The sequence below is a fragment of the Chelmon rostratus genome, chromosome 7 (assembly GCF_017976325.1).
Source record: "Chelmon rostratus isolate fCheRos1 chromosome 7, fCheRos1.pri, whole genome shotgun sequence".
Classification (NCBI taxonomy): domain Eukaryota; kingdom Metazoa; phylum Chordata; class Actinopteri; order Chaetodontiformes; family Chaetodontidae; genus Chelmon; species Chelmon rostratus.
Window position 1 is genome coordinate 20558062 of NC_055664.1, and position 256207 is coordinate 20814268.

At 43.1% G+C, this 256207-nt stretch overlaps 2 protein-coding genes across 2 annotated transcripts; one reads left to right on the top strand and one right to left on the bottom strand.

Moving 5' to 3' along the window:
* Nucleotides 1-39157: 39157 nt before the first annotated feature.
* dph1 (diphthamide biosynthesis 1) lies at nucleotides 39158-92929 on the bottom strand. The gene is made up of 12 exons (XM_041940353.1): nucleotides 92876-92929; nucleotides 90885-91034; nucleotides 81224-81287; nucleotides 62041-62162; nucleotides 57605-57759; nucleotides 55404-55525; nucleotides 51958-52026; nucleotides 51112-51268; nucleotides 48428-48528; nucleotides 42888-42966; nucleotides 40329-40457; nucleotides 39158-39941 (listed from the first exon to the last, which is right to left on the bottom strand). The coding sequence occupies exons 1-12, from the start codon at nucleotides 92925-92927 to the stop codon at nucleotides 39861-39863; spliced, it is 1281 nt and encodes a 426-aa protein (XP_041796287.1). The 5' UTR covers nucleotides 92928-92929; the 3' UTR covers nucleotides 39158-39860.
* Nucleotides 92930-94384: 1455 nt separating this feature from the next.
* rtn4rl1b (reticulon 4 receptor-like 1b) lies at nucleotides 94385-222544 on the top strand. The gene is made up of 3 exons (XM_041940352.1): nucleotides 94385-94715; nucleotides 218828-219279; nucleotides 219742-222544. The coding sequence occupies exons 1-3, from the start codon at nucleotides 94703-94705 to the stop codon at nucleotides 220633-220635; spliced, it is 1359 nt and encodes a 452-aa protein (XP_041796286.1). The 5' UTR covers nucleotides 94385-94702; the 3' UTR covers nucleotides 220636-222544.
* Nucleotides 222545-256207: the final 33663 nt, after the last annotated feature.

A 256207-nucleotide genomic window follows, 5' to 3' on the forward strand; every position in this document is an offset into this window, starting at 1 on the left:
TAAATATCACATCACACAATCAGACTGCAGAAATGCCAGAGATGCTGTATGTTTGAGGTAATTTAGATACAGACCACCAGAGAGGATTGTTTCCAACTGTAAGATGTCACACTCCTCACCAAAAATGTTTAATGTTTCTGAGTTCTACCCCAAACCCCATAGCATGGACTATAGAAAGAGCTATTTAAAGTGTAGAGAAGCACTACAGCCGGCACATAAAGAGAAAAGCCTAATCAATACTGCAGTGTGTGTGTTGATGTGTGTCAGACTATAGTCATATTCAGGTGTCTTCACTGGTCTGATGCATTTTGTGGGAGCCGTTTTGTCACAGGATCATGCAAAGGTGGGTAACTGTAAGCTCTGACTCCTCTCTGGAGGGGATAGTGGGAGCCGGCAGCAACCACTTCCCAGTATGAATGACTTCCTGTGCTGTGGGCCTGGACTGTGGCATCTGTCAGCCCTCCACCCCTCCCTGCTCCGTCACTCCCTCCACCTCTCCCCTACTGTCTCTTGCAGCCCACAAGCTCTTCCTCCGCTCATGCTTTGCCTCCCCCTCGCTCCATCCCTTTGCCCTCTTGCCCACTCCCCCCGGACCGTGGCCTGAATCATACAATGTTTCACTCGGCTTGCTGGTAAATCCTTCCTCTCCCCATTCCCCTGGAGTGCCCTCCCACCTTCCTCTTCTTCCTCTCCCTTCCTTCGACCATCCCTTGGCACTGCCACCCACACACCAGCTCTGGTTGATCCCTCTGACCCCCTTGTCGCCCCCTTGGGCCTAATTCTGCTTGCCCCTGGGTGGGGGCTAAAGCCAGGAAAGAGAGAGGGCTTGGTGGTTGTTGGCAGGGCAGCAGAAAACTGAGAGGACCTTCACTGGAAACTCCATCAGTGGCTGAATCACTCTCAGCTGTGCTTTACTGAGAAGTAAAAAGCTGGCCATGCACTTCCAGCCCCTGAGTATTTGTCTTTCTGTCCAATCTTGATGTCTTCATATCTTCATCCAACTGACCAAATATGGCACAGTGGGAAATCAGTCATTCAGTCCTTATCGCTGAGGAAAATGATGCTGCTTTGGATCATATTGTTGATCCATTTAAAGCATGAAACCATTTCTCTCACATTGTTAATCATAAAAAGACTATTCTATATAATATATTGTTGCTTTGTATTAGTCCATATAATAATGAATGAATCAAAGTGAATTTACAAAATTTTAAAAAACACAAAGGCAGGTGTACAGAAATCATCTTGTGACGATAAGCATTATGGACTTTGACTCTGAGGTCTCATGTATAACATTAGAGAAGGCTTGAAATTCAAGTAGCTATAATGTTTTTGTTTCTTATTCCACGGTTCAAGGTTCAGTTTGTTCATCCATAAAGGCATTGAAAATGACAGTTCTCCTCTGCTTATCAACACTATTTACTGACCATAAGAAATAAATACCAATATGAACCATAGATAAAAACAAACAAACAATTAAATAGAGATAAAAGAGTGCTTGACTCTCTCGGCCTGCATTGGAAATATTTTTCAATTGACCAATTAGCTGCAAAAAGAAAGAAAAGCACACAGTCAAAGGAAAGACAGACCCCTAAATGCAATTTGTTCGTGTGTTATTAGATCAGTTGAACTTTGGTTGACATTTGACAAATGACTATCAAAACCCATCATCGCCTCTAATCTCAAGTGGTTTCCAAGAGACACTGGCAACAAACACTCATGCAAAGATTCTCAATCAACTGTCAAATTACGGTTTTGTAATGAGGATATTTTCTCTTTCGATCTACATGATGTGTGAAACAGTTGCGCTCAACATTGCCTCTTTCCCACTGTCTTTGCTCTCACACTGATGTAGGCCAGTGGCATGAAAGAAAAACTTGCCGTTGTGAGCATGTGAAATTGGACACATGTGTCTTCCCATGCAAAGGTGGCGGCTGTGACAAAGGGGCAAAGGAGAGTACGTGCGCAAGTCAGCTTGAGTACGTGCCGATCTGCCCTTGTGTGTATGTGAAAGTGTGCGCATATGACTTCTGGCCCCAGTGTGACTACAAAAGTGCGCGTATGTGTAACCACACTGAAGTGAACATGCCCACCACAAATGGAGAAAATGAGAGAGAATTGGAGAACAAAAAGAGAGGCAGGCGTCAGAGGTGCAGCAGAGTGCTATCTGTACAAATGTGGGTATGAGAAGAAACACACTTACAGGCACATGTTTAGAAATACACACACACACACACACACACACACACACACACACACACAGCAGGCTGACATAAAGCCGCACACCCACAGGTTTCACTTCTGCCTGGTGTGGCAGCACTCTTGAAACACCAGTGCACCGAGATTAAAGTTCACACACAGGTCAGGGCACAGACACACACTGAAACACACACGTAGAAAAACGTACCATGACTTTTGCGCTTTTATAGAGTTAGAGGTTATACAAGGTAGCAAAATAACACAACAGTAGGCAAACGTCGGGCACAGATACCGCACCTGCTGTTCCGCATTCGTTGTCACAAGAATTGATCTAAGGTGTCTGTAAGGTTGTGAGTGACAGCTCATGTCAGAAAAAGCAGAGTGAGAAAGTCTGCAGGGCACCAAAGGAGACGGAGAAACAAAAAAAGCCACACACACACAAACACGAGCACACACAGAAAGGCCAACAGAGGAGTGTGTCGCTTTGCCAGTGTGTGCATGTCGCCCATTATTCAGCAGGGGGGAGCAAATCTGCCTGAATCAGAGTTTGGGAAGCTGTTGAGAGTGCTAAGGCTTGCCCACATCGCTGCAGGGGAAATAAGCACATGAGAAGATGTGTTTGTGGTGACGATACAGAGTTATACTGAGATGGGGAACTTGACCCTGGGAACTGAGCGGGAGCTGCGTTTGCCTCATTTGCATGGTCACACTGTCAGACTATTTCTTAATCAGCCCGTGGTGCTTATCGGTCACCTTTTAACCTCTGGATATGGAAATAAAAAAGATTTTATACCAGCGTGATGCATCCAAGTGTGTGTGTGTGTGTGTGCTTCTGTTTGTGTTCAGCGCATGTGACGGACTACGTGTGTGTGTCGGAGCGTCGGCAGGGGTGAGAACACTGGTTGGGGGTAGAGGTTGCGGGTTTTGGAGGGGTGGCCGAGTCTTTCTCATGGCCCCTGAGCCCTCTCTGGACCCTGTTCTTGTCTTGCGATTGGTTAACTCCCAGACACTGTCACTGAGACCAGACAGAGCGTACACACACACACACGTATCTCAGAGACAGAGAGAGAGAGAAGAAGAAGAGAGGAAGAGAGATAGAAGGGAGAGAAAAAGAGATCTTTTGAAGGTCGGACAGGCTGACACAAATGCAAGAAGACGGAGAGAGAGAAAGTGAGCCACACAGACAAAGTGGGTTTATATGAAAGTGACACTGAGTGTCAAAGAGTCAACGTGTCAATCAGTGTCACAGTTAATGTGGCGAGGCAGCTGGTACAGCAAACTTCACCAGGGACAGGCTTTCTCTCTGTCAAAGGAAGAGTCTGCCCTCTGCTGCCGGCCTACTTTAACTGCACGCACAACACAGCCTGATGTCGGCTGTAAGACATGCTCTCACGAGCGAAGCAGCCATAAGAAGAAGCAGCACACACAGGAAGGACTTTGCATCTCTGGCATCAAACTCTCTCAGAAAACTGCTCGCGTGGTAGGACATCAGGCCCAAACTACAGGCGAATACACTTATATGTGTGGTGTAGAATGTTTATATTTCCTACTAACACACTTCAGGTTTCTGTTTGTTGGGTCAATATTGTGTGTAATAAGTGAGGTTTTGCACCTTTTAATACCACAAAACCACAAAGAGACAAGCATTAAGTTGAAATACCAAATTTGGTAAGACTTGTCACTCTTACACAAACCCCCTTTGTAGGGGTGGAGAAAGCACTACGACGACAACTGAAGTAACAGCACCAATACTTAAATATCAGTCATATACAGGTTTCTGGAGACATATGAGTTGCACTGAAAATTACTGGAGGAAAAGCAGAAAATGTGACATTTCCTCTGATTTCTTTGGAAATAGACATAGAAAAACACTATGAATTCTGATTGTAACCATTTCCAATTGCATACACTCCACTCACTCAGCCTCTCAATTAAAAAAAAAAAAAAAAAGTTTTAAAGCAAACTTGAATTGAATATTTCTGCTTTTGTGCCACAATTCCTGTCTGTCCAAATTTGGGTGAGCACAGTACTTAATGCATCCTAAACTGTTGAATGTAGAGCATTGCAGGCACCACCTTGTAATACAATGCTAGTTAGGTGTCAAAAATACTCTCCCATTAACAAGACAAAATCTCAGTAGATGGACGAACAAGCAGGGCAGCCCTCAGTGGTCATGCTGCACCTTTATGTATTAGACACTGCCGAGCCAAAGCCACGTCAGGAGGCAGCAGTCTGTTTAAAGGTAGCCTCGGGCACAGAGAAACAGCCATTAGTCAAAAGCTAATGGCTGTCTTTAATATGCAGAGTCATACGGACAGACATTAACAAAGCACTGACCCAGAGCAGGCAGGATTAAATCAATGGTTTATACAGTAGTCCTTGTTGAGCCACCCATAAATCTCCTTCAGTATCAACACACCATAAGAGTGTTTCTATAGATTATACACACTCACTTGTGGGTGTGTATACAGACGCCCCGAAGCAAGTCTGGCACTTTAGTGTTAGCACAAGTGGCGAGGTTGTTTATCCCACAGTCAGCTGGTAATCCCTCTGTTAGGCTAAGTGCTGCCCCTTAGGAGTATGAGATGCACACGCGGCACGTGTGGGCACACACACACACACACACACAAAGACACACACAAAATCATGTGTTTGAAATACAGTGAGTGGGTGTGTTATTCACTTCTAAAGGCCGTTGTGGTTGACACGGGTTAGGGGATGAGGCCGGAGTTATTGTCGAGTTCTTGTATTGTCAACATGTCCATCTGATCCTACTGAAGACATAAATCTTTAAGAACAGATCGCAAAGGCTACTTTAACCGCAGAGTACGTGGAGAGGTTGATGATGTGGAGAAGCAGCATGGGATCATGGGAGTTGTTAAACAAGAACCATTGCCAATGCAAATCTCCTTGGTGTGACTCACAGGGAAATATAGATAGATATTGTGTGTTTGATTTTTAACAGCACTCATGGTGTGTCTCTGAAGATGTTAAAATAGCCCAACAACTAAGTGTTGGATTGCTGTGAAATTTTGTACAGACTTTCATGGTCATGAGATGATGTATCCTAGTGACTTTTGCGACTTTGCCTCTAGCGCCACCAGGAGGTTGATTTATGTTGTTTTGACTGAAATATCTCAACATTATTGGACGGGTGCTTTGCACTGGGTACAGACATTGATCCCTAAACGTTTAATCAGGTATCGGGTCCCAATTGTGATTTGCTCAATACTGTACTTTGTCTTTTGTGCTACTTAGCAGATGTTAGCATGCTAACATGCTAAACTAAGATGGCGAACTCGGGTAAACTTCACACCTGTTAAACTTATCGTGTTGGCACAGTCATTATGGGCACATTGGTATGCTGACGTTAGCATGTAGCTAAAGCATCACTGTGCTACAGCTTCACAGGGCTGCTAGCGTGGCTTTGAAAAAGAGTTGTCAGTACTTTCATAAAAGAGCTGGACGCTGTGATTTTTGTCAGATTAAAATGTCATTGATTAGAATTAATATCTATTTATTGCTTGGGTAAGTATTGATACAGAGGAACAATCTATACCAGACTTTGGCGATATAGGCAATACTTGTTTGGATAAATTAGAAGATATTGATATATATATAAGCCTATTGTTATCTAAGTGTAACTCTCAATAATGCCCTCATTGTAAAGGTTTACACTCAAACAAGGCTTCATAAGAAGAGAAGTAAGCAAATCAGACAGACAAAATGTACACGCATAGACACATCAGGCGCCAACACACGAACACACAGCAACAGACACGAATGCAGCACAACAAAAACTGTATATTAACAACGCACATTTCGAGAAGCGTGCTGGCCTTGCCTTTGTTAGAGCACCGCTCCTGTGTGCGTTTGCCAGTGATGACGAGAGGCGGTAACCCTGGCAACAGCTGCCGAGGTGCTGCTATCTCTTCTTCCTGCCCACTGATACCCACCGGTCGCTCTCTCTCTCTCTCTCTCTCTCTCCTGTAGTGAGTCATGATGGTGTTCATCAACTTCCTGTGCAACAGCTCACACTGATCCCCCATAGTGTACCAAGGATAGTTTTTTGTGCTCTGCACGAGAGTGAACATGTGCTCGTACATCAGATTACAACAAGTGAAACTTCTCACCTTTGGCTGTTGTTGCTTTATCTGCTTGTATCATCAGCTTCATCACTTATACTACCGTATAGAAGTTACAAAATAAGGCATAACACATTTTTTAATTTTTTTTTCAGTTAGACTGGAACAAAAAAATATACGCCTTTTTTTTTGTTGTTAAAGCAGTACAAAAGTCAACCGCAGACGTATTCTACGGCATCACCTCTTTTAATGTGGTTTTCATTCTGTCTGACATTTCCCACTGCGTGACAAGTGGTACGTGTCTAGAGGTGAACGTCTGTGTTTTCTGGCTCCCGTTCAAGCCAACTTATGGTCATCATGAGCATCGTGAAAATGCACGATGTCAAAGCCTTACACATACAGTAAACTGATATGTATTAGCTTTAAAGCAAAATTTCTATTCCCACACTATTAAGCATCGTTGCACAATTTAAATCTTTTCTGTGCTTACCTTTCCAGGGCTTTCCCTCCTGAGTCCGGCTTTCCAAGTGTCTGTGTGATACATATGTACAGGTGGAAGGTTGTTATATTGTTACGAGCCAGCGGTGTGAGCCAGCATCCGATATGCAGGGAAGATAAGGTCTCTTTGAAAGGCTAGCCACTCTGGTTAGCCAAGACCCATTCATGGCCAACAACAGCTGGCTTGGCATACGCACACCTTCATCTGTCTGATCTGGCCCCAGACCCTGACAGCAGATCATAATCACATCCATTCAAGATTCAATCACTGTGTCTGGAACGGTGAGAAAAAAGTGAATGAGGAGTATGCATCTTAGCAGGAGCATGTGTGTTTCATTGATGTTGAATGAATTCTTCGAGCAAAGTGCACTTTTTTATTGGAAGGAAACAGGGACACCAGTGCGATGGAAGTGTAGATCATGGGCATAACCTGTGACTGTGTACACGTGAGCGTGTGCGTGTGCGTGTGGCCTGTAGCACCACAAAGCGTGAGCACAGTTCAGAATAAAAGCGAACCACAGTGAAGCAGAAACAGGTCACCAAATGTTACCAAAGATAAGCGAACACGCTGAACAACTGAGATGGCAAAAAGCAACTCTGCTTCCCTTTGCTCAGAGACAACAGAGCACTTTTTTTTACGGCTCTAAATTCATTCCATGTACTTTTAGATATTGTTTATTTCTAGGAATGAGAAATTTGATATGTGCATCAATGATTACACAGATGTTTTGCATGTTCTCAACTCTGTGATGATATCCTTTAATGTCTGCCTGGTGTTTCCAGCGGTTAAGAAAGCACTGTTTCATTTAGTTAAGGCTACTTCATGAGCTGCCTTAGCTTGTTAGCACAGTTCTTGACACACAGCAAAGCTTATTATTTCTTAAACTAATAAATATATGAGTTGTTTTTCCAGATGTCTGCATCTCATATATTGACAAATGTTGATAAATACTGATGTTATGTATGTATTTTTATTCTCATTCAGACCTTCAAGCTTCATCAGCACTTTACGCAAAACCATGTTTTAGCTGAGAAAAATATTCATCTTTTGGTCCACAGATGTGTTAAACAGTCGCTTGATACCGACATTAACATTAAAATACACAGTGCAGTTGATCTAATTTTTTCCAAGCAATGCAAATCATTCATTACTTACTCAACAAAGCTTGTCATTTATGAAATATTTACGCAAAAGCAAAGAATGAGGCATGGTTTAGACATGTTAACACAGATTCAAAAGCCCGGACTACATCGTGTGGAAGAAAAAAAAAAACACATCACAGGGAGATGGAAGGTACGAGAAGATGCTGCTGCCGATTTTAGATTATCTCATTTGGCTCGTGGCTGCAGGTTCATCTATCTTGTGAGAGAGGATTGTGACATTTATGGCAGGAAGAAGGCCTTCCAAGGGTTTGAGGGCATGGCAGAAGCACAGAGATGGAGACGGTAACTGAGGCCAGGACAACGCTGGAGCTGACTGGGTTTGGGACCTCTGGGAATTGGTGAAGCCCTGTGGAGCCAGTGTTGGCTTTGGTTTCTGTTTGTGTTTGTGTACTGTAGCTTTCATGGTGTCGCTGTTATGCTTCTATACAAGCAAATAACACACACAGACGCAAAGAAACAAACATATTAACCACATTACATTAATTGCATTGCACACAGACACGCACACGCGGACACTAAGACTCATTTTAACATGTCAGACTGAATATGTGGACGGGTACAGTGAAGTCTCGATTTAGCTTCTTCACTTCATAGAAAATGAGACCTGTCAGCTGTGAGTTACACTTGTGGTGCAGTGCTCCATGGACTGTAATGATGCATAAAACATCCAACAACCACTGATTTACTTTTGCTTTTAATTATTGCTTGGCTTAAACAGTGTCTGTGTGTGTGGTTGTGTGTGTGTGTGTACGTGTGTGCATGTGTGTGTGTGAAAGTGTGTGTGAAAGTGTGGGAGCGGGATCCACAGAGTGCACTGACAGGGCAGAGGTACTTCCACCCTCACTTGTGCATCGCAACACAACAGCAAACCACAAAGTCACTTCTGCTACCTCTACAGGAACAAAAGGTCAAATATGATCCCGAATCTACTTTCTGTCAAGTTCAGTTCCCTTTGACTGCAGCTCTTGCAGACTCATAGCGATCTTGATACTGATTAGTGATTTTGCATGCTGCAACGTGTTGCAACAAGTGGCAGAGATTACAGAAATAAAGACGTACAGGATTACAGAATCAAAAAATTCAATGTAGAATATGTACAATTGTTAAATCAAGTGACATGAGCAAAAGCGTCTTTCGCAACAACTCCATTCTTGTCTGTTCAGGTGAAGTGAAACTAGTCACAGAGACAGAACACCACAGCGGTAAAAAGCTGAAGGTCCTGACCCCCCGGGTCAGCTGAGTTGCAGCATGTGTGGGACCGAAAAAAGCAGCAGTAGAGAGAAGCTCCTGACTCTGGCCGCCTGTGTGGCTTCCCCATCGGTCGCTGCTTCCCTGTCTGCAGGGGAAGCAGGACAGTGCCAGGGTGCAATGTTTTATGAGCTGGTCTCGACCAAACTCACCACATTCCCACAAGCATTGCACTGAAGGACATGACTCTGGCCATGCAGCTGCTGCAGCCAGACCACAGGGAGCGTGCACTGTGCATCACACATACACATACACACATATATAGTAATATATATACATGCACATTTCAGACCTGGGCAGAGAGGTTGACTCACCAGAGTTTGCATAAAAGATTACTCAACTTGTGTTTAATTAATGAGAAATGATGCGTCATCAGCACTGGATTTAGCCAGTGTACTACATGTGATAAAATATTCTAATCTCAGTGGTCATCAACTATATTTCAGCTGTGTCTCACGGCCATCTTCAGGAAATGGAAACTTGTTCGGGTGTTATTACGTGACCCAAACACGTAATGACACCTGAGCGGGGCTTTTTTTTAACCACAGGTATGTGTTCCCAAGGTCAAGAATAAACCCCCGATCCTCAATGTACAACATGGCTTTGTGTCTTTTTCTGAATCAATTACACTTAATCAAAATCTGACATATATATGTACGTAGCACTTCAGATTTCTTGGATTTTCAGCATGTTCACATACACATTCTCATTTTTTCTTCACACTTTTCCTTCTGGTCCTTTTCACATTTTGATCATTTTTTGGTAAAGCTGTTACACTTCTTTGGTTTTCTCTCCTCTTTTTATTTTAGACATGACTTATGAGTCAACCCGTGCATGTAACTTTGCTTGCTTCTCAGACTGCGATGACGGATTTGACTGACTCACTATTGATGTCAAAAAAAGTTTGCGATCGTGATGTTGACTACATCACCCAATTTTTTCAATCTTTCGGTTTGGAATTTCACGGTTTTCGCATTGTAAAAGGTGGAGAAAAGGCTAGAAAAATGTCACCATAGATCATGTGAGAGATCTCAGAGCTGCATTAAAACCCAGAAAGCATTCATTCTTGATTAGGTTCTATAGGTTCTATGTCGGCTTGCATAAAAGGTAGCGTTTCCTATGTTCATATGACATGCTTTGGCAACTATTAGTTGATAGATAAATATTGGTGGAATCTGTGTGGGGCATTGTCTGAGTGATTCTAATCCTAGATTTGACCTAATCCTGAGATTAACCACAACCAATTAACTACCAACCAATTAATCTACACTGTTACAACTGAAACTGTGGACTTCTTACTGAAACGTCAGCTCACTTGACAGCACTCAAAGTCACCATGCAGAGTTTATGACCACTGATAGCATTATGGAGCAACATGCATGATACGAACAAAACAGTTCCCCATTTTGCTTGCATTGTGCACGGTCACCACGAGTGAGCATGTAATCGGCACGGTTCACATCCTGTGGTCGGTTCCACAGCAAAGCACTGGTCAACACTTGGTGGAGGTAACGTGACAATGAGTGTAAGAATGCCCCGGCAGCGTCAGTCAAAAGACGCAAGGAAACTAAAAAAAATTAAAAGATGAGCTTTGCAAATATTTATAAGGAAGGAAGTGCACTCGACACGTTGGTCAGACCTCAAGGATACACACAACGTATTTTGCTGAGAAACATTTAATGCAAATATACCTTTTCTTTGTTTACAAGAAAACTCCAAGTGGAACATTTAAGTGAATATCTAAATACAGTATGATGCCTGTTTACTTTGTCGTTCTCTTGTTTCTTTGACTTTCTTTCGCTACTTAAACCTTGAGCTCCAGGCCCCTACTCTCTGGTTGAGAAGAAGACCTGGTATTAAGAAAATGTTGGCCCCTTCATCTGTACCCTAACTCTGGCCAAATAATGTTCCCGACTAGCATAAACTAGTCTACAAATCTATGAAGGGTGGACATGTAGAATTCCAGTGGCCTTTCCTAACTGTCACACAGTCAAGTGCCATATACTGTAATAAAAAACGAAGGTTTCCATGTTCTGCTCCAGCATGGTGCTCAAACACAGTGATAAATACTTTACAGTGCTGTGAAAATCATGAGCGCAAATCACCATAATCTATCCCCCCTCCCCGCCCCGCCTCCTGACACAGATTGCAAAGCATAAAGTGGATTTTGAAAAGGAAGGCATTCAGTGGGTTTCAAGTGTGTGTTGGCATATCCTGTGTGAGGTTGACCAGAGATAGATTACACACCCAGAGTGTGTGGTGACCCGTGCTGCAGCCAGCCAGCAGTGGTTTAGATTGTAACACTAAATCTTTTCATATCACAGCCATATCTGCTCTTCCCATGGCAGTTTGGAGCCGCAGTCCTAACCCACACACTCACTGGAGGAATGTACAATGAAACTTACTCGGTTTTCAACAAGTTAGCAAATTTAAACAATTCACACATGTGTAGAGTTGGTGTATGGCACCTCCAAATCAGATCGAGGTCCACAGCTGACACAACAACCTACTGTAGCAACATACATCCGCAATGTGTAGAATCAAATATAGATCAACGTGAAAGCTTTCCACTGCAGGTGCTGAGAGCGCAGAGGTTTTGTAAGATGCATCCATATATCACATTGCACTTGTTCATAGTGGAACATACAGTATTACTGAATAATAGATGTGAGTCAGCAGAGGCCAGGTTGTTTAGAGCAGATGAAAGCAGGAAGTCAATATCCTCCATTTATTAAATGTTGATATCCAAGAAGAGCGAGAACAGAGACTGAAGCTTTCAAAGTCGTGGACAAGAAGCCAGAATTGTGGATTGTGTCTCTGGAGGAGAGAAGCTGAGTGACTAATCTAAATAGATTTAGGTTCCTGTTCCATTTGTGCTTATAGCAAAATACATACATATATATATTTTGTTGGATGTATTAGCGCTTACATAATGTGCAGGAGCCTCAGTAAAGTTTTGTCAGACCAACACTGACATCTATTGGTGGTCTGATGTCAAAACATGTGGAAAAAAAGAGGTTAAATCAATGCTTCTTCATAAATAACCAGTGACGTGTATTTAGGTTTTACGCAGTTTCAATCTAAAACACGTTATTATAGTACAAGTAAATAGCTCATTCAATGAATCCCAAGAGTTTTTGAAACTTTCCGCAGAGATAGCAGTGGATCACCAAGTGTACAAAACTGCTTGTTTTCCTTAAATTAATAAAATGTAAATGTAAAAATATGTGAACTGTGTCCTTCATTTTCAGGCAGTTTAAGTGGCAAACATGAAGAGGGTTATGGTGACATTCACTACATGGAAAATGTGCTTTAATTCACGCCGCTCAAAAAGTAGAACCCACCTGAATTTCATTTGTGGGGAACTTTGAGCATTGCCCACAGATGCCCAAACAGACTACACTTAAAGTGAATGAAACTGTAACCATTTGGCACAATTGACACCTGGTAATGACACTTAATAGAACCTAATACTACTCTGCTAGAATGATAGCTGGTTTGAGCACTGCTATTAAAGGTCTGAATCAGCTTACAAAAAGGCTGGATTTTGTTGAGGACAGAATGGTTTCTGCTGCCGAAATCATGGAGCATTTGGCATTTGTCCTCTTTTATATACTCAGGACACTGCAATGGAAACACAGCCATGTGTCAGTGTGGGAAAACGCTTTCCACGTGGACATATTGGTTTAATAAAAGGATCCACATTGTGTCATGTTAGTCCTCGGTCACAAAGTATATTTGACAACATGAGCTTTTCGAACGGGGTGATGTTTGTGGACACATTTATAACACCGATTTATAGTATTTTTCAGCCTGGTCCGTAGGGCACTTATGTAAAGCACGGAGGTGGCATAAAGCAGCAGATCTCCAGCGATGTCTTACAATACCAGCACCTGTCTGTGTTTCTTTGTCAAGGTTAGCCAGGGGAGATAATACAAAGATGTGTGAGCGTGTGCGTGTGGGGGAAGGGGGTGGGGTGGGGTTGAGTCATCTGGATGAGTCATGTGCGGTGTGTGTGGACAGCTCAGGGATGGATGGATGGGGAGAGGAAGACTGGGGTGTGGAGGCTAGAGTGGAATAGCTAAGGTGTCACGGTGCTCCATGTGACTAAACCGAACTATAGTTGAAGAGAACAGATGTGTTAAGTTGCTGTCTGACACCGTTGTAGGCCTATGTGTAAAATCTGCCGTGACTGATGCATTTTTAATGTTTTCCTGAGAGGCAGAATGACGAATACAGTTTAATATCATTCATGCAAGCTCCGGCTTGCAGTGTGTGTTTACAACCAGCAGGGGGACCCTAGATATGCAGATTCAAGGCAAGATCTCAAAGGGAGATGTACAGAAGAGGAACAGAAAGAGTCTGGGGACTGTGAGAAAGTTTCGCAAAATAACAAAAAAAGGCCCCCCAAAAAAGCAGCTAGATAAGAGAAATAATGTGTGTTGGTTTTTCAAGACAAGCTGCTAAAGAGGATTCTGGTGCCTGGATACCTTCATGGCAGCTATTTCATTGAGAACCATCATACAGGGTTTCACTCTGAGCTCATCTTCTCACCTTCTTTCCCCCATTTTCTCACCCTCTCTTTCTCCCCCTTTTTTGTGAACAGGTTCACATCAAACACTGTTGCATCCCCCCGACGCCTCAGTTCTCACTTCCCATCACATCTGTCTAACCTAACAGTGCTGCATGCCACTCGTTCACACAACAGACGACAGACGACCTAAAATTTTTACATGAATGAAAGATGAGGGTATCTAATAAATGGCGGGTGTCACAGTAAGGGCACAGCTGAGCTGAACTACTTGCCAACAGTGTGCTACCGTGCTAGTAACTCTTTGGTTAGAAGAATCGTGATGAGCTGAGTCAGACTGATGAATTTGTCCAAATTTATCTGATTTATCCTGAATGAGTCAGTGGAAGAGTCCAGGTCTACACCCCTCTGCCATAAAACAGACTGTATCTACGCGCAGCAGGCAGGACAGCATCAACTTTACACGCTGCCTCTGACTTAAAAGAAGGCGAGGGAACATCAGGCATTATGATGCACTGGCTGCTATGACGGCACACTTGGATGAGCTACAAAGCCATTTTTTTCCCTCTCCTCTACAGAGCCCACACCTGTACTGTTGAATGAACAGTCACGTCTGGTGGAATCAAACTGCCTTCGGGTGATCCTGTTTAATTAATTCTCACCCACTAACACTGGCTCTCCAACAGGGTGGGGGGAGGCAGAGCTGAGGAGGAGGAGGAGGAGGGGGGGGTGTGATGAAAGATTCATGAGCAGTGGTGATGTTAGAGTGAAGTAAGGGGTTTTATGTCAATGTAAGTGAAAGGGATGCTGTAACCAAATGAGCCCCTAATTAAATATACATGAGAAGCAAATACATATGCATCACGATACATACGCCATAATTCAGAGGAATGAGGATGTGAAACAGCAGATAGTGAGGAAAACATCCTTGTTGCTCTGCTTTATTGTTGCACTGGGCATGGGGTAATTCTCTATTTTGACAGTGTACTGTAGCACCACTGTTGACATGGCTCCAGGCCCTCAGTTCTAACAAGCTGCGGACTGGAAACCAGGCTGAATCATTGTCAATGTTGCGCCTCAGTGCATGTAAAACTATGCAGCTGTGCTGCATAGAATGAGGGACAGAGAGGAGGGAAGAAGGAGAGAGAGAGTGACTGAGTGGGAAGGAAAGAGGAAGAAAAAGAGAGGGAGGAACGAGCAGGAAGAGGAAGAGTGGTAAAGCAGAATACTGATTAGTGGTGTGTGTAAGAGAGAGAGGGGGGAGAGGAGGGGAGGTGGGGCAGGAGAGCCACGCTCTGCAGGTGAATGCTGAGCCCGGCTGGGTCTCTCCCCCCCTCTCTGTCTATCTGCAAAAGTGATGGTCATGTAGCGGCACACAGAGGAATGAACAGACACAGGCTGGACGGGAGCAGACGAGAGAAGAGATGGAGGCGGATTAAATGACGGTAGCAGTGAGGTGAGGCTCACTTGCACTCGCAGCACAAAAATGACAGAAGGGATCAGAGAGTGTGTACAGAGACATTATCTGGACATCAAAGCGGCGTCTCCACAGTCTCTCCCTGCTGGTTTTTCTCAAGCTATCTGTCTCTTTGTCTTTTTCTCTCTCTCTCTCTGACACATGCAACTGCTGCATCGGAGAGCAGATTTTTTTTTTCTTCCTCTCTTCTGGGGAAGAAGTTAAAGCAGGGGGCGGGTTGAGGTGGGGGAGCTGGAGATGATGCTCCCGTACAGTGTAAGGAAAGAGGGAATCTAGAGCGAAGACTCCTGAAATTCAGCCTTAGGGTGAAAACAGGGGGCAGAGGGGGTGAAATGAGCATAAGAACATGAGGTGCGCTGAGCTTTTCACTCCCAGTGACGTATTACTTCTTCATACTTAATTCATGATACCTCAGTGAGAACATCGATGGCTGCTTCTGATATTTGTGTGAGTAAGAGCACAGACGTGCGCTACCTTTGATTCCGTATGACTTATTAATGTTTGGCTCATTAGTTTGTGTAACTCATCACATCTTCGGGTCTCTCTTGACTTGAGATGACTTTCTGGACCTCGCAGAGAATTGTGCTTCAGTTAATGAGTGTGTGGCGGGAAGCGCGTAGGTGAGGGGACGCCTTATAGAAACCTATAACTGAATTATTAATATCATTAAATCATTAGCCGGATCTTCAATCACATTCGCTAAACAGATGAGTGTGAGGGGTACAGTGCCTACCACAATGTGACGGGGAAGCAGCAAGTCTGACATATTGATTCAAAAACTGTCAAAGCAAAGATTCTGATGTCACGCAGGTGATTTTGTGGACAGCTGCGTTAATATCAGTGTCAATTATGACCTGATTAAGAGCCTCGTCATCAGGCATGACCTGACACACAGAAACACAGCTTCTCTGTCAGTCTCATTACAAAAATCAGTGTTTCCAGAGAAAGGTCCAGTCACTCAGTCGAGACAGGTTGGCAACTCAGTTTGGCCCTCAAGTTCCCTTACATATAAACACTATTAATTGCCCAGTGTGGTACACAGAGCAGTGCAGTCATACTTGCCTTTGGGAACCAGTGACGAGCATTAATATGAAGTTAAGCCCTTGTTGTAAATACATTTCCAGTCAGCAAAATAACAGGAACCTCACAGAATATAGTGTAAAAATACAATATAGTGCGACAAATACTATAAAATGTTTATGGCGCTCGTAATGTTCAATTGATTGTGTGTCGCTACAACTTTTAGAGTTTGTTGTAGTGTTTTTTTTTGTTTTTTTTTATCATACTGTGAGGCGTTCCTGTTATTTTGTCTACATTCCTGAACACACACACACACAAAAATCCATCCCCGGAGGACACAGCGGCCCAGGACGCGCTGTTAACACGATCATAACGATCTTAAGAGCTCCATATGATGAACTTCCTGTCAGTCACACACTGGAGCGGGCCCATGGCCAGTCACACTTGTCATGTGTGATGTCCATCTTTAAAATAGCGTCCTTATACAGCGTTTGTTCATCTGCCCGTCCTGTGTACCTCCTGCTCTTTCTCCCCCCCCGGTAGATATTTACCTCCTCCTTGTCGCTCTCCAGCTTACACTAAACAAGTGAATCATCACTGTTGCTCCCTCCCTCTTCTGTTAACTGCAGTTCTCTCACTTGTACACTCATGCACAGCAGCCAATCAAAGAACACCACCTATGAGAAGGAGAGAAGTATGGGAGAGAGGCAGGAAAAGGAAAAAGGAAGACATTGCAAAGATACGTTGCGAACGCATTATCCGGGATCTTTATATAATGATGTGCTCTTCACACCTTTTTAGCATCTACAGGGCAATTTTTAGAATGACGGATGCTTTACTTGCCGCTGTCATTAAGACGCTTCCTACACACATCTACAGGTTTCAACGAGTTTCAGAAAGTTCAGGTTATGTTTGAATGGCTGTTGTGCAAAGACATTGAATGTTAAACCTCAACTGACTCCCGTATTTTTCTTCTTGGATTGTTTAATTTGAAGGATTTTCTGGCAAAGTATTAAGTGTTTCATATGGATTTTTTTCCCCAACACCAGGAAAAGACAGAGGTATCTGGTGATTCCTGCATTTTTTCCTGCCAACCACTCATTTAAATGGCTTTTAACATATTTTCTGTATGTGCTTTCTAGAATAGAATAGAAATCTTGAAATCCTGCAGGTGAAAAAAAGTGTTAAAAGTGGAGGAAGTATTTGTTTGAGGAGGAGATGGTGACTGATTGGGTTGCAGAAGCATGTCATCTCATGGAGGTGACGTGCTGAGAAATAGTAAAAGAGGAGGAGAAGTAGCAAGGATCCCTGAAAGGGCAAAGTCGTGGTTCATGTGTTTCTCTTAGCTTAATCAATATCACAATTGCCCACATCTGGCAGCCCTGAGAGTCTGGAGCTACTGAACTCAATGCTTGTGATGACTTCTAGGTTTTTAGGAGACCCCAGACTTTTTCTCAGAGCGAACATTAGCACTCGCTAAACACAGGCGGGCCTGCAAACCTTGCTAAGCCACTGACACGGCTGACTGGATGGAAACGAGCCATCGCTCATGTTATTAGTTACACCTGCGCCTGTTTGACAAATTTGAAATAGCCAAGAACAACTTTTTGCTCTGGACCACATCACGCTGCCTTCAGGAGCAGATGATGTTAGTTCAGTTGTCGTGGAAGCGTAAATGCTAAAAGCTTCCTTTGTTCTGAGCAGCTGTGGGACTTCTCATCCATGTTGGCTTTAAAGTCGGGCTTGACAGTTCAGCCTTGACCTTGGAAACAGAGCAGCAACAAAACTTAGGGTCCACGTACTCACTCTTTCCAGAGCTCCACTGCATCACCTAAATATCTCACCAAAATGTCTCCGCAGAGCATGAGAAAAAGTTTTGGACTGATGTTTAACTGATCAGCTGTCTGCCTAAAGGCAAAATCCATGCACATTTGATTTAGTATTTGTTCCTCACTGCTTCTCACATACATCAGAATTTTAAAGGGGCGCTGCACCGCTTCTACACATGATGATCAGTTTACCGAAAAACACTCCTCAGCCTGGGTTAACGGTTTTTATGATGTCCTCTGACCACTGGGTGCGAGAGGACTAAAAGAGGGTCTGATGAAAGAAGCTGTCAAGAATGTATCGAGCAGCATTATGAGAAATATAGGATCCAGGGTTTGGGGGCGTGACTCATAGTCTGGGCTGATTTGATTTGAACCTTCTCTTCAAATCTGGTTCTCACAAACCCAACAGCTTCACAAAAGTGCGACACTAAACTGCTGGACTGCTGGATAGAGTCCCACAGCTCCTCGTGCCTCCCAGAGATAATCCAGGAATGACAACGATCTCTTTGATCCTTGTAATTATTCTCTGATGAGGAGAGCGGGGCATGTATTTCATAACGGGTTCAAGGGAGGAATTGAATTACTGCTAATCTACTTGGCGCAAACACACAGGACTATACATCCATGTAATTTAAATGGCCCTCAACAGGAGTGTCCAGGTGACTAATTCTTCTGCTAACTTTTTCTGCTTCCTCCTGTGTGATGTCTTGTTCCAGCCTCACTTTGGCACAAAGGCCTGTACACCTCTGAAGCAATTTCCTGGGGGACAATTAATCCTCAGGTCTGAAACGTGCCTGACAAATACAAGCAGGACTAGAGGGCAGCATTACTGTACCCAATAAAAAGCCAAGGATTGCTCCCATCAAACCTACACAATCCCTCCCCCACCCCCTGTCATGCTTCCTTCTCCTCTTTTTTTTCTCCCCCCTCTCTCCTCCTCTTCCCCCCTCCCCTCACGGAACCCTGAGCGTCCTGACTAAATTTCCTCGATGACGTAAGAGTCCACGTACATCGTCCATGTAGGTGATGCTTCTGAATGAATGAGTGTCCCCTCCCATCTCCATTACTAGTACTACGGGATGTCTATAAGAGCAGATCACCGGGACAGCCCGCTGAATTTCATGACCGAGGCGCAAGAGCGAGAGGCGAGGCTGCAGAATGAAGCGCAACTCCCGCTACTTTTGGCGAAATTTGCGCACCATAGCGCCGGCGATGAGGTCAGATAGGATGCAGATAGGATCATATGTGAGCAAATCTGCCGCCATCAAGTTAGAATTAGAGCAGGTGGGAAATGGTAAAACTATGCTTTCTTTATAGTTTGATCAAGTCGTGAACTGAAGACATCTCAGCTGGACTGATGGACACCAAGAGGTAAGTTTTCCTTTTCATTTTGCCAATTTTTTTTGGCTTCTACATATTTCGCTTACAATCGCTGTCTTGATCCACGTGCGGCGATACATTACAACAAGGATGAGGGTTAAAAAAAAATCAGTGTAAGCTCACTCATCATTCGTGTCACCGATTTTTCCCCTGCGTGCCACTTCGTGGATCTACGGTAGATTACAGAGGCTGGAAGTTACTGCAGTGTGAGTCACTTTGGCGCACATGGGCAGTGACAACTGTGGAAAAAAAGGGAGAGAATGTCTTGTAGGGTGTAGGCTGCGCTCACTGCATGTTAACCAGGCTGCATCCCCGCAGATCGTAAGACAATCACGACATTTCTTTATCTTAAAGGGTAGCAGTCAGCCTGTGCGGGACGTGTCCTCCCGGGCTGCTTCTTGGACGCATGAGTGCTGAGACCGCTGTGTGCAGTCGGGACAACATGTACCCATGTGTTGCTTGTTAGGATTCGGCCAAAATAAAACGCAAAGCGCAGACTCAAATTCATCAATTTACCGATGTGTGCACCTGTATGACGAGACCCACTTTGAATAAAGTCACCTAATATTCGTCACTTTTTGCAGGCGTAGATCCTCCATCCAGTTGGGCAGTTTTCCCCCATTTTTTTCAATGTTGAAATGACATCGTGACGCGTTCTTGGGATGAAGTCAATTTTGCGTCATTCCTGCGCACATGCAGACGACTCCCAATCACCCGTCAGCGGGCTTTAAAGAAACAGTGCGAGGCGCCTATAGACGTCTGCGACCTGCATTGCGATGTGTCTCTATACGAGGTGGAGAGATGAGGGAGGTGAGGGGGCGGGAAGGCCTGGGGGTCTGATGAAAAACTCCCCAGTGCAACTCCTGGAGGGGGCTATGACCAGAATTACAATGAGCACGGTTCGATAACCCGCGCAGAGCGTCACCCACACAGGCTTGAAACGACTTGTCAGAGCCCTCTTCTTTCGAGGATCAGTCACAGAGCCGAGGAGCGAGCGGAGGCTGCGCGGCGCTGTCCGCGGTGCTGAACGCCGTCTGTGGGCTGACCTGCACGGGCTTTGGGTTTCTGATTACTCACCACTTTGCTGATTTGTGTCCATGCAGTCAGCATTATTACAGATATTTCAAAATCTTGGTCTTGTAGATCATTTTCTCTGATCAGTCCCATGGTGGTGTTTTAAACTTCCTGAGCTCTGCCTAACATGTGCATGCCTCCTACAAATAGAGAGGCGCATCTGTAGAGATATTTACGGCTCACGCAGCAGCAGAAACTCGGCCAGCAGTGTTTGTCGGTCAGTGGACGCTAGTCAGGACCATGGACAGAGACAGAGCACTTAGTCCCAGAACAAACTGATCTGCAGTCAGTGAGAAAGATGGGATTTTTTCCACATGTATTCTCACATATGGATTAGAGCTTATCTAATGTAAGCAACTTATACTAACACCACTAGAGACAGACACAAATATGAGACAGGAAGGAGTCCAAGTCATTGTGAACCTCTGGTGACACTTCAGTGGCAACTTTTGCACTTGCCCACTCCCCTCTTTCCTTCCTTACCTTTCCATATTCCTTTAGACGAACACCGGTTGCCACGAAACACACCAATCACCGCCTAAACGTACATAAACATCAGATTGTGATCACTCGAATTTTGTGACTGCTGACGTCAGTCCCAGAGTTACTCAGTTGAGCTTGCATAAGCCACCAATCCACCCTGTGCTCACGTCCGTCCATATCCTGTGGCTGACTCATAGATAATTGGCATGGAAATCAATACTACAAACACAACAAGTGGGCTATGTCACCGGCAGTCTGGCCACACATAGCCTCAGGCCTCTGGCAGGAACGGCTATGATGTGTGCTACTGTGAGCACTGTGTCGTAGTATATGATCTGATTTGGCTAATGGCTGTGTAGTGAGCCACTGAGATATGCCTGGCAACTGTAAAGAGCACTACAGGGCTCTTTTTGTTTTGCAATTCACACCTTGATTTGTTTATGTAATGCAATTATAGATGACATTTAATTGTTTAACAAAGGGCAGCATCATGGTGTCTCTCGCACTCTGCACGCCCCACCTTCCCCTCTGCATGTTGTTATCAGCTTGTATGCTTTTTTCACCCTCTGCAGTCCGATTTAATTCCATGCTGCTGCTCCCTTCTACCAGTCAGTGCATCAATACCTTGGCTCTAGACTGCTTACTGCTAAAACTCCTCCAAAGTACAGTAACAGTCTACAGTCATGGCTACTGACGTCTGGCAAGCCTCTGCTCTGTGTGATAAAATTCACCCGTGTGACTGTAAGAGTTAAGCTGAGTGGGAAGATGCTGCCGTACTGTATGAAGTTTCCTTTTCGGAGCCCAGCACTACTGAAGGCTGCATCACCAACATCATCAAACCACCGAGGACGTCAGCGGTTACCGCAGCCAATCATATTTCTCCCGCTGTCTCCATGGTGACCGTGGCATTAGATTGTTACTGTAGCAACAGCACCACTGGTAACAGTCTACAGCCATGGTCGCTAGGGGGCAAAACACACATCTGAACCAGTGTGGTGCAAAAGAGCTGTTGAGAAGGACACAGACGGAAGAGCGAGAGAGGGAGAGCGGCCGGAGAAATGTTCAAATGACTGCAGCGGTGTCGTTTTATGTAATTGGCCCCGAAGATGCTTTACAGCTGTCGATGCGGGGAACTCATTTGATCCACTTGATTCATTTGATGAAGTAAAGAAAAGGAAAGATTGATCTGAATCATGGTGGGGAGGAATACACGACGTACAATGCACACCAAAGAGCCTGACTGCGTACAGTATGTATCTTAACTCAGGGAATCATAATGAAGCAGACAGGACCAGAAATCCTTGCATGTCAGAGATGTTATCCAAAGGACAGAATATTTTAACCTCGTTATAAAAATTAAAAAAAAAGCCTTCACATATCTGCTGTACATTTGAGAGGGAATATTACAGTACACCCATATCCTGGAGGAGGCAAGAGTCCTTGACATGTAGATGAAAGTCTTGGGTTTTGAAGGTTTGTCTGAACAGCAGTGTCAGGCAGAGGCTACCTGTCCAGTCCTGATGAAAACCGAGGCACTCCTGCCAGGATAAGAGCTCAGGGAGCGTCCTGAAACTGCTGTGAACATTTATTCCCTATCAGCAGTTAGGGCAGTACGTGAGGTTATTCGGTTTTGTTTGTCGGCTTTAATAATTGCTGAACCATTTTCCTTTTCAGTGGTATGCACATTTGAATTACACCCATGTAATGTATCACTTCCTTACAATAAATGCATCAATCACGAGCACGTGAGACTTTGTATCTTTGTCAGCGATAATGATTTGGACTTGCTTTTTAACAATGAAGTGAAAGCTGAGGGTCAGCCACACAGCAGTGACCTTGGACTTGGCAGGGATTCAGAGTCTCGCTCAAGGGCTCTTGAGGCCAGCAGCCTGCCCAACATGGATGTACTTGTTTAATAACTTAATTAAATTAATCATCAGACATCCTGAGGGTGTAGTTGCCATCCTCAGGCTCCTCCTGCAGTCTCTGCAGCGTAAGACTCTACATGCTGAACTCCTTTCCAGCAGCACATACCAGCCTTCTGTTCAGAGACCAGGATTCAGATCATGTAATCTGCACCACTGCTGGCTGAATTCAATACACACAATTAACTTGCTAAAGTTTTATTATTTGTCTTTTCAGCAGGTTTGGGCCACACATATTGATATACAGTTGAAGATGTAACGTGTGCAGCAAAGCCCGTGTCTGTGTCCAGATGCTGAGCAAACCTGAGAAGTTGTGCATTCAGCGTCACAAGTGGGAGAAATGAATGATACAATACAGAAATCTTTTCTGATGAATTGTTCTCAAGTGGACAGACACATAGAGAACTTCACCGTGGTAAATGTTCCATTTATTGCACAATAGTCTCAAGGGTATAAATATTTGCAGTCCTAGCTTTCAAGTAGCATGAAATATTGTTAACATAAAGGAGGTCTGCTTTCTATACTCTAAAGTAAATGTCATTTGAGCTACAGAACAAGTTGTCTGTCCCTGAAAACAACCCTAAATGTCCAGAACACACGTTAAGATTTGTTCCTATCTCACTGGATAAACCTGCTGCCCTCAGAGGCAGCATGCAAACGCCGGTATCTGACAACCCGGGAATGAGAGCAGTGTGAAACAGGCATCCCGTTTACACAAGCAGACCTTATCTAGGAACGCTTGGGATTCGCTTTGACAGTGTGTATCCAGTTGCTGGTGGGCATCCAAGTTAATCAGAAGAAGAAAGAGAACATCCTGAATGTTTCTCTCCTCCTCTAGCTGAGAATGGAGGGAAAACAGGAATCGCATGAACTGTTGCGTTCAGCACCACTGGGGCACTTCAGTGTCGGGTTAGTCAAAAAAAAAAAAAAAAAGAAAAGTATTTCTAATGTGTTTGTTAAACTTATTACAGTTAATGAAGCCTTACTAAACAATGAGCTCATGATGACTTAATGAGCTAATAATAAACTATTCATACAATAATGAAGGATCCTTCATTATCTTTGATTTACCTATCACATCCTAATAATTTATAAGTGGTACAACAATAGTAATGACATCTTGTTTTATTTTGCTTGTGCAAACATTTTCATACAACATTACCCGCTGTAGAGGACCGGATAAAAGAATGATGGCTTTTTATCACGTTATCAGTTAGCGTGTTAATATATATTCTAACATTTATTCCAGAATAAACAATAAATGCTTCATTGTATATTTAAATGTCAAGAGTTCATGAAGAACAAACTTGCTAACCTTTCAGAACAAGTATACTTTACAGACCTTTGAGTGGTTACCAAGGTTACAAAGTAAGAAATCAGAATAAGGATCTGAAATGATGACTAATATAACAATAAACACAACTGAGTGCTACAGGAGTTTCTCCTCCACACTATGGTAAATAACCAGCACAAACCAGTAACAACAAGTCCCTTATTATGCGTGATTCTGCATGCTGACCACCGTCTCGCTGCATTTTCTTCCGAATGGCTCTAAATTAGGTAGTAATCAGCCACAAAACCAATTACTAATCATTATTAGAGTCGTCGTGGTTCTTACTGGGAAAGCATCACACGCTCATGATTGAGGAAGGCGGGCAGATGCCAAAAAAGAAAATAAATTCATCATGTTGAAAGCACATTTATATTAATATTCACATCCATATGTCATATTATTAGCTTACGCAGCCACACAAGACGGTAAGCTGGTGAACTGACATGCGGTATTTTGTGGAGAGCAACGAGTCCATCACTCTCAAATGACTCACATTTCCGCCCTGATTGGACTGACTTCATTTCTAACATCTGCAGAGTTATTCCAGCTTTTTATGAGTCATGGGCTGCTGCTCCCAGTTGGAAATTAGACTAAATCATTGCTATTAAATCGAATCATTTAGACAGCGGCAACAAGCATATTCACAGATATCCAGAAACTAATCATCAGATACTGGTGCATTAGCATGACATAGTCTGGATCTACTATGTTGTCTTTTACAGTATTTAGCAACTGACGTTCCCTTGGTTTTGGATAGAAAACAGAGAATAGACCACAGGGCTGGTTCAGCAGGTATTTGGCAGTGGACTGACTTTTTAAAAAAAAATCAGTAAACACAAAGTGTGGCTGCTCCTGCTTGTTTGAAAAGTTGAGTTAATCAAGAATGCCACAAACATCCCACTGATTATGTGCAATTTGTGTAAAGGGGCAGGAAAATAATGCAGATTGCACCTTTAATTTACCAGAAATGAAGGGCTCATAAACACCAATTATCTTATCTTTTTATTATCCCTATAAAAATTGAGCCCTAAAGTTTACCAGGTGCTCTGCTTACCCCCTTACCTCACCGGAGTATGAAAAGACTAAATGAATGAATAAGACCCGGCAGATCACAGCGTGAGAGGAAAACGCTGACAATCCACGGCAGGACAGAGTGGGTTGAGGAAGAAGGTGACTTTGTGACAGCCCTGTGCTGGGGTGGCTCTTGGCCGGATGATCAGGGACAGGCTGACCTCCCACGCAGAATTAGTCATCTCTTTACACCACTTACTTTTTTTTTCTTTTTCCCACTAAAGACTCTTATTCAACCTTCTAGCAACCTTCCTTCACATTGCTGTTTGGCCGCCCAGGCTTCTTCTCTCCCACACACACACACACACACACACACACACACACACACAGTCAACAGCCTCTAGTCATAATCGTTTATTGTTAAAATTTCCACAGGGATGCAGATCGAGGGGTTGTTCGATACATAGCTGCTAATTTCTTCTCGTAGGGTTCTACTTAGCCAAACTAAATCGAAGGAACAAGTGGAATTAGACTACTTTTAACATCAATACAACATTGTGCTTTGACACAGAGTTAACGGTTCAATCCTTCCCTTAAGGCACGTGTTGCCTCGCTCTGTATGTACAAAGGTCTCATTTGCTTTGCTCCTCGTACTGCAGACTTCATTAGTAGCAAAATGTAGAATGAGGACACAATATGAGTGAGTAGTACCTGCAGGTCCACTGCACGCTACTTTTGGGGTTACACATGCTGTAAAATATGTTCCAATGGCTAACACGGGCTTTGAATTCACCTGTGTGCATGCCTCTTCGGAAAATGTTCACCGAAGTATCCAGATCATGCAGAAACAGCTTGCACGCTGACAACATGCAGCTCCTCTCCCTCGGCCCTTCGTCTGAAATTGAAATTGCACATGCACTATCACATCAGACATCCATTAATATTACCGTAGCACCCTCAAAGAAATCTTTCAAACAGCGTTCCTCTGCAGCCGAGCATTGATTTTTTTTTCCCTTCACACTTTTCCCTAAACAGTTTCTCACCCACCTACAGTGTCTTGACAGATGTAAATATAGGAGAGTTAAGCCAAATCAGTCGTTTTTCTCTTGTCACAAGTTCTAATGTAATCCAGGGGAAAAGCTGAAAGAAAAATAGACACATACAGGCAGACACCGAAATACAGACTTCTATTCACTCAGATTTGGGTCTTATATACATGTCCTCTGCTGCCACTCCTTCCCCAGCTCAGCCCCAGTCACATGTGGCTTTCTGAAGTCACACTGTGCCTCAAAGCAACACTGCTGGGAGGAAAAAATAAATGCAAAAACGAACTTGCGAAATCAAATCTCCTCCGCGTGTGTTTATTTTTGTTGTAGTGCCATGAGTCATAAAAAGATATTTCAAAACTTCTGTCTGTTTTACAGCCATGCCTCTTTTCTCCGATTCTGTGGACAAACGCTCGGTAATAAGAAGAAACATATGAGAGGCGAATGAACGATGTGACAAAAGCTTGCATTAATGCATTTACTTAGCGAGGGCGAATGTAAAGAGAGGTGGCGACGGCGAGGGAAAGCTGTGACTCAGCCTTTCCCTGGTCAGACAAATAAACAGCTAAATACATCACGAGTGCTGACATGTTTTATCTGCTCACAGGTGCCAGACAAAGCCCCAGAAAATGACCGAAAATGTGTTATTTCAGTCAACTCCTCTGGATGTGTGGTTGTTGAGGGTGCATTAGCTGATGGCTTTTGAGTCATATCGCTGCTTAGTGCTGTAGGCTATGCAAACAAGTCCCGGGCGCCAATGGCAACCAGCTGACCGTGCAGTCAGGGTATATCGATGTCACCGAGAGCGGAGCGCGACCTGAGCACCTGTTGTGTGAAGCACAGGCTCAAACCTGCGGCCTCTGCAGACTCCCCACACCCACAATAAACACGGTACAGGACACTGGGTGCTGATGGCAGCGGTGGAATGTAACTGGAATGTAAATTTTGAGGGATGGGGGCACGGACCCATCTCTTAGGGCCAGAGGTAGCAGTACTCAGGTGACAGGGAAGGCAACTAAGGAGAGCAAAAGTTGTGCAGCAGAGGATAAGAAGCTTCAAGTTTGCCCATGTGGCTGGCAGAAAATAACATCAATCCGAGGCCTTAGAACTCATCAGGGAAGGAGGAAGTGTTTAGCGGTGGAAGGGCAGAGTGGCCGCATCGACCAGTATTTCTTGAGAAGTCAGTCGAATCAGTCGGATGAAGTCCAGCGACAGGTAGAAAACCACAGTTCGCAGGATATCAGTAACACTATCCCTGGAGAGGAGGAGGTACGGAGAGGGGATGCAGTTGGTGTTGAGGGCAACAGGCCAGCCAAGGAGAGAAGCATGGAGCAGAAAGCTAGAGTTAAGTGGCCGAGGGCTAATGATAGCAAAGAGTGGGAGGCAGTTGATAGAGATTTATCAGTCATATTAAGCAGGCTTAGAGGAGATGTAGTGGAGAAATTGGATAAAATTGGAGATGTGATCTACTCCTATGGTCGAGAGAGATTTGGGGTGCTTGTCAAAAGGAAAGGCGAGAGGGTGCAGGTCGGCAAGTCTAGGCGGCAAAGAGAAATAGAGAAGTTAGTAAAGGAAAGGAGGCAGTTAAGAAAGCAGTGGAGGAAGGCGACAGAAGAAGAAAGGGAGGGAATTAAGGTGTTGCAGGAGGAACTGAGAAGCAGGTTAGCAGTACTCAGAAGGGCAGAACACCTTAGGGAGAAGAGAAAGAAGAAGGAACGTGCAAGGTCAGCATTTTTTAGGAACCCCTTTAATTTTGTGAAAGGCTTGTTTAATCAAGAAAAAGGAGGGCAACTTAAGGCAACGAAATCAGAGATTGAACAGTATTTGAAGTCGACGTATTCAGATTCAAAGGAGAATAGGAACATAGGTCTTCCACCTGACATGCCACCATTAGGGGAAGTGGAGCAGGAGATGGATGTGAGCCCACCTAGGTGGAGAGAAGTGGTGGAGGTGGTTAGGCGTGCAAAGGCTTCTTCGGCCCCAGGGCCTAATGGAGTCCCCTACCGTGTCTATAAGAGTGCACCTGGCATCTTAAGGACACTATGGAGATACCTGAGAATAGTTTGGGAGAAACAAAGTATTCCAAGAGCATGGCGCAGGGCAGGAGGTGTCTTCATCCCTAAGGAGAAGGAGTCATCGGACCTTAGCCAGTTTCGGATGATTTCTCTCCTAAATGTTGAGGGAAAGATTTTCTTTAGTATCGTAGCACAGAGGCTGGCTAAATACTTAGAAAGGAATGGTATGATAGATACGACAGTGCAAAAAGCAGGGATACCAGGATTTGCGGGATGCTTAGAGCATACTAGCATGATTTGGCATCAGATTCAGACAGCTAAGAGGGAGAAAAGAGACTTGAATGTTGTATTTTTAGATCTGGCTAATGCGTTTGGGTCAGTGCCACATAACCTTATTTGGAGTTCCTTTGACTACTTTAAAGTGCCGGAGATAGTTGTTAACTTGGTGAAAGCATATTTCCAAGACATCAGACTGTGTGCAAGTATCGCAGAGCTCACAACAGGCTGGCAAAGATTGGAGGTTGGTATTATGGCAGGATGTACAGTGTCCCCGCTAGCTTTCACAATGGCTATGGAGGTAATTATTAGGGCTTCCAAGTGGGTCGTAGGTGGAGAGAGACGGCAGAATGGAATGCGTCTTCCACCAATTAGGGCTTATATGGATGATATGACACTGCTAACTTCAACAGTGCCATGTACAAGGAGGTTGTTAGATAAAGTCAATCAGAATCTCAAGTGGGCTAGTATGAAGATTAAGCCTAGTAAGTCAAGGAGTATTTCAATATACAGAGGGAAAGTAAGTGATAGAAAGTTTGCTATAGATGGTGAGGAAATCCCAACAATTAGGGAGAAAGCAGTTAAGAGTCTAGGACGGTGGTACAATGTGGACCTGAATGATGTTGAACAGGTTGTGCAATTTAGAAAGGATGTTGCAGAAGGGCTGGAGAGAATAGATAAATCAGGGCTCCCAGGAAAACTGAGGTTGTGGTGCTTGCAGTTTGGCTTGTATCCTAGGTTAATGTGGCCAATGTCAGTATATGAAGTCCCATTATCTGTAGCAGAGAGAATGGAAAGGCTAGTTAGCTCTTATATTAGAAAATGGTTGGGTGCTCCCAGGTGCTTAAGCAATGTAGCTTTGTATGGGAAAGGAATGCTTCAGCTGCCAGTATCCAGTCTAACAGAGGAGTTTAAATGCACTAAGGTTAGGACAGAACTTTTATTATCTGGGAGTAAGGACATGTTAGTTAGCAATGTGGTTCCGAATCCTTCTGGGGGGAGGAAATGGAACCCAAGGGCAGCAGTGCAGGAGGCAGAGGCAGCTCTTAGGCATGCAGAAATAGTAGGAAATGTTCAATTTGGCCGGGGAGGCTTGGGGCTTGGCCCAGGCAAACCAGTGTGGAATAAAGCAGGTCTAAAGGAGAAAAGAAAGCTTGTAGTGGAACAGGTGCGTAGGCAGGAGGAGTTGTTAAGAGGGGCAAAAGCAGTTGGTCAAGCCAAACAGGGACAATGGTTGAATTGGGAAGGTGTTGAGAAGAGGAAACTTAGTTGGAGGGACCTGTGGAATATGGAGGAAGGCCGTATTAAATTTCTGATAGGGGCGACATACGATGTGTTGCCAACCCCGCAGAACCTAAGTCTCTGGGTACAGGGCGATCAATCGTGCCCACTCTGCTCAGGTACAGCAAGTTTAAAGCACATTTTGTCAGGTTGTAGAATTAGCTTATCACAAGGCCGGTATACATGGCGGCATAATCAGGTGCTGAGAAGCTTAGCCGCAGGCATTGAGGAGAGAAGGAAGCAGGTGAATTCTGGAAGTTCTAGAAAGGAGAGGTTAGATGTGCAGTTTGTTCGAGAGGGGGAGAAAAATAAAGCTGCTAAGTCAGGGAGAAAGCAGGGAGGTGGCTGCCTGGTAGGGGCTGATGATTGGCAAATGCAGGTCGACTTGGGAGGACAGCTAGTTGTGCCCCAGGAAATAGTTTATAGTAATCTGAGGCCAGACATTGTCTTATGGTCCATGAGTAAAAAGACTGTGTATTTTATTGAGTTAACAGTCCCTTGGGAAAATTCAGTGGAGGCAGCTTATGAAAGGAAGAAGACTAAGTATGCAGATTTAAAGACAGAATCTGAGCAGAGGGGATGGAAGACCAGGGTCTGTCCGGTTGAAGTGGGGTGTAGAGGTTTTGTTGCAGGGTCAGCTGTTTCACTGTTGAGGGAGCTGGGAGTGCATGGGCAAAACTTAAGAAAGACAGTGAGGGAGATGTCAGATGAGGCTGCTAGGTCTAGTCAGTGGATATGGATCAGGAGAAATAATAGTAGTTGGGGGGTGAAATAGGGACAGTGGGGGGGCAGGCAGAGGACATGCATGCCTAACCCGGCAAGAGAAGAGGTTAAAGTCTGAACAAGACACCTCTCCTCTGCTCTGCTTTCCCCGCCCCATCTTCTCGCTCTGCCAATAGGAAGAGAACCAGGAAGTTTAGATAAGGTGGGGGTGTGGCCAGCTAGAGTCTCTCTTTGGGACCATGCGGCCTGTTCAGGTGAGTTTGCGTGGTAAGACACAGAGTTGGCTTGTTTTTTGATCTTTTTGGTTGTTTTCCTGTTTTGTCTGCTTCTTGAAGGAAATGTTAGGGTTTGTTTTCCTGCTCTGTTTGCTTTTTGAAGGAAATGGTAGGGTTTGCTGCTTCTTGAAGGAAATGTTAGAAGAGGCTGTTAAATCTAGTCTGTGGTTTAGGCCTCCACCTTCAGCACCTTCTAAATTTTCCACCCCCTACCCGAACAAGGGTCTGTATCCAATCCCTACTTTCATCTTTTGACTCTACCTCTTTATTTTCTATCCCCTACCCGAACCAGGGTTTGTATTCCCACCCCGCTTTTTTCTTGGTGCAGTTGGTGAGAGGCAGGGGTAGATGATGGTAGTGTGGCAATCGGCAGTTACATGTGGCATCTAGGCCTGTGGTAGCATTGTAGCAGCTAACAATAGCTAAAGCGGTGAGAGTATGATAGTATCTTAGCAGTCAGTATTGGTAGCTAGCAATTAACATTAACAGTATAGGTGAATCTAGCGTTATTGTCTTCTTCTGTTCCTCTTAGCAGGTAGCGGTTAGCACATAACATTAGCTAAATGGTAGCATCGGAACTGTATTGTCTTCTTCTGTTCTTCCTAGCGGTTAGCAGTAGCATTAGCAATAGTTAAATGGTAGCATCGGTACTGGCCACTACCTGGAGCATCTCTGGGTCAGTTGAACGTGGCGGTGCTGTTTGGATTGTGTAGGAGCAGTGTGAACTGGCACTAGGGGGGGTGACTCTGGGACGCCGGAGTTCACTGCCTAACCTCCTGGAGGTGTAGTGGGACTAAGTAGGCGAAACACTGTTGAAGGGAGGTTTCCACCTGATGACCCCCAGAGACGTGTTAGGAATCACTGTTCTTTGGCAGGTATAGAGGCAGATTAGAGCTCCAAGGTTCTTCACTGAGAATGAATCCTCTTTTTGAGCACAAGTATCTTGTGTTTAAATTAACTCACAACTAGCTTGGCTAGTGACTGTTGTGAATAGAGCAGCTGACAACATGGGAAAGACCATGTGACTGCTTGGAAAGACAGCTGACAGGAGGGAAAAGACCCCACAGGTGCTGGTATGGGCTAGCAACCCATGGCAGCAGTGGCAAGCCTTAACCTTGCTACAACCAGACTTAGCTACAACCAATATAAGGAAAATACCCCAAGAGTCAGCGAGAGCAGGGGTGGAAGATGACTCACAGGTGGATTGCATGGTAACGAACAGGATAACGGATATGACTATGCCTTGGATACATGACTCAGTGAGGGATGGGGGCACGGACCCATCTCTTAGGGCCAGAGGTAGCAGTACTCAGGTGACAGGGAAGGCAACTAAGGAGAGCAAAAGTTGTGCAGCAGAGGATAAGAAGCTTCAAGTTTGCCCATGTGGCTGGCAGAAAATAACATCAATCCGAGGCCTTAGAACTCATCAGGGAAGGAGGAAGTGTTTAGCGGTGGAAGGGCAGAGTGGCCGCATCGACCAGTATTTCTTGAGAAGTCAGTCGAATCAGTCGGATGAAGTCCAGCGACAGGTAGAAAACCACAGTTCGCAGGATATCAGTAACACTATCCCTGGAGAGGAGGAGGTACGGAGAGGGGATGCAGTTGGTGTTGAGGGCAACAGGCCAGCCAAGGAGAGAAGCATGGAGCAGAAAGCTAGAGTTAAGTGGCCGAGGGCTAATGATAGCAAAGAGTGGGAGGCAGTTGATAGAGATTTATCAGTCATATTAAGCAGGCTTAGAGGAGATGTAGTGGAGAAATTGGATAAAATTGGAGATGTGATCTACTCCTATGGTCGAGAGAGATTTGGGGTGCTTGTCAAAAGGAAAGGCGAGAGGGTGCAGGTCGGCAAGTCTAGGCGGCAAAGAGAAATAGAGAAGTTAGTAAAGGAAAGGAGGCAGTTAAGAAAGCAGTGGAGGAAGGCGACAGAAGAAGAAAGGGAGGGAATTAAGGTGTTGCAGGAGGAACTGAGAAGCAGGTTAGCAGTACTCAGAAGGGCAGAACACCTTAGGGAGAAGAGAAAGAAGAAGGAACGTGCAAGGTCAGCATTTTTTAGGAACCCCTTTAATTTTGTGAAAGGCTTGTTTAATCAAGAAAAAGGAGGGCAACTTAAGGCAACGAAATCAGAGATTGAACAGTATTTGAAGTCGACGTATTCAGATTCAAAGGAGAATAGGAACATAGGTCTTCCACCTGACATGCCACCATTAGGGGAAGTGGAGCAGGAGATGGATGTGAGCCCACCTAGGTGGAGAGAAGTGGTGGAGGTGGTTAGGCGTGCAAAGGCTTCTTCGGCCCCAGGGCCTAATGGAGTCCCCTACCGTGTCTATAAGAGTGCACCTGGCATCTTAAGGACACTATGGAGATACCTGAGAATAGTTTGGGAGAAACAAAGTATTCCAAGAGCATGGCGCAGGGCAGGAGGTGTCTTCATCCCTAAGGAGAAGGAGTCATCGGACCTTAGCCAGTTTCGGATGATTTCTCTCCTAAATGTTGAGGGAAAGATTTTCTTTAGTATCGTAGCACAGAGGCTGGCTAAATACTTAGAAAGGAATGGTATGATAGATACGACAGTGCAAAAAGCAGGGATACCAGGATTTGCGGGATGCTTAGAGCATACTAGCATGATTTGGCATCAGATTCAGACAGCTAAGAGGGAGAAAAGAGACTTGAATGTTGTATTTTTAGATCTGGCTAATGCGTTTGGGTCAGTGCCACATAACCTTATTTGGAGTTCCTTTGACTACTTTAAAGTGCCGGAGATAGTTGTTAACTTGGTGAAAGCATATTTCCAAGACATCAGACTGTGTGCAAGTATCGCAGAGCTCACAACAGGCTGGCAAAGATTGGAGGTTGGTATTATGGCAGGATGTACAGTGTCCCCGCTAGCTTTCACAATGGCTATGGAGGTAATTATTAGGGCTTCCAAGTGGGTCGTAGGTGGAGAGAGACGGCAGAATGGAATGCGTCTTCCACCAATTAGGGCTTATATGGATGATATGACACTGCTAACTTCAACAGTGCCATGTACAAGGAGGTTGTTAGATAAAGTCAATCAGAATCTCAAGTGGGCTAGTATGAAGATTAAGCCTAGTAAGTCAAGGAGTATTTCAATATACAGAGGGAAAGTAAGTGATAGAAAGTTTGCTATAGATGGTGAGGAAATCCCAACAATTAGGGAGAAAGCAGTTAAGAGTCTAGGACGGTGGTACAATGTGGACCTGAATGATGTTGAACAGGTTGTGCAATTTAGAAAGGATGTTGCAGAAGGGCTGGAGAGAATAGATAAATCAGGGCTCCCAGGAAAACTGAGGTTGTGGTGCTTGCAGTTTGGCTTGTATCCTAGGTTAATGTGGCCAATGTCAGTATATGAAGTCCCATTATCTGTAGCAGAGAGAATGGAAAGGCTAGTTAGCTCTTATATTAGAAAATGGTTGGGTGCTCCCAGGTGCTTAAGCAATGTAGCTTTGTATGGGAAAGGAATGCTTCAGCTGCCAGTATCCAGTCTAACAGAGGAGTTTAAATGCACTAAGGTTAGGACAGAACTTTTATTATCTGGGAGTAAGGACATGTTAGTTAGCAATGTGGTTCCGAATCCTTCTGGGGGGAGGAAATGGAACCCAAGGGCAGCAGTGCAGGAGGCAGAGGCAGCTCTTAGGCATGCAGAAATAGTAGGAAATGTTCAATTTGGCCGGGGAGGCTTGGGGCTTGGCCCAGGCAAACCAGTGTGGAATAAAGCAGGTCTAAAGGAGAAAAGAAAGCTTGTAGTGGAACAGGTGCGTAGGCAGGAGGAGTTGTTAAGAGGGGCAAAAGCAGTTGGTCAAGCCAAACAGGGACAATGGTTGAATTGGGAAGGTGTTGAGAAGAGGAAACTTAGTTGGAGGGACCTGTGGAATATGGAGGAAGGCCGTATTAAATTTCTGATAGGGGCGACATACGATGTGTTGCCAACCCCGCAGAACCTAAGTCTCTGGGTACAGGGCGATCAATCGTGCCCACTCTGCTCAGGTACAGCAAGTTTAAAGCACATTTTGTCAGGTTGTAGAATTAGCTTATCACAAGGCCGGTATACATGGCGGCATAATCAGGTGCTGAGAAGCTTAGCCGCAGGCATTGAGGAGAGAAGGAAGCAGGTGAATTCTGGAAGTTCTAGAAAGGAGAGGTTAGATGTGCAGTTTGTTCGAGAGGGGGAGAAAAATAAAGCTGCTAAGTCAGGGAGAAAGCAGGGAGGTGGCTGCCTGGTAGGGGCTGATGATTGGCAAATGCAGGTCGACTTGGGAGGACAGCTAGTTGTGCCCCAGGAAATAGTTTATAGTAATCTGAGGCCAGACATTGTCTTATGGTCCATGAGTAAAAAGACTGTGTATTTTATTGAGTTAACAGTCCCTTGGGAAAATTCAGTGGAGGCAGCTTATGAAAGGAAGAAGACTAAGTATGCAGATTTAAAGACAGAATCTGAGCAGAGGGGATGGAAGACCAGGGTCTGTCCGGTTGAAGTGGGGTGTAGAGGTTTTGTTGCAGGGTCAGCTGTTTCACTGTTGAGGGAGCTGGGAGTGCATGGGCAAAACTTAAGAAAGACAGTGAGGGAGATGTCAGATGAGGCTGCTAGGTCTAGTCAGTGGATATGGATCAGGAGAAATAATAGTAGTTGGGGGGTGAAATAGGGACAGTGGGGGGGCAGGCAGAGGACATGCATGCCTAACCCGGCAAGAGAAGAGGTTAAAGTCTGAACAAGACACCTCTCCTCTGCTCTGCTTTCCCCGCCCCATCTTCTCGCTCTGCCAATAGGAAGAGAACCAGGAAGTTTAGATAAGGTGGGGGTGTGGCCAGCTAGAGTCTCTCTTTGGGACCATGCGGCCTGTTCAGGTGAGTTTGCGTGGTAAGACACAGAGTTGGCTTGTTTTTTGATCTTTTTGGTTGTTTTCCTGTTTTGTCTGCTTCTTGAAGGAAATGTTAGGGTTTGTTTTCCTGCTCTGTTTGCTTTTTGAAGGAAATGGTAGGGTTTGCTGCTTCTTGAAGGAAATGTTAGAAGAGGCTGTTAAATCTAGTCTGTGGTTTAGGCCTCCACCTTCAGCACCTTCTAAATTTTCCACCCCCTACCCGAACAAGGGTCTGTATCCAATCCCTACTTTCATCTTTTGACTCTACCTCTTTATTTTCTATCCCCTACCCGAACCAGGGTTTGTATTCCCACCCCGCTTTTTTCTTGGTGCAGTTGGTGAGAGGCAGGGGTAGATGATGGTAGTGTGGCAATCGGCAGTTACATGTGGCATCTAGGCCTGTGGTAGCATTGTAGCAGCTAACAATAGCTAAAGCGGTGAGAGTATGATAGTATCTTAGCAGTCAGTATTGGTAGCTAGCAATTAACATTAACAGTATAGGTGAATCTAGCGTTATTGTCTTCTTCTGTTCCTCTTAGCAGGTAGCGGTTAGCACATAACATTAGCTAAATGGTAGCATCGGAACTGTATTGTCTTCTTCTGTTCTTCCTAGCGGTTAGCAGTAGCATTAGCAATAGTTAAATGGTAGCATCGGTACTGGCCACTACCTGGAGCATCTCTGGGTCAGTTGAACGTGGCGGTGCTGTTTGGATTGTGTAGGAGCAGTGTGAACTGGCACTAGGGGGGGTGACTCTGGGACGCCGGAGTTCACTGCCTAACCTCCTGGAGGTGTAGTGGGACTAAGTAGGCGAAACACTGTTGAAGGGAGGTTTCCACCTGATGACCCCCAGAGACGTGTTAGGAATCACTGTTCTTTGGCAGGTATAGAGGCAGATTAGAGCTCCAAGGTTCTTCACTGAGAATGAATCCTCTTTTTGAGCACAAGTATCTTGTGTTTAAATTAACTTAAGTAAATACTTTGGTACAACTTTGAGGTACTTGTACTTGAGTATATCCACATTCTGCACCTTTAAACTTCTTTAGTGGCAAATATTCTACTTTTTACTTCACCAAATTTATTTCAAGGCTTTAGTTAATAGTTACTTTGCAGATTCATATTATTAATACAATGCACACAATGATATCATAATATAGATATTATTCTGAACTGGGTCATGATTTTGCATAATGAGTACTTTTACTTTAGGTGCTTTTGATGCTAATACTTTTGTGCTTTTACTGAAGTAAAAGCTTGAACGTGGGCCTTTTACCTCTATTTCTACACTGTGATGTGAGCACTTTGACGTGAGTAAACGATCTGAGCTCCTTTTGCACCACTGACTGAAGGCAGTGTGACAGCAAGACACATTCAGAGCAGAAAGGGTCCAGGAGAGAAGGGAAGAGACGGGATGCCAAGGACGGATGAAAAAGCGCGAGAGTCAAATTCCTACCACATCTGGAAAGAATTGCACACACCAGTTACAGAAGTACATCGGGTGCTTGCGCTCTGCCAAGCACTCTAACCCTCACGTGCTGCCGTGCCCAGCACAGCCTCTCCACAGTGAGAAGTGTGTGACTTGAATTGCCTTAGGGGACTGCGAAATAAGCTGTGCAAACAGTGCCACCTAGTGGGCACACAGCTGTTGGCATAGCTGGTGAGGAATCTGAGAGAGCAGGCCAGACTGACTGGTCGGCGACTGGCAGAGCCAACACACATCTGTGGATCAGACCCTCATTAACTTTCTGGTCTCACTCCCCTATTAGTTTGCTTCCAAGAGCCAAATCAAGCAACCACAATATGGCTTGAAATAGTTCAAACTACTCAGAAATTCACATTTATTGAGTGTAGGAGGTTCGGTGCAACTCTACTATTGTTTTTTTTTCTCTATTTTACACAGGAAGGGTTAGCTAGACAGGCCTTTTGTACTTTGAGCTATACTTTGTGCTCTACAAGGAGGAATCATGCCTCTGTGCGTTTTTTGGTTGTCCATTATTAGCATGTTGGAAAGAAAGCGAGGCTGAGCCACATTAGACTACATCAGCATAAGACTACACAATTAAAAACAAACAGTATGTATCTTTGAAGGTTCAAGCTTTGCTTGTCGAGCATTTGTTTGGTGCTTTGATGTAATTTTATCACGACGGGAGTAATAGTGACATTGCTGTAAATGGTGAGAGAATGTTGACATAATGCACCATATGTGGTGTAAGAGTAAACATTTGTCTATTACAACATGGATCTATGGAAGAGCACTTGTTGCCAAGGTAACAATCAATGGGGATCCAAATAAACAAAAAGGATAGGAATTACAATAAATGGTCCAGATGGTATTTACAAACAAAAACTGAATGTACTCAATCTAATCCTTATTACTTCAAAAAGTTTCAACTGAACAGCAGCACCACAAACATCAATTTTATCAGGTTTCATTTCATTTCCTACATTTCCAGACATACTGACAAAAGTACATCATCATCAAACCAGTGGTAAACTACTATTGTTCCCTAATATAATAATTCAATTTAATTATGGTATCTAAATACCCAGTGGTTCAATGTGAAAAAAGGTTAAATTCTGACAAAAAAAGTATGTCTTGCCAGCAAGGACACTTTCTGAAAGACATCCTCTTCTACTGATGTTAAGATCAGGAACTACTTAATATTTAAAGCAAAACAAATCTTTAGGCCGAGATTAAAAACCGCGGACTTTAGACGAGAGGAAAAGAGGATTTATCAAACTTCTTCCATCTTTCCCCCTGATAGAGTGTGCCGAAAAATAAATCAAGCATCAGCTGAGAGCGAGCTCTGCTGCCCAATAATTTATTCTCCACTGCCGTGCATCACACACCGAAATGTAGCAAGTTCTGAGCTCTTCAAAATAACGGCCCCTAGTGGGACATGTGAGGCACATCATGAGACAGACGGACATCTGGCGGGACGGGCTGCATCACACTGGCCTCTGTTGCCAGGGAGATACGCCGGTGGAAAGCAGAGGCAGGATCTGACTGGAAGAAGCCCCGTAGTTGTTAGCAAATAACAAAAACTCACAGACTATTGTAAACACCTGAGACAATGCGCTGCAACCTGGGGAAGGTTCACAAGTTCTCGGGATCAGCTGGAGCCACGGTGAGCTGCTGTCAATCAGTTTCTGCTGTGGCAGCCAAACAGCAACAGAGTGTTTTTTTATTTATTTATTTATTTACTTATTGACAGACTCCTCCATCAATAAATAATGAGGATGGAGAGCAGTCGTGACTAGCACTGCATGCATCGGGAAAGCTCATACCCCTCAGCCTTTAAAAACAGACCCATCTCCTCGGCAAGGCACCGTGTTTGTCAAAAACACACATAAAGAGGCAGGGCTCCGTTTCTGATTCATTGTTTCCGAGTTTGACTAGAAAAGCGAGACAGAGAACGCAGGTTATGTCACAATGCATCACATTTTTATTCGCAATATTTCAGCAGAATATTCTCGTGAAAAGTCGCACAGTGTACATCAAATAAAGTGCTTCATACAATAAGCCTGTGACTGTCTTTGAAACGGAGCATGAAGGGAAACTCATTTGAAGTGTCTGACAACGTACGGTGCTTTATCCGGGGACAAGTGGGTTGCATTTGACTGAAGCCACCCACATTAACACTTTAATTCCATACAATGTACTCAAGGTCATCTACAGCGTTCTCTCTCTCACAATTACGAAAGCCGCGTCTTCATCACAGAAAGGCCCACACATTTCCTCCGAGAGGGAAGAACTCCAGGCAGAGAGCAGCTCCTTCATGTGAATGTGACACGAGAACGTGCATGAGCTCAGACACACGGGCTGTTCTCTCAGCTGCGTGTATTTGGAGCTCAGGACACATGCAGAGAACGCGAACAGGAGCAATGAATTTGGTCTGATCTCCTGTGCTGTACAATGAGGGCTTATTTATGGCTGGTAATCCATTCGAGGAGGTGCTGAGGGCTCCTCTGACTTTAGCTCTGCTTGCTGATAGACAGTCTGGACAAAAAAACCCACTTTGTACCTCTCTTCAGCCCTCCTGTCGTTACCTGAAGCAGAGAGGCACTGGCAGGCATGAGACCGTTCAAAGAGAGCACTTGGTCACGATGTGTCATTCCCCCTGACAGCCACAGGGGGCGCACTGGTTCTTCCCGCACTGCTTGGTGGGAAGGGCTGGCTCCAAGCCTTGTTTCTGCAGGCAGGCAGTGGGATAGCATTAACACAAGTGACAGTACTAACCTATCTACCTACAGATTAGTGGTAATATGTGGCAATGTGGCTAATGAAGGGTGGATTCACACTGCAGCAATTAGCTACATATCTAACTGTTGTTTAATTTTTTTTTTTAATTGTATCATGCACATCAAGGTCAAGGTCATAACCACGCCTTTACGTGAGGAGTCCACATGCATGTCTTGTTATCATTGTGCCACTGGGTGTCAGTGTGGCAACATACTGATAAAAGCCCTCAAACACATGCTGAACAGCGTGAATTCACATTCTACCAGCTACCCTCCCCCCTCTCCTCCCCCCTCCATTCCCCCTGCCATTCATTCTTTTATCTCCCGGCCCTGCTCACCTGTCTGCGAGTGGGCCGCACAGCTTGGTTGTCAGGGTGGTTGGGTGCCCATGGCCCCAGGCTCTGATTGGAGTAGAAGTCCATAGGGTAGACTTCCTTCCAGCCAACCTCCTGTAAAGCCACAGCTGCCTGAGAGATAGTGAGAGAGATAACGTTAACAGAAACATGAAAGAAGAAGCTCGACAGCCTGAAAGGGCAACACCAGCCCATGTGTGTGTGAGGCACCATTCTGCTGTTTTTTTCCCCAGTTATCTACGACTGTATTCGCAGTTTTTTTGGGCGAACCAGCTGCATGAAACCACAGAGTGATGAGAAGACACAACAGACAAGACAGGTGTCATAATATTAAGCTTGGATAACAGGCAGAGTTGTCATGTTATCCCTATGCAGCTGCACTGCATGACATAACAGCTGTGAGAGGAGTGCAACAGCACAGGCATCACAGTGCTGTGGCATAAGTGCAGAGCACTCCATATGGAAAAGAAGTGTCAGTGAATATTGATTGTGAATGACAGGAAGAGCAGCTGAATGACTGAACAGATGAATAAACAGGCGAGCGGAACGCAACAACAAATCATTTCATTGTTCATTTATTCATTTATCCAACACCTCATTCATCATTTAAACTAGTCAGATGTCTAGACCTAACTTCAAACTCACACAAGCTGGGAGAATTTAGATCACGTTTGGAAAAACGTTGATATCATGAATCGACAAAAATGGTCATTTGTTCAATTGGAGAATTTAGTTCAAAGGAAGCATGAAAAATGCAGCCTGAAGGTGATGAAATCTCTCCTGGTGGGACACAATAGATCACTGTTACACACCTTGTGTGTACTTTATTGTGTTCAAGGCAGTGTTCTCTTACGTACTGGCTGCATCTTTAAATAGAAACAGGAAAATGACAGTGAACGCTCTCGTTAAACACGTTTCGTTTACCTCCATATGAAGAAACAATAAAGGATACAAGCAGCAGCAGCAGCAGCAGCAGCAGAGATGCGAGCTATAGAGGTTGTTGTTCCTATTTTTCCACATGTAGCACAGATACTGTGTATTAATGTTTGTATAAAAGGTAAAATGCAACATACCTGATTTTTACTTGTGTTTTTTAGGTGTAACAGATGAATAACAATTTTTTTTTTAATTCATATCCAGCTATTAAAAATAAAATATGAGGGTCAACCAGGGTCCATAGTGTTTCCTCCTAAACAAACAAACTGCGTAGTGGGATAAATCTTGCATTGTCTCATTTTTTCCCGTCTCCTTTCCCCCCAAACCTCCTTCTGCTCCTTCATTTCCTCCTCTCCTCTGCCCTTATTCCACCCGCCTTTCATTTCTTTTTACGCACTGCTCTCCCCTCCTCTCTCACCAACTGCTTCCCTCTGTGGAAGCTAGCTTCTCCTGCTAATCCCTGCTCTGACAGGAGAGCCAAGTGTGTCTTATTGACTATAAATATAACATGAGACGCACTGAAAATAAATGCTGCCCCCCCCTCATCCTACCCACCCCGCCCTCCACCCTTCCCCTTGCTCACTCCACCCTCCCATCACGTTCCCCTTCATCTTCATTGTAAATGCCACAGTGAAAAGCACTGTGCACTGAGACATGCAACACTCACAGGTATTAGATTGGGGTGAATTACGACTTATCACAAGCACACGTATAGACACAGCTGGAAATGATTTAAATGCACAGACGTTCTTCCCAAAAACCTAGCGGGGAGAGCAAAGGGAGCTGTAACAAAAAAGGCTTAAGAAAACAGACTGCCGCTTTCCTCATTACAGAGGGGCGAATTTCAGACTTCACACGCTCCATTATAGACCTCAGTCAAAAACAATTCAGAGCAATCATCACTTTTTCTTCCGAGGTGAGCGCTATCATTATTCCTAACGGCCTCATTCTGAAATGTATGTGCAGCACAAGCGGCGCACAAAGATGTGTACAAACAGCAACCATTTCAAATCACGCTCCGATATTCACGACAGCAATTCCCCTCGCAGCCATTTCACAGGGACTCAGATTGGTAGCATTTCTTTGAGGTAAATCACTGAATGAATTAATACTCGACATCAAGTGCTAACCAGCTGAGTCACATAATCACACAAAACTGCCAAACCCGTCACAAAGTTACCAGCTGCAGCGGCACACCAACAAACACTTGCTTTGAAATGGATCTATATGTGTTGCTGTCCGATCTATCTCTCTCTCCCTTTAGAAAAACAAGACAGCTGCAACAGTAGCGGGGGGGCACTGTGCAGTCCTGTGGCCAGCAGGGGGGGCTAGTCTTCTGCTGAAGCTCTTTTATGTGTGTGTGTGTGAGCTTTATAACAGGGATGGAGGGAGGAAAAGATGGAGGGAGAGAAAGATGGAAGGAGAGGAGGAGTAGGCGCACCACTCCATCCAGCACAAGCAGGCCTTGATGAGTCCTACACAAAGTCACACAAAGACCTTTATTTAATTGAAGGTCTGTGTGTGTGTATGTGTGTGTGTGTGTTAGCCTCCTCTGCTAACTGAGTGACAGCTGTGATCTTTCTGTGAGACTATAAGGGGCATGTTTACCTCGTACGGGGACAGCAGCGGTTTGGAGAAGGCTGTGCCCCAGTCAATAGAGAGGCGTGGACAAGCGATCTGGATCCACCTGTAGGGAAGAGAAGGTGCAAAATGTGTGCTCAGATGTACATCCAGTGCAGAGTGCAAAAAACAGAGGCAGTTAGAGAGGGCGAGAGACCAAGATCCTATTAGGCAGGCAGGGCACATCTGCGGCTGCACGTTGCATGTGGATACGTGATGCAATGGGTTGTGCAGGGAGCCTCCCTCCACCTGATCTCCAGCATCTGTTGGGGAGATCTGTCCTGATTTGCAACAGCTCTAAAGACAGCCACGCTACACTGTCTGAATGCACAGCCAGCCAGTGAACGAGGGAGGCTGAAAAGAAAGGGAGGAGGGTTTTGTTGTCGCGGAGGGGGTAGACTGGTTGCAGGAGGCATAAACAGAAAAACAGGGGAAGAAGTGAGGAGGTGAAAAGAGAAGAAATGCAGCGAAAGAAAAGAGGGAGAGGTGAGGTGAGTGTGAATAAAAAACCTGCACCAGCCCGGTCTCCACGGAGGTAGCCTACATAGCTGGCAGACAGGGTGGTGGAGAGGGGTGAGGGTGGGGTGGGGTGGGGTTGGGGGGCTGTGTATGAGAGAGATGGGGAGGGGGGATGAGAAAAAAAAGAGAGAGAAGGACAGAGATACACAGCGATAGTGAGGAAGAGCAATGAAGATGAAAAAACAGAAGGGGGGGCTGAAGAGGAGAAGAGAGAGCACAGGAGGCAGAAGTGAGGAGGAAGATTGGCAGGGAGAAAAGTGTTTACTTTGGAAAATGCATGAAAGAGGGATGAGGAGGGCGTGGATGTAAACAGCTGGAGGGAAAAAATGAACAATGGGAAAATGGAGACGGAGACACGAGGCCTGGGCTACGGGGTTGGCTTTCAAAGATCAATGCTATCCACAGCTCCATCTCCACCGAGGGAGCCGACCCTCCCTCGTCCCTAATCCTAATGATGGAGCTCCATCAGAAATATTGACAAATATGAATTGAGCTGCAGTGCATATAAAAGCCCCGGAGAAAACGTCAGATCTAGGTAAATGCCAATAAGAACGCACCTGTTTGAGATGTGCGAGTACAGACGGGTGGATGGAAAGTTTTGACGCGACAAATACTTTCATGTCTACATGACTGCATCAAAATCCCCATCTGTGTATTCTTCATTTTCCTAACTTTCACACATTTTCTCAGCTGCAGAATTGATTGCGCCGTTGACTCTCACTCCTCTCGGCTTTTCTGTCACAGAAATATTCCGCCCCCTCTGGGCATGCACATGGCATTTTCTCATTTTCAAATAACACTTTTTTTTTTTTTTTAATGTCTACCCCCAAAGAGTGAATTCTTATTCATCCTCCTAATTTCCTGAGTCAAAGATATTTGCACCAAGCACCAATCTCCTCAGACACAAGTTCGCTGAGCTGAGATGGAGATGTGGAGTCTGAAATAATGACCTTTAAGTCCATCAGCTGCTATTCATTATCAGAGACCTTTACGTAGCCAAACATGGCAAATGTATGAAAAACCGCCTTAGCCCACACAGGAGCAAGGCACTAACAACAGAGGGGGAGTCTGACAGTTTGCATTTGTGTGCACATGTATGTCAGCAGATGTGTGTGTACTTCTGCTGCATGTATCTGTCTGTGCGTATAACGAGCTGAAAGAAACACTGGGATTGGTTAAAAGGGGGAGGGTGATTAATAGGCAGACCAAGACTCCTCCACTAAATCCTCGGGGCGAGCAGTGAGAGAAGGGTCAGAGAGGAAAGTAAGACAGAGAGCATGAAAGGGAAAGCAGAGAGGATCCCTCCTAAGGAGCAGATGGCCACATGGCGCCAGAGAGGGCTTTTCTAATATTAGCACAGAGAGTGACTGAATGGTCAGCGAAATGCATGGTGCCACGCCAGGTATTGCCCCCAGAATGAGGCCCAAATTGTACTTCCAGCCCTTATCTGGCCTTCAATCTAGCCAGCACAGTGGATATCCTACACCATGCAGCACAGTGAAATAAAGAGAGAGCTGGAGGAAAGGGGGAAAAAAGGACAGAGAAAAATGTGGACCTTGCTTCACAACTTATTCCCAAACAAAGATTAACTGACATAAACTATGTATGAATAGGAGCTTGATAGAAATCTTGTCTCTCTGGTCCCTGTCTAAAGGATCGTCTTCCTTAAGGAACAGTAGAATCCTTCAACACAAAGAGACATGCACGCGTTAGAGGAGCAGGACGCGGCGCTGGTGGGGACTGCGCTCTGATATATAAAGGTAAGGCTGCATGACATTTAGTTACGCAACGTGAGCTCCGGCCCCGGCCTCGCCACATTACCTGCTGTGGCCCATTACACCCTGACACTGTTAGGGGGACCTCCACCTGCACGGCTGCGCTTCAATTACGCTCACAGTCTTGACCCGGCAGAAAGCAAGAACAATTAACCTTTCAGCGCGGCGGGAAAATGAAAAGTGCTCACCTTTTAAGGCAAAACCTAATTGAATTACAACAAACAATTCCAATGCAATGGAGTCAAAAAATTAGAATTGCAGCAGAAAGATAAAAGACTGGGTGGCATTTGCGGTCTAGTTGAGATAAGTGTGTGCAGTGTTCAGATATCTGCACAATAGTTTAAAACCTGCTTGGGGACAGCCTAATTACACACTTAGGAACATATGCTAATGGTGTCTCTCTCTTTATATGAGTGAGTATGTGTGTGTCTAATGACAGAGAAAGCCTGGGGGTGGGCTCTGTACAGTGTGCTGTGCTGGCTAGTCCCGAGCACTAATGCATCCACCACCACCCCACCTTCTATCTCTCAATCTCCCTCTCTCTCCTCCTCTTCCTCCCTCAACACAGCCGGATTCAACGCAGCTTCTGACACCCGGCGGTTTGTGCCGTCTGTTGTGGCCTCATGTAGGACGCCCGTGTTCTTACACCTCTTCTGAGCAGCGGGGGGAAAAGAATTAAACAAAAAGAGAGAAAATAAAACAGCCGACAAATAAAGAAAAACACCAAAATATATCCACTGGATGCTGTCCAATCATATCTTCCGAAATCCACCCTTGATTTCCACTTTCATCTCTAATGTAGGCTCATTAAAGAACACTAAAAACATCCTTTTTTTATGTTTACACTGACAAAGGCACCACTTTCATGAATAAAAGCAATGGTCTCCAATACAGCTGGAATCTGCCATCAAATGCTCGCTCAGGTTCTCGTCCCTCTTATTCTTTGATGAGACAGTTGGTGATTCAAATAATCATCTTCTTAGGTAACTGTGTGTTTAGACTGCATTTAAGAGGTTTGTTTGCTTTTGTTGAATGAGGATAGGGTCTTCTAAAACAACATGCTTTTCCCTCAAAGCAACATACTGAGAAAAGGTATTATTCTGGGAACGGATATTGTGTCGGCACTGGTGTTGAACATTTTAAAATGATACCCAGCCCAGTACAAAGGGAACATCATTGTTACATTACATCCTGATGTTTATACAGTTCACACCTGAAAACTGATGGAGTGTACAACCACAGTTATACTGTTCTAACAATATATGATTTATTATACAGCAGTTAGCTAGCTATGTGTACCTAATAAAGTGGCAACTCGATAAAAAAAGTATATAGCGTATTAATATCTGATATTCATGTATTCAACAGGCCTTAATTCTGCATTCAAACTTGTTTTTGCTTTGTTGAGAAGCTTTTTGGCTGTAATGAGGGTTTGTTTTGGTTGGGCGAATCGTGCCTGACTTACATAATTTCAGAGTTGCACTCATACGTCAGTCTGAAGAGGAGAGCCAAAAAAACAAAGGGAAAGAAAAAAAAAAAAACGACATGATCGCTCGCTTTCCAAACACAGCCCCCTCAACTACCTCTGCATCTCTCTATCGCTCTCTCCAACTCGCTCTCAATCTCTCTCAGACCTTCTGTCCTCTCACCCACTCCTCCCTCACACATCACACCTCTCATTACTCCACAGCGAGAGGCCAATCTGAGGGAGTGCGAGGAGCGTGCATGTGTGTGTGTGTGTGTGTGTGTGTGAGTGTGTGTGTGTGATTGGAGCGGTTACACATCAGTGTCTCACTAACCCCTTGTCCATCTTCACCTGTGTTTTCCTGGTTGGAAGTCAGATCAATCGGAGGAGCCTGAACACTTGATGTTTCATTGAAGAAACATTAGCTTATTTTTTTTAACAGCGTTAGGCGGCAGGTCATGTCTCAGCACCTGCCACTGCGATTATCAGAAAAATGTATTAATGACAAGACCCCCAAGCGTATCAATAAAGTCGCATTTCCGCAATAACTTCATAATAATAACTTCAAGAGTTCATTAGGGAAGGGTACATATTATTAGACTCACGATAATATGATTAAAATGAAACAGAAGTCATCCTGTATGTATAATACTGTTTGGATCTTATTGCAAAAGACCACACTGAAGAGTAAGCAGTTTAATAGATTATTCAAGTATAAAAAAATCCCTCTTTCTATGCTCCGTGTGTCAAAGCTGAGGAAATTCTATCAAGCATCCAAGTTGATTAGGCTGGACAATGTGTTTTTGCTACGGAGGCAAAACGATGGAATCTCACCAAGACGTGAATGTCAATTTTGTTTATGAAGCCATACACCCTAGACTACTGTTTGCCAGCTCCTTGTTACAGTGTGCGCTTGCAAATTATGCTGACTCCCCAGTTATGTGTGCAATGATGCCTACAGAATACATTTCAAGTCTTGTCGAGTGCGACTGTAAGGTAAGGTTGCTGTTGGTCATAACAGGTAGGGAGAGAGATAAATTACTGATTCTTTATGACGAAGAAATACTGGTGGAAACAATGAGCCGAAGGAAGATGTGTTTAAAGGTCCAGTGTGTAGGACTGAGGGGGATCTACTGGCAGAAATGCAATATGATATTCAAAGTTATGTTCTCATTAGTGTATAATCACCTGAAAATAAGAATAACTGTTTTCATTACCTTAGAATTAGCTCATTATATCTACGAGGCAGATGGTCCTCTTCCACAGAGTTTGCCATGTTGCACCGCCATGTTTCTACAGTCCAGAAAAGATAAACACTGGCTCTTCCACTTGTTTCACGGCTATTGTAGGGGAGGGTGCGACAAGGCGTGTTCAGGTGTTTGCCATTTAGATGCCACTAAATCCTACACACCGGACCTCTAAAAGATGTGTGGAAGACGATGAAAGTAATCTCGACTTTAATGTTGCAGGAGGCCATGGCATGCGGACAAGGAGAAACCAAATACACGGAATAGTAGGCCCCTGAAGTCTCTGTCTGATGCATTGAAGCATTGTGGGGCAATGCCTTGTACCAGTGCTCAAAAGCACTAGAGGTGCTGTTGTTGCGGAACAACTTAATATAAGTGCTTGGTTTGTTTTCTACTTTTTCATGTTATGCAAAAACTAGACTTGGTTCTGCGAGGCTAGCAGAATATGGGCCATCAGTTCTGATTCTGTCCTAATTATGGTGTGTGCTAGTGTATGTACAGTGTGTGCATCTGAGTACTCACGCATCTACATCTGGCATCAGATCCAGCTTGCTGGGGAAAATCTCAGACAGGAGCACTCGAGTGAAGGGCTTGCCCAGTGACCGAAGCCTCGACTCCAGGTGCTGCGAAGAGAAAGAAGTAAAATAAAGGACCAATGGAGAGGTTTGCGATCCACACATCAAACATGATCCACTCCCGGGTTGTGAAACACCACGATATCAAATGATAAGTTGCAAATCACATAGCCCATTACTTCCACCCACACAGGCACAATCCTGTAAGCACTCCAGTCTAGGGTCATCGAAAAGTTTTTGCTTTACTGTTAATAATCTCAGCAGGAAGACTACTATTTTATCCAGCTCTCAGTCTCTGAAGCCTCATATATCTAGCCATCTTTTCTCTGCTGCTTATCCAAGTCTACAGGGTGGTGACAGCAAGTTAAGTAAGGCAGCAGACAGACTCTTCTCCTCGGGCATGTCCTCCAGTCCAGGTTGGGATGTGTAATCCTTCCAGCGTATTTTGGGGCTTCCTCTGGGTCTCATTCCAGTTGGCTCTGGCCAGAACGCCTCCACAGGGAAGCGTCTGGATTAGATGCCCAAGCCACCTCGACTGGCTCATTTCAGAACAAAAGATCAGTGTTTCGACTCCAACCTCTTTACGGATGTTCAATCTCCCCCACCTGTGTCTGTGCGCCCAGACACACAGCGAAGGAAACTCAGCCTACCTGGAGTTCAATACTGTAGGAGAGACCAGGATTCAGACTGAGCGCTTCCACTTCAAACAAGTGTTAGCCATACATTGATGTATTTGTGGCGGTCTGCCACAATATCAACACTGACCACCATATATTGATTTTCTATTTCTTTTTTACTTTTTAAAATGGGTAAAATCTTGTGTAATTTCAGAGCTGCATGCAGTGCACTGATTGGCTCAGCCCCTCCTTAACCAGCTCTCACTTTCTCTACTTCTGTCTATTCACATTTGTTACGGTAACTAATAGCCAGCGCTAATAGCAGCCAAAAAGGAAGAAAGACTTGCGTTTATTTAACACAACGTGACGCAATGGAGCTGCAAAGTTACATATTGTTCAGTTATAAATTTGTCACAAACTGCTTGGCAAATGACACATTTGCAGTAGAGCACCTTAATAACCTTAAAGCACTACACTAAGGCCAAAAGTCTGATTAGGCCAAAAGAACTCCATCATCAGCAAAGATGCAATCCTAAAGTCACCAACCAGGTGTGTGTCCACTCCTTCAGTGCACCTACAGGCTCTGTCCATAAAGATCACTGAATTGGTAACAAAGCAAAACCCTGAGCCTTGCCTCTGTGACACACGGTCATGTAGATGTGACGTTCTTTTTCTGTAGTGAAAACTCCCAGCAAGGGAATTATGAGTGTTACCGTTTATAATTCCCAGAAGCAACTCCGAAAAAGGACAGTCCAGCCTGACACCCCGCTCGCTTGCTGAATCTGCCTTTGAGGTTTTAGGCATTGGTACTTGGACTGAGATGTTATTCAGGGATGCAGAAACCAAGTGAAAAAAAAAATCCCCAAAAGTTCCTTTGGTGAGATAAAGGTATGACTGTTGCTGATATCCACTGTCCTTTGGAGTATCATGAGACATTTCAACAACTGTACTCTTATCAGAGGTAGTTCTGTCCCCTTGAGAGGTTATCTGACATATACTTCTTAATCTTGACAGATCGCAATGGAAGAGCTGGTGGGTCTTATTCAAATCCCCTTTTTTAATCCATCCGCTTCTGACACCCTAAAATGAAACTTTTTTCCTTGCTGCATGACATTTTTCCATCAATGCTAACTTCATCTTTCAAATCTGGATATATACAAACAGATGTGCACCAATGTGAGCTTAAAAACATATACTGACTGATTAAGTGTGGTGTGGTTTTAAACCTTTCCCATCTAGCATTCAAGTAGAGGTTCAGGCATTCGACCATATGGCAGTATATACTAATTACAGACACGATGTGAAGAGGGCAAAGCTAATAAACAAACACACAACTTAGAAAACAAAGGAGAAAGAATGAAGAGAACAATATGGAACGAGTAGTGGAGGGGAAAGCAGCAGGGGGAGCAGCTGTGGGTTAGGAGTGACCAGAGGGGGCTTCTCGGCCGATCGATTCGTGCCCCCAGACAGACTTGTGTGCATGCTAATGCATAATAGCTCAATCTTGCAAAGACTTTCTCACAAAAGTGTCTGCTCCTAATGGGCCAGCATGAGCGTGCACACACATCTCTGAACCGGTTCCTCTGGATTTTTCTATTCAATCTTTTAAATTATTTTAGGCAATTTGCTGAATATGAACATGAGCATCATTAATTTCATTTGTTGGAATTATGCTTTGAAAAAGGGATTTTGTATTGTAAGCTTTTCCATATTTATGTATAATTGACAATTTCTCCTTTGTGTTGTAGAATCAATAAATATCTTCAAACATACATTTCTAGCAGTAACAATCGAATACAGCCAAGCTTGAGGCCAACAGCAGGATAAGGAATAGGACTTTCTGTCGCTGTTTGGCTGAATCATCCTAAATGTGAAATAACAACCTTCCAGCATCCTATCAGTACTTCATGCCACAAAACCACTTGTCAGAGAAACTCACACTGATAAGTATTACAACCCATTGCACAATTGGCCTCAGGACATGCAGCCTGTCGAAGTGAGCACACAGACTCACCTCCAGGACTTTGGGGCTGCCCTGCCGGCCCAGTGTGCCCAAGATCAGGCCCCATCTCTGGGCCGATCGAGCCTTGTCAATAGCCTGGAGCCTTAAGGCCCGCATGGCCTCGTGGTCGTAGTACTCCCTGGTGAACACCTTACTGTAGGGGTCATATCTACAAACACACACAAACATGAAAAAGTGACAGACGCACTTGTGCAGTTGTGATTGGAATGTGTGCATAAACATTAACAGACAAACCATATTATACACATCTATTGTTCAGGTGTCTATCTTAAGGACGGAAATGCAAGAAAAGATGAAAAAATCCAATCATGAAAAGCCATCAAGTATGACAGGAGTTAGTGTATCTTTGGAAAAACGGAGGTATTTCTGAGCATCTAATCTCCTTTTCTCCGGTACAAGGGGTTCACTTGAGATTAGAATCTTGTTTATGAGAGAGACCTGTGATCTGTGCGGCAGTGCATATGTCTATAACAACACAGTTTCACTTTGCATACAAACAAGACCTCATCAAAACAGAACTTCATCCTCACAAAATGCTACCATGACACTGCAGTAAGGGGAGTGTTTACGACTGCAGGGGAATGATTCGATTGAACAGCATTAGACAGAATTATAAAATACCTTTTCTATGCATAAAACTGTGATCACATTTGTTTTTAACATTTGTTGTCACTTTATTCCATTTACATGTTATCAGCTGCTCTCAAATTGTGTGAATACATCAGAGCTGAAATGCTTATTGACTGCTATGAATGTTTTGAAGATGATGTCAGCATATAAATTACAGAAATGATGAAAATATTTGACAACAAATGGTGCCATTTTGTTTCACAACACCTGTAGGCAGGGATATCTGGGTTTGCGATCATGATGGACTCCAGGTGAAATCTTCCATCTCCCAGATAACTATAGAAAAAAACAATAAATTCAATGTTAGCGATTTGTAAAGAGGAAACTCCCTCGAGACATTCAAAATCCAACGTGTAACAATAATAAATATTGACCTATTATTCTCTTCTTTTCTCCACCAGCTTTCTCTCTTGCTCTATTTTTAAACCCATCCCTCTCTGCTGCCTTTTAACAGAAGACCAAAGTGTTACCAGGCAGAAGGCCTGAGGCTGAGGTGGAGGGGCTGCCCATCTTTGCTGTCAGGGAACGTGACCCCAACGATTGGAGCATGCTGTTTACAGCGAATGGAAGCCCTTCCAATTAACCCGGGGTCTGGTGCAGGGGATTCACCACAGCCCGGGTAGAGGGAGAGTTCACAAACCTTAAGTACACAGAGGGATGTAGGCGCCTGAAAACACAAGCTCAGGCAGTCTCGCTCACACAGTCTTAAATAAACCCCTCTCTCAGGTTCAGGCTGAGAAGAATCCTGCTGTTAGTGTGGGGGGCCACAGGTCAGAACCCCCTACTCATTACGATACAGTCTCAGTAGGCCTACAGAGACGGGACATGCAATTAAACCGGCTCATTGGTCAGCTTTTAGAGCAGCTTGGAATAGGCTGTGGGTGGCTTGCAATGTAGGCTACCTGGCGAGCCAAGTCTTTTATAAGTGTGTGTGTGTGTGTGTGTGTGTGTGTGTGTGTGTAACAAATAACACACAAAAAGAATCCGAGCAGAGCCTCTGTTACACAGCTTCTCTTTGCTTAGCAACATCCAAGGTCCTCGTATAATTATGTTCCCAACAATACGCCTGCTGCACTTCAGCAGCGGTTGTCCTCAGCTCTCTGTAGCCTTAAGAGGCCGGTGTGCTCCACTCTCAATCACAGTTCTACCCTCCATATTACTTTGTTCTTCGTAAAAGTTTTCCCCTATAATGGTAATGCTACGCGTCTTTGTGCTATGCGACACTGTATCTTCACATTCACATCTTCCCATCGCTCTATTCAGAACAAGAGCTATGCACCAGGTAGAAACTGTCAACTGATCATTTCTCATAGCTCTTTTCAGTGCAATTTTCAACTTTCAAGTTCTTTTATTATAGAAATGAGACAGACCAGGCCCTTTCTAAAGCTTTAAGATGGCCTCAAGGACTACCACACAACTAACCATTCTCCATAATTCTTAAGTGCCTCAGAAGGCATGTAAAATACAAATTAAACACTTTTTGCACCACTGACTCATTCCTAATTGATGCAGGATGACCCGATGTTAAATATGAATTTTGTGTACTATCAAAGGTGATGAACAAATGCATGTACTGTTGAAGAGACACTTCTGTATTTTTTTTACCTACCTATTTACAACCGATTCAGACATGAAAATATTGCGCAGGCTGGTTTTCCCAGTGTCTCGCTGATACCTCCCTCTCCCTGCTCTCCTGACATTTTCACACCAAATTATTAATTAGATGAATTGAGGGTTTATTTCAACCAAACCAGAGTTGGAGATTGTTGGAGTTTTATTTCGTTTCTGCTGAGTTGGAATGAAGTGTGTTCTACACCAATCCGCAAGGTAAAATGACTGTTTCTGTGAATGGAGTCTGGTGGCTTTGGCGAGAGCAATATAGCGGATGTTTCTGATTAAACAAAAAGGATCTTACTCTTTAACAAAAAGGTTAAAGGCAGACTTAGAATAGCAATCAGAGTCAGTGGCAAAAACAAACACATTTGGTGGACGTACATTGACGTCACTGCTGCAGTGTTCGCTCAGTTCTGAACCAGTTTTAAAAAACTGTTCTCCCATCACTCACTTAGACACAAAAACATGGGAAAATAGGGCCCAAGTTGAAAAATACTGAAGTCTCCCTTTAAAAAGAGCTGTTCCTGTGCAGCCTTTCTTTGAGATAGTGGGTAATCAATAACTTAATAATAATTTATGGAGGTAAAATGAATCTTGCTAATAGAGAGAAACTCTTATTCAGTAATTAAGCTTTCGATACAGCTGTCACCACATAATAAAGCTTTTCTTCCATTCAGGTTTAGGCACATGGTTTGGAGGAGTGGGCCTCCCTGGAGGGGGATATGGCCGACTTCACGCAACCATATGTTGTGCATGTGCATTGAAGAATATGAAAGAAAGAGACAGAGAGAGACAGAGAGAGACAGAGAGAGACAGAGAGACAGAGACAGAGAGAGAGACTCAGTCAGCCTAATCGATTCTCTCTCCTATCACACCCCTACACATCCCAACTCAAACATCAAAGACAACGCACATTGGATTAGTAGGTGAAGCACACCCTGAACCTTCCACTTCCACTTCTTTCACTCGTACAAAGACACACACTGAGACACACATGTGCACTCTCTCTCACACACGGGTGTGCACACACACACACACACTCACTCACACTCCCATTGGGCCTGACTTATGCATACAGCAAAGCTTGTCCTTGTGTAGCCATTTTAATCTCATGCACTGGGAGGTTTTAATCACATGGACTAACACTCGATGTAGATCAGACATACCGGGTGATGCACCTAGACATAATTATACCTGGGGAATTACTTCAACTCACTGTGCGCCACAAAGCAGAGGATTCTCTCTGCTGCAGAGCTGTGCAAGATGTATAGACACAAAGTGGCTGCGGAGGTGTTGTTTGTTACCTGATCTGTTACTTTGCCAGAGCACCCTCCTCCCTGCAGTACAGGGAGGATAAGCATCACTTTGACAAGTCTCACATGCACAGCGTTTATGTTGATGTAAAAACACAGAAGAGCTCGTCTTTCAGGGCACATGCAGCTACCGACTGGATTCATCATCTTTCTTCCCATTTAGAGGAAATGCGACACAAAAAAGAGCACAAGCGGACACAAATTTGAAGACAAACGACGCCACGTCACGCAGTTTTTCAATTCTCACCATGAACGTGCCACAGTGGGTGCCATACTTTATGAAAACATTTTTTTAAAATATGGAAAATTGGCGAGCAGGCGTAAGTATTGTGGTTGGTTTGAAACAGCCGAAAGTGTTGGTCTGGCTTAACACAATTCAATGCTTTGCACAGCATGAAGGTATTTTTAGCATTGCCATTCTAGATGAACAACATCCTGCTCTTTCTAGCTGGATATAATAGCAGCCTGATCAGAAGCACACAGACGTACCTAGCTGTCACAGCTAGCTATGTCTGGTGTGACTGGTGTGATGCCACACTGATTATTCCTCATGTTGCATGGGTGAGCATGGGGATGGCAGGGGCAATTATAGTAGCTGGAGTTGGGGGGTCTGGATGAGTCAAGGCTGGATGTCTTTGGTTGCCTGGATATCTCTACTAACTAACAGGAAGAAAGGACAAGTGCTGAAAGCGTGAGCTGGGAGACAGGAAGAAGGAAGTTTCTTACATGATGGCGTCGACATGGCGGTCCAAGCGAGGGGAGGTACAGCCCAAAATTTCTCCTGGTGACAGAGGCCGACACTGCGGGACCAGCACATCATAATCTGTCTTGAGGGCTGCACTCACAGCCTGCAGCATGGAGGAAAGGAGAAGGAAAGATAGCTAGTGATTCAGATGTTTTCACCACCTTACCATTAACCCTTTGGCTTGTTTTGGAGTAGCGTCAGGTTTCTCCAAAAAAGAGACCCGTGCGACAGAGTGCATGTGCTAAACCCTGTAAAAAGTGCACACATGGCCACATTTATCTTCCCATGCTATTTTATAGCAGATCGGATACAGTTTTAAGAGCAGTATTGGGAAGACGTGAGGGAAATAACAGATAACCACAGGAAACAGTGGAAAATGCTTCCCAAACTGGTCAATGATGATACAAATTAAAGGGAGGGGAGCCATCAAATGCAGGAAAATTAGAAGATGTAATATGCTAAATATGAGCACAAACAAAGGCACTGAACGGCAAGAGGAATAGGAGTAATGAGGATTTAGATCTAGCTCGTTTCGTCTAAACCACAACATAACCGACTGGTGATATATTTAAATAGAGCTTTGTTTATTGTGTATTTTCACCTGGTCAGTCCTCCTTAATTTCACTTCATATCCATATACAGTTATTGGATTATTATAGTGCCTCCAGATTATCATGTGTTTCTGTCTGTCATCCCTTGTGAATAACATAAATTGTTTCTGTGTTCAATATGTTTTTATGTTAGCGGATCACACATACAGTCCTCTCTATCAATAGCGAAAGCAATCCACAATTGTATTTAAGGTTTATGTTATGACTTATTTATGCTGTCACTTCCTGCTTTTTCATAAACATCTTGATGCGCCAAGCTTGAAATGAATCCAGAGTAGCTGCTGATCCAAGCTTTTTTTTTTTTTTTTGTTCGTCTTGCCATTGACTGCCTGTATCTGAGAGAGAAAGTGAGAAATATTCATATGCTAAATATTTGTAATTATGTTGGCTCCCCTCCTTTTTTCTTTGTATTAAAGGATAAATTGCAGCCGGGATGAAAGGCACAGAAAGTGGATGCAAGTGAGATAGAAGAAGGAATGCGCATGCAGAGAGGGGAAAAAGTGGAAAGCAGCAGTCGAAAGAGGGGTCGACAGAGGGCAGCGACACAAAGAATGAAAGGGGTCGGAAAAGATTACACTGAAAGTGTGCCCCCAATGTGTCCTTGAATGGACTCATTCTCCCAGAGGTTTAACTCCCAATGAAGCCACTCATGGTTAAATGTATGGATTCATGATTCTGCACTCCACTCAGACAGAAACGGTGGAAAAAAAATGTGGATAAGAAGAATATCAACGCATTAACAAGGGAAATAAACATTTTCTGAAAAAAGAGCTCTAATACTCAGAGTTAGTGAGCCTGGAGGAACGATAAATTGAGCGATTTAAGGCTAATTTAAGGCGGCCTACAGGGAACGCTGGTGAACTCCCTGCTTCTCCCGCCCTTACTGTGTGACCTCAACAAGCCTACATACCTTAAGACATGAGTGAGATGGAGGCACACGTGCATACGACACACGATCCCAAACGCAGAGACATATGTACACATCCGCACTCAAACACCCCGGCATAAAATATGACACACATGGGCAGAGCGTGGTTTAAAAATAACGCTGGTTACATTAGTGAGGAGTGGTGGTTGGTCCAGCACAGCAAACGGAAGCAGCAGAAGGCATTATAGGAGAGAGAGGCAGCTAGTCAGAAAAATAAAGGGATGCTCAAGCTTAATATATATTAATATATAGCTGCTGCCGCTGCTTATGTAAAGCGCAGAGATAAGCACAACGCTGAACCGAGAGGCCTTCCGAGTTCATTCCACCTTTCAAATCCAAAATAACCGCTGCCGGGTTTCTCAAACCCACACTTGAACCGAGCTTAAGTGTGGAGTGGGAGCTTGTTCATGAAAGCCGGGAACCAGAAACGTATACTGTACAAATGTACAAAAGCGCTAGGTATGTTTGTGTGTTCCTATACTGTAAAACCAAAAATACTCGGGTGAAACAGGAAATACATAACGGTAAATGATTATTCAGGTGAGGATACTGAGTCGCTCCACGGTGCGTCAGCTCTCTCTCTGACACCACAACAGGCTCACCCACATATACACAGAATCAGACAGAGCCAGTGCTTAATCACCTGCAGCGCTGCCACAAACTGAATAGTGCTGACGAGTGCCAGAGATTGTCCAGGAGGGAAGTTGAACTTGACCGTGTCCAGGAAGTGTGCATTGTCCATCTGGATATCCACAAACACATACAGCATCTTGATACCTGCGGTAGAATCTATGGGGACTGCAGAGAGAGAGATACAAAGACAAAAGAACGACGGATGAATAATTCACTCTGTTATGTCAGGTAAGCTGATGGTATATACACTATTGATGGTGCCTCACGCATTAACACACAGCACATGTTCAGCGATACAGCTATATGGGAACACAGCACATGCACATATAAAGCTTGCAGCAGAAGCCCGAGAGGTGGAACTGAAATTCACTTAGTGTGAATCTCCAGCACACGCAGGAAGTGATGCAAAGACCTCAATTATTTAGGGAAGGAGAGGGACACATGCGATTACTATTAATGCCATTAATTTCACAGGCCATTTACTACGCAGCCGGGCCTGCGAGAGGTAGCAAGAGACGTGCCGAGTTAGATGCTGAAAAAGTAGGTGAGCGTCCAACAAAAGAAGGGGAAAGGGCGCGGGCGAGGAAGAAGAATTATCGTTTGCGTTGATCATCATAACTGCTCTTCGTCATGTGTTACATTTAATTTGCGGATCAAGAGCGAGGGCCCTTTTTTGTTCTGATTAAGCGAACGGTCCATTATGGTGCAAATGTTTTATGAGCGAGTGCAGCATACTCGATGGCCTAGATTAACACCGAAAGAGAGATAAGGGAGCAAAAGCAAGACAAGGGGGAAGAAAACAGAGGGCGAATGCAGAACGGCGGACTAGGAGGGACCGAAGATATGTGAGATTCACTTCTTTACAAGGGATTGAATGGTAACCAGGAGTGAGGAGTGAGGAATTAGGAATTACAATGAAAGTAGGCTGGGAAACACTAAAAATTCAATGCGGGGGAGCTACTGTATGGGGGTTAATGTACTATATAAATTCCAAAACATATGGCATGGAACAGGATACTGTGTGTGTGTGTGTGTGTACGTGTTGGTGTGTGTGTGAGTGGGGGGTGGTTGTCAATTAACCGCCAACAGAAGTGACGAATGGGCTCACATCTCAGCGGAGAGAGAAGAGGAGATGGATAGGGATTTTTAAAAGGTGGGTTTTGCTGCAGGACACATGTCGAGTGAGGAACCAAGGAGTTAAATATATCATGAGGCTAAAAAGGGTTGAAAGAGTTGAGTAAAAAAAAAAAAAAATCCAGACAGAGGCTAACAGCTGTCTGTTGCTTGTTTATAAGCACTCCCAAAACGTAAAGGGCAAAGAAAAGTGACATCGATCTGTGTTCACATTAGCAAAGTAGCCTGAGAGCACTTAGATGCTGCAATTAGAGACACAGTCAATGAGATGGACAGGACTCACTTGACCCATCTGTGGTTTTATTCATCTATGTGTTATAGCAATAAGGTCAGCCAGTAGAGCTGCTTATTAGTGCCCGTGTAAACAAATAGGCAGGAACATTCAGAACAAAGGGGACTAAAAAAAGGTTGGACATAATGGTATCCTGGCCTGTTTACAAATGGCTTGTTTACATCAATCAAATCAATATGCAGTTCCATTCTATGCTGCGCATGTGGACGGTGTTATGAATAATACAGCAAACATTTGGCAGCTTAAATATATGGTCTTGAACTGATCTATGTCCAATTTGTGGCAGTACGACTTTAGTCATATCACATATATATCACACATTTAACACAATTCGTGTTACTCTAATGCGGCATTTGGCGGGTTCTGCTGGCTTTATCAGACCCTGACCTTCAACACGCACTCGGGAGGTTTGCAGGTACATGTGAAGCGGTTCGGATGAAAACCGTACCGTACCAAGTCTGAGGCCGTGGCTCTCGAAAAATGGCGGATCGCTCCCTCAGGGTTGGGTGTGAGGTACAGCCCCAAGCGAAGGAGTTCGAGCATTCTGGGGTCTTGTTCATGAGTGATGGCAAATGGAGCGTGAGATGGACAGGCGGACTGGTGCGGGATCAGCAGTAATGCGGGCATTGTACCGGACCGTTTAGGTGAAAAGAGAGCTGAGCCGGAAGGCAAAGCTGTCGATTTGCCAGTTGATCTAACTTCCTTCCAACCCTCACCTGTGGCCACGAGCTTTGGGTAGCGACCAAAAGAATGACACCGCGGATACAAGCGGCTGAAATAAGTTTCCTGGCTGGGCTCACCCCTCGAGATGGGGTGAGGAGCTCAGGCATCCGGAGGGAGCTCAGAGTACAGCGTCTGTTCCTTCGCATCAGGTGGAGCCAGCTGAGGTGGTTCGAGCATGTCCAACTGGTAGGAGACCCCAGGGTAGACCCTAGAACAAGCTGGAGGGATTATATATCTTATCTGGTGTGGGAACACCTTGGGGATGTGTGCACTACCTTGCTTAGCCTCACCACTGTAACCAGAGCCTGGATAAGCAGGAGAGGATGGATGGATGGACGGATGGACGGATGGATGGATAATGCAACATTTGATGCTAGACTGAGCTGGTGCTTAAAAAAAACGCAGAGGACAGCAGTAATGGAGGTGTTCTTTGGATGAAAACAACACTTTGAAGCTGGATCACACACCTTCCAAGGATCACAAAAGCATTTAAACAAGTGATGATGCATGTCAATGGGTCCTGATTTAAGAAAATTGTTGTTATTTTTCCATTTTTATAAGATATCAGAAAGCAATTAGCAGTGGCTGGTGAACTGTGAATGCACTCGACCTTAATTTGGAGTGACTGGACTCCATCTCTGTCCGAGCCATACACATCCTGAATAGATATGTACTCCAATGTTAAACTTAGCACACATTCAATTTTATCAGATGGGAAATTAACTTCCTTTAGCCAATTACTGCTAATTACATCACAAACTGTAATGATTACACTGTGTCCAAGGGGGAACAGAGGGCAGTCTTAAAAAATAATAATAATCTCAGCAGTAAATTAGAAATGTTTTTTCATGGAGTGGAGTGTAATGTGTATTGTGGAAGAAATAAGAAATAAATATGTAGTTATCCACATCTACGGATGAGAACTACCTGTTATTTAAACCCAAGAGTCATGTAATTCCACATAAATAGCACTAGCTCAAACTAAAGTTGGTGCCTTGGGTAAGTTTTGCTGCACAAAGCTCTTCTTAAATGAGTCACGCCACCGAAATAGTGAGGACCTGCTTATGATGTGGAAGAAGGTCCAGTAATACTTCGAGCCGTGGCAGCTGGCCTGGCATTATCTGAGCCAGCCTGGCCAGTTTTATTTTTCTCCAGGTGCTTTTTCCATTCTGCTAAAAAAGCCACAATGAAAGAAGTGGAAAATAAAAATAAGATTTTTGGTTTCTCTCTCTGTTGCCCACCCACACTCACTCCTTTCCCTTTTCATCTTGGTCTTTTTTTGTTCAGACTAGTCAGATACTCAGTTTAGTTAAACCTCACTAAGGTTAAGTAAAATCACCATCCCTAATGCCGGTAAATCTCATTATAATTATTGTTATAATCGTGCATAATTTGTTACATTTTTTTATGATGTTGCCCATATTGTCCTGCACGAGATGGAGATGCTTTACGAATGAAAGGGGAATAAAGGAGTGCACAGTTTCTCTATGAGTCCGTCAGAACACTGTGTCTTTAATCTCCCACAGGTATCTGTGAGAGGCAGATGATCTCCTCATGATTGAGCGATGAAGGTCAGGAACACGTACACAATCACGCCCTTAGACAAAGATTCTTTGTGGACCTGTAGTTTGCTCCACTTCTATAGAAATCTCCTCCATCTATTAACATCTGATCTATCTTCGCAACCACAAAGAATTGATCTCCGGTGTCTTAATCTCTGCCTTTTTTGGATTCTTCCGAGGATAAATCTGAATGCATATGTGACACCTTATCTCTTTTTCATACACACACGATGCACACACATGCAAAAAAAAAAAAGAAAAAAAAGCTCAAACCAACACCTTTTCAGTGTATTAAAATTCTGTTGGTCATTTCTGGTATTTGGGAGAGGTGAGGTTGTTCTGGCAGGGATATATCAAAACTATTGATTTAGCATTTCCTCCCATGTTCTGCAAGAGACAGACGGCGGGGGCGAGGGTGAAGGTCCTCAAGCACTGCATGAGGTTTTCAAAGGACGGCTCTAATGCATGTTCCCCATTGATCTTCTGGGTAAATTTGATGTCCAGGCTCCAAAGGTCTCACATGCCTTCCATACTAGAGCTGGGCAGGCTGCACTAACTAGTTGTGTTTTCCGTTGATCGATAGCTCCGTCTGTCGGTCTGACTTCTTTGTCATGCAGCACGCTCTGTTTAGGTGGGTGTCCCTGGTGCCTGCTCACTCCCTCTGTGTGGTATAATCTGCATGCGGAGTGACAGAGAGTTGGACAAACATGCGCACGGACGGGTAAAGACACTCACTGAGACAACTGTGGCCGTAGTGCACCATGAAATCAGCTCCCAGTGCTCGGGCGGTGAAGTCGTCCACGCAGCACGCCCCGTACGTCACATCCCCCATCACAATGGTATCTGCCTCCGTGAACCTGGGATGTATGCACACAGAGACACAGATCAGCATAGTCACAGACCATACGCACGTCCAGACGATCGTTGCCATAGCGATCAATACACATAGCATGCCAGGCACGGTGTGATTATGAGAGAGCTGAATAAGATCAATCCCTATCCACTTGCTACAGATAGAGTACACTATATAACATCTGACAGCGTTGTCAGTCAATGACTGACTCAGAGTATATCGGGGTGACACACTGTTATTCTTTTGCTTCTCATGACCGGCAGCCAAAGGCCCCAGTGTGGCACAAGCTGTCTGGTAGTTAAAGCCCTGCCAGACGAGGGTTAATAGGTCACCAGTCAGCCTGGCCACAGACGGGAGGGTACACAAAGCGAAGAAAAAGTAGGAGATGAGAGCTAGGACTGGTACACTAAGCAGATTAGAGTTTGTAGGGGCCTTGGCTCGTCTATGTATGGCCTGAATTTACAGCACATCTGCCTGGAACAGGACACGCCAGCCTCAGCAACAGCAACAGTCTGCTGCATTGGAATAAACTATTCAGACTGGATGCTTTATGCCACAAGTAGGTTGCAAAAGCGTAGCACAGACCATGTGGGCCTAACATTCCACTTTGCAGCTGTAATAGAGAGAGAGAGAGAGAGAGAGAAAAAAAAAAACATGGCCCGCTTGAGAGGAAAAGCACCAAATTACAAAGGCATCTGTGGACCCAGATCTGTTAGAATGAATTGCCGATCGCAGTACGAAAAAAACAGGCGCTTTCTTTTATCGCCCTTTATGAGCAAATAAAATGCTAAGTAAACCCATAAAGGCAAGTAAAATGTATAAAGGCTGAGAGTAACAGGGAAGAAGCCCAAATGAACAGAAGCTTGAGGCATTGTAGGGAAGGGTAGACGAGGGGGTGGCTGTAAATGGTGGTTGTTGCCGGGTATTTGTGGCTGTATTCTGACAGATTTAGGCTAGGCAGAAGGGGTAGAATAGAGATGAGACAGAGGGCTTGGGGAGAAGGAGGAAGTGATAAACAGACATGGCTGCACACAGAACAGCATCTGCAGCGACCAACTGATTCTCAGTAATGTATCTCCTGCTGCCCAATCTTTCAACCCACATCCACTCTCTGTTTATTCCTCGCTCTGCTCCTCGCAAGGGGCTTCAGACAAAGTTTCTGTTTAGCCTTTCCTCCCTCATTTTCTCTGATGTAATCTCTGGTTTGCACTCTCTCTGGGCTCCTCATCATCGTCCCCTAGTTTTCTGTGTTGTTTCTCTCTCTCTCTTCCTCTGCCTATTTCCCTGTCCCTTCTCCTCTAATGGCTGCTCTCGAGTGAAGGGCAGTGCAAGCCAGCTGAGCCCAGGAAAACGTAGAGAGAGCGACTCATCTGGCAAATAAATATTTGCCTTCGAAGATTCGAATCAATTACCCTCTCTCTGGTCAAGGTGTTGATTCTGCCTTTGTGCGGCGTGCACGTGCTTAGCTGCAGACAGTCGGAGGGTAATTATGGGTTACTAAAAAATCATATAATCACACGGGTAGTTTGAGGTCAGTGGACTCTAGTTTTGCTCATTCACCGCAGCCCATTGTTCTTTCATCGCAGTCCGTTGACTTTGTCGGGGAGTTGCATAAATGTGCATCAACCTTTTAGCTAAAAATACACAGCCTACCCACCAGAAAAAAGAGACTATTCCCCCACAATCCACCGCAGACCATGCAGAACCATCTACAATGCAAAACACAGCGCCGCAGAAGATTACTGCATCTAATCAGGCATCTATCTGCCAGAAATACCATTATCATGTTATCTCCATTGGCAGCGCAGTGCATATCTAGCTATTTGCAGAGTGAGTACACTGAAATTTCATGGTAATAAATGCTAAGAATCTGATTAAGAGGCCCATCAGAGACGTGATTCTACAGGGACGGGGCAGAGTAATTACTGGTAACATATAGTCGCACATCCCACTGGGAGAGAGGAGACGAGGGAAGATCGAATGAAAGAACGTTCGAGAGACAGCGACAGAGTGAAAAGTATACCAGTGTTAATCAAATCCTATTTCTATCCTATCTCTAATCTCACACAGGACAAACTATATGACTGGTGGATTTAAAGCACACTGCCTCCTCATTTCCATTCATTCCTCTCCTCTCCTTCCTGCTTGAACTTGTCTCTGCTATCAGTCGCTTTTCCCGTTTTCCTTCAGTATATCAGCACTGGTTTTGCCTCATCTTAGGGTACTCGGTTCAGCCATTCCAACTGAAATGTCATTAAGATCTAATTAAGATGTCAGAGAAGCTTCTGAACTCCATAACAGCGCTTGTTAATTAGCTCTTTAGCATACGGCTCAATATGTGTGAGAAATTGCCTGCTGATTTGAATCTTCGCTACAAAAACCACTGCGCTTGTGTGTGTCACAAACACAAGAGTAGGAGCAGACTGCAGTACATGCACATGTGCACGCATACGCCAGCGCGAGTGCGCACGCTCACACAACTGCGGGTTTAGTGCGAGTTGATTGTATCGCTGTTTATCAGCAGGTTAAGTAGCAGATATGTATATATAAATAGCATCTCTCTCATCTCCATTATTGTCCTAGTGTGGCAGCACAGGCGATGAAAGCAGATTAATCGTTCCCCTCCTGTCCTCTGGAGATGATATACTTTTCTGACTTTGACAGGAATTTCTTCTGATGCCTGCATAAAAGAGGAACTTGCGGCACCAGGGCCTTACAGCTCGGGGATGTTGCAGCGTACAAAGAGAATGAAAAACTTCTCCCGTCTGCAAACCATCCCATTAGCACTCACAAAACCATTCTGTCACCGATTACACTCATCTGTTGATGGAAATTACAAGGCATTTAACTCACAGGCTTCCATTGTCTGTTTGAGTAGCTGTTAATCTAAGGTTTGGGTGTTTTGAGATGTGGGAAGTTGCTGGGGATTTTCACTCAGTTTAACTCTTTGGACTATCATCTTGAAAAAGCATTATAGTTTAAAAAGGCTGTTGCATAGACCTCTGTATGGAACTGCAGTATGCTGTTTCTAAAATTTCAATACTGTATTATTTTGGGGTTGGCTGAACATTAAGGATAGGTGATGCATTTTACTGTATTTACATTTTTTTCTGGATTTTTCCGCATGCAAATTTCCACTTGTGTGTCTGAAGGAGTGTTCAAAAGGAGTGTTCTTTATTTATTCAGGGAAAGTGGACTGACTGGGCTTCAAGCAACAGTGCTTCATACATTCAAATATTTCAAACATTCATACCTGGAGCCTGTCAAATACAGTATCAGCCCTCAACTTCAGCAGTTGTGTTTCACATGTTCCAGAAGTCACACAGACAGGAATCTGTCAAGGTTTGAAACTTTACTCTGACACAGGGCTTAAAGGATGTACACAAATCAATAATCATATTCATATTTATGTGCCAAGCATGTTTAAAGTTGTAAAAACACAGGTATTTGTTGAAGCAGTAATGATGCAGTACATTGCATATGTCATTTTTGTACATTAACACATACATTTTTGTGATGTTAATGTATAATTACTAGACGACCAACATAAGCTGCTAACTGTAGTTTAAATTGCCAGCTACAATGACAAACTGACCATGTGCCGATAAAATAGACCAAAGATCTGCAAAACTTTGACTCACTGGTACCAAATGAAACGCAAACAAGTAATCAAAGTCACCATACCAAACTCCCCCCAGAACTCTTGCAGTTTAATTTGCTGACAGCAAACATTTTCCACGCCTGGATTTTCCTCTAAGTAACACATTTCCCTTCATGCTAATGTGCTTGGACAGTTAATCAGTCTACCTGTTTGGCTATATTGTATCAACATCAACACTGTTTTCTCCAACTTCAGCCAGAATTTACATCGAATGCTGTGGGAAAACACAAACAACAACAGTCACATGAAAAACACTGTAAGTGAGTCAAACATTTTGCAATATTTGTTTTCATCATTATTGAACAGCACTACAATGGGCTCAGGCTCGGCTTCTCAGTCTGTAGCTCCAATTCCACTGGACCAGAAACAGGGCTACGTGCCTTGCTCAAGAGCAGTGCAGAATGGAGAAAGGAAAATGCTACTGCTTGACTTCTCAACCTCATCGTGCAGAATGCAATCAGCCCCATTTAAGAAGAATAACAACAATGTTGTGTAGTGCTGCTTGTCCTGCAATGCATTTATACCTTTGCTTGGCAAGTGTTTGGATGGTCAGACTAAAAAACAACAAAAAAAAAAAAAAAAAAAACACAAAAAACAACTGAACTTTTCACTGCCATCATCAGGTGGGCTAATCCAATTTGCCAATTTGCATGTTTCCTTATTTCCCTGCTGATGTGATTTAATTTGTTCAGCAGTAACTTTGCTAGCTGAGTGCAAAATGAGTGAGAAAATGATTAGAGCTTTTCCAGGCTTTCCAGGTTTTCAAGTTTTGCATCCTTTGGGGTCAATAGTAAATGTCACAGTTCTTTTATGGTACCTGATGGTAATTTTCATGGTCCCTAATGAGCTTTTGCCATCTGATTGAGTCATTGAAATAATGTTAAGTTACAACAGGGAATTCCAGCAACCCAGCACATATTACTCTAACAGCAGAACAGCTCGGTGGTTAGCACTGTCCTCTCACAAAAGAGAGCTGTGGTTTTAATCTTCAGCCAAAGCCCTTTCTATATTTGTAGTCTGCATGTTCCCCGTTGGGTGTGTGGGTTTCCTCCAGGGGTTCTGACTTCTCTCTCATTTTCCAAACACATACAAATTGTTCTGTGACTCTAAATTGCCAGGCGGGATTGTGAATATGTTGACCATGATGGATTGGAAATCTATCCAGACTGTTTCACTTCCTCTTTCACTCACTCCGAGCATGCTGGGATGGGCTATCTCAGCATCCTCTAGAACGTGTTTTCATAGTACAAAGCATTACCATGTGTTTCTTTACATGTCAGGCCAACTAATGTCATTTGAGTTGTACACTAAGATGTGCTAATATACAGCAAAGTACACTGTGTATATGATTCAATTCAATAAACACTTATAAGAGAATATCCTGCAGAAAACAGCCGGAGGGATCAGGATCTTTCTCACATTATAGTTCATTGGCAGCTGTTAATAGCAGGACTGCAACTAGCAATTATTTTCATTGTTAATTAATCTCTCAATTGAACAATTAGTTGCTTCGTTGATAAAATGTCAGAAAATGGTGAAAAATGTCGATCAGTGTTTCCCAAAACCAAAAGCTGACCTTCTTAAATGTCTTTTCTTAAAATTCTTAATTAAGCGACACCTTAGACAGCTTCACCTGATGTGTTACAGAGTGTGCTCATTCTTGCCTCCCCTCTTTACCACAGCATGGTTTAAACATCTGATCTCCCCACATAAGGAGAATCTGATGTGTCAAAGTTGTGTGGGCACGGTTAGATCATCCCTTTAGCTGCTCCTGCGCCTATTCATGATATAATGAGGAGTGTAAGAAGTTTCCAAAAGATCCTCAGAGCTACTTTGAGCCCGTTGGCTCTTCTTCAAAGACTCTTTTCTGCCATTGCTTGGAGCACATATTAAAACAGATGTCTCAATAAAATGTCTTCTCACTGCGTTATTGGTAAATAGGGCATAGATTTTCACAAGTTTATTTTATGAGATCCTCATGAACATATGAGCGTCTTCACTGAATCCCTCCTAACTCATTCAAGGTCTCACTGTGGGCGCTGAGTGCAGTCACTTAATTCAGGTAGAGGAGTCCTTCAGAGAGCTCAAATCTAACCGTCAAGATCCCAAAAAATGTTTAGTACGGTGCAAGTACAAAGAATAGCAGCGTTGGACAATGGACAAAACTGGCCTAATGAATCTCAAGTTAAATGCGGGGATGGAATAAAGCATGCAAACATTGTCAACTGCTATTTTCAGAATTGCACCAACCAAGAAGGAAAACTGCACTCATTTAGGCTCTCTTGACAGTACTTGTAGCTACTAGTCTGTAATTTTGTGAAACACCTGAGGCTGTGGCATGCGCTGCATGCACAAGGGAGAAGTTTGCCTTTAGGGCTGTCTAGCTGTTCCTGGCTTTCGGACCCTATTCTATACACATACAGATGAGTGCACAGTTTTCCTTCTTTACTCATGTTAGCACAAGGTGGTGATAACTGTGTGCAGTTTAATATTGGCTGATTTCACCCTAAAAACAGTCATTTTTTAAAAAATTGCCCCCAAAATTTTGTAAATGCCCCAGTTTTTTAGACAGTGGGGGGCAAAAGGTGTCCCTGCAAAATATTTTTTGAATTTCCTACACTGGCTATACGTACGTGACTTTTGTTTTACTAAGGGTTTATCCAATATTAGCTTTTAAAATTGCTTTAACTTGACTTTTATTATGGTTCTATGAATAGTCAAAGCAACAGAAGAACGACAGAATTTAACACAAAGACTTAACAGGAGTTGTAACATATTTCAAACGTGTTGATTTATGTCGGGAAAAAACAGAACAGATGTGAGCCATTACACACAGGCACAGCTAGACTTGCTTATGCTGCCTTTGTGCTGTGTTTGTGTGCGCAAATTTGAACGACGTGAAAGAATGAATCATTGTGCAGCGAGAGAATATAAATGAGCGGAAGGGATTAACGAGGGGAGAGTAGCACTTTTTTTTCTGTTCTTGAGAATCAGCAACTATACATTCATATGAATGTTTCAAGGTGAACATATGGACAGGAAGGATTAGACTAGACCACAGGCGCTACTCTTACACCAAAAAGGACAGTCTGTGTTGTTACTGTCTCTCCTGGCAGTCTAAGAGGAAGGTTGCAGTACACACAGTAGGTTGTCTGTCTATATGACTGCACTGCCAGTGAGGTTTTTACATCTGAGGTCTAATAATAGCAGAGGTAGCAGACCGGTCTCACAGGAAACGAACAAAGTGACAAGCAGGTCAGCAAGGTGGGTACAGGTGCAGCAGCACTGCTCTTGCACAGTTGCCACTGATGCACTGTGGGCAGACAGCTCAAATGAGCATATGTGGCACAACTGAATACCAAGTACACACACACAAATACACATGTGAATTATTCCCTACATCTGGCAATGGCTCATCTTTCATTCCATTACATTTCAGACATCAGCCCCCATCAGCCCATTGTGTGTCTGTGAGTGGGCTTTGGCATGGGGCTGAGCAGATTGGCCCGGGAAAGGAGGCTTCTCCCAAAAGTGTAAGGCTGGCTCCGCAGAGACGGACCATCGTTATTCCCTCCTTAAATGAGTTCAGTTTAGGTAAATGAGGAGAAAAAGGATTAGACCAGAAAGAAAGGTGAAGTCCAGTGGAAGAGATAATGTCGACTGGGAGATGATACAGAGGGAACTGAATGGTAGAACATGAGAAGTTTTTCCTACACAGGACGAGGACAGAAAGACGGGGACAGAGAGAGAAGGAGAGAGGGCCGATGATGATGGTGAAGAGAGGACAGGCCACCTAAGACAGATGAGCTGTTCGCTGCCGGGTTTGTAATATTAGCAAATCTGATATCTATAATCTGCTTTCTGCACATATAACATAGAAAATATCCTGACAAAGTGCTCCTCTCCAAAAATAAATTTGGCAAGGGGCACTGGGCAGGAGGATTAAATGATCTCCACTCCTTCCCTCGCTGTGTATATCTTCCACTCGATGCCTCTCCCTGCTTATTTCACTATATTTCTTTGTCATATTGACACAGGAATCCTAGGCCGCCTGTCTTCTACAGAGAAAATCTGGAGACAAAACCCCCTTTAAAATATGACAGTCTAACTGCAGTCACCGAACATCTGCTGTGAATGGGTAAACAGAGAGACGTGAGGCAGCGAGTACGGGTTGATGCTTAGACAGATGTTTTCAGTAATGCCATTAGATAATCCTATAACTCCCCGAAAAACAAGATCATTACTGCTATTTCTGTGAGTGTATCTCATCTATTTGTCATGGCTTTTATTCAAAAGCCTGAGCCATGGGTCATTATGGAAAAGCCTACAGCTTTATCAAGATAGAGCTGCAAACTGCACAGCATAGCAGAGCATGCTTAGAAGAGCGACAATCCAATTTACTAAACAAAACAAAATGATGATACGGCAACAGTTATTACAAGTGCCTGCAGTTGTGCTGATGTTGCTGTAGGAGGGGGAAAACTCAGGGCTAGGCCTACAACTAGGAACAGATCTAATCTCTGAGGATCTTTCTAAAAAATACAGAAGACTAAATCTAGTTTGACACAGTGTTTATCAGATGTGCGAGGGTATAAAGACAGGAATTAGGATAAGGGACCGGCGAGGACAGATAATGTGGGTATTAAGTGCTATTGTGCCTCTGCAAGAAGAGAACCCTAAAGCTTCCTTGAAGCTGCGATTGCTGGCTGAAACGAATTATTCGCCTCCTGCGTAGGTAAATTAATCACTTACTTAGGGGGTCATAGAAAGCCCACATGTGAATACTGTGCTCAGGGACAACTTTAAAGCTCCTAAAAACTTGGTTTTAAATATTAACTATTTCTCAATAACATTAAATATTCATGATTAACTAAGCAAGAATTAAAGCTAAGAGCAGAAAAAAAGTTATTATTTATTAAAGCAGCTATTGTAAATAAAGGGCAAATTTCTCTGTGTGATGGGAGAGGGGTCTTCTTAGTAACAAACCCACAGATAATTTTTACCCTACTCTGCTCTTTAGCATCTTTCAGCTCATTGTTTTGGTTTTCTGGCACGAAGCTTTACTGTTTTGGTTCCCTCTCTCAGTTTTTGGGCACAGCTGCCAGATGTTTTCAGCTATAAAAGCTCTAAAAAGCCACAATGTGCCATCTGTCCCGCATCACACAGCAGAAGGACAAAGTTAGAGACTACCAGGTGAGCTCAGTGGAGTATTTAGGAGCTGAAGAGACGGATATCACACTCAAGAAAAGAGGTATTTTTCTGAAGGAGAGTGAATATCAGACTTAGATTTGTCAGGTGGGCACAAACACAACTCCAAGTGAATGCTAATGTTCCTGGCAACTGTATGCTAACAAGTCATATCAACTTAAAAATATCATAATATAATAATAAAATCAGTTGTTGTGGGTTTAATAATAAAACTCTCAGCTAGTCTGCTTCCTTGGGAAGTATGGGTGTGTGGTCAGATCAGGCTGGCTGACACTGCTGATAAAACAAACAACCCCAACAGCTGATGTCACACTTTGATGCAAATCTCACTAAACGCTGGTGCAAAAAAGTATGCCACATTCCCATCTCAGCCCCGCCCATCTCAAACCAGTGAGACCAGTGCAAGGACACGAATGTGAAAGCTCAAGTGGAAAATTGTATAGTTGAGTGAGACCCCATCACTCATTGTATCAAGCTGATTAAGAAAATGGGTTTGGAGAGCGTTCAAACTTCATCAAGCACGAACTTCCAAGATCAAGCCCGAAGAAAACGACTTCTACGCCGCATGTCTGCAGCCCTGCTTCGAAAACAATATCTATCAAACCCGGGACATATTTGCCTCTTCAGCCCCAATTCTCAAGACAAAAAAGTCAACTCTGAAAAAGAACGATTATAAAAACCTTTTCTTGTATTGATTGATGAGGTCACATCCATCTAATCCTTCTTTCATTCATCCCCAAGGCTTCTCTCCATCGTCTGTCACTCTGCTCCCTCAAGTCATTTCGCGGCTTCTCTCCTGTTTCTTCATTTTCTCAGGCTTTTTGACTCCTTTCCTCTCATCTTATGCTCCTTGTCATAACTCCTCTGAGCTGCTGTCTATCATTACATCTCTCGCTTAATTTTTGGGAACGCCTACTCATTAGGATTTTTCTCAGTGCCTGGTGAGTGGACGTGGGTCACATTGATTGAGTTGTCCTTCATTTATCCCCTGACTAAAAGGACACACCAGCTGCTGTTCTTTCTACCCTCCTCTTAACAGGAAGCACAGTTACATCAATCCTCAATGATCACAATCTCAATGATCATGAAAAAAAAGATTAAAGATGTGGTGATGTTTTCATAATAGAAGAGTAGCTGTTTCATGTTGGATTATGTAACACATCTGTCTTTTTCTAGCCATACATTGTGGTGGGTTTATAACACTCAATGGTGTTTCATAAGAGAGCATGAAACACTAAATTGCAGTTCTCAATGTTTACATGAAGCACGACTTCAAATTATGCTTTTATTGTTTTTATTCCAGTTTCCACATTGTGCAATCCCAATTTGTGTCCTTCGACTGTCAGTGGAGTTGCTGTGAAAGGACATTTTAAAAGCACATGTAATAGCCTTCCGATACATTTTTTTTTTTCCGGCTGTGCATAATATTACAAGGCTCTTGTGAGTGCAATTACATGGGCATGTGCCCGGGACTGTGCCATCCAAAATGAGAGTGATTATGGCCGGTCTGTGTGGTTGTGCTGGAGACAGAACAGAGGGGAAAGGGAGACTGTAACTTTCAGCTTTAAGCTTATCTCTTCTACACACTGCAGAGAAGAGGGGAAATGTGTTTATGTCATTACTTCATAAATTAGAAGTGTTCAGTCAAAGATAACAGTGGTGGAATCAGCATCTTCTGCCTTCCTCCAAGTGCTCTCATTACTATCTTCGCATTTCATTTGGAAGCCAAAGGGCAGACATTAAGAAAAAAACACCCACAACCTCCATCTGGCTCAGTCTTGTCCAAGTTACAGCCAAAGTGACCTTTTTTTCCTTACTGTATCTCTAGAGGGAATCAATTGTATTTTCATGACAGCTCAGGCAATTTCCAAGGCGCTATCTGCCACAATATCGTATTACACAGTGTCAGCACCTATCAGGATTTCCAGTCTGCCTGGACATGATGTCCCCCTCCCCCCCTTGATGCGATATGATTAGCAAAGATAGGACCAGCGGGTATCTCTGCGATCCTCCAGTTCTTTGTCTGTGACGTGCAGAGGGACATAGGTGTGGCCGATTAACTTTACAGTCTCCTGTAGCATGACCTGAGACTAAAATCAAGTTCACCCGAGGAAGCATCAGTGTTAAGTCATCGCTAGGAGGTGATCAGTACCTGCTCTGACAAAGCCTCCTGGGGTAGATGTAGGGGCGGTCTTGAGCTCTGAAGCCTGATGTATATATCAACTTTAAAAGAATAAGGATGACAAGGAGAAGATTCGGTGTGTAAAACTGATAAGCTGTTTGCTGTCCGGTTCATCCTACAAGCAATTGTGATACCTGTAAGCTTGCTTTGTACAAATTAATAAAACATACAGACAAAAGGCTCTACTCCAAATACAAACTTGGAAAGGGGTGCTGGACAGGAAGTCGAAGCATCCACCTCTCTCATTTAACTTTCAAACATGTCTTGAACATACAAGAGGACCAGAAAAACCAGACCAACGGCGACACGTTTCTGCAGGGTCTGCCGGTGGTCGCTGATGAGGTATTTTAAGAGCTTGACATACCGCAGGTTGGCAGTGAGGGTGTCCCTGGCAGGAGGGCAACTAGGCAGCACATGGCTCTGTGGGAGTGCTGGGAGCTCATATATGAATACCACATATATTTGAGGATCTCACGTAGCTGGAGAGCAGACAGAGTTAGAGTTGGCACAGTCAAAAACCATGGTGCAGCACGTGCATCAGCATATATGTTTACATGCTGGCACAGACACACTCACTCGCACACTTAGGCCTAGATCTGTTGCTACAGCTCAGCTGTGCTGTGGGCGCCATGAAGACTGTGATGATGTGAGGGCATGAAGGCGTTGGAGGCTCCTACCAGGCTCCTTCCTAATGGCAGAGTTGACATTTACCCTGAGAGGCTGTGGGCTGTGGCTGCTGCACCCACAGAAATGATTCAACCTGCCATACGGAATATAGAGGGATCTATTCTGATGGATGAAAACGCTACGGTGCAGGACCTGGAGATGTCTGCGGGCTGTGTGTGCACACTGTACCTTAATTTACCAACACGCTGCATCTGACACGGCTGCTGCTTGAGCTATCTAGGGGCTATGTTGACAGTTATTTTGGATAGTACATGATGGAGAGAGACAGAAAAAAGGTCCAGTATGTCAGTGGGATCACCATGAGCATCTTCCATCCATGTTTTGTTGAATCATACATGCAAGCACACAACTCCTCCAGAAGACTCAACAATGAGCATCTCTAAACCAACTGCCTCCTCACCAGCTTGACTTTCATCAAACTGGTATCATGTTTGCCATATCCACCATCATAGTTTGGCACGTACAGCAAGCGCTAAACACAAATCACAGCTACGTTTGATGTTATTAGCATTAGTTTTGCATGTATTTGTATTTGACCTGATGATGGCACTAGATGAAAAGTGAAGTGACTACAGTTCATCCTGAGGGGAACATGAATGTGGATGCCTAATTTTATGGTTATCCATCCAATCGTATTTGAGACATTTCAGTCAGAACCACCACTGTGAACCTCATGGTTTTGCGACAATCCGTGGGACAGATGTTGAAACATCTCAAAGGGGAAGCAAAAAGGGGAAGCCAGGGGGCAACCAAAGTCATTAGGATTCCTCATCTGGGCACCATGAAAACCTGGAATGAATTTCATGAATATCCACTGAACAGTTGTTGAGCCATCTGACTAAAAATGTCCACCTGCTGGTGGCGCTTAAATAAAAGTCAGAGGAGCACCAAAATACAAACGATTCACCTTCTTGGGAGAATTAACCTCTGCAAAATTCTTAGCAATCCATCGTGGTTGTAGTAGTTGTGGAGATATTTTGATCAAGACCAAAGTAATGGACCGACAACATTGTCATGCTTAGAGCCACGCTGCTCGTGAGACTGAAAATGACTGCAAGGCCTCTGAGCAAACAACAAACTACTAGATAAGGGGAGTGGAGTGAAAGCTGGCGTCTTGCTTCAAACATTTTAAGATTTTAATGGATGGCTGTAGCTTGTTGAAGTTCCACACTGAAAACACTGTTGACAAGCTAAAAGGCATCCACAAAAGCTGGTGTGTTTGTGTTTTTTGCAAAATGTTACTATTATATGATTATGGTGATTTGTTGGGACTCCATCAGCTCAGTGTCTTTGGATGTTAAGACACAATTTATGATGGTGCTTTGAGCTTGTTACAAATTGCAAATCCCCTGACTCATCACTGTATTCTCCGTCCGCCGGGGCTGGTCGGCCATCTCCGTCAATGGGGAGGCTTAGTCACTGGTCTATCTTTATTTATAAGGCCATTTTTGGGAAAGCTTCCTTCCGACTCTTGTTTCTATATTAATCAGAAATGCGGGCCTCATTATACTGTAGTCTAAAGACCTGAGATATTTTTGCTGACTGTTATTCTGCAGAAAAACTAAGAGACTAAGGGAATTGGTAACTGGTGAATGGGTTTAGGGCAACTGCCAGATGTAGGGGAAATTAATATTCTAGTGACTGTCATTGCTGTCAGTATGACATTATTCATACATTTTAATTGCCCTATCTCTACCTGTTCTGCTATCTGCCTCTCTTCTTTTCTATTCACTATTTTTTAATGCATTTTATGTTCATAGTATTGTGCCTCTGGCTTTTTTTTTTATATCATGTATGCCTTGACAAATAGACTGTGACTATAAAAGCTAAATAAATGTAAAGATAATGACGGTGACACCAAAACACCAAAAATCTCACCCAATCATTTCTGACCTCATTCTCAGTGAGCAACACTTTTGCCTTTCTAATTTGGAATAACCTGCCGAGGTGACCTGAGTCACTGGTCATCATTAGTTAAAGACTAATGAAGGGCAGGTGACATCATGTGGCTTCAAGCTGCCTATTCTACAACCTTAAACAAACATTGACCGAAGAAATACAATGACCTTTGCATTGACATGTGGCTACAGCAGTTCATCAATCTAACAGCAGTTAAAATATGTAAAACAAGGGCAACCATAGAGCAGCTTCCCTGCTTATGGAGAATATAGACTATAGACTAAAACATATGAATCTGTGTTTCACAATTGTCATTTGGACTGAGAGCGCATCTTCTCCGAACCTACATTTTGTTTTGATCTACCAATTACCTACTTTCCAAAGGTGTTGGTGTAATTTGTTGTATAAAGCTTGCAACAAAGCTTTGCTTGATAATGAAATTGATTCAGTTTATTTAATTTCACTCATTATAAATAGTGCTTTACAGGGAGTCCTGCATACATGTATTTGCAGCAAACAATAGCACATAAAAACATGTAAATTGTCTTGTTATGATCTGTGATGGTCAGAGGACTCCTTTACTGTCAGAAAAAGGAATGTTTCATTTTCCGCTATTGCTTTTTTGCTCCCAATAACAGGAGCCCTTTGGCCTTGTGTGCTCAGCAAATTTGTCATTCAACCACCAAACATCAGCCTACAAGACCTCGGATTAGGTTACAGGCCAACATCTCCATGTCGAGGCCCAGGGTTTTTCGTGCCAGGAGACCAGAGACGGAACATTAGATGCTAGTGCTGTCCTCAGGATTAGGACATGGCGACAGCCCCACACACCCAGCTTTCCGCTACCCTCTTTATATTCCTCCACTGTCACAAAAGCAGCAGCAGTAAATACTGAAGTAAGTTCATAAAAGTATCTTTCAGAGCTAGAACGAGACAGCTGGTATACCATCAAAGGCAATAAAACATATGGTACACTGACAGCACATGCATCATTGCCTGCCTGCACAAGTTACCAATTCCTTCTTTTATTCTGAAAGCTTTTTCTTTTTTTGTTTACTTGTGAAAGCAGAGTTCATAAGTCTTTGAATTGCTGTGACAATGTCAACACCAGGAGAGTAAAGAATGAAATGAAAAGGTGCGCAGAGAATCTGATAAAGGAGGATGGCGCGGTAATAAATGGACTGTGGCTTTATAAATGGTGACATGGTTATTTAAATTGCAGACACCAATCTACATTCGAGTATCGAGTGGGCTCCCATCTGTGTGAAAGTGTTCAGGTTTCTGTAGCCTGCAAAACACAAATTGAAAACTAATATGTGATCTAAATTAGTATGTATGAACACATGTGCTAACATCTGCAACATTATGGAGTTCTACTGATTTGACCGATCTAGCTAAACACAGTATAATTGAATAAAGTAGAACAGCCTTGGAGTATGGAGCTTCTTATTCCCGATTTTGGCATATCTATATTGGACGATTGCATGTTTTAGGGAATATTTTGATGATCACATTCAAGAATTAGGGTATAGATTTGGTTTCTGAAGTGGGGAGGAGGGGTTGTTGCCATTTCCTGCAATCTCGCAATATCAAATCATGACAAGACGGGGAAACTGCTGTATATTTAATTCCTTTAACCCTATAATCATCTATAGTTTGCTTCATAGAGACCTGATAAATAATGTGATGTTATAAAAAAAACATTTTGAACAAATTACAAATAAAAAAAAAATTAAAAACTATTCCCAACATCAACAATCCTCCCTTTCCTGGTAACGCCATAAAAACCTGAGTGTCATCTGAGATTCTTCAGTGGGTCTTTTTAATTCCTTTTAAAGCACTTTGAAGTCCCGAATGTGTCGAGTCTACTCTGAGGTTACTCTGTAGGCTAGTTTGTGGTGCCGTTTCATTGTAAATGTATAAATATGAGTGCACGATCATGTGTTTTCCCCTGGTTGTTCATATATAAATAGAGATAGAGCGAGAGAAAGAATGCTTGAAAGAGAAAATTAGTGCCTATCACATTAAAAATGGTACACTGTGACTGTAAAAAGTGTGTATCTGTGACTGTAAAAGTGTGTACATGTAAAGGGTGTGCACTGGGGCCTAAGTGCATTAACAGCAGCATGGCCATGATTCAGAGCAGCTTGTCCTCATTAAGACTTAGCAGCCCCTCCCACTGAAGCTCCTTACTCTGAGGCCAGCTTAGCCCTTTCATCCCCATTTTGATATGGACCTCAGCCCTGTCTCCCGAGTATGGGGGACTGTGGCAATGATGGCGATGGCAGAGCGGCCCAACTCCTGGGACCTCTGGTAACCCTCGACATAAGCTGTGTGACACAAGGTCTGCTGCCTGCTGTGCCAACATCCAAAGGTTACTGTCATTCACTCCCTCCAAACACCGCCCTCCAATCCTATGTTAGAGCCACATTAGGATGGGTGCGTCCATTGGCTACATTTCCATCAATGCAACAGCTCGCTGGGTTGCTGCCACAATAAAGTGCTCTGAAATTGTAGCTGCTACAAAATCTGGTTTAAATATTTGTCTATCAGTGATCATTGTTAAATTTTGGATGAGATACTTCAGTCACTTCCCGTCCCCCTTTCAATCTGGTGGATTGAACTGTTGACAGGCTTGTCAGCACGGCATCCTGGTTTCTCCACAACAAGCAGTTTCATCTGGGGGGCAGATTAAGCATTCAAAAACAGACAGTTTTCACCTGCAGGAAGAGCTTTTGAAGGGATCAGCCAAATTCTGAGCTCCTGTGTTGAGATTGTTATCAGTACTATTGTGACTTCCATGGCACTATCTATCCGGTTACAGTATGAAGTGGGAACAGACTTGAACCAAGACCTTGAGTTTCTTTAGTTCCTACTTACAAATGTTACAACTGTCATCCGCACATCAGGATCAAAGATCATACGGTGAAGAGCCACCAGATGGTGCTGACGTTAGATTTAGAGTTTGTCCTTAAAATTGATGTGGTTGTCAAAAAAATGATTGACTCTGAGGTTAGTAATATCTTGAGCCAAAGATTGCTTATGGGGGAAATGAAGCATCACAATAATGCCACTGTACAATGATGATTGTTTTTGGGAAGCCCAACAACTCCAACAAAGAAGACTTCTCTCTCGATGATCGCATCATGTTTCTTTCCAGAGTTGCATCCTTCCAGTTAAATTGTTCTTTATATGGTGTCAATTAAAGCTGGTCACCTTAATAGTTTTGAACCAGGACCTTCAGTATCTGGATTATGTAGTTTGTGAAAAATAAGGTGCGCTAAATTTAAAGGGCTACTCATGTTATTTCAAAGTGCTACATACATGTCTAGTCAACATTTAGGCAAATATAAGTATCAGATCAGGGCTACCCAAAGCACTCAGATCCGGATGGCGGCCAAAAAGCTTGACCTCCAGCACTTGCCATAGATGTGTGTACAAACAGGGATGCGATCAGGGATAACTGCCAACATTTCAGTTGGACTCACCCTCCAAAAAAGGTGGCTGAGATAAAGCAGCGCCTCAAATCTTATCTTGGTCACAATCTGTCCGATCGCCTGACCACTCTTTTCTTGGCTTGTTTGACTTTGCTATAGATTTATGGCCGTGTTCCCAGATCTCAGCAATTACTTTTGTCAGCGAAATGTTATCATAAGCACTAGGAAAAGCCAAAACTGCAAAAATAATACCCAAGTTATAATAAACGGGAAATTTAATGACCCTGGATGACCAACACGTTTGTCCATCATTGAGTTTGTCAAGAACTTTGTTAATCAATAATAGACAATACTATTCAAACTCAGCTGATGTAATTCAAATTATATACTCAGTCTGTTGGTCAGGGCACAAGATGGAAGATATTCAGTACTTCTCAGAGGCTCTGATGTTCATCCAGGTTTCAAAGAACCCATCTGTTAGTAGAATTGCAAAAGAAAATTCTTACATAGTAAGACAGCACAGACAGCGGCAAAATAGCTTCAGGGAAACTATATAGCAGGACCTAATGAAGGGAAACCGTGAGAACAATCTTCTCTGCCGCAGTCTGGGGGAGAAATCGTGTGGATGGTGCAGAGAGGGTGAAAACTACAGAGAGGCAAGCGACAGAGGACGAGGTATGAAGACAGTGAGAAAAGCAATTAGCGTCCGCTAATTGCTCTCATTAGAAGAGATGGGACCAATTTAGCGGACTCCATGATGGACAGGGACAATTCAAACATGGAAATGTGGACTGCAGGGGTGTGCGGTTTAAAAGCCACGCAGCAAACGGTGGTAGCTCTCAGTCTGATAGCAGCAGGACTGATAAGACCAGACCCTATCATCAGCACTTCACTCTATCATTTCTCTTGCGATAAAAAAGCTGAAATCACTGTAAAGGTAGTGATAGAGAGGTAGAGCGATGGAGGCCTGATACGGCTGGAGAAAGGATGAACAAAACGCTGGAGTAAAAAGAGAAGATGAAGAAAAGAGAAAAAAAAGAAGAGAAGAGAAAGACAAACCCCCTGAACAACACATTTATGAGCAAGACCAAATTTTAACATTTAAACAGCAAATAAATGTGTCTTGGCGTGTACTCAATAACACAGTCAAACCAACGTGCGCCACGTTTCCTGTGTCAAATGAAACATCCGCCTAGCTTGAAAGGCTTACGGCCGCTCCATCCTTCCTCGTGTCCATCTCATAATCAGGTTCGTATTGACTAAACACCTCTGGAAATGTTAGCGGCCATTTTCTTTGAGAAAAACACTTGGCAGACCGTGTTCCTGAGGACCAGAGGCCAACTGAAGGTGAAATGAGGCCACAGAAACAACAAAGAAGAAAGAGAAAAAAAAAACGGACAGAGCTGTTTTTTCTTTTGCTTCATAGTGGCCTTCACATACGAGTTTCTTTTTCAGAAAGTGTGTTTCTATTTACCAAGCACTGAAGTGCACATTTGATTTAGCACAGCGTAGGCCAAACCACAATGTAGCATCAAATACAAACTATAAGGTTTGAAGTGCATTAATGCTGCAGCACTTCTCACTGCAGGATGAAAAAAAAAGAAAAGAAAAGAAGAACCTTTGCGGTGTCCGTGTGATCGAGTGCTGGTGTGCAATAGGGCATACGCAGACTGAAACAAGACGTAATTAACAAGAGTAATATCTCTTCCCTCCTCCGACTGTGAGCAAGGGAAGCTGTGATATCTGCTCTGTCCTAAAACAGCGTAATCGTGTCTCATTTTCTGCTGAATCCCTGACCGAGTGCGAGGCGGGGAATTACGATAAAGCTCTCGCTCTCCTAATGAGCGCCAAGTGGCGGCGGCAGTTAAAAGTTTGTATGCTGCTGCCTTGACTTCTACATCTGCTGCTTACTGGTGGACTCTCTAATAACTTATCAAATTAAAAATTAAGCCAAAAAACAAAAAAAAACACTCTTCCTTTCTCCACCTTACCTCTCAATGATGTCGGCGATGACACAGGCAAACATCTGCAGGCCCTCTGGGAGCTGCAGAGCCACTGGAGAGACGGGAAAAAGGCAAACAGAAAAGTTACATACTTGCGTTAGAGTGACGGCAACATGTTATTTAATAAATCCTGGACGGCACGGCTATACATAGCCTCTGGTACTGGTTCAGAGTGCTCCACTGACAGCAAATGGTGACATTTCAGGGCAATTTCCCCTCTGCCACGGTGGTACTGTTGGTTTATTTTAGCGAGTGACAGGCTGTTGGAAATATAGTCCAAACCAATCACCACAGGTCTAGCTCTACAGCTCATGGCTTGTACAGAGCCATTAAACTCTCTCCTTTTCCTGTCTGTCTCCATGCCTGCCACTAGCTCCGTGAGGCACAGTTTCACTCTCTTTGCTGCAGAAACACACAAACACACCCTCCTTCCCCGGCTTCACACAAGTCTGTGTCTCAGGGCTAGAACTGAATATGGACAAACCGATGGGGCTGCAATGAAAATTGAAATCAAGCAACCAATTAACAAGCACCGGTCCTGCTGATGGTGTTGCGTGTTGACAACGGGAGAGCTGCTGATCTAGTGATGTGTGACACCAACTGGCATGAGGGGAAAAAAAAAAAAAACTGGTTCAGGGCAGAATTTGCTAAGTGGTTTGTGCCTCGTTTCCGACTCGCTCTGCATCGAGAAACGGGGCATGTTTTTTTTATCAAACAGGGAGACGGGCCCGGAAGCACAGTTTGCCTCCTGTCATCTCGACTGCACCCTGGCTGCAATCAGTGAAGTTTGGCTCTTTCCTTTGTGTATATTCTTATGAAGGAAAATCACGCAAATGACGACTGGAGGAATCATCCGAGGTTGCACACTCTGCTGGATTTAATATGAACGTAAACGCAGGGATCAGTATTGCACGAAAGAATTTCCACCTCTAAAAAGCAGATGCTGATATATTAGAGGTCGGTTGGAGTGAGGAAAGGAAATTTAACTGTTTAACTGGTTTTCTATGGAACTCTCAGCAATAATAAGTGTGAGCTCAAAACAAATATGTGTACAGGGGATTTTAAACAAACTAGAGCAATTGAAAAACATATATAACATGAATTTAACTGCATCGATTTTACTTTATTTCTAAAATAAAGGTGTTTGTTCTACAAGGACGAATCATTATTCGAACACCAGTCAACTTGTTTCCGCTTCGTCATCTCAGACAAACTGAACTGAAACAGTCAAGCTTTCCTTTCAAGATGATATCATCGTGCTTCCTTGAAAGCGTAAATCTTGTGGGTTTTGCATTGAAGATCGTAAAGAATCCATGATGTAGCATACAGTAACCCTGCCAGATCATCGTCATATCGATCGTGACAAGTATAACCCTGCGGGGAATAACAGAGCAGGAATCAGAGCGTTAAGTGGATGAGGAGTGACGGCGAGGAGATCAGAAAGGAAAGCAAATATGGTAAAATATGTCAATTAAAAAAATGCAGAGTGTGAAACGTTCTATTTGTTCAGGCTGCAACTCATGATTATTTCATTAGCATAAAAAGAAATCACCTATAAAATATCAGAAAATGGTGAAAAATGCTCATCTTAAAGGATAAGTTTCGTTTTTACAACCTGGACCTTATTAGTAGCATTAAATACGGCAATTTACTCACCCAGGTAACTTTGGTGGCATTTGGAGTCGTTTTGAAGAAATTAGCCCCAGAGGAGCGGCGCATATATCCGTATAATGCGAGTACTTGGGGCATCCATGCTCAGCCTCTATGTAACGCATAATCTGCGGCGAAACTCGTTCATATTCCAATATTTTGTTATGATATGCTGGTGCTATTCCCCTCTGAGCTGGCGGTCGGCTAGTTTAGCTGTAGTCTGGCACAGCTATGGTTTGTTATTGCGTATTTGTAGCCGACCGCCGCAGAGTTAGCTGTGTTGTGGCTGGCTGCTCACAGCGCGCGACGTTCGGTAATGACATCATCCACGTCAGAGGTAGTTGCCTAGAGACGCAAGATGTTGATAACATGCCACCACGGGCTCAGAGGGGATTAGCACCAGCATATCATAACAAAATATTGGAATATGAACGAGTTTCGCAGCAGATTATGCGTTATATAGAGGCTGCGCATGGATGCCCCGAGTACTCGCATTATACGGATATACGCGCCACTCCTCTGGGGCTAATTTCTTCAAAACGACTCCAAATGCCACCAAAGATGTCTGGGTGTCTAAATGGTCGTATTTAATGCTACAAATACGGTCCGGGTTGTAAAAAACGAAAGTTATCCTTTAATTTCCCCCAAACCTCTTGTTGCTAGTTAGCTGTTAGTCGACCAGTCTGGACTATTTCAGCAACCACTCCACTGAACAAATATGCTTTCAAGGAGGAATGAATGTAAGAACTCCAGTTTTCCAGCAACTAGTGTCAACATCTTGGGCCAAAATCAAAAGATCAGCAGGAATATGAACAGCGTATGACCTGCATCAACATAATTGGTCATAAAATGATTTAAAAAAAAAAAAAAAACATGCTTCTTTACATTGCCAACAAAGAATTCTGTTCATCCTTAAAAAAAAGGTGTGAAATTAATTCCTTGTTTTCTAAGCAGATAAACATATTTCCAGTGTAGAAGCCTAAAATAAGAACATTTGATGAAATGAGTAAAGAACTAATAATTATTATTATTGTCAAATATTTTGTCAAAATGATGCCAGATTGACTTTCCTTCATCTTTGGGATTTTTTAACGAACCAGAATACATTTTTAACTAAATGTGATTGTGCTTTTATCTGCTTGTAATACAGAGGTTCTGCTGTTCAGCTGTTCGCTGTGTGGGATTATATTAAACTACAGTGTTTGCGTATCAACGGCCTCCTGTCAACACTAGATCCGAGATGATCACAAACATGCGTTCACCGGGTGTTGACCTGTTCGGTGTGAAGTCCGAGCCACCAAGTCGGAGGCGTGGAGCGAGCACCTGGAGGCGAAGGCTTTGTTTCAATCAGCCGTGACATTTTCTCCCAGTCAAAGTCTGTCACACCTTACTTCAATAAATCCATCAACGTCTCAGTGGACACTTACAATTCGAACACACTGAATTCAGCCCACATAACGGTCTCACATGACTAGGCCTGAAACTATTTCAAGACTTCAATGGCAGACAGCATTAAACAATAAAAGCTTGGGCAGACAAAAGGCTGCAGAGGTTGAGGGAGGATGGTCATGAGATGGAGTGATAGACGGGGCAGCGTGAAGAGGAGGAGCGCACGCATTTCTTACTGATGAAAGGTTAAGGGATCACCAAGCACTCACACAGACAGTGAGAGACAGGTCATTACCAGGAAAAGGGCAAGTTTATTAACGGAGAAAGGTTTCAGAGCACACCTCTGCCACGGCTGACAGAAGCAAAGAGCTTCCTCCATCCGCTGCCCTCGGCAAAAGGTGAGTTAGACGCTGGAGGTAGGGATGGCCGCTTTGGATGCGTGCTCCGAGCCTGCACGCGAGCACGATAAGCCGCTTCTGCATTTGGAAGTGCACTCCTGCACCCAAAAAAGACAGAACATCTAGACCAGGCAGACATAAAGCGAGACAAGAGGAGTCCGTTCAATAGCTTCGGACGCCGTGTGCGGAAGGTTTCTTATGCCTGCAGACAAAAGCTCACTTTTGGCTTTCATTGTCAATCACCAGTTATCTAGTGATGTTGCTATATGAGACATAGCTACTGCACAAGGCAAAGGGCAGTACAGGTAACTGGAAAGCTACATTTGGGATTATGTTAACAAACAAGGACTGGAGGTAAACTAAGAAAGAGCTGGAAAGACCAATTTATCAGTGAACAGCAGACCAAACGGACAAAGCCAAGGGATTACTAAGAATTTTTTAAAAAGGGGGGTTATGGCTTAGAAGATGTCAATAAGTTTATTCATATAGAGGGTTTATCCTGTAGTAGATTACATTCTGGGTGTGTGAATGCATCACACCTGTGGTTAGAGGTAACGAATGAATCATTATCATCATTCCTTAATCATTAACAGCTGAAATACAAGTGGTACGCATTAGAAAAGGGGGACACAATGAAATAATCAAAGGAATACATTCAATAAACTCAGCTGCCAGTTTATTAGGTACAACCACCTAAAACTAATGCAGTCTAATACAACAGTCCTATAACAATATAATGTTAAGGTTTTGTTTTTTTGTTTTTTTGCTGTTTAGGAGAGGTGTCGATTCAACTTTATGGTCATTTTGGAGGCTGCAGTTTGCAGTGTTTTTATATTGTATCACATTATTCACAACATATTTAGTTTAACCTTATTAATATATTAAATAAATAAATTAACAAATAACTTTAAGGTAATTATTCAGCTCATTAGTTTGACTCTTTCAAACACACAGACTTTGAATTAGGACAAAATGTGCACAATTCCACAAAGATGTTTTATTGTATGTAAATGTGTGTATTAAGGCTCCATTCAAAAAGCCAATGCATCCACGTGCACCTGTCCAGTCTGTGGATACTACTGACAACTGCCTGCTTGCACTTTTCACCGGGAGCCGGCGCTCTCACTGCTGTCATGTTTTCTATAAAGAAACACGCTGTTCAGACAGAGAAAAAAAGGCCGTCTTGGACTGCTTACTGGGAGTCGTTTTGTACTTGAAAATGGAAGAAAAACAGAAGGATGCACAAAGAGACTATTTAGAAAGGGAGCATTAATTAACTGGGGGAAAAACAAGGACTTAACATTGGCATTGAGTCAATCCTCGATTCAAAACTCATTTTAGGATTCCAAGAATTTTGTATTTTACAGCATCACCATTACAACTTTTCAGCAACCACCCGCTCATCACAGTGACGGTACCACGGGGAAAGGAAGTAAATGTTGCACATGTTGCTTTTTGTCTTGAAGCGCAAGGAAACATCTAAAGAGAGACTGTCAACTGTGCTAATCTTTTGATTGTCTGTAGTTTAGTTGAGAGGCGACCACAGAAAACAGAACAACTCCCCGGGCATTTCACAAACCCAGCAGGGAAACACTTTCATGAATTCAAGGTCCCCCAAGACACTCAAGGCCGTCCTGCTTTTCGCTTCTTTTGCTTTATCTCGATGTCCTTTCTAATTTTTCTGTTTTTCCAAATGGGATTCAGCGGTTGTGTGCAAAGATGAACAATGGTTGTACGACAAAGGCCACAATAAAATGGTAAGAATGAACTGAGATTCAAGAACAGTCGCATTGTACATGATTTCTAGTCGGGGGGAAAAACTGAGAGCTGAGTGAGGAACAAGCTGGTTAGCACATATTTTTCATTTTTTGTGTAAAGAATACTTATAAAAAATATTTTTATTTTGTGTGTTTACGTAAAAAAGAAGTAATTATCAGGTTTCTATCACACTCAAATATCAATATATGCCTAAAAAATATAGTATTGATCTGGCAATAGTTTCAACACAATGAATATTTAACCAAGGCTAGAAAAAGCAAACTTGCCTTATTTCTTAATTTTATGGGTACCATGAAGGGCAGATGTCGTTACCTGGAAACACAAAACAGGGCTGGAAAACCCACTTGTTTCTACCAAACATTCAGCATGATTAAAAAATTAGCTATATATTCACCAAAATATTGTATAAATCCATCTTCTTTATGAATGGCGAGCCTGAAGAACCTCCATCTGGCTCGTGTGTTGGTCTGAATTCATTTTCCAGCATCCACTTAAACAATCACTTCTCTATAAACAAAAAATTAGACTCAAGTCAGCTCCTGATTATCACCTAATTATTTTTTTGTTTGCTCGGCTTTATCTTAACTGAATGTGTGACGGTAATGAAGACAGCAGACGGCCAACAGCGGTTCGAGAAACTCTAAACAACTGAGCTGCAGCACACAATTAGATTAAAACGAGAAAACAGCACAAAGCTTTTGACTACTCATAAACTCTGAGAAAAAGAGGCTGGCTGGGCAGCTCAAATCAAATGATTCTGTATGTTCCTCAGTGCTTTGTTTTTAAAGCACAGTGCATGAGACTCAAGAGCAGTTCAAAGGCTGACAAAGAAACAGATGGACACAGAGAGGAAGTGAGAGCGACAGGGGTGATAAGGTGAGTTATGCTCTCTTGAGTTCAGAGAGAGATGACTGGCTCTGATATATAAAAAAAAAAAAAAAAAAAAAAATCGCACAACAAAAAAGCAAAGCCAGCAGGCTGTGGTAAACCACACGCTCCCCACAGGGACATCATGATTCAGTCCTCTTGGCATGTCATCTGCATATCTCCACCCAGGGCAGGAACGACCGGACGACTACACATTTTGACATTTACATTAGTGTACGTCGTCTTTTTTTTTTTTGTTTTTTTTTCCGAGGCGGAGGCCGACATTGTGACACGACCACATGACCTGTTTCACAGGGAACGCCAAACACCAGGAAAAGTCAAAATACGCATGCAACAATGCGCGAGGGCAGAAATCGAAGTTCATGTGCGATGATCAGATAGGTTCGCATTTTTCAGTGTAAGTCAGGGGTCGGGAACCAATGGCTCGCGAGCCAGATGTGGCCGCATCTGGCTCGCAGACAAATACTTTGCGCACGCGCGAGCCAGCAACTAGAAAGCCGGTTCGCAGTCATTTCAGTGGGAAAGTGGCAAACACACATGTCGTTGTGTCTATCTATTTATCTATCTATCCATCAATCACAAAGGCAACGCAGATGAGGCAACGTAGATCGGGTAGTGACAGGCACTGTTTAAGTGAGGCTGCTGTATTTTGCTGTCGAAAATACCGGTCGATGTGCGCATGCGCAAAGGGGCGCACTACGGCTTGTCGTTAATCCTGCTGTCAGCTAACTAATTAGTAATTATTAAAGAAATACTCATCATTAATTAGCAACAGCATAACAATGTTATTAAAAAGAATTCAGAGACTTAAGACTTACTTTAAAAAGTGTTGAAATTACATAAAATGCACACATTTACTTGTATTTTTAGTTTTAAACATATTGTTTGGCTCTCCTGGAATTTCATTCAAAAACATGTGGTGTTCATGGCTCTCTCAGCCAAAAAGGTTCCCGACCCCTGGTGTAAGTGATGGCGCACAAAAGTGGAGAGCTCCCAAAGTTCCTTCTTTGTGTTTCCATTCGTCTGCCAGTTAAACACTGACTGTGGAAGCACAAAGAGGGAATTTTACACTTCTGTTGTACATTTTCAGTACAACAGAAAATACAAATCATCAGTATCTTAAACCAAACAGGCGTTTAATTCACATGTGTTTTGTTGTATTTTAAAGAAGAAGAAAAACCTCTGGACACAGGAAGTACCGTTTGGATTTTCTTTAACAGATTGTAGTGACAGGACGAGACAACAGAAGAAGAAAACTGCACTCAAAGCTATTTGAACTGGGTATATGAGGAGATAATTAAGACACAGGAGTACTGCTTCAGATAAATAAGAGCGTTTTCACAATTGAACTGCATACTTGAGTCTGAACTGTTTGTTCTTTGAGCCATTTGGGAGGGGGAGATACTGCAGCTTGTTTTCACACACAAACCTTCCTCCAAACTGTGGATCGATTGGGCAACACACATTCAAGTCGACACTACACATGAGTTACATCCCATCAAGGTCTGCAAACAAACAAAAACACGAGTCTCTTGTGTCTCTCGTGATTTTTGTGCTGTTAAATTGGTCGTGTTAGTATGCAAAGAACAATGCAAAGCAGCCATGTCCGCTGTATGGCTCGTCTCAATCCAACAGCACCTTAAAATGAGGGGGTTCATAACACAGAACTCAAGGACTCACAGCATCTGATTAGCCCTGAGTGTGTTTTTGTAATATTAGACCTGAACTGACTGTCAGTGAGAACCAATTTATGGAAAAACTGCAAATTATGTATTAGGTCGTGAAAGTGAAGCACTGTGTGCATAATCAACAGTGATTCGCATTTCTTTGCTTCTTCATTTCCCTGCAGATTTTGCAATTTTGAAATATATCTCTGCCTTAATAATGCAAAACTAAAAGGAGACTGACTGCGCCCCATTAAAGCTTCTCCTTGGTTTTTACTGTAGTTTTCTGTTCTGCTTTTTATTATCAGCTAATAACAACACTCATCATAACTTTATTATCATTATTATTATTATCTAATAATGGTATAAACAACATAACATTATCATCAAATGTTACTAAAGGCAGTTGTAGAGCAACAGAAAATGATGTGCCTGTTGCCATAGAACAACATACATCGATGTCAGTGAAGCCTCCCACGGAGCCCACACTCAGTTAGTCCTGAGGCTACAATCCCACTGCACGCCTTGCTACTCAAGTCAGATTTTTTTGCTCAGATCTGAATATTCTGTTTCATTACGCCGTTGCTTAAGTGACCAATATCCTGAATGAGTATAAACGATGTCCATCCTGAAATAACACAAAAGACATCGCAACGAAACATGTGACACGCGGAGAGTTTGTCAGAGAGGCAGCTGAAACTGCAGCCCAGCTTTGGAGCTGATGAATGTAATCTTTTTCCTCCCTCGACTTTGAGACTGGGTTTGAAACGCTTGCTGTTTCGGAGGCCAGGTTCTGCTTTCAACACGGGTCAGAAAAGAAATGAGAAAAAAAAATAAACAGGATTTCATTTTGTTACATTTCACATCTGCGTTGCATGGACGGTGAAATATGAGCTTGAGCACGATCAGCTGTACTGTCAGTGTATCCTTCCAACTCTGTCAATAACACATAAACAACCCCCACCCCCGAAGATCAAAGAAGGCTAACACATCCCCCTCACAAATGCAGTGTGAACCCACTCACATATCAAATGTACCAGTTTCTTCACAGTGTTTGCTGTTGATGTGTATGTGTATTGTTGGATATTTGTTCAGTGATGTTACACTTGTGGGCTGACCTGCATGGCCTTTTGAAAACTGGGCCTGTTATTGTGACTGGAGAAACCTCTGTGAACCTCGCAGGTTTCTGAATTCACAATAACATTGTCGAAAGTAGGTGAAAGCACACTCTTGCTCTACGATTCTTAATGCTGCGCATCCCGTGTGTTCATGCATTCAATCTGTACTGCTGATCTTCTCTGAAGGTTGTTAACAAGGTGGGACTAAGAGGGCAAAGTGAAGTACTTGAGCACTCATAAACTTTTAGCTAATATTAGTTGCATCTTACACCATTGAGGGACATAAACTTTATATTTTTGAATCACGATGATGTAGGGCATGATGGCACAGTTTAATGGTTGTCAGGTTTTTTGGGACAGAGATCATTTAACAGAAAGCATAATCTGTGCTCCATCTATGCAATATGCCTATAAATTGGAACTATTCCTCTTATGTAAATACAGGCTGTGCAGAAGGACTATATGTTGCACAGCCTTTACTTTTGAGTAACTTCATCCAGCCTCTGTTCCTGTTTTGCTTAATTCAAGTCAGTAGCGTAATTTAAAAAAAATTTAAAGTTTCTCAAGCCCTGTGTGGACTCTCGTTCTTAACTGTGCTCGTGAGCACATGACATGGTTTGCTCAGCTTTTGCATGAAATCCAAGACTTATTCTACAGCTGCTCTTCAATACTTCAGCAAATATAGCGATTATCTCACTAAGAAGAGGAACTATAGATTCCTAAACGTGCAAAATCAAGAGTATTAAGGAAGAACGCAACTCACCCCTCTTAGAGTTTGCTTGTCTCACTCGCCAAACCGTCTTGTGGATCTCAAAGTTGTAGTTTGCAGGCAGGGCTTTGATGGCCTCCTGCAACTCAGGGTCTTGCAGGATTTCATCTGGAATTTGATTGGCAACACGTCGTGGTCCTCGGACTGAAGAGAAAGTCAAATGATTGAGCTGTTAGCAACACGAGAGGATGAAGCAAGGACAGCAGGTCTAACGGTCCCAACTCCATATCCATTTTAGAGACAAGCTGTTCGCACAGGAAAGTGGGGTTCGGTGATGTTGGGCTATGCACGTATTCACATAACTGGGGCTGGTTTAACAAAGCTATCCGGACTCCTAGAAATTACGCTTATATCCAACTAATTTGCATTCAGAATTATGCTGTGGTAGCAAACGGAACCAATGCCACAGGGATAGGCCATCTTTTAAGAGGTATGAGAGTGGTGGAGCTGGAGAGCGCCACAATTTGTCCATGTAGCATCTTTCATTTTCAATTTTCTACAAGCTACTGGGAAGCTTGATGTGCCAGCTGTGACGGGGAAAAGGCTGAGAGAGGTTTGGCTCAGATTTACTGACAGAGTTTGAAGTTTGTTGTCGCCCCACATGTTCTCAAATAAGAGCGGAATTATTTTTGATTACAATCTACAACCTTGATGAATAAAATTAAACTTTCAGGCCGGTCTATAGTTTGATGAATAAAGAAACCAAAACACGTCCAATGGGATGGATATACTCAAAGAAAACAAGGTGGCTCATCTTATCATTTTGGTCTACACAACAGAGTCCAGTCTCCATCCAGCAGAACTCAAGAATAGAGACGACCCCAAAGTCTTCTCACAGTCTGCACCTCCTCACATGAGGAGGCAGAGGGTGTACAAATGAGGCCTTCACTGTCACTCAGTAGTTAAAACAGATCATCAACTTTCTACCACATGGACCGCACCAGCACTTTTTATCAAGTTGCATTCGTTATAAATACATATCATGAATTTATTTTTTAAAAAAACATTCAAGTGTATATGATCTTATTTGCACTCGACTATGCACTGCTTGACTTAACTCAGACAGGCAACTTTACTTTTGTAGGATTATTTATTCTCCAAAAATGTAAATGTAAATGGTCACGCACTGCAGTCATAACTCAGGTAGCCACTGAACTACTGTCTATATAAATCTCTGCCACCAGACACCAATGACACGGTTATGCTTTCCTTCTACTACAGATGCAATCAACTTGAGATATTTTCACAGCACAGTCCAAGTAATTTACATATTTGAATCATAAATTATAGACACTCAAGTAAGATATCTGAAACCAAAAAAATGCTGTCAATCAAAGTTGATGCTCCTGGCCCATCTGTCGCTGTTGCACCAATGACTAAACACAATCTTGAGGAGAACTGTTTACTGTCTTCTTACCTGTAATAAAGCTGACTCGAAAACAACCTTTCACATTATCTAAGATGTTATGTTCACGGTAAATTGTATTTTTCTGTTTTCACGTAACTAGAGGAAATGTCACGGTTTTCAGGTGGTAATAACTAATTTCTCCAGTGGACCCTGCAAAGACATAGATCTTCCGTTGTAACAGACCAAAACGTGCGATGACAAGAATGGCGATGAGCCTCTCAGTTACAAACATCTTTGATAAATCCAAAACCCCACAACCAATATGTCAGCCTGATCGACAGACATTCGCATCGATCTCCTTTTCGTGATTAAGTCTGGTGATTACACTAACGCTGACTTGATGCTAACTAATAGATAAAAAAAATTTTGACATGTAAACTGTTACCACTGAACACATTTAGATAGCAAACATAGCAGCATAGCCTAAAGTGCTGTGTTGCTGTGCTGAAAACAACTGCGTGTCAGTACAGCTGCGCCTCATCGAGGTGGAAGCGAGGTATCTCCATAAAGTACTCATGAAGTTACGTATGTCTCTGTCCATTATATGAAATATTTCGTATTCTACGTAAATATTTACCTGTGGGCTTTTTGGCAGGAACTATCTGCACTTCACTCGAGGGCGCCGCCATGTTTCCACTCCCAAACAAGGAACATGTGAGGAGCAGAAAGGCGAAACCAATCGAGTGAAGAGAGGAGTGGAGAGAAGTCAAACACCGATATTACCGATGTCACCGAACGGGACAGGAGGATAATTATGGGCTAATAAAGTAAAACAAAACGAAAGTAAAGCACAAAATTAATCAAAAATAAAAATAAAATAAAATATTGGCCAGCCCAATGTACACACTGAGCGACATTTTAAAAAATAAGAGTAAAAAGTATGTAATATGTAAAATTGAACAAAAATAAAAAGTAAAACTAAATAAAATAGAATAAACACAATATGGAGATAAATCATGAAATAAAATAATCAATTAAATCAATCGTGTGAACTTTACATTCACTTTTTGGCTAAATTTTCAAACAATCAAGAATTGAATACATAAATAAAATCCAGCTAAACTGAATTATATTTCACAAAAATAGCCTAATTTGTATATCTTGTTCAGCAGAGCCTATTATAATAAAATGTGTCATTATTATTATTTTTTACAATGCATTACAGTGTGTGTTTGTGTGCGTGTGTGTGTCTGTGTTTGTGTGTGTGAGAGAGAGAGGGAGGGAGAGGGAGGGAGGGAGAGAATTATCTAATGCATTAGTCTATTATCTATCAGATATTGATCTGGATGGATCTGGATTTGATCAGCTAATCAGATCAGAGGTTGAGAGCTGTCTCCCTCTGCAGAACGAGCAGCATAATGTGGGCATAAATCTCCCCTGATGTTCCGTCTGCTGGTTAATATATTTGTTGTTGCATGTCAGTTCTGTCTGCTGTGTCAGATCGTATTCACTGTGAAGACCTCTGGAGTCAGGGAGCAGCGTGTCTCAGGCTGGCGCAGACAGGGACTGAGGCAGTGAGAGGGACGGAGCAGGATGCTGCCCGGTGGAGGGGCTGAGGCGGCACAACTCACTTTCTTCCTCCTTGAGCGCATCAACGAGCTCTGATCCATAGGTGGAAAGCAGAGAGATCTTCACAGACAAGATCACAGAAATGTAACAATTGCGAGTGGAGAGGAGAGCTGAGAAAAGGGGGGATTGTAAGGAAACCGAAGGCATCAAAGTCTACATTAAGGAGGATTTGAGGAGTCTGCGTTTATAATCCGACATCAGAGGCGGAATGTGAATCCAAATAACTTATGTTAATTAGAGATTTTAACGAATATGATGCGATTTGAACGGCTCTGAAGCACTGAGAGGAGAATTTTAGATTGGCCACTTGAATTTAAATATCTGTAAGGGTTTTTTTTCCTTCTTCTTCTTTTTTTTTGGGACTGCTTGTGTTCACCGTCGACTTGCCCCCCAGAGCTGATTCGCAGCCTCTACGGTCATTTGCGCCTAAAAAGCAGTTGGCTATCAGAGGTTGCATCGGACTGCTGCGAGTCTGTGCTCATCACACACACACGCACACACTGGAGTTATTATTTCGGACTGAGGGGATGATTTTAATGACTCCGTTTCGCAATGATTGCCGCCTAATTTCCCAGGTCCGACTGAGGTCCGCCAGACTTTGTGGAAAAGGAGATTCTTGTTTGTTGTCACTGTTTATCAAATCCGTGGCAGTCTGCAGCGCAACTCAACACAGTGGATCGCAAGAAAATCCCGAGGACTGACAACTGACATTCACACGACGAGCGGCGAAAGCTCCGGATCAACTCCAAGACGAAAGCGCACAAGTTTTAAGTCTGGAATATAAGACTAGATGATTCTCAGAGGACAGGGGACGAAATACACCTAGGCCTGCAAAATGTTCAAAAGGGGTGAGTAAGTCTCAACTTTAGCACCCGAATGCATCGCGCTATTTTGCCGTTTTCTCTATTTTATCAGTAGGATTATGGCGCCTGTGAGGAGAATCATGCTTCGCTCTCCTGACGCGTGAATCCAGCGCTGGTACTTTTGTTTTTTTTTCCAACGGTTATGAAACAGATGTTTAAACACATTCACGATGCACCACGTTGCCCCGCAGATGTGTTATTAGAGACGATGCGCCATTTGAAGCGCATCTTTAGTTTGCACCACACGCAGCTGAAAGCTTCTGGGAATGAAATATTCATCTGTGTTAGGAAACATGGGGACGACTATGTGATATTAATACAGCTGATGCCGCACTGCAGTTTATGAGTTGTACCCGGGTCACAAGGCTATCTCTCGGAGCGTTGCACTCTGCTGAGGCGTTATTATTTCGCTGTGTGTCAGTACATCTAAATGCGATGGATCAAACCGCAGTTCATGAGGTTATTCTCCGCTGGCTACGCACTATATGAGCACTCAGGACCTTAAGCACCTCATATAAAAGGGGAGAGCTCCTCAAACTTTTAATATCAAGATCCCCCGGATAGATACACATTAGACCATATGTGATGATCTTTTGTCCCCGGACTGTTTCATTCTTTCTGGGCTTTAATTGGCTGCACAACTGTCTGCACTGGATATCTGACAACAGTAGGGAGAGTAAAACCTCTAATGAGAATAGATTACAGTAATACATGCTCCCATTGTGCTGTTATCCAGGGAGTGAAATAATAGTGAAATTAAACTGTTTCTCATTTTGCTAGGGCCCCTGGAGTGCCCTCAGGGACCCCTTGGAGGTCCCCAGACCCCACTTTATGAACCACTGCATTAGACCTAGCCTTTGCACATCACTTTGTCATGAGTTAGAACTAGCCGGCTCTTTAGTTGACTTATTTTCATGCAGTTTATATTAAGAAGGCATAGCTTCACAGACACTCAAACAAAAACACCTCTCTCTCTCTCTCTCTCACACACACACACACACACAGATACAGCCTATGCTTGGTGGGAGTCACCATGCAACACTCACTGCTTGTGTCATACTTGTATTTATTTAGTCTGCTGTGTGAAGAAACATCTGTTTATTGTGTGTGCGTGTGTGTTTCTGACGCGTGCCTCTGGGGCAGAGACAAACAACATGTTTTTCTTGCCGCCATCAGATCGATTATTGCTGTTCCAACAGTCAAGATGAAACACACTATGGTGATGAGTGCTTATAGCTGTAGCAGCTTTGAGGCAAGGCCTGTCGTCTAAACCTGCATCCTGGCAGCTTCTCATAACTGATCTTTTATCGTTTATGAGAAGTGATACGTCTTGATTTTTTTTTTTTTTGGGAGAACTAGCATGAGTCACGATGTGTATTCCAGAAGAGGCTCTTTATTGTTTAATGTATGAGGAAACATGTCTGTGTCTCTTTTGTGTCAAAGTAATGGGCATGCTGGTAAATGCTATTACTCTTGATAATGTATCATTATCATCAACAGATCCTCAAGGAGATGATTTCCCACAGCACACATTCATTTTTCATTTATGTTGAGGGTTAAATGGAGAGCTGAAACCGGAGGTGATTGGCATGTGGGGATGAGCTATCCCTGCTCCGTCCAAGGTTTTTGCATGTGAATCGGCTGTCTTACCACTGCACAGCACTGGACGGAAAATCACTTAATTCAAGACAAACGACTTCAAAGTACAGATTTCACCAGTCTGCCAAAAGTGCTCAGTATGCCAGAATGTCTCAGTCTACAATAGTGAGGCAGCGATGCGTCAGCGTTGGCAGGAACAGCGCAGAAGTTCTCTGGTGAATTTGACTTTTTTTTTTTTTTGCACCTAAAATAACACGTTCTAGGCAGCCTGGCTGATGCATCAGGCTACTGTGACAGATCCACCATTCACAAGCACATAGATGGAGAGCGTCTTAGCAGACACACACTGTTAGCACCTCTCAGTTTGCTAATTCCAACTTAAATGGGGTGGGCATGTAGATTTTACGATGGCCTTTTGGTTGACACTCTGTCTGACAGGTTTATCATTGCTGCAACAAGGTACGCTCATGTCCATACCATCCACAAATATGTCTAGAAATGTACAACATCAGTGGTTGTGTGTATCCAACTGCAGGTGAGACAACATAGTCCTCATATCTTTGTTTGAACAGTCAAATGGTGTTTGCGACTCTGCTTATGTCTGTCTATGTCTTTTCTATCTACGTGTGAGTGAGCGTGGGTCTGGGTACATGTGTACATTTATGTAGCCATGCGAGCACGCGTCACTCTATCTCTATCTTGGCTTTTCTGTCGATCCCTCTGTCTCGCTTTCACGATCTCTCTTTTTTTATCAAAACCAGTCAGCCATAGAGTGGGCACAAGGGATGATCTGTCAGAACAGCTCTGAGATGGAAAGTACGAGATGTCCACTGAATATACCATGCTGTGACGTGCTGTAATTGCTGCTACATGCTATTTGGGACCGTATGAGGAGGCTCGTGTGTGGCTGTGCGTTTGCTTTAAGCTGCCTTTTGGATTGTACAGCGTCAGGCACGTAAATGATCCATGCACATGAGCATGAACAGGTATGCATCTCAAAAAAACAGAAACACGTGCAACAATGTGGAACCCTGCCAAACACAAAGATAAACATACATGCACACCCTTGATCTTCTATCACAATGCTCTGCTGATTCCATTTATTCCATATGTTCCCATGTTTTTGCGTGTTTTCCTACAAACGTGTTGCTGACCGGGACATCATAGGCTTTCTCACTCCCATGGGCAGCCACTGTTTCCCATTCATTTCAGAACAGCGTGGAAATCAATTTGCAAAGACTTGAAACATGCTTGAGAATATCACACACAGCATGAATTCATCTTTGTTTTTTTTAATCCCTTACGTCATTGTTGCACGGTGATGCTGTTGCAGACAGAAACTATTTTTAAAATGCTTTTCGTTGGTGCTTTTAAGTGCAAATCAAAACTCTTGTTGCATCTTCCACCACACAGAGGCAAACTGTAACACAAACTAAGGCAACAAAATGTACATTGTGATGTATTACTCGTCTCAAGCAAGTCTCTGCAACTAAATCTTCACACTGTACTGGCGATAACTGAAAGTGATGGCTGCGTGGGAGCTGGGAAATCACTCACAACCTGTGTCATGCTCTGGAAAACTGGTATGCTTTGGCTGTAATGTAACACACATAATTTGTACTTAACAGGCTAAAACATGCAAAACCACTGATAAGCAGCTTCAAGCATCAGCACTACACGCCTCGCCTCAACACCTGAGCTTTAATCCGCCATCAACCAAAAATCCAAGATCTTAACCTAACACAGGACTCTGAAGGGCTCGCAGTTGAACACGCACGCTTGAACACGCACGCGCATGCACTCAAATACAGCGAGGTTTCATTTTTGCAAGTGTCCGACTTGCAAGATAAGACTAATTGGGAAATGTGTTTGTGTTGACTTACCGTGCTGAGCATCTTTTTAAAGGAGTTTATCTCTGAGAGAACAAAGGGGATTGCAAGAACACTACAGATCGCGCAGGCTTTATGTTTGTGTACGCTGGCATACACATCAGCAGTTGCATGAATACTAATCAATTGAAATCTTGAACATTCTGTCATAAACATATCATCTAAAACACGACACTCTGTCCCGTAATCTTCCATCTCCAGTGATTGACAATGTGCAGAGATAATTACTTGTAGCGATTATGAAATCCTGAAGCATTAGTAATCATGTTTTGTAAACCAGCTCCACTCACGAGCATTGACTGTAAAGTAGCACATTGTTCATGTTCCTTTCAGTATTAGCAGACAGGGTTGGGGGATTTTCCATTAATGAGTTTAGCACAATGAATGCAAGCACAGGGGAAACACCTGTGGCCTCTGCTCCTCAGCTTTTTCAGCTCCGCTCACTGCTCACTTGTGCCGGCCGCATCCTGTGCATGTGTGAAGGTGGCGTCAGAGCGGCTCTCCAGCCAACACAGCTCCAATTCTGCTCTCCACAATATCTAATAACCACAGACATCAAGGGGCTCCTCTCTTCTTACAGGGAGACGTTTTTAACCAAAGGACGATATGACTCATGGACATCAAGTGCTATGCTGATGATTATAAAGCAAAATATTGAAGTCATAAAAATAAATGGTCTATCTTTGTTCCCAAAGGACGAGCAGAGGTTTCCCCGGGTAGGAGATGCACCCTGAAGCCAACACCATGCAAGCAATTTGATATGATTACATGAAATTGCGCGGGAGCAATAAATGCCCATCTGTCACTGTAATATGTTGCAAACTTGCAGCCATCGTCAAGGCCCATAAAGAGTTCTATTTAAAGAGAATAGATTCCCCGCTCATATTATCATCTTCCTAATCCTCTCACAGTGTCAGCCTTCTGCGATCACTCCTTGTCAACTCTGCATTGTTGTACTTTTCGTGCCGGCTTGTGTTTCCGTGCGGGTGAAAGGCAGTGTGGACTGACGGCTGAGGGTATGGAGGAGAGGGTGTTTGAAGGGAAGTGAAGAGGATAATGTGGAGAGGAGCAGAAATATAGACCTTAAACTGATCCCCTAAATCTGACTAAGCTGCCTGAAAAACAGAAAGCAAATCTGAGGACAGGACAACATTTTTACTCCTGTCTGAAGGTAGATTTTAAGACTTTCCACACTTCTTCTGTTTAAAGCGGTTGAATCGGCTAATCAAGATGTCAGGGAGATGCGGGAAAATGAAATAAACAAGCATAACCTCCGATGTGAGAGGATAAGTCAACCAAAAACTTTAACAAATTGACCCCCTGGTTGTCTGTAGATCCAGCCCGCAAAGCGCAGTGTCAAGAGTAATTGACAGAGGAACATTACCAATTATTGGATAGCTGAGTCACATTTATTATACCGCCACACAATGCACCTCTGGCTCTGTCAGTGCATTCCAAACATCCCATTTAGCCAAAGGAGATTGTTCCAATCCAAAAGCCATTTATTTAGTGGCCAATACTCAGGAGTGTTTCCATGGAAGCCTCTGGCACGGTTTCACCACGTGACACCTAACAGAAGATGACAAATAATTAACAAGTGTGTGTGTGTGTGTGTTTGTGTGTGTGTGTGTGTGGCGTAGATAGCACTGACTGGTGTGCATGTCACTTTTTCGCCATGAACTGTTGTTTTTTTTTCTTTTTTTTTTTTTCCGGGAGCCATTTTCACACTTCCCTGTCAACCATTTCACACTGAATTAGGGCATGAGGGCTCCGAGTTCAGAAGTGGATGCGGTGCTCTTATGCAGCTGAGGACTCTCTTATTAATGCAGTCTGAAGAGACATCTGAATGATTAAATCCACAGGACATTCCAACTTGGAAGAAGAGTCAGAGGTGAAAACTGCAGAACACGCATGGAAAAATCTGTCCATCTCTTTGCCCTTTAACAAAAAAAAAAAAAAAAATCACCCGATTCTTGTGCAAACGCCATTTCCTCAGCCTTTGTTGTGGAAATGAGATGCAAGGATGGTCATTAGCGGATGATAATGAGGTGAAAGAGACAAACAACCTAAGCCCTGTTGGTTTTTCTAATATTAATAATTAATTTCTGATTAAGTGGCTAATTGGAGTTTAAAGGTCAATGTCAATGAGAATGCCATGGATCTTAGGAGACAGGAGGGAGGCAGGGGAGGGGCAGAGAGAGACAGTCCAGGAGACTGTTGACAGTAATCCCAGGTGCTCTCCTGCTACTCTGACAGCTCTCCCCTTTCCTGAGCCATCCTCCCCAGGCGACATCGCCTTTGTGTGCTGAGGACAGCAATTCAGCTCCACCAGCACCTGGGCATCTGCCCTTTTGGCATTGAGAGTTTTGCAAGTCCTCAAGATGGAGTGGCACACCATCACAAGACAGAGCTGAGGTGAAGAAAAGGGGAGACTGGAGCGTCTGCCGTGTGCTCTCGCGCTCCTTATGATCCCTGTATTTCATTTGTATGTGCGCTCACAAGCACGGGCGTGTGGTGTGTACGCGCACGCCGCCATGCATCCTCCCCTGTGTGACATTAAGTCTGATCCGATCTGACTTCTGGCATTGATTTGTCTTGTTTATTATGCCTCAGATTAATCTCGCACTCCATCCATGTCACAGCCAGCACTCATTCATTTCAAGATGCTTGACGTAAAAACAATGTGCGGGGTTAAAGACGCGTCCAAATGAAAGTTCCTGCTCTGGCTGTTGAGTGAAATTAAAACACTCAGTGGGGAATGCGGTGAGGAAAAAGGAACAACGATCGTCTTTCCGTTTGTCGAGGCGGCTGTCCTCGGCTCCGTCGCTCCGCTCACCTCCTGCCCACCGGCTCCACGAGAGCCGGCCTCCTCGTCCCTGGCTTTAATGAGACAGGCTACTGTCACAGTCACATCTGAGCTTAGCGCTTGTAATATCTGCCGCGCCTGTGCTCTGGCAAATGTTATCTGTGCTCATACGTCTGTCACGGCTCAGGCTGGTTTTTTAGGAGCAGGCAGGGCTCAGGTAATTGCTGCACCCTGTTAGGATTAATTTGGCCGTGTGATGTTAATGCACGCTGTGGCCTGTGATATTGCAACTGCAGAACCACTTAAAACTCAGCCCATCTCTAATGCAGGGTGATTAGGCTAATTGTGGGGCATCATTGCAATCTTGTCGGGTTTGGGTGCAGATGAGGAAAAACCTCGACTGAAACAAAGTTAGCTTGGACTTTACGCTCATCTCGTTTTAAAGGGCCGCTGTATATCCAGCTGTATCTTGAAAGCAGCGTGATTTGATTGTATTAAACATGTGGAGAGTGAAACAGATGTTGTCTCCTGTAATGGCTGGAGGAGGACAAGAGGATTTACTCTATAGAATCCAAAAGATAGCTGAGAAGAGGAACGGATGAGTATTATTTCAAAGGCAGGACTGAGAGACAGATGTAGTTGTAGTAATTACAGAATATAGGCCAAGGTCTTTTCCACAATCACAGATCTTTTTATATGCAAATCCCTCACAATTGTCTTAGAATGGTCTTAAATTCAGTCATTTACAGCAGCAGAACCATGTTTTGACCTTATTAAGGCTCGTACAATGGGGATAAGAACGGATTGGAATTACCAGTTTCAATTTACCCTCCATTTTTTCCACGTCTGAATACCACATATCAAAAATGTCCTGGTGTGTTCACAGCCTACCTCCATCAAATTGAAATCTATTTCTGGTGCAGAAAGGACCTGGCACGCTCTCGCCTTATGTATCTCACTTCTTTGAATGACAGTGAAGTCCTTGACATTTGTCTGTTTCCCTTCTCTAACAAGCGTCGCTCCTCAACATTGGCCCTCACTCATAGAAAGCGTTCAAGCCAATAAGACCTTGCATCATAAACACTGGGTGTCAAACTCACAATAGAGGTGCAAGGTGCTGTTTTGTGCGCCAGAGATAAGCAAGTTAATTATTCCAGTACTTGCTAAAGAGCACAGAACCCATGCTGGACTCAGATGACACAGGCTGTGAAACATGGCGCATCCGGGAAGACTCTTTAAAGTGTCATGGTATTGTGCTGCATCACATCCCTGGCCTCTTTAACGGATGTTGCTGTGCCCCCCCCCCCCCCCCCCCCCCCCCCCCCCCCCCCCCCTTTTTTTTTTTTAGGCAAGAGGTGTGGCCAGGGAGCTCCTGCTTCAGGATGGAGGAGTAGAAACAGTGGAGAGGAGTAGTGAAACTGGTAGCTGGTTGTTTTACATTCCAATCACCTCCATCCTGCAGCGTTTCAGTTATGAAGCGCTTTCCTTTGCTCGTTGCTCAGGTTAACATCCAGGTACCTTTCTGTTTAAGATGAAAGTGCCTGGAAAGCAAACTACTCTCAGAACATTTTGTCATCTTGTTCTTGGCCATCATTTCGGAACAACAAAGGGACAGATGTCACAACAGTGTGGTCTGAAGGCGGAGTAAGGCCAGGCTGAATGAAAACACAGTCAGATATGGATTTTCTTCCCTTGGCAGTGCAGGAGTGTTTTTTTTTTTTTGGGGGGGGGGGGATTTTAATGGTGAGCAAAAGGGGAAAGCTCAGAGCTGTTTTTATTCTGAACAGAGGTTTCCACCCATCTGCTATGGTTGGCAAGGGACCTTGAAGAGAAAGCTGCATCCTGCCTCGCCTGCAGTCAAAAAAAAAGAGAGAGAGAAAAGAAGCAAGAAAAAAAAAAGTCAGGCTAATAGATAGTCACTACCATGTATGCTGTGTCTCGTCGCTGCTGCTCCCAGTCAAGGCCTCAATCACACACTGCCCAATTCCCATGAGAGGCCGGAGAACACAGGGATGCCACAGTCTGCGACAGTGAGCACTGCCACGGCTCTGCCCCAACACCCCAGTATAAGATCACTGTCTAAGCCGTGTGTGCACCCCTGACAGCTCCAACTCTAACAAAAACCACAAGTCTCTTTATTCCCCAGATGGCCCGGAACAGCCTACAGTTTGCCCTCAGCAATCACGCTAATATGTCCCCAGCCCCGATGCAGAGACCTGCCTGACGTTAAAGTGTTGTTTGGAAATGGAATGTAATCTAGAGGGTAAATATAGCAGATGTCATCCGCTGCCAGCTCTCCAGCGAAACAATAAACAGAACACGCTGGCGTAATATTGACTTGTTATATAGCTGAGCTGGGGTTACATAAGATTTATGAACTGCCATGGCGGTAACAATTCTATGTAGGGGGGATTTATAGCATTTGGTGCTAAAACTCCTCTGGCTGCGACATTAACTCAGCAGATTTGTCCCTGTCTTCACAAGCACAGCCTTGTCAATTATTTAAAAGAGCAAAACAACAGCCCAGAAAAGACAGCGCTTGGTGTGTGGAGCTCATTTACACATCTCTATTCCCAGAAGTGTGCTCATGCGTTTAGGCCATAATAAGAGCTGGTCTTTCATCCCTATGTGTCTGTGTGCTAATTCACACTATCGCCAACGTGAGTCCCCTCATCTCTCAAAGACGAGGGCATCAAGGGAAAACAAAGAGGCACCGAGGAGAAGGTAACAAAAACAGTGTTATTAAAGACTTGTTTAGTTGCTCACTTCATAGGAGCAGAAGGAGGCAGAGGACTTCATTATTGGAACGGAGAGATACAGGGCCAAAGAGAGAAGGAGAGAGCGCAAGGACAGGCATTAGGCTCTGTCAGGGCTCTAATGGAAGAAACAGGTTTTTTGTGTCATGGCTGCTCTCGCCACTGATGGATGGGGAGGTTAACAGTCACTGTGAATTAGGTGGCGGAGTGCACAACATCCTCTGAAGCCTCTATACAGGCAGAGCCCTCCCGTAGCTGCCGATCGGTCGGACGACTGATCTGACGCTCTAACTTTTAACCCAGCTTCCCCACATCGCGACGGCAAACTAAGACCCGGTCGTGTTGTCCCAATTTGACGTGTTTTTATGTGGCTGCATTTGGCAGACTGCGTTGTTTGCTCAGCTTACATCCTTTTACGTATTCGTTTCACAGTCTCTGGGGAATGTGAGACATTCTCTTTGAGAGACCACAAAGTATGCCAAAGAGGCGTAAGGAAGGTGTCTACATGCATGCCGGCAGTGTTAAACTGGATCTCCTTCCAAACACAGTCGCAGATTGTGTCGCAGAGGGAGAGCCTGCGCTGGTCAAAGGGAAGTTAATAGATTCAGTGACATTGTCAACAATGAAAAAGTACAAAGAGATGTAGAAATGGAGAGGGGGTATAAGGGGAGCGTGAAACAGGAAGTGAGTGGGAAGTGAGATAAAGTGGGCTTTAATGATGTGTGGGGGAATGTACTGTATGTGTGCCTGAGACGGTGTCGCTGACATGAAAAGACCATTGACCCCGAAGACTGAGGAGTGATGGCAAAGGCGTAAACTTTCCACACTGATACTTTGCCTTCAAATGACCTTTTTGTTGTTCTATTCTCTATTATAAATGAATAATAATCTTCCTGTTGTAAAAGCACTGTACAGGAAGCCACAGTCTACTGCTCAATCTTAAAATCTTTGAGCATTTTAAAATACAAATATGACAACTGAGAAACAAATGTACACCAAATGGTTGCTAAAAAGATGCTTATATTTACAATTAGATTATTTATTTTGCCAAAAAAGTACAAGATGGTGGCGTGATGTCTTGGATTTCTCCAAGAAAGAAAAAAAAAAGATAAGAAGAAAGTGAGAAAATAAGTCAGAAGGAAATAAAGAGAAGCAAAAATGATGGCTTTATATGGAGGAGCTGAACAGAAACCCTATCAGTGCCCCCTCCCCTACCTTAAAAGGAGAGAGTTTCAGCGAGCCGTGTTTATTTCCAAATTTCACACCTTGTTTATGATGTAAACATCATCCTTGTCCCAAAGTCTCCACGCAGTACAAGCTGCATGATGTGGCGGTGAGAAGAAGGCGCGCCCACAGCCCAATCTGTCAGCGCCCCTCACAGCAGGCCCCCGCCGCACACACGCATGCACGCACACACACACACACACACTGCACTGGCTTGCAACTGTCTGCTAGAATGCATACATTTAGTCAGTTTCTCATCTCTGCATGGAGCACCTCGGCTTATGAAACCATGCGATGATGGCACTATTATCCCGCTGATCGGAATAGCTCTTGGCTCTATGTGGGAGCAGCTGGGGCGATCTGGCTGCAGGTGTACACACACACACACTCATGCATAGACACTGTCTCTCTCTCTCTGTTGGAGATTCACACCATTGTTGGTACATCGGCGTATGCATGAGCCCTCTTCAGCTCACTGCCTCCCACCTAGCAGGTGCAGGCACTTCTATAGATCCAAAAGGCTTCAGTTTATCTCTCCATACTCTACTCATCCACTCATAGAGGCCCACGTAGTCATCCTGAAGAATGTGATATTATGGTCACATGCGCGAGAAACACAACAGTTTGTACTATAAAGTTCTGTTTTGTTTCTGTTGACACCAAGCTGTTGTGTGAAAGCGCAACATTCAGGGAAACTTATTATGGGATGATTCATGTTGCTCTCTGTGCTGTTAGTTTGCCGGTTGTTGTCGACCCAACAGCTGCGCTTCAGCATGCTCGAAGTTTTGATCTGTAATGTTTGTTGCACATTTGCCAATGCGACACAAAGGTCATCTTTTAAGTGGAAATTGCGCTGACTGCGGTAAGATGGCGAGTCATATTAAGAAGTCGCCCTCAGCGTCCGGCCATGTCACCGCGGCTCACGTCACCGCGGACAACATGCATGTTTGCAGAAAACCCCTGTCAGGATGTATCCGTGGTTGTTGTGTGATCCAGCCTGGAAGGTGTAGCAGAGTTCGGTACCTCTGTCTTCACAAATACTTCAATGCCAAAATAAAACAAGTGGAGGTGACAGGGCAGAAAAATGAGAGGCATGGCAGATGTCAAAATATATAGATAGGCCTTTATAAAAACAGCTCCGAAAGCCAAACAAAACTAGCAAAGTAGGTCTGTGTGTTAGAGATTATGTAGAGTAAGAGTTACTGTAGTATGCAGAGTTGGAGTTCATATCGTGAATGCATGAATATTGTAAGGGCCTCTGATGAATGCACACGTATAAGGCAGTTTTATTTAATTTACAACAAGGAACCGGAGAATTAAAAAATGTTGTGGCTACCTTCAAGAGCAATTCTCACTTAATACACATCAGCGCTAATGCAGCAAATGCTTATTAGAATTTAAAAAGATGTTCTGCCAGGTTTTTCTGATTAGAAAATAGAACTTAAAAACAAACAAACAAGCAGTAATTTGTCAGACTAACTAAGTTCACGTCCCCACAAAATCTCATTCAGCAATGAATGCTAGAATTTTCTGATCATGGTGTCAATGTTTGCATGTTTTGGTCGTGCTACGTAACTAACTGGATTTCTTCCATCCCTATTTGTGCAAATTAGTCTCCTGTCTGGAAAAGCACAGTACGCAACATCTGTCGGGATCGGTCCTGATTCATGTCTGCTAGCACTGCCTGCAGTCAAGCTCGGTCCTGCGGTGTGTATTCCAGTTCTCTTCCTGGTCTTCGGCTTATGATTAATAAGACATGTCTAAGAAGTGCGTGTGCGTGCGTGCGTGTGTGAGTTAGCGCTTGTGTTTAGACTTACACTGGGCAAAGAAAGCGGCGTTCCCCAAAGAGCATGTCTGAACACGAAGGCCGTGACCTCCCAGCACCAGTCCTGTGACCCCTGCAGCTCAGCATGCCGAACCCCTACGGCCCAGTAAACACTCACAGAGCTCCAGCATATCTCCAGTCAGAACAATAAACAAGGCACTGCTGAAAGGAGATAGAAGTATGAACAATGAACCAAAGTGTGTGCTGTCTGGTCTGTAGCCCCTTTGCCAAACCTGCAGGAGGGGTGGCACGGTGTTATTTTGAATGCTGGTTTAGAAAGAAACAGGTAACAAAGGTCCCAGAGAAATATTATCCCAGACGGACGGCTTTTCTTCACACATCCAACAATTTGTTTTCTACGTATTGAAGATATTATGGTCTCGTTTGAAGCGAGACAACACATTATAGGCTTCAAGATAATACTTACAGAACATTAGCCACATAGAATGATCAGACATAAGTAAAACCGGACGACGGGCATGCAAAGTGGAGGTATTTGAAACACAAAAGCGTCAACACAAGCGATTAGATCTCACCACAACACTTCCTCCCTTTCAAGCCCTTCTGGCAGGGACGACTGCGCGTGCGACCTCAAAATGAATAATTAATGGAAATTGAAATTGTTAGTAAGGGCGGCAAAATCACAAGGGCTCAGACTAATTGGCAAATGTTTTATTTTATTTATTTATTTATTTATCTATTTTATGCCTCTCGCCACCTTGTTGCCAGTGGTAAGAAATTAAAAATAGTGGAACACAATGAGATGTGGTGTGGGCCAGGGTCGGGAGAAGTAGAACAACCAGATTAATTTGAGACTTAATTAATTAGAGTTTAACTCTACGCTAAAAGAAAAGTCTCGTCTGAGACAAATTGAAAAATCTAACTTTTAGTCGGGTACTTGAAATGTGTCCTCAGGTACAGGCAGAGCCACAAAGAGCATTTCAATGACGTGTTTACAACATGAAATTCATTGTGAATTTCTAACCTGGAAAGCTAATTTTTGAACTCCCTCATTTTGAAGCATCGCTGCACATGAAGTGAAGACATCATGGTCAGGTAGACTGTTGCTAGAGAACGTGTGAGTGAGCCAAGGTCATAAATAACAAGTAGAGCACAGTGATTTTCTATGCTAGGAGAGATCTCTATACACTGATGTATAGTGTAACCCTATAGCATCTCTCCAGACGGGTAAATTTTGTAGCAAGCAGGTTGTTGGATTCTTTTCCTCCCTGTCATTTCCTTGGCTTCCTTGCTTGCTGCAGAATTTTTTCTCCTCTATTCATCCTGAATTATTAAAAAGTGTTGTGATTCCCAGTATGATTGTGAATCTGGGGCTGCGGCTCTCAACTGCGGAGTCACATTTGCTTGTTTTTCTCGCTCCTCACAGTGTTCACCCTGTCTTTTCTTGTGCTTTCTCACTTGGTTCACAAGCCAGAGCATGGTGTTGCAGTCCTCACGCCCAAAATCTCACCTTGAAGGGGCAAGAGGGGGGGTTTTAGATGATGAATACTCAAAAAGTCGTGTCTGCCCTCGTCTACAGAGCGAGTATTATTCGTCTGAATCTGTATTCAGGTCAGGGTGCTTTTCACAGGGGAGGGAAAAGGGAGGGAGGGATATTTTTCTTTCCCATCATGCACCAGCAGCAGGACCCAAATTGGCACAGAGTGTTGGGCAGTTTCTCCAGGGATAAGCATCCTGTCTCTCGCCCGACTCCCTTGAAGGGAAACCTGCCAGGGCCATCCATTCACCGCAACACACATGCCCGTTGTCTTCCAAACATAACCAAAGACCCAAGAGACCAACACATTTGTCCCCCCGCAGCTGACCTGCCACCATGGCCAACGACCCCACCTCTTCTGTTTTTTTCGCGCTCCTTCAGATTCCCATGACTGCCAAGCTTGACGTGCCAATGACTCTCTGGCACTGCAGAAACCACAGTGGCTGCCCTGAGAAAAGGTTATGAAAACAGCTGCTGGCAGATGAAAAATTCATGCAGTGTTACCATATATTTGAGTATCCCCGCCTCATCGTCTCTCTTTCTCTCGCTCTCTCTCTGTCTTTCTCTCTTTCCTTCTCTCTTTCTGGATGATGCACAGATGACACACCAGTCAGTACAGCACATAGGTCTGGGGCTCTTTTGTCTCTGATCTGTGGGAGAATATTAATGTTGTGTGCTGTCTGAGATGGATCAAACTATTCAGTAAAAAGAGGGATCTTTATCTGAGTCCACAAGCACTGGGTTGTAGGGATTTTAATGTGGCACCGGCTGGATGTACACTCTAATAGGCCAGTGCAGAAAACATGAGAGGGCTCCTCAGAGAGCACAATAGAGGAGATATGGAATGAAGGAGAGGAGAGAGATACGGTTGGCTAAAGAGCCGACAGGACCTCTAGCTATAGCTAAGCTACTGTGGTTGCAGCTGTTTTTCTTAGTCCACACTCGCTGAGTTATTTCCAGTGCACATGTATCTCTTCACAGACCTTTAATGTTGACCAGCTGCCTCCAAACTGAGGGGTTTTGTGTGTGTGTGTGTTGTTGTTGTTGTTGTTTTTGGCAACACTTTCTATAAAGACCACATCTATAGTGTATTAAGGGGGCATTCATAGTGAATTATAATGCACTCATAATGCTTTGTGTCTGCACTCATAAACACACATAATGCTTTCAATCAACAGTCGAAAACACCATAGAAAACTCTCATAATACATTATCACTACCTATACTCACCAGTGCACACCTGAACAATCAACTGTTGTAAGGACTCACGGTGTGCTATAATAGTCCAATGATATGTTATCATTGCTTGTGTTACGTTAAGTGAAGAAAATATTGATGCATTTGTGACAACGCATGCTTTGTCATAATGTTTCACTGTGTAATGCATTTTCATGCATTTGAAATAATCTGTACTACATCATAACTGCTTTTTATCTAGACGCCAAAATGGAGAGTATTACAAGTAAAATTTGTCAGCTGTTGGTTACAGATGTAGGAGAACTTGTAGTGCTCTGGCCAGATGAATGAGGAGGAGAGAAAGCCAGAATGACTGTAAATAACAGCAAAATCCAGAGAAGACTCTCATACTGAGCTGAGATGAAATGACTGAACTTGAATATGGTTCAAAACATGTTGGGGATCGGACCCCTTTAACTGGTTTGTTGGACCACCACAGGTCAGAGAACACGGTGACATCATTTGAATTCAAGCTATTTACCTGCAGAATGGAAATAGTACAAGCAGTACAAACGGCACAGCGTAGTGGCAGCTCATTCCCTTCCTTCTGAAATAAAGCACAACGAAGCAAATGCATGCATATCTTTACGGTAATACAGGGCAAGAGTGCAGAGTACTGAATGTTCACCATTTAATGAACTCAATAACTTGTATCTGGGAAGGAATTTAAATGGAAGCACATCAGCTCAGAAAGCTATTTCATACTTAAGAAACAAAAACATGATTATATTCTACTGCTCCATAGCAGGGGTGTGTTGTGGTAGTCTTCAGACAGATGCTTGAACTTCAATCAAACAGGGCTTTATACGTGAGACTTGTTGTCCAGTCCTTGGAAATATGATATTTCTTTGAAAGTACAGACATTCCATGACAGCTTGGTTTCTCAAATCAGTTTTATTTTGTCAGCGTGCTTCAGAGAAATGTCTCCTTCCTCAGGGCACACAAGGTGCAAATGAACCTGACCCACAATGCTTATGCATACTGTGGCCGGGTAACCTCAATCAGAAAGAGTCTCACCTGTGTGTGTGGAGGCAGTGCGAAGAGGTAGATATACTAGATATGCAAGAATCAGGCTGTGGCAGATCTAGTTAGATTACACTTAAATCTCAACTTTTCAACCACACGTTTTCTAATGAATCCGCCCCCTCTATTGTGAAAAATGTACGCACATGTCTGTGTCTATACAGAAACATACTGCGTCTCAAAAGCCTGCAAAAGACGGCAAGATGGTCTATTTAATTAGTATTTATTTAATTTACCGTAGCTTAGAAGTGTTATGTGATAAATGTTTAATTGAGTGATTCATCATTTTTGCAATACACAATGGAGTTCTGAAGATCTGATTGTGAAAATTGGTTTTCTTTATTTTTGGGCTTTTTCATAGTTTGGACGTACGTGGCACTCTGGATCCGACTGATATGAATTTGTAGTATCTTGTGAGCCCACGCAGGCTCGATACAGCTGTATGTATGCACGGCACTATAATTAAAATTTCCTACCTTCTTTAATGTTCATGTAGAACCGACGTATCTGAATATATGTAGGTGAAGGACAAAGATATATAACACGATGTCCTGCAGAAATCAGTATGTCAAACCTCTAACCCGGTAAAGGGCAATAGTTTAAGTCTTCATGGAGGTCAGACCTGTTTGAAGTTGCAGTACTCAGCTTCAGGCTGAAGCAGGAACGTAACAGAATGTTCTCAGTTTGGTTGATTTGTACCTTGTGTGCCGTGAAGAAGGAGATAGTTCTCTCCAAATCACTGGTACAGTAAAATGTAATGATGGAGTCATGTTGCCACCCTGAACTTTCTTTACTTTCAATGAATTCTTTTTTATATATAATAAAATGGATGGACAAGCATAATAACCTGAAAAAGAAGCAGAAGCTTCAGCAATGATGGATGCACCGTCTAGATCTTATTCAATGAGCTGATATTTTGGCAGCGGCATGTCTCCTCCGATGCTTCTAATGTTTTAAGACGGGCTTTATAGCGCCGTGCATGTGCCATAAACATGCAGCTCGCGTCAAGGAATGGTGCCATTATATCCACCGCTAGCAGCTTGAAATCACTTCTGCTTTAAGTATTACCTCGTTCAAGTGTTCGGTAATAGGAGATGTTTTGTAAAAAACACAAAGGGGATGAATTCAGCATTAAAGGCCACAGGGATTATGAATAGTAGTTTAATGAGGCAGTAGGTGGATGTCGTGGGACTGTGTAGCCCAGAGCGACTCAGAGTCAAGTCCTTTATTCCGATCAATGTATGGTAATGAGGGCGCAACGGAGGTTGTCCAAGAGAAGGATTGGAAAATGAATAGAGGGTTACAGGTTGTTAAGGCAGCTACAGTAAGGAATTGACAACATAATGATAACAGTTTTGAATGAGCATTGAGAGACATGCTCCCTGCTTTGCCAAATGAGTCCACCTGTGCTATTACTTAAAATGCAGTAGCAGGGGCTTGGCAATGGGATATGATAAAGGACAGCATTTTAAGCTGTTTCCTGTCATTAAACACTTCCATCTTGCTCTGGGGGTAGCCTGTGGCTTCACCACTCTGAATGATAATCAACAGGCATCCCAGACGCAGCCGTGCATTTACTGTAGTCTTTCATAGCAATATTAGATAGCATCTATCCGCAGCACGTTAATGTTAAGTGCAAACCGTCTGCATGCACCTAATCAAGGCCCGACAGGAGCCGAGAATACTGAGCTAGATCATCAGAGGGCCAGCTAAATCAGAGCTCCGCAATGAAATCCAGAGGCCTCTCCTCCCCAGGGCATGCCTACAGGGCTGGATGTGTCCACAGTGAGGCAGTCTGTGATCAGCCTCGGTTCAGAGAAGACTACTGCACAGAGCCTATCGCGTGGTGGTTGGAGTGGATGGTGTAAGATAGAAAATTAATGGCAGAAACACAGAGACTGACCCTCAGTTTTCAGTGCTGCACCGTTTTCTGTATCATGCTTCTCTGTCAGATGATTTAAATACTGTTTGATCTTTTTTTACCTCGGTTTGGTTATCATTCAAGCTTCCCTCCACCTCATAGATCACCACTCTGGGCTCAACTTAGCTCCCTCTTCTCCACTCGTCCCCCCCTCCTTTCCTCCTCCCTTGTTTGCCTCCCACACCATCACCTACTGCGCTTTGCAGAGAGGAGAAAACACTTGTTTTGACAGCTATGATAACTGACTAAATGTCATATGTCTGGAAGAAAGGGATCTGCAGCGTAGTATTGGAATTCTTTGCACTTGCTTTCTTTCTCCCTCTCCCTCCTCTCTGCTGTTATGTGTGTGTGTGTGTGTGTGTGTATGAGTGTGTGTGAAACAGCCAGGGGTGGGCCCTGCACAGTCTGATGTGTTGGCTAGCTGAATGTGTGTGTGTGTGTGTGTGTCTTTTTCCCACAATGTTTGCCTGTGTCTGTGTTTCAGACAGCGGGCGTATGAGCAATCATGTGCGTGCTTGAATTTGCAGTTGTGTGTGTGCATGGAGCTCAACTACAAATGACATCTTGTTGAGAAAGATAAATGAGGTCTCTATGCTTTGACTTCCGCCTGTGCCGTTCCTTGTTTTGACTGTTTACTCACATGCAAATGTGAGCTTCCCTACAAAATAATGAAATAACGCAATCAAAAAGCACTCCATTGTGAGTGTCATAAACCCAGGCTTAATATGAGGATAATAGCCGTTTAAAATTCACACTCTTTGATGTCTTGTGAGAGACAAGTTTAATAGGAAAGGGCAACTGTAGAATACATAATTTCACTTACATAGAATTACTGGCACATAAACATGTCCTTGCTGTTATTTAAGCCACTGTTAGATCTGTCAGTCATCAGGCATTCAGAGAACAGTGGAGAAACATGTCTGCTGACACTAGCGGAGAAAGATATGTGGCATGTATGTTGGAAAGTGCCTCAGCCTTTTTGGAATATTGAATTAATCTGTTCCAGTATTCATCATCTACCTACATATGGTGTGATAGAAAGCATCTAGGAGTCAAACGAGCCTTTTGTTATTGCTGGGGATGTCTTTTCTGAGCAGGCCCACCAGACTGGAGACAGGAGAGAGGGCGGGGAGAGAGCTCTACTATTAACTGGCTTCTAAAAGACTTCCCTAATGAATGCTTAATGGCATCGTGGTGGTCAGAGATGCAGGAAAAATCATTCAGCACAGCACAAATTACAGTGCCAAGTTTTGTTTTGATTCACTAACAATGTCCTGATACTACTTGGTGATATTTGATGGCTATTAATCCAAGCCTGCACCATAATCTTTCATCCAGGGATGTGGTCCTTGAAGAGAAGCCGGGGGGGTGGAGGGAGTGTCAGATGCTGCTCAACCACCATCGAGCATGTTCTCCGGTTGAAGCATACAGATGACTTCATACCTATTCTGTTCGTTCACATTTGAAGGTGGGGCGAACAGCCCGCCGTCGTCACTTCCTCCCTCCGATCTCTCTCAAAGAATTCTGTCTTTTGCATCTTTGCAGTCTCGACACGGTGAATCATACAAATGGGGAATGCCTGCAAGGCGTGGTGCTCAGTTGTGCATCCCAAAACTGAAGGCAGCAGCTGTGTGACGAATGAATGGATGAATGAATGAAAAGAGAGAAGTTCACATCCTGCCTGCTTTTACATCCATGCACAACTGGCGGCCCGAGGCCTTCACCTTAATCAGAGCAAAATTCTCATATTAGTCTTAACCCTGCAATAAATGGTGCACTTGTGGGACCAGCTTTTCTTCCCAAACGGGAGACGAGTGTCCAAATCTAAATTTGCCCTCAAACCATGATTAATAGAAGTTCACACACATGTGAACACACAGAATGGGAGCAAGTCCCCTCAGTGTGACTGGTCCACCAGGTAAGAGTTCCACAGTGACATATGAACACACCCTATCAGTTCCAGTTGACAGCTTTGCATTGTCTGATCCCCGAAGAAATCTTTTAATCTTACCTTTCCCCAAGTTTACATGCAAATTTTTAACAGGTGTCGGGAAGAATTCCAGCTAAATGTCATCGCATTATCGGTGTGCAAAAACACTTCTATTTTTGAATCTGGAGACGCCTTCTATTTTTAAAATGTGCCTCTTCGCTTAACAGACAAACAGAGAGGTGTTGCAAAACAGGATGATGGGGAAAGCTTCTCTGGAGAGGGAAACCAAGCATAGCATCATCTTGAGTGCAGCACTTGGGAAGGGATATTAAAAACATTCTGCTCTGTCAGATGAGTTGGGACTCTGTCTTAACTGCTCTACAGCTCGCTGCCGCAGGGAGAAAACTTTCTGCTCTTACCATGACTCACTGGGGGTCGGAGTTCAATCAGCTTTTCTGTGTCGTTCTCCTAATAAAATGGTTAATTACAGCTCTTTATTTTCTCCTTGAACTCTGAGTTTGACCTTGCTAGTTGTGATGCAAAGCTAAAAGACCTCGTGACATGATTACCCTGCTATCTCGATGTGAGATGTGGCTGCAAAATGGAGAAGGCAGAAAAAATGTGATGCAAAAATCTACGGATGGCCATGCAGGATGCGAGAGAATCTAATATCAAGTGGCCCCATGTCGCAGCCTCCCCAGACGGACTGGTCAGTCGTCTCCGTCTGCTGTGGGATATGTGAGATCAAGTGCCCCTTCACAGCCAGAGACATGACACTGGAGGGCTATACAAGAACCAAAGGAAGCTGTTTGATGAATGGAGGACTGGCACTGTGGCCTGTTACCATGACAACAACCATCAAGCGCAGTGTCAGTTGCATGTCTGCAAAGTGTAATACTGTGACTTCATATTTTTCAAGTTGTTGTCATTAACAGAATCTAGGACAGTGACTTCTGCTCTGCCAGAGCTGCTGAGGACATGCCTCAGGTGTCGCCATGGCTGCAACCACCTGAAGGTGTGACTGCAGATCACTGACCCAAACTGTGCTCACTGTGGACCTGCGCAGTTTGAAGGCCTGGACTGGGGTGTGGACTGGGGCTGAGCAATTATTCAAAATATGGCCAAGTGCAGTAGCCAAATCGCAGGAGCTGCGGTTTTTTGATAAAGGTTAAATGTATCACAACATATGATTATAAATGAGCATTGTGGTGCTGCAGGGATGCCCGGCCTACAAATCTTCAGACATGAAGGAGCGTGCTTGTTTGGGATGACGCCAGCGAAAGTGATGATTGTAATTTTTGTTTTTTTCAGGGAAAATTTAAAAAAAAAATCCCACAAAATCTGAGACTCATACTGCAGTCACAATATGCATTAAAATAATATAATATAATTTACCTGCACTGTAAAAGTACCATGCAAACTTTAATACTTCCCCCAGAAAAAAACCCAGCCGCTCTTTTCACAAAGGTTCAAATATTTGTAAGGTCTTTGGTGTCTCCGTGTTATTTGACAACCATTTCCCTCCTGTGAAGGCCAGTATTTTAACAGATTCTTGTAAAAGGCCAAGTGTGTCAACAGTATCAAAGCTCCTGTCTGCCAGGACAATATCCTCCGATTGTAAGTCAAGCAATATATATTTGTCAATACCCCCCCACATGCTTTAGATGTGAAGGAAACAACTCCTTGAGGAGTTTCACACATCAACAACTCAACAGTGTTGTGGTGCTTGTAATTCCAGCAGGTCATTGCCTGTACAAGCAAACTACATTGTCTGTTGATAAATACTTTAACAGCCACTCTAAATTCATAGCTTGTCCTGAAGCACATGGGCATTGTCTCTCTTAACTGCTGACTTTATGGCCTCACAACAAGGGAGCTGAAGTATGCATTTAAGATTTCAGTGCCAAATATTCTGCACACATTATTCGTATAAACAGAATTTTGTAGGTCATAAATAAATTGTTAAATAATGATCATCTAATCACCAAATTATTGTATGTATAAATGATCCTTTTTAAAAGAAGTGTTTTACAGAGAAAAGGAGTAGGAGGTGATGAGGGGTTGCTCCAGTGCCCCCGTCCCACTGTGATTGTATGTGAAATAACTCGGAAAATCAAAATGCCTCTCCAGCAGCTGACATTGCTAGGCTCTACTGGACTACCTGGCTGACCCTGACGAGGCGCTCACTCTGTAGGACGCAGGAGACCAGATGGCACGCGTGGCGGCCAACTCCTCGTCTGGCTATAACGCCGCAGGAGGCAGTGTGTGGCGGCCACGGAAAACCACAGAGGATGCCAGGAAGGAGAAAAGGGTAGAGTCCTAAATTCTGACATGTCCAGACAGCCCTCTAGGAGAAGGGTGGTGGATACGTGGCAACTGCCTTAACGGCCAGATAGAAGAGTGGCAGAACTGAGACAGAGCAAAACGAACATTCATCTCTATCCATTTTTATTACATTGAAGTACAATCTTGGGTTCATGTTAACAAGAGGGTGAAGATAGATGCAATGTAAGGTTAAGCAAACAGGTCATGGATATGTAACACAACCTGACAACCTGAAAACCAACTGGAGGAGGTGCATATGCATCTTCTGTGGAGAAGTTAAGATGGATGCAAAGGCCGTCACTGCTGCACTTACCTGCAGGAGTGGAAATCAGCCTACTACTGTTATTGGTACTCCTAATACTACTAATATTAATTAAGTTGACTTGTGCTCATGTAAGAGAAGAAAAGCAGCTCATGAAGAAGTGGCTGAGTAACAATAACTTAATTGCATCTAATCAGAAGTAAGAATCCTGAAAGTCTGCCTTACCGGGGAGGGATTTTAAAACAAGTTATTGGCGGAGCTAACATGCAAGCTAAGCGCAGCTTTCCATCTAGAAGGTTTAGTTTGTTATAAAACACTGAACTGTCATTATCATCTGTCATTGTCCTCGCATTTACTGCAGCCGAGCACCATTCCTCCTCCTCCTCTGCTGCATGGATTATTTTGCAGTGAAGTTATACAGCATAAACAAACATGGAGATAGTCGATATCTCCTGAATTAGAGGTCGGTCTGTTCACTCTCTGAAACAGGCTGGACACTGGAGAGCTGCGCAGTTTTACAGGTCAAAGTTGAATCAGGCTGAACAGACTCAGCAATCCGTGAATGTGTCGCCCCACGTCTTTATTGACATAAATGGGGAACTAATTTAAATCTGACCACACCTTAATTATGCTGTAACAGGATATCTGCAGCCACTCTGAGCTGCTTGCCTTCCTTAAGTTGGTTTTATTTTGGGAGTCAATAAATATTTATAATTACTTGCTACCCCTGCAGTGCGGACCGTGTGACAGTACAACTTGCTATGATGCCGAATGGAGAAAATAACGTGGAGGAGCTGAAACACGAAGCCACAAAGTGCTGTTGCTCGCTTGTCTAATCCGGCACGCTTGTGTACTAACACGCATCAAACGCTGCCCCGCACACTTCCCTTTTATTCCCTGCGTCCTCCCCTCCCGTCTTGACTCACCCTCTCATTGCAACATGACAGCACGGAAACAAAGGGAGCGACGGCCGAGCAAGCCCTGAACCTGTTTACCTCTCTGTCCTCTAGGACGCTCCTACAGAGACCATAAAGTTTCTGCTGATGTATCGTTATATCCAAGCCATTCAGTGTAGAAATATTGCCACTGCACATGAAAGAAATGTGGGCGCTAAGAGACCCTCAACAGCTTGTGTGAAAAGGCCATGCCAGCAGGGGTGATACATTACAGCTCCATATCCTCTCCCCTCCTGGAGTTTGTGTGTGTGTGTGTGTGTGTGTGATTATGTGTTAGGCGCTGTATCTACGTGATGTGCCTATGTGAGTTGCAGAGGAAGAAGACCGGACATAGCTGTACAGACATGAAATAAACCTGTGGTAGCAGCTTCAGCCACCGTGGGGAAAGCGTGGCCTCTTGTGACTGTGGGCTGACTAATAGGTTTTGAAGTATAAACAGGGTAAGGTTGTGAGCCGTTATGAGCGGTGGGATGTCAGGGCGCACTGTCGAGAGGAAAGAAAAGCAATCATGACTGACATTAATAAGAAACAGCAGCGGTGCAGCAACAACAAAAATAAACCCAGAACTGCAGCAAACATTGTATTAAACACATTTAATGAACACAAGACTCCTGAATAAACGGTTGCAGATGTACCAAAAGCATGGAAGAACTACCAGTTAAAAAGTTTATAGGTGTTAATTTCTTTTCATGTATTTCTCTGTTTGCAATCAGCAGGATGTAGGATCAGGATCTGAATCCATTTCCACAAGCCGTCCTTGTATCGCGCCGTTATTCGCTTCTCTGGCTTTATCTCTTGCCTTTTCTGACCCTTTCACATGCCCCGCTCAAGTGTCGCAGCGGCCGCACACTCCACGTTCTAGCATATAATTCACAGCCCATTTCAGGATCGGACGCGATATGAAACACACGCCCAGACTGCTAAAAGGCTTTGTGATGGCGTGGCTTTCATGCAGTAATTTCCCAGCAATCACAGGTAATCAGCCAGGTGGGGTTCACATAAAAGCTCACTGGCATTGCTCTACTTGATCCAGAGCCCAGCATGGTATCTTTACGTATGTTCACTTTTCCCCACATCCTGTGCTAATGTTACAGCCTGAATCTATACTGTGCAGACCATCCGAACACAGAGCTCACCAAAATGAGCTCAAAAGGAACGCCTCGGGTTTCAGGCCTCATTCCTAACATTTTTTTTTTCTGACTGTGAATTTCTGTAATTACTTGCTTTCTTTTTTTTTAGATTTTCTACCTTCCAGAGAGCCCATGGACGGTTTTGAAAAATCCAGTGCATTCAAGGATGCTCAATCATCAGATATTTGACAGTTCTGCAAAAGAGCAGCTTTTAAAATGAAGAAAAGTTCACACTATCCTTTTCAGAGTGTCCGTATTTGCTTACGGTTTGCCATCTGGGTTTGATTTTTTCAGCAACACAGCTCACGAATGAAATGCTTTTTGGCAGTGTACTCTGAAATGGCTAAATTGGAGTTTCCTTGAACGCACCACCAAATCGGGGTTCAGAATGGATTCTGCTCGTGACTGTGGCCACCTACTAATCATACATACAGTGTCTACCAAAAAAAGTGTCAAATTGTTCTCTAACTTTTAGTGGAACCAGAGAAGGAAGGCAGTCAGTCTGAAAATTTATGTTATGCTTTGGAAAATGGTTGGCAGTGATGTGAAGTACACATGTTTGGTTAATTGGCCAAAAGGAAAAACAATACAAACCGCTTTTATTATCCTTCACAACCTCTTTAAGAAATCACAGCAGGTCAGCTAGTAACCCATTTTTTCAGTGGCGATCTGGTCAAAGTGTTATTGATCTGGATTAAAACAATGAATACACAGTAAAGAGCTCTGCCAGCAACAGTCACTAACCAAACAGAACAAAAGGCAACAGATGGCGGTAAATTCTGCAGCACTTGTGAAAGTCATTAATAACACTTTCACAAATATTTGTGACACTGATTAATGGCAGCGGAGTTTAAATTCGCGTCATGCAGCCAGCGGTTTGGCTGAGACGTACAAGCTACCAGCTACACACAAGACAATCGCACATGAACCTTATGTGTATTACAATCACAGACTTCGAATCAGTGTACAGGATTATTTTCCTGCTATCTTATCATGATAGATACTGCTTTCAGTGATGCCTCAAGCTGTGCAATACTGTGATTACAATCTCAGATAGATGGCCCTTTATTCCCCAGTTGTTCTGTGGCTTTTTTTCAGCGGTGCACCCTTTTTCGCTGGATTTGTCATCGCTCTCTTCCAGCCACGCATCCCTCGTGATGCTAAATGGAAGAAAAATGAACCCCTTGGCCTCTTCCTCGCCCCTCACATTAATGCTCCTCTGCTGCCACTTATTTGCGTTTTTTTTTTTTCCCCCTGGAAGAGGAAAAGGAAGGCGTTTAATTTCAAGGCAAGAAGTACAGGCTCTCACCGGTCTTGATCTGCGTCCAAGTGATTGAATGAGTTTGCTCCCCCAGCCGAGCTGACCTCGAGACACAGTCTCCCCCGTCTGCTCCTTCATAACCATACTCACTCCCATGCTCTTTACACTCCAAATTGCTTCTCCATTGTGAGCAAACACTAGCTAGGGATAAAAAAATACTGTGTCTGTTTCCATGAGATAAAGGCCTAATGAAGTAACCAGTCCCCACACTAGAAACAAACACACAAGAGTGTAAAAAAAAAAATAATATATGCGTTGGTGCCAATTAGTTCTTAGTTTAGAGTATTAAGCCTGTTTTCCTCTAGAAGGGTGATAATGTAGGAATGCTTCACATTTATTCTCTCTTAATGCTCTTTATGAGTATTATATAACTGAAAAACAGACAAATCTAAGCTTGTAGCTTGAATTTTAAGCAAAAGCAATGCTGAGCTGTTGCTGTCAGTGAATCACAATGTCCAGAGGGGATGCCTGGATTTTAAACCCCATTGTGCACATTGTTAAACCCACACAGGTTCGTTAAAATAGGAGTGCTATGGTAGAGACTGCCTTTAGGGGTTGAGGGTGTGGGATGAGGCTGAGCTCTTTGTAATAGAGGGATCTGTGGTGTGTAGACTGTGGATGGCTCCCTGCCCTGCAACAGGCATCCATGTCTGCGCCTTAGAACTGGAGTCATGTGGTGCAATCTCTTCTTTTCTTTTCTCCTCTCTGTCTCTTCCTCTTCCTCTTTTTCCCTTCCTCACATTGTTATGCTATTAATAGAGAGTTCAGCCTCTGGAGGATGTAAACTGGGGAGCGAGAGATAGAAAGAGCGACAGCATGTAAGGGGGGAAGTGATTTAGATGGAGGGACCAGAGTAAAGGGAGAAACGAGGGAGGGGTTGATGAAGTGAGGACGGAGAAAAAGGGGCAGAGAGCTGGAACGATGAGGCAAGGAGGAATAAGTGAGCAGTCCAGAAAACATGGAGCAGGAAAAAAAACAATGTTGTGAAGAGGAAATAAAGAAAGTTTAACAGTATCATATAGAAAAACAGCAATAAGAGGAGTGCGAGAAGACATGAGGACTCAGCTAAATCCATTTTCAGTGGTGTGCTGGCAGGCAAGAAGGCAAAAACACTGAATTCAGGTGGGAGCTGGTAGGTCAAGATGCTGAAACTCTGACCATTATGTTTTAAACCTCAGTAAAGGAGTGTCTTTATGCCATTCACAGTGTCAGTCGCCACTGAGTGCTCAAAGACGAGTTGAGTTTCCAGCAAAACGTAGCACAAGGAAATGCAGTGAACATTCTGCTGAATAAAAAGTGAATAATAATGTTCTCATCAACTACCCCATGTGCAAATACAGTCAATAGGATGTGACCAGATTGCATAATTAGTCCATTAGTTATTTTTATGGCTTTCTGGTGGATTGGAAGCAGGTAGCGATAAGTGATAAACATCACCCCCTTCTGCATCTTCTGTTTTCTGATATGCTAACTTTTCCATTTTTTTTTTTTTTTTTTTGAGACTTGTCAGTGTTTACATTCTCACTTGTGATTATACAGCCATCAGTGGTGGAGGTCCATTTTCCAAATGAACAGATTTAAGCACATCAGCAGGCTTTCCCCTAAACTCCTCCATTGCTCAATTTCATGGCATCCGAACACTTGGGTCCGCAGGTAATTGAAAATAGCCTGTTGTTTGACAGGCTATAAAACCATTCACAGTCATTACGCAGTCAATGAAAAGCATGTTTTCCCAATTAGGCAGCTGATAATAAAGTCACCTGGCTGGAAGCTCAGATTTCTCAGTGGTACAGAGGAAGGCAGGCAGGCCTCATGTGAAGGCAGTGATTGTTGTCTGACCTTAGAGACCTTGCTTCCCTCCAGGAGCACAGCGCCCACTGAGCCTTAATTACAGCACACATGTGGCCCTCAAACACAGCCATATCTGATCCTACATCTATAAACGCACAAAACTGAAAAGAGAATTTTCTGTGAAAGTGAGGGCGACTTAGGCCGACTACTAGGAAGTGTTAACGCCAAAAATTCACAATGGATACGTGGACTGAAGTGGTGATTGCAGACCTGAAAGGGTGCTTACTCTAGCCGCCACAGTAGCTTAACCAATTAGCGGTTAAATGCAGGATGGATCACAGCAGGATAACCTGCAGAGCCACAGATACAGCCTGTGGGTATACAAGAGAGGGAGGGAGGTTGTTGTTCAATTTTCACTGTTCCCTGTTAGAAAACGGTGGCTATGTGTGGGCACATCTGTGGCCAGTTAGCAGTGTTGTTGTTCTCATCAGACTGGGTCACCGCAGGGACAACTTTTTGCACCTCCCCGAGCCTCCTCCGCCTCGCTGAGTCCTTTCTCGCAAAGCTGTCCCCCATGCAAGCCTTTCGATGGATTCTCCCTCCATCTTCCGCCTTTTATCCCGCAACAGCGTGTCACAGTCGGATCAGTTGAAGAGATCCTGCGCTGAATAAAACAAGACAGAGAACATCAGCATGTGACGGGGTACAAATTGCTTCACTACCAAGATCTTTGCTCTGCTACAGGTGCAGTGTTAGAAACATGCGTTGCAGCTTGAGGTTATTGTGAGCTGTAGTTCACCGCAGCACTTGATTTCCCTTGATAATAACTGCAGCTCATGTCAGGTGTTCAGAATTTGTTATTTGCTCTTAAATAGTAGCAGCAGAAGAGATAATATATTCCTGCTGTACAAAGTGTCTCTCTCCTCTGCTGTCACGCTTTCACGCCTCGTCTTTTAAATGACCTTGAAGGGCTTTGGCCCCTTGGATCCACATGGAAGGCCTTCTGCAGTGAGACTTATTTTATATGCACCACCAAACATTAAATGTATAAAAAATAATGCACGTAGAGACTGCAAAGACCATTTCTCACACTAATAATAAATGCAGGCACTCTCACAGATCCTAGGCTGCTGCAGCACCTGGGGAGATAGCTACATAGTATGTTTAATTTAAGCCATCACATAATTCAGCATTGTGTGATGTCCTGCTGGCATGGCTGCCTACACAACAAATCAAATTAGGAACTGGAGCTTCAAAGTGGGGCCAGACTCTCCTGGCCTCCCTCAAGCTGTTTTTTCTCAATTTTTGTGTCTTAAACTTGGTTGTCCTTCAGACTAAAAATCATAATTCTGGATCCTTTTTTAATGTTTTGAATTGTGAATTTGCTTTATTTCCTTTAAATGGAATAAAAAAAAAAAGAAGTCAGATGTGAGAATTATTACTTGTCATAAAAACGCATCCATGGTCACTGTTTGTCACTGATTGTGTTCCAACATCTAACAACATATTTTTTTTTTCTTGTGCTTCCCTTTCCCTGAACCCAAACTACACGTCATACTCTAAATTCGGTTTTTCATGGAAAATGAAACGTACTACAAACTTTACCCAGATAAAGATGCTGTTTCATCATGCTCCCGAACCTCTGACATTTGAAGCAGTATTAAAAATCTTGAGTGCCCTTTATTAGTGCGCAGAAGTAATTTGCTAAAACGGTCGAAGGTCCCCTCTTACAAACCTCTCTGGTGCAGCCTTCACTCCTTCCCTCAGTCCTCTCGCTCCACGTTCTCGTTGAGTTATGGTGGCTGGTGGATCGCTTCAACAGCAGAGGAGCGGGTGAGCTAGCTAGTTAGATGAGAGATGAAATGGAAAACATTATGCAAATTACTAAATACTTTTAGCCTTGGCATCCTTCGGTGTCTGGCATTGCTGGTCGCTCAGCTGTCTGTCTGTCTTCCACTGATCACCTGTCAAAAATGCAGAGTGAGTTTGTGAAACTTCCAAAAATTAGAATAGTTTTGAAAGGTCAGGCTGTCCCCACCCGACAAATTAATCCTTGATTCAGATAAATTGATCACCGGCCGCACCTAAAATACATTATGGTTATTTTGTGCTGCTGGGCAGGTAAACACTGAATGAAAGCAAAACATATTGTGACAGAACATGTTGCCCAGTGAGACAGAGAATACATTAAAGAATAGGTTTACAATGCACAGTGTGTAGCAGTGGGTGTGTTATGGTGCAAGCTTCCAATCTGTCTTCTCTGTGCACCTGAAAAACTAATGAAATGCTCAAATAAAATGACCCGCCCTTTCTAATTTAAAAGAAAAATGATGCAGTGGATGCTGATTCAAGGAGTGAGGGCGAGTGTGCTATCTTTCCGCAGCATGGCGCAGAGCAAGAGATGATCCCCACTGAAGCTAGATGTTCAATCCGTGGGAACACAACAAAAAAGCCAGCAAAGCCAAGAGATAGTTGCTGCTCAGGCAAACGCACGCCCAGTCCGGCAGTAATTAATCTCCTTTTGGGTTACAAATGGTTAGCCTGCTCCTGCATTAACCTACGTCAGGGTTGACACTGTGCTAATCTCTTCTCCTCCCTGACATTCACGCTGCTGCTTCTGCTGAATGTAGGACGCCCGGCTTGGCGCCGGGCAGAGATTGAAGAGGAGGTCCCATCCTCGGCCCTTTACCCCATCGCCCCCGTGCCATTGCCTCTTTACAGAGACAGGGTAATTGAACGGCTGAGACTGCCTCATCTGCGCAGGGGAGAGCAGGTAGAGAGGCGCTGTTAGCAGACCCCAGTGCAGTGACCTAAATGCTAGGTAGCAGTATAGTAAGCAGTCCAGTTACTGTGAGCTGTGCCTTTCAAAGGTTTGTTCAGACAGAGAGCAAACATTTCATTTTCACCTTCTGTTAGTCACACAAATCACAAAGATTTTCATTTGAACAAATGTCTGTTAAGTCACTATCTATTGCTGAATGAGTTAACATAATGGTGTCTGAGCCCATGGCCCACTGATGAAAGTATTTCAATATTATGTATTTGCAGAATTACAATCCAGGTGGGAAAAAATCCCAAGTTAAGCTACTGCAAACCAAACGTTTTCTACAGCTGCTGCTTCACATTAAAAGCATGTATCTGGCGAACTGCAAGTTGACTTTTATTCCAAAGTTATCACAGGAAATGCAACATGTATGTCAGCGTGCTTTGCACCGACTGCTATTGTTCTGTTTATGAATTGGCAAAAATCCAGAGGTCATTTTCAGCGTTTTTTGACAGCGGATGAGTAATGGAACAAGAAGGAGCAGCCACAGTGAGTTGTTAGATGAAGACCTGCCGGCGACAGGCAGCACACCTCCAACTTCTCAATTCATTGTGCCCAGCTGTCTGCAGCCGTGTGCAGCGCGACATCAGATCACGGTTTCTCACAGAAAGATGGAAAAAGGCCAATTATTGCCAGACTGCTTTCTTAAAAGTAGTTTGTTTTTCTGTGGCCTACAGGTGTAATCTGAAATCTTTGAGATTGCCACTGTAATTCATAAATCCCAGATGCCATATTTATTCTTTATGTGCGAATGCACCACATGAAATTGCAACCCACATTAATACAAACTACATATTGTATACCACTTGATGTAACCTGAACCTTTGCCTGTTGAGATATCTGCCCAGCAATTCCCATTGCACAGTTCTGTACTAGCATGCATACACAAGAACAAGATTCACCAGGCTAAGGATTTTAAGGGCTGGGCACATGATGCAAATGACTCAACAAAAGGCATGTCTCACAGAATTTAATCTTACTTTGGTAACCTTTACCTTACCTTTGCATGTAGCAAAGGGAAGTAGTAAACCTCTCTTTGGGAGGCAGCGTTGTTGGGATGCTCGTGTGAGTGTAGGAAGGTGGATGGAGAGCTAGAAGATTAACTGTGTGTGTGTGTTGAGGGGGGTTTCTTCTCTTTATACCTGCTCTTAAGAAAGATCTATCCACTCGCAATCCCCAAGGGACATTCAACATGGCAAAAGTGCTTCACGACTCACTTCTGCAAAATCCATTTTCCTTTAAAGAAGAGAGTGGTATGGCCTATGCATGTCAATACGACAATGTGTGCGGATAGAGGAGGGAAAGGGGAGAGAGCTAGGCACGTCATTGGATTATGGAGGGAGAGAAAGGTAGAGAGGGGTAACAGGGAGGGGTGGGCATCAGTGAGGGAAAGCCTTTCATCTCTTTCTGACGTCTTCAAAGACAATGAGCCTCACCCACTGCACTCTGTGTTGACATTAACACGCCGCACGCACACACTCACACACTAAGTCAAACATCTTAAAGCACACACACGGTACAGACACACACATATGCATCTCCCCTCACATGTGAGCTACCTCACCACGTTCCCTCCGTGTGGATGAATGTCAATGAGGACACTACCGATAACCTAAAAGGGTTTTGCAGTGTTGCTCCCCTCGCACTGGTGTATGTTCATAGACGTGCATGTGAGCAGTTGAGTGTATTTACAAGCCGCATGAAGGCACCGGACTGCAAACATACACATCAGAGTCTCTCTTCCCATCCCTCCTTTGCCGACTTGACTGTCGGGAGAGTGCATCAAAAGAGGAAACGTTTTGAAGCAAACACAGGATGTGGGCGGGAGGCAACACAAAATCAGATGCTTTGACAGACAGAGAAAGAATTTTAGCCTTGTTGTATTGTAATTTTCATTGTTTTTCATTTGCACTAAAAAAACGCCGTATTAGGTCTGTGGCTTTGTTGACATAGACGGTTGTTTAAAACTGGTGCAGTCATGCATCATGCACTGATGAGACAAAGCCTTACACCTCAAAGTCACTGCTAGTCTGCCAGAGGCGGCCCAGCTGTTTCGGGTTTTGGCTTAAATGTGGGAGAAAACAAAGAAACAATAAAGTTTGAAGCAGCAATAACTGATTTATTTATTAGTGCAGGTTTAAGCTTTATTTACCTTGTGTAGGGGGTTGGGGTGTTGATTCAAACATGGATCTGTCTGCTCCAGATTTACCTTTTCATCCACAACTTCAGTTTCAGCTAATTGATGTGTATTCTCATCGCAAAGAGATAGACTCTAATCTGGCTCTTTGAGACAAACCTGCTGCAAACAGACCAATTACAGCCTGAGGAACGTGTAGAGAGAAATGCGTCATATCATATACAGTGGAGGAAATAAGTATTTGATCCCCCGCTGATTTTGAAAGTTTTCATACATAGAAATAAATGAACACTCTCTAATTTTTATGGCAGCTTTATTTTAACAGTGATAGAAAGAATATAAAAAAAAAAATAATCGAGAAAATTACATAAAATGAAAAATAAAAATTAATTTGCATTTCACTGAGGGAAATAACCCCCCCTAGCAAAACATGATTTAATACTTGGTGGCAAAACCCTTGTTGGCAAGCACAGCAGTCAGGCGTTTCTTGCAGTTGCTTACTAGGTTGGCACACACATCAGGACTAATTTTAGTCCACTCCTCTCTGCAGATCATCTCCAAATCCTGGAGGTTTTGGGGCTGGTGTTTGGAAACTCGAAGCTTCAGCTCTCTCCATAGATTTTCTATAGGATTAAGGTCAGGAGACTGGCTCAGCCATTCCATGACCCTGATGTGCTTCTTATGGAGCCACTCCTTTGTTTTCTTGGCTGTATGTTTTGGGTCGTTGTCGTGCTGGAAGACCCATCCACGACCCATTTTCAGTGTCCTGGCAGAGGCAAGGAGGTTGTCACCCAAGACTTTGCGATACATGGCCCCGTTCATCTTACCGTCGATGCGGTGAAGTCGACCTGTCTCCTTAGAAGAGAAAGTTGAGGCCAAAGAGCTCGATTTTGGTCTCATCTGACCACAGCACCTTCTCCCAGTCACTCTCAGAGTCATTAATATGTTCATTGGCAAACTTGAGGCGGGCCTGGATGTGAGCCTTCTTAAGCAGAGGGACTTTGCACGCACAGCAGGATTTTAAACCATTGCATCTCAGTGTATTATCAATGGTTTTCTTGGTGACTGTGGTCCCAGCTGCCTTGAGATCATTAACCAGCTCCTCCCGTGTAGTTCTAGGCTGATCTCTAACCTTTCTCATGATCATTGAGACCCCACGAGGTGATATCTTGCATGGAGCCCCCAGCCTAGGACGATTGACAGTCATGTTGTATTTCTTCCACTTCTGAATAATTGTCTTGCCCATGTTGGAGATGTTGGAGTGTCACTGTGTTTGTGAGCAGGTGGCTTTTTATACAGGTGACAATTTGGGACAGGTGTCTCTCATGTAGGTCATGACTTGACACTGACACTGAGATTAAGAGTATGTCAATGGTCTGTGGGAGCCAACATTGCTCATGGTTGGTAGGGGGTCAAATACTTATTTCCCTCAATGAAATGCAAATACATTTTTATTTTTAATTTCATGTAATTTTCTCGATTTTTTGGGGGGATCTTCTTTCTATCACTGTTAAAATAAAGCTGTCAAAAAAATCAGAGACTGTTCATTTATTTCTTAGTATGAAAACTTTAAAAATCAGTGGGGGATCAAATACTTTTTTCTTCCACTGTATGTATATTGCAAATCTAAAAGAAGTGCTGCTGCATCTATTTTGTCAGTTAATGCATGTATATGAGTTGGTAGTGAATGACTGAGCTCACTGTGTCTCTATGCGTTCAAGGGGAATTGTTCACAGACCCTTTCTAGTGGCTGCATATGTGTATGTAGTGTTTTATTTTGTCTTTATCTGTGCTGGAGGCTCCTTGCATTTAGCAGTGCTCTGTGCTTGTTTTTGTGAGCAGAACTTCTTCTAGCTATGCGTCTCCCTCTCTCTCTCTCTCTCTCTCTTTCCCTGTCTCTGCCTCCACTGCTGTGAATCCACAGACGTAAATGCTGCATGACGCAGGGTTGGTTTGCATTTGTGTGCCCATATGTTTGACTGTGTGTTCTTATCTTTTGTGGGAGCATTCTACCGCATTTGACAGACATGAAGGAAGTGGTTGTGTGATGGGGGCTGGGGAGGGGGTGAGTGGGTGACAGGATGGTCTGGGTCTGAGAAAGAGAAACATAAAGCACATTTTGCTTGGATTTTTTCCTGCAATCATGATAAAGCAGATGACAGGCAGATGACTGACTGTGAGGGGATTATTTTTTCACTCCTGATCACCTGCCAAGTATTACACCACAAACAAAGGTAGCGTTTTCACTTTTATGCACGTTCATGCCCATGCGCTTTTATATTCACTACCCACTGTGTCTAAATAAGTATGATTGATTTTGACAATCATATCCAAAATGTCCCTCTAATATATGATTCAGTGTGTTCCTCTATTTTTAGATATGAATGTAAAATTACAGTACAACTAGTCAGAAAACAATATTTGAATGCATAGTTTGACTTAAAATGCATCTTTTATTTAAACACTTAAATCTCACTGAGGGCTCCTTTTCAAACTAGATCTGTGAACAAAGATAAAAAACATAAGCTAAACACACAGACATGCACAACAACACATGGCTTACATACACGTTAGACATTAATTCCATTTGTAATCAGCATAGTGAATCTGTTTTTCCAGCTCAGTTTGAATATCTAAGCTAAAGTTAAAATTTCCTTCAACCTGACACTACAATTATTGTATTTGCTGCTGTCTGATCATGAATTTAGGCATAACGGTACGCATAATGGTGCAGGGATGGTGCCTTCTTTATAAAAAAATCATCATAACTCCTCTCTGTTGGCTAAATAGGACCATCCCACCTTTTCTAATAAGATACACTGGTGGGTTAAGAATTTATCACCTGTTATAAAGCACTGTGCACTGTGATAAACAGTCCAGAGGCTTTAAAGTCAGGGGACAGGCATGCATATAATATCACATTAATAAGTCGAGATGTCACTGTGCAATTTTCCTGTGACTAGCAAGATAAACATGATTTGTTTCTACAAAAATCCTCTTTTGACCTGCATTTTTCTAGTCAGGTGTTCCGCATGGTACTTAAAAATGAGTTATCAGCAGTCATGCAGAGGTGTGTATTATTTGTGGCACACAATTAGAGCCTACATTTGCATTTGAGGCAGTTGACCAAGAGCTTTCTCAAATGAATTGTGTAAGAGCCTCCCCAGCTGTGCTGAGGTGGGCCCGGGGCTGTTGGGCACACGCCAGCTCTTAGCCCCGTCAGTCGGCTGTGTGACTGGTGTGTGTGCGTCGGGGGTAACAAGGTGACAGTGTTGGTACCTGGGTGAGCAATGAGCAGCGAGGCGCATGCAGGCCATCTGTAGTGAATACCGTGTTCCCGCTCAGAGGTCAAACGCAGGGGGATGCAAACCACAGGGCTGCTTTTATTTCTTTGGCCTAAGTGACGTGCAGTATCTCCTCTCGAGTAACTCTGCACATCCCATCGAGGGCAGGGCCATTTGTCCATGTGATCCTGCATCTTATCGACATCCCTGGAACCGTGGAGACTAAGTAAATTCAATCTCTCAAGACGGACTCAGAGAGAGTCTCAGCTTACATGAAAGGGCTCACGGTTTACAGTATTTAGACCAGGCAGCGCTAAAAAAATAAGGTAGTGTTTCCCAAAGTTCAATGTAACCCAGTCCTTCTTTGCCGGTTAGAAAATAAACTGCAGCGTTGTTTTTTAGTTGGTGCCACAGTATTGTAGAATTGATAGGAAAAACACTTGATTTAAATCCAAATTAATTTTTAACAAACCATATTTTGTCCACAGCACATGATGTTGATACGCAGACACATACTCAGACACAAGACATGATGCTGACAAATGACTGTGATAACCAAGCGCCATTAATTATCCAATTTCACTGTCATTGTAATCAATGCGGAGTCGGTTTTGTCCAGCTCTGTTCCAGTGTAGTAATCTTGGATATCTGTAATTGCTGATGGTAATGACCAGTGATGTTTGGGATCAGAGGGTTCACTTTATGTTGTACGACGGCTTTGATACTCAGCTGAAGCAGTGGTAAATAACAGGGCTGCTGCTGACGTTTCAGAGAGTGCGCGAGTGAGAGAGAGATGGTGATTGTCTCCTCTACGGGAATGCCAGGAGGTTAGCAGGATGGGGCAGGTGCTGAACATAGGGTGCCGCCATCAAAGCAGAGATCTGTGACTACTGTTGTCACAAGCAGGGTACCAAAACCTTTCATCTGTCCGTGCCCATGCGTGATCTCCCACATGTGCCCTGCCCCGGCTAAGTCTATTTGCTGTGCAAGCCATCCATACAAGCCATGTCAGACTAGAGGGACTTCAAAAGGTAGAAACGCAAATGCAGTTTTATCTGCCTCCAAAAGCACACGGCCGGTCCTACATTTGTCCTTGTGACCCCAAGCAGAACAATAATGGAACACGAGTCTCTTATAGCTCATATACTTGTTCATAATCAGAACAGAACAAAACAAATACTGTACAATGCAGCAAAACAAGGGATATAGTGATAGCTGCAGGTCAGCTCTTGCGACCACGTAGCTTTAGCTTTGCATCAGCCTCGCCAGCACAACAAATGCCTTGTCTGAATCTGATGGGAAATTCAGGTTGATTGCAAATTTCCAACCTTTGTCTGCGCGCCGGTTGGAGTGTGCGACATACAGTATATTTCCCATTACCACTATGAATCCCGTAATTACTTTCTGGGCCTTCTGAGAGGCAGGCACAGAATATGTGCACACACCAGGCAAACCAAGCAGCCCTGCTCAAGCATACCGTCACCCTTGTCTGCACTCTGCATGCAGCATTGTTCAGGTTCCATGGAGGAGTACAGTATCTTAGTACTACATGGTCATCAATCATCAAGTAGCCACAGCCCTGTCTGGAGAGGTCTGGAGAAAATCTCATAGCGAAATGTGATAGTGGGAATTAAAGTAATCCTTAGACAAAGATCTCCCACCCCCTTCATTACTCTGCTAATGATGTATCAGCGTTAGCCCCGGCATAAGCACAGGTAAGCCCTGCCCTGTTGGAAATGGACCACTTACAGTACATAACAGGTCAGAGCCAAGGAGCTCCACTATCCCGCCTTGGACTCCATATGGCCGGGTTTGGAATCTGGTTTGTCCTGGAGGGGGGTAAACGAAGCGGAACTGACCCCAAAATGGACTCATCATAGGTGTGATGGCAACAGATGAGGGAGTTTAGTCCACATGGCCTCCCTTTGCTCATTAAAACGGCTTGCACCTGTGTTCCTGCTGCACAGCACATCTGCCAGCCATACCCCTGCTCCTCCTTTACTTATCCCTCTGCAGCCATCACATGGGGTGACGCACGGTAATTCATGAACACAGGCACACATGTATCTCACTTTTGATCCTTTCTATGATGCACTGCTGAACCAGCCCCTGATTGGCATTTGTGTGTATACAGTCATGATTATATGATATACAATATTATGTGTGGTATGCAGTCATACCTGCTGAAGCCTAGACACTGTATAAATCATGTATACCTGTATTTTCAGTATAGTTCACTTTTGCTTTTTCATTTCCTCGCTTAGCATTGTGCGATATCTCCACAACAAAGACACGCGTTGATTTTTACTTGAATACTGGGCTTCGCAGTTAATGCTATAATAATTATGTTTTTGGGTTCTGCAATTGCTATGATTTTACCTGGCCAGCTGTGATATTGTCTCTCTCTGTTTTAAGTGTCTGATCTGGCGTATAAACTCATGCAGGCGAACTGTCTGACCCATCGCAGCCATTTGTTTGGAGCATGCTGTGATTAACTGGTCTGTGCTTCCCAGACACAACTGCAGCTGTAGGCGGGAGCATTTTCACTTCACAGGCAACCTGCAAGTTGTGGCCAAATTTTGTATTTTAGCATGAATCCTTTTTATCTTTTGTGGCATGCTGTGAAGGAATGAGTACTGAGACTAGTTTTATCTATATTTAGGTTGGAGAAGATGCACTGATTTAATGTTAATAGATGTAAATATTTATACAGTTGAACTTTTATGTATCATTTTAAGGGAAATGTTAAAATGATGACAGCATTTTGATTAAATAATCCCAATCTCTTTGATAGGCTCTTATGTCAGCAGTTATCATGCAGCCCTGCACCAGCATACCCTATTTCTGTCACATATGCTATATATCTACTAGAAATTATTTGAATATAGGTGCAGTGTTGAATAAAACAGCAGTTTATTAAGCACTATGCCATTCTTCCATGTCCTGATGTATTAAGTGTGAGCACTGATGACTGAGAATATAGCCAAAAATAATATTTAATATTATTCAATCAGCCATTATTGTTTGGAAGCTCTTTGGTGTGGCCCAGTGTGCTCCCAGCCACTCATCTTCCTGTCTCTCTGAACTCGGGCCCTTCTACTCCAGGAAGAAAGCCATGCCGAGCTTCAGAGCTTAAATTAAATGCATGTCCAATATGTTTTTCAAAGAATGCCCCAGCAGTACCCCAATAAGCTATTCACATTAATTTCGTCAGTGTGTGTATCAAAGAGAGTGCTGTCTGCAGCAGCCATGTCCTTGTTGAGCACTATGTATATATATATATATATATATATATATATATATATATATATATATATATATATATCTGCTCTTAACACTGCCAATGTACCGGCACAGGACAACAGTGGAGACATAAAATCCTTCACTCATTCTGTATTTTTTTTTCTATTGTTAATTTCACAGTTTGCACTCATGAAATGTCTCCCAGCCAATAGGGGCCTGCTTTCCAACTGTTTACATGTTTTCCACCTGGTGTGCAGACAGAGCCAGCCTTTTGTCTGTAACTGTGCGGAGCTCTGTTGCATTTGTCATGCATCCGTCTGTGTTTGGGTACACAGGACGCAGCTTTGTAGAAACCATACATGATCTTCAGACAAGTGTGTTTTTGTGTGCGACAGAAGGCAACCAGCAATCTGCGGTTCAACTGCCACAATCATGTCAGGAGGAGCTAATTTTCCTTTTCTCCCTTTTTCCACGGGGCTTTGTAGTTGATGTCAGAACTGCATGAAGAAAGCCAGACAGACATGTTTATTTTTCATTTATGGTGGCAAGCCTCATCAAGGGCACCAAACAATGCGCAGTCTGCATTCCTCTTCTCTTTCTTTCACGTGGGCAGAGGAAGGGAGATACTAATGAGGTGAGAAAAATGCTACATGAAGACGCCGGCTGTAGTTTGGCCTATTAAAAATGTGCATTTTCTTAACATCATTAGGAGAAAGAGACTGTGCGTGAGTGTGTACGTGTGTGGTGGTAGTCATGGTGATGGTGGCGGTATCTGTAAGGGCATGTATGTGAGTGTTCGTGTGTGTTTGAGGGACAGACAAAGCTATGGAGGGTGAGGGAGTGAGACGAGAAGCACAGGAGGCGTGACTTCGAGAAACGAGAGAGCCATTTCAGAATATACAGTAGTGGATTTTAGTGCAAGCTGCTGTCATAACACCACTGGCCTCTGAAAGCAATGAGCAATAAAACATAATGTCGCATTGAAAAATTAATGTTAGAACATGCTGTGACATGAAGCAGGACAATGGCCTTATTTGGTCACATGTCAGGAAATGAGAACAAATATGAAATGTGGGACTTCATCTGCTCCAAGGAGGGCACGTAATTCTACCATGTATATAAGAATGAAATTACTCTAAATGTGACAGTGTGGATAATAGTAGTAAAGTGTGCTGCAATATGGGTGTCAAGTCAATATTCATGCGCCCCAGTGTTATTCTGTGTGCTTGCTCCAGCTGACATTTTCTAATAGCTCTGAAATGTGTGTTTAGGCAACCGAGGGATGGAGGAGAGAACGAGGGAGATAGGGAGGGAAAAGCGCTAGAACAATCCGCGAGGACGTGGCGTACATAGATGCCTCTCAGACTCCATTAAGGCTGATGGCGCCCCATAAAGCTTCTCTGTGCTTTTCCTGCTTATGCTCCATTCCTTACTCAAAACACAAAGTGACGTTTGAACCTGACACATTCAGGCCACAGCTGGTTTAGGCTTTCATACACTCATATTTCTGTCGTACCCATAATTTTTTTCAACACTGACTCGCTGAAATAAAGACCGAAGCGTTGCAATACTTATTCAGCACTATGAAAGGACAAGGCCTCAAATCCTTCGGAGCTGTCCATAGTACTGACAAAGACAATGCAGCTGCAGCGTGACTCTAAAGCTTTCCCTCCAGCCATCGGTATGCCATGTATGCATAGTCTGCCTGGTCCAACATGGCCCCTTATGCAGTCCTTGGCGGTGATAATAAGAGAGAGGGCAGGTCTCTCATGTTCCTGCTCCTGTCCTTCTCAGTACCTGTCACTGTTAACAAAGACTGTCCCAGCCTGACAGCAGAGTTTGCATTACACACACAGCACCACGTTACATAATGACATGAAGTCAATCGGCCGACAAGATAACTTTTGCCTAAGCAGGCATGTTTTTTGGAGTGGTTACACAGGACCAGGAAAGCAAATGTGATCACACGCAGGCATCCATATGAATGAACATGAGAGAGAGGGAGAAATCGATGTTAGTTATTCAGCCGGTCTGGAGAACAGGCGAGAGGAGCCGCACCTGGAGAATAAATCAAGTCGAGTTTATTTGTTTACTGTAGTTCAATATGATATGCATCGTCTCAGTGGACTTCACGGACCTGCTTCACCAGTTGTTTTTAACATAGCTCCCGAAGAAAACGAGCATGTTTGTGTTTGTGTGTGTTTGCCTGCTCATGTGCAGTACGCATGCGTGCATACGTTAACGTTGCTTGATAAGCGATGTTAATGAATGGCTAATCGTTTCAGCACAAGTAAGAATACCCCAAAAACTGAAATTCATGCTGATATAGAATGTGAAATTTGGACAATGAGTAAAGGCCAGAAAGAACAGTGAGCTCCTTTCTATAGGGGAGCAGGGTGTCCAGCAGGAAAAGAAAAAGGACACAAGCAAGAAACAAAAGGATAAAAATACCCATCGCCCTTGAGGAGAATGAGAGCGATGAAAAAATGACAGATGGACAAGAAATTTCTTTTAAAGATATTAGGAAGGGACACAGGCATGCAGTAAGTAAATGTCAGAGAGGAGAGTAGTGGAGAAGATGAGCTGTGGTCCAATGGGACTTGTACCACATGGCTAGTAGGTCTTTATTGGGTACAGTCTTATATCACTGTAGCAGTGGGCTTCATTTTCACAGCCCTGCAGGTCTGCTGTTTCAATAGCTGCTATCCACACAAGGGGCAAGCGGGACTAGCCAATCTTACATGTTCATGTACATAAAGCAGCTTTTGTGCATTTCAAGCCGTAACAATGCTGACAAATCATTTAGCAAGGAGGCAAAGGGAATATTATCAGTGTTTTTGTTTTTGTTTTTTGTAAAAATGCGTCATGTTGTTTAAAATCTTTGGGCTGCATTAAACAGGCAGTTTTTATCGGTTGTAGCACCTGTAATACCTGTCACCATAAACACCATCAGTCTCACAGGAGAATGAGTGAGTCTCCATGACTGATGCCCATTATGCAGCGGAGTGCAGCCTTGCACTCTCTGGGGGAGCAGAAGAGTGGACGGAGAAGGACAAAAACATGTATCAAGACCCAGGGGGTTGATTTTCAGTATATGGGCATGGACCGTAGAGTGGGGTGGGTACCGCTGACATTTATAGCGATGTGTGGATGAGGCAACAGGGCCGAGAGATGCAGTGGTAGGTTTGTGCAGGGTGATGATGAAGTGACCCTGGTGCAAAGCGCCGCTTCTTCTCTTCCCTGCCCCTTTGCCACCCGCTGTAGCCAGGATTGATGAGCATGGGCCAGCGAGGAGACACTGGGCTAGATTACAAACATACCGCTTTGTCTTGTGTGCAGCAGTTCTTCAAAGTGTAGCGCTGCTCCCTTTAATTGGTTGCAATCCCTCCAAAGCTATTCTCTCTGCACGGCCAGCACGTGTTCTGTATTGTTCTGAGGGGGAAGGATCGGAGGGAGGGGGGAAGGAGGGACCTTGGGCAGGAAAATAAAGGAAGAGGCAGAGGAAGGAGGATCTGAAAAACTAACAGCTGCAAGAGTTGCTGGAGTGTCTTAATTTTCTTTATCATATCCTCACTGCTGGGTATGTGTGTGCATGTGTGTTTTCCAAAAGCAGAATATGAAACATTCAGTCTTTGCATGGCCTAGATTCAATGTGTTTTCTTTTTTTTTTTTTTTTCAACTCAGTCCAGAAACATGAAAGGTTGAGAAAAACTGAGTGCAGCTTGCTTCGTAGCAGTGGGATTAACTGTTTTTGTCGTTGCTGGAGAAGGATTGAGTGTTTACGAACTATTTGAATTACTGCAAAGATTGAACCTCTCTCATCAAACGAGGATGAAGAGGAAGGAAAGATTAGAGGAGAGGTGCAGGCATAGATTTGAATAATTCCTCCCTCTGAATAGCAGGTGCAAGTCATTCACAGGTGCTCACTTTTATGAAATCCAAGCGTCGTATCCTAGCAAGCTGGCTGCGGGAGTAGGCTGGTGCCCCGCCCATGCCCCAGGGGTTTCTGGGATTGAGATTCTGATTAAGGCGTTAGGCGGAGAGGGGATTGCAAATCACCGGCGCTGCCCCTCAGAATTGTGAGAACCTGGCAGCGCTCGAGCCTTGAGGGTCCAAAACCGAACCCAGTGACCATTTAAGAGAAACCTTGATGACTCAGCAGGCTGCATCCTTGTAGCCTTGTGGCCTGATGGTGCTCCGAGGAGGATTTGCAAAGTCAGGAGAGAGAATTCAGAACATGTTTGAGCATATTCTTACACAGCAGGGGGATTTAATTGTGAGTCCATGAACTTGAGTTTGTTGAAAAGCCTTTGAGCGTGGGACTTGTTTGTATTTGTGTGTATTTCAGTGTGCAAGTGTGAAGCTGTGCATGCGAGTGTGTACCCTCCTGTGAGCACTGCGCATTTATTATTTTTAATGTGATTCCTGAATCACAGTGGAAGGCTGCTAATGAAGCTCATTGGGTGTCTGAGCTGCAGTAGTCTACTCCTGCTGTTTACTGGCTACCTCCACCCATTTTACACTCTCTCTCCCTCGGTTTCTCCGACCAGGCTACGCGTGGAAAACTGCAGAGATGCGCCGATGATCAAGGGGACGATCAGAGGACAGCCTGGAGAAGAGGGATTGGAGTGATAATAAAAGGAATTAGGTTGACATGAGGAAAGAGAGCCAAGTTTGAGGAAACAAAAGAGGCTAAATGGGCAGGGATGAGAGAAGGAGAAGGGGAAGCAGAGACAGGATGTGAGATATGTAGTGAAACAGATGTCAGACAGAGTCAGTGTTAGTGAAGGGGCTGCATGATGAGGAGTGTGAGATAGTGGCTGAGAGAAGGAGCAAAGGAGGGAGGGAGTAAAGGAGGGAGGTAGATAATATGCTGACCCACTTTGCAGACACCACGCTGAGATCCTAACCAGTGCTGCAATAAATAACACACGGCAGGCCAGCAGAGCCTAACAGCTGCTTGGTGGCAGTCTGTCCCTCCGCTGCCCCCCCTTGTCTCCTGCCAGCGCCTGCCCCGCAGCCTCCACCCATAACCTCATAACTCTACCCATCACTTCCATCACTTACATATTCATACACCCCAGAGCGTTGGGTGTTTTTTGCATAGTCCCAACATGGCTTCAGGTATGTGAGTGGACGGGAGTTGGACAGACAGTGGGATATCTGCGATGGGTCTGTGGCATGCGCAGGCTTGGTCATGCAGATTGATGCAGACGTTTTCGTGAAAGCACATGAACAGTGACAAGAATCCTCCTGTTTGTATTAGATGACAAATGATAGAAAGAAAAAAACAAACTAGGAGGCTGAGAGAAGGAGAAAACACACACACACACACACACACACACAGAGAGAGAGAGAGAAGTCAAGGTCTTCCTGTGAAAGTGATTACGTCCATTGTGTATATATTTTCAGCAGGGAAATAAATGGTGCTTGACAATACAAAGATTCATGTAATGTATTAATGCAGTGTGCTGTGAAAATTTGTTATTTATTATGGTGTTATTTTGCTTGTCAGGAAATGTTTTTAGTGGCTGTAGCTCAGCATTTCTGCAGAGGTTTAAAGTCTGTGGGCCAGCTAACTTCCCGGTTCAACATTGTTGCTTTTGGCGAATAATTGATTCGTGCTGTTTTATGTACCTCAGTCATGTCCCTCGTGAACACAAAGGCCCATTCATCAGCCCCTGTGACAGAAGGACACTTGTGGACTGAGGCAGGCTATTTGCTTGATTTTAATGGCAGCTATGCTACAGCACACTTAAAGTATGTGCACCCAAATGCGATTCTTGGATGCCCCGTTCCAAAACCAGGGGCGTTAATATGCTGCAATAATAACCTCCACTCTTCTGTGAAGGCTCCTGAAGTCTGTTCCCAATCCAATCCAGTATCACACCAAAGCATGCCCATTCAGCCACAAGAGTGTTATTGGTGCTGGATGTTGGGCGATAAAGCCTGTCTCACAGTCAGAGTTCATCCCTGCAAGACACGCAAATAATAACAAAGCTGAAAGCACGACTATCTAAAATCTCATTGCATGTTGTAACATAATTAATTGGAACTAAGCTGTCTACATAGTCTATGTACTCAGCTGTGTGACTGCTGTGTTTAATGTTCATAAAAACATACTTTAAGATGTGCGTCCTCCGGCAGCGGCAGGCTCTGACTTTGTTGAGCCGTCTTACAGCATGTAGGGAGACTTTGTGTTTGCAGCTGCTCCTGTACTGAATTTGTCATCAAACACAAAGGCGAGCATAGTCTACTTTGGAGAGCTGTTCAAAGCAAAAGATGGAGAGACTTGTTGTGTGTGTGCGTGTGTGCGTGTGTGTGTTGGGGGTGGTGGTGGAGGGGCGTGTGAAGCCACTTGTCCTTGGAAGAGGGTTTAGCCCTGCTACTGGCAATCAATCAATAAGCAGTGTTGTGTGAAGGGGTCATAGAGACAAGGCCCTCTCTCTCTCTCCTGCTCTTTTTCTAGAGCACTCAGAGGTGATTCTACCAACATGAGAACAACTAACACTCCTCTTTGTGCAGGGCCTTCATAGCACAAGAACGCAGCACTTATGGCCATTTTCATGACACATTATCTGAAGTACAATCTAACAACTAATCTCATCACCTGTGAATTCTTTGCAGAATGATTTTATAGTAAATGCCAAAAGAGTTGCGTGGAGATAGTGATCATATCCTGAGACACACCTTTATCTTTTAAACTGAATGCATCATCTACAAAAGTGGGCCATATCTTTTTCAAATGCTCAGATTGGAATTACAGGCACATAAAATAAACAATAATTTTTTTCTGGAAGGCCATTATTTTGAAATGCATTCTAGTTACATGTATGTAACAAAGCAAGCTGTAGTAAATGGTCATTGCCCAGCCATTAATGTGTCGCAGGCCTTTCATGAATAAACCCCTTTAAAGGACAATGCTCACACAATGTGCACAATCTAAATAACGAACAGGATTTCTTGCCAAAACACCCTACCATCCATTTACTCTACATATGAGGTAATTACTAACCTTTGTGATTACAATAACACAGTGCGGTGGGAATAAAGTAGGCAATCTGAGACATTGTAATGCTGAACAGAAGTGCTGATCATCACAATCTCTGTGTTATTAGAAACTGTCTAGATTTTAAAAGAGAAGTGAACAAAGAATAGAAGATGGGCTTCTTAACAAAGGAGAGAGGAAGATCGGCGGAGTGATGATTCTGTGAAATCTGAAACATAATAAAGCTGGTTAGTTGTGTGCCCTTTAATGGATCCACATCATAAGAAGAACCGTTGCCACTCATCCACACGCAGGAGCATCATCAAAAGCAAATCCACTCAATGATGTCGGAATGGACCAATTAGGCCACAATCAACTAATACTCTGTATTAATTTGTTGAAGTCTTTCCTGCACTGCTGCTCACACAAAAGCCTTAACTGGTTCAATGTTTACTGCTTAGGTTTGGACTCTTGTCAGCTGTGATAGCATCTAATCACATTAAATACCGATACTGTAAGTATCTCCACATCTCGACTTCTTTTGTGTGTGCGAGAGCGCGAGACAAACAGGCATTTATGTAAAATGGCTCTCAGCTGCACTCGTCTAAATCCTCTAAATGTAAACATAAAAAAATGAAAGCCTTCAAAATCACACAGTGTGTTATTTGGGTTCCCAGTAGGGAGGATAAAACGTGGCGCGTCTTGCTCGTCTCAGCAGCGTTGTGTCCGGTGTGTCTACATCTCCATGATGGATGGCCAGAAGAAGGCAGCACGTCACTTTTGATGTGTGGCTTCACAGCGAATCTAAGGAGGTATACATAGACATGATTCTAGTTTCCCTGCACTCTTACTCAGTGAAGGAGATTTTTTTTTTTTTGCGTCGCCGTACATGTATTGTGATGCGCCGTTCTAATGGGCTGGCTCAGGGCAGGCCATAAAGTGGATACAGATGACATGGCTGACGGTGCTGGAGGTGAAACACTGAGAGAAAGTTGTCAGACGGCCATGGATCAAGAGAGTGATGAATGATGCCATGCCACCTGTGTAAAGCGCCATAGTTTTTGGAGAGCTGTCTTTTGATTTATGTCCTGGTGTGCTCCTTAAATGGCATTTTGTTTCTTTCATCACTATAATAAAAGGTGTTTAATGGGGACAGTATGCATGCAGCAACTGCTGACAGTGCATAAGGCTCACTGGGGTGTGAAGAGTGCAGCACTGAAAGAAGCTTTGCGGAAGTGAATTGGACAGGTTTATTGTTTACTCCAAACAGCAGTAAAATGATGCAGCAGCCCCCCCATCCCTCCACCACTCCCCTTGGATCCATCAGTAAAAAGATGCCTCATCCTGTGAATTGCGAAATGTGAAATGTTGACCTTTTATTGTACCCATCAGGCCAATCAGTGTAGTTCTGTCCGTAAATGCCAGAACACTGCCAAAATGCATCATCCCACCACCTTTTGTCAAGAGTGAGCCAGAGTTGGATATGTTATGCCTCACTCTGTTGTTTTTCAGCGATCATGCATAGAATTTGAAATTTGCACACTTAAGAGTCCCAGAGTGGTAGACTGCTTGAATGTCGGATTACCTCTATGACTACACTCAAATGACTATTTTAGGTATGTTAATGATACATTTAACCTACATTAAATCAGCAATTTAATATGCTAAAAACATATTAATAGTCATTTAAAAGATAATTTGATTTAAATACACACCGAGCCCACTGTTGTGTGCAAAGAAGTGTTCTTATATTAACTGTCCTTGGCTTTTCTTGCATGGTGCAGTATCTTCCAACATGTGTGGCACACTCTGCAGCCAGCAGCCAATGGATGGCAGCGCTGAGGGAAAGGATTATTCACACCATCAGAGTAAAACCTACAGCTGGTTGAAAGACTGCAGACACTAACCGCAGCTCTGCACTAAAGGATGTCTGCAGAGATGGCGTCTAGCACTTTCCTATTTCATTGTTGTAGCTAAACGGAGAGGCGATCACATAATAGTCTAAATTCAGCATTGCTGATTGTGATAATTTGCCTAATCGTTTCACAATTAATGAGCCTTCCCCCACCTGAAGAGAAGGGAGTCATTGGTTGTGTCTGTTGTGAGACGCCGTCCTCTGGCAGCTGGTTAAAGTCATTCTGGGAAATCACTGACTGAGGTAAAAGTTGATGAGGCAAGTTGAAACAGAGTGGGCACAGCAAAAAATAGAAATTACCACATTCCATCACAAATTGAACATCACAAATTGATGATGTCTAACAGCATAAGAGCGTCTGAGGATGGATTTTTTCCTCGTACTGTAAGATGGTGTGGCGGCGAAATGAAGAGGGACGAGACACAGAGAGAGACAGAGACAAAGTATGCCCTTGTCAATCTCATTGCCACCAGTAAAATAAAACAAAACACCCTGCTCGCACTTCGTCTGTAGGAATCTCCACTGATTAACACACAGCTGCACTTTGTCATGAATAAATGATCTCCCCTTTATTTTCTACCAACCACTGACCATGGCCAGCTTAAATAATTGAGACAGATACACGAATAAACCTCTCCTGCTTTAAAACATCACAAGGAAAAGGTGTATATCTCCACACTGCTGTTTGCTAAATGCTAAAAACAGTATACAGTGAGCTGCCGTGCCAGAGAGAATGATACAGAGAGGGAACTGTAGTGCGCTTTCATTGGTGAGGCCACACGCCCAATGCCTCAGGGCCTGCTGGATCAAGTTTGGTTTTTCCTCCTCATACTGGAGGCTATTCACCCTCTCGCTGACTGTAGAGGTTACCTCTGCTGCATCAGTGTGGGTGGAGGTGTTTGGGAAAAAAAAATAAAAAAATCACAGCTTTTTCACTCTGAAAAAGAAAAAGGCTTTCATCAAGATTCCTTGTTTCAATATGACTGACTGCGATATTAGTGATGAGCCTGTGGGAGAGGCTAGCATCTGCTGACTGAAGCTCATAAAATTTCAATTCCTCTTCATTAAGATGTCATAGAGTCTCCTCTTCATTTTAAATCCAGTTTTGCATTATCGCCTCACACACACATGCGCGCATAGACAAAGCTTAAGTAACAGGAAAAACTCATTTTGGAATACAGTATTTTCTGTGGTGAACGTTGCAGCTCCTTTCAATCTTCGACAGAAGTGCAGCCAGCTGCCTTTGAAACAGAGCTGCTCAGTTACGTTGCACAATCTTGTGTCAAGATATTCTGCTGCAGGAAGGCAGCTCAAGTGTTTTTGGAGGATTTAGCCTGTATATAAAATCATATAATATCTCATACAACCCAACAGGGAATGACATTTTTGACGACATGACGAGGAGGAGAGAAAAATTAAAGTTGAGAAAGCCTGACAAAAAAATAAAAAATACTTCCCCTCACATGTTAATTCTCCCATATTATATGGACATGTACTGTATCAGCACCATCTCTAGTTCTAGACATACAGTGTAGCTTGAAGGATAATGAGAACAATGCAGCTTTTTGCAAAACCACCATTAATACCAGTGAATGGAAATCCACTTTACCTACCGACATCACAGACTCCTATTGTGGTGAGAAATCCATAAAGCTGCCTTCAGAGGCATACTGCTGCCTGAACTAATGCAATCCGTCCTGCTGAAAACACATGCAAGGTACATTTTTCTTTGCAAGACTCTATAACTTCAAAAATCACAGCAGTTGTATCGAGACTGGCAGAGTTGAATTACAGTACACGTGCTTTTCAGCATGATATGTTACATCAGTCTAAGCTGCAGTGTGTGTCTGCGTGCTGTCTCGAATTAATTTCTGACAACAATGGAAGCCTGTGACTGGCAGAGCTGCAGTCGTAGAGAAAGTAGCAGCCCCTCACCATGGAAAATAGAGTTTTTCCATGAGCAACAATGAACACAGGACAAAACGACATGGATATCATCCCCAAATCCAAAGAGAGTTTTTCCTCTTGTTTGATGCAGCATCTTTGGGCTTTCAACAATCCGCATACCGTCACCGTTTTACGCCTTCAAAGCTGGTCCGCAGTCATTCAGTAAATAGTTTAAAGGGTCTTGTCTTGTCATGACTTTACGCAAGCACTGGTGGACTGAGTGGTCAGTGGGTTGTGAAGATCTTGAAAGTGTAAAGCTCTCTTCTGGGACCTCGAGTAAAAAGCCTGTGGTATCTGCAATGCCCCTCTTCTTTTTGTAATGGACTTGTGCATCAGGCAGGCACAGGGTGGCAGAGTTTAAGACTCCATGTAGACCACTTAATGGCCTTTCACCCCTGGAGACTTCCCAGCGATTTTTATGGTAGAGTTTCGCTTGCACAATGTGCAAAGGTTAATGTAGCGGGTGGCGGACTGAGAGTGGACTGAGACTGCATGATGTGACGTGATACATAGTCATGGAATGGGGATAAGGGACAGAGAGCAGAGCCGTCGGCACAGTGAAGGAAGGAGCGGAGGAAAGATTGTGAAAGGTCGTATCTATAGTCATTAATGCTTTCCATTGTTTCGGCTGCATGATAGTGTTAATGTGAGACTTAATGAGAAGCATTAGGCAGATAACAAAAACCGATTAATGTCTTAGGTGACCCAGAGCGGACAAAAACATATCAGATGTGGAGAGAATAATTTGAAGGAAATGTGTGTTTGGGAGGTAAAACAATGAAACTGTATCAGCGCGCATGCTTTCAGTTCAAGCTATGATGATCGAGCTTCGAGGTGGCCAAGCATAAAGAGAGCTGGACTTGTCACCAGGAGAAGATTAATGTTCCCTGAAGAGCTGATAAAAGACTAAAGGGGAAAGTGGTGAACAGAGTGCATTCTTCCCTGCTCTAACAATCACTGTTAATGATCCTTTGAGGAAGGCAGTGAACCCGCTGTTGCCTCAAAGTGGCACAGTGGCTAATAGCAGAGGTCTGTGGTCACACCACGCAGGTCCCAGGTGTAAATATGGATCAGGGCGAGCAAGCTCAGTCAACTTTCTCTGGGTAAGTAAATGTTTAAAAATGGCAGGAGGAACAGTGAGAGCCAAGAAATAGTGTGCATCAGTGCTCTAAGTAATAAGTTAAATCACCATGTGAGGAGGCAGTGTTGAGAATTTAACCTGCACACAACTGAAACCTGAATCCAAGAAGTCATTATCTTGTACATTTCTTGAATTATAAAGGAAAGCTGTGCTCATCGTTCTGCTGAAGAACAATGCTGTTGGCCATATTTTTGCATTTGAAATGTTTACTTTGAGTCCGAATGTATCGGGTGTGTTGTGCTAGTAGCGGCTAATGTAGCCTCGAACCACTAGCCTCGTGTAGAGATGAGGAGCGGGCCGCAGAGGTCCGGTGGGCTCAATGCTTTCTAACTCCACACCCCCGGATTTCATTATCAACCAACGCTGAATCCCCTTTAAATCCACTGCATAGAATTTGAAAATTCGCAATTCTAGCGCCCTCAAGTGGTAGCATCAAAACAGCGCTATGGTAGACGTCCTTCCATAAAAACTTCCATAAAAACTGAGCAGCAAAGGGAAGTCAAAAGACTGATTCTTTAACATGAAAAGATATATAAAAACATCTTCTATCCCTGTTATGCATCTAAGTGCTAAACAGCTCCATTTCAGACACTCGTGAGATTTGTTTTCAGTCCCTGAGGAATTAGGATCTGAACATGTCTCCTGAACATCTCGCCGTACAATTTTCAAACCTTTGATAAGAAAATCTCTTTGTTTATGGCTCAGGTAATCACAGCTGATATGTGCGCACCCTGTTCCAAGTGTACAGTTGACACTTGAGAAATGAAATGTTGAAGTAGTGTCAGCTTGAGGCATGGGATATGAGAATAAGCCGGAGTGGACCACCGGTGTATCTAAATGTAAATATTTCTATATCGCCTCCATGTGTTCATACATTTATGTATGTATTCAAGGTCACTTGCAGGCCCAGCTAAAGCTGTGTGACTGAGCAGTAAGAATTCTGACAGCAGTATTTTGTAGCTTTAACTAATTCCAGCTCCACTGTCATGCTTAAATACCTTTTCCATGTACCTTCCCTTCATTCTGGAAACACTTCAGAGAGAAGAACAGAGAGGCATAGATGGAATACATTCAAATTGACTCTTTTTTTTTTCTTTTCAGTCCACTAATCTGAAGTGGTACCCTCATATAATGCAGAGTTTTTTCCTCCTCTTTGACTGTACAAGTGTAAAAATAATGAGTATTTGCTGAGCTGCATTTTAATGTGGCCTCTTACACAGTTTTACCAGTTGAGCATTGCCTATCCATACTTTTTTACTTAAAGAATCTATTATTGGGTCAGCAGTGTACAATCAGACAAAAAAAAAAAAAATCTATTTTAAGCCTCTCAAGTTCTCATCATGGGTACTTTCTTCTGATTGTGGTTGGCTGTTTGCTCACTTTAGCTGCTGCCAGACATCATATTTAAACTGCAGATGCTGTATGGGCGCATCAGTTTCTTCACTTCGGTCATGTAAAACTCCTGTGTATGTGTTTCTGTAGATAAGAAAAGTCAAACGTTAACCTCACATCAGTTTAATTCGTTCATGAAAACAGTTTTTTTCCCTCCTGGAAACTGTACACATCACAAACTGGCTTTGTTTACACTGAGCGATAAGGACTCCTTCCATCTTGGTCACCATATGAGCTCGTTCAGGCGAAACAGCGTGCTGCGAGGATGCTGCCAAAGCTTGTCCCGTCGATAAGTCACATACGGTAAAGTCTTGTCCTCTCTTTTCTCGTCGTCTCCGTGGACTAAGAATAGCACAGCCCTCTGAATGCTGCCCCACTGCCCTCACAGCAGTGCTTTGTGACAGTTTGCGACAAAGCCAGAGCAGATTCGAGCACTCCATCAGCAGTCCGGGAGAGTTACAGTATAGGAAATAAAGTATGCGGCAGTGGAAAATGTCTCCCTTAGCTGTGAGCAGAATCCTCTCGCTCTCATCAAGAGCTCTCCCATTCCAATTACCCAGCATTCAGAGCTACTCAGCGCAGCTTATACTCTAACCATCCAGCTCTGTCTGTCTTGCTGCTATTTATTTATTTTTCTTCCCGCGGGTTGCCCATCCCCAACACTTGTCCCTGCTTTATGACTCAGAGGTAGTTGGCAGGGTGACCGTCCATCTTTATCACCTACCCATCAAACAGGACTCTCCCTGCAGGCCCGGGCTCTTTGTAGCTCGATGCCAAGCACTGGGCCTGTTTTAGCTGTCCTGACAGCCGAGTGGCCTTGCTGGAGCTGTACGTGCAGCCTCCCACCCCCTGGGCGGCCGCTGGCTCTGATGCACTGCTGTGGGTCTGGCTGAATGTGGATCTTGGTATGGATTCCCCCTCTGATCTTTCCCACTGTAGTTTGGAGTAGACACACGCAAGGACATATTTATTCTTAAGCTCCAAGCCTTGGCCAGGGCAAATGCACGTGGGTTCACTTAAAACATCCCCATGGCAAGATATGGACGTGTGGTAACGTGAGAGCGAGGTAGATTTCCTGTGAAAGTTTTTCTTTCTTTTGCTCTCTGACCTCTGTTTGTCTTGGCATACACTTTGCCCATATGCAGAGAAAGCAGCCAAAACTCCACGCCAGGGAGATGCTGAATTAATGATGCAGGAAACTCTGGCCGGCGCTGCAAGCCTACCACGGTGGACGCTGCATGGACAGATTGTCACATGTACGCCACACCAGCCGCCGTATCCATGCGGCTCAGCAACCGCTGTCATATTTCATACCTCGGCAGCGAAGCCTTATGGCTTATCTGGCAATGCAGGCTTTTCATTTCATTGAATTAATTCCTCCACTTGCCTTTTGTTTTGCAGTGTGCTCACATATTCATTTATTCACAATGGAATGTGTATCGTGGTGAGCGGACGCCTCGTCATTGTCATTCAGCTGGAGACAGAGCACGTACTTAACAAGCAAAAGCTCGTTAGATTAATTTTGTTTCCCTTTTTTCAAGCACGCCACTCTCTCCCCATCCAATTGTGAAATATGAGCACAAAATGACTCTGCGATGCACCATATCATGGCTTTTGAGCTGACACCATGTCACCAATAATAATGGCATTACACTAAAGATTAGGCAGTTGAGCCATTTGTTGCCATTGCAAAGCCCCTCATGTTGATGTTTTTCCAGTCTTGCTGTAGCAGTTGTAGAAATGCTTGCGTGGATGTTTCCAGCTCATTTTTCCCTTTTCCCTTCTTGTATCCATTAATCCATCCATCTTCTACCCAGTAATCTGTGTAATGGTTGTGGTGCCAGTATAAAAGAGAGCTGCCCAGATGTTCTCCTCTCCAACAATGTTTATACTTCTTATTATTATGTGTTCTCTTAAGCCGGGGTCCTCATTTTGTCATGCAGAGTGAGTCGTGCAGAGTCAGCCTGCAGAGAACCTCATCACTGCTATATCATTCTTCATTCATTCCCTGCCCAACTCTCATAACCATAGGTGACCGATGCTAACCGGCTGCAGAAAATGAAGAGCCTCGATCTGTGGCCTGCACTTTCTTTCACACCTTTATCCCAGCGTAACACCTGCAGTAAGTGCAGCTGACACCCCCATTAATCCCATGATCCCTCTTACTGTCACACATGAGTAAGATGTGGAGACATGTTATCCCCTCTCACGTGGATGGAGAAACCAGAAAGCCTCGCTCTTAAGAGCCACTGCTGAGCCCCACTCGTCTCACTGCAAAATGGGCAAGTACGCAGTGAAATTCAACGTCCAGCTGAACCAGAAGGTCGACATCATCTGCAAAGATCAATCCAAATGTCACCGAACAGGACCCTCTGCAGGGTGCACCTTGTCCACAGGTGTTTAGTAAACTCAGCTGTCATCTTAAATCTACAGACAACAACGATAATGCAGGCACTTCCCAAAGCGTATGTACACAGTCTTTAGCCCTTTGCAAATCTACCAATCACATGTTGTCAAATTCCCATGACTCCTCTATCATCTTAAAGAGGCTTACAGTACAAGCTGGTCCACTAGTGAAAGCAGCTGTAGTAGGATAGCCTGGGTGTCCTTTTAGCTCATCCAGGAGGATCCCAAGGTATATTGAGCTCTGGCAATAAATATAATCCTTCAGTCTGTCCCCAGTCAGACATGCCCTACAAACAGAGGCGCCTGTTAGGATTTCTAATCAGATGCCTGAACCACCTCAATTGGTGCGTTTTTAAAGCTGCGGTTCTACCCTGAGCCCCTCACCCTCTCCCTAAGGATCAGTCTTATCCTCTCAGTTACTAACCAGAGCTTGTGGCAGTAGGTGAGGGGCAGAATACAGATCACCTGGTAGATTGAGAGCTTTGCCTTTAGGCCTTTTTTACTGCAAACTTTGTCTGGTACAATGTCTGCATGACTGCAGTTGTAGCGCCAATCCTCCAACCGTGTTCCATCAAATGCTCCATTTTACCTTCACTCGTGAAAAAGGCACAGAGATATCCTCTCGGTCCCCTTTATATAAAAATGGGAACCATTACCTCTGCGTGCAGGCCATGGGCAGGGCTCCCAAAATGCAGACGTCATGTGCAGAGTTTGCACTTCTTCAAAGCACAAGCCTTTCCATCTGTTTTCTATTGCTGTGTTCTGCTGATCTTGATTGCCGGCTCTCCTAACTTTGCACAGTTATGCTCCCTAATATAGTGGAGGCTCTAAAATTTCCCCATAGAGGAAAGAGAGAGCTGAGGTGGATACTGATGTATCCTCTAATTGAAATTAACAATCTCATACACATGGACCCTCAGAATCGCAATCTAATTGCCTCCCTCATTAAAAAACATGTGTTGCGTCTTGGTGATCTGCACCAGGTTTCATATTAAACTGGATTATTGCTGCTGCCACATTCAGCACAGTGTATCATTCTCTTTTTGTCAGGTCATTTGGCGACTACATGGTGAAAGTGAGATAGCGCTGCATGGTGGCACGCTATATGCTTTAAATGAATAAGCTTCATTATGGAGGTCTCGCTCCTATGAACTTCAATTCCACTCAGAGTCCAATCCCCCTCTGTTATAGTGCCTCGATCATTAGGAAATTTAATTACAGCTCCTGAAAAAACTTGAATCAGATGGATTATCCACTGTGGCCCGGAAGCTTTGTTTCAGACTCGGGGGGCTTCCGGGAAGTTTCCAGAACAGCGTTAAGGTTTGCTAGCCTCCATTTAGAAACAGGATTTAGACAAAAATGCACCATTTAAAGCAGAGTTTTAAATGGTGCATTTTAATGTAGTGCTGAAATATGGCCTTCAAAGCCACTCTGCAGCTATTGTACTGAACTAAAGTACCACATGTAAGCATGGCAACCAAGCCCTCATGTGAAAGAGATATATTTGCTAAAATACAAGCATTGTGTTAGTTGAAAGGGCTGAAACGTGTGCCTGTAAATACAGCTAAGCACATTTTACTGTGTATATTCTATTTATAGCAGCGAGATCAGTAAATGTCAGCCATGCTGGTACTTGACTGGACATGAACTAAAAGTCAGTATAAAGCCAGCAAGTGTTAAAAGAGCATTATTATCTCTTTGTTTCAGGTCATTAAGTTAAATCTTCTTCTTCTTCTTTTTTGCACACGTCCTTTCTCTTTGTTATAAGAACGCCGTTCACACAAACGCAGACACGCGCGCCCACAAGCTCAGGAAGTGAAAGATAAATGTTGTTAATAATGCATCTTTCAGCTGAAGTGTTGAAACAGGTGTCAAAAGGAAATGGGTCATCAGTGTTTGCAGGTTCAAATGTGTTGATGGATTATCTCACTTTCAAGTGTGCGATTCTCAATCACAGTCTGACAGTTGTGTTTGAAACGCTGCTCAATATTTGATGAAGCCACCTTAGATCTCGGTAAGCATCCATTGTACTGTGCTGCACAGTCTGTGCGAGATTCTCTTCCATCATAAATATAAGAGTTGAACTACTCCACTCTCTTGTATCGGTTGCCTTATGATGACGCACGTTTTTCAGTGTATTTCAAGCATAAAAACTTTTGACTTGAAAATTGCTTCGATTATGTTGAACTGAAGTTCAGTTTGGAAACCCCCGGTCTCAGCACTGTTTAAAAAAAAAACCACGAGCCCCGTGTTGACTCATCGCTGGGCTTGGCCATCCTAATTGTGGCACAAATCAAGGAAAGCCATTTTAAGAGCTCGGAGGAAGACATTTCAAATCCTGCAGAATGACAAATCTGGCCTCTGACGATGAGGCTGAGCTCGAGGCGTATAATCCATTTGTTCCCCAAATATTCTGTGCTGATGCTTTTTCGTACCTACTCCATAGTTATGCTGAGACTAGACACAGCTGACAGCGACATTCACTCGTTAAGAAAGTTACAAAAGGCTCACGTGTCTAAGGTTTCAAAGCTTTGATCGCCTCTTATCTGATGTCTTAGTACAATGTCATTTTCAGAAGTACGTAGGCAGTTTATGGAATAGCAGAGATCAATACTCATGAATTGTAGATCCACTCTAACTAAATCAATTATGTTCTTCTACTGTTCCCAGTCTGCAGACATTTTGTCTTATTTGACGATAAAGCAGAATTGCACTACAATGATTGTAATTGCTATAACATCAGATAATTCAGTGTTAATATTGCCTACATCAGTTGCTGTGTTATTGGCTTAATTTGATCCAGCGTTTTTTAATTACTCTTAATTAAGCTTAGTAAGTCTATCTGCCCTCCAGCCGCTCTAAAACATTGGACTTTTAGAGAGGCTCCAAAAGGGAGTGTACCAATAGTCTCTGTGATATTGTCCTGTGTGTGTGTGTGTGTCTCCCACAAACTGCATTCTTATGCAACTAATTTGCAATGAAAAATTATGCTCAGCAGCAAAACTGGCAGCACAGGAAGTTGTGTCATGCTAATATAGCGAAGGTGTTTGAGGTGGATGAGTGTGCAGCTGCATGACTCAGGCCCGGATTTGTCTCATATCTCACTTTCGTTTCGCATTTCATTTTCACTGTTACATTACAGCAATCCTTTCCTCGTTCAAGCAGTTTAGTCGCCTAACCTGAACCACACTTTAAACATACCGCAGCTGCCCCAGTGTTTCAAGGAACACAATCATGTTGTTATGACATGAGCAGACATTGCATGCATCCTTAAAAAACACTCGCAGTCAGCATTGTGCAGGAAGAGTATGTTGATAATCCGGATGATGCTACGTTTCCCCCAAAACCTGCATGCTGAGCTCATGTGAAACAGTTGTGTATGACTGGAAATCTTTGGGGAAACGGTTTTAGAGAGCCTGTCACTCAGAGAGGAGCATAAATAGCAACGCATATCAAGGTCTTTGATAGTTGACAGGGTGGGGAGCCACTGCATGCTGCACTCTGCAGCATCTCTCCTCAATTACCTTTTGTCTACAATCAGACACGGAGAGTTCTGTAAGTCGCCTTCTTCTTTTTCTTCTTTTTTTCTGAGCAAATCTCAACCTCCCCATCTGTCTGTTTTACATATGCCAACTCTTTATCAACCGTGTTTACCTTTCCGGCTTTCTTCAATGTGTAAGCTCAGGTTAGTGTCATGATATACCCCCCACCATCTCTGCTTTTCATTCCTCCTCTCTACATCTGTTAGTCCCTGCATGCTGCCATCGGGATTCTGCTCACACTGGCCTGTCTAATTAGAGTGAGGCAGAGAAAAAGAAAAACAAAGGCCTCTCCCTTTTTTCGCTTCCCTCCACATGTCCTCTCCCTCCTTCCGACGCCTCTCGTTTTCTCTCCCCTCCCTCGCACTCCTCAGTCAGCTGGATCACAGGGAGATAGTTCTAATTGCTTTGTTAAAACCCGCTCAGTCTCTCGTCGTATTTTAAGGGCTTTTATGTGACAAGACAACACAACCCAAAGTTGTATTTTTCACAGGACAGGAAGTGGGAATGGTGCAGCAACTCATCCATCTTTGTTCTACACCTGCATTTTGTGTGTGTGTGTGTGTGTGTGTGTGCATTGCAGCTGAGATTGTGAGTTGATTGTCAGCTGAATAATTTATTTGTTTGGATTAGCCAGACGAGTTGCTACATTACAGCACTGTGGTTCGTAGCGCTGTATCTGTTTATTTATTCAAAGTTATAGAAGGACCCTCCATATATGAGTTGCCAACGCTGAATCAGTCAGAATAGATTATGCAGCACCTACTGACATCCCAGCAAATTATCAATGTAGAGTTCAAAGCATAGGAAAGAAAACATGTTTATGTAGCGCTGTGCGCCGACGGAAGGTTTTGTTGAGAAACCTATTCCCTCATATCTGCATCACTCTGTTTCATCTATCTCTCTTTGTGTCTGTCTGTTCACTGTGCATTCTCTCTCTGCTGTGGAGGATGATCAATAATACAGTGAAGTGTCATTTCAGCTCCAGGCCTGTTTATTCCCCCTGTCTACATCATGGATTTGAGATTAGCTGGCCCCGATGCTTCCATTGCTGCAGAGGCATGTGCGTACATGCACAACAGTGGACATGTATGTGTGGACACAGACACTCTATCATGCGACCCAAACCAATTTTACCACCTCAGCTAACACAGCTGGGCCAACAAACCGCTCTCCGCAACTCTCCAAATTACCCAGCTGCCCCATGCATGGTCCAGCTGCCCCAGTCAGCCATGCTCATTTATAATGCAGCCTATGTGACAGGCTCCGGCATTAGCACACTCTACTGTCAACACACACACACAGTATGTGGAAAGCACACATTCCTCCATATGTGTGTCCGTCCTGCTGGTGACTTCCCAGCAGTGAGGCTGTGTCTCAGCTGGGCTGGTTCTCCCTCAAAGCCTGCTGCCTGCTGCTACATACCCATCCTGATCAGCCACTGCTAATAAGAAAATTCAGCCACCATACCATCACACAAGGCTTAGCCCCCGACTTCCCGCTACGATTAACGAAAGAAAAGAGGAGAAGTTGCCAATAAGCAGGACTCGCACATCTTCAGCATATGCAGGATTTGGCAATCTTTAATGAAAAATGTACATCTTGGATCCGTTCCTTCGACTATGTGCATCCCAGCCAGCTGCCAAACGTACTTAGCAAGTGTTGCAGATGGTAGAATTGTGTTGTTTTGTTAGAGAAAAACAGATTCACTGATATTTCTACGCTTGCCTTGTTTTGGTTATACAGGGGCCTCCGCCTAATGATCTGCATCAGATTAAGCAGATAAATCATTAAACACAGTTGTTTGTTGTCATGCTCAAATTGACCTCCATAGCCACGCAATGAAGTGTGAACCCTGTTTTTTTTTAAATGTTCACTTCCCGCATTCTCAATTCAAACCTCTCCTTTGCTATCACAGTTTCTTTCTTCTATGCTCCCCTCCATCCCTCCTCCCTCTCGCATTAATTGATATTGTCTCACTACATTAGAGTCATTTTGCGCTCGGAGATAATTCCACATTCATTTTCTCAGTATGTCTCATCAGTGTTGATTTCACCCATAAAAACCTACTTCACTTCCATCTCATGATCTGAATTCTATCGTCTTTTTTTGGGATCCAAATTCTGCCTCTAACCTTTCTTTGGTTTGCAGCTGAGCTGAGCCTGGAATTTAAAAAATGGCTTCAATCATCGTGGGCTCATTGTAGATGAGGAGATGGGGCAGACGCTGTACTTTTCTGATTTAGACACCTTCTGTCAAAACAATTACCAGCAGTTCTCGAGACATTTTGTAGTTTTTTTTTTTTCTGCAGGAAAGTGTGCAGGAACAGAGGCAAATTTGTTTTCAGCAAATGACCGCACAAAAGCCTCAGAATGCTTTTCTGTTGCTTGATTGGGATTTTCCTCATAAGTGGAGTGTGGGGCCGGCTCTCCTCACACAAGATAAATGGACCACTTTAAAACAACTCTGCTTTCAAATTTCACTCTGCTGTTGCTGGTTAGAATATTAACCAGGTTTCCCACATTCCCAGGCACACTGTGGGTACACCGTGGTGTTTTATACTAGGCCATTTAAATTGGATGCCAAACACTTTGGAGTGGCCGAGTCATTGAAATGCTGGAATGACTCACGGGGCTAAATTGCGGCACAAAAGCAAACCAGGAGAAGTAAATAGTCATCAATAAATACATTTCTAACAACAGATGGGTCTCTTGGAGAGGAGGAGAAATAGCATGGGGAGAGGAGAACAGGGTGAGTGGCTGCCTGCGTCACTGGACTGAAAGGAATAATTTGCTTTCCTGATACATGTCACTTTTCCAGAAACATGCTGCAGGCAGCTAAATATCAGTGCTGCAGGACCAAAAGGGCATCATTTAGTCCAGTGGTTAAAAGGCTGTGAGATGGCCAGCACAGCTCAAGTTGTGGTGTCGCTGACTGCACTACAGTTGACAGGGAATGGTGCTCTCATGATGGCAAGTGCTCTTATGCTGGTGTGGAGCATGGCAGACAGATGACAGTAGTTTGGAGCTCATTACTTCGCTGTGAGACCAATGCAGTAAGAAATTTCATGTTGATCCAAGGAGAATGGAGTTGTTCGTTCCACATTTAGGGCAATCATAGCTTTGTCTTATGGCAAATAGAAATTGATCCACTGACTTGCTATTTTTCACCCTATTTTCAACTATTTTTACCCAGAAAATGACACATCACATCTGTTTTGGGTCTCTATAAGCTGTAAAACATGATTAAATAGAATGAATTTTCAAATGTTGTGTAACTGTTACTAGTGTTGAGGCACCATGCCTCCCAAATCCCAAATTACTAGCAGGCTATTTGGATTTATAACTGTTTGTCGACTCACTCTTTTACTTACTTATTCCAAACATAAGTTATAGCACTATAGGATACATTTGATGAAATATTTGCTTGTTTGGTGCAATGCTTTGTTTTTTGTCATGACAAAGGGAAAGGTTTACGTTTCAGTACTTACGCAAGTTCAAGAGAAAAGACAAAATATAACTTGTCATTTAGATTTAGCATCATATTTATCATAGATTAACAATTGAGTGATCATCATGGTGAGATCAGAAATAGCTGCCAGATTTAAATTAGCATATGTTTTGTTTAAGGGATTTAACATTTTGTTATCTCACAGGTAAATTACATGGATCTGCTTCGCTGGCACGTTAACTGGAGTGTGGATAACAACCTGATAAACATCTCCCCTTTAAAACAGCAAATCTAATTCTAATCAGAAGAATTATTGACTTCAGAAAGAAAAAAACAGAAAGAAAAAAAACACATGGAGTGAATTAGCTGGCTGACGGGGCGAAGTCAAGTACATCCGCCAGACAATAATTATTGGATTAACAATGGATTCCAATGTGTCCTCCAGTGCAATCACTAAAAAGGTTAATTGAAGCCACTCTGAAATGCAAAGGCTTAATAGCACTCTCGGATGCTATCCCCATTTAACTTTGCAAAAATCAACATATTAATGCAGAGAACATTATTACCAGGATGCACAATGCATTATAATAGTTTCCTGAACAAAACATTTGCAGTTAAATGCTGCTGTGTTAATGCTAAAAACCTAGATACGAGCAGCTGTGCTTTGCATTGGCTAGAAACGATCCTACTTTTTTGGCGACACAACCTAAAAAGCAAGTCTCACATCGTTTATGCTCTGTGGCTGTCCACGATATTCTGACTGTGCCCTAGGGACAATCAACTCCATCAAACGGGAGAAACAAACACAATCAGCTGCAAACGGAGTGCCTGCTCCTGCTGTGTAGAAGAGCACTTCCTCGGCTGGTGGAGCTGAACATTTTATCTGTGTGCAGATATGTGCCCGTGTGAAGTGAAAAGTGATGAATGAGAACTGATGCTCATTAGTTTTTTCTGACAGTAACATTGGAGGGTTACACCTTTAACGCATTTCTGACAGAACACATCGCTGTTTTTGTGGGGTGACCGGCTTTGAAAAGAAAAAAGACAGCGCTCAGTCGAAGTGTATTCTCTGACAGCTGACAGACAGTCTGAGATTGCCTCAGTGTTTGTGTGTACTGGGTTCGATGAGTAAAACAGGATCAAAGTGCTATGTGCACTTTACCCAGCACGCTTGGTGTTCTTGGAGTCTTCTCAGCTCTCCACATTCCCCGTTGTTACTGAAGCGTCCGACACTCGTGCATTCGCAGACTGTGGCCAAAATATCGCCGCCGACTGTGCTGAGCCGGGCTGTTTTTTGTTTCTGTGCGGGCAGACAAACAGGCCGAGCTCCTCTGGTGTGCCCATCCACCAGACCGGAGCGGACCAGCCAAGCCAAGCCGACTGCCGCAGCTTGTCTGTGCTTGTTTGCACCAGCTCAGAATCTGGCTGTGCTACATCTGGCGGTGACCCAGCCTCAGAGCCGCCTAGCCTTCCCAGGCAAAGGCCTGAAAGATTGATGAGCAGCCAGAGCGCGGGGCAGTCTCGCAGGTGCAGGGAGCTGCTAATGGAACCACTAGACACATCCTGACTGGACCCGTCTCAGCCTGACTCAACAGATCCAGTTCTGATATCGTTCAATCTTTTAATTTCGCCTCCTTGTCCACTCAGGCTGCTGTGGAATGTGATGCCCTTCCTTGTCAGCATGTGTTTTATAACATTTATTCTAACTCGCTCGACAGTTTCCCCTGCGTCCTCTTTAGGGATTTGAACAGACTTGAACTTTGATTAACCCTAATTCAACCACAGAAAGCCACTGCAGAGGCTGCATGAGATGTCAGTCAGCTTGAATAAATGCATTTAATAATACTTGTCTGTGAACTCTCAGCTTGATTGTTGATACATGGAATTTATGAGGCTGAATGAATAATTTGTCAGCCACATATGGGCTTTTATTGACTTATGATTTATAGTGCATCTGTCTACAAGTGTGAGTTTTCAAGCTAAACTTACAAGCAAATATTTCACAGTGTAGAGTATCACTCTTACTTTAATGGGTAATTGAATCAGCGTGCACATGTTTCCATAATTTGGGAACAGGAAGAAATTATTTTATGTCCTCGTTTGACACCTTATTTGCATAGTGCAGTATGGGAAACTATACATACCCAGATAAAGCCCGATATTACCACTGTGGGGCACATTTCCATGCTTTCCGACGACAGTGTAATTGCTCTACAACTAAAAATCTATCAAAAGCAAGGCCACCCTGAAATAATGCAAAAAGCATGCCACATTACACACTGTTCCTGGCTCGCAGACGAATGGATGATGTGGGTCAATTTTTACCCGACTTGATTGAGTGGAGAGGCAACCATCCATGCAGTGTGCATGCAGAGTGCAGTGTGTATGCAAAGCTCACTTTAATGAATTTCAATTTGCCACCCTGTCCCTCCGACCACCCAGCCACCTTTAAAATGTCCCCCAAATGGCTAAAGGAAGTGTTACGGTGAAAAATCACAAGGCTGCCAGATACGGCAGTGATTTTGATGAATTTCCTCATCAAAGACTCGTCACGCCATATGGCAGATCTCTATTTTGCATCTGACCTTCTCCTGTTAAATACGTTGTTTCATAGCAGCGACGTAGGCAGATAATGGCCTACAGTTGCACTGCTGGGGCAAGAAAAATCTTAGAAAAATCTGCAAAGAAAAGCAGCAAAACAAAAACCTTAAACCGAGGAAAGAACACGTCAGATTCCTGTTCGGTGTATTGGTCAGTACTGAACACTTTTTAATTCAAGATGTAATGTTTTTCCATTAAAATAAATTGCACTCTAAAGGTGTAGGAGCCTTCCTTATTGAAAATAAAAAGAAAAAAAGTGGAAATGACCCCCCCCCCCCCCCCACCCTCCCAGGTTTAAATGAAAATCCATTTAGGTACATTTTACTGGCAATTTCGCTCCCCTTTCCAGCTGTTAGATGGTTCAGACTTCCAAGATTTAAACTCCAGGTGCTATATTTTCCGTAACAATATCTCCTCCCTTTATCATGGAGATGAAGGGTAATGAATGTGGCAGATTTGTATATTGATGCAGGAAAGCGCACATGGGCATGCTTTGCCTTGCTGAAGGATTCGAGGAACGAATAAATGTTGAGTGCTGGCATGTGCAAAAAAATGTTGCCGTCAGCTCTTAATGAAACATGGAACTGGTAATTATTTGATATGAGATCAGGCGCCCTCAATAATTTCCCCCTTCATGAAGGAACCCCAGGCTGCACATAACCTACACACATCGAGGACTGTGGCCGGACTGGACATGCTGGGTGTGCATGGGTGGCTTTGGAGAAGTGGTGTTTTCTAGAGTGGGCTTTGAGAAAAGGGATTAGTCCTCTTCCACTTAAGCATTGGGCAGTGGGCTCTGGCTCTGCTGCTGGAGCAGCCAACACTTCACTCGGCCAGATAAGGCAGGCAGAAATGGCTGCTGAAGCAGCTCACAACATGTGCTAACACACACAGGGATATACTCTTACAAACACTCGTATATAGGCAACAGAAGCATGCATGTGCTCTCACAGATATGAATGATTTTTTTTTTTGATACTTACAACATGATTCTTTGACAAAAAGTCTTTCTACCACTCTTCAGTTTTGAATACCTGATTACAGTTTGCAGTATATTTCAGTGTGTCGCCAAGATATGGGAGGAATAATGACAACGCAAACACAGAAATCCATAAGCGTGAATTAAATGGCTTGCTTGTGGGTGGGATTAGAGACAACAAGGGGAGTCATAAATGAAGTCAGGATAAACGGATAAGGAGAGATGAAGAAAAGAGGAGTGGAGGTGCCAGACGTGCAGAGGAGGCAGAAACGGGTTCCCACAGAGTAATGGAGGAGCAGAGGAGGTTGTGAGAGGTATGATGCAAGGGATTGGATCTTTCAAACGGTAATCGCTTAGCTACCCAAAGGGGACAACTCCCTCTTCCCCGCTCTCTCTCTGCTCACTCCCCTGTCAGGACGAGGAGGAACCGGCGGTGGATTGAAATGTAAAAGAGGCAGAGGATCAGAGACAGGTGGAAAATGAGAGGAGCAAAGGGCAGAGTGGGAGAGAGATGAGGCAGAAATGGGGCCGGTCCCAGCGTTTGAACAGGGTGGAGGTGGAGTGTTTGTGTATGTGTGTGGTTTCCTTCCTGCGCATGTGTGCGTTCTTGTTTATGAGCCGGTCTCAAGAGACGGCGTGTAGATTATTGTGGGAGAGGACCTATCTTATTGAATCACTCCACGGGGCCCCTTGCAGGAATTGACAGTCGAGGTGTATCTCCAAGGAATGAGGATGAGGGGGAAGTAGGATGAGTGAAAAGTGGAATGATATCCATCAGTAATAGAAAAGGCTGGAGGTAATGCTGGGACCAGGAAGTGTTCAGTGCTCCAGCCCTGACTGAAGGGAGTTCCACCATGTTTCTAACATGTGGATCTTATGCCCTTATAGCACAGCATGCAGCCAGAGCTTATGGATTTGAGTGGAATCAAACCAGCTGCTCGAGGGTAAAGATAAGTAGGCAGATTATAGAAATGAGATTAAAACTGAGATATAACACCACGACTGCTGGAGCCATAGATTGATGCAGCTAACGTTTAAGGCTGGACATCAACTCAAGTTTGTGAGAAAAACAGACAGTAAATAATTAAGACACGACAAGAATGACTTTCTTCTCCTCTAAAGTAAACCAGGGATTGCTGGCTCGCTATATCTGACCCCATTTAAAAGGAAACCAGGCTGAAGCCCCGACAATCAGCACTCCTTTCATCATTCTATTGTAAGGCAAATAGTGCATAAGGATGCACTCCATCCCGTGTGCTTGATGCATGAATCATGTGAGCCATAAATTTTTGAATACTAACAATATGAATTATTCATTGACCTAATTACGGCCATGACTCATTAACGTACATGTGGCGTATACATGATGATTTTCAAGAAAAGAATGGCTTTGAATCATGGATTGCCCACTGCGAACACACATCAATCAGGAATGCCTTGTTCAATAAGTAGACAGTAATTGGGCCCAAAGAAAGTTGGTTATTTGTAGGAAAACCTTATTAAATTTAGAATTTAGGTTCCAGTTGGTCCACAACTGGAAATTATACTTTATGTTTTGGCCTATTTAAAACACATACTTTGCTTTACTGCTCACCATTTTCTAAAGCCTATGTTTAAGGTTGATTTTCTACCATAAAGTCAAGCCATTAGATGTAGTTCATAAAGTCTTTCTGATCTGATCCGCCTCTCAGGAGGACGTCGTTATTCGTCTGTACCTTCCTAAGCCGTTGCAAATCACTGCTGACAAATAAATCAGTTTTATGACGAGGCGAAGGGGTTTGGTTAGGTTCAGGCACAAAAGGGACTTTATTAGAGCAAACAGCGGCCCCCATGTCAAAAGTCCAACCTTCTGTTGACCCATCAAACCACCCCAGCCTCCTCCCTCTGCAGACTTTATGGCTCTATAACAATGTCACACTATCGCCTCTTTGCTCCTAAAAGACGCGAGTCATAATTAACACTACTGCTAGAGGGCTTTGCCACATGAACTTCTGTCATTTTTGTGTTTACTGCAACAACTGATGCTGTCGTTAATCTTCGGAGGACACGTTCCTAAGTCACATTATGTCTCTGCAGTTGAAAGCAGGAAAAAAAAACACAAAAAAAACCCCACTCGATTCTCTGACACCTAAAATGTCAGACTACGCTGCTCAACAGCAATCCCTCTCACAATGTCAGTGTTTGCTTGCCGTTTGTCTTCTAGATTAGATTCCCAGAAAACGGCGCTCATCAGTTCTCTTTTGTCAGATGACGAAGTGTAAGTTTCTTAAATGGGCGCGAGTGTTGAAAAATCTAAATTTAACTCAAACAAAGAAGTCCTGCTGTTCACTGTGCCGGATCTCAAGCTGACGATGTGAGAGTATCGGGTCTTCAGGCTGATTTTAATAGCGCACTGAAATCAACTGAATTGCTGCCTGAAAGGTAAAAAAAAAAAAATCAGTCAATAAACGTATGTTATTCTTTGGAAATTGTTCATGGTAATGTAAAGCCTCTGCTGTGCATTACTTGAAAGTTTTAGTGGAGGCACTTAGCCATAATGGGCCATGCTCCCTTCATCTCTTTATCACCCCGGCTACCAACTTACACACATCTGGTGAGCGGATAGAAGCTTCTCCTCCAGGCTCATCATTAGCGCCAAACGTGAGGATTCGCTCATTTGATCAGATTTCCCGTCTCTCCGCCGCACATATTCTCACCCTTCTCGTTTCCGGCATTACCAGCACCGCCACCCTCCGCTCTGTCTGTCTTTTCTCGCCTGGCAGCCGTTGAACAGGGAACTTCTATTTTCAGAGGAATGCCGGAGAGAAGTCATCAGAAATAATGACAGGAACATTTAATAATGTAAAGGGGGGAAGGCTAAATGTTTTGTAGCAGCTTCAGGCAGATAACATAAACCCAATCACAGGTCTGATGTAGTAAATACACAATAAGGAAATGTACAGACTGTGTTCAAAGGGCTGACTGTGGGAGGGGGTGAAGATAGTGAAGGGTCTAGTGATATCTAATGAACAGTCTAAATTGAGGTATATTTCCTGCGGAGAGAGAGGCAGACAGCGTGTTTGTGTGTGTGTGTTTGTTGGGCATGTATCATGTGTATACTTACACACATTTATTGAACGGTAGCCATGGACTTCCTGACCCCTTTTAGCGCTGTCACTCAGGCGGCTTATTCTCACAACGCCCCCTCGGTGCTGATTGAATTTCAGTGTTGAGGTCGCGCGGTGCTGGGGCTCTACTTGACTTAGCAGGACAGCATATCTTGGAAGTATTTTATATTTCTAATTTTATGCTTGTGTCATGCACACTCATTCTGCACCACTGGGTAAGGAGAGACTTCAGCAGAGCCCTGCAAGACTGCAGCCAGTCACGCTGAGTGAAACAGAACAGAGGTGATTGGAAGCTGCTCGATGAAACAACAGATTGCAGGTGTGACCTTGCATTTTCCTGGACATTTTGATCCAGGACCTGATGTGTTTTTCTGTTCCTAAGGTCCACCTTCACTTGTTATTTGATGCTACCTGAGAGGATCAATCCAGACCGAACGGATTATCAGTCTTAGAATAGGTTCACTTGTTAATATTTTAGGCTCATTTAGCCACCTGGTAGATTTTATGAGCAATTCATTGCATCATGTCCTCCGTGCGATGAAACTTAGCAAGAAAAATGGTTGAAATTACTTTAAAAACTGGCAACATTTTTGCACTTCACTACCTGTTGTTGGCATCGGTGCATACTCTTAATCAACACATCCTTTGGCCATCAAGAAAGTGTGCAGAATGTGGAAGTAATCCTGCCCCATCTGAAGAAAAAAACACCCCAATGGCCTGATGAGAATAATATAGTTTAAATTGAAGTGAGAACTAACTGTATTCTGTTCTATGGACGTGACCCAATTCTGTCTGCTCCCACTGAACTGTTTTTTGAGTCGTGTTTGCAACATATTCCACAACTGTGAACTGTCGCAATCATGCTAATTGACTTGCAGAATAATTAGAAGTGCAGAAAGAAATTAGGTGACTGTCTGATGGAAAACTAAAAGCTATGTTTTTTGGAATGACAGGAACATTAGTGATCATTGGAACATTAACTGCTCGTATGTGTGTTTGGCATATGTGCTTGTGTGTGTGTGTGTGTGTGTGTGTGTGTGTGTGTGTGTGTGTGTGTGTGACCCAGTATTGACAGAGAGGCCAAAGACCTGCCCCTTTGGAGCTTGTTTGTGGTTTGCTCAGCTCTCTCTCTCTGTCTGTCTCTCTCTCTCTCTCTCTTTGATTCAGGTTTGATTCACACCACCTACTCTATCAAAACCGCTAATGAACTTGACTCCCCCATGAACTTCACAAGAAAGCTCTTTATCCCTTTCAAATAGGCTTTGACTTACACAATAGGTGAATGTAGCAGTCATTTTGTTCACGCTACAATGCTGCTATGAGGACCAAAGAGCTTAGATATTATGGACATTTTGGGATTCGGGCTTCAATATGGCTGCATTATTACTCATGTAATCGGATAACCTCTAAAACAGTCGTTTTAATGCTGAATATTGCGTTGTCTCCCTGTGCGCTCTCTGGGCTTCTGCTCCATAGGCATGTATTAAATCAGTTTTGACTGTCTCTGTACAATGTCTGGTTCCAGGCTTTTAGCTGCAGTTCCTAAGGGATCTTTCCACTAGCTGAGGCCTTTCAGGTTTAATTCTGTTTGCATGAGCAATGTTATTAGTGCGTCTCAGTGGCTGTGTCAGCCTGATCGGTGAAAGGGACTGCAGAGGAGCCGATTGGAGCGTTTGATAAAGGGTGATTAACCAAGCCAGTCTTTAATTTTAACATTTCACAAATGTGCATGCACACACACAGACGTGCACATGTGCACACATACGCACACACACACATATTTGTATCACTATCCATGTGGAGACATTCTGTTCTCTAGGCCCATACTTGTCCTTAACCACACACGTTCACAGCTGAACGCCTAGCCCTAGCCCTAACCCTAACCTTAAACTAATCCCTCCTAGTCCTGCAAGTCTTAACCCTAAAAAGCAGTCTGGACTTGGGGAGACCTCAATTTAGTACCCACAGTGACAGGAAGTCCCCATATGTGGGTGTGTAATCAGGTTGAAGTCCCCACCGGGCTATTAGAACAAAATACACGCACGCACACACACACACACACATGCAAATGCAAACATGCGCATATACACACGCATGTACACACACACACATTACTGCATACACTTCTAGCTTAGCCCGCAGCTCCATGTCACACTTGCCTGTTTTAATGAAAAAACACGAGACAACAGATAAGAGATAGTCCCCTGAATTTCACCAAGGACGAAATTGTAAATTGTTTTATATGCGGAGGAAATGCTGGCTATACTGCCTATGAAACAGTGTGTGTGTGTAATTTATTTATTTTTTACTCAGACGGTATTCACTACCAGACCTTGGAGGACATCAGCACGCATACTGTAGATGGTTTTAAGGTGCCCTTGCTGCAGTAATGTTGGCCACTGTCACTGCCAGGGACAAAAACACAGCGACTGTTCCAGTCAGACTTCCTACCCAAAGAGCCAATCTGCCAACTTGTGCTGGCTGGCTGCACAGAGTAAAGGCTGACATAAGGAAAAGCAGCAGACAGATTTTTAGATGCAAATGCTTTTGCTGTTTTATTCCCTCTTTATCAGTAGGATGTTTGTTTTCATGGATGGCTACAGCAGAGGTCACAATCTCACAGAGAAACAAAGAGCAAACATGACCGGAGACAGCAGACTTTGTTGTGCTGTGTGATGGCGTCAGGCAAGCCATTTTTATATCGGGATTTACCTTGATAAAGACAACTGAAGGAAGGGATTAAACGAGCCCATAAGAACACACACAGAATAATTAAGAATGCAAACACAACATAATGCAATTAATTCTATTAGCTGGACTTTCCCAGAGGAGTGGTGATAAAGCCAAACACTTACGGGTGTGTCAACAGACGGGGTCAGCAGAAACTGTTGAGGAGCCTTCCTTGGATGACTGCGCGAACACGACAAAAGGGCCTCGGACCAGACTTTTCATGTATTCTATCACTGTGTTGCCGATAGACTCAAACAAGATAACTGCACTGCAAGTGGTATAAAAGAGAAAAACTACAATCAGAAGGTTGTTTGAATTTGCACAATTACAATGAGAGCAGCTTGCGACGCAGGTGGAGAGTGACATCAGTGAAGGACATGTGTTCTGTTTGCTCTGCTCACACTGACAACAACAGCACAAAGAGTTCTTACTGTATGCAGTTTCATGTACTGGAGGTAAGGCTGATTTCCTGGAGGCCACTTCTTTGCACAACTAGGTATCCCTCACAGGTAAAGAGCTATTTAAATTACTGCATATTTTGCCAAATCACAGCTGCTTTAGCTCTTCTTCTTTTCTTTTTTTATTTTTTGTTCTTTCCTTGTCAAGTCTCTGTACCCTCTTTGTCTTCCTGTTCGACTACAGTGAGGGAATCTGTTCCTGTGTACAAAGGTCTGCTTCAAACACAAATGTGCTGAACTAATGAGTAAATGTCCCTGAGTACTAGTATCTGCATGGATATCTTGTTCCGTATTGATCTTTATTTAGCAACAAATAGCCTTGTGGCTGCGGAGAGGTATTGGCAAGAACTGTGGAAAAGTGCACATTCGTCACTGTTGGCTGATTTAAAGCAACAACTAATTTCATTCTGTGTAGGTACAGCTGCAGACCGGCTCGGTGTTGAATGGCAACAAATAATTATGTGAGCTCCGGCTTTTACAGTGATGAATCAAAGCTAGAAAATGACCCTCCGTCACCTCATCTGAAGCCAGTCATGCACACAAACAGGCTGGGATATGTTTATTTGAGTACCATGAGCAAAGTGTTGGCTCCTGTCCTTGCACCCAGTATACTTTAGTTTAAGTGACATTGAAATAAACTGTAAGAAACAGCAAAGTTGAACGTTGGCACAGTGTTAGCTGTGAGTAATCATCTTTCAAACTGGTTCAAGGATCTCATAGAAATAGCTGCTCCCCAAGCTGTAACACAACTACATTATCCAAAGGTAATAGATTGAAGCACACTCAGAGACATGCCAGGTGAGTTGACGTAAGCTGTCTTTTGAATGCAACAGTAGCTCTTGACCCAGCCAGCATATTGACCAGTGAGACGAACAGACATGTGACCAGAAAGCTCTCAATTACCTTAGCGAGGGGCGGCGGAGGGGGACGAAAAAGCCCCTGTCAGATCCTCTCATATAAGCTGAGCTTGCACCTAGAGGGAAGTGAGGGAATGATGAATGTTTTACAAGCTGGCGCTCCAGGAACTGGGATTTCACAGGCCATCAGCACTGGGTGGAATCGGACCAGACAGTCGCCAGGGAGACACCAATCTCAGGAGGAGCAAATCTAGGCTGCACACAGAACAAGAGCTGCGAGGCTCTGCTTGCACCACAGTTGCCTCCACACTCTCAAGAGGTTTTTCAAAGCTGAGAGTCGAGGCCATTATTAATTATGTCTTTTTTTCTCTCTTGGAAGAGGAACTAAAGGGAAAATATAGTGATAGTGGAGAGGAGCGAGGGTAACTTTATCCGAGTTAGGCAGTTTTGTTCTCAGTTTCAAGGAACAATCTAATTATGCAATCACTGGCACTGTGAACTACCCGGTAAAATAAAGTGTAACTCTCAGAACAGCCAGGAGAGAAAAGGTGTTCCCAGTCATTTCCTGTTAGAGGGTGCATGTCATTTTCTACATATGTCTTGATACAGCAAGTGTCCTATTTTTCAGCATCTGCTGCTTCTGTAACCTTTGCAAACATGTTAGGAATTTAACTGTGATTCACAACTTCATAATACAACGTGGCTTTGCTTTAAGGACAACAAACAAACAACTCAAAAAAAGCTGTCATGAGAGAAAAGAAAAAAGGGATGACCTTGAGCAAGTCCTTGGTGTTGGATGTAGTTTCTCTCCCTTGGTGAAATTGCTCTACTGCACATCCCTCTTAACTTTTTCAGTGGGGACAAGATTATGGTTGCCACATGTTCAGTGAGTTTATGCACTACTCATATCCATCCATGTCCCCTTTTTTAATAATTTCGCAAGGTGTTGCTAAGCTGAAACATCCTTGTAGCCATAGGCCATTTTTTCCCGAGTCAGGCAGTGAAAACATATTGACTCGTTCATTCTATTTACTCTCTCTCCCCTCTCACTCGGTTTCCCCGTCTTCCATTGTCTTGTCACATTTTTTGCCTCTCCATCTATCCATCTCTTGCCTCCCTCATTCACTCACTCCTTCATGCACAAAAAAAAAAAAAAAAACATGCCATGGCCCTCAAAAACAATCTTTCCTATGCACTAAAACTGACACTATCCTCCAGCCCTGCCGTTCTTTCACTCGGGTGATGAAATATTTAAACAACACTTCTGCTCCTATTTAATTGCGTGTCAACACACCCTCCATAAAGACTCGAAGTAGACCGGGTTGGAAGCGATGCGCGAGTCTGTCTGGGGTCAGCGGTGTTTCATAAAACCCAGCAGAGACTGGAAAGAGATGGGTTAAGCATGAGAATGTTGAGTGTGGGCATGTCAGTTGCAACAACACCATAAGTAATTCATACGTTGTGTTCTAACCTACTGGGAAAAAGCTGCCCTTCAGATGCCTTTTCCTTTGGAGCTGCATCTCACTGCCGTTCATCACATACAATAACACACAATAACATCGCAGCTGGACATTTTTGCATGTGGTGCATTGATTAGTAGGCAGGGATGCCTGTAGGGATGACATTAATCTATTATAGTATATGTAGACTCAGTCAGGGGCTGTGTAGTGTCAAAGTCTTACCATAGCATCTTCCCATCTTGTCAAAGTGTTACCCCGGGTGATTCATTGATCAGTGATATGGCAAAGTCTGCCTCAAGAGTCACTGTCTAGACATGGCGGGGTGGTGAGGAATACAGAGATAGACAGGATTAGAGAAGCAAGAAATAATATTGAGGAAAGGCGAGATGAATGTGCAAAGGAGCGACCAAGCAAAAGTGTGATGCTTAAGGTGGGGAGGCGCGGCTTGACAGTACTGTAAGCTCCACATGCATTAGTCAGACTGACACATGCCTAAATAATTATTCATAGTCACCTCAATTCCTCACCTCCCACCGTGTGGCCCTTTTTCTCATGCAACCTCCTGCTGCACTGGCAAAATCCTAAGTGCTGGCAAGCCATGAAGCATGTAATCGCAACATAGGATCACAGAGTACACAAAAGTCTGCCCCGGAGTGATCTGATCCGGTGGATACAAGGTATGGGAAGGGAAAAAAATTGCAGAGAGGAGAGGTCTCAGAATCAAAGGAGGTATTGTTGCAATTATTTTCCCGTCAGGAACATTTCTGCTGCATGCTTTAGAAATCTGACCTTGGACCTGGATCACACCGCTCTTGTCCCTGTAAGGCTTGAAGAGCGCTGGACCTGTTTGACACTCCGAGAAGCCCACCGGAGGACGAGTGGGATGCAGCCAGCTATGGACTCATCTCTTCACACGTCAAATCGTCACCCGCGCATATCACTCGGAACCATAGGTCATCCCCTATCCATTCCCATTACCCTCCTATATTAGATTTCCATTTGATTTGATGGGAGCTTTTTTGAGAGGAGTGAGAGAGAGAGAGAGAGAGAGAGTCACTCTCCAGACACCAATTTAAAGAGGCAAAGCAAAGTAATCAATTCACAAACCGGAGACTGCAAACTGAATTACTGGGATGGTGAGCCTGGTGGTGGTAGGGATCAGCAATGAGAGCCGGTTTCACACCTATCCATATCAAAGGCTTTCAGGGCAGGAGAAGGAGCTGTGAGCTTCTGAATAGTATAGCGAGGGATCAGTGATGATTAAAGCTAACCTGGGTGTAGCAAGACGGCTATACAAGAGAACTGTGTGGAACTCACGCTTACGTTCCTGATTGATTTTCCAAGCTTCAGGCTTCGGAGTGTCCACCTGCATCCCGGGTCCTTTAAAGACGGAGTGAAATGAGATTTTGATGATGATCATTCTTGTCTTGATCAGTATAAAAGATGAGGGCTGCACTCTGCACTTGGCTTGCACTTGTTTTCAGATTTTTTTTTTAAATAGCTGTTTTCCTGCTCTGATTTCAGGTTGACTATAAAACTCTTGCTAGGTTGGTGTTAATCTTTCATTTCACCCTTGTGTTTTGTTGATATTGGCTTTGCTTCCTCATTGTTGGAAGTCCCTCAGTGTGTAAATAAAAAGTGCAAATTCAACCTTTTCTTTTTTGACACCCAGTGCGTTGAAAAGGATTTAAGTGCTTACCCACTTTTTTGTAAGCTTGCACAATTCATATCGAGGTTTATAGGCAATTCTCATGAAATTCCACAAGGCAAGTTTTAGGTTTAGCTGTTAGCATGCAAATGAGAAACAAATTGTCTTGTTTGATATTTCAAAATTGCAACTGCTTGTGACTTTTACTTATTTAGTTGCAGGCACTGAGTGTGACTGTATTAATCACCATTAAATCATGTGCGCTGTTTGCAGTTGCTGTGCCTCATGAATCTGACAGATATGATCATCTGCCCGAAATTATTTAACAACGGCACATATGTGTGCATATCAATGCAGCGCCATGCCTGCTGGAGGATCTCAAAGCTCTTAATAGCCCCCCCTCCCTTGCCCACTGTCCTTCCACTGGTGGCAGGCTACCCGTTGCGTTATGTAAATCATCCATGATGTGACACCACCAGCCATAAATCTTCATTAGCAGCTGGAAAAAGAGGAAGGAGCTGTTTTCTGATTCTTTAGAGCTGTTTTGTTATGTAGAGGAATAGGTCTGAAGTCACTGTGCGAGCACTAATCTGCACCTTGCAACTGACTTAAGAGTATTATTGATGGCTTTTACCTTAATTTGAATAAAAGCGCAACCCCAACCACCCCCATTCATTCCTCTCCGAGATGCTGTTAGACACCCAGAGCTCATTAGCTACCATGCTAGGGTTGGAAAACAGACTGCACATAATTTCTCATTTTTCTCTTATTTCTCATTATGTAGCTCACTGGGCTTTAGAACAGCTGTTTTGAGAAAGCACTGGATGTATTGGTTCAGCTTTTAATGCGATAACAAGCATTGTCAAAGGTCCAATTATTGATTTTATTACGGCTTATTTAAGCACTCAAGATAAAATGCTGTAAAGTTAGGTACCACCTATATTTTATTTATTTGCAGCGAGACCGAAATGCACTCTCTGACTGAATGTGACATTCATCACTGCATATTTTAAAAGTCATAGCACATTCTGTAATAAATGAGCTCGCTGTGCATTAGAAGTGTCTGGTAGATGTTCAAAAATAGGCACACTGAATCATCCCATTGACACCGTTGTCCCACCAAGGCAGACGGAGCCCGGATCGGGTGTAGATATTTTAAAATGCCAGCCTATCTCCTTCTCCATCTTCCAGAGTCCTTATTCAGTGCGGACGAGGGGAAGTCCATTTCCCACTGATACAGCGTGCGGATGTGCAGCCTATCACAGAAATTATTTCAAGGCATCCATGATTCGAGAACTGACGATGTATTATGTCAGCACATTCCCTTCATACTGTATATCAGTGAGTTCTCTTCTTCTAAGTTTCACTCTATCTCTCTTGAAACGTTTAAAAGTGGAGACACTGCAGAAATGGCACCGTGCCGAATGATGTTTATCGCGAGCGAGTGTTTCAGCGCATAATCCATAGGGCCATTCTTGAGACTACTGTGTGTGTGTGTGTGAGACATTTCCCTCCTCTTAGTATCAGATTCATCTCATCTCTCTTCATTACCATTACACATCCATTCACAGTGAACTGAACCTCTGGCTGTGGTGCTTCACACAGTATTACTCCACAGTCCCCCATCTGCCCTGGCAACTTCCCTGTGCCACTCAGGTCCAATCTACCCATATTACTTCCCCTCAGGCTTCATCTAAGTGTGACTGATAGGGCCAACGCAGGGAAACAAACAGCAGGCCTAACTTCCAATAGGATTAGGGGCTGTGAAGCATCAGCACAGTCTCTTTCGCCCTCCCTCCCTCAACAACAGACCGGCTCAGCCCATCTGCATGCATGTAGGAGTGACTTCAGAGTTGCTGCCGTGGATGAAGTCGACTTGAATAAATCTTGGCCGGATTGAAATGCTCAGAGTCAAAACTACTACTTCTCCAAGGGCGCCGAGAGAGGACCACTGCCGTCAGACTACATGCATGGAGCCCGTCTCCTCTATTATTCACGCCCACCAGTGACGCCATGTTATACAGGAAGCGCACGCTGTTACAAAATGAGATCGGGGTTAGATTTCACGAGGCTCCTGAGTGCTCTAACAGCACAGCCCAGTGCTGCTCAGTTATGGGTCATTAAGAACGCCTGCCCCTGCCGATGCACCACGCCGGCCCATTTGCTGGCCGCCCGGCGCAGCCTGCTGGCTGGGCGAGGCTGAACTCGTGGAGAGGTTCCTGCCTTACGCAAGGCACCGTATGCTCTAGAAACGCAGATTTAGTTTTTATTTATTCTACTTTTTTTTTGGCATATTTTGCTCCGAAGACTTTATATTAAATAAAACACATGTCCAACATTTTTTTATTTATTATTTTGTAAGTATTAAGATTATTAAACAATGCTAAGTATGTTTTTTTTAGCTATCACAGAGAGTCAACAGAACATCACGGTTTATTATTTCTCCCTTTTATATATTATTATGATGTGTTTCTTTCAACCTCAGGGAGAAGAAGTACTTAATTCCTTAATTAAGATTTCTCTTAGCTAAATGGTTTACAGTAACATGAAAGAAACGTTTACATTTTAGGTTGATCCGGCCAGATTCAAAAAATTAAAAATCAGTCCCATCAGCTGTGTGCAAGCTACGTCTATTCAGCTCTTCACTGCTAACGATAATGGTGCCAACAGTCAGTGGCTCATCTGCAGGGGCAGCACAGGGACCTTCAGGACATGCTGAGTGTGATTCTCTCATACATCCTCCGTGTGAAATATAACAGAAATTGTAATAAGTGAGAAACAGAATGCTTCCTGCTGTCTGAGATTTCTGAGCGCATCCCCTGCTGAAAAAAGTGTGTAATTGCTGAAGGCACAACGGTATTGCTGTCGGTGTATCAGTAGGAGTTGCGGGAGCGTTTCGAGTACACTATGGCATCATTTCATAAATCCAGTAAAAAAAACAAATTTGTGTACAACATGCAACCAACATCAGTTACGCTAACACCAGAAAACTGAACAAATCAGTGAACAAATCAGTGAACTCACTCAGAATAAAATGCATCATGAGGGGGTGAAAGTCTGCTTTACAAACTGCGCACAGACAAAAATCCCATTTTTATCAACTGCATCCAAATGAGGTTTCTCCAAGGGAGCAACTTTAAGTGAGTGTGGGTTTTAGGGCTCCAGCTCTCCTGCCTTGCTGCGTTCATGCATGATTGAGAGTCGTTTACTTCATGATGCTGCGGTTTCTGTTTTCATTACTGAGAGAAAACAAATCCAGAAACACCAAGTGAAACTTTAGCCAACAAACAATAATCAATTAATTGCACTTCAGAACCTCTTTGTTTAATATGTATACTGAATACTTTTATTGCCTTAAAAACATTTTTTTGTTGTATTGTTTTGTTGGAGGCATGATTTAATTATCATCAGAAGACGAACTGCACCTCAGTGCACTTTGCGGTGGTTTTAATATTCAGATTTGATGGTTGTCTCTAGCCTGCAGCCTATCTTTCCATTGGTTTATTCTCCCTCCACCACCGTGCCCAAGGATCATTTCACCTCTTTCAAAGCACACCATTCAGACACTGTATGCACTATATTACTTTTTAATGAATTGTTTTTCCATCCCAGTGACTTGCACAAGCACCTTTTTGGGCAGAAAGGATTCTGAGCTGATGGTGATGAACTTTCCATTAATAGGGGGAGCAGGAAATGAGCCTTAATATAAGCCTTAATATAAACCTGATTCAAATGCAGCTTTGCAGTTAATGCACCGGTCAAGCTGTTTAATGGCTTTTATTGACACTGTTATTATCATCTTTTATTTATTGAGGCGCATGAGAAGACTTTGATTTTAGATTCAAGGTTTAAACATCAACATCAAAACACTAATCTGGGCTACAGGTTACGCTTAACACTATAAACAATAAAGGAAGTGAATCGCTTGAACTTTTAATTGAACTTTGTATGATAGCTTCAGATTCACCAACAACAGTTTGACCAGAGAAACAGCAATTTTATTGATCAAATGATAAAAGGACGAATGAATGCCATTGAATTGCCGTTTCATTGTTTAACACTGGCTCATCACAGCGCTCTCTGAAATACTCACTCGTGGCTCCTCTCAAAAAAAACTGCAATTAATGAGACAGACACACTGCAATAAAATATAAAGAGGGCAACACTTTGGTTTAGAATGTGTGACAATCTACAGGCCATTAGAGGCAATTATGAGTGGCCTTTAACATCTCCTCATCAGCAAATTGTATTACTGCATTATGGATGAATGGATGGCCAAGTGGGCGGGTGCGTGAATGGAAAAAAATAGATTGCTGTGTTTTGCTTCAACTACAAACAAGAGGTAAGAAAATTCAGCCTGACCTTCATCCTGCAGCAGGAAGATTTCCTCCGTTTTCCTCACATCACACTTCAGAAACACCTGATATTGTTTTTGCCGCACATGCTGTCATGAGCGCCTCTCCGCCCGACCTGCATCACGCTATTACATTTTAAGGGGCCTCTTGACCCTCATGCTATACAACCTGAGACCGACCGAACCGGGTCAGTGTCTCCAATCAGAAAGATCACGTTGAGGGATTATCTTTCAGTTATTGTACTGTGTAACAACAATGAGCCTGGGTATTAAGCGGGTTCATGAGATTCTGAATCTCATATAGCTTTTGATTAAAGTAGTGTTAAGATGCAGAGCGGAGACTTCAGCATCACTTTGTCGAACAGAAGGAGAGGGTGTAGGGACTGGATAATATGCAATTCTTGTCAGACACCAAATTATTATTTGTCCCTGTCTTTGCATTTTAATTTCATGTACAGTGTATTTCGACAAGGAAAGTGATTAAATTTGACATTGCACATGTGCCAAAGGTTATGAGAAAAGTCTTTCTGATTCTACGAAACTAGGAGAAAAAAAAATCCAATAAAGCTTAGCCGTGCCCCAGAAAGAGAAGATGTTAAACCAAACTGGTTTTTCATTTAGACTCTACCTCTTTTTCTCCCTCCCTTTTCCTGTTCCCTTATTACCCTGCAGCTCAGTTTGGAAGGGAAATGATTTGGGTTGAGCCAGCAGAGAAGTAAGGACAGACTGACTGAGACCTATAGCAGAGGTTGCGCCTGTGTTTGAGGCTGAGGCTGGAACAGGAAGATCTAAAATGGAGGGAAATATTATTGTATTCATTATTCATTTCAAGCGTCCCTCTAGCCTCCAATTCAGCTGCAGCATCACTGCATAGTTTGTTTGTTTCACCCCAGCAGCATGCTCATAAAGATGCTGCTGTGTGGGTGCGTATGTGTGTGTGAATACGTGCATCTGTGTGTGGCCTCGTGTGTGTGCACACGGCTGTGGATGCTTGCAAATGTCCCGTCCCTTGCGGGTGATGTGAGGGTTGTTTCCAGATGGCTGCCAGCGAAACTCAGTCTTAATCGTGGTCCACACCTGTCCTCTCAGGGGTAATGACACCATCCTACTTCTCTCTCTCCCATTTGATGTCTCCTTCCGCTACCTTCCACACCTCTGTCCTCTGTCACCTGGACTCCCTGTGTTTTTCCTCCCCCAGCGGTGCAGGTGAGTTTTTTCAGCTCTCACCCCAGTCGCGGCATCCCCACGAGCGGCTCTCCTCTTCTGCCATGACAGGAGAGGAGACCATAACTATTCATCACCTTATTAGCGCTGACATTAAACTGCATTTGTTTACCGGGTCCCTGTCTATACCATCCTTATTATGTGAATGAAAATGTCACACATAGGTGTTGCTGTTGAAAATACTACACCTTCTGAGAGGCGTTCGCTCAGACAGAAGGTGTGAAATGAGCACAGTGTCCATGCGATCCCAAAGATGACAAACATCTGAGGAAAAGTTTAATTACACACATAAATACATAATAGATTATGTTAAATAATGGGAATGGATAAACAGCAAAAAGTCGATTTATCGCTGCATAAAACAAATTAAAAATGAATTTTTCTGCATATCACTTACAGACACTTTTGTAACTCTTTACTTTTCTTGTTCTTTACCCTCTTCCCATTCAGCATTTCCCATTTTCCTTGTCACTAATACCAACATAAAACCTAATAAGAGAGGCGTGTCTCGAAATGGCTGGACATAATTCGAAGTGTGCTTGATTTGTACAGCAGTGAAACAACCAAAAGCCTGTTTTGGCAACTGATTATGCCCCATGAACCACTGGAAGGCTTTTAGCTTAGCCACTGAGTGCCTATTAACCCTAAAATTACATTTAGAGGGTTTTTTTTCCACAACAGATAGGCTGATAGAATTACATCTCTGACAAAGTGCAGCAAAGGTTTAGAAAACACTGAGGCTCCAGTGTATTGTATGAAAGTAAAAGAAAAAGAAATGTAAAATAAAGCTCCCTAACGACGTTTTTCGACACATGAGCTAACACTGCCCATGCATTTTAGACAGGCTCTTCTCATTAGCATAGACTAATGAGAGCAAGACTAAGACAGAGAAAATATAAAAAAGTTACGTGAGGGAAATGGGGAAACAGATCACTGACTTAAATGCAGAGTAGGGCCAAGGAAATAAGGAAAGTTGCAGAATTTAACCAAAATATATAACAGATAAATGGTGAATTGTAGATTGCAGTAACTGTATTATTAATTTATGTTATAGACTGATTTGAGGCAAAGCAAGTAAAGAGTTAAAATCTTTGGATTTATACAAACAATCCTTTTGCATTATTCACTCCGCTCATTATGCATTCATCAAATTGCCTGTCATTTGTCATTTTGGTTTGCATTCATCTCTACAAATAGTAAAAAATTAATTTCAAGGGAAAAGTGCATATATTATTGTTGGTATTTGGACTTGCTTAAAGGACATGAGAACTACAATCTCTCCATCTGACTGTGTAGCCAATTATAAGATGCTTTGCCATTTTTACTTACTTACTTACTCGTGGCACCTGCTCTCCACGTAAACCATGGTTCTACAAAAAAGACATCTGACAAGACAGCCTGTCCAAGTAATATCTTGAATTGCTTTGGCATGAAAACAATTTTAACGGCCATTTTCTGTGACCGTGTGCATTTGTCCACGGTCATTTCTGCCCCATTTATATTTAATAATCCGGTTTCCATTATAATCAAAGGCAGCCCTTTCTTCCCACATGTAGCCATATCATCTGCCTGCGGACGTGAGCAGAGCACCAATTACCCCTGGAGTTACACATAGAGGGATCCGAATGTATGTTAAACCAAGGCTGACATGTCTCTGAGCTGCGGTTTGCATCAAGGTGGTTGATACCGTGACGATAATGACTGATTCCTCTCTAAATGGGATTTAAATGAGCTGCACTGCTTGGCTGATCTGGTGAGGAGAAAAGAGCAGGCCGGCAGCTAATAGGTGTAGCTCCTGGCGCCTGGGCCCTGGCTGTAAAACTTTTTGACCACTTAGGCATTGCACGCGTGGCTGAGCAGCAGTGCGGCCTCTGTGTTCACTGTGAACTAATCAGAACTGTAAATCAAGAGAATGACATGTTTGTCAATGCATCTCTGAGTGACTCTGTTCTTTGTTGCTGTAGCGGGGCGTCACAGCCATTTAAAAATGTGGAGGTGTTCTAGGTTGTGGCACATGAGCAAAATTTTCTGAATCTATCATTGGGAAAATTAACCAACAATTATCCATTAATATTTAAAATTTTATATTTAAAAAGTAATATATGGCCGAAAATAATAACAAAAATGTGTTTTTCCTCAATTAAACATTTATTCCAAGAAGAACAAAACCTCTTTCAGAAATAATTCCAAAAGATGTCAATTATGAAACAATACCACTGAGGTGATGGTAGTTTGGGAGCAGGATTTAAGTTTTCAATTTTCTGTTAAAGAACTCCCTAAATACGATTAAAAATGCAATACAACGTGCTTCACAAACTAAAACCTTTTGACAGAAACACAATAAATAAGAATAATGAAAACCTGCCCCGTAACGACCCCGCAATGTTATTTCCAGTTTCCTACCGTCAGTGAACGCCTCTGGTACGGATGCGTGCGTGTGGTTGGATGAGGAGGAGGTGGCGGGGCGAGAGTGAGGAAGTGTGCCTGTTTGTGTGTGGATGGGAGAGAAGGGAAGCGCGCGAATGAGGAAAAGATTTTGGAGAAATCGCTTCTTTAATGATTGCTTGTTCCTGGATCCAGTGGGACGCTACAATATATAACCTCAGGAAAAAGTGGGGGGTATGAAATCATCTGGTTGTAAAAGTGGGGGTGTCACAACCCCCCCCACACACACGGGTGCGATGCCCGTGTGCTGTAGCATTGCCTGCAGGTCAGAAAGAATTTTGCAAAAGGTTTTTGTTGTTTTGCAAAAAAGCCTCCTAGTAATGAACAATATTTACACCCTTTAGCTTGGCCAAAACAATGTGATTGGCCTTCACCTTGTGCGACCAAGCTGTTTCTTAATAGTGTTAATAAGCCAAAAGTGAAATGCCATCTGTAAAGTAGCCATTAGTAAGGCTGTCAGCTCCAGTCCAGCAGGCCTGCACCAGCCATAGTTTAAATGTCATCTGTTGGCTGTACACGCAGCCTGAGACTGACTGAATAAAACCTTTGCCAGTCCAATGAGTGGTTGATATAATATGGCCTCTGACACAGCAATCAATAGGCCTTGTCTGTGGAGGGAATACTGTGTTTCTCCCAGGATCCAGGTGGGATGGGCAGAGCCGTAACCAGAACCCGGTGCCAGGCAGGTTGATGACAATAGGCAGGTTGGGAAGGAGGCCCGAGCGAAGCCGAGGCCACACTGAGTCACAGCGTACTGAAACAGCATGGCCCAATATGGCCTGTCTCGTATTTGCTCTCTCTCACAGACCACACACCCGTAATGCTGACACATGTATGCAGGGATTTCCAGACATAATCTGCCCTGCCTTCTGCAGTGCTTCAGCACTAGTCACATCTTTCCTCGCCTGCCCTGCACCCATACGGATACAAATAAACCCAAACACGGAGCCGTACGCAAACATATGCATGCTCGTGCTCATGCTGTTGTTGTAACTCTTTCATCATTCGGTTTATCCCCTGTTGGTGTTGTTTTGCCAGTGTCGCCGCTCATAGCTGTCTCTCCAGCTGGGTCCCGTCCATCCCGACTATCCCCACCATCCATCTCAGCCTCTGACTGGGAGCCAGGAGGGATGAGCTGACTGTCAGCAGAGGACTTGGTACAGGGATTCATAACCTCTTCAATGCCCTCTCAATTTCCCCTCACTGTCTTCCTCCAGACAGCCTCTCTAAAGTTTCTGTCAGAGCTCCATGGCCAAAGCTCAGTCAGACTCAAAAGGCCGTCCATGAGGAGGACGAGGCCTCTCGGCTCAGACACACAGAAAGAAAAAGACAGACACGGAGACAGTTCATCTTGATAGATCGCTCCTGAGAGACAGAGAGAAAGCGTAGGGACTCTCTGACAGCAAAGATATATAAACACACACTGAAGATCGAAGGTGGGGGTGACTGAGAGAAGGACGTTGCAAAGGTACAAGGAGCAAGAAGGCGGCTGTGGCAGAGGATGAGAGGCAGGACGGAGATGAATAGAGACAAGGCTGGTAAACAGACAGAGGCAGATGAACAGATGATGATAGATGATAGACAGCGAGATGCAAGAGAAGGAGAGAGTGCCCGGCCTGTCCTAGCCTGTCTCTGCCCTGTCTGAGAGGGTTAATAAGCTGCACACCAGCACTTTAATAATACACCAGCCATGGAGTTAAAATGGATAAACATATAAAAGATTCATCAACCTGTCATACGAGAAGGCAAGGGTGAGTGTGTGCTTGTGTGTGTGTGTGTGCATGAGTATATGTGTGAGTGCAAATTTGCATAGTGACCCGCAGTGTGTGTCCTTTGGTGTTAAGCATTACAGAAACTATGATGTAGATATCACGATGACAGCGCTATAAAAAAGTTCCTCGCTGAGATCTCAGATAGAGATGTAGGCCCAATAAAGTCGGCTTTTGAGGCTGCTGATAAATAGCAAATGTAACGTAGCATTGACTAAAGCTAGAGCTGTCAATGGTGAGGCATGGGGCCTCGGCACAGACTGTCAAAAACAATTCACAGCAACAAAGGGAAATCTCAATCAAGGCATTCTTTCTTTATGGCGAACATGTACCACATCCATGCTTTGCCATTAACGCTGACAGCGTGCAGAGTCATTTATAAAGATATAAATGTGAAAACGCACATGCAATCACACACACACAGACACAAACACGCCATCCTTAACATATCTTAAGTGAAAACAGTGCCCGGTCCAGCCCCGTTGAAAGCTTCAGTGCTCTTACAGTTCAATTAGTGGAGCCAAATCCATCTCTTGTCCAACTCCCAGTAGGCCTGTCAGTCTCACAGTCAGGACCTGTCACTGCCCTGCTTTTAACCTGACAGCCCAGTCCACAAGAGCTGCACACACACATCAGAAATGTAAGTCACACACACACATATAGAGTATATGTGCACCATAGCTTGCAAATCATTCCCCACCCTTCCACACATGCACAATATCAACCCACGTGAACAGGCCTACTTAACTCATTTGCACATGTCTGAAGAGTGGAGTCTGTAGAGTATTCAGTAATAAATCCAGCAACATTTAAGAAAAAGCAAAGATTATTGAAATGCAGGTAAGGTTCAGAGGGTGAATGATGACCAGACTGTTGAAGTGGTGATCGATGATATGCCGGGAGTTGTGCTAGCGATGAGCCCAGGCTGTGAGACTCGGGTCGGGGATCCTGTAATGAGCGAAAAGGGGCTGAGAAAGCCGAGAAGGTGTTTTCTGGGGAGAGGCTTGTGAGACACTCTGCAGAGAAAGGCGTTAGACGTGTTTATAAGTAGCTGCACGAAATGAGACTGCAGAAAAGGGAGGTATCTTTGCTTCTGTTATAATGACTTCCTGAAAACCATAATCTATTTAGCCTTATGAAGGGTGCTGGAACTGTCATAAATAAGTGTTTATTATAAAATTCTGCTGTGCCTAAATGATTACTGTGGGGCAGAGCCAGGCTCAATATAATCATTAAGACAAGATGCCTAATAGATATCATTAAACACATGAGGCAGAACTCAAAACATCTCCAGGTTTAAATGAACTGTTTCTATTGATTTAAAGAAATAGTTTGCCATTTGTGTAAAATATGCTTATTCATTTTCATGTGGAGAGTTAGATGAGATACCACTCTCATATCTGTCTGTTAGATATAAGGCTACAACGAGGCACCATTTAGCGTAGCTTAGCATGAAGACTGGAATTAAAAGCACATCATCATTTTTACACTTTGGCTTTTTGTATACATTAAACAAACAAGGCAGAAAATAAGTGAGCTTTAGAGGTACTTTGGAGGATTTTGTTGAATGCTAGCGAGAGCCATGCCTTCATGCTAAGCTTAGGTAACCCACAGCTTCATAGCACTGATAGTGCTATGAATGAAAAAAAAAAAAATGCAGACGCAGCTACGAAAAATGCAAGAAGAAAATTTACCCTACTTATTTGTGAATTCAGCGCACCTTTGCTCCTGGCTGCTATCACCCTAAAGGGCTCCAAATGATTTAATATAAATGCAACGAGTAGAATTAATTCCTTTCTTCACGTTACGACTTTCAAACCCCCGGACAAGCTCAAAGTGCCGTGTGAGCCTTCGTTCGACCCCATATTAACTCTCTGTGCGGGGCAACTCATAAATGAAAGAGATGGAGAGCCTGGGAAGTGAATTTCCTGTACTGCTTTCCTCACATCACGCTCTTTCAGCACCAGCGAAGACGCCAAAGTAAAAAAATATCTGCGGGTGAAACTGCAGAGGTCAGGGGACACATTTGAGGGAGAATAAACTGGATGGTGGCTGTAAATGTTATTGTCCCATTAATCAAAGCGACAGCTCTCGTGTCCATCACGCATGCAGGAATTGTCTCTGGCGACATACTAAGTAGGTGGAACGGACTTGGAATGAGCAGCTCCTATCAGTGGATGACAAAACTGTAACTGACCCCTTGTCTCTCATCTATTTTGGGAAGCGCCAGTTGAGCCCGCGAGCTGTAATTTAGCCAGATTAATGCATCTGCAATTTCATGCTGGCTTTGCTGTATTTTGAGGACAATGCAGGCAGCATGTAAAAAATTAAGTAGATAGACTCCTGTGTCATCATGGATTTGTATGGGTTTGTGGCTGTAGTTAGAAGCTGTTCAGGAGGATTGTGTTTAACAATGCTGCACAAGTCCTCTGCTGTTTTTCTACAGAAAGGAGTTGCCAGAAAATCAATCAAGGGAAGCATGACTACAAATAAATATTTACGTTGAGCAGCAATCTCTCTGCATAAACACCACTTAAAGCCCCTGAAGCAGGAGGCAGACATTATTTATTCCCAAATTACCTTTCCCATCTTGCAGACAGCAAAATTGTCATGTATATGCTCGCCAGTGTCATCTTTTTGGTTGTTGTGATGCATATTTTTGACACTTCTGCTGGCATGATGAGAGAGAGCCAGCTGAGAGAGCTTGCAGACTGCACAGACAAGTTGCCCCTGATATTTTAAGATAACCAATTAAAGAACAAGTTGTCTTTAAGTTAGCCAGTGTGAAAGTGGTCAATTCTTCATATTAGTGCAGTTCTGCAGTCGGTTTTCTAAAGGCCTCTATCCTCCAGGGATTCACCGAGCACATGCATCAGACAGAGAAGAGGCCCAGTGAAAAATCTGAAAAACACTCATTAAAGATAGGCTGGAAAAAAAGCACATTCATCAGCAGGCGCGAGGCTTTCACACTGCAGCACAACAGAGCAACATTGTGGGCATTTTTCTGACTAAAGCAGCACAAAACATGTTAGCATATCTTCCAACAAACCTTTCCCACTCTGCCTTTCCTCCCCAACTCCATTCTCATCTCCTCCTTATCCATTCTGCAGCCCCTCTGCCTGCTACCAATATTTGCACGGTCATTGTGCCTCCTGGTGAGAACTTTAAAGGGCTTTTCTGTATGCCTTGGGGGCTACCTGGTGCCCCACAGGAGTAACCTGTTATTTTGCCTCCTTTTGCTTTTATTGCGCTGCCATGCAACAAACTAAAAGATCCAGTATCAATCAGCCAAGATGACAAACCACCTGCTCCCACAGTAATTCAAGAAACTATGCACAGCACAGCACTCTAATAAAAGAGGTTGATTACAAAAGCAGACTGTGACACATGCACAAACACACACAGAAACAAACCACACCACAAGATAGAAGAGAACTGGGAGGAATCCTTGTGTCGCATTGATCAGCTGTTCTCACAGAACTGTGCAGCATCAATACCAATGATGTTCAAATGTATCCATAGATTCCTCTTCTAATATACAACAGAGTAATATAAAGGATAATGAAAAGCAAATTGATGTTTTTTATTTAGCTTTCTTCCCATGTTAATCATGTATATTAAAAATTGGAGCAAAAAAATGAGGTGGCATCTCCTGAATGAGCGTCTTTGTTACTGCCACTCACACAATGAAGAGAATCAGTTAATTATTTCATACAGTGATTCTGTCAAGAGCAAGAACTTTATGAGCAAAAGTGGTCAAACACTTACCCACGCCATCATAGAAAGTATCAAACACTTACCCACGCCATCATAGAAAGTATCAAACACTTACCCACGCCATCATAGAAAGTATCAAACACTTATCCATACCATCATATAAAGTATCAAACACTTACCCACGCCATCATACAAAGTACCAAACACTTACCTGTGCCATCATATAAAGTATCAAACACTTATCCATACCATCATATAAAGTATCAAACACTTACCCACGCCATCATATAAAGTACCAAACACTTACCCATACCATCATATAAAGTATCAAACACTTACCTATGCCATCATATTAAGTATAAAAACACTTACCCACGCCATCATAGAAAGTACCAAACACTTACCTGTGCCATCATAGAAAAAGTATCAAACACTTACCCACGCCACCATATTAAGTATCAAACACTTACCAACGGCATCATATTAAGTATAAAAACACTTACCCACACCATCACAGAAAAAGTATCAAACACTTACCTAGGCCATCATAGAAAGTATCAAACACTTACCAATGGCATTATAGAAAAAGTATCAAACACTTACATCATAAAAATCATATCATAAAACAGTGTTTAATAATACCTAGTGCAGGCTTGGAAAGAGACCATGCAAATGTTACAGGCTGATCAACTCAAATTTGTGTTAACTGAGTGTTTGATGCTTAAAAGATTTAGTATGGTATCAATCTACAGTCCCATTAGCAGCTGCTATGTTTATTACACCCTATGATCTTAATCCATCCATTAGATTATGAGATTTCTCATGTGCAAAGTTGACATTTGGACTCAATGATTGATTTAGATTCCCTGTTTATACTTTCCTTTAGAGCCACCAAAAGGTCATGATGTGAAGTTTTTCTCAACTACTGCATAGGCAATACGTTTTGCTGTTGTACTGTCTCCTTGGCAGCAGAGTCTGGCTTCATAAAGCTTTCTGTTGCTGCTGTCTCGTGTGCGAGTCACAACCACAGGCCCAGGCATACTTTACACCAGAAACGTAGCCATACCTACGAGTGCTGTTTCAGTGCCCAACTAATAGTCACACTCACAGCAAAGTGCTTACTCATGCTGGGATCACAACCAGTGGCATTGGCTGTGATCAGAGCTTGGCCTGAAAAACACCAACAAGTAATGAGAAATAACACAAAATATTGCAAAGGAATGAAAAAGTATTTTGAGGACACGCAAAAGTAGTCGAGCCAAAAAATTTCCACCTTGATCTTTTGGGGGGGATTTTGTATTATCCTCATCATAAGACACAACAACCATGGCAGAGTTAAAGACATGCAATTATCCCACAACAGTCATGCTACACTTATGCACTAGTTGTAAATACAGAGAACTCTATTAAAAGTGTAGACTTAAACTTTCTGAGGAAGTTGCAATGATATGCAGGCTGTTAATGGTGCTTTTCTCACTGAGGAGAGCAGAAATGACTCACTAATTAGGTTTCAGCTCTGATGACTGTTGTCAAATCATGTGAAACCACAACTGCACAGTGTTGATGAAGCAGATTAGATGCATTTTTGAGTGCTGAACTATTAATAAGTACGAAAGATGTTTTTGTCTGAACTTTAAGATTTTAAAGCAAGTTTTCAAGGCAGTTTCAGCAGTACAGTCCACATTTTCAGACTTATTTGTGGTGGCCAGTGTCTGAGTAGTGAAACCCAAGTAGATACTACTGGCACAGTTCAAGGTGACATGAATGCCCACATTCCTAACTCTCGCTCTTCGTGACCTGGGCTGAAGTATAATTGGACAAGCAAGGCCTGTCCATCCAGTCTACATTGGTGCCAGCTAGCTTCAGTTTCACTCCCGTTCCCTCTCCTCGCACACACTCCTGCCCATTATCTCTTCGAGCTATCTCAGCCTTGTATCCGCAAACAGTGAACCATTTCGGCAAACAACGCCGAGCTGCATTTCAGTGCGCCATTTACAAATATTAGCATTAATGCAAAATGTATTAGGGATAGATAAATGGAGACGAAGGTGGGTGAGTGTTATTCTCTTCCCAGTGAAACTATCTCCACAGTGTGTCAGGTTGAGTGGAGAGGACGAGTACAGAGAATTTTTATGAGGTGGAGTAATTAGGAAATTGGAATCTGGCTTGTGTGGACCAGTATGCCTACTGAATAAAATCAGCCGTTTATGTGAATGTGTGTGTTGTGCCGCTGTTGAAGTGGGACAGAAAGTAATTGTGATGAACTGAGTTACACAGGATGACAGAGGTGACTGTTCCTGAATGCCACTGTTGAGGACAACTCGACAGTGGCATTCTCTTAAGAAGATATGACACTGTGGGCTGCATCCTCTTACTGGGGTTCCTCTGAATCCAATCCTGTCTTGAAGGCATATCAGAGTAGTGCAGGTCTCTGTCTCACAACCTTATTATCACCTGCAAAGTCCCAAATCCTTATTCTGGAGAAAAACTAATCTGGCAAAATATCATTCTTTGCCTTTGGAGAATTAGGATTACATGTTTAATCTATAATTATCTTCTACTTAAATCACTCGCAATCTCATCGTGGGACAATAATGCCCCGCTTGCCGGGAACCAGTTTCCTAAAGAGTCTGTATCTTATTCAGGTCCCACACTCAGAGGAGGGCTCAGTGTTATCTCTCATTCAAATCCCAACAAATCAATTTGGAGAATTGCAACCTAGCCACTGCACAGACATTAGAGACAGAGAGAGCAAGACACAAATGGAATAAGATCAAAAACCACTGGTTGTATATAAAGATGAACAATGTGACCGCTCCCCAAAACTGAAGCCAAAACATCTGGATCACCCTCTGGTGTCTGGCTGCAGCATGGGTCATAAACCCTGCCCTCTCCATGTTAGAAGATGGGACATGGGCCAAACTTAAAAATCAAAGCGCACGTCAAATACATTTTCCTCAATTAAAGTTGTTTTAGGTAGTCCTTATAACTACTGTGCAGTGTGGGGCTCCAAAGGACATCACCAGTGCAAGGAGACAGCGCCCATATCTGGGATATTCTGGGATATTTTCTATATTTATATGCAGTTTATGCCAAAGGCCCCCACAGGTGGCTCCAACGGACCAATACAAGTCTTATGCGTACTGCAAACATTTCCTGCATGCAACATGCATGCATGTGACCCAGCAAAGTTTTTGACGTCTAGTAGTGCCATGGAGCAGTGTTTTTAAGAGTGGGTTGCAATGACACTAATGTAACAGAGTCCTGCCAATGGTTTCGTGCTACTGTAGAGATCTTTAGTTCCGCATTAGCGAAGACAATGAAGACTAAGTCTGTAAACTAGCTGTTGGCTCAGTCCTCAAGGATACGCACGATGCATTTTGGTGAGAAAAAGTGAATGCAAACATAACTCTGTTCACATAAAAACACCACAAGATGCCTTCAAGTCCTCTTCTAGACCAGTGCTTTCCAACTGGTGGTCAGGATGTCACAAAATAATTATTTACAGGATAAGATTTTTTCATAATTTCCTCGAGTCTTTGCTTTTTATGGTCAATAACTGTGTACTGTAATTGCAACACATCATGCGTCTGTTAATGATATGGTTAAACTGGTCACAAGCTTGATTCAGGGCTGCAAATAGGCGTAATTTTAATATAAAGGAGTGGTAGACGAACTGGTTACTGCTGATGAAAAGCTTAAGTTCTCTGAAATGATTTTGCATTCTGAAGACATACAGAATTAAAACTTTTCTTGTTTTTTTTTCCTTCCTTCCAATTTCCATTGTAGAGTTTTTGACACAGTCTTCCTTTGCCTTCAGTTTGTGGCTTGGGTGGTGCAAATTTCCTGCATCCGCCATCCCTGAATCATCCATCACACAGTAGTTTTATCAATAGTTCTATGATCAGCACCGTCTTCTGAAGGACTGCAGGGCTGGAGGGGCACAGTTGGTACACCATCTGAATGTATGGTAGCAAAAGGCTTAGGATGCAGAGTAAATGTCGATAATGTTTGCAGGTTTCCTCGTGATGAATGCTTGCAGTCTTACCTCCTGTCTTGTGCCTTGTTAATCTCAGGAAAGTGTTAATCATGTGTGATCATTTTGATTGCAGTTATTAGGCAAATCATATTCTAGTTATTTAGTTAAAGTGGACAAAATTTGTGCAGGCGGTGTTCAGTCATTTCTCATAAAATGCCTAGTTTGATGAGGTGCGTTTAAAATGCATGCTCTCCTGTGCATAATGAAACTGATATCCTTCATTATGTCAGATCCACAGGCCCAGCAAAAACCAAAGGTAATGTAACATCAGTGGTGATGTCTGCTATCAGGAACAATACAAATCCTTTCAAAAATGTTTGGGACATGATCCTCTTGCAATTTGCACTTATGTAGGAAAGAGTGTGGCAGCATATCGCAAAGCATTGATGGAAAACCTTCCTCAAATCCATGAAATCTGACACCACTATTAGAACAGATGTAGCAAACTTCTGAGCTTGAATAAAAAAAAAAACCTTTTCTTCTCCAGATATGTGCAACACGTCTTCCACACTGCCGCTCTGTTCTTTCTTTTTTCTTTTCCCCATTCTGAGTCTTGTCAAAGTGTTTGCAGTTGTGAGTGTTGGGGATTGAGGAGTAAGAACAGTGTTATCAAGAAGCAATCTTGGTTCAATGGAGTGGGGATCTAGGCCACAGAAAAATGGGTGGGTGGCAAATAGTTGTCTGGGAAAGCAGACAAACACTGCACTTTCTGTCTGTATGTAATGTGCAGAGTCAAATGTCTTTTACCTCTTGGGCAATTATACGGTTACACAAACACTTCACCTCTGGCAAGGATAGAATTAAAGTCTGGTTTGATGGCCAGTAACAGGATCTCCACTATATTAAATCAAAACAAAACAGGGATTGGCGGCTTTTCATCACAGGTTGCAATATCACCTCAGACCATTTGTTTTCGGCTCTTTGTGTCATTTATGGGGTGACTTTGAGTCCTGGATAGGCCTTCTACAGGTGCAGTGGGCAATTTTGGGATAATATCCCCTCTAAACTGCAATCCAATGTCAGGGAGAATGGCACTTAATATTCCCAAACAGTTCATTACATTTCTGTCAATCTACATTCTTTTCCCACTCTCAACCTGGCTATCAAGGTCGCTGTGTTCGGCTCATTCGGTGCGATGTTGCTGGCGGTTCACACGTCCGCCGATCATGGCCGGCACATTCATTAAGCTCAGAGTCACGTGACTACAAAGGTGGCACTATGTGACCTGCGGGGACTGACGCCAGTGACACTTAATGTTGAAACCCCTTGGTGTGAATATTCTTGTTACAAGGACAATTGAGCCACTCATTGCTAGATACGTCGGGCATACTGTATTTCCCAGCAGTCCTTTTCAAAACACCAGAGGACAGTGTTGTGTTTACTAATTATAAAACATGACCATCCAATCAAACTACACAAAGCAACTAAACAAGTGCCTTGTATAATGTAATGCAATACAATAATGATGCTCAGCTTCAAGCCCAGAGAGAATCTGAGGTCATTTTTAAGGCATTAGTTCATTTTTGGGTAGCATTATATTGAAAGATAAAGTTAATGTAACGTAACTAAGTACATTTACTCAAGCAGTTTAGAGGGATTTGTTCTTATTTGATGCCACTTCATACTGCTACTCGACAACATTTAATAGGGAAATATTATCCCTCTTACTCCACTACCTTTATTTGCAACATTTTTGTCCCCCCATACGCTGTAGGAATACGGGTACAGTCACACATGTGTGAAATTACAGAAGCATGTGCGCAAGTTTGAATCAACTTTGTCTAACTTTGATACACATACTGCATTCATGTGACTGTACCTTAAATAAGAATATATATATATATATATATATATATATATATATATATATATATATATATATATATATATAAACAAACTCACAAGGACTTATAATACATATGTAGTTTTTTGTGTTTTGGGGGATGAATGCTTGTAGCACTAACAAAATTAAATCCATTTTGTTTTCATATTGTTAAGCCACCGCAGCAACCACTTTACATATGAAAAGGCAGAAAATAATCTTTTCATTATCTGATACTGTGACTATAAATAAACATCCCACAGTCTGTAAATTAGCAGCGATTTTCCTTCGGATAAAACAAGCTGAGGATTAGTGGGTAAACTAAATGAAATGAAGGATGTGAAAATGCTGCTTTTAAGACGTTAAATTAATGTAAAACATCAAGAAAACCTAAGTAGGAATGATAGATTTGTTAATGAAATATACAAAATCCACGCCTATGCCTCTGAAGCCTTTGTTAGCTTAACAAGTGTAGTAGGCTGGTTATGTTATTATGCACGAAACATTTAGCTGAAACAGGAAGTCGGTATTCCACTGTCTCCACATTTTCTTTACAATCAGATGAAGATGGTATTATAATGCTGCAGTACACACTATTATACATACAGTGCTTATGGTCAAATCTGGATTACCAACCAGCCAAAGGGCCCCCATACCACCTCCAGGTTTGGTCCCCATTGGTTGCTGGCAACTGAATTAATTGCACATTTTGTTTGAGAAATTGCACCACTTAAGTCAAATATAAGCAGGTCTGTTTTGCATTATTACAGCATCATGTAATTGCCCTGTCTTGTAGAACAAGGTCTCCCTGTCAAAATCCTGTTTGAACTGCTTTATTATTTTTGCATCATTTTATAATGCACTCACATGTTCTTAAATTTGTGTTTAAACAAATTAGCACAAACTTCAGGTCTTGTTCCAGCTCAGAAGACCTGGTTAATTTGGGCGTCTCTGGGCAAAATAAAATGAAGTTGTCTGGTGCTGTCTGTGTCCTGTGTGGGGAGGGGGTGTCTCTGCCCCGGGGGTCATTTTAATCCAGCCATGCTTATAGCCAAATATATACAGAATACTCTATGGCAAACCACAGCACCTCCCAAAAACCCTACACTAGTTAGCTACACAGCAACACTACGCTTGCTGACTGAGATAAAGCTCCCCCTTGTTTACCTTGATGTGAGGGTGTCACACTTTCTAGCAGACGTTTTTGGATGAAACATTCACCAGCTTCAAGTCACTCCCATCCAGTTTCTTTTGTGCACAGGGACTGTGGTAGCTAAAGGGGAGGAAATAGTCCACAGGTATGTTCTAGGCTGCATTCATGTCCCTTAGCCAGGTGAAGTAAGCATGCTGCAGTGTAATAGCTCTCTATTTAAGCTTCTCTTTCAAGCTCTTTATAGGCTCTTTTAGGCTCCTCTGCCTGCGATGCCGGCAGGCAGAGTCAATACTGTGAAATTTGATGTGAAAGCTATTGTGAAGCCGCGCAAGTTATATTAATCATCAGAATGTCACATTATGGGAAGAAAAAAATTGCACTTTGAAGACTTTTAACCACAGTTTCTCCGAAAAGCATATAAAAGAAGGGTGAAAATTTACCATTGTACTTATGTAACTGCTTAAATCAGGCACTGAGACTTAGTTCATAATGGCAGGTTAATAGCAGTCTTGTGTGTGTCTGCTATGGCCGCTGCTTTTTATATTGCTGCTGACCTCCGGTCTCATCTGAGTAGGAATGCAGTCACAAATGAGTGCAATCCTTCACTCCATTCTCTGTTTGGAGATTGAGCTGGAGAGAATTTGCATGATTGAATTTGAGATTTTATTTGATAAATGTTCAATACTTTCATCAAATGTGCAAGCTAAAACCCCTACAAGATGAAATTCAATGTCAATATCATCTTCAGAGGGCTTATGTCTGTGGCATACACGGATTAGAATTGTTAAAATGAGAAAATGAAGAGGAACTGGAAGAGACTCAGTCCAAGGCCACCTGTTGGTCAGCAAACTGAAGCCAAATATAGAACATTATTTCCGATCCTTGAATTATTTTGTTATATGCACAAGTGGAGCTGAAAACAGGTTAATTTAACCTGAGGTTGCACTCTCATGATGGTGCTTTTGATCAACCCTTTAAACCTTATGCTGTGCAGTGAAACATTGTCTGAACATTATTGCAAATTCTAGTGGAGATCCCAAAGTTTCCAAAGACACCAAATATGTCAGGCCGAGTTTTGAGGAAATGTGTGCAAACTGATGCACAAGACATGCAGAATGTTTCCATTTGATGGAACGGTGCATCCATAAAACAACTTGGTTTGAATATTTCACTCAGTTTAAACGCCATGCAGCTTCAATGAAGAGCTGGAACAAGCTGATAAACAACGTACACACAGTGCTGCTAGACAGTGTGGAATGAGATTCAGCTTTAGAGGAGGGATAGAAGAGGAAAACAACATGTTAATGGGTTAAAGTAAAGAACACTGTTTGCTCTGAGGCATTTTGTTCTTTGTTGTGGTGCTGCAATATTGATTCAGTAGATATTAAAAGTCTTCATGATATTGAGGCAAAATCTGAGTATTTCTGCTCTGTGCGGCCACACAAGTTCATGCATGTGTGTGCTTGTGTGTTTTTTTCTGAGTGTGTGTGTGTGTGAGAGAGAGAGAGAGTGTGTGTGTGTGTGTATGCTGTGCTCCAGGAGGCTGGCTTCCAGCTGTCAGGGAGTGCAGCCTGCAGTCAGTCAGGGGGAACAGGTCTGTGTAAGCTGCCAGTCAGGCCCAGCACTGCAACTGCTGTCCCTACAGTAATGATGATGGGGGAGCACATCCACCACTACGGGAGCTCATTAAGGGAAAATAATTGGAGTTTGTTAAAAACAACAGTCCTCATGGCCGGGGGAGACGGGTGTTTGTCCACATTTAGGAAGACACAGTCCCCTTCCTCTATAGCTAGCTAGCTAGCTGGATAGATAGAACTGCACATGCACAAGCGATCATAATTCGTTCTAATCATTCAGGCACCTTATTCAGCCTCCAATCCCTCATCTTCTATCAGCAGCAGCAATAAAACAGGAAATACAGCCCCTCATACAGACAATACTAAAGGCCTCTTCTGATTCCCTGCCTTTACCCAACACAGACAATCACTGTAATTATTACTGCTCTCACAAATAAGTGAGAGTTGGGAATCGTTTAATGGTGCAATCTAAAATTAAACACAACACATGTAAACACTGGCATGGAAGGAGAAACATGTAATTACTGGTAATTATAGAGAGGGATGCTGCTGCAGCAAAGTCAATCAACCTCCAGTGCTGAGGAGGAATCGGTAGATCGCAAGAGCTTAGACCGAAATGAAGACTTTCCCACTGTAGCAGTGCCAAGAAAGTTCGAGTTGCATGTGCGGTGGAGTTTTGATTTAAAACTCCCTGGGTCATTATTAAAAATTCATCTGCAAGATGACAAATCTGTCCATAAAGAACACGAAGAGCGAGCTTTTTTTGATTCCATAAAACGGCACAAAATTTCAGTCCCATGAAGATGCTGTTAAACTGGCACGAAGCACCCTAATCCGCCTTAATGTCTGGCAGTGGAGATGCATGTCATGTGGTGATTATGTGCTGCCTGCTCCCCTGTTTCACATGTTCCTCCCCGAGCAGGAGGGGGTTAGAGCCTCTGGGTGCCTGACTCAGCTGTTGGAAGCCAAGATCAAACCTTTACCTAGAAAAAGATTAGGCAGACATCACTTACGTTTGACGTAAGTCACTTTTGTGACATGTGACAGGTGAATTAACGGCACTGTACTTTGCGATGTTTATTGTCTCAGTGGGCAGAAACGCTGTGCCTGCTTTCATTGAGGTAAGATCAGATCAACAATGGATAAAGGCACAAACACAGAAGCGTGGCTGATCTATAATGGGCTTATAAGAGTCTAAGTATGTAACAGTACGACAGGTTCTCACATCTGTTATCCAACCTGTATTTGAAGTGAAAAGCTGCTGGTCTATTTCATGCATTTTACTCTAAATGACCCTCATCAGGTGTACATACAAGAATCATACATGGCCCATTTCAAAATCCTATTTTTATCACCCTCACTTTCATTGTTTCAGGTTAATTTTCTAACTGTAATCCCTGTAAACGGCGTCCTCTGACTATCCCACTTCTACAGTCCAGATGACAGATGTGAGTTGATGAAAATGTTGATAACACTCATATTATTTGCAGGCCTGCTTTGCCCTGGGTTTCACCTTTCAGGCTACGTGCAGTCTGCCCCATGCTGGTGAAGGTTGTGTGCAGCCTGAAAGAGAGACCAGCAGACGCTATTGAAAAAAAAAAAAAAACACTTCACCTTCTCTGCATGTTTTATGTTTGAAAAGCTTAATATTCTCCTAAAAAATATGCTAGACTTGGATATCAGTGAAAAATAAGATCCAGCAAACTAAAGATCATTTGAAGTACCATCATCATGGAAATCATGACGACCAAGTTCATCATACTTTGCTATTTCATCATGGATGAGTTTAATTGGTTTTTTTATTAGTCATAGGCAAACGTTTGTTTTGGCGTAGGGCTGTCCTTTTGGCCATCGTTTGGAGAGACCATGACTCACTGAGGTTGTGAAGTCTCTAGTAAAAGCTGTATCCCAGCTTGGTTATGAATGCAGACTGCTTGTGCTCATACTTGGCAGTGTCAGTAATATCCATAGATTAGTACTGAGGGGGTTGCGATGTAGACCTGACAAAATACTTGGGCAGAGTTTGTGCTACCTAGTATTTTTATGCTCTTACACACATAAATAAAAGTCTTTAAACGTTTGTGCACGCATGTTTGTGTGATAATAGCTATTTTGAATATGAGCTGGAAATGCCGTTGCCCAGAATGCTTAGCTGTAATGGAGCATGGCAGAGCCACTGGCACTTTCTCAGCTCACACAGTCTAATTCATAAACGGAAATACAAATATAATGGCTTGCAGAATATAAACGAGAAAAAAAAACATCAAGGAACATTGCATTAACAGTCTTTCGTCAGGCATGTGGTAGCATCTCCTTGCGTTGATTGCGTCTGATAACATAAAACATCCAACTTCTGGCGAATGATCAGAGCTTTGCGACTGTAATTACTGCGGCAGTGTGGCTTTTAAGTGTTTTGGGGATGTGAGAGGCACCAGAGTTGAAACGGAATATGGACTTTGCGTCCACTCAATTTTGACCACATCATATTCTAAAAAAGAGCAAGCCCGGCTCAAAGAGAGCTGCTGTCCAGAGCTAATGATAGCCTGTCACATTTTAGGGCAGCAATTATGCAGATTTTTCTTTCTTTTCTTTTCCAGAGCAGGGTGTTACTCAAAAACAGACTCTCACTCAAACGTGGCTCGACAGTCTCTTCCTCAGGGCTCTCTGATTGATGGCTTGTGAAAAATATGGACCGAGTGTCTCTTTATAATGGGCCCAGAAAATGGAGCCCTGGTTGATAGAGAGAAAGAGGTCAAAATCCATCAGAAATACCTGCATCAGCTCATGCATAGCAGTGCAACAGATGGTACATTTAAATACATGCGATGAGTTCATTATCCTCAAAGTGAAAACTTCCTCTCTGCCTGCATTTCTTTCTTAACTGCAGCCAAGTTCACTGGTTTATCAGATGCAATTAGCTGATCTCATTAAGCTTATTCAGCATTTACCAGCCACAACATGTCTGCAAGTTTTGATAACGAAAATGTTTACAATGTCTGAAGTATGAATTGAAATCTGTGGTGTTCAGTGTGTTCAACTGATGCACTTCAACTTTCCCTCAACCTGCCCCGTCTGCTGCCACTTCAATTACCGACATCTTTCAACAGCCCCCTGTGAAAGAAAAACCCATGAACCCATGCCTTCAGCTCGATTATGTACAGCAACATCAAAAGCAACATCAATAACAGGGAATTTTTCCAGTTGAGGAAAAGTGAGCATCACACATGTAACTCAACCCAAAGATGACATGTTTTGTGGCTGCATTGCATTTTGCTCTTTCTCGGCTGCCACTGTGAACAAATTGGCATCTCTGCCTCCTATATGACATAACCACCCCCCCCCCCCCCCCCCCCCCCCCCCTGCATGAGCAGAACATCAATGCAAATGGTTAGTCAAGAAAGGATAATGCGCTGCTTGTCTCTGTGAGGCTGACACCAAAATCTGTATCGACAACATAAATATTCTGCTGTCACACTCTGAAATCATTGATGTTCTGCTATCAATGAAACGTCTTCTGTTGTCTGCTTTTGGCCACTTATCTATCGGAATAAACTAAACATCCCGTGAACAAAACTGATTCGCGGATTCTCCGAGTCCATCATTTGCATTACTTTATTCGAAGCTTTATGTTTGATGATCAATCTGCCAGTTTGTGAAACGAGCCCATGTATTTTAAGGCGTGTACACATTGGGGGAAGAAATGTTATTTCCCAGGAGCCTTTGGTGGAACAGTTAAACGTGCAGACAAAGGCTGCAGTGCAAACAGTATAGACTATACGACAGTATAGACTTTCTCTAACAGCAGGTATTCTTTGTCAACATAGTAATGGATTTATATATTCTGCCAATAGACCTCCCTAAATCTTATACACTGGGGCACATTTAAAGGCATTTAACTGCAAGTTTAAATGCATTAGTTTTACTTTTGTTTGTCTTCTTTTTATGGTGGCATGGTTGCTTTTAGTTATGTTAAAAAAAAAATCTGAATTCTTCTTCCAGCACTGCATTAAAACCAGTCTAACCAAAAGCTACCGTTATGAAGGCATGACCTGCTTATAGCTTCCATGGCATTTTTATTACTAAGAAAAAAATCCCCAGCGAGACAAGCGGGAGGTCTGGAACATCTTCCAATGCCCCACAAGACAGATTATTGATGTGGCCAGCAACTGTGGCCTGCAGATCAAAGCACAGCATAAAGAAACCAAGTGACCAGATGAACTAAGCAGAGAAAACAGTCATCTGTCAGCATGGCTGAGCAGATGTAATCTTCGGAAGTAGTGAGGATCCCGACATTTGACACAGTTTTGCTTGTCATGAATAATGAGTGGGAAATGGGTGAAAATATCATCAATCAATGTCTCCTGCACAGGATTGCCTTGTTAGTGTTGCCGGTGCCCGCAGCACTGACGTCCTGCAACAGGTGACAACAGGAGAGTGAATGAAAATGGACAGTTGGAGAAGAGAAGAGAAAATGTTTGATGGTTTTAAAATGAGTACTAAAAAGGAGAGGTCCTTCAAGAGGAGGCTCATAAATGCCTAAAAATATGAGGTGCAGGATGTTTAGAGCTACCAGAGAGTTCAGGGCAGATCCGTCAGAACGTAATGATGCTGCTCTGGAGGGAGTCACTTCCTGGTAGTGCCATGTTTTCACAGCAGGGCAAACAGGGCTGCCCTCTAATTCAACTAGAGCTATTTCTGCAAAGAGTTCGCGAGGGATCATTTTTATGTCCACAGAAGTGACTTATCAGCACATTTGTGCCAACAAAACAAAACATATTGAGTCCAAATGTGAGGCCAAGCTATTAACGCTGCCTGCTGGCGTTGTGTTGGTGGTATCAGAGACTGATACGCCAATGCATTACAAAGGTAACTGTGAGAAGAGACTAACCAACATGAACAGAAAACACCATAGATAGTAAACTATGATGTAATCACAACATAAGAACGTGCAAGTGTTTGAGCTTAAGAGGTTTACAGCCAATCCAGTAACAGCTCCATGGAGATGGCTGACATGTCTTAAGCCATTTAGAGTGTACATAAGGCTGCCATGAAGCTTTCCACCACTTTGGAAATGTAAAGAAATTGTCCAAGAAAAGTCATTTTGAGAATCATAGAATCAAAAGTTATAATATCAAGCATCCATTACAGCTAATAAAATTCCCTCCTTTCAGGGTTTTAACCCCTGCATAGAAACTAGGTTCCATTTAAATGTGTAATTTATTCATCACATCTATTTAAAATGTAAACAAAAAGCAAATGTCAGCGAAAGTTTCAAAGAGAGACATTTCCAATGAGCTCTTGAACCACAAACGCACCGGATCAGATGTCAGCGTGATGTTTGAAAAGGATAAATTAACCTACCAGCCACATGAATAATCTATTCTGCACAAATGCTGTGGATAAATAGAAGACCGACTGAGAGTCTGAGGCGATGCAGACAGCAGACAAGACGTGAGTGATGTAGCAGAGCAAATAACAGTCACGAAGATAGAGAGGTGGGACAGATGGCAACATAGTCATCGACTGGCTTCTCGGGCTGGAAACTAGACACGTCGACAAGCCCCGACTGTACAAAACAGCAGTGGGCAGCTGCAAAACGATGCATTTATAAGAGTAAACAAGCCAGACTCCATTTATCCAGCTTGGCATTTGCAGTTTCAGCGGTTAACCCAGCGGGGCATTACTTGGGCAAAGGGTAGTTGTTACATCAACCTGTTGACACCCGCTAGTGAAGTTATGAGCATGATTTATGTTGATGGAGCTGTTAGAAAGACTCTTCCACACTGCAGCAATACTTAAATGGACTGAAACTTTCAAGACTGTGTTTGAAAAGAACTTATAAGGAACAAAGTGGTCGAAGATAATTATAAATGTTTAACCTTTTAGTAAAAGGAGACATGATTGATGGGGCGCTATTTTATTTATCTGTCCATCTGTTAGGCAGGAGGCAGACAGTAGAGTACTGTGGGAGTACATGCTTTAAAACATGACCATGATGATCAACAGTATGCAGCGATTAAGAGGGCACAGGCAAATGATGTATGTTGGGCTTTGATTTGGGGGACCAGGTGCCCCCAGCATCTTCTTATATCTTTTTTAGCCCATTTCAAACATATATGCAAACATAGCGGGTTGTTTCTAGCACAGGTTTCAAAGCAGAAAGTCTTTATCCCATCAGAAAATCATCTTGTTTTGGTGGGTCCCACCAAATCAGAAGGCAAAATATAAGATTTTTTCTGGGGAAAATCAGAACAGGCAGAGCTTTTCCTCGAACAGGAGATTTAATGGACCATACTGCAATACGGCCACAAGACAATTTCAGAAACAAGGGCTAATTTGTAGGTCAGTGCAGATAAGAGCACATGACAATGCATTTGTTGTGTCATTTGACACAATACACATGTAAGAGCAATACAAACAGACTATTAATATGGACGAATAAGGGTTTAAATTATATTATACAGAACGCAAAAAATAACTACATTAGCTGCATTAGCCAGATCCTATAAAATGGACAAATGTTTGCACTGCTGTCCTTCTCGATGTACTATATTAGACCAGTTTTACACTACAATTATTGCAGGGCTGTTGTACTTTCCCCTGTTATTACAGATATTATATTGATGGCGTGTACATGCAGAATTTGCCACTGCTGGAGGGTAGAGAAATGTGACAATGTGCCAAATAGGCCTGCACAGTATTGTTTTTTAAGCACTGTTATGAGAGCATGGAGAAAAGAAGCAAAGGTATAGGAAAAATGGCATTTTTGCGAGCTGACTGCTGAGAACAATAAGTAGAAAAAACAGGTGGGTTTGTGAATAGATTTGTCAAGAGAGTGATGAACAGCAGGTTTATATGAGAGACTGTTTAAGCTATAAATCTTACTTGCTCTCCCAACAGCATCGTGATGTTGATCATGAACCGTTATACTCTCTTCCACACACTACTACACCCTCTCACATGTACAAACATGCTCTCTTATACACACTTTCCTGTATCGGTCACCTGCTTGTGGTAATTTGCCCATGCAACTGTTGGCAAAGGGTCGACTTTAAGGAATAATTTGAAATTATGGGAAATGCAGCTATTTGCCCTCTTTCCAAGAGTAAGAGGAGAAGTTTGATACCACTGTCATGTCTCTACAGTAAATATGAAGCTATAGCTGGTTAGCTTAGCTTAGCATAAAGACTAGAAACGAGGGGAAACAACTTGCCTGGCTCTGTCCAGTGGTAACAAAATCTAATGGCAGAAGTATTTTGTTGGGTCTGTGGTCCCCATTTGCCTGTTCCGTAATCCATCCTTGCTAATTATACTCTCCACTGATTAAGACAGAGTGACAGAATAAGTGAATGTGAAAGGACTGAGAAAGATGACTGAAAGAAACCATCAAATCTTCTGATTCCTGATTTTTTTACACCTTTGAAAATTGTTTTGTTAGTCTGAGTAAACATGCCACATTTCAAATTGATCTTAAAAATGCTCTTTGCAGTGTAAGCATTGCTTGTAGTGCCTATAACAGGCACATGCACTGATTTTAAGAAGGCAAGCCAATCAGGAAGTGAGCATTTACAAGACTTACCAGTGGCATATGATTTAAACCCCTAACAGCCTCTCATAGTTTCATATCTCATGTTGATTTGTTTGAAAAGAACATTGCACTGCATATCCAAAACTCCTGACCACCAGCTGGTTCGTGTTAAGCCTCTTTGATGCTGCAGAGCTGACAGGGATTGGTTTGTGAGCACTTCACAAACACACAAACAGCTATGTCAAGTTGGTAATTCCAAATCTATAAAATGGCCCATAACAGATTCTATTTCACCAGCGATGGGGAGCTGAGAAGAGTTCTTGCTGCTTTTACGGCATCTAATATGAATGTGTTCATCAGTCTCATGCACATCATTGCCAATGTCTGTGGGGCAGGTGGACTGTGAAAATCTGAAATGCTCTAAACGCCATACAGTGCCCCACTTTCCATCCCTCAACACATCAGCGGCGCTCCTCTCACTCCGCAGCCCCGCCGCGGTTATTTCCGTAAAAGAAATATACTTCCAATTTCTGTTTTGTCGTTTTTAACTGGAGCAATCCGCTGAATGAATTCCCGGGGTACCAAAGTACGTGTCACAAAGAGAGAGGCAGAGAGGAAGTGGGGAAGGATGCAAAAAAAAACCTCCCACACTTAACAGGGAATAATTCTTCTTGACTGAGAAGCATTCGCGGCGCAATTTTTTTTTCACCATCACTATTTCTCAAACTCCCGTAGTGTCATTAGTCTCTCGGTGAGGAAAAAAAAAAAAAAAAAGGTTCATTTTCTCGTCCCCTCCAAGAACAGGACTCTGTGCATTATCTCTCTGCAGATTTACACTTTCAAACACGTAGGCTGTCATCGGTGGAGGAGCAGCCTGGGGATAATAACGCTGGGGCGGCGAATATAATGAAAGTAGTGCCATTTGTCGCTTGCTCACTCGGTGACTGTGTGTGGCAGCCACGATCCTAAAATTAGTATGCCAAGTTAAAACTACACGCTGCCTTCATTTGATCCATAATGATGGAAAAATTGACCCATGTCCAATTTCATATTGGCATCGCAGTTTGTGATTATTTCATCATGGCACAGAGTTTCACAATGAGAGTACAATTTTTTTTTTTTTTTTTCCAATGTTGTTTTTATTTAGAGACAAAATGTGTGATATAAAGCGTTTTTTACTGTACTGGAAGGCAATGATGGAGAAGAAAAGTGTTCTTGTGCCTTTCATTATACCATTGGTTTTTCATGTTTTAGCCCATTAACCATGTTTCATGTGCACTTCTGACTACTTTCTGGGAGCATGCAATTTCCCCCGTCTAGGCTACATTACCATCTCATTGTAATTCACTTGTGAGCGGAGACGGCTATGAAAATGTGCCGGTGTGTCCGAGGAAGACCTGGCATCTCGCATTTGAGAGCCAGTTGCAGATGAGCTTCACATTCGCAAGCAATGTTTATGGGAAATCAAGCCTGGAGGACAAAAAAAAAAAAGCGTTTTGCTGGAGGGATGATGTGAATTTTTTGCATTTTAAAGTTTGTTGTTCAAGTCTCACATTTTTTCGCTTCCTGCTAGCAAAGAAGTTTACCAACAAGGATGAGTTTTCAAGCGTTTTTAAACAATTTCAGACTCACAAGGGAACCAAATGGTAGAAAAGAAACAAGCAAGAAAAGAAGGGCTGTATTTTTTTAATTGTGATGGTTTAGCTAGTTGTTGTTGTGGAGAGAAATGAGAGAAATGACACAGATGACAAGGTGCAGCAGAGGCTGCCAGAGCGGGACTTTAGTCAAAGAGCTTGCACATACAGATGTTCAACAGCAAAGCCCTGTCCTAATCTGAAATATTTGCAATGAAAACACCATGTGCTGAGAGCATTTGGGGACTGTAAGATGAGAAATCAAACAAAAAAAAACAATCATAATATGCACTAAATGCGTCAAATGAAACATGAAAAACCACTGATATGAGCCATACAGTTTTCTGAAAAGTACGATGACTCAAGCGATTGAAACTACAGTATGCTGACCATAAAAACGCTGCCTGTTAGTTTGACCCGCAGCCTGATTTATGATTGCTGCATTTCTCTGAGGAAGGTGCTCACTGTAAGCCCTTAAAGCATCTTAAAAAGCTTTACACATGAACAGATGCACACACACTTGAAGACACACAGCCTGACTCTTATGGCGGTGCTTCAACGGCGCGCAAAAATCTTGAGCTGTTGGAAGGAATACAGTAAGAGTTTTGAACTTGAGAGCTTGAAAATGAGTCATAATATGCAGATGGCTCGAAGGCAGTTGCAAACTGAGAGCAGTGAAAGGTGTGCTACCTTATTTTAACTGATCACATTCCCTCCTGCGGCTTAGCACCTGCTGTGATTTTCTCTACAGAGAAGGCGGACAGGAACAGAGGGACTCAGGTGCTCCAGGTTGGGCTGAGTGTCGGCTCTGTTCCGTCACCAGATGACCAACTGTGAGTTGTGTCTGGCACATGTACTGTATGGCTGCCAGATCCAGTCCGTGGCACTCAGCACGTTCTGAGAAAAAGACATGACTTGGTGTTTCTTTGTTTTTATGTGTTCATTTTGGACTTGGTGTGGAAGTGGATCGCCTCCTAAAGGGCCGAGATGCCTCTTTTTTTCAATCTGCTTCTTACAATGACCAATGGAGCCTTAGACGTAAACACACGTTTTGGTTATTTCTTCATCATCTTAAATTTTTTTAAAGCTTTGACCTGTTGCTTAGTCATCTGTTTTGTCACATTTTTAATTCCATGGAGACACATGCTAGATTTTAAACCAAGTTTTCAGTGGCTGTAAGTCCGGCACACTAGCTCCTCTTCAAGATACTATACTGTCATGGCCTTTTTCTCCACAGTGGAGACTAATTTGCTGTGATGGAATACAGTTTTATAGCGAGCGCACTGATAAAAGAGGTCAAGATTGACACTCCACAAACAAATAACCAAACAGCAGCTTCTCAGTCCACATAATTTACTGGAATTTGTCACAGACTGGTTAGCAGCACACTACCACCCAGTGCTAAATAGAGGTGTCTAATTAAGTGAATACTGAGGGTCTGCAGCACGGAAAGCAGAGAAGGAAGATCATATTATGTGTCTGTGAAAGAAAGATTCATTACATTCATTGCAGCGGTCAGGACAATAGTGTAGTATGATGGATTTCAAGTAATGGGGAATTAGCAGTAATACAGTGGATCTAAAGTATTAAATGTTAAAATTGATACCCATTAATGTAATCTACATTAGGTTTCACCATAATTCTAACTGTAAGGATTATTACACACCGCAGTGGAGTACATCATTCTCAAAGACAAAGAGGTTTTGCCATAAGCAGAGGAGCATTTGCATTAGCAGCTCATTTACTCGCCGTTTCCTTGCTCCATTTCTGCAATGGCAAACGTGAAATGTGGTACTTTAACAATTGTGAAATCAGCCAGTGCATCACAGAAAATACATTTAAATAGCAATAAAACTAAATCTCAAGCCAGCCCAGACATATTCAACACACAGCCTAGAATTCTGTGTTCTGTGTGATATTCCTGTTAGATTATCATACCATGAAATGTTCACATTCCTTTACCTCCAATTATCGCCAACATTATACTAACCCTTGTTTCTCTAGAGAAGATAACCACATACTGTATATTAATCAGCACATCATGACTCCATGCAAAGCTACTGTACGGACCCCCAACCCGCCTACGCACCCACCCACACATCCCATTTTCAGTGCAGCCAACTGTAGCTTTTCCCCTCAGTAGAAATCTCTGAAAAGAATTGTGGGCATTTCCACAAGGGAAGCAGGAAGAAGAACATCCAGAAACGGCTCCAAAAACATCAAGCATTGGCTGATTTGCTTCATAACTTTGTATCGTGCCATGTTATGGCCCTGAGAGGTTTTCATGACTGAACTCTATCGCTTTTATGTCTGACAGCCTTGCTTGATCTTTTTTGTTCGCCATATTCACTGGGAAAAAAAAAAAAAAAACAAGTCTTTATAGAGAGTAGATGGATGGTCTGTCGTTTGTTTCTTTTAATGAAAATAGCCCTTTCTAAGATGTCTTGTTTTTTTTGTTTTTTTTAATAAAACAACAAGGTTGGTTGGGTTTACAAAGCCTGTAACAAACTGAGAGCAGAGCACGCACGACCAAAACACTGCCAGTGGATCATTTTCTTATGACCATGACCATGAATTCAAGCTGGAGTTACTGTATATTTTTTATTACTGTCAACAAATCCCATGAATAAATCAAACAAACCATCTAACTAAATAGTGAACTTGTTGGGGACTATTTTCAGAAGCGGATTAAGATGCATTTGATGCGCTAGTTAGCATTTGCTGCAGCATGAAGGTGTTGGATTTAAAATAAAATAAGTGCCCGTGCTCATGGTAATGATGCAGCATGTCACCCTCTACAACATTGTGTCTGATTTAAGTTTTTTAGAAGGTTTCTGGGCAGTGGGGCACAAAGCCACAGAGGGATAAACCAAATCAGGCTCGTGTAAACAGAAAATACTTGTAAGTGAGATCAGTTAATTGTAAACTTGACCAGACCTCATCCTCAGAGGTGTCAGATTAGAAAATACCACACAAGTTGCTTTGTGAGACACTAATACGTGACCTGTTTTGTCATTTAGGTATGACCTTGTTTAATTTGTTGTATTAGCATTTAGGTTGTTTAACCTCGCATTTGATCAGTGTCAAGACATTTTATTGTTTATAGTAATGATTTTCTCTGTTATTTGCTCTCTGCAAAGTAAATTTAAACTCCCTTTAAAAGTGCTGCACACACATCAAGTTTGTTGTTTTGTCAACAGTGTGAGTTTAACAGAAAGAATCACTTTGGCAAACTTGGTGTGTTTGACTTTGGGCTTTCGCCATTACAGCCTCTCATGGTTGACTGGGGCCCAGTTTAACCTTTGGAGCGGCCCCACCAGCAACGCTGCCTGAGGGCAGAGCGGAATAGGTGGTCGGGAAAGGGTGACATGGTGGGGTGGTAACGGCCGTGGTGGTGAGGGCAGAGAGGTGTGAAGATAATAGCCCCAATGGGAAGATATGCAAGGCAGGGGTGCGTTATGAGGCTTGGTCAGTGTGGTGTGAAGGAGAGCTGCATTGCACACAGAAACTGAAAGAGTAATCTTCAACTTATTCAGTTTTATACTTCAGGTGGCTCTGAAACTATCTCTTCCCCTCTCGTTTTTTTTTTAACACTCTTTTTGTCTCCTTTTCTCTTCCCAGTTTGAAGTCAGAATTGCTTTATTGGCATGGACATGCTGTTAGAGATGTAGCAAAAAGGACAGTAAATAGCTTGCACATTACCACATGATTTATTGTATACAGCTGCATTACAATAAAACAAACTGTTGAACTGTATCCTCATGTGTTTTGGATGTTTTCCTTGTCCTTGACATGTTTTTGCTTTTTGATATCAGTGCACATAACATTCACAGCCCACAGCTAATGTTATATTGCTTGTAGCATATTTGTTCTGTATGTGTCTGCTTTGAAAAAAACCTTAACTTACTTAGCTTGTTTAGTACATAGCAATGGCATTGAATTGGAACAATGCAAGAAAAGAAAAAAGATATGGAGGAGGCAGATCAGTGCAGTTTCACGTGTTGTGCTGGTTTCCCCTCAGGCTGCGACATTTTCTGGCTTATTTTCTATATCCGATGCCAGATCTTTCTTTCTGACAGTAAATATTGGATTTTAGTTTTATTTTGGTAAAGAACGTGGTGCTTTTTGTCTTAAAAGGCTTGCTCTTTTTTTAATCTCTTGTTGTTGGCAGAACTGACACAGTCTGTTTTCTCCGGGTTGCCAGGTTTGTCCGACAGCCTCAAGAGTCAGGCTGTGGTCACTCAGTTGGTGTTTGTCTTTCTCAGCTTCTGGTCCCTCACGATGCCCAGATAACATGCGACTTAGTGGTGTCTGTTCGGTGCTAAACAGCATAGAGTTCTTGCAGCAGATGCCAAGCGCTTGATGTACATTTCTTTTTTTCTTTGGACTTTGTTGGCCCAGACTGTGTGAGAGTTGCGCCTCAGTTCGAGGAGCTGAGGCTCATGCCCAGCTGGCTCGTGGGACTTTTCCCCTCTCGGCAACATGGAGCTCAGCGGGAGCTTGGGATTTAGCTCTGCTGTTGTGTTTGAGTCAAAGACCAGTTTTACATATTTGCTGAAAGGAAAGAGAAAAAAAGAAAGAAAGGAAGTGTTCTGCTGCCCTCTCTGGTTGAAAGGTTTGCTCAGAAAGTGCGGTCAGAGGTGTGCTCCGCTGTAGCTGGAACCACACCCACCAGTGATGTCATAGAGTCCACCTGTACGTCACTGCGGGTGAAGACTTAAACCACTAGAGGTCAGCCAAGACAAGATTTTCAGGGGGTGTTACGTTCCCCTTTAAGGTGCTCTGTTCTATTTAGATCCAAATTAAAAGTTAAAAATTAAAACAACTGTCAGACACTGTTTCTGTCTTTCTCTACCTCCATACTGTCTCTCCTCCTCTCCCCTCATTTTTCTGTCTCTCCATCTGTCTTTGAAATACCACACAATCGCAATTTCTTGTGTAAACAAACCTCTGACTGGCTCGCTCTCTGTGTCCTTGACTCCACTTCTCGTTATCCGTCTTCAAGGAGAGATGGGGGGGCGGGGGGGGGCTAGAGGGAATCATGTTTCATCATCCAGCCATATGAACTGAGATGGAGCCTGACATCTCTTTTTGTGACTGCTTGTCTGAATATCATTGTTGTTTATGACTCACATGGTGCAGAATTCAGTGGAAGGCTCTCTCTCTGGTCATACGTCGAAAAAGTTCAAGGGACCAAGTCATTACATGCGACGAAAATTAGTCTCAGGCCATCACTGCGGAGGGTGGGGGTGGGGGGGGGGATAAACCACTTATCTATGGAACGTCTGCGGCAAGGCACTTGGCTTTATAAGGAGAGAGGGGATTGGGAGCACTCACTAGTGAGTGGTAGTTGCATGCAGACAAGCAGCTGAGAGGGAGGGGAAAGCACTCACAAAGCTGAGTAGTTTGTGTGGTTCGCCTCCAGAGGGTTCAGGTTTACAATGGAGAGGAGGAAAGCAAAATAGCAGAGCAATCAAATGGCAGAGCTGCCGAAAAAGCAGCAGCACTCATGATAAAACATGATAAAAGAGCGTCTTGCGAAAAAGATCAAGCGACCTGTTATGACGACCCTCAGATTCGCCTTAATGGATAAAACACAGACATCTGGGCAAAATAATGAGAGTGAGAAATTCATTAGTGGGCTGTGTGGTTTTAAGGTTTTGGTGATGGAAGACTTTGAAGTGAATCTTTGGTGCGGTGTTGTGCTTTTTCAGTGACTCACTAAATCCCATAAGCTGCCATAGTATCTCCAACGGCCAGACCAGGTTTTCTTTAATCACACCTAGACAGTGAGCGTGTTTCACTCAGCAAAGCCTCCTGCTCCGTCGTTTTGGGAAACAACAGCAGAATCAATTAAGCAGCGAGGGGGACATGGCATGAGGGAGGAGGGGAGTAAATAGTGGCAGAGACAGGTCGTAAAGAGGAACAGTAATTTGAATGAGCAAGAGAGACATTAGCTGCATCCATTTATAGAAACCTAACAGGTAACATTCATGAACTACCGTTGTTTAGACTTTAAATTGAAGAGATTTCACAATGGAGGCTGGTAAATTTCTCCGGAGTGTAGACTAATAAACAGGTGCAGGTATTTGTGCATTTGCTAGATGGAGACACAATGGTGACTCAAGGGCAACTCTAATACGCTGCAGGGAATTGAGCGAATGAAATGATGATAAGTTATCATCCTCGGCTGCTGCTACTATATGAAACCGAAGACGGACTGAATGAAGACGGAACAGCGGGGCTGAAAAAGTGGAGAGACCAAGATGGAATCCAATCGGGGCCAGAACAGATCTAAATCCAATTGGCTGAGATTTGAAAGTACAGTAGTTTTTTTTCCCTCCACTATCATTGTGAGAAGAAGTTTCAGCAGATGCTGAGCATGCTTGTTGGGAGGGAGCGTTTGGAGGCCTTCAAGGTGATAAGCCCTATCGTGGCCCGGTACATTAATGAATTGACGTTACACCAGAATCAATGGTGAAGCTCTCAGGGTCTGAAAAACTACACTTAATGAAAAGGGATTAGTCTCTTAAGATCAAGGTCTTCCACTTCCCTCATTTCCCGCTGCTTCTTTTCTCCAGCTGTCTTACAGTCTGTTGTGTTTTCTCTCCTCATTCCCCCCTGAAGAAAACACACACATTCTAATTTTGTCCACAATCGCTGTGCACTGTGATAAGGTAAGAGTAGCCTACGCAGATGGGTGCATAATGCATTTAGCTCTATGTGCACTTTGTTGACTTCTAGGAAGTCTCCTTTTAAACGAGTACTTCACCAAATATCGGCTCTGAAACATTTGTACAGCGCTAAATACGCTTTCAGGTCACCCTGTCGTCTTGTCGTAGCTCCTAAACCCCAACAATAGTACCCAAAGTAGCATATTTAGCAATTTACTGGTGATGCGATTGTTTGTTTGGAACACACTGAGCATACTGAGCGTCTGGATCAATAGCAAAGTGGATCATGGCGGCGGAGTTGTTTGAGAAGTTTCTGTGAATGTTTTGCCAAATTGGAGTCACCAATTGAATCCATTGTAACGGCTGTAAATTGAAGCTGACTACTCTCCTCAGTGAAGGAGCAAACTGAGAACTTTTGATTCTGTTCTTCTTTAATCTGCTTGTATCTACTTAATGCAGCGTCAAGCATCAGCGTTACAGTTACTGTGCACATGCAGCCTACATTCATGTAGACTGTGTGGGCTGATGCAGCACTATGGGCACACCTCTGTGCACACTCATGCCGGTTTTGTGTGTTAAATCCTCCCTCACGGTTGTCTTTTGGCTCTGACTTCCCCCCAGTGAGTCCTCTTCATCTCTTGGTCATCTCTTGAGCTAATGAGCCACAATGCATTGCTGCTCCCTCACACACTTTTCTGCTTGATTTCACATTTCTCCTGGCCTCTTTGAAGCCATTAGTTGAGACTGCTGAAACTCTGCACGCGTGTGTGCATGTGTGCGTGTGCCTTCACGTACACGGAGCACCAAACTCTCACCTGCTATGAATAATTGATCTGCTGAATCTAGGGCACATGAGGTTTGTATGCAAGGAGGCAGCTGCTGCATCAGGAGGGTACCTTACAGTTTGTTTTAAGAGAAACATGTAAGGGGTGCCAGGAGGCAGACTCTAGTGAACTGGAAAATGCCACATTTCAGTGCAGGTATAGGTCTGTACTCTATCCAATGGTTCCAAATCAGAGCGGTGCAGCTTCTAAATCATTAATCCACAAAAGCTTTTAGCAGCCTGAACTATAGCTAGACTGTGTTGCAGGCATCTCCAAGGTTAGTGAATGTCATTGCTACAAGTCAACATGATGCAACTTTAATCAACAGTTTTAAGCAGCTGAACCAGGACTGAGACTTCGACTCACATCCGTGTCGGGATAAAACGGACGAGATGGTGGAACGGAGGTTGTTGACATCGGGGAAAACACGTCTCAGAATTAACGAAACACTCAGCAACACAATTCACTCTCTCTCGCCTGTTGATAACCGAGCGGCAACACAATAACAATTCCGGAGCTAAAACAAATTGAATATCTGTCTGGTAAATAATGCGAAATTATTCATGTTAGCACATGGACATTGCTAAGTCATGCAGTAAACTCTCCCAGGCCATCCTGGAGGAGATTATAGTGTTTGAGCCGACAGGTATCCGAATTGAAGGACGCTGAGATAAAAATGCAGAGCAGATTGAGACAAATTGTGGGGTACATCAGCATGCGATTAGACTGATTGGAGCGTTATATATAATAGTTTATTATATTTTTCGTGTCGCTACATGAATCCCAAAAGGAGAACTTTTTTTTACTTTTGGTTGCAGCCCAGCTTTGGCCGTTCTGCTCTGCTTTCTAAACACTCTGTTAATTTACTAACTCCATGGGGAAATTTCACCATTTTGTTTGGCCCCTTCCACAGAAACATCAAAGCACAGAGTGAGTGAAAGAGCAGCAGCCCTGGAGCTGGTAATGATTCAGTGCCTTGCGCAGATTCTTCATAAGGCAGATGCTCGCTGACACAAGGCTTATAACCAGGTCCTGGTCTGGTTCATGGAGGAACAACATCCCCAAATGCATTGCTAATCCTTAAAGGAACCTCCCTTCACTTTAAATTAAGTGGTGTCAGCACAGCATAACTTATCTTTGTCCAAGACATTTCTTTTGTCGTTTGCTGCTGTTCTCTCTGTCCGCCTGCCCGTCGTCACAGCATCACCACAACTCAGCTGTCACTCTTGACAGAGACGCACAATGATTGGCTGTGTTGCACTCTGTCATTGACATACATGCGCATGATTGAACAAGACACAGCGACCGGACGAGGCAGGGAGACTGACAACCGTCCAGCCTGCTGCTGAAAGCTATAAACTCATCTCCACACTCTGTGTAACGGAGTATATCCGCGTACGAGTGTGTGGAACAGGAGACAGTGTTAGTGCGTGCGATTAGTGTCCTTACGCTCAGTGTGCAGCAGCCTGAAATGGGCTTGGCCCAACGATAAAAGGGCAACTTAATTAGCGCCATGAATTTATCCACATACTTAAATTAAGATAAAATCAGAGTTTAACCGCATTAAGGCTACATTCTCTGCCCATTAAATCCAAAAAATTTCACTGACACTCAAATAGCTGTCTATGGATGTTCAAACAGTCGATTTACAAGGCGATGGCCTCCACAACGGCCTAATGAGCTTTGCATTCCTCTAAAGCTACTATTAAAGCTTGTCATTACAGGAGGTAGTTAGCAATTCAGAATGAATATTTCACTATATGTACTCAAAATGTTTGTAGTAGTTTCATTAGATTGACATTTCGAGTTTTTGGTCAATTACTTTTTAGTAATGAATAATTAAATGTTGCTTTAACCACTAAGCAAAGTCATTTATTCTCATTAATTATTATTTCATCATAAATTCGTCATAGCTGTACAATTGGTACAAGGACCTTTTGTACCTTTAGGATCACAAACAAAATAAATATGCACCTTCACCCCTGTGAGGAACTGAAATTGTTAATTAAACTGCTGCGAACCAAACATGCTGGTTGATTGACTCATTTTCAGAGGTCTTTCCTGGGCGACAATGCTGCTTAACTTCTACAAGTGTCACTCAAAGCAAACTGCTCTCAGACAAAATATCGTCATTGCAAATATTTGTACTACCTAGGATGGGCACGTACTGTATGTAGTTGCCCTATCATTGCAGAAATAACTTTAACTGGAATTTGCCCCGTGTTGTGCTAATGAGACAGATTTACCATCCATTCTAGTGCCACTAGCTTGTGAGATGACACTGCTCCCAAAGATCCATCGTGTATATTGTGAAACAGACTGTAAAGATTTCCCTACATTACATATTTCCCTGTGAAGAGCCACTAGATCATATCAAAACACCTTCAACCATGGAAGATAATTATTAGCCACTCCACCAACAGGAATTGCGTTATAAATGCTCTCTATCACTTGCTCAACTACATATAGATACACTTGGGTGATTTATATAGGCTTTGCAGAGCCATTACTTTAGTTTGGCCAGTGTAATTAAATACCGCCACAGGGAGTGCAATATATTTGAATCATTTGGCTTTGTGCTGTCATGATGAATGAATGCAGGCGGTGGCTGAGAGTGTTGCCCCCAACAGCAGTGATGTGCCGGATGGTGCGCGCACTGCACGTGTGCTTGTGTGTCTTTGCATCCTGGTGCGTGCACGCAGTCCGTATGGCTTCCATCAAGGTTCGACAGAATGCTGTGAAGGCGTGAAGAGGAAAAGACCAAGGGGTGCAGATGTGCCTGCAAATGTAAGCAAGTGGAATTAGCACCTACTAGACATCCATTAAGCCTCTTAATTAAAATGTAGGTATTAAACATCTGTGGATAGCGCAGGCATCAGCCGTCCGCCCGGCTTCTCAGCATCTTCAAGTCCCGTCTTTGAAATAAATGAGCTTTATTCACCTGCACACCTTCCACAAATCTTCCTCTTTATTGTGCACACGCTCCATATGGTGCTGCTTATTGTTCGCAGGAGTTCATTTCAGGCCCTCTGATTCCTCAACCTGAGCAACGCTGCTGTCACTCACAGCATCTCTGCCTTTTTTTTGACGTCCCTCTGGTCTGCTTGCTTGCTTTTATGCGTGTTTGTGCATCGAGAAGCACTGAGACCTCTGTCACACCTCTGACCTTCTCTCTCTACCTGCCGTCTCTCACCATATCTTTTTACTTTCTTCTTCTCTCGCTTTGTCCACTCCAAATAATGAATCTGAAGAGATTTATCGACAGGGCCGCCTCATTGACCAGCCACTGCTGCTCACGATATCAAACAGCCATAAAATAGCACTTAACAGACATAAATAGCAATAATGCGGGGAACACTCTGGTCCATTTAACCCCCGACATCACCTGGCACTCTGTATGCCAACCTGCTATGTGACGGGGCTCCAGTTCTCACCAGCTCTCTTTACTTTAACCGTCCTTCTGTTTCGGCAGGCATGTAGTCAGGAACATGAAGCAGCTCAGTCCCTTGATGTGAAGCCAACCCGACAGAAGAACGATCAAATCATAATTAATGTGCAGGAAGTGTTGACAATTTACAGTTTCACAGCACACGCGGTGCCAACACACGTGGTACAAATCAAAGGAATCAAACACGGAGCAGAACAAACAAGTGGAAATCAATAGTGCGAGCCTTGTCTGCCTGAACTCCATTTGGGTGTCTGAACATTTTTATAATATCCTAAATGCTCAAAGTATTAAAAAGTATTTTTATGAAGTAGCGAGATGAGGTGAATTGAGGTAAAGGCTGATTGATTGCTCTTCTAAAATCTATATCAATCACAAAAGAGAAGATGGAGAAAAAGAGACAGAGAAACATTTATGGCAACTCAAACGAGGATCTTTTAAGAAAAAAGGCTGCAAATCGTTATGAGGAAAATACCCTTAATATTTTGCAAATTCATTGTATGTACTAATTACTCTATCAGCTCCGTGTGACCTAATTTATTTGCAGCGTGCGAACGCGAGATAAGAGACGAAACCACTTACAATGCTGCTCCAACACAAACAGAAAGGCACAAACTCTCATGCACATGTAAGCAATCTCTCAGGTTGTTGATGCCTCTGCACCAGAAGAATATCACGGCGACGTGATATATTTCTGAAATGGTTCTATTCTGCAGCATTTCTCAGAGATCTCGGCATTGTCAGTGTTCTCTCCCCATTTTCCTTTCATTCACTACAAGAATAGTCAGGCAACCTTATGAGCCAATATTGCCTGCAGTGGAGCCGGGGAATAGCAAATGAGACAAAATCTATAACATTCTGCAGTGGGCTGTGAAAAAAAAAAAAAAGACACATTCCCGGGCAGAAGTGTTGCTGGTCACAGCTGTTGGCAGGAGTGTTCAAGTGCGAGTTTGTTGTTCAGTCAGGAAAGGGTGGCGGTAATCAGTGTTTTTAACCAGTCAACAGAAACATTCTTTAAAAATGCTAATGAGAAACAGCTTGAGTGAAAAAAAAATGTTGTGTTGTGCCATTATTGCTGTTTCTTTATCCTTTAAGAATAAATGCTTGCATTTTTGCTTTTGTTCCAACACTGTTAATTAAAATAAATATGCAATCATTGACCTATACTGGAAATGGCAGAAGCTGATGTTCCGTTCAGAGCATTGTTCAGCTTGCTGTGAAATCAAGGCTTAAATAAACCACTAATAGAAACAGAAAATGATTGTCTGTAAAACTTAGCATATGCAGATGTTACTCTGCATTGTAGCATTTGGCATCATTAAATTCCTCAATAAAATATTATATGAAGCATCGAGTTCATATTGATTGAGTTAATGAGATTTTTTTTTCCTAGTCCATTAAAAGATGCCTGAGATGACACAACATCCTATAATGGAGAGTTTATGATAACATATCAGGGATGTAAAAAGAATGCATGAGCAGATAATGCGCTCTGAACAGATGTTTGCAGTAATATTGTATGTTTTTACCACAACATCATCCAATATTGGAGCCACAAATTCCAACTTTACGTTCTATTTATATAATTTATTCCCACATGAACCATTAATGTTCACAAATTTTCAGTTTAAACAATATTTATTTATTCATCTTTGGAACTGTGGTTTAAACACAAATCAAACTGCTTTAACATCTTATTAATTAAAGTATATGGCTCATATACCATCATTATTATTGTTGTATGTTCTGTTTGCAGCTCTGCAGTATATGGTTATTATGACAATAGAAATACAGATGATAATACACATTTTTTATAACAGAGATACAGATAGTAGCACTGCAAGACACCCCTATAACATGTTCTACAATATAGCACAGTATAATATTACAGATCATTACATATAGTGATGCTTCATTTAGCTCCACAGGAAAATATTGACTGTATATATTTTGTCACCCGGGTTTTAAAGCCATGCTCCTCAGAAGAATGGGCCCATTCAATCAATAATCTAATACACTGCTTTAACATTAATAACCACTGTGTGCATGAACACGACAGTAAACACCGTTTGAGTGTGGAGTGAGTCGAGGCATTATTTAGCAGGAGCCAATAGCAGGAGTGAAAACGCCAGGGTGCTTATCAGGGTCTTTGGAGAGACACAGGAAATTGAGTTTGTCCAGTCTAATGATGGGCAGAGTCACACAGCCATACAGACGTACCATTTCCCTCCTATTAGCAGACATGTGTTATTCATGAGGGCAAATCTAGTGTGAACTATGCCTCACTGATATTCTACACAGTCACTTCTCCGTCTGTCAGGGGACCCCGGCCATTGTGTCTTATTCATTTATTTATCTATTTCCGTTTCTGCACCCCAGAAGAAAAAGGGAACTCGATAGTGATGAGGTCACAGGGTCAAACGTGAGTCTGCCTGTGAGGAGCTATCAATAGCATCTGTCATCGGTAATCAGGGGGGAGGAAAAAGGGGGCGATGGGGTGAGAGACTTGTGAGGAGAGTGCTAAAACACAGCCCAGGCTCCAACCAGAAATAGCTGTGTCGTTTCCTTTCCAAAAACACATTATCTCTCTTTTAGAGCCTCCCCTTTATTCTGCCAAATTCCAATAGGCACTATTGGCATATATATGCTCCGTTGTGTCCAAAGCTATTTATATAATACAATTTGAGCTGAATGGCTCATTGTGTGAGCGCACAATGCAGCTACGGCGCACATTAATTTCTTACATTTTCATTTAAGGACAGCATTCCCGCACAATATGCATTTCTTCCTCTGTGCTCAAAACCAGTCTCCCTATTCAAAGCTCTGTAAACGACCATCAGTCAGCCTTTTATGCTTGTCACACTGGCATGATCCACTCGTTCATTCACAAACCTGAAACGCGTGCCGATGCTCGAGAATGTATGTCCCAGTGTATCCATAGAGTGATTATTATTTGCATGCAGTAAATCACATGTAATATTTCTGTGAAATGTGGCGTGAATGCATGTGTGATTTTAAATTGCCGTCTACACTTGAAGTGGTGTTTTGCATGTGTAAATATACGTGACGCTGAGATCAGTTAGCAGGCAGGTGCTAAAGTCTCAGTGGAAGTGCATGTTACGCCAGCTTCAAAGGAGAGCACACATGACCTCAGCGAGGCTGGAAACAAGAAACGTGGTGTGCGCTTCTCCCTCACCACTCACTCTGCATGCAGCAGAGAGCGTATGAGATACTTTGAGCATCGGAGGAGCATTCACATCATAAATTCACATCTTCTAAAGCCTCATCAGGGATGAAGTTAAAAGACTTTGTTCATAGGCAAGAAATGAGGAAGCTATTGCACCCCTGATCTACCATGTTTTTTTTAGTTCTTTATGTTTTATCACTGCAAATAGAGGTATTTTGGCAAAGCAGCAGAAACAGCAATTTTAGAAGAACAGATTAAGCAGGATAAAGAATCTATTACTTTGTCCTGACAAGCTGAGGAGAGTGAGAGGAGAGGAGGCGCATCCTTGTGTCCAACGTGATTAGAGGATCACTGACTCAAATTGTCTCACTATCTCGGCAGCATCTACATTCTCATCCCCTCGCTTTCCCTGTGCATCACACTTATCGCTGTCTGTCTCTCGCCCGCTCTGATCATTTCGCTGTTAGAAATCTGCTACCTAATTCTATTGACATGCATGAAGCAAAGTGTTAATGGAAATAGTTTAAGGCCTCAAAAATATAATTACTGGAGTGAGAGAAGGATCAGTTTTATGAATAATGGAACCTCTTGGATGAATCCCTGCAAAGGCAGGTGATTGAAACGTGTATCATTTCATCTCAGAAAAATGTAGCAGCGAAAGACAGATTCAATTTGTTGCATTCTGTGTTTTCTTTAGAAGAATGCTTCTTGTGCGGGGTGGGCCAATAGTATAACAAATTGTGAACAAATACCAAATATCAAATGACTGGGAAGCCGCATCTCAAGTACCCGGTAGCTGCTGCTTAATGCAAATGCTCCTCGAGCAGCGGCTGGAAAAATGTACGTGTCTCGTCTTGCTTATTTGTCTGATAAATAAAGTAAATCTTTAGTTCCCGAGAGTAATGCAAAACGTTTTCACCTGTTTAGTCAGTCAATAGGTGCCCTGCTTGATACATCATGGAAATGGAGAGTAGAGAGAAAGATTGAGATGAAAGCAGCTGCAGTGGAACAGCTTCCTTGTTTGGTCTTGACGGCGTGACAAATCTGGATATAGCCAGTAATGCACTAAAGGATCCATGTCATGACGCAGGTCATGACATCAAAATGATAAGTCTAAATAAAGCCAAGGCCTGATGCAGCGCTGTCATGGTCTCCCAACACAACACATTCACATGCATGCCAGCACACATGAACGCATACTCACGTTCAACCTTTTGACAGTGTTCAACCGTGAAGAATCACCTCATTTAATGGGCACATTTCTGGTTCAGGAGGATGCATGCATTTCCATTGTTGCCCAGTGGCAGGGCTTAACAAATAGGATTAGATTCATGCCCAGGAGAGCACACTCCTGTTCAGGTGACACACAGCTCCCTGCTCCAGCTCTGCAACTAGACACAGAAAAGTACTGTTAAAGGTCAGTGGAGTCAGACGCTGAATGTCACAGCTTAGCCACAGTTTGGCGAGAAAATACATTAGATAAATATGCCTGTCTCCTGGTGGAGAGTAATTCTGCAGCCCCTGAATTTCCAGCATAAAAGACCCAGGATTACAGGGTGAGTTAAAAGGCAACAGAAGCATATCGATTAGAGGCAGTGAATCAGGCCTCTGCTATGCTGTGAATAATAAATTAAGTAGGAGACAGCCAGGGGTTGTCAGATGGAACTTTCATGATGGGCTGTGAGTTGTGCTCATTTTCGATGAGACTGTGGATAAGTCACATCTCCGGTCTATAGGATCTAGGGAATCATGTCACCGATCAAAAAGTGCCTCAGAGCAGCTTACTACAAGTTTAAATAAGCATTCCATGCCCCATTTAACAACACAAAAAGACTGATCACAGCCTCCGCTCGCCGCAAACTAGCGCCAATGGACTCGGGGAAGGGATTGGACTCTTAATAGCACATCTCCCTAAGGTGGCAGAATATTGGAACTGGTAATTTCTGAAATAGCCGCATATGTGTCGAATCAGACAAGATTGTTGCACCAGGGATCCAATCAGCTTCACTGAGATGTCTTGTGACTCACTGGAGCAGGTGTTATTGTTTGCTCTCTTCAATAGACTCCTCATTGTGGGCCTAAACACACTCGGTGGATTCAGGCAGTAAACTGTGACAGATAAGGTCCATGTGTGCAGCAAGCGCTGTGGCACAAGTCGAACCAATCAGACAGACAATATCACTGCTTTATGAAAAACAAAACGCAAAATGGATCTAGGCTGAGCAACACATGTCCCCGTTTGGCACAAAATCAGTATATAAATGTGTTTGCATAATCGTGACTCAATCCCTTGTGGATTCTGCTCAGCGTCCGTGTTTCCTGACTTGTGGTCTATGGCATCAATACATACTACAATGGCAATTTTTAGCCACGCTAGCAGCATGCGATGGCAATGTCAGTCATCCAACTGCTGGATCATTTTTCATGACACATTGTTCAGACATTCATAGTTATTGTGGAATGAAATATTTTGGCCAGTATTACATTACATTGTCATGGAATTTGCTGCAGATATCCAGCTCTCTAAACTCTAATGACCTTGGTGATCCTCTGACTTTTCCTTCAGCACCACCAGCAGGTCCGACCCTCTTCAAACGTCTGCAAACCGAAGGGCGTTCTCGTCACTCTCAGCTGTACTTTAGTGCTACTTAGCACGTGTTACCATGCTAACATGCTAAACAAAGATCAGAACCGGCTTTATTGGCCAAGCGTGTGTGCACATACAAGGAATTTGACTCTGGTTTAAACATTGCACTCAGTGTGCTAGCATAAGAAATAAAGACATACAGCTCAATGAGGATAAAAATTCGATGTCGACCATGTTGATATTAGTATTAGGGACAAGTGCAGCCTCACAGACTAGACTTGTGCTGTTATTCATATAAACACTATTTCTCCTTTTCAAGTTTTGAACTAAAGAAGAAGGCACCAAGTCTAAATATGAATTTAAAATGAACTGTGCACTTAATTCATTTTCCATTTTCTTTCCTGTCTTTCTTTGTGTGTGCGTGTGTGTGTGTGTTTGTGATTTATGTCTGTAATCTTCCCTCTTTTCAACCTGCTTCTGTGTGTGTGTGTGTGTGTGTGTGTGTGTTTTCTCACTGCAGGCTGTGGGCTGGAGTTCCTGCTGGTTCTCTGTGGGCTCGAGTTTTCCTGGTCTTGCCCCCGTCACTGTATCTGCTACACTGCACCCAGCACCGTCTCCTGCCAAGCCCACAACTTCCTGTCTGTCCCTGAAGGCATTCCTCCTGACAGCGAGCGCATCTTCTTGCAGAACAATAAGATCCATCGCTTACTTCGGGGCCACTTCAGCTCCGACACCGTCACTCTCTGGATCTACTCGAATAACATCACATACATTGAGCCCTCCACCTTCCACGGCTTCACGCTGCTCGAGGAGCTGGATCTGGGGGACAACCGCCACCTGCGCTCCCTGGCCGAAGACACCTTTCACGGGCTGAGTCGGCTCAATGCGCTACACCTGTACCGTTGTGGGCTCAGTTCACTTCCTAATAACATCTTCCAAGGCCTCAGAAACCTGCAGTATCTCTACTTGCAGGTACACTAGACAGTTGTATTCTGGTCCATTTTACCACCAAGACTCGATTAGGGCTGTCGCTTTTCCAAATAACAAATTTGAACTAACACAGATTTTATTTGAATTAATTCAAAAACAACCCACATAGCCTAATCTCCACTTTACTGCAGAGTTAACATTCTGTTCATTCGCAGTGCCTCCGCTGCCTCATCAAACCCAAAATGCTTCAACACATTACTTGTCAGAGGGTTTGGTGTCGTGATTATCCATTCAGCACTGTTTGCTACTTTTCTCCATTTTGCAAAAATAACAACAATAGCCAAGTTTACTGAAGGCATCACAACATGCAACAGATCAGAAGGACAGTGCATTCATTGCACGTAGACACAAGTTAAGATTACAGTGATACAGTACAGGAACGTTGTAATGAAAGCAATGCATAATATGCAATCTTGTAATTGTGTGCTCTCTGCATCTCCTCAGGATAACCATCTGAAGTTCCTGCAGGATGACACATTTATGGACCTCCACAACCTGAGCCATCTGTTCCTGCATGGAAACCGTCTGTGGAGCATTAACCAGAACACCTTCAGAGGCCTTCGAGCCTTGGACCGTCTCCTTCTGCACCAAAACCAGATCGAGTGGGTTGACCGCCTGGCCTTCCATGACCTGAAGCGTCTCACCACCCTCTACCTGTTCAACAACTCTCTGATACAGCTGTCCGGACAGTGCCTGGAAACGCTGCCCGCCTTGGAATACCTGCGCCTCAACGACAACCCCTGGTCATGTGACTGCAAGGCCCTGTCGCTATGGGAATGGTTGAAACGTTTCCGAGGTTCGACGTCTTCAGTGGGTTGCCAGGCGCCAGTTGATATGGTCGGGAAAGACCTCAAGGAGCTGCGCAAGGAGGACTTCCCCAACTGTTCGCCAACTGTACCTAATTCGGAGTCCCGAGCCCAGACTAACAATTTATCTGGCACGGTGAATCCGTCTATGAATCGCGGTGTAGCGGTGGGCTCTGGAGGGCAGACCCACATAGTGCACCCCTCGAGGCCTGGCCGTGCCCGGAACTGCACAAAGCCTCGCAACAGGGTGAGCAAGGGGAAGGGTGACAATGAGGTTCACCACTCAAAGGAGGTCATGGTAGACAAGGAGGATTCCTCCCCAGATTTCACAGATGGGGGGAAACATGACCACACGCCTCCAGACGGCACCGTCACACGGAGGAAGCACAAGTGCACTCCCCGGACCACTGTTCGCCCCCCTAGTGGGGTTCAGCAAGCCAACAATAGGGCAACCTTATCCCAGTCCTTACTACATGTCTTTGCCCTCTTTGTGGCCTTGATAACAACAAATATTGACTACATTCTCCGTTGACCTTCAGAGGGTTTGACGAATGCTAATCACAAAAAACACAGCCCTCAGACCCTCTCTTGCTCCTGCACTACAAGGCCTGTGTGTCTTTTCTGTATGTGTGTGTGAGTGTGATTATATGTGTAAATGTTGTGTAGGGAGCTTTACTGTTCAGACTGAAACAGGCAACAAAGCATTAAACATCTACAACAGAAAGACTCAGCACAAGAATCGGAGGGACTGCGAGTCAGAGAATGATAAAAAGTTAATGCAGACCAAGCTTGCACTGCCACTTATGCCAGTATGATTTCATCTTCATATGTCTTCGTGTATTTTTAAACTTCTGTTTTTCACTCAACTGGAGCTCTGATAACCAAAATTTGGTGAAAATAGAGGAAAAAGGGGAAGCGACGACAGAGCAAACAAGGTGAAACTTGTTAGCTCATTAGCTCTGAGACAGATAAGCCAGTACAAGTGCTCCATCCAGCTTTAATTTTCAGTTCACAGGTTTTAAATTGTTATTAGAAAGGTACAAATGGAAAGTCGATGACCTTGTGAATCCTCCGGTGTTGGTCCTATATTGCTCATCCTTTCTGCCAAATATTCTTCTGTTGCATCCTTTGCTAACAAGGTCCGAACAATTGGGTCTAAAGTGTTACTCACAGAAGAGGTAAAGAGTAAGCATGGCAATAACTGATCAGTCAGTATCACACATAGCAATGTGCCATTCTCACAAGGAAATGGAACCCTATAGCCACAGATGTTGTAAGGCTATAAACAGAGCAACAGTTAGCGCATACGCTGTATGAAGCCCTTACAAATTGTAACAGCTACTGGCTTTTTTCAGGTACTGTACCAACCTTTCTGCCTATTTAACAGTATTCCTCATTGGTATTACATTTCTACGCACAACTCGGCTTCCATCTTCATTTACCCCATGTCTCTCCCTCTGTGCAACTGAATATTAAGCTGCTAATTGTTTCAGGATGATGAGGACTGTCATGTGCTATTTTCATTTGCTTGGAAAAACAATGTGTGTCTCTGGGAGATCAAGCTGTGAATATTGAAGAGTCTGTCTATATCTGTGTCAGATGTTATTCATTTGATTTTTTCTAAGACACAAAAAGGACCTAGAGACAGATCCCTGCTGCAGGGCCAACAGGAGCCTTAGAGGTCGAGGGTCAAACGGGGCTTTCTCAGTTTCCCAGTGAGCTTGTGCTGAACTGATCCCTCCTCTGTGAGGGCGTACCTGCCTCACTGAGAACGTGAGGAACGCATTTTTCTTAATCACTAACTTCAAAGGAATACAAGAACAAGACTCAAGAAAAAAAAATGTGTGTGTACCTTAACTGACTCGTGATCAATAAAAGATAAAAAAAAATAACATTTTGAATGGAGCATGGCAACACAGGGATCATGCAGAGTGAATTACGCCTCTTAATTAACTGATGTGATTGTTCATGGATGTGGGGATCCAAGACTAAGACAATCGCTTCTGAAGTAACAAGGGGAAGCAGTACAACGCAGACGGACAGACAGACAGTTACGGGACATCTTGCTGTACTTCTGGAGCTTTTGTGCCTCCCTTAAACCTACTGATAAGATGGTGTTTGTATCAATGATGTGAACTGTAACGATGGAGACGAGAGGACTTCTTGCAGTGCTGATATTAATCATTTACTGTATTACTATGAGAAAAACAATATCAGTGACATTGATGATGATAACAGGGTTTTCTGCTCCCCCTGCCGGGAGGAGTCTTTCGAGTTTTGATTTTCTGGTGATTCGTTTCTTTACGTGTTTTTCATGTTATATTTTTAGAACCTTTTATTTGTCAATGCACAAACTCCTCACCTCCCCATTTCTCGTTCGACTGTATGCCTACTCATCTTCTTTCTTTGCCATAAATCAATTGTTCAGTAAGTTATCATCAGAAAACAACAGTACAAAAATGTTTATAAAGATATTAAAATCTATATCTTCTTATGTCTACCGTTGCAGCCTGAGTCTGTTTATTGTTGCGTTTAAGGTTTTATAGTAAAAGGCACCCTTGACTCCCCTTTACTTGCCTTTCTTTCATTTTAATTCATTTAAACCAGAAATTGATTTTGTCAGCAAATTTTACTTTCTTCTCATCCCCTTTTCTTCCTCTATATTTTGCACTAGCTTGCAATTTGTTTCCCCCTGATCAGACCCTGCTGGCTTAACTGCACATGCTTCCTACAAACAAAGTCCACTCTTCCTGTAAGCATCTTGCACAGTATACAGTGTAAATATTAGTGAAATTTAAGCAGAATAAAACAGCAGCAACATACAGAAGATAGACGTGAAATAAGTTCCTGACCAACGGGAGAAGAAGAAAATTTAAAGATGACACGTGGACTGTGGTGTGATATATTGTGGTTCCATAAATCATTGAAAAGTACTAAGGATATTAATGAAAGTGTCACATGGAATCTGTAGATATTCCAGGCTATTATGATTATTAATGGGCCTTTACAGCATGAATTCTATTTCCTCTTCTTTACATTCTCCTCTCTGTGATAGAAATTGATCCGCAAGTAAGTGTTCCATTGAACCTTTTTTTTTTTTTTTTCAAATTCTGTTAAATGATAAATGAGCACAGAAGGAGTGGTTATATGCATGGGCGAGAGTGCTGCGTAATTATATTTCAACTGATAGCAGGTCTGGCATCCGAGGTTTGATGCTCATCTACTCCCCTCCCAGCTCATTCTAGCAGCCACGCCACAACAGCTTCTACTCTTTCCAGCTTTCATTTATATAACTCACTAAAATCTGTCTTTTTGGTTGCAAGATGAAACATTTTATTGGTGGAACGGCCTAAAAACTGTCGCACAAATGACGTTTTATTACACTAAATTTGACCACAATATGCTTTGGCATGGAGCCAAATGCATAATCTTGACAATTTTCTACCTTTCGTGATGTACACAGTAAACTGCTTCTTACCATGAGAAAAAAAACAAACATCTTCTTGTTTTAATGGCACCAAATGCCTCCAAATATACATTGTTTTTGTAGATTTATAAGGACTCCAAAGTCAATCTCATCCATAATGATCAAGTCCAAAGTCAACAAAGAGTGATTTGAGTTTTTGTGTGTTTATGTCTGAATGAGCTGAGTGAGATGTTAAATGATAAACAGGAAAAAATATGAGGCATCCCTGCATCCATTTGTAACTATTTGCAGGACTTGATGGGGTGTGGATTCTCTAATAAGCTTGTTCATATGCACACAAACATCCATCACTGTAAATTAGGGGGTGAAAAAAAGGAAACATGCTCTTACTAAAGTGAAGCGCACACAATGTCACATATCTGAGAATAAACATGCTTGTTTGCTGTGCTTGCAGCAGGAATGTGAATGGAACATGTTACATTTTTATATGTAATCTTTGTGTTTTACGCAGACTGTTTAGCTGTTCAGTAAGCTGGTGGTAAACAGGGGAAGGCAGCACCAGGGCTGATCATTCCAGCAAAGCCCAGAATCTTTTGCTGTTACTGTTACACATGTGGTATTTTTTTGTACTAAATCCAGATCATGGCTGCTTAGGAACCAATTTGTTTGAAACAGAATGGTTGGCGTGAAGCGCTGACAGAGACAGAGCCCCTCATCAACCATGGAGTCTCTCTGCTCAGCCTGTCACGGAGCGCCAGCCGGGAGAGCTTCAGTGGACGGCTTTCAGGCAGTAAGGCCACCAAAATGAGGCAAGGAAAGTAAACACACAGCGTGACAGCTACTTTTACCCCGAATTAAGTTGTAAAGGCTTTAAAAAATGTTCACTCAAGCTGATAACTTCAGCATGGTATTACAGCTAGCAGCCCGCACCCATGGTGTCTGTGAGCAAGGGCACAGACACGTTGGAAAGCAAGTGGTGGATATTAAAATGTCTCAGAAAGTCAAACAACTTGCTCCTAACATCGCTGTAATGATGATAATGAAGTGTTTAACAGTTCTCCTGTCCGGTCCAACCTGCAGACTCTCCCCCTCCATCCCAAAAGGCAGTTGGTGCCACCACATAAAAGCCCTGCAGGTGTCTTCATTCAGTTTCGTCAGTCAGAGGCAGCTGATAATGACCGTTTATTTATTGGCTCTTATTTCAAACGCAGTTTTATGTTTCCATTAAATTTAGCACTGGTTAATTCTAATGGGTGCCTTAGTGCCTTTTTTTAATGATGCTGATGTTTCTTATTCAGTTCATTGTTCCGTAAGGTGAAATAAAATAGCAGTTCAGTCCCTTTATCAGGCTCGGATGAATTACTGAGACATTACTTAGATTATTGCAATGTTTTTATATATTCATTCAAATATGTTAAAGAAGGCGATCAACAACAACAGCAATAATCATAAAAATAACAACAGTTTATTCATATATTCATACTGACATTGCAGTTTTTACCCACTGAAGCATGACCCTTGACTCATTCACCTACCAGCACCTCTAAAGCTCACTAATTAACATTAAATATCTGGTTTGTTTTATCTGTCCAAAAAACAAAAGGTAAAAACAACAGTTTGTGGTTTTATGAGGGGATAGGCGTCAAACTATTTCTTGGGCAGAATTCAGGGGTCAACAGTTGGCTTTTCAAAATAAAGCTTGCTTCGAAAAATTTCAGGTGACAATCACACTTCGATTTGGGCACCAAAACTACTCGCTTAGGTTTAGGAAAACGTGACAGTTTGGGTTAAACCAGTCAGAGATGATTACTGGGTTCACACTGGAAACAAACCCCAGGCTCCTGTGTGATAGTCCTGTGTTTGACTCATATCCACCCTGGTCACCTGCCCACACACACTTTCTCACTCTTTATTTTGTTGCAACATTCATGCAACAGCCATGTCCATGAACACAAGACAAAATGTCCAACTATTCCTTTAAGGTGCTGAAATGTTTTTGTATGTGCTGACCCCTTGTGATGTGAACACTCGTAGCATCAGCTGCCTGTCCACATCAGACCAAAACCAGTCATCAACTGGAAAGAGGCCAAAGCTGTTCACCAGAAGTCAGTGAGATTTCCAGAGTTTTTCTAAACCTGCTAATTGCACTGATTGCTGGACAAACTGGCGTAAATGCAGACAAAAACCTGAAAATAAATGGCATTTAAAACTGAAATACTGCAGCAATCATTTCCAATCAGAGTGATCTCGCCGGTGGAGAGTTTTACACAGAATTATTTGATTTTCCTTCACTTTGAGGTAGATTAGTATCTGACTCACAGATACTCTCATCTGACTTGACCCAGTTATTTGGAAAGCACATCAAAGACGGGGACGTAATTGTAATTGTGGAGGAAATCTAGGAGCGATCGGCATACAGTCAGGACCTAGTTAACGATGGAAGAGCCTCCTGTGTAAAAACAGGTAGGACACCGACTGTATCGTTAGAAGCCGGAGCCAAAATGCTGCTGCATAATTAAAGGATGGGATGAGGAGAAATAAGTCCTAAAAACGCGGAATGTGGTATCATTAAGAAAATGAGAGAAGCGAAGGGAGAGAGAGCGGGAGGCTACAGCACATCAGTAATTGAGCGGTTAGAGGGAGGGGAATTGGCCGGGAATCATGGAGGAGGAAAAGACACACAAAGGCACATTTGATACCACAGTAATGAAACAGAGAAGAGAAGGAGCCTGTAAAACAGCACAGAAACAGTGATAAAATAAATATAAGAGGTGCTACTTCACAACCCTCCAGCAGTCTTCGCATAAATATACCATGTCGATTAAGCACCGCAAAGCCTGTATTACACACCGCCACAACAGAATACGGGCCTCCCGACGTAGACCCAGCATGTGAGATTGCACATCACTTATTCATGCAGGAGAGATGCAGCTTGTGGATTCATCGGAAGTTGTGACCAATGGCGCCTTAATGCGCGAGCGGGCCTCTGACCGAGTACCAGGGGCCTCACGAGACATGAGCTAAAAAAAATTTTAATCTTAAACATGTATATGATAAATAATCATAGTGTATATTTGCACCGCTTCCATGAACAATATTAGGCCAGGGAGTTCACAGAGGTTCCCCATGCATTGCATGATCAGCGCACTATAGTGTAGGTCATACCTGCATTTTGTAATTCGTCCAATCACAAATCAGGTAGCCGGCCGGGGACTTGAAGGGGCCAAAACAGGGAAAAGCGCATAATAAATGGGGCATTCAACAGTGTGGTTTATTAGATTTTGGGGACTATTCCGGATTAGAGTTGACAATCTATAGCTGTCTTTAAACCACAATGCGTGGTGATTGAAGGGATGATGTAGAAGGAAAAAACCTGAACAACATCATCATAACAGTGAGGAAGGAGCGCATATTTAGAGCTGCAAAGAGACAGCAATTAAAAACTGAACATTTCCAAATGTTTTTAAAGCTTCAGTGGGTGCTCGAAGGATGTTAATAAGGAATAAAGAACAGATTGGATTTCTTGGGTGTGGGTGGGATACTTTGAGCAAGGGTGAAGGCTGGAGTTAAAACTAACTTTGGAAGCTGATAAGGGTCAATTAAAGGGATGTAAACATTTGATTTTTTAATCTATTTATTTATTTATTTATTTTTAGTCTACTTATCAAGTAGATAGGGAGTGTGTGCATATGGAAATTTACTGTATATACATGCATATAAGTGTGAGGTACATGTGTTTGTGTGTATCTGTATGCATGTATATATGTGCAGGCCTGTATGTCTAGGTGTATATGTAGGTATAGATATAGATGGTGTAAATGGATCGATTTGTGTGGATATTGACCCCTGGTCAAAGTCTCTGTTACTGTAAATAGTTAAGTGAGTGGACTGATCTACAAAATTGCAAAAGTTTGGGCACCTCAAGAGATTTGCTCTCTCAGATAACTTTTACTAAGGTCTCTGACCTTAATTAGCTTGATAGTGCTATGGCTTGTTCACAGTCATCGATGGGAAAGGTTAGGTGTTGCAAATCTAAGAGCTTTATAGATATTCCGAGTCCTCAAGCCTTCCCAACAATCAGCAGCCAGCAGCGTTTTCTCAGTTTGTAGTTAATTTAGAAATGGCAGTTAACAGGAAGGGTGGCGGTCAAGCTAACGTCTGCAAGACGAAGAACTTTCTGAGAGAACTGCTCGTCGGATTTCTAGAAAGGCGAGTCAAACTCCGTGTCTGACTTCATGAAGATTTAGCCGACTCTGAAGTGGCGACACCTGCACAAAAACGACCTTCGTGGAGGACTCATCAGAAGAAAACTTTCCTGCATCCTCACCACAAAAGTCAGTGTCAGACATTTGAAAAGCAACATCGGAGCAAGCCTGATGCATTTTGGAAACAAGTCCTGTAGAACTTTTTGGCCATAATGAGCAAAGGTATGTTTGAAGAAAAAAAGGGTGCAGTATTTCATGAAAAGAACACCTCTCCAACTGCACAAAGGTGGATCGATCATGCGTTGGGCTTGTGTTGCAGCCAGTAACACAGGGAACATTTCGCTGGTAGATGGAAGAATGGACTCAATTAAGTACCAGCAAATTCTGCAATCAAACATTATAGCATCTGCAACAGGGCTGAAGATGAAAAGAGGACGGCTTCCACAACAGGATAATGATCCCAAACACACCTCAATATCCACAATGGACTACTTCAAGAGGCACAAACTGACGCATTACCACGGTCCTCACATTCTCACTATCTAAACATCATCAAAAATCTGTAGATAGACCTCGAAAGAGCAGCGGCTGCAAGAGAATCCACCAGAACCAGAGGCCTTTTGAAGGAAAAGTGGACAGAAATCCTGCAAAGAACTGAAAGAATAAGAGCTGGCTACAAAAAGCCTTTACAAGCAGTGAAACTTGCCAAAGGGGTAGTTACTAAGTATTGTCCATGCAGGGTGCCCAAACCTTTGCTTTGGGCCCTTTTCCATTTTTATTATTTTAAACTGTAAAAGATGGGGAAAAAAGTAATCTTGCTTGAAATGTCAAAGAAATGTGTCATCTTTAACTTTATGCTGTTTGGAAACATTTTAATTGCTTTGCTATTCACAGTAACAGACATTTTGACCAGGGCCCTAACGTTTGCATGCCACTGTATGTGTATATGTATATATGTGCATATAAACAAATATTAATTTACCTTTTGTCCTATATTACCCTCTTAGATGTAACAATAACTCTTAAATTACAATGGGAAGACCATTTTTTGTCTGTCTTTCTCCTTTTTTTGCTGTCCTTAACATTTTGTATTGTTATTCTGTTCCTTTAGGTGTATGCACCCTTTTGACCTTGTGCAATAACTTTTAAAAAGTATATGTTGAAACTTGCCAACAAGCCTACAAGAAACGATGTTGTTCAGCATCTGCGAGCAGGAAGAGGGAGGAGAAGTGGAGCAGAAAGCCAGAGGAGACCACAAGCTGGCAGAGAGGAGACCCTTTGCTGGTGTGGAAAGCTGTGCTGGTTTATATCGCCTGACAGAGGGACAGTGAACTCTGAACTAAACAGTTCAGTGATGACCCAGGTTCTTCAGAGGGTGGCTGCTGTCATGAAGTATCTGACTAACCCGCTGGTGGAGTGGGTGCCCTGCGTCGCCCACATGCTGAACTCGGTCGGGGTTAATGGTGTACAGTAAATGGCTAAATTGCTTCAGTCTTCAAACACTCTTCGGCTTCTCGTCCAAGCCCACATCATGGTGGCAGGTTATTACTGCAGGAGCGCTAATGAAAAGAACCGCACTGAAGCACTGAAAAACATTTTCAGATACAAGACGACCAGTGCACTCAGACGCCACCAAAGCCCCGAGGCTGAATTTTGCTGGTATCCAACATTCATTACGAAACACTGCCGATGATGAGCAGAGTACTTCTCAAGAAAATGGATAAGCTGCAGATATAATTTCTCGACAATATGTGGAAGGACACTCCTTCATGGTGTCATATGAATGTGGCACTGCAGGCTTGACCTGCTGTGGGTCTGATGAGCTCATTGAGAGACAGATGTGTGACAGCCTTACGCAATATGACGCACTATGAGATGGCAGCAAAAAAGACGTCTTCAACCGTATCAGAGGTCTACAAAGTAGACACAGGACGTGTGAGAAAATGAAAATGACGGGCTGACAAATCCTCCAAACCAGAGTGTCAGCTGTCAGGCAGAAGCAAGTTCTCCACGTCGGTGTTTACCATTGTGATTGACAGGCTGGCGGCAGAGCTGGACAGACGACATCAGTCACACGACGCTATTCTGGAAAACTTTTTAAACAAATCTCGGTCCCTCTCCCCACAAGAGCATCGCTCATCGGCGCTGAGCCTCCAAAAAAAATATCACAGCGACTTGGAAGAGGACTTTGTATCAGAAGTGATTCCATTTGGGGAGTTTGTGCTCAAAGACGTGAACACATCAGCGGTCGAACTGTTCGAGCTCTTGAGGCAAAGAAAATTGCAGACTGTGTTCCCTAATACGGACATAACTCTGCACCTTTTCATCACCACGCCAGTCACCAGCAGAGCGGTCAGCGCACTTTCGCTGAACTTTCATCCGTCAAAAGTAGACTGCGGCCAACTATGCAGCAAGAATGGATTGTGGAGAAAAAGTCAAGGGAAGTTTGCAGGGAAGAAGACAAGAGCAAGCAAAAGCTGGTTTAATGATTCTTTGCTTGCGATGTTTGTAGGTTTTTTATTGAAACGACTGATCTTCTCGTGTTGCCACAGTGCACACAGGACGACTTTGCTGATAACGTAGCTTTGTCTTGACTTTAGTTGAAGTATTTTCTTATACTGTTGAGATCAATAGTCTGTTTACTACTTGTTGCTGTCCATTGATGGGGGGCTCTGAATTAATGCTGCCGTGGCATATTATGAAGGGTGGCGTGCACTTGGAACTTGCGGCCAGTCTCATCTACTGAATGCACTTGACAGCCTTGTTATATAAGCGACAGTGTCAGAGTGGAATCGCTGAACAAGGGTGGGGGACCCAGGAGCAGACCAAAGACAAAAAGTCAATCAAAATGCAGTTTATTCAGGCAAAGGTGTCGGCAGGGATGAGGCAAAATCTCAGAGTCAAGGACAGGCAGAGTTCAGAATACCTGCAGGCAATAAATGATTAGGCAAGTCTTCACAAAAAAAACAAAAACATAGGCAGGGCTCACATGGCAGTAGGTTGCAAAAAGGCCAAAAACACAAGCAAAGAAAAGAGGCTGGAATGTCCAAAATTGACCAAAAAACAGAAAAAGGCTCACGTGACAAAAACTCAAAAACAGCTCCAAAAAGCCTCAAATAGACAAAAAAAAAGACAAAAGACAAAACTCATGTGGCAAGAAGGGTCACAACAAGACAAAAACAGACAAGGCAAAACTTGAGCACGAGCAGCAGGGGCAGAGTACACTTCAGAGTCGCAAACAACAATCTTGCAATGACCATAGCCCTTGGCTTAGTTTTAAAGCCGTGGCTGATGAGCAGAGTGGAAGCAGGTGTAGCCGGGCCGTGGTAGGTAATTTGTCGCAGGTGGTGTGGTGGAGGTTTAGACCATTGTCACCAGTGGGCCGGAATATGCAGGGCCAACCCTGCATGTCAGATTGCAGGACAGATTAGCGCTGGGCTGTGACACAGAGCTTTTTGTTTTTAGAAACTTCATGGGAGAAAGCCTTCACAAGAAAGCAGATAAAGCCTTTCTCTCTATTATGTGAAATGAGTGATTTTATTTGGGTAGCTGTCATCTTTATTTGCGCCATTGCCATGGTTATGGGGGGACAAGGCTCCAAAATGTCCATAGGCCAAGGGCATAAAGTTAAGGTGCCTATGGGTATGACAGGGTTGCAGAATCAATACTCTCTGATTGAAAAGGAAAAAAAATGGATAGCCTTTGCCTATCTGTGCCCATTTCTTGGCTTTTAATTGACTCACTGTCACTTCTGTGTGGCCTTAATTAAAACCAAGCAATTAGAAAATTGAAAAGGAGATGAAGAAAGTGGGTGAGCTGGGAAGGGAGACGGCGCACTGGGGGACATGATAATTAAGAGGAGACACACCACAAAATGCCACAACACTTGCACCTATTCCCTCTCCCTCACCGAGTCCCACTCTCCCCACTCAATCACAAAGCTAATATCACCTCTTTCTCCATAAAACCCTTTCTTACTCCAGCTCTTTTATTTTCTCTATTTATTTAGCTTAAAATCCCCCCCGGAGCGGTGGTGTGCTCCAATTCTGCAAAGCAGCCAGCCTGCATACTAAACTGAGAGGAGCCCAGCAGCCCAAGGCCACACCACCACCTGCATGGATTAGAGGCTCGCTAATCCTCTCATGTTTGACCTCAAGTCAGACGGAATATGCAGAAAAATTACTGAAAGTCAGCGTGGCATGTTTCTCCATAACAATACATCTAGGTTAAATGATTTTTTTTCTTGGTAGCACGGAGGAGGGAGGGGCTGGTTAGTGCAGCGTTACTTTTCATGAGTCACATTTCCCTGACACTGATTTTACAGTGGGAAACGCTGACTGTTACGTGCTCTGTAATGCCCATGCCTTGAGCTGATTTACAGGGGAAGTTGAGCTTTTCTTTTTAGAGGAAAAATCTAGTTTAATATAACTGTACTCACAAGAGTATATGTTTTGATCTGGGAACACAGGGATGTTGCTTCAAAGAGGAGCAACGCTGCAGGACACAAACAGCAGCCTGTCTGCTGACGTGGTCCCATCACAGTCCAGCTACGCCACTGCTCCGTCGCTGAAGCTCCAATGTCCACTGGAAGCGTTTCAGAAGCATCCTTAAGAAGTTTGTTCTGCAGCAAGCAGACGTTTAGAGTTGTTTTCTCACCGTGATGAAGGCGAGACAGCCGAAAACATTTGGTAAATAACGCATGGTGCACTGGAGGAGATCCGCGCATCTTGCATTGAAGTTCTCTCCGGTCTGCATCTCGCTGTGTGTGTTCTCAGAGAAATGCAGTTGTTTACCCAACATTTTGTGTGTGCCTTTTACAAGTTAATTAAATACATTTGATTATTTGAATCATCATTATTCAGACCTACTTTGTAGCAATTTATCAATTATCAGGTCGTCCCTGCTTCGCTCCTCATTAACTCTGTCACTATTTGGTATTTTGTGTACCTTAATACACACAATACACAACATCCTGTGTGACTTTATATCCTGAGTAGTGAATATTAGAAGAGGGAAACTTGTAATAACAATAATAAAATTTATTTGTGTAGCGCAAATTGCAGCTCAAAACAATCATATGCCCCAAGTGAGTGCTTCACATAGAAAAGACAGAATGGACATAAAAATGAGTAAAAAATTAATGTAAAATAAAAATAAGAATAAAACCCACTTTATGGTGAAAGTACAGTAAAAGTCGGATAGATTAATGATGAAAATAAAATAAAGACAATGCATAGACCCACAAATAAAATAATTTAAAAAAAAATTACTTAGAACGCATAAAATCAAGTAAAATGTCACAAAATATATAATAATATAATTGTAGCATTCCTTATCCTGCTTCATGGACAATGTCAATAGCTAACAGACACACCATCAAATCTAAATTCATGTCTATTGTCGATAAAGATGAGCATTTCTGTAGGTTCAAAAGAGAGTTTCATGCATCAGAGACCTGAGCTGGTCCAATGAGCAAAGACTCCAAGTGGAGAAAAGAGTCATGTGTGTCCTCCAGTCAGGAATAATCCTCATCGTACAGGAAAACTGCACAACTACGGCAAGAATGTGAAGTCAAAGTTGGACCAGGCGGTCAGTCTGTAACCCTGATGATGATACCAAAACTATGAAAATAAGATCCAGATGTTTTCTAACTTCCCCTTTAAGACCGCAGCACTTCTCTCTTTTCCCGTTGAGAAGCCTCTTCGGTCTGCTTTTGTTCTGATCAATGCCTACAATTAACACACGCAATCAATTGAGGAGGCCTGAGGAACAGAGACGTCACATCATTCCTGGAGGGGTCCACGCTCCAGTCAAGAGGTTAATGACTGACACACACACACACACACACACACACACACAATTAATCACTCCTCTGGCAGATCTGAGAGAAGGAAAACTCCTCACAGCAGCATGTTATTCTGCTCTCTTCAGGGCTGCTGATGGGATGTGCCTTTGTGTTCTGCACTGCCTGTATGCCCATATTCAATTATCATAACTGCAACATATAAATGTCACATAAAAATGACTGAATATCTATAGTAATGAAGCAGTAGCAGGTAACTGTAACATGGTATAGTATCTTTGTTATTGTTAAAGCTATATGAAACTGTATCCTAATGTTCCTCTGAACATTCTTTCCAATATAAATTCACATTCATATGATTTGATTTCATAGTACACTTCCAGTATCTCACACAGCCTACAAACACCACTGACTCGACTAACTTAGATGAGAAGTTTGGCACCACGCTCATGTTTAACAAATAGTATGTTAAATATGAGCCTGGCGCCAAACTTTTCATATTTAACATACAAAAGTATGGCAAATATGAGGCTACAGCCAGACGACAGTTAACTTAGCTTAGCACAAAGACTGGAAAAAGGGAAACAGCTAGCCTGGCTCATTAATTAACACAAAGAGTAAAAAATATAACTGTGTCAGGCCAGCTGCCCTTTTCCTTGACTGAGCTGCTGCTGAAGGAAATTCCTCAGGAAAATCACCAACTGCTTATTATCTCACACAACTTGATACCAAATCCAGGATATAGTTCTTCCTAGAGGGTTTCCTGGAAAGTTATTAGGAAATGGTGGACCCATAAAAGAAACTGATGACGACTTGTATCAGTCTGTGTTTAAATCATTAAAATAAGCACTCAGATGGAAATATTGACATGCTTTAATTTTTTAGCAAGACCATGTTATTAAAGCATCAAGACTATTTGTTGCAAGAAGTCATCATTTCAATCCATCCTGAGAAAGTCTGGGGAGTTACAGGGCAATGACACACAGCTGCTCTCCTTGAGCAAGAGAAGGAAAATTAGAGCTCTTTTTTTTCCCCCAGTACATTCTGGGAGTCCCTGTCCAGATATCTCCCAGTTTTTAATTTGAATAAAACTCTGTTCTAATCTACTGACAAAGTGGCTCTCTGACTCTCTTAACACTGGGTACAAAGGGAATGAAAAATGCTGATGTTGTAGTGATTTTGTCACTCACCTTGAGGCTAGCCAGTGACAGACCCTCCCAAACCCTCTTAATCCTCCCTGCCTCTCTAAGTAGAGAGAAATAACACAGACCTAGCCGAGCAGGCAGGACGCTCCCCTGTGCTTCAGCACTGTGCTGTTTGAAATGCAATGAAGGGTGTCAGCTGCAGCTGATGGGCCTGATCACTGGGCCAACAGAGTCTAATTATCATGTCATATTCTGCACACATTCCAATACCACACTGGCAACACTCCCAAAGCCGATACTTTGAAGCTGTGTGTTTATTATGCACAACAATAAAAGAGAGTTTACTAATCACAGAGGGCTTTTTTTCCTGCATCTCTTTGTTTTTAAAAACAGCAATGCAATTCGCTCTGTTTCAAGGATTACAGCAGAGCACAGCATCAACACTAACGAACACGGCCGAGATAACGAATCAGACGACCTCCTGCGTGTCAGCTAAGCCTTCAAAATGTTAGCCTAAGAGAGGAAGTGCAGGGACGGCGAACCTCGCCTCCTGCAGAGGCTTTTCTGCTGCCGTTCCTCGATTACGCTGTTGCTAAAATCTTTCCCCTCTCCAACAAAAGAAGACGCCACGAGTGTGTCCCCTCACATCCACATGCTCCCACTCAGTGGGAAGCTGCAGGGCGTATGAGGTTGAGTTCAGGCCGGTCTCACTCCCTCGCTCCGTGCTCCTGCCCCGCGGCACAGGCATCGCTCAGATAAACACACCCCCACACTGACACGGCAACACGGCGCATTACAATAACGCTCACACAGACACGCACTTAAAAGCGCATATTTTTACATGCGATGCTCATCACCCTCTCATCATCTCTGTGAGACATGCACATGTACGCCAGCGTACATGGGTGTATCAGTGCGCCTGTATGGCTTCCAAGTAGGTTTGTACCACCCACGCAAGTACCAGACTCCAGCTGTGTTTACAGCAAACAAACCCCGCTGATGAACTCAGAGACTGTGGCCAAGCGCCAGCACACTAATGCTATATCTGAATTTATACACACTACGCACACGTCTTCTTAGCGTTCAGGAGTTGCTGTTTGCATGCAAAAAGTTACCAGCAGGAAAGTGAAAATACACTCCTACCAGTACTAACAGTAACTTGAAATTAAGATGAATTTCTTGGACACATTGCATTACTGACAACAATGTTCATCTCTGCACTGAACAAATGGGGTTTTAGTTTTGGATGATGGTGGTTATTTCTTCAGTTTTTCCCAACATTTCCCAAGACAAGACTTTGATGTCATTAACAGGCGAACTGAGTCAGAGTGACATCAATTTAAGCAGCTGTCAAAGAAGGCCCCAGAAACAGTGCTGGGCAGCGCGACAACTTTGCCACAGTGGCCACAGTCGGACTTGCAGCTCACTGACTTTACACATAATTAGAATATTCTTCGGAATGAATGGGAATGAAACATGTCCTCCTGCAAGTTATTGTGCAAGTCTTTTACTTTAAGTGTTTTACTTTACCAAACTTATTTTGCACAAAATTACATGTAGAAACGAGTCAACAAAACTTACTCAGTTAACATCCGTGACTCTACATTAAACATTTGCTAACATTAGCAACTGATTCTCGAGATCACCTTCAAGTACACTTAAGTGCACTCAAGTAGTCCTTGAGTACCACTTGAGTGTACCTGAAGTGTAAATATTTGCTAAATTGACACAACATTTTACAAATTCTACGTGTACTGAAGTCCACCAGTGAAAATCAGGATTCATGAGCATCCAAAACACACCTGCAAATACAATTGTATTATATCACCAATATGTTGGAAATATACCTACATATATGCAAAATGAACTGAAATTAAAGTACACTTTAATTAAGCATGCTAATAATGTATTACAGAGGACTTGAAAATACGTATACGTACAAAAGTACACCTGATTACCAATGAAAGTATTTATAATTTTCAAAATTGCACTTACGGACAATTCATAATACACTAGCAAAAAGTGTAGCTGTAATGGCTTTTCTGTACTTACATTATGTTTCTAATACACTAAAGTATGAAACTTCACCACTTACAGATGTATCCCTTCATTGCTTCAGATGAAACACGTGATTTCTTCATCCAGAACGTACATAGGCTCCCTTTAAAGCATGATTCTACTCAACATTTTCCAATGTAAACAAACCACACAGCAAAACTTTATTGTCCCTGTTCGAACTACATTTTCTGATCTGACGCCGTCATGGTTAAAAGGAACCAGTGTTGACTGTTGTAGAAAACCGAATGTGATCACTGCTGAGTGATGTATCCCATACTATAACTTTTTTCTTTTTGGGTAGTTTCTCTTGATTTTTGATGACGCAACTTAAGCTTAAGGGGGGGAGGCAATATTTGGTTTATCATCAATAAAGGGATTTGCTGAGAAAACATAATGAGCTGAATAAGTATACAGGGCAACTAATGTCAAAAGTTGAGTAAGCATGCAGTTAAAACAAAATGTTATATCAAAGTGAAATATTCCTTTGAGAGGCTTGTCAGTTTCTTTTCATTAGCATTGAAATGTGCCAGACTGGTGCAGTGAAGAGAGAGCAGGCTGCGTGAAGACCAGAATATCCAAAGGATTTTTTTTCTTCCTTTGCTTTTACAAACGGCAACCATCTCTACAAAACCAACAAAGAAAGTGAAAAGCAAAACACTTGTCTGTGATTCACTGCAGCTGCTGTAACAATTTATTCGCTTCTCCCCGACGGTACTTCAACGCTATGAGGCCGTTCTATCACATCCAGTGAGCAAAGGGAAGGAACATGATGGCAAAGGCAGCAAAGACGTCACTTTGTTCACACTTTCTTGAGCACCGCTGCCTCTCGCATTGAGTGATGGCTCTGCATTGATTTTATGACAAGTGAATCAGGCCCGCTTTAATTTGATAGGTGCATTTGCAGTCCTCAAAGCTAATTGCACAAGGCCGTGGCAGCTAGAGGTGCTGCCGGGGCCGGACCAGCGTGATGCGTGACAGTTTCAGCCTGGCCTGCAGCTCTGCACAGAAAAATCACTCCAGTTTGGTGGCAGAGGACTGGCCCTGTTTTACCACTGATGTGTCTCTGGTGTGACAACATTGTAGCGCCGATATCAGCCCGGGAGGCAGGCGTTTTTGTCAATAGCTGATGTGTGAAGTCAGAAAAACATCCTAGTTAGTACTGGGCTGCTGCAGGTGAGAGTGATATTTAAGTAGCTGTTTCACAAATAACCCTACCTTTAAAGAGCAACTTAACCTCAACTGAAAACCCCGCCCTTGTTCATCACTGCTGATCGTTGCTGCAGTGATGTAGAAGTGCACTCCACCATATGTCAGTGCACTATGACATACGGAATATTTATCGCAATATTATTGCACGGGACCTCCTTCAGGTTGGTTTACAGGATGACATTAAGCACAGCCTGTGAAAATACACAAGAAGGATGAATCTGTGACCATCAACCAATGAGGACACAGCTGAGTAACCTCTGAGGGACGCTACACCTCCAACAGAGAAACAGAAAATAAAGATTACAGTAAAAAAAAAACTATGAACTCTTATTTAATGACTATAAAAATAAGTATAAAATCTCCTGTTCTAACAATGCTTTCCAGCCCGGTGTTAGCTTTCTCTTTAATGGCACCCCTATGGAGTTTTCTCCTCTCTCATTCAGTCTGTCTTACTGAAGCACATCATGTTGTATCTTTCAGCCCAGTAACAAACAAGCTGAATGCTTTTCCTTCTCTATAAATGAACATTTGAAATATTTGAGTATTCTGAAACCGGCATTGTTTACAATCACGTTTGCTAGCGAGCGGCCTTTTTCTTTTTTTCTTGCACATTGCTGCGTCTCTTGGAGCATTATCTTTCAACAGGAGTTTGTATTGCTTCACCTGTGTCCTTGTGCAGGTGCTGGCAGAGTATGAGATACATACAAACGGCGGGCCGACTCATTAAAACATTGCTGGAGATAAACGCCACGGGGCCCCTTTAAGTCTCCTCCCGTCAGGTGTAGATCTGGACCGTAGCCTCTTGATGCGCAGTCCAGCCCCTTACGACCTTGCCCATCATGTTTCTCTTGGCTTTGGGAGAGCACAGCTGGACTGCACAGATGTGCAACCGAAATGTGAGGGAGTTCTCTGTGCTCCCTAATGTCTAATGCAGTAGGTGATATTAATACAGAAGAGGAATACCGCCCGTAGGATTCCTAACACACCTGCCAAGCCAAATCCTCCACCTCCATCTATCTTTTATGTAAATAAATACTGTAAATGATTAATCCAGTTCACTGGAGAAAATTCCATATTTATTTACAAAAGGATTCACTCAACCTTTAATATTTCACATCTTTGTTTGTGCCGTCTTGTTCTGGATTGCATAATGCGATTTTGTCCTTTCTTTGCACATTTAGACTGTATATATAAAGAGATGCATTATTGTTTTCTCAAATTCATTTTCTTTTAATGACAGTGAGGGTGGTTTCACTGGACTCCTCCTTCTACTTCTGAGTTTTGAATCAAAAACAAAAGTCTCTGACTGTGAGCTGTTGACCACTATACGGAAAAGTGATTCAGCAGGTGAATCGTTACTGGAGGCAGGTGGTTAACAGGCCAGAAGGGGGGAAATGGTGCAGGAAGTCTTGCTGACAAGTGTGATGAATGGGAAGATAAATGAATAGATAAACAGAGCATAAAGAAAATGAAAAAGATTTTTTTTTCATTTTCGTTTAATGGCGAGGAATAGCCTGCTATCTTTTGTAATAAGGTTTGTGGAGCGTGCTATAAAAATGTAAAAAATGTACCTAACTGTGTCCTTTGCCACCTCCCTCGGGGTCTAAGCTGGAGAATCAAGCTCCCACGTCACATCCCGACGGCACTGACAGGAAACGGTGAGGCAGCGTTGTGAGTGCTCCGTCACAGGGGACTAGTGGTACCGCTACTCATGTCAGCATGCCGTTCTCTCCTCGCTGCTAAAAATAAGATGTAAAACCCTTGGAAAAAAAAAAAAAAGCTGCCTCCCATCTCACTTGCTTTGCTAAGTCGTCTCAACAGGGAGACTCTAAGAGATTCCATCTATCCCATCAGCTTTGGTGCAACTCGCCTCTATCCCACCAACACGAGGCAGGCAACTGTCAGAATCTGAAAAAGCCATGTTGCACACTGAAATGATCACCTCTGTAGAGCTTCACATCAGTCAGCGCAGAAGATGCATCTTCTCAAAGTCCCTTCCTTTCTGATCAAAGAATTCAAAATATTCCACGATGGCTCTGATGCCGTGAATTTGTAAACCCAAACCGAAAAGCGTGCGGAGATCCAGTGTGAGTACAGTGGGTGGAAAAAGCTTCAGCTCTCTTTGGTGGGTAACAAAACATTATTCAGGCACACCTAGGGGCTCTGTGGTTGCACATAAAGTTGATTTCAAACTTTTAGAACCCGTACTTTAAGCACGGGGAGCGCACACAGCACTCCTCTCTGTCAACACTGCGAGAGAAGTGATCAAAAATGGAAACCACCTCTGCTCCTTGTCCGTCCTTCTTCTTATGTGTCCTCTCCAGCCCCATCACAGTCAATTAAATTCAAGCCTGTCAGATCAAACAGGCTCACTCTGCCTCCCTCTCTCACGCGCACAACACACATAACAACCCCCCACAAGGACACAAGGAAGCGAGGCGATGTCTTCAATTCACAGTGGGGAGAGGAGAGCTGACATTTGCGGACGAGCAAATGCTGTGAGGCACATGCACACTGTCCGGCGCGCTCAATTAACAGCACGCTCCGTGAAAGCCTTTGATCTGCTTTTATATGCTCTGGACATGGCTCAGCATTTACTGTGCAACACCAACGCGGGCACATACGCACACATGCACACACGCCCACCCGTGAGTTCAAGAGCACAACGCTCACAGGCTGAAGGCACACGCAGTCCTGGAACGCTTTCAGTGTCGAACATCATGCATTTCACTGCAAGAATGCTTCGCTACCGCTGCACTGCTGACACACGTGTTGATTTATTATACAAAGCTGAGTTATTTTCCGGGGTGAGGGGGAAAATGTTCGTAGAGCTTGGCTTGAGGTCAGCCTCCACATGGCTGGCAGTCGTCCTGAGCTCTCTGTCTCTCTCTGAGTTACTTAATACTGGTGATGCTGGATAACTGGTATCATCAAGCTGTCTCTGTTAACACTGGGCTTTCCAGCTAGGAGCAGAAGAGGCGGGGTGTTAACCGCTGCATTACAGCCCACATAATCAGAAGCATGAATGAAGCTTTGAGATTAAAATAAAATGGTCAGGTGACCTCACCCATGGGATAAATCAGTTACAGCCACAATTAAAAGTGAAATGTAACCAGTATAATCACATGTCTACAAATTAATAAGGAGCTTTAGAGAAAGTAGAAATAATTATAAATCAGAGCTAGTGCAGGAACAGCCTCCCACACAGTGACCATGAGCCATTAGTGCTGTGCTTTAACGTGATGATCTTTTGCCCCTCGCCCCTCCCAGTGTCTCGCATGTGCACAATCCATTTACATTCTGTTTGTTCTCATTGCAATTCCACTCCAGCTACTTCTGTCCAATTTGTATCAACAACATTTATTGCCTGTCTGCTGTCCTGTTGTTCTTACAGGGCTTCTTTTTAAGAGTTTTAAGAGGTGGAGGAGGAGACTTGAGACTCTGACAACAAAACTTACTGAGAGTAAAAGTATTCTTCTTCATCTGTGGCACTTCAGTAAAAATTAGTAGTATTGTTAACATTATTATTATACACCATTCCTTGATTTTAGAAAAAATACTACAGTGCTATAGGATTAACAAAATGCCCCCCACTAAAGCAAAATCTAACCAATTAACAGTTGTTTGAAGTGAAGAATAAGCTTTAAACCTCAATGAAGTGGGACAAATAAATGAGGGCAAGTACACAGAATAATGAAAACAACTATAGGATACATTCAAATCAGAAATAACAGCGGCACATGTAATGATATATTTACTATCTAATATCACTAATAAGCTCATCTGCAGACTTACGTATGCAGTGTCTATTTATTTATTTATTTTTAATCTTTATACAACCGTTTCATACGTAATTAGTCATTTTTAGCATTGAGAAGATTTCTTTTTAAATGCAGAGTAAACCACTGATTAAAGATTTGTATCTGTTAACTCACGATATTGGCCTTGTGAATTCTCACAGACGAATACACAAGACACAGAGGAGGCGCCTGCAGTGGGAAGGTCAGGGAAAGGTTAGAAATGCCAGACACTTCGTTTACTTCCTTTTCTTTTACTCATTACTGTATTTTATCGCTTAGTCACTTGACTGCTGGTTCAACAGAGGCGTGCGTACACAAACACAGACACACAACAAGTCAACAGACAAAGCTTGAGTTTTCCCTGTTAGTAATTGATGTGCTTTGTTGCCCACAATGATTCTGTTTCGTTAGATGCCCTGCAGTGTCAATGACCTGCGCTCAGATCAGCCTGTTCTCCTGAACGTGTATCTGAAAAATGTCAATAGAAACAGTCTAGTTCAATCTACTGAGAGCGATTTCTGTAACCCAGAGGAATATAAACGATAACAGCGCTGAAATGAAAATCCCATAAATTTTTAATTGCTGCACGTAATGATTCATCCATTATTTTGACACGGCTGGTAGATCAGATCAGAGGACAGCGAGAACAAAAGACTGATTGCTTAAAATGCTTCGGCCGAAAAAAAAAAAAAAAAACTTTTGATATCCGCTGTGATTCTGTTTTATCAGCTTCTTTGACTTACAGTCAAACAAGGGCAGCTAACATCTTTCCCCCCGCCTTTATCAAAATAGCAAATTAAATGTGAAAGAGGTAAACAAAGAAACAAGAGATCGCTTAAAAATGAGCTCCCTGTGATGACCAAGCATTTTTTTAGGAAGCAAGGCACATTGTTCAAGGGTAATAATTCACAAAGGTAGCTGCACAAGTCATCCATGCACAAGTGTGTATTTATTAATGATCAAACGCTCTGTTAGATCAACTAAAAAAGGGAAAGCTATGTCCAGCAATCTAACAATATTAACCAATCACCAAGCTAAAATATTCTCTCACAAACCTGATGCATATATGAACAAACCATAAGTCATCCCTGTAGCTGCAGAATTTTAAAAACCACAATAGTTCTGGGTTTTCGTCTTCACTTCCCCCCCACAGCCCGTTTGTCAATGCACACACGATGACACACCTGGCGGAAGACGACAGGGGACACTTAACAGCCACAATCAGCCCACTCATGACAGAGATCAGGTCAAATGTCTTTCTGCATCCCCACGCAGCACAAAGCGTTTTGTCAGCAAGTGTCACAAATACATAAATTCAACATGGCAGGGGCCTCCAACTTAGAGGTGAGAGGTTTCATCTCTGCCACTCATAATTACAAATGTGCCCTATTTTGGATGTATGGGGTCAAGAGGGGATAATATGCGCTAATCACGATGCTAATTTTAATGAGGCATTCGCCACTTGAAATGACAGGACGGGGATGAAAATTAAAATACGATCAGGGGGCTGCACGCTATAAATATAACTGTTTTATATCCCCGGACGTGAGCTGTAGCTTACGCAGCATCTCGCTTATTATTCCTCTCTCAGAGGGGACAGCGATATGTAAACAGCGAGTGAAAAGCGCTCCTGTATTCCCACCGCACGAAAGTGAGAGTCCTCACAGGCCTTTCACAAAAACACTATCGACGTGATGACAGTTTGCGCTGACTTCACAGACGCCCACCCCTCCTCTACTTATTTCATGGACTCCTAACATCAGAAATACAAGGATTAACTTTTTTTTCCCCCGAGCAAGCTGGAAATGAAATAAAAAAATAAAATAAACAAAAACACATTATCTGCTCAGTTTCCTGTGACAGAAAACAAAGCGTCCTTTTTTTAAGCCTACCGCTCACCGGCTGATTTATTTGTCTATGTTTTAATACTGAGGAGTGCTTAGTTTGGGTTTTGGATGTGACTGCAATACATTTCCAAAGGGGCTGGCGAAAGTCTTTAGTTTTTGTGCGGCTACATCAGTTCGAAACTTTAGCTTCTGTCCTCGCAACGTGGTTAGCCTGCTGAGGTTTGTTTATGAAAGAAGTGTCGTGGAGCAAAAGCTGTGCAGGAATCCAATACAACTTACAGAAACTAACAAGGTGGAGGTATGTAAGTCTTCAAGGCTTTTCAGTCAAACTAAATGAAAAACTGGACATAAACATGAAGAAAAGCATGTTCATCATAATGACAGTCAATGCACAGTATGCAGAAGAATAAATCTCTGCAGAGTCGTTTATGTATATAACCAAAGCTGTAATAATATTTTCATTTTAACAATGGGGCAAATGACTGTGTGTAATGTGAAAGGAGTTGCTTGGGTGAACCCACAGGTAATCATCACCCAACTCTGCAGCTCCCTTCAGCCCTGCAAAGCATTTTAATGACTTTCAGTTCAGTTTTGTTTTTCCGGGGCCGTAACTATGACTCGGTTCACCCTCACCACTCTCATCGGCATCGTTTACAGAGGCAGCCTGCAGCGAAAAAGCTCAGAGCGATCGCATGCTGGTTGTCAAATACAGATGTTCCATCACGCCCGCTGGCGTCTCCCACGCAAGGTACCCTTTAGTGTCAGCATGAGATGCACCGGGCTTTCAGCTAACGCCTATGTAAACCTATCCGGGCCAATATTAGATGCTCAGACAGGTGACACAGAGGGAAGAGGGAGGAAGTCGTATAAAGAGGTCGGGGCAGATGGATGGATGAAGCGCAGGATTTTCACTCAGGAGACCGCAAAGTCAACGTTGACTTACTAACATGATCCATAAACCACACCTACCCAAACTGCAACCATTTCACAATATTAACCACCCCTTAGAAAGGCTTTCTGGCAGTCTCATACAGACGTTAAAGGGTACCTTGTGCATCTGTGCATCTGACGACCTGGGAATGAGAACGGGTTGAAAAGCTCTACTGCACGCTACCTGCCTGCCACTGAACAGCAGGCGGACAAAGTTAGCAACTAGAGCTGGTAAAAAGCGAAGCATCTGGCAGCTGAAGAACCAGATATTTCCCTCAGCAGTTGGTGCAGCACAAAGTGGAGCTAAAAGAGAAGCAATATTGGTTATATTCTCTGTGGTGGTCAGAAACCAAATTAATGCAAGTATCTGCTGGGTAAATGGGCAACTGCTTGCTAACATTGTAGCCACATCAGCTTGAAAGGTGATATTAACGCCTTGTGTGCTGCCCCCAAGTGGCCAAAAAATATATAAGCAATCAACAGTTGCAGTAATTAAGGGGCATCGCTGGCAGAGCTTTACTAATCCCGGGCATAAATGATTTTGGTTAATGAGGGAGCGTTTACAGTAACAACACAGACGCAGCCAACCAAATCCAAACACAGCCCGGCGCCCAGTTGCACATTTATCAGCAGGGCCGGTCAGCGTCACTGTGTGTGAGCTCCATCGTAACTACAGCTTCCCTTCCACACTGGCTTTTTCTGGTAGCCTTGTCAGTGCAGAAGGATTACAGAGCCCAGAGTTAAATCACAGTCGCTCTGATCATGTGAAGACATCAACGAATATGCACGAAAAAGACGAAATGAAGACTCACCCTCATCACTGACCTGCTCTGATCTGTGTCTGTCAGGAGAAATCTCTGTCTGGTTTCGTCTTGCCCTCATCATTCAGCCGTTGCTGACTGGCCTCGGCTCACTCGCTGTCTTAGTGCGGACATGTCTTTATTCAAACCTGCTGACCCATAATGCATCTTAAGCCAATCACTCCATTTCTACCTGGTCCGGTGTCCACCAAACATCCATTTCAAGTCACAATCAGCTGTAGTTAAGTCAATAACTCCTGGTAGAAGAGGGGACATGGGGACAGAGTTGTCATTCAGTTTGCTCTGTCTGTCTCTGTTGTCTCCTGGTGGACAAGTACACACACACACACACCAGCACAACATGCGTGATTACAGTGCTGCGTCACATCTATCTTCCAGAGAGAAACTCTCCCCACAACATGCTGATTAATTACACACCACCTCCGACGCTAGCTTGCTTTTTATTAACTCTCACATCACAGCTCCGCTGCACACAGCGCACTCCTTTATAAAATCAACATTCCTCGCAAAGCGATGAAAAATGCAATTTCAGATGATTTAATCACATCTACACATGTTGACATTTGTCGTTGCGACCACATTAACATGGCAACAACAAAATATATTTGCCTTTCCCTCTCATTGAGCGGCGCAGCCTTTCAGCTGGAGGTTTAACTTCTCGTTTCATTGGTTCCCAATACTCTGACGGGCAGGCGGGGAAAAACGGCTGGAGATAATTGAAAATGTGTCATTAAACAATTTTGATATTTGCAGAAAGGATGTTTGTTTATCTTATTCACCGCCGCAGTATTTCAGTGACAGATAATGTGGGCTTTGGCCGGTCTGATGTATTAGTTAATGGAGGCTGCGAGTAGCTCACAGAAATAATTGCTTTCGCCTGCATATGCATGAAGCTTCGGGGAGAAAAGGAGCCAATCTAATACTTGTTTTGTTAGATACAGTACATACACAGCCTCTGGTGGTTTTTTTGGCGACAAGGACACAAACACTGCTTCATCTCGGACCGCACAAGCTTCCTTTATGTTGGTTTAACACCAGTAGGAACTGCAGTAACAATAATCCCTAAGCACACTTTTAATTGTGATTGTGGGTATGAGGTTGCAATACCTACAGTATTTGGCTACCTGGTGAACACTCGTAGACACAATACAAGTAACACTGCTGCACCGGGATTGAGATGCCACGACATCAGAACTGTTTAATCCGAAGCATCAGCAGTTATATCAGTACCGCTCGACTGAACCTGCAAATAAAATTAGTCGCAAAATATTGTCCGACCCGCACCCCACTAGCTCTCCTCAGCTGCGTTTTCCAGGAGAACCTGTCATGTGGTTAGGTGGAAAAATTGACGTCCCTGCAGGCTCAGAAAGCCATCATTAAGGATTAGACAGGCTGACAGACATGTCAATATTTGTAAGGCCATTCTCAATGGCACACCGGATTCCCATTTATCCTGAAACAAGCACGATAAACCCCAAAAGACAAGTTGTCAGTGGCTGTTGTGGCTTTTCACCGCTGAAAGATGCAACTCCTGATTTATCAGATCAGATTCTGAGAACCGTCGCTGTAGGTAACAGGTTCCCTGAAGGAGGCATTTAGGACTTTTGGACCTTTGTTGATTTATCTGCAGAACACATCAATAGACCACTCTGTTTTTTGTTTTTTTTTTTTACATACAGTGAGTGACCAGTTGACTAGCTGCAACTGTGCACTGTAGTGCAATTCAGCCCTGAAATAAATCTCTTATCAAACTCCTTATATTTTCTTTTTGGACACTCTGAGGAGGGTGTTAACTCAAGCCTGTTGCAGCTGAGGCTGCACTCTGAGGTCGTATTCTGTTGGACTGCATTATATTAAAATGTGTTTAATATTTTGTCCATTTGCATAAATGAAGGTGAACAAAACACTGAAGGACCTCCCTGAAAGACTCTTTACTTGTTTTGTTTGGGGTTTTTTTGTGCTTTTTCTCATCTCTGCATATGCAGTAACTGGTGTTTAAGGGTTCAGTTTACCAAATCACCAAAAAAAAAACAACAATATATTTTCATACTGTGCAGATAGTTTTCCTTTTCTTTGCTAAGGTTTTAAGATATCTCCTGCTCAGACTAATGCCTCACCCCAGAACAATGGGGGTGAATGGTATTCTGTCTGTGGTGCTCAAAAAATTGATAATGAAACAGAAAAAAAAGTAAAAACTCAGCAGCATGTGCCTCTTCAAAAACAATGCCTGGGTTACTCGGGTTTATCTCCAGACCTCACCGTGAACTGTTTTCATGAAACTATTTTCTCCTGAAAAAACACTCACTACACAAACAATACAAGCCTGTATACAGCACATCTCGAAATTCTCCTCGTGGGCAGGATGTGTAGTATTAGACACAAAATAGCACAGTCTTCCTTATACAAACAAAAAGTTGAATTCATGAATAATAAAAGACATCGGACTGTAGCTCAGTTTGATACACTCTCAGGTCTATTGTGACCAGCTGGCCAGTGTTAGTTAATTCCACATTCCACAGGTAAACAGGTTGATTGGTAACAGGTGATGAATCAGATCAGGTGTGAAAGCGGCATTCTCGAAAGGCTCAGTCGTTCACAAGGTGGAGCGAGGTTCACCACTTTGTGAACACATGACTGCAAAAGGGATGTTACTGCATGGACCCGGGAACACGCAAACCGTTGCAGATAAACAGCTTGTTTGCAAATGTTTTGTTTTTATTTACATTTTACACAGCGTCTCTACTGTTTAGAATCAAGGTTGTTCTATAAAGTGAATCTGCACCTGAACATTGTGTGTTAGGGTGTTCGCAAAATCTTACTTGCCTCTTCTCTATAGCAACGACCGCAGGGGCTTATGGGTATTATAGCATTTAGAGCATCTGCAAAGCCAAACCAGCACGTTTTCTCAGAGACAGAGTTGAAACAATTAAAGCATTGGGTGAAGTCCAGTTATTTCTACATAAGGAAACACTGAGGATGTCATTTAAAGAAAAAAATGAAACGGGAACGCAGAATGAGAAAACATTTCCTGAACCAGCGGCTCCTCACACTTGTATAATTACCACCTGTGGCCTCTGTGAAGCGAAACACAGGCTTCCTTTAAACGTCTTGCATACATTGCTTATAACAAAATACTGCGTCACCTATGAGTCTGTTTCTTTTTATTCCCACCAGAATACTGTGTTTTCTTTCCAACATAAACTTGCACTACACTGTTTATTCATAACAGAATAAACAACCTTACAAAATCCCCAGTGATTGAAGCACTGCTCCTGGTGACACCAGATCTCTGCATGGGCTTATTTCTTTATCGGGATAACTCAGGGTACAGAACATGGCAGGGGGCGATAGCAGGCCCTCTGTCTCCGTACGCAGTGTAAACCTCAGTCTTAAGGGGTTGTTATTGATTCCAGAACTGACAGGCATGAAAGAAGGGATTTAGATGTTGACCCAAACATCTCTCCACCTGCTTTGAAGCCTGCGAGTGAGGCCTGGTATCGCGCTGTCCCACCGCCTCGCCTTCTGCTGCGAAGCTTCCAGCACAGCTCCCGGTCAAAGACACATCCTCGGGTTCAAATGTGACATATTTTCCTCCCGCTCGTCTACTCTTGTTACGTTCCCTGTGTGATTCAATGGTGCAGCAGCTGATGGGATAAGCAGTCCAAATACACAGACCATTAAATTCCACCCCGCGGCTCGCTCATCACGAGAACTTCAAACACTGGCCAGGAAACACACAGGTCACTGCTTGGCCAAATCAAGACTTCAATTAGGCAAAAACAATGGGTGCTAGTTCGGGCTACTACTGGCTCCAGGAGCCATTCCCACCCACACGGCAGCGTTATCTCTCCCACTACAGACATGCATGCATTGCCTGGAGCTCCTCGCAAGACACACAGTTGGCATTGGATGTTCTTGTTTAATTATAGATCTTCAGAGTAATGCTGCACATTACCTTAATTTTCCCTCATTAATGATTGTCATAATGCATCCCTCTGCTTCTCCCTCTACCCTCATTCTCAGTTTGTTGATTTTATTAGTCAAACATGAGGCACAATGGCTTGTAAGTAATGATGTGAAATAATGGCTGCAGGGCATCTGCTGATTTAAAGCCATGCAGTTGGCAGGGCAGAAGCTGAGGTACCTTGACAGCTGAGTTGTGTCTGCAGCACAGCTTCTTGTCTTTTTCCAGGACGGCAATATGAGAGTCGGTTAGAGGAAGAAGACACTATAATTTAAAAGCATTTAAGAGTCACTGGTGTTGCCAATATAATAATATACTGGTGCCCCACTACCTGTGCTGCTTGTTGTGTCGGTTTGAAGACAGTATTGATCTTTTAAGCTGACACACTAAGGCTTTGACCAAAGAGTGAACAGCACAGTACACAACACAGAAATGTTCCTTTATTGTGTTCTTCAACCTGGTTGTTTGAGTGACAGAAGGATTTGACAGTTTCAAATAGAACTAGTTTCTCAAGTGTCACTTTGTGCAGCTCTAATTGTTCTAACTAACTGCAAACACATACAGTGTCTCAGTATTACGCTCAAGACAGAAACGCTTCTGTGGAAATAGTTTAAATGGGACGCTGAAGACTTGAACGAAGCAACAAATTTGAATATATGCAACAAAAACAGCACAAATTGTTCGAAAAAGGATTTATTTTTCATTTAAAATCAGCCTCTGTTCTTCTTCGGCTTTTCTTTTTCCATCGCGTTCACATGACTGACAAAAGGGTTCCTCAAGATTCAGAACTGTCTTCAAGGGGTCTGTAAAAAGATGTCAAAATATCATCAGCAGGAAGTGTGTAAAGCTGCCTGTGCAGGCACTCTGTCAGCTCCCGAGACAGCACAGTCGCTCTCCCTGACTTCCCCTTTTTTCATCTTGTTCCAGAAATAGGAGAAGGTTCCACTGACAGTAAGTAATTAAGCCAATTTCTCTTCCCTTTGGTGGGGGGGGCTAACTCAAAAGGGTTTGTGTAAACGGAGTACTGTATAGACACAGGGATAAAATGACTCTGTCACTGCGGTGCATCATCCACAGTATCAAGAGGACTGGACTGCTGAGACGCATTGTAGCAGGGCCCGAGGCTACGGCCTCCCCCCTCAAGGGGCGACGCTTCTCCCAGCCTGGCCTGCTTGACATGGAGATATAATCTGTATCCTGGGGACAAACAGAGAAGCAAGCAAATTTCGTCTTCCCAACAAGGCAGAAATTCAAACAAACATGTTTGAATGCATGAGTTCCACTTGGACTCCCACTGCACTGAGGAGATAATGTGCAGGCGCTCACTGAAGACAGATACTGAGGTAACGTAGGATAACAACATAAAAGGAGAAAAGGGAAATGCTAAAAGTGAATCTCTAAACTGAGGAAAACTACAAATTTAGGAACCTTGCGGAGGGAGAAAGAGGATGGGACTGAGTGAGTCCGAACTAATGCAGAATGTCTTTCTGCAGGTGTGGCACGTGCTCAGGAACACAAACAGACGCAGCACAGGTCACACGCTCAAGCCTGAAGGGAGCTCCAGCAGCATTTCTAAACAATTAAAGCCCCGGTGCATTAAAAAGCAAAGACAAGAGAGAGAGAGAGAGAGAAAACAAGAAGGGAGGAAAGGGGGCATAGTTACATAACGACCACATCTGACCAAATCCCACACCACTGGGACCATTAAAAATGTCTCTGCATGGAGGCTGCAAAGGAAAGCAGGGTGGTGTAAACGTGGACAGGCGGCGAGGGACTGGATGGACGGGGTGACTGCAGTGATGATGCACAAGAATCCAACAACTAAAACTGTGCAGCGCCAGCATCACAATAAATGAGCGTTGACGACGATCTCTCAGTTCATTCAGGGAGACAGAAGTGGACGAGGGGACGAAGTGGACACACAGATTCAACATTTTCAGTATGGTGATGGGCTCTGACAGTCTCGCACCATGTCTCCTTTCACTGTCTAATCACTTGTTATCTTGACACTTCAATGAACTCAGAGATGATTCCCCTCCTCAATATTCACTGATGAGCAGCCCTTATTCAAAGCGCTGGGTCATCCAATTAAAGAGAACCTAGACAAGGTCACCCACACCTGTACATACAGAATGAAGACCAGCGGCTCTCAAAGCATGGGGTGTCAGTTCCTTTGTGAGGTTTACAAAAGAGCAACATGAAACTTCAAAGTTATGTTGATATTGGAAACCATACCAGGAATAGTAATTTCAGTGACGCGCTGAACCTTTGATGTTTCTTCCCTTTTTTTTTTTTCCCTCCTTCGATGTAATGAGTATCTGGAAAAAAAAAATCTAGCAGCACCTTTCAAAACGCCCCTGTGGTGCTCATTCCCGTCCTTTAAAACAGCCACAGAACAACCCCCCCACCATCACCTTTCTGATATGGAATCCAGTTAGTCGTATCTATATTCATATATCTATATCTCTATGTCCATCTCTCTATCTGTTGATTGATCGATGTATAAATTATGGCAAGAGACTGCATATAGCAGAGAGCTGATGATACACTGACCCTGATTTAATGAAAGAAAAAACATACGTACATGCATATATATTGAGGGTATTAAGTGCCAAGCGGTGCATTATTTTTTAAAGGAACACTCCAGTACAGCCTGGGTCTTTCTGTTCGCTGTTTAGCAACCAATTTAAGGCTCATATTTCAGGGAAGGGCTTGTTTTCACAATCTCTGCTCGGATGCATGAGCTTGTGTCTTTATGATATAAACAAAAACGTTTAAAGCCTGAATCCAGACCTTACTGCCCACATCCTCATCTTTCTTTCAGTATTTTAAACAGTAAAAGATTGATCTGATAAAATAAATAAAAATGGTAATTCAGTCTATTTATCAGGTTACAGAATTGACAGAATGAAGATTTCCCCCGCTATCTCTGTACTATGTTTAAACATAAGACCTTTAAATAATATGTTATCGCTAAAAGCGTTGTTACATCTAACCTCATTCTTTCCTATCGCAATGTTTGAGGTAAACACTGGCAAATTCAACGAGAGCCTCATGAATAAGCTCAGTACGCGAATAAGCTCCTCTCACGCACACGGTCGAGGTAAAGGTAAGTGAACGTTGAATTACAGGACAGAAGTTTAACCCCTAAAAAACTTAATTCTTTGTGTTTTTGCTTTCAAATTGATCCTAAATTAAGAGGAGTTTGTTAATTTTTCTGTGGCACATACAATAGATATAAATTTAGGTATGATGCAAATTAGCGACAATAGCCGTTAATGCTTAAATGCAATAAAAATACTTTTTTTTTCCAAATTCATAAATGTGCATCATAAAAGCCACAAAATTGGCTTACAACCATTACATTGTAACAACAACACAACGGATGTAGTTTTCACTTTAACCGGTCCGACGAGAAACCAGTGCTTGCAAAAGGTTCCTAGGTGTGTGTTGAATATGCACAAACAATTGAAAAAATAAAAAGAGACACGAGCATTTCAGAGGAGGGTTGTGGCCATATTGTCAGACGAAGGCAAACAGCTGGTTTAACAAGCCCACTGTGCAACACTTTGTCGGGGACAGAGTCAAACCCAGAGATCAAATCAGCCTTAAAATATCAAACCACTGCACTTTGTCCACTTTGTACACTGTTGTTTAGTGTACAGGAGAAAATAGCAGCAACTAAAAGCCTATAATCTTTGGACCAGAGATTGCGGCCACGCTCGCCATGAGAATTGTACAAGGCGACTCTGTCCTTAGTCCGACATTTTACAAGGAAGAGCTGCGACAGAGACACAAAACACAAAACTGAAAACAATTCATTGAAATTGAATCAAACTAAAGTGTGTTTTTCAGGACTTTCAGTTCTGACAATGACAAGGAGACGCCGCGGAGAAAATAACAATAACCCCGCTACATGGCCTTATAATCTAGTGCTTGAGAAGACAAACAGAACTTTATCTGTACCCAAATCCAATTAAAGTGGAAACAGGATAGGGGCCAGAGACACATTTGTATCTACAGATTCAATCTGCACTGCTTTTCAGAAGCAAGAATGGATTATTACTTTATTTGATTGCAACAATTATTGTAACCATCAGCTTTCCACCTGCCAGACTTTTTGACTGTCAGTGCAATTTTCTGCGCCCCATTTGAAGCCAGAGCACAGACGCTTTATTCTTTCTCTCTCTCTCTCTCTCTCTCTCTCTCTCTCTCTCTCTCTCTCTCTCTCTCTCTCTCTCTCTCTCTCTCTCTCTCTCTCTCTCTCTCTCTCTCTCTCTCTCTCTCTCTCTCTCTCTCTCTCTCTCTCTCTCTCTCTCTCTCTCTCTCTCTCTCTCTCTCTCTCTCTCTCTCTCTCTCTCTCTCTCTCTCTCTCACCGGCACAGGCCAGTAGGAACATTTAAACACTCTGCAGCATCCACATGAACAATGTTTGGTCAACAGGTCCCTCGACTAGACTTGGCTGCACAAACAAAGTCTTGCACCTGTCCCTTCACACACACATACTGTAAGCAAATATACCCGCGGTCCAGGAAAGAACCGAGACCCATGAATCTTGAGAAATACACAAACTGCTTAGTCCCATTCATTACAGCCGGACCCCAGGGGTCCTCCTCCTGCCCATTTGTCTCCATGATGTCGGGGCCACAGGCTTTCCCTCTGCTCAGTCTCAACCTGCCGGGCTCCACGAGTCCAAAAGAGAAGCACCAGCAATAAAGCAAAACAACCAGCACACAGCAAGGCCACAGCCAAGGCACCGCTGACTGAATATCAACACAAAAACTCCATGACTTGCAGATGTGCTCCTTTACAGACCCTCCAGTGTGTGATTACGCTGTCAGTACCCAAGCACCCCATAATGTTAAGGGCTAGACTGGTGATTAGTTTGGACCCCTCGGTTAGACTGGTTCAACGTTCAAATAGCTGCAATGCAGACCATCAAGACCACATTCGATTTCTGTGATGGCTCCGTTACATAGATTTTGCACAGGATTAATTGTTTCACTCCAAAAAAATGAGTGATACAGTTTGTGCTTACAGCAAAAGAAAAGGCAGAAGTATCAGATCTTTACTTCGGCAGTAATACCACAGTGTGGAAACGCACGGCGTGGTGTCCTGCAGGCAAACGTATTTGCATCAAAATGTAATTCAGTTCCAAAAGTAAAAAAAGTACTCATTATGCACAATGGCCCATTTTAGGATGTTTACTGGATTATAATTACTGATCACTGAGCACCACTAATGCTGCTGCTGGTAAAAGTGGAGCTAACCACTTTACGTATGGCCGGGTATATTGGTTGGTTATATTGTGTATTAATAATTGGAAGCTGTAAAGTAGCTACTAAATAAAGCTGCCATATAAATGCAGTGGAGTAAAAAGTATGTTTTCCATTGAAATGTAGTAGAATGGATATATAAAGTAGCAGAAAATGGAAATATTCAAATATTGTATTTAGTATTGTATGTACAAGTACACACATTAGCTTATGAGTAAAGTGGGAGCAGCAGTTGCTAACAGTGTAGCACTCATTTACTTCCAGCAGGACATGGATGTCATGGTTACATTATGTCGTGTAGTATATGAAATCATATTTCATCTTCTAAAGTGCACAGGCCTGTGACACCAGCCTAATGATGAAGAATGGCACATCCTCATTTACTGTATATTAGCTGTATACCTTAACATCCTCCTGGTGACAGCACTCATATGAAACAAAAAGCTTCAAAGCTTCAACATGCCTGTTCTGTGAAGTATTCAGTTGGTCAAAAAGAGAGGGATGACATCCTGAAAAGGCCGAAGCGGCCGCCTGGGTTCAGGATCAGCGCATCTAAACAGGGACACAAAGCCAAACGGCGCTTCCATTACAATGCGCCTAGTGTGCTCAATCTTACGGCCAATTGCATCCAGAATAAAATTGATGTCATTCTTTAAGGCAGACATAAAAACTTACAAATGATATTTTCCCACGCTGAGGCAGAAAATGTCAAGCCCATAAACACATCAGGAAAACAGATGAGCGGAGCAACATAGCAATCAATGGCTCAACAGTGTGGCATCTGCTACCACAGGAGCAATGCACGTCAGGATAACAGCGGAATAATTAGCGTAAATCCTGCCTTGTGTTTTTAATGTGTTTTACTACTGTCAAATATCTAACAGAAAAATATTTGTGCAATTATCCTTTTGATTCTAATTTTTGACATCCGACACAGGCTTTGTGGTTGTCTGACAACCATAAATTAATAAGACATTTTGTGAAAACCTCTATCCGAAGTGCCTTTAATAGACACCAGTTTTCATTTCCAGTGTGCTGTAGATGGTGATGGGATGGAAACAAACCCATGACCCCAGCAGAGTGCCATCTCACAGATTATAATCAACATTTTTAATTTTCACCATGTTGTGTGACAATTCCATTTAGCCGCGCTCATCTACTGCTAATAAAAACTGCCATGGGCAAACTATTCCAAAGTAATTCAGTCCAGTTAGCGGGCCCATCTCATTCTAACAAGTGCAAAATCCATTTAAAATGCATAACAATTTAATTTTTTACTCAACTCGAACTGCATAATCGGCTTTATCAAAATTACAAAACTGGTGTGAGAATTGAAATATCAAGTGATTTCATTTGAGCTGAGGTTTGAACGATAGCTACAGTTTTCCTGCTTCATGTAAAAGCATGTGGGATGCCAGATGTAAATGAGGGCAGAACTCTCTAGCCCCGACTCCCAGGGGAAACTGCTAGATTTACTCTGGCAGAAGTACAACCTTTGTTTTTTCAGCGGTGCTGTGTGCATCACTGAATAAAACGTTCCAGCTGGGATGACAAACGAGGCACCGGGTCCAATCAGGCCCTTTCTGCTGCTGCTGTACGACTGACTGCGAGTTTGAGGC

Coding starts and splice junctions, on each gene's coding strand:
- dph1 (XM_041940353.1), bottom strand. CDS start 92,927: ATGGCGGCGCCCTCGAGTGAAGTGCAGATAGTTCCTGCCAAAAAGCCC. Junction 55,526..57,604: donor AGTTTGTGGCAGCGCTGCAG/GTGATTAAGCAC, acceptor TCCATGCTGCAG/GCTGTGAGTGCAGCCCTCAA. Junction 40,458..42,887: donor CGCTGCTGTCCCCGTACGAG/GTAAACATGCCC, acceptor ACTATCTCTCAG/GCAGCTGTGGCTTTACAGGA.
- rtn4rl1b (XM_041940352.1), top strand. Junction 219,280..219,741: donor TGCAGTATCTCTACTTGCAG/GTACACTAGACA, acceptor GCATCTCCTCAG/GATAACCATCTGAAGTTCCT.